This window comes from Dufourea novaeangliae, unplaced genomic scaffold, assembly GCF_001272555.1.
Source record: "Dufourea novaeangliae isolate 0120121106 unplaced genomic scaffold, ASM127255v1 scaffold168, whole genome shotgun sequence".
Classification (NCBI taxonomy): Eukaryota; Metazoa; Arthropoda; class Insecta; order Hymenoptera; family Halictidae; genus Dufourea; species Dufourea novaeangliae.
In genome coordinates this window covers 690,346-978,703 of record NW_015374062.1, presented here as the reverse complement: position 1 = coordinate 978,703, position 288,358 = coordinate 690,346, and the positions used below count along the sequence as shown (strand labels likewise).

The window sequence follows — 288,358 nt, the reverse complement described above, 5'->3', positions numbered from 1 at the left end:
TTCGAGAAATCGCTTCGCCATCGTGGAAACTCAGCTCGTAATCACACGTATAGAACGATTTGGTCGGTCGAATGATGATATGCTCGTTGTATTTCACGCGACTCGAGCAATTTATCTTCCCAGTCGTGGTACCCTCGATTTTTCATTTTTCTGCACGCCCAGCGAGTGGCAAGTGGGAAGGTTGATCTCGCGGTGATGATGAAGCTGGGGATGCGTTTCTCGTGACGGCTGATAAGTGGCTCGCAATTACGATTATTTAGTAAGCTTCATTAATTATTCGATTGTGGATGTGTTTCTTCGTCGAAACGCCCACTGATATCGTGTTTTAGAATTTGGAGTGAACTACAGAACTGAATCTGCCTAACAATTTTGCAATTCTATTGGGATTTTAACCTTCTCAGACGACTCAGTATAATTTTAACGTTTATTTTGAAGCTATTTTACATTTTTTTCAGATCATATTTTTATAAAATATAACGTATACATTGCGATGTACAAATTGACTAAAAGAAAAACGTAGAATAGCGAATACTGACATAACATAAAAAAAAAAATGATAATACTCCTTTTATGACAGTCAATATACATACAGTATCCAGTATCAAGTATTTAATGTAAACGATATTATAACTCAACAAAAAAAATAATAAAAAGTAATAAGTGTCTTCGAATAATGTCAATCCTTATAAACAAGCTTCTTCAAACTAATGAAACACAAATTACCAATCCGTAAGAATTTTGTCTCCCAAATTAGGGGTAAAAGAATTTGAAACCATATAATCAAACTATAATCTGGCATTATAATATAAAAATTGATTATCATTAAAATAAATTATATTTTTCTATATATTTTATAATTATATCTATAATACAAGCTACACAGGATTATAACACTACAAATACGAATAACGATCAGCCATTTATTCTTCATGAACCAATATAGAACTCTTACCGATGTAATAAAGTTGATGGCCATTGATTATCATCCTCTAAAGCTGTCAATTTCAATGATCGTCGCTCGACACCCGCTTTCATTTTGATTCTCCACGAATGCTCAAAGATCTCGTCGCAGGAACGGGGATAAAACGAAAAAGGAAGGGAAACACTGTCGCTGACGGATGGCAGTAAGAGACGAGACGAGAGATCGGGTCCAGACGAAACTTTGGCAGTCGGCCAAAGATGAAAATGGAAGCATATCTCGTCTTTCTGTGGCCGAACTGCCGGGTCGACGAACCCGGGACCGATCTCTCTAGGTCTCTACGCTTCCCTCCTGTTTCTCGACGTGGAAAGGGGTTCACGACGTCTCCCTCCTGTCTTGCTCTTCCCGATTTTGCCCGCTAGCTCGTATTTAGATTTAGACACGCGGGTCTCCGGGTGCTCCGGAAATCCGACGTCGCTTTCATACCCGCCGACTTTTTTAACGGACCCTCTGAATGATTTCTGCCGCCCGTGAATGATTTATCTTCAGCCCTGAATGACGGAAAAGTTGCACGGTCCAAACGTTCAGTCGGATTCTTTTTAGAGATGTTACTTTTGATTTGGCGAATTCTCGATTACTGAAGGACGTCTTAATGAAATTAGCCATGATTTCAGTCACTCTAAAAAATATTTGAGATATATAGAGAAAAATATAGTAGAGTTAGTAAATATTTTATTGTAATTACTTGTTGTATGAATATGTTTTAGGCTTATTGTGTATTAGTGTAGGTCAAATGCATTTACATATTAGTTATGTTTAATATAAATACATTAAATATACACAACGTATAGTACCATACATTACATTCGACGATATAAAATATTTCAGAAGTTAAATAATTCCTATCGAATGATTTTTAAATTTGTCTATTGCGTTATATGACAATAATCCACTTTCTGATATTTTATCATTGTCATTGACCTAAAAATGCTCTGCTGTTAAAACATGGATTGGAAAAAAAATGACGAGCCTACCGTAAAACATTTTTTCAACGCGCAAATATGTTAATTCGAGGGCTATTTTTGTTCCCCCGAAGAAAGGGGAAAGAACGGGATAATAATCGTACGCGCTGCATTAAGTTTTGCTTCTACACGCAGTTTTTCCGGAACTGGTGTATCTGATTTCAAGGCGAGAAAGATAAAGTGCAATTACGCACGTGCACCGTAAACGTAATTATGGTTCTCTACCGGAGCCGGTTAATAAGCAAGGGAATCCACCATCGTAAATCCTTTGTATGTATCGTTGTCCACGACCGAGACACGCCCTCCATTGCTCCCTCGGATTTCGAAGCATTTAATTTAACGGAATTTATTCTCTGCCTGTGTTCGTTATCGCGTCCAGTATTAATTACCTCGATACTCGCGTTACATCCAATCGACGACACCGCTCGATAGCATTTATGAAGATGACTTTCACTGGGATCGTCTAATTGTAAGCTCATGAAATTTCGTTCGATTCTTTGAGCGTGACGTTAGTTTGGAATTAAATCGAACAAAAAATCTGTTTTGCTCTCTGTAGTTATTAAAATTTTTCAACTTTCCAGAAGAGTACCAAAAAGTAACATAAAAGAGTTGCCTGATACTTCAAAATGTCAGAAAACGTAGAACTTTTCTTGTCATGGAAGGTCCCTCTCAATAAGATAAGGAATTATTGTGAATCATTAAATATGGTACAGGACAGTTAATTAATTCGCCAACTGATTGTCGTTATTGCCACGAAAGCGTGCGACTTTTCACTGTGAAATTCGATCCCTAAGATCAAGGCGAGGCGGCGTTTGAATTCGAATGATCAAAAGGCTAACGGTGTGGGCGGCATGGATAGAATTCTGTCCGTGGAGAGCGGCGATCGCGCGTAAACGAAGGATTTAGAATGACGCGGCGACGATTCGCTACAAATAAACTCGCGAGTACAAGAAGGGATGTGATGTCACCACCGAAGGAGTACCAATGTCGTTTGCGCGTAATAAAATTTCGCGTCTAGTCGCGATACCCATAGGTGTGGGCGTTCCTAAGCAATTTCACTACTCGAGATTTTACTTAATTATGAAAAAAATGATTTCCTTTAACATCGAAATCCTCTTTTGGCCATTTAAATATCATTTGCCCCTTTCGATATTTCAGTTTCCAAAAGAAACGAAATAGAAGACATTAAAAAGCTTCATTTTTTACCGAATTAGGTTTGAATATTTTGAAATTATTTGAATTTTCGAACGGAAGATAAATCTAATAGTATGCTTTCAATTTTTAACAGACAGTGTATTTTGTGTATTATAATGGATTTTACGTTAAATGGTTAAGAATAATTTGCTAACACTGTAATTACCTATATCAGGATAATTTTATTCTATTACAAAGTAGACATCATTGTAAATAATACAGGGAAGGCAATGCAAATGGGTTAGCTCAAGATCCACGGTTACTATTTCACTTTTTATCGATTTAAGTAGAATGTGCGTGTGGTGGTCGGACAAGTTTTTGTGAGCAGGGGATCATTTTATTGAGTGAGAGATCGCATTACGTTGACAGGCTCAAGGTGACGCCTTTGACATCGGTACTTCCTAGTTTTTTCTAAATATTGAATTGCACTATTAATGTTAAGGTTACTGTTGCCATCGATATAATTGTGAAATAAAAAGTATTCCCTAAACTCTTTTCTATTAAATGTCAAGGATTAGATTGTCAAGAACTAAAATAAAATACTAAAGAAATAAAATAAAGAACAAAAAGAGATAAAAAATTTGTGTGCATTTACATGTGTGATCTAGATATACGTACAAAATTAGAACACTGCAGGTGTAAACAGTGACGCGCCGGTTTTATTTTCCAACGACCTGGTCGAATGGTAACAGGTACAAAAAAATGTTTTAAGAAGAGCAAGCTATTTGTAAGTGAAGGATGATACTTTTGGTTGCAGTCCAAAAAAAATTCAGAATAACGAGAGAGGACAATAAATATTTATCTGACGATGAAGGGTATAACATAACAAGGCCTTCGAATTTCAAGGGTGTATATAAAAGAGTAAATATAATCCTATGTTCAATTAGATATTTTTTCTGAATTATAATAAATTTTGTATTACTTGAATTCGGTGGTTAAAAAAAAATTAACTCCTTCTCCCTAGTCACCAGATCTGAATTTAATAGAGCATCTATACGAAATATCAGATTCTAAATTGAGAGAAATAAATATGAATCCCATAGCTTCAAAGTGTATACCTTTGCTTTAATTTACCTAACCTTAATTTCGACTCTAACTCTATCTGGCAAATCACGGCGCCAACAGCAGCGATATATTTTCATCGAGGCCTGTCGTATACACCGGTTCATTTTTCGACGTCTATTTCTGATGGAGGCATCATCCGTCACGATATCGGGACACTTGGACACTATCGCGAGCATCTTTTTTTAACGGTTGTATTATGTTCACTCGGCTGCCAATAAATGCTCGCCGGGATTCGAACCGGTTGTCAATACGATCTGTCGTTTGATTGGAACTGTCCCCAATCGCATCGAATCACGCTCGACAAGCCGCGAAAGTGTCACAATTACTGCTCGTTTGTCGAATTAAGCGACGCGTTTAATTAGAAATCATTCGCGTTTTACTTGCCAGAGGCAGCGTGTTTACACAAACCTCTCCGATTAAAGTGGTACGCGTCGTTTAGGGTGTTCAAGCGTGTCATAACTTCAGTTCTTATGACATTTCACCGATTGGACGATTATGGTTTTACGATACAAGAAATACTATTGAAGTAAAAATATATTTATTTGCGTTATAAATCACTTTTTATAGGCATTGCTGATTGTACGTACTTGTCCACCTATACCGAATTTATTTTATCAGGAAAATACATCAAATTTTCTGAATATACAGGGTGACCCATTAATATTAATAAAGTAATATGATCCAAATAATGTTGTATTTGGTATCATTTTAATCAGAAGAATCTCACCGATATGTTTAGGTACCTACTATTGGATAACCCTTTACATTGATATAGTCTTTCGAATAACTTCAACTTTTCCTTCTACCTGACGCAAACGAATAATAGGTGCAAAATAGCCTCGATATATAAAATATAGTGGCTTAGAGATTCTGTGACACGAATAATCTTCAAATATCTATCTTCTTTACCTTGGAAAATATTGGTGTCTGAATGCTTCGAGAAGAATAATCGTTTTTCTAGCTAAAAATATCGATCTTCTTTACCTGCAAAATATTGGTCTCTAAACGTTCAGAGAGGAATAATCGTTTTCTCATCTACAAGGATACTCGCAGCTCATTACGTACATTGTAATTATCCAGTAGCCGTCGATAATAAAGCTTCATACCGGTTTTCATGCAACTCATGGCTACTGTTCATCGATCATTTCCTCGTCGAGCCACTCGTTCGTTAACCCGTCGACGTGTTTACACGGCCGCGAACGTCGGTGGCTATTTTCACGATCAGAAACGCGGAAATTAACGATCGCCCGAGGTTTCACAGACAGAATCGATCCTTCTGTGCGCGGAATTTCGACGCCGTTCGATAAACAAACGTCGACAGCGAGGGTTTCTTAATGTTCGCCCGCGTTTGAACGATTTGAAATAGATCCAGGGAACAAGAAGGAAGATTATCCGATGTTTGTTCGAAACATTCCTTTCGTTTCCTTACTACGTCATTGTATTTTTAGTAAGATTTTCCGAATACTTCGATTTTGTAAAAAATTCTAGTAAAAAGTTATTAGTTGGTATTTTCAAGAAATGAGAATTAATTCATTTATTAAGGATTTCATTAGAATAATTTATAAATGGGAATAAATTTCACCAGATGTTCCTGAGGTTTTTATTTTACTGTTACATTTTATGTTACATATTGAGTGTTACTGTTATTATTCATTTATTTGTTCGTCGGGTTTTTAACAAGATTAATACTCTGAAAAGTGAAACTGGAGTTGTATATTGCCAATCAAAAGAATTTTCCATAATGCCCACTGTTCGAATAAATATTTATATGTAATCATTTATTTGTAGTCACCAATTCATTTCTACAGCCTTATAAGAATATTTTCAAATATGAAATAACGAATTACTTAACATTTTAATTCTTCCAATACACATTCCCTTCCATGTCCTTACTATTTTACATAATTCCTGTCATTCAAGGCATACTACATACATTATACTACATAAGACCAATTATTACCAAGAATAATTTATACTACATAAAACCAAATCCATACAATCCGTTTAATTTCAATTAGATCCTGCCGGTTTCGTTTCCATCGTTCGGTCTTGAAAGACCAATTGATAGAGACATCTCAAAGGTAGCTAAGGATACAAAAGTCTGTCAGTACGGAGTTGCTGCAACATGCCCTAAATAGATTGCAGACGGTGGTTTACACATTCCGTCGTCATGTTTGGGTGATGTCATTTTAGATCTGAATAAAATTCTCGTTCCCATTTCCCGACTCGATTCGACGATCACCCCGTTTTTAGACCATCGCGTATGACCCCATAAAAGGCGCCAACCCGTCGTTTACTATGATCATTGCCTTTTACGATTTCGGCTCCAGGCGGTGAATCGCCGTTAAATTATTATTAGACTTGTCGAGCTGTTAGCGGTCTTTATTATTAAACCTCGCTAACGAACTTCTCTGTCCTTTCGTTTGTCCATCGTTTAGAACGGGGAATGGCTCAGGTTGAAGGTACTGGAGGTCCAGCCGGAATTAACGAAGCTCGGCGCCTCCGTCGAGGAAGCAACCGAGCTATCCAGCGCACACGACGAAGTCCTGCTTCGATTGCAGGTAAATTTTCTTGACATTTTATGCTTTCGAGTTCGAACTGTAATATATTTGGCATAGTGTTATACTATACATAGTTTAATATAATCCATTAATGTGTATATAGTATAAATTTCCAAAATTCTCTTTCTATAAAATAAAACCACAATATTTCTTACTATAGCATTTATTTGTTGCAAATCGATCTAGTTAATATAATAAAGTAATTAGGAATGTGACTGACCGATTCGAAAAATTTTCTTTAAATAAGAGCAAACAAAGCCCGGTTGAGGAACTGCTCCGACAGGCTGATCAATTGATTTCGAACCAAAGGCCAAGGGCGGAAGTGTACGCCGCGATGGCGGAAACGCTGGGCCAAGCGTGGCGCGACGTGAACGAGCTTTTGGAGCGCCGGAAACAGATCCTCGACAGCAACGTATTGTTTCAATGGTATGGATACTACCCTTAACAGAATCTATACCATGAAATGTGTTGCTATTGAAAATGGCAAATATGTTTATATGCATCAGGTTATTGGTCAATACATGTCGTTCTTGAATTCCAATGTTATTAAGATTTTCAACGGAAAGTAAAATCCATCTGAATTAGTTCATTTGTCCCAGTGAGTTATTGACTTCTCGATGGAAATTTCGTACAAATTTATATGACTGAAGTGAAGCGCTCTGAAAGATTATATTTATCATACAGTGAGCTAATACATTAGAGAAATAGAACAGAAGAGTTAACACGATTAAAAAAAATGTTCTCTTGTTTATTCTCCAAATATAGAACAATGATGCCAGTCTCTGTAAACTGATCCAGAAAAGTCAAGATTTGGATAAACAATCATATACACAAAATCTATAGTCAAATATCAAATTATTTGATGTGTTCATGAATTAAAACTAATTTTTCAGCCGAGCAGAGGAGTGTCGGGAAAGCATGAGGGCCTTGGAAATGGCGTGCAACGACACACTGCTGCCGATCGAGATCGAGGCGGTGAAGAATTTCCTGTCGAAGATCCACGATCTACGAAAGAACATGTTGTGAAAGAGTTTGTTGGACAGGCTGAAGGAGATCGCAAACGAAGGCACCTTGGACTCCAGGCCGGACAGAATTAAATTGGAAGCTGATCACGGTGAGCGGCCGTAATTAATGTTTCCCGGCTGGAAAAAACGGTTAATTATGACCGGTGTCGGCTGTTCTCTTTGCGAACGTTCCCTTTCGCTTTTATTTAATCGATGACATAACTGATGTGTGCGTTTCGCGTTGCCGACACGTTTCACGGTGATACGTGAAACTCTGGTGGAAATAAACAACGAGTCACTATAATTACTATGAAATGCTTCGATAGAGATAGATTGTTTTATCCTTGGAAACGTAGTCTTCGGAGGGATACTAAGAAATTATAATAAATTGTTGATGAAGTTTGTGCAACGAAAAAAGATTAGTGGAATAATTTTTGGAAAGTTTCGAAATGGTCAGTTAATATTTTAATTCCTCTGGAATATTAAGGTATCGAGAATTAACAAAGACCACGTAACATCTATAATATGAATATGTGAAATATTTACTATTATTTGTAGCTGTATTACAAGTCGAAAGGTGGTTGGAGGAGCTTCACGACCGAAGGCAACTGATCGAAACGTCGTTTCGTAGTAGAAAAACACAATTGGAACAATGCTTGGCTCTAGCCCTGCTGGCAACCGATTTACGCGATCTCGAAGAGATCCTGAACGATCGAATCGCTGCCCTTTCGAGCAGTTGCGATCAACTCGGTGATTCCGCATCGAGCGCGGACTTACTTCTGTTTGAATTGAAAAAGTTACAGGCTGAAGCGAAGGTATTTATATAGTATTTTAAATTATTCATATAAAAATCCTTTCAATTTAATTAAAATTAGATAAATGAAGAATGAAGTATTTCAACAATAGAAAAAATGTATTGTACAGGATTAAGTACTTCGGTGTGAATTAATTCAGAAAGTCGATTTATTATGGTGTTTCTTGAACAAAGAAAGGAAAATTAAGTTATAAGTGAAGGGAAACATGTAATTCTAATTTCATAAACATTTATTTCATCAACATCTAACCCTACGTCCAACCCTAGTCCTACGTCAGATGAAAATAACATAAAATATTACAACATAATAACATAAATATTAAGACATTTACAACATTAAGAAGTTTATCCTGCAAACGTTAATTTCTCGACAAGAAGTGTGTAATATAACGGATCGATATTAATTTTGTAGGAATTTCAAGATAGATCGATCAAGATTACGAAGTCGACCGAACGATTAGTGTCATCGGGACACTTTGCCGGTGAACAAGCGACAGAACAGGCTTATGCCATCCTCGGAGCCGCGGCTGATTATGTCAACGATTTGGATCAGTATGAATCTCTGCTGAATAGAGCCGTGGCCTTCTTCGAATTGGCGCGATCGGTGAGCATTGAACCTCTATACTTGGTTTTATTGAATTCCACGATAAGAAAATGAAAGCTAATTTTGATTAATTAGTAATATGATTTTATATGTGTAGAAATAGGAAGTATTTGGTAAAATTAATTTTTCCGGAAACTATATTTCATAAACACATTTATTTTATACATCTAAAGCAATTTTACGCATTTAACCCTGTACGGACTGATGTATTGAGTTCAATACAGGGTTTTTTAATTGTTTCAAAAACGAATACAAAATTACACGAAAAATAGTGGACTACTGGTACACCTAATATTTAATAATTAAAATTCTGACTGAACGAGAATATTCTCATTCTTATATTAAGAATATTAAAGAAAAATGTTCTAGAACATTTTGCCTAAATTATAGCTTGATATACTAAACATTCGTTTTAGAAGATACATGTTATGTAAAAGATAATTCAAAGTAGAAGTAACTAACATTTGTAATTTCATTACCTCGGTTGAATATCATCAATGCAAACGGGAACAAATATTTCACATAATAGAATGTCGATTTAGAGTGACCTTGATCGCACAGGCTATTACGAAACTGGATCAGCTCGAGATCCAGCTGGTGACAACGGAGCATCCCCCATATTCGGCACGATTAGCTCGTTTCCATGCTCAGACGGTCGCCACCATAGAAGACGTCACGTCGAAGCCTTTGGAGGAAGGATACGCCCTCCTCGATATCACAGGAAGAGGAGCGCCTGGAGCCGAGGTCAGTTTGAAAAATAAATCCTGACAGTTAATTGCGTCGTTCGATTAAAAATATCGCTTGAACAATTCGTGCGTTATCTCCTCGATTCGTCATTTGTTCCTTAATTCTAATAAATATCCTTAATACTCTTAATATTCTTGAAATACTTTACATCGTTAAGATCCTTAATTCCTAATAACATGAACGATGAGCCTGGAATAATCATATAGACTGATTATGAGCTAATCTTTTCGATTTTAAAAATCTTATATAATAACAATTTGTAGGTAGTTAGTAATATTGTAAGAGAATATTTATACAAAATTTTATTCTTCTAATAAAAGTAGTTTCTCATAAATGCTAAGTATCATAAAAACATTTACTCTTCAAATAAATCAAATTGTATCCATCCGACACGTTCTTTAAAATGCTAAATATAACCAATAGATGATGAGTTATTTCAGAGCCTAGTTCTTACTGACTCACCCTGTATACGTATGTTAATTATTTTGAAAGCATTACATGATTACATCAGCACATTAAATAATTAATTATTCGTATCAATCTTAACTTCCATTTACATCCTCTGTTCCTCAGGGTGTAAAACGCACGGTGGAGGAACTGGAGAACCGGAAGATCCGGTTAACGGAGCGTTGCACGGCTCACGAGAAAGAGAACCTCGAAATATCGAGAATAATCAACACGTTCCTGGACAAACACGACGAACTACGAAAATGGCTGACGAGCATACCCGAGGCGTTTCTCCAGGGCCATCAGGACATGGGCAGCGACGTCCCAATGGCGGAGGATTTCTGTCGGTTGCATCGTCAATTGTTAAACGATCTCGAGCAGCGAACCGAAGAGGTCGAACATCTGGAATTCGAAATACTTCCTGTCCTGGCACGGCTGGAAGAGATACAGAGACTGGAATTACAATCGAAAGCCGCAGAACTTCAGAACGCCTGGACCACGACGAAGAATCTTGTGGCAAGGAGGGTCGAGGTTGGAACGATTTACTTGCAATTTCACTTGGACGTTGAACAACTGACAAGGGAAATCGAATCGATCGAAAGCGAATTGACGAGACCCACTGACATTTTGGGCGGTGCGAAAGTCGAGGAGCTTGAGAGACGCTGGAAGGACCTTCAACCCCTTTACGTGAAACTCACCGGAAATGGGAAGGCATTCTTGGACGCCGCTGTGAAGGTCAGTCGGTTCATCACTTTGGAACGTTCATCTAATAAAGTACAGTAATTTAAATAATTAATGGTGTTTTTAAAGAATTAGGAGATCGTGAAGAAGTTTATTATAGCAAATACTGTTAGCATAGAATCAAGGCATCTTATAATTATTATCTTGTTATACCTACAGTTAGTTAAAGAAGTCTCCATACACCATTTAGAATAGAACAATTTTTTTAAAATTGTACCAAGTCACTCGAGTTTTGTATATAAAATTCTTGTAAATAAAATTCTTTTCAGATCAACGATCCCTATCTTGACGTGCACAGAGCTTGTCTGTGTGTTCAGACACTTTTGGATAAGTTTGCTAATAAACAATTACAACTGACCAGAATCACCAGTGAGATCGTGATGGAGAAACGTATCGAGTATGAACGAAAAATTGAAGAAAGTAGAAAGGTAAATTAGAGTGAACATTCCCTGTAATTTGATGATAATTTTATAATATCTACGGATGTATACAAATGATTCTTCATTTTTGCAGACATTGGAGACAGTTACTAAATGTTTCGAATCGATTTACCCGATATTAACGACACAGTCTTCTAAAACGACATCGATTCTTCAGGATCTGCAAAGTTCGAAAACTCATACTGTACCTGAACTGAACAAATCAGTCAGCGAATTGGACTCCAGAATTAAAAGCATGACTTCTTTGGGTCAAAGAGGTATTTTAATAAATGTATAGATAAAGAAACGATTTTATAAGGAATTGATTTTTTGATGTTTGGAAATGTAGAAACAGAAGAAGGTCAATTTGCTGAGAAGATCTTGAGGAATCTCCAAGAGATGCATGAGAATCTGCGTACAATAGCGAGGGACTACGAAAGTCTTCTAGAGTCGATGATTTCTGTGGTTCAGGACATGGACAAAGTAAGTTATTAAATTATTATTATCATTAATATTAATGTTATTATTAGTAGATTCATGCAAAAGTAATGGAAATCGTATTTAAGTAGGTATTGTAATTTTACTTTATTTTGTCGACAGAAAATATTGTCATAAAAGTGGCAAACAGTTATAGCAAATTTTTAACGGAGAAACTACAATGATTTTTGTATATATCTAACATTATGTCTTTATCACGTATTGGGCAGAATATAAAAAATGGACACACAAAATTTTCATTCATTAAAGTTTCATCCTTAATAACTTATTAAAATTTTCGAGAAGAGCACGTACAAAAAATTTGAATATAAATTTTCAAAAATTTGAGAATTTTACAAAAATCGACATTGATATTCAAAAACAGTAATTTTACGATTATTTTCCTTCAAGGTCAAACGTGACATCGAACATTTAATGATTCAAGCGCAACGTGCTATGTCTGTGAAGAATTTATTCGAAGTCGAATCGATTTTGAGCGAGTTAACCGCGAAAAGAAAGTGCGTTAACGATCAATTGGGTCAGATCAGTGAAAAACTGGAGGAAGTCGAAGCCAGAATCCGTAGGCAGGAACCAGCTTGGCTGGCTGCTGATATTCAGGATATCGAGAAATTGGAACGAGCCATGATGTCGGTGAGAACCGATTTTACGAACTGCGAGCGTGAAATCGAGAAGATTGAAGAGCATCGACGAACCTGCATCTTCGCTGACGATCTGGAAAAAATCCACATGGAACTCCAGAATCTGAGCGATCATCTGAGAAACGTGGAAGCTAGAATCGGTGAAAATCTTCCAGCAGCCAGAGCTACTGCTGCTTCGTTCGTGCAATTTGAAAAAACCGTACTGGTAAGAATTAATTTCTATATTTATTAATCAAGTATTTACAATTAATTATTTTACAAATCACACAATATGTCGAAAAGGAAAACCTAGAATGGAAGAGACTAAAAATTTACTTCCATTTCCCTATTTAAATTTGCTTCCATCAAATTTAATTTGATTCTATACATAATATAGTCGTCAATATTATTAAATTTAACAACTACCGTTAAACCGAAGAATTTTTATTTTTACTATTCTTTAATTATTACAGATTGAATATTTGTTATTTCTGGTGAAATTTATTATAGTTGTTCTTAAATTGAAGGTTCCACTTTGTTCGTAGATCCTGGAGGAGAGAATCGAGACGTTCGTGAAGTTGACCGAAAAATCAATAACACTTTTGACACCAAATATTGCAAATGATATTGCTTCGTTAAGAGAAAGATGGAGGAATCTTAAGGCTAGAGTGGAAGAAACGAAGAGACGAATGAATTTGAGCGTGGAGTATTTCGTACTTTTGGAAGAAGCTAAGGAATGGAATAGAACTGGCAGTAAATTGTTAATGATGATCGCAAGAAAAGCGACCACGGTAAAAGTACCGAATGACACGATCGAGCTTCTGCAAGAAATTGATAATTACTTAAAACCAGGCGAGGAGATACAAGAACAGAGGATCGAGAAGCTGAAGGAACTGTCGACCATCATTTTCGGTAAATAATACCATCTACAACAATCATATAATCCGTTCATTTATCAATGTGGTTAATTCTAGAAAAATACAAAATATAAAGATGAATTTGAAAAAATTGAAAAAGTAGAATTAGTCACTTTGACCTGTAATCGGCTCATATTCTGTAAAAAATCAGTACAGGTTTCAACATAACAATAAGTTTTCTTTCTATAATTGTTGGTATTCTGCACTACAAATATTTATACCAACATTTGATTTTCATAGACTAAATCATAAAATTTGGAATTATCAAAAGCTTTGCCTTACCTATTCAGAGGTTTATTAAGTTGAAAATAATATAGGTTGAATTTAAATTGTATTACCATAATATTAACACTGGACCTACCAGCAGTATATGTATACTGAATTAAATTGCATAATATAGTATAACATAAAATGTATAATAAATTAAAAGCCAACATAAATTCCGCCAAAGGCACTATTATATTTCAGTAATTGTAAAATAAATAATCTGCAGTTCATCATTTTGATGGGTTTGATAGTACCAGCGTTAAAAAGCACTGTGGATGATTTCTTGGTACTTCAAGTATTTTATCGTTAGCGTCCCTATGGCGAATTTTAACGAATTATTTAAAGATTATTCAAACGCAACAACTCTCTTGATTTAGGAACAGACAGGCTACCCCAATTCAACGAGGTGATAGTCGAGAATCGTCAGATGCTCGACTCGTTCGCGGTCGTTTCTTCCGAGCTACGAACGCTGGTTGAAAATTTAAAGAACGCAGAAGACATCCGAGAGAAACTGCGAATCGAGAAACACGAAACGGACCAAAAGTTGCAGGCTGTTAAAGTAGAAATGGCTGCCGCGGCAGCAGCCAGGGATGAAGCTGAGAACGCCAGAAAAATCGCCGAAAAACTCGCGGCTGAAACGTTGGAGAAAGCAACGATGGAAGCGAAGAAATTAAAAGAGGAAAGGGAGGCGCAGACTGTTTCAGCTCCACCGTTGTGCTCCGTGTCCGCTCAGACTGAAAAAATTGAAACCACCGATGAAAGTTTCGTCCATGAAACAGTCACTTCCGCCATTACCACTAAAGAAATACACATTTTGCAAAAGGTGATATGTTATTCTATTGTTTTGGTGATTATAAAAATTTGTTTCCACTATTCGTGATATTTCATACCATTCATAATACTCGTACAATACCTAATACTCATACAATTCCTAATATTCATGACTACTCATAATACTCAATTGTTCATAACACTCATAGAATGCATAGAGTAAAAAAAACTTAAACGTATGTTACGTAAAACTAACCGAAATGCAACAAAATAGTAATAATATTTACCATAGATTTTATTTCCCATCTTATTTCGTGAAATCAATAATACGAAAAATAAATTATTATTTAATTCCAGTTTTGAAAAATTATTATATAAAAGTGTAAATGTGAAGGAAGATCTGTAGTTTTATTATAATACTCATACTAACGTTATAATGTCGTGATCATGATTACGTTTAAATTTCAGACGGAAATTGAGAAGACAGTACCAGCGTTCCAACGCGAGGCGAGTCCATTTAAGAAGATCGTCACTGAAGAATCTCTTGAGAAATCTTATGAAAAAGTACAGACGGAGGACGTTCCTCCATTGGCTCCAGAATTTTCAATTCCTCTGCACGATGCCACTGTGCAGGAAGGCGAGAGGTTCACTTTTCAATGCAATCTCGTCGGTCACCCGTTACCAGAAGTGGTCTGGTACAAGGATGGAATTTCAATTTTGAACAACCCTGATTACCTAACGACGTACACGCACGGTCTTTGCACATTAACGATCGAGGAAACGTTTGCCGAAGATTCTGCCCAGTACACTTGCAGAGCGTTCAATATTGCTGGTTCAGCTGAAACCTCTGCCACTTTGACAGTCAAAGGTGAGTTCATTGCTTTTACTATAATTGTTTAAGGAACGTAAAAGATGATATGAACAAACGCCTAAGTATTTAACTATAAATGGGCTGGGTATATTTATGCAAATATTTTTGCAGACTAATTTACAGTAGGGAAAATGAAATATACTTGATTTTTCCATTAAGGATATTATTGAAGAATAGTTAAACTCAGTACCAGTTACCTTTCAAATTCGACTCTTTTTCGAAAAGAAAAATTGTTATTCTCATCTTAGACTTATTTTTTCTTATACAGAATGAAACCCCTCCAGGTCACACCACCGTTTCCAAAACACCCTATATATTGGATATACTATAATAAATGTAACTCAAATACTTATGCAAATATCAATAATTTACTCTACTGTTTCTGAACTTTTAGAAACAGCACCGGAAGAGCAACCCAGCCCGCCAGTTTTTGTAAAAGAATTGGTAGCGTCAGTCGTAACGGAAGGCTCCTCTCTTCGAATGGACTGTGTCGTGGAAGGTAACCCTCTGCCAACGGTTCAGTGGTACAAAAACGAGACAAATATTGACAATTCTCCTGATTACATTATCACTTACAATAACGGCGAAGCTGTATTAAAATTCGACGAAGTGTTCCTCGAGGATAAAGCTACTTACACCTGTAAAGCAGCGAATCGATTGGGCAACGCCTCTACTTCCGCCTTTCTGGATGTACAAAGTAAGAATACTGTTGGTTTTGTTTATTTAATAATTTCTTGAGGATTTTTCGATTAAACAGAATTTTATTCGCATAATTGCAGATTCGAGAAATAACATGGAGAAACCACGTTTCGTGACAGCTTTGTCAAATGCAATGGGCAGAGCGGGTCAAAGGGTGAGACTCGAATGCGAGGCGACAGGAAATCCAATGCCTACGTTGACTTGGTACCATGACGGTAGACAGATCGAAGAAACGATGAATGTGAAGGTAATGTCTGTTACGGTTGCTTATTAGAAATATTTTCGTCAGGAAACAGTATAAAATCCAGTATCACTGGATCTATTAGCTTTATTAGAATTACCGAAGATTAGGATCCCAAGATATGATATGTGAAGCAGATTAATTAATGCAAATACCATATTCATAGCACTTTAATCCTAATTTAAGTTTTAGTTGGTGCGTAGTTGCATATTAAATAACACTTCATTTCGCTTTTTCATAACTAAAAAGCACGGCATAATGACTTAGAAAGAAAAATTTCATTTTTAAAAGAAGAAAAAAAAATCGACGTATATGGAAATGTATTACAAAATAGTATTGTACCCTTAAATGCCAAGATTTTCAATTAATTTTCTTAAACGTGTTGACATCTGTACAAAAACGTTCTGAATTTTTTGCACAAAATTAATTTTCATAAAAATTAAGATATATTTATGTTCTCCTGTGTGCGTCTAAAGAAAATCGAGAAGTTGGAAAAACCTGACATTTCTGTGTCACGTAGTTCACAAAAAAGGCGAGGTAACCATTAACGGACTTTCAAAAACATAGTAACTTTTCACAGCTGAACAACCTTAAACCCTTAACCGATGACATAGAAATCTTACTACTTATTCCACAAACCTTATTACTTATCACACAACAGTTATTTTGCATTTATTAACTATTGAATAAAAATAAAATATTCTAAAAATTGCTCTACTGTAAAATCATGAAAACCGCACATATCACGTTTTACCATCTAACCACAGAAATATTATCGCAAAACGTCACGATAGTACGCGATTATTATCGATCGTAAAATCACGAGATCGATGCAACGATAGGATCGTCGCAGAAAGAAACGTTTCCTCGTCTCCTCTCGCTTCCACAATCCCTTCCTTGAGCCTTTTTCGAGCATCCCTCCGGTATTTTTAGCGACTTGCACGCGCCGAATTCGAAATAGAGCAATAGACATTCGACGAAGGACTGGGGATCGAGAGTTCAGGGTGTCGCGATTCGTTGTTTCAGATACAAACGGACGCCGGTCGGACCAGTTTGACCATCACCGAGGCGTTCGCGAAGGATGCCGGGTGTTACATGGTCGCCGCTAGAAACGACGCAGGCGAAGCGACAGTCACCTGTAACGTGTCGGTGAAAGGACGTCTTCCACACGAGACCAGCGACTCCGAGCTGGGCTGCAGCGACATGGAGCCCGTGGTCCCGAAGATCCAGATGCCCCTGAAGGATCTAGCGATCCAGGAAGGCCGGTCCGTTCGGTTGGACTGCGTTATCGTTGGTCAGCCTGAACCGGAAGTGAGTACACGAAAATATTAGATTGTTATTTGTGAAATAAACCATTATCAAAGTGATCAACTCTCCAGGAATTAGCATGAAAATTTATTTTAAATGTAAAGAGGGGTGCTTTCACCCCTTAGAGTCGTGTTTCAGTCGATAAAAAAAAATATGTATCCCTTATTTTTGACTGGTTAATAGACATACGAAGTTTCATCAAAATCGGAGGGGGACACTTCCGTACCTTCCCTTGCGAGTAAAAGATCGAATAAGAATTCTGAATTTAAATTTATTCACAACCTTATAACAGATGTAGTGGATTATTTGTTGGTGCAATGAATAAATTTCAAAACCTTTATATTATATTCAAATTCGAAATAATTACCTGTGAATTGTGAAATCTGTTGTCACAGGTGATCTGGTACCACGACGATCAACCGGTGAAGGAGTCCGCCGATTTCCAGCTGTTGTTCCAGGGCGACAAGTGCTCCCTGATTATCCACGAGGCTTTCCTGGACGATGCCGGTGTGTACAAAGTAGTCGCCATTAATTCTGGCGGCGAAGCGTCTAGTCAGTGCACGTTAACGATAACGCGTACGTACGACAATGCTGAAGAATCGTAAAACGTTAACCCTTAACCACATACCATTCGTCTCGGAGACAAATGATCCGACAACGACTAACTTTGTAACATTTTTATGTAATAACCATGTGAATGTTATGTTTCGTTAGCGTTTCGGAAATAGGTTGCCACTTAACTGTCAATTGGGCCAAATTATGCAGAAAGCTGACAATCCTCAATAATATGAAATGAAGTAAATTTAGTTCGAAGATTTTTATTTTAAAAAAGGTAGATTTACTTCTGTTGGATATATTTTATTTTTTGTTGTTGTTTTATAATATTTTTCAATGGCTTTTTAAATAGTACTATTTTAAATTTTCTACAATTAATTTTAATTTTATTTTGAATTATCTATGGCTTGGTAGTTTCAATAATTGTATAGTATATGCATTGTTCTATCAGTTCGTCATTTTTTTGCCAAATAAAAATCACAAAATTATGGGATCTGTACTGTGTTTAACTAATTTTTTTGTCATTTTGAGGATTGTTAGGTTTCTACATAATTTGGCCCAATTGAAGGTACTCGAACTCCAGAGCTCATAAAATTCTCCACTAGATCGTGCTAGTGAAAAAAAATTTGAATTTGTCTCTGAGACGAGTGTGGTTAGTAGTTAAGGGTTAATTTCGTGAGACACGCGGCTAATTAAGAAAATATGTTCCTTTAGCGGTCTCCGTTCCTGCGGATTTGGGCAAAACGCGACCAGAAGTCGAGGAAATATTAGTTACTGGCTCGCCACCAAAATTCGTGAAACTTCCGACGGATTCGTTGGTGGCCGAAGGCGAGGACGCCATATTTGATTGCGCGGTGGTTGGAGAACCGAAACCGGAACTCAAGTGGTTCTCGGACAGCGGCGAGATCATCGGAAGTGAAAGAATCTTGGTACTTTAATTTATTAATTTACATTATTAACTTATATTTAGTATGCTTACAGTATATTTTGTTCTTTCTTTTTCACCACGACAAATCAGAATTTAACGCATTTTGAATTATAATAATTCAATATATCGGATTGTTCGAAAATTTCGTCGTGTTCTTAAAGGCAGAGTTACGATTTATATTTTTCAATTAATATCACATTCTAATTTATCAGTTTCTTTACAATACCTTTTCATTTTTCATTTAATTTCATTGCACCGGCGTAAACGTCTAAATACTATTACAATTTCTGATTCATTCTTTAAAATTATCCTGTGGACAGGTGTTAATTTAAATTTTACTATATATTAAAGTTGGAATAACAATTACGTAATTCATATAAATTTAATTCCGCTGTCAGGAAGTTAAATTTCGTACATAATTGCAAAGCTTTGAAATTGAAATTTCAATGTTTAGATCCAGAAAAAAGAAGATGGAACCGGCATTCTTCGGATTCTGTCCGTGATTCCGGATGACCGTGGAAATTACATCGTGAAAGCCATCAATACTCACGGAGAGGCGAAGGCATTCGCCAGGTTGGTCGTCAGATCATTGGGCGACTTCAGAAGAAAAGAAGAATTCGTGCAAATGGAGGAAAAACTCATTGCGCCTACGTTCAAGGAAAGATTCGAAGACAGAAACGTATCTGAAGGAGTGTCGACAAAGTTCGAATGCATCGTCGTTGGAAAGCCATCCCCAAAGGTAAATGTTGAAACTAAAAAATCAATTACAAAGCACTTTGTATAAAAATTTCTCATCAACTGACAGACACAACTCTTATGATCGCTTGAACGTTGAAAATTCATTAACAACAATTACTGTCGACAGTATAAATAATACTAATTACATGACTGTCCACGATGACCTCGTCCGCTCGTCAATACAAAGATACACTTAAGATCTCTTTGAATACTATCATAAAAATTAACAATATAATTTATTTATTTATTTATTTACGGGTTAATTACCATTAGAATACAAGAGAAAAGAATGTAAACATGTTTGTATAAAATATAAATCGGACGAATATTAAAAATTAAAAATGTAACTGATATATTATATAACTAAAATAAACTAAAAATATAACTAAATGAAACATATAACTAGTAAATAAAATGGAAAGCCAAATGGTAGTTACAAGACTCTGTGAACTTCGCTTTTGAAAGACTGAATAGACCTAACGAAAAGATCAAGATCTTTACAGAAGGAATTCAGCTGAGGACAATAAATGAAAGAAGTTCTACATGATTCCAGAGATCTCAGATTAAACGTATTCGTCTTAGTGCAATAATTATTATATTATAAATAATAGCAATAATAGAAACTTGATCAGTAACAAGCACTCGAAGAAAAAATAATGTTCATATTTGTTTACCGATTATTATCGAAAGATAAAATTAGGATGATTTTGGACGTGAACACGTTTACAGCCTGTTTTGCAAATAAACGAATTCAGGGATCGTAAATCTTGCGCCCCTTACGGGGATAAAAATAATTACCCAAACAGCAGCTTCTCGAAACGTGGCGCCAGATCGAGAGCGGTAAGGTGTTGGGACGTCGTGAAAGATAGGGTGCAAAGTTGGCCAGCCTGTCAGGAGGTGGCCGACCAAGAGTAATTTCGTTTGCCTCCGGGTTATATTTAAACAGGAACAATGCACCTGAAGTGGAAATTCGCGGTTGCAGCCGCGCCGCGAACAGCTCTCCGCGGAATTTTCTGTGACACTGTGGCCAGGTATTGGTATCGTTCTCATGTGTGCATTTCCGGTTGCATAGTTCGGAAAATTTCGCGACAGAATTGATCCACGGACTCGTGATATTTGACGATCGAAGGGATTTAATAAAATTACGTGTGATAACTGTGGTTTGGGCATTTTTGTCGTGATACTTGACGATCGAAACGATTTTATAAAATTACGTGTGGTAACTGTAGTAACACCTAATAGTATCGCACAGATTTTTTGGATGTATAATGGAAATTCTGTGATCCATGTAAATCACAACCGAATGAAAATATTTGGAAAGTAGTTTAATGAATTTTAGAGTATCGATACAACTTCGAAGGTATAGTCTAGATTTTAGTCTCTATATCTGAATTCAATTTTTGGACAAAGGGATTGATGTTCAAGTTTTGATCGATTTTCAAAATAATACTGACAGTTACATTGTATTTAGTTTCAGGCATATGACTTTCGAAGATTGTATTTTATCTTATAGAAACATTTATTTGTCGAATATTAATGTGTTTTACAAAGGCATGTGACGTTGAAGTCACAAACTTGTACATTTATATCGTTTCTAGCATATTATCATTTATATATTCATTATAACATTAAATATAAAAAAGAAACATTTTTTGGTATTAAAACATTCATAAATTGAATTTTAATTCTCGATTTATTGCCTAACTTTAATTTTTGTGAACTTGTTCTGCCGAAGAATAGAATAAAATGCAATTATAGAAGTTGGAAACCTTACGAAGTAAAGTGAATGGTGGGATTAAATTAAATTTTTCAATGAATCGAACGTCTGATTCTCAGATTCAATGGCTATTTAACGATCGTCCCGTTCATGGCAAGGACTTCTTGGTGTCGGTCAGCGGGGATCGACAGGTGCTAACGATTCCGGAGACCGGAAGCACGCATGTCGGTACTATTTCCTGCGTGGCGGAGAACGCTGCTGGCAAAGCGATCTGCAGTGCTCGTTTAGAGATTGGTAAGTTTACAGCTACTACTTCAAGAACTATTTTACATTTAATTCATTAGTGAGCTAATTAATCTTTTAAAGAAAACTATCATTTTCACATGAATGAACATTTCAATAATTAAATTTTGAAACAGCAACTTTTTCTTTATACGCTTTGATAACACGAATTTAAATTTATCTGTTGGAATTTATTGTAAAATTGAGTTTATACCTTGGAATATCGATTTAAGATTGACGTCGTTATTAGAAATTAAATTTGATCGATTTCCTTGAGCATTTCTCTTTGCGTCCAGTTTCAAAAAATGAATTCATCCAATTCCAAAAAATAATCCAGAAGTTCAGATTTTATTTTTATTTCAAAGCTATTAGAATCCCTAACAAGGTAACAAAATTCTTAGCGTAAAATTTCAAAAATTTAATCCATAAAGTTCCATATTTGCATACATATCCTCAGTCGAATCGTATGATTACGATCCCAAGAATCAGATTTCGTGGCTCTCGCTCCATCATTCCTGTCGATCTTTGGAAATCGAATCATTTTTATTACCAGCCCGGGTTGCGTCGAAAACCGTTTACGCGTTGCCAAAATATCGTCGAACCGCTTCGCAACGGTGCCACGGTAGTTATTAATAAGCGTATATCCGACTCGAATGGCAGCTTCATTCACGAGGGGTCTGATAGATGGTCGACGAAGACCACTGTCACCTCGCTGAACCAAGAGGAAGACACGATATCTCGATATACATACGCGCAAAGAGTAGGCACATTGCGACACACTGGTAAAGAACTGAAATTCGACACCGTTCCGCTTCGCTCTTCACGAGTAAAAATTTCAGTGCATTCCATTTATTACTCGAGCACCAATGTTTTTCTTTTTTTTAGGCATGTATAACCTCATATACCCTCTAATGAAGAACTTTTTTTGATCTTTCCAGACAAGATTAAAAAACGAAAAATTATTTTCATTTACACGGAGCGTGTAATTCTATTGATGTTCGTGGTTTAAGTTAATAAATATTGTTGTTTGTCGTGTACTTTATTCTTGGTACGGAATTAACTGCTGTGGTTAAATGATATTCCGTGATCCATTGCCGCGAACCTGGTGTTATATGGACGTGAGGGTCTTATTTTTAACCCGGGCGACTAAACAAACTCTTTTCTCTTCTTTCACCGACGAAAAGTCACTTTGAGTCACGACTAATATTAGGTTGGTGCACATGCCGCGGCAATTAAATCTGACGTTTCTACGCCCACCTGTGCGTGTCCATGTGTACGTGTGTGTATACGCGCAAGTGCAAAAACATCCAGCCGGAATTATTACGATATACAGTGAGTAACGAAAGTAATCGAACGACAGTGTTTACATTCTGATAATAGATTTTTTACGGTTTACTCGAAGACCGTTTAATTTAAATTACGATCCTGGCCGAATTTTCAACTCGTTCTCTACATATTTTCTTGTTCTCGGAATTTCCTAATTCCCCGTACACTTTATCTTTTCAGAGGTAACTTCGAGTGCAAAGGGTTTCAGCTTTTTTTCTTACAGCCCTGGCCAATTTATCAGGTCGTTTTCAGCGTACTTTCCTTTTTTCGGAATTTCCTTATTCCCCGTACATTTATTCCTTCAAAGAAAACTTTGAGTGCAAAGGGTTTTACCTTTCCTTCTTTCGGCCCTAGCCAAGTTATCAGGTTGTTTTCAGCGTACCCTCCTTTTTTCGGAATTTCCTTATTCCCCGTAGATTTGATCTTTTCAGAGATAACTTCGAGTGCAAAGGATTCCAGTTTTTTTTTCTTACAATCCTACCTGACATTTTAACCCGTTTTCTGCGGATTCAAGGTGTTTATTCCGACACGCTACTCATTTTCCAACCTCGCTATATTTCAACCCCTAAGTATACTGTAATCCTGATGGGAGCCATCCTTTGCGACAGGTCAGTTCCGCGTTTCCCGTGTTCCCACTAGGCCCCGACCGACTGTTCCGTGTATCGCTGTGTCGAGAGAGACTCGTCTCCCTTGCTCCTTCTCGGTTTCGACCGTTCGCACACGCTCAGAAACCACGTTATTTTTGTCGGCACGAATACCCGGCACGTAGCCTAGTCCAGAGTCGCTAACCCAGGGAATTTAAGCGCGTCTTCGTCGGGGAGCCTCGCTCCTACTGAGTCGTATCTCGTCGAATCGGACACGGACCATCATCGACTGACCCATTAATCGTCCTTGCAACTTGTCATCTTTGGGGCTACGAGATTATCCTTCGAATACTCCCCCTACGAGGTAACAAAATCGGACGAAACCGTCAGAATTCATACCTGTCTATATGCTTTCCATTACAAATTTTTTTCCGTTAGGTTGGATGTTTGTAAAATGTATGTTTATAATTTGGTTAACGTAATTGGTAATTCTTTCGAAATACGTTTTGATCCTACTTTTACAGAGATCAGACCAGTGTATATGTGCTGTAACAAAAGTGTTTTTTATTTAAAATTGCTTTTTTTTTTGATAGATTTGATGTTGTCTTAGAATTGGTTTTCTATCGTCGAAGCTTTAAGATTTCTGTGGGTGAAGTGTTTCTGCGATTTCTCAAAAGGTCGTTTTTTGAGGGAGTATTAGTTGTTCTTTTGGATACGGATTTTATGGGGTGTTAATGTGTGGTTCCTAGGCGGATGAGTTGTCTGATGTGAAAATGGCTCGTGAGATGACTAATAGATGAAGTGGCGAAATGGTGCAGGTGGTTTGGTAAAATTATGCTTCTTCGTGTGGCGAATAGGCTTCGTAATGTGTGTCATTGTGAATTTTTTTATATTTGTTTTGTTTTATTTATTCAATTCTGTAAAGTGAAATGAATTTTTTCCAATAATGTCACCAGCAAACTAGAAATAATTTTAATACGTTAAGAGTTATTGCTATTACCTCTACAATAATGATAAAATCTTAATATTATCAATATTATATTAAATTCAATACTTTTTTGGAAAAAATCAGAAATGTATGCTTCAATAATATTCGTCTTCCTTCTCCAAAGTCTTTATTCATCATTTTCAAAGTGTTATAGAAAATGGTAGAAAAATATTTTTAATTCTAACAAAAACTAACCAAATTTAGTATTATATACTTTTCATATGGCAATACATTTTTTTATTCTAGAAATTCATTTTTCCATGACTCTGACTCCTGTAAATTAACTTATGGAAATAGTTATTTCCATTGCCATCCGTATGATGGATATCAGAATGTAAAACAGGAAATACAGTCTGTAAGAAAAATTATTCGTCGTACTTTTCAGAGGTGATTCCACGCACTGAATCTATGCACATACTATGTACAGATTAAGTGGCACTAAATTTCGCGGGGACGACCGCAATTTCGACGACTCGGGCTAGATCGTGTTCGACTTATAAATTGCGTCCCAGTGCTCGATTTTCCGTCGCGGTAGGTGAACGGTATACCTATTTCTGTCGTCGATCGTAGGCAAACTGCGTTTCGTTAGCCGGTCGAAGGGCTTACGGTCTGTTTCGTCCACACCTCGGCGGCTCCCCATCTCCAAACATAACTCTTTTACAACCGTTCGCGTCCCATAAAGTTCAGGGATACCGTTGACGAGCTTCCTAGAAGTGTGTCTCCCTTCCATGGCCGGTTTCGCGACTAGAAATGGTCACGTTGGACCAGCGTTGCCAGAAGAATACCCTATCGTAGTGACAATATGTCACACGAAACTATACAGGGTGTCCGATTCTAAAGAAAACATGCTGGAAAAATGGTTCAGATAAGAAGATTCAATAGTCACATAATCTGGTTAATTAGTTTTTTTTATTTTTTTTTTTTTCTAGATTTTAAATAGAATCATGTAGTTTTAAATAAAACTATTTATATGGGAAAATTATTAGTTTGGGAGATACTTTAATCTCATGTTGTGCAAACTGATTGTCATTTCAAGAAAGATACAGACATATGTGCTTAAGTATCACTTTGCAATATTCAGATTAAAATATCTTCTATATTAGTGACTTTGCGAGATAAATTAATACTTTTTTGATTACTGTATCTAAAATTATGTAATTACCATTTTAAAAAACGTATATCACCTCCATATGACCTCTACCTGAAACCATTCACTTCTTGACTGAACTATTTTTTCATATAGTGGATAGTATTCCAGTAGTTTGCATGTTTTCTTGATAAAAAAGTACCTTGTATACACTACTACTACTTGTGCATACCACGCTAAATTACTAATAAATTTTACTACTAATAAAAATTTCCCCCCTCTATCACTCCCTTATACGTCACTTTGTCCCTACTCGGCCATTTTTTCCCTACGTCCGGCAACGTTGCGTTGGACGCGCATCCGGACGTATGTTTCGCGAATTCACGAGCGAATTCGGGACAGGTTGCATTTTCGCGGTCCAGATATGTTGGGTCGAACCCGCGTCCTGAGAGCGTAACAGAATTTGGTTGGCAGCCAGAGAATGTCACTTCTTTCGATTACCAAAAGGTGTACGATTTAGAGGAACTAGACAGCAGATCTATTAGACGTAACAATAAGTAACCCACTATTGCTTGGCAAAATTAGTATTGATCTTTGTGAAACACTAGGAACGGTTCGTTTGCATTTCTAATGGTTTTTTTTAGGACCCTGTACCAGTGATTCTCAATATTTTATGGTTTATGTACTCCCTCGAAATGTGTGTATAACTGGCGTACCCCTTGTATAGATATATAGAACTATACAGGGTGTCCTAAAATAGCTTTGACTCCCGGAAATGAAGGATTCTTGGGGTGATTTGGAACAACATTTTCCTTAACAAAGACAATTGACATTTAATATTTCCTTAAAAAAGCCTCGGATAACATTTTTGCTAAGGAAAAAGGTTGTTTCAAATAATCCCTGGAATCCATCATTTCCGGAAGTCGAAGCTATTTTGGGACACCTTATAGTTACAGTATAACAATGGGAATAAAATAAAATATGTTTGGACCTCAGAGTCTGAGTGTATTAAGACCACTTTAAAAAAAAAAAAATGGCATTTTACATGTCTCCCGTATCAAAATTTTCCCTCTTTCCGATGGTAAAATAAGAAGGTAAAAAAAATACATTTTGTTTTATGAAGTGACTTTTAAAGAGAGGAGTGAAAACAGCAACTTCTTTTTTCTCTTAAGGATTTTAGTGGGTTAACCTTTTCTTTCGTCAATTATTTAAGAAATACGAAGAAAGGAAACATTCTTATAAAACGAAATTTTTATGCCATTGATTAGTCTTGCGATCTACGGACGATCCTCTCCCACCTGTCATTCCGAGTCGACCAGACACGGAATCTTTGCAAGAGGATTGCACCATCCACGCAGATTCCAATTCCGGATTCACCGATCTGACTTCTAGCATGGCATCGATTAAACGGGCCACGTATTAATAGATCTGTGATTCAAGGGAATAGATCGATCCGAAACGGGCATTAAACTTCCGCGATTTCAAATTCAAATGGCACATTTGTCATAGTGTTATACTAAAAAAAATAAGCGACCCCTCGGGAGTCCAGAAATAAACTTCCAATCCTCTAAACCCAAGCAGTGTTTTCACCCTGAAGAGCCAAGAAAATAGTAAAACACAATCTTGGTACTTCCATTGAGGTCCCCAAACATGCAAAGTTTAAAAAAAAAATTGAAATTTTCGTGTTACCGAAGTTTCCTCGTTAGCCCCTTCAAGGAAATGATATTGTAACTAACACATGACTAACGGATACAAAAATTCGGAGGCAGTCAGCCAAAAAACAGTCATCGATCTATTGATAACGTGATTAATCATCGTGATTAGGTGGCTGGCCAAGGGAAGAGGAAAAGAAGACAGACGAGGGGGCATCAATAGTTGCGAGGGTGCTTGAATTAGTCGAAAGTGTGCCCAGTAAGGAAATGCACGCGGCGAGTAGCAGCGAGAAACACTTCTCTGCGGAGAAGATGTCCGAGATCGGGGGTGATAATAAAATGTTGACCAAGATGTCGGAGATCGTCACGGAGTCCTCCACCACGCAGAAGACCACGAAGAAAGAGTACATCTCGTCGATGATGTCGTCGACGATGACGAAGTCTGGACAGGAGCCGAGCAGCGTTTGCGTGAAGACAACCGTACACAGCACCGAGCAATCGTCGTCGGAAAATGGGACACCCCCTGTTGTGCAGGTATGATTGTTTTAGGATTAAATGGGATTTAGTATCATGTATGCAGATTATTTCGTAGTTATCTGGTAGTTTGTGAAGTATGGAAAATAATAATAGGTAATCCTTGAATAACACAATTGAATGGGTGTCTAGGAGAAGGGGTATATTGCATAAAATTGATAAGAAAACGTAAAAACACTTAATTGCTTACTGTAGTAGTTATAGAAGCAGCTGATGTAATATACGCCCTTCTTCCACTTTGAAGAAAAATAATAATCTAGTTAATAGTTTTGGTAGTTATGTGTTGATATTATATTATTAACATTTTTATTATTTAATTGAAACCAACTACTGTATTATGAAACTATGATATGTCTAAAAAATTTTGTTTTGGTTATTAGAGTATTATAAATTATAATACAGGATATAGTAAAAATCAAGAAATTAATCCAAAAAGGACATTATTGATAAAAACAGATCATAATGAAAAGATGAGAATAAAAAAAATTGTTGTAGTTAGAAGTACAGTTTTACTAAAAAAGTTAGAAGTACATAATATTAGAATACTAATAGTAATTAACTGTAGTGTAATATACTGTTATTAACTTTAGTGTTTTTATGCTAATTGTATTAAAAACTAATTTCACGACGATTTCTAAATTCGCAGTCGTACAAGATCGAGGAACACGAAAAGATCATACAAGACCAACCAGGCGAAATTCGACAAGAAAAGACTGTTGTTGTATCCCAGGACGAAGAAGGAATCAAACGCGACATCAAAGCTGCACAAGTATCGAAACCGACCAGAAAATCGACCGCACCAAGGTTCGTGTCACCGGTCACGGGAATGATCGTTGATCAAGGCACCGATGTTGTCCTCGAAGGAATCATCGACGGTAAGATTACAGACATACTTCCAATTTCCCGTAAATTAAAATTATTACAACTATGGTTTTAATTTCTTATTACCTGTCATAGCAATTAATTCAATTAGAATAAATATTTGACAAAAGTCATCGAAGATTGATCGATGTTAGAACTGTTATATTATTTTTCTAAACTCGCTGAGTCTCCGATTGTCCAATGACCATACCTCAAGGATTAATATTAAGAATAATAACATTAACATTTTCTTATCTTTCTCAAATACGATACCATCAATACTAACAAACGGTAATATCAATATTATCTTCACAAACACCTATAATGTAATTGTTTTCAGTGGTTTGTAATGCATGCAGAAATATATTATTGGCAACAAAGTATTTCGAAAAACCCAGAAAGGTGCTTGACACTTACTTTTGGCAAGCACATTCTTCTTCCATCAACCAGAGCATGAAACTATCACACTCAAGTATTTCGCTTCGCATGACCGACTATTATACTTGCCAGAATAATGTTTCACCCCAGAGTTTAATGACTTGTTAACCTACATTGAAGTAACTTTGATTGCTCTGTAAGCGTACGAAACTTATTTTGCATATCTTACGCAGGCTTCCCTCAGCCTTCGATCAGTTGGTCGAAGAACGGACAGGAGCTGAAAACGAAAGACGGCGTAGCGATAAGTTACGGGCACAATCATGTCCGATTGGAATTAAAGAACGTTAATGTTAAGGACGCTGGACGATATACTTGCACCGCGAGCAACGATGTTGGATCAGCCAGCAGCACAGCCGATCTAGTTGTGAAAAGTAAAGATAACTTAAACTTATTCACTGATAAAATTCTACTTTTTCAAGTATAAACGTTAAGCGTAATTTTTAACATTAGAACTACCAAAGCAGTCAAAATGACTGATTAGTACACTTATAATGTTGATTAAAATGTTACAACGATATATTTCCTAAAATCTTTTATAACTTTAGGTGCAATATGAAAGTAAAGAAATTGGTACATTTATAAATTTGTATGTTTTCAAAAGTTTGTCATGTTTATCAATTTATTTACAAATCTGTAGAAACGATATTCCCGCCGGTATTTGGCAGAAGACTTCAAGCTCAAATTGTGAAGCGTGGCGATCGTGTGAATATGGAGGTGGAAATTACAGGAACGCCAGAACCCACCGTCTCGTGGTTCAAGGATGACATCCCGATCAAAGAACGACCGCCTGAATTGAGAATGAAACAGCAAGGAAATTGTTATATGCTAATTATTGAAAAAGGTAGGCCTGCAAGTTATTAGAATTTAAATTCGACACTATAAATGTAATATTTAATTTGACTTTTGTTGATTGAATTTAAGTTTGTATACATGAAAATTTTATTTGAATTCAAATGTATCTATCAGAACTTATATGTGAATTTAAATGTGCTTGTTAACATCTAAACTTTAATATAAGTTTGATTTTTATAAATTGGAAGTTAATTTGAATTTGATTGCTAGAACTCAGTATGAAATTTAAGCCAGTTATTATTTAATTTAGCCAGTTCATAAAAGTCTCGGTTCGGTTATTGGTATTTTGTCCGTTGATATTTGGATTTAACTGATGAAATTTGAATTTAATTGTTGAATTTTGATTTCATTTCTGAACCTTCGAAACGTGAATTTTAATGTGCTGGTTGAAATTAAAACAAAATTTATGCATGAGAATTTGAATGTGACTTTAACGGATCATTTGTATAGCTGAGAAAGAAAATTGTGGAAAGTACATGGTTCGAGCAACAAATGCTGGCGGAGAAGCGCAAAGCATAGCCGATTTCGCTGTTTTCGAGCCAACACCTGATACGATGGTCGAAGTTCACAAAACCGTCATCTATGAGAACGTTCAAGATAAAAAGCTGCTTCAGGTATTCACCTTTTTCTCATACGAATTTCGAATGCTTCTTAATTCATGTGTATATTTCGGCCTATAAGTAATAAAAAAATTTTCTAATATAAAGTAAATATTTAAAAAAACCATTACAGAATTATTAAATATTTATTTGGAGAATAAAAGCTCTTACAGTAAAGCTAGCGTTCTTTCAATGCTCATGGACAAGTATGCACACCTCTAATATATTTGAATTCCTTACTGCGAGACCCAAACGTCCTAATAAAACACATCAATCTTAAACATCTAGTAATACAATTTATAATAAATATACAATATAATAAATATAACTCACACTAACAATACAATATTTACAGTTAATATGTATACTTGAACTAACAGCACTTTTAAATCAAAACAGACGCTATAAATTTATTCGTATTTACGTAGTCCGACGAAAAGAAGAGGGAAGCCTCTTCCATCAAACAAACAACAGAACAGGTACCAAAGCCACTGATGCAACCGAGTTCATTCATAAAACCGCCACCAAGCGTCACATCTATGTCAACGTCTCAAAAGACCCGTACAGTCGAAAAGATCGAACAGCCGGAAATGTGTCGATCGGAAACAATCTCGTCGACGATCGAATCCCACCAATCCGAAACCAAATCGGAACAGAAGTTCCACATGAAGCTAGAACACAAGACACCGTCGTTGATAGAGCCGACGAGGGAAGAGAAAACTCTGGTCAAAGAAGTGATTCGCGAGGAAAAGAAAATCATCGAACCGAAGTCTACGGTGGTCGAAGAAAAAACGACAATCGAAAACGAGAATATCGAAACATCGACAATAGCCAAGAAAGACGCCCTAAGTTTCTTCGAGTCGATGACGAAGGATACAGAGGCGACACCAAAAGGTCCAAAGGGAATGATCAAATTAGTGGACGACACCGATGGCCACGAAGTGAAAGTAGGAAATCTGACGAAAAATTACGAGAGATCGACAACCTACCAAGAGGTCAGAAAGCCAGAACCAAGGCCTCCGGAGGTTCAAACGACGAAGAAAGCTGTCCACGAGATTTTCACTAAATTGGAACAAGGCAATACTGCCTTTAGGGGTGTAGACAATAAATTGTTCGATTTCCCATACGAGCCTTATAAACCATCACCGGTAGAGACAAAGAAAACAGTCGTAGAAGAGACAATCACTTCAGGGTCATCGTCCCTTCAAGGATCTCTGATGATGTCGAAAACAGAGACAAAGTCAGAGAGCTCGGAAATATTGATGGGCGGTTTCAACTTGGTGCCTGAACCACCCCCAGAGATTGGTTACATGCCGAAGCCGGAAGAGGTGAAAAAAAAACGCCCTGACGTGTCCATAAAGGCTAAACAACTACAGGAATCATTCGACAAAACCCTATCCCCTATCGACGCCCCAATCGGCGGTGTGAAGATATTCCCGTCGGCCTCTCCGAAAATTATCGAACAACCTAAACCAGCACCAGCGCCAACGTTCTCGATGCCACCTCCGCCGTTCGAACTCGGAAAGAAAGAGATAGTTGAAGAGATCTGCGTGAAGAAAGATGTCCACGAGAAGAAGGACTTTGCACCGAGCCTGAGGCCAACGTCCCCGAGCAGACCTTGGTCTTCGTCGTCAGACGTGGAGACCAGGTCGCACGTGTCCACCGATCTCTCGGAGTACAGGTGTCATTCGGCCGCCTCGAGTCATCAGGAAATCCTCAGGTCGTCTTCGCCTAGGCCGTCAGCCGACGGCCTGGCAATGGAGAAGTCTTGGGCAAAAAAGTGTGCAGACTCCAGTAGGAAATCTTGGCCACCTCACGAGGACACGTCCACGAAATTCAAGCACGAATGGCAGAGCCCCGGCGAAGACTACAAAACTTCGTCCAAGGAATCCAGACAGGAAGTAGAAGAGATTCCAGGAGGCGGGATCAAGAAAACCAGCATGGAGTCGTCGAGTACTTTGGAAAAACGTTCCTGGAGTTCGAAACAGGAGACGATGGAGAAACTAACGAAGAGAGCTCCGTCACCTCCGAAAGTTCAGCCCATTATTTACGACGCGAAGACAATCAAGGTCGATCACACAGTGAACAAGATCGAAGAGAAGTCCATGTACGAGAAATACTCTGGTGAACGTGACACGAAGAAGTCAGAAGTATCTGAGAAGATCGAGCAGTTCAGTTCAAAGACTCGATGGACAGGCGCGGATGATTTAAAGGCTCCTGGTTTGGTCAGGAGCGTCGAACCACCTAAGAAACCTACGCCCCAGGTGTATTATCCACCGCAACCAATACCCAGCACTGATCAGATTATCCTCGAACCAGGCCCACCTCCAGAAATAGGGTATATCCCAGCGCCAATGGTAAGGGAAAGTAAGATCGAAAAATTCGAGAAGAACCTGGATGTATCTGTAGAGTACCAGCCACCTAAAATCCCTCAAGCAGGCATCAGAACCACCCCCCAAACACCTAAACGAGAAGAACCTCCAGCATTGCCACCTAAAGACGTTCGAATGACTCCTCCACCTCTACCAGCCAAGCAACCAGCTCCCATGGAACCCCTGGAACCGTTCCCGTTCAAACCGTCGCCCTCCCCACCAGTTACAAAGACACCAAGGGTAGCTCCTCCCCCTACTCCCACGAAATTCATGAAAGGAACCTTCGCCCAGGAGAGTGACTACGAGTCAGACATGGACGGCCACTTGAAGGCCAAGTGGAGGCCATACGAAATCTCCCTCCAAATTCGAAGTTCCTCCAGAATCGATTTCATTATCTGGACAGACGATCAGCAAAGACCGACAGGAGACGGTCTGCAAGAGGCAAACCACTTTGAAGAGACAAGAGCAGGAGATTAAGCAGGAACAGAAGTACCAGGTATTTCAGCCTCCTCCGGTTGAATTGAAACCTGGCTCACCGCCGATCTACGTTCAACCAGCCATGAAGAGTCCAGCCCCAAAGAGTCCAGTTGCCAAGAAGCCAGAATCTCCGAAGTTCAAAGTGAAAACGTTCCAACAGGAGAGTGGGTACATGGCTGACACCGATGAACCTCTGCAACAGAAATCTTCGGTCGCGTCGTTGCAGAAGTGCTTTGGCAAACACGAATCCTCGTCTACCACCTGTCACATGGAGTCGCGATCTTCTTACTCGGAAAGCCGATCGGATTTCTTCGAGAGCAAGAGCTACGAAAGCCGCCAGCAGCAACAGCATCAACAGAAGATGGAGCCTTTTGGTCCGTCACATGTGACACCTGTTGCTAAACTGGCCCAGCAACCGAGTGGCTATCAGCAACGCAGCTGCTTCATGGAGAAGAGTTATAGCTCCACCGGCAGCTCCCCGTCGAGATTCGTGTCCACGAAGGTTCGAGACCGTGTGTGCCCTTCGCTTTCCTGTATGTTGGCCAGACTAACCTGCAGAGTGATTAGATGCGACTACTAGATATCGTTGCCTTCTACGTTGGAGTTTTTTTTGTTTTTACGTTTTCACGCATGTAGATTTCTTGATATGGATTTTGTACTTTCTTCAGCAGAATGGAGCAACGAGACTGCTGTCAGTGGACCATTAAGGCTACAGTTAATTGATGTTTTGTTTGTATTTATGATGTGATTAATAATTATTGTTTAGATTATAGGGCAGTTTGCTTTATAGAATAGTGCCCTGGGTTTCAATTATTTGAAATAAAATGTGAAGATTATTTTTGATTGAAAAAGTTCTTTCGAGGATTTTTTATTTATGTTTTTCACATAGTAAAGGAAAACAACTTTATTTTACTTAATTTGTATTTATGTGGACTGATTCAGTGATTATTCTGATTATGAATAAGGTAGAATTCTAAACGTGAAAGTTAATGGTGTTGTTTTAGAATTTAATGTATTCAAATTATATTAGATAGCCAATTAATAGAAGCAATTAAATATCTTTCTATTCGAAGCTAGGGAAGAAAGTGATTCAGGACAAATTTTGCAATCAATGCATTGTTTCTGTGAAATTAACGTAACGAATCCACAATGGATTCGATTAGTTATTTACTGGCCATTCGATTTTCTTATTCAACGTATTGCCTATTAATAATTCATGACAGATTACATTTTAAAGTTTCAGCATTTTAAAAGCTATTGCTTGCTTACCAATTGATGGTAATCTGTGTTTCTACGTTTTTATATTGTTGTCATCGTGTTATTCCATAGTGGAGGTTTCTTAAATTTTATAGATTTCAATTTCCTTGCAGGAAACTGCTTATACAACGGATCAGTCGCAGAAGAGATTGGATATGTCGAAGAAAATCCTGCCGCCATCACCGAGTCCTTCTAAATTCGTGAAGAGCGAATTTCGTGAAAGCGACTACGAGAGCGACTACGATGGCAGAATACCGCCACTTTGGAAGCCGCGAAGCTACGAGAGCGACGATCAGCCATTCAGACCTGTCAAACCGAATCTCGCTGGTCCAGGTATTTATGAATCTCAATATATTAAAAATTTATTTTTTAGACGGTTAACATTTGTTAAAAAAAAATGAAAATCAAAATAGTTAGTAGGGGTTGGGATTTCTATAAACTACTCAAAAAGATTCGAGGATCATAATTTAGTCTAAAATCATGTTAATAGTCTAGTAACTTTATTTTCCAGTCGTATATCTAATTTCTAAAAATTTCTGCTACTGTACTAGTGAAATATTTTTGTCGGTTTCGGTATAATATTAGACAGACCAATGTATTTCATTAAAAGTACTTTCTTCATTTCCAACAGTAAAAATACTTTCCATAACAGTGTTATTAATTTTATTAAAGTGTTTTTAACGAAAATACTTATTTAATAGAATTATATTAATTTCATTCACCAAACTTTTAGTACATGACCTCAATGACCCTCAGATGACCTCTAGTCATTTTGAGTACTCTACAAGGTGATTCTGTAGAATCATGTTTTATTTAGAAGGTTCAGATTTATGTTATTATATTTGAAATATAGAAAATATGAATACATTTTTTCAATGCAACAGATGGGGAAAAATTTCTATCGAATCACCTTGTAATTCATAAAGTAAACGTTTCAATCGATCTTCAGAAAATATCTTACCGTCTATTCTGTCATTGTTATAAATCACACGTATACAGATTGTAAACTACATCGGTGTCAGTACTATCTTTTAACAATTCCGAATGAAATGGTGAGCGGGTCACATAGGTACGAATCACTCGGTACTCATAAAACGAAACTTTTTCAACGATCTCGGTAAAAGAAAAAAAAACATAAATCGAACATCCTCTATCAATGGGTCTCACTCTTTTCTCGACTTCTTTTCCAGCTTACAACAAGTAGTCCTCCTGGCAAGCTTTCTTCCCTTCTCGTTGTTTACCTCGCAAGACAAGTTCTCCTCTCTTCCTGCTTCGCCTGCTTCTCTCTTTTCTTCTCGGCCACTCGAAGTACGTACTAGAGTTTCCCCAGCTTTCTCGTTACCCTCCGATCGCCACGTGGCTAACCCCGCCTTCTTTATCTTCTTCGTCGCCTTATTCTCGTCTCCACATGTCACTTTCACGCTGGTTTCACCTTCGTTCCAAATAAAAAAGCAAAAAAAAAAAACAAAACAAAGAAAAACACATCGCTAGAATTAACGCGATCCACGATCAGCTACAGTCTCCAAAGACAACCGAGAACGATATTCGTCCAGAAACGATAATTCGATATTTCCGTCAACGACGCGTGAAACCGGTCGCCTCCAGTGGTGCCAACGCTCTCTGACCCACTAGTCCGCTTTCTTCGTCACGCCGGCCCCGACATCTCGATGACCAAGGTCAACCCGGGAAACTATTTTCTACCGATAGGAAAACCAAAGGAGCCGCCTGTGCTGCTGATCGAAGAGACATCGTCCCGTCTACAGAGAGCGAAGGAGCTCGAGAAAAAGGAGGAGAAGAGGGTGACCACGCCAACCAAGCCAAAAACTGTCCTACTTCCTGGTTCACCACCGGAGATCGCGTACGCGCCTCCCCAACCCCAACCGACCTATTACGAAGCACGTTCCGGGATGCCCTTCCACAACGCAATCGGAACGGAGACCAAGAAGACTGTCAGAATGGACGAGTCGACGGAGAACAGTCGAAGGATCGTCACAGTCGAACAGACAAGTCGAGTGATCAAGTTCGGCGACAATCAGAAGACTACCACAGATTTCAGTAGCTTCGACGGGACATCTGGTCGGACACAGAAGCCACCACAATTTAGGGTACCGACGCCAAAGAAATTCGTGCAAGGTCAGTTCAAGGAGTCTGATTACGAAAGCGACATTGACACCAGGATCAAGCCGAAATGGGCACCGCCTGACAGTGATACCGAAGAGCCTAGGTATAGAAAGGTTCAACCGCCAGCTATAAAGTCACCAAGGTCGTCCAGCGTACCGGTCAGGCAAGGAAATGTTGTGTCCCCGTTGGAGTTCGATACTGGTCCACCTGTGCTGAAGAAACAGACCTCGATGACGCAGCTCAGGGACGAATCTAGAACGAGAAAGATCGATTCTCAGACGAAAATCCAGAGGGATTGCACGTCCTCGCAGGAGGAGACGCTGAAGCCTGGCTCGCCACCTGAGTTCGGGTACATTTCGAGGAACGACATGAAGCAGGCTGCCAACCGTAAGAATCTCGTCAATGTCACTGTTGAGCTTGCTTACTTGTCGGCGCCGGGCGCTTTTGTTACTTGAGGGAGTTGATGAGGAGTAACGTTTTCTCGACGTGGTTCGTCGTTCTGAGGGAATACAGATAGATTTATAGAATAACTGTATAATACCGTTGATTTCTAGATTGAAGGGTGTCTCGAGATAATCTGTTGTTTCTATGGGGTTGTTTCTGTAAAGAATGAAATGTATATACAGGATGAGTCACGAGAAACAAGCCCCAAAAATATCTCTGTTGGGATTGAAAGTAGAAGCATATGTGCGACACAAAAGTTATGTAGTTCAAAGGGACGAAGATGGTGGTATGAACAAACTGTTTGGTTGCTGTTATTTTCAAGGTTATTCGAAGGCCATCGGTGTTCTCTTAAATGGCATAATTTAATTTTAACTTGATAGCGTTGTCGCTACGAATTAAAAATGACGATTTCAAATACCAAACTACACACGTTAATGTTTCCGTTGATCGAATCTAGATTTTTGAATCCAAAGTCATTTCAAGGCCATAGTACCCTATTTATCTGAACTCGTCTTGATAACAGCTACAACGTTACAAAATTTGAAGTACATTATGTCGTTTAAAAAAACACTGATGGCCTTCAAGTAACCTTGAAAATAACATGAAACAAGTAGTTTGTTCATATCACCATCTTTGCCTCCTTGAACAGTACGATTTTTATTATATTATATATTTCCAACTTCAATCCTAACAGAGATTCCGATGTGTTTTCCTTCTCATGACAAACCCTGTATATTGCACACTCTTTGTTAATGTTTAAATTCTTCGTTACATTTCATTCCGATTGTCGCTGCACTATCATTTTCTTTTCATTCTTAACTTCTCTGTATCTTACTCTATCCTCGCTTGCTCGAAATTCGCTGGCAAGATCGCTCTCTTCTCCCCGTAACACGAAAAATCTGAAACATCCGCAGACGTCGCGTCGCGTCACATGAGCGACATGACGAGCAGCTTCAAGTCAAAAACCGAGAAATTCGTCAACGATATCCACTCGGACCTGAAGCAGGGCAAGCCGATCCTGAAGCATCCGACAGACAGCCGTGCCAGCGACGCGGACGAGCCACGAACGTACAGAGAAGAATCACGAGTCTCGGAACATGGTAATCGATTTGACAAATCTGCATCTCTCGATAATCGAATAAGGAATTTGAACTACGATATCGAAATGATTTTAATACAGTGCTGGTATAAAGTGAACTCTCAAACATCGATGACACTTACATCAATCTAAATATTGTTTTTATTCGCGCAATAATACAATGTTGTTTTTACAGTTAGAAAATGAAAATTTTTGTCTTTTAATAACAGATACCTGCTTCAAATTTGAGAACATAAGTACATAGATTTCTTGCAGAAGTGAAGAAATATTTGTTTGAGAATTTTTAAATTATTTCCATGATTCTTTTATGCAAAGTAATATTAGTAGTAATAAATATTTCTAGTTTTGGTTCTATATTTATTTATTGTTTGTATTTATATATTCTATATTGCATTTTCTTGCAGATATCTTTTTTTAATATAAAAAACCTGAACGTACAATATGATATTTATCAGTAAGTTGTTGTTAAAATTAATACTTGCGGAAGATTCATAATTTTAATCGGTCATTGTCGTATTCCACTAGAAATTCGAATCTTTCTGATAAAATTTTTAGTTCACCGATTAATATATATGTCTAGAGTGCCCGTAGATTCATTCCCATGAATTAAAAGGGTCGTAGGTTTTTATGACTTACAGTCTGCATTCAATTTTTGTGAATACATTTTATCAGTACATGACATATTCTTGTCATTCGGATCATTATTTGACGAAATACAGTTTCCATTTCACGAGAAGATATTATAATTCCTACGAAAACATTTCACCTTTTCTTTAAATTATTATCAAAACATAAAAGAAATGTCACCAATTACAGAAAATTATCCATTTTCCTTGCAACTTTTGTCTTCTTTTATTCAAGAACAACCGTATCGAACATACACCATTCACAACTTACCAGTACACCAGCTTAAATAATAAAAACCCATCGATCAATAATATCTTCGCTAAACCAATCAAGAAGCATCAAGCTTTACAATCTCCACCGATTTAATTAAAAAAAAAAAAAAACTGAACAGCCAAACCCCCAGAACGAATATAAAGCGAAACGGAGCTAGAAATTAAAAGTTCAACCTAAAATAGAACAAATTCCAGTAACAATACATATACTAAATCTCTCCGCGCGATGACAATGAAAACAGGAACGAAGCAAATCGACCCGGAGACAGGGCTGATCTACTTCAAATACGACTTCGGCTACGAGTTCGGGATCGTACTTCCCGGCGAGGGTAAGAAGACAGTGACCAGCACGAACAGAACGATCCAAGGTCAGAGACGTGCAAGCGACATCGAGGTGCCGATCGTTCACGAGTTCACCACGCGAAAAGAGAACGGTTTCGCGAAGAGGACCGGCACAACGTCTTCGTCGAATCGTCAAGGGAAGCCCACCGGTAAGTTCGGTGCCTCGAAGACCGTGAAATGGGAGCCAACGTCCGAGAGCGAGTTCTCGGAATCGGAGGACGTCAGGAACGCGAGGAAAAGGCATACGGACGGCGGAAGTACGATGGCGCCACCAAGCCTCGTGATACCTTGTTCACCGTCGCCTTCCAGATGGGATCACACGACGCCCAGTCCGCTTTCCCTGAGCCCAAGCTTACCGAGCCTCTCCCCCAGATACAGTAGTGCCACTGGACCACCCAGCAACGTCGACTCCGCAGGTACACTTACCTGCGTCTGCAACCGATTCTGAACGACTTGAACTTCGTTGCTTCGCCTGTGTTTCCACGAGCTTCCGGGTTTGATAAGTTTTTTGTCGCACGCGCGTGCTTGTTGCTTGTAGATATAAACGTAGAATGTATATACAGGGTGTAACGAAAATGTTGTCCGAACCGGATATGGGGCACTCGAGGGGTAAATTGGAACAAGTTTTTTCTTAGCAACAATGTAATCTGAGGCTTCGTTACCGAGATATTAACCAAAAACCCCGACCAATCAGAGCGCGAGTTTGCCACCCGAGTTTCCGCGGTTGCGTTGGTTACAAATCGTAGCGCGTAGCTTAATAATAATTAGGACACTATATATGCTGTAGCATAATTCTTAACGTTGGCTGCAGACGTGTCTCGTAGCAGCCAATTAATTTTACTTTAACTACAGCAACATAAAAATGAATTTTCAAGGATACATAATGCAACTCAGAACCCTGTTCAATTTTTAAACCCCATTTGAAGAGAACCTTTTCAGGATCTGCTTGCTATGGTTGAGTTTTCGAGTGTTGCTTCGATTCTTCTTGTTTCACCTAGCCTGGAAATGATAAAGGAATGCTTGCTCATCCCTGGTGAACTAAAATTTCAGTTGGGTTGCTTTCTACAGTAACTCTACACCCTCCAGTCCAAAAGTTTTACACTTCCATTCCTGTTTCATAGGTGTACAAACGTTTTTCTTTTTCCACGTGATTGCATCATTATCTCTGTTTGTTCCGCAGTTACTTCTGTCATAAAATCGCATATTACACTTGAATTTTCTCGCAACAAAGCACACACATTTCTGTTCGACAAAGTCTATCGCTGTCGTACGGCTATGTTCGAAGATACTCGAGTTAATTCGAGCTGATTATTCTAGGATCACCGTGGCCCACCACTAACGGAGTGACCTCGAGCAAAGAAGTGATTCAACCGTATCTCGAAATACTACCGAAGAAGGCTCCTCTTTTCATCACGGTAACGTGTCCTCGAATCCCGATTTGGGCTTCTTTGTTGGGACGAGTGATTGTTAATCGAGCATTGATTCTAGCCTCTTAGAGACATCGCAGTGGTGAGCGGGCAAACAGCGAGATTCGAGTGCATCGTTCAAGCTGAACCGCAGCCCAACATCCTTTGGTCCAAGGACGGCAGAATCGTCGAGAATTCTTCGAGCCATGAAATCCATTATAGAAACGGCGTTTGTCGTTTGACTATAGTGCGAGCCTACCCAGGTATGTACACAATCGATCCAAAAATGCACAAAAGCCTAACAAATATAGTTTACCAGAATAGTATTCATTTTTGAGTACTTTGAGTAAAGTATAGTACATTTGTGAAAATAATGCTAAATTCAAACTACATGTCGTTCAAACTTACTCTAAAATATATTAGAATAGTTAAGTACAGTGGGTAATCAAATTATTAGAGTTACCTATAATTATATAAACTATGTTTAATTTCATGTGTATTTCTAGTGAATAATTGTTAATTACAAATCATTCACTATAAAAATCCTAATATTGTGATTGTATTTCTGAACAGAACACAAAGAAATATTTTTCGTACTGTGACTCTAGTAATTTGATCGCTCACTGTTGTTTCAGAAGAATCTAAAGTAATTTTGAAACACTGCCCTTTCAAGAACATATTAAAATTAAATATTTTAATAGATTTTGAATTAGAGATAGAAATTAACAGAATTCTCCGCATTGGATCACAATTTGAACTATGTGAACTGAAGGGTTAAATCATGAATAATTTTATTCATTCTAATTATTCTATACTGTTACAATTTCAATTACCGCCACATATTACCAACGAAAATTCAATTTGTTTCTTTCAGAGGACGCCGGCACTTACGCGTGTACCGCGACGAATAGCTTAGGTTCGACAGTGACTTCGGCCACCTTGCAGGTGCCAGGTAACAGACGATCAGTATACGCGCCTATTTAATAATGGTCGAGAAGAGATTTAAACAAAAAAAAAAAAAAAAAAAAGAAACACGCAACGCAATCTAATACGAAGGTGGTGGAACATTGGGGCCTCTAACCTCGTTCAATCGTAATCACACAGTTCACGTAATCACTCGTTTCTCATTGGTCCATTACGAGGCGAACCAACACGAACCAACGACTGTATGTCCAGATCAAAACCACTAAAAAGCTTCGATAATAACGAGAAAAACAAATCGACGAATAGAAAAATATTTACGATCTAAGAAGCAACGAAAATCCTCGCGATCAGATTCTCGTAAATAAATATCGTAAACAAACGGGCATTATTTTCGGCCGAACGGAGCCAGCGAAAGAAAAGTATTAATTTCTAGAGCAAGGGATATGCTTCCCCTCGAAGCGTGGCGATTTTTTTTTTCCTCTGCATTTTGTACACGAGAACGATTTTGCGACAGGGGCGAGGAGAACTAGTCATTCGTAACTGAATAGTGAGAAGTCGAAGAATGAAAAAGAAAACAAAGAAACAAGAACAGCATACAATCCGGTGGAACGCTTTTTACTGAATTATTTGTTCAGCGCGTAGTGAGCTTTCCTCGAATGCATTTTTCTGTCGTTGTTGCCGTTGAACGATTTGAAAACGCTTTTAAGTAGGTCGTTTTTTTTTCTCTCTTTCTATGCTCCTTTCGTCTCTCTATCTCTTCTATTTCCCTCTTCCTATCTCTTTATCTCTTTCTCTCTCGGGTATCTTTCTTTCTACTCTTTTGTTCAGCACGCACCATACGTGTCTACAAAATGGAGGATAAAGGGAAAACTAGGGAATGTCAATTTTTAGTGATTTCACGGTCTATAATGCATTTTTTTGGTGGCAGCTAAAAACTGTCAAATGGCAAAGGATTGGGAAGTAGAAATGTCCACAAAACGTTAAAGATTTGACGTACTAGGTAAGAAACAGTGGTAGACTGAAATATTAAAAATTCATTTTCGCAATGAAGCTGTTTCGTGACATTTGTCATTTTTTCCCCTTACCCTTCGAATATTCTCTTCCCTGTTTTTTTGTTCTTATCGTTTCTTGTCTTGCCCGCCCCGTCATTGCTTAATATCGTGGTGATTTTGTTGCGACAACGCGACATGGCGGCGGGTGACAGGGTTCACATGACTCGCGAGCAACTTTCGTTCGAATTCTTCGCGGGAAGTGTCAGGGAATCACGCGCGGTTCAAAATTATCACAGTGATTCCGTTCGAAACAATGCTAGTCAGCTACGACGGAGGAAGAGAATTATTTATTTATAAGCGGAAATCCGAATAAAAATGGCTGCAGGAGGAGGCTTAATTCTCGTTAACAGAGATCATAACGCGCATCCTTCTTCAAATATATTATATCGGCTTGTCTTAGTTAATTTAATCGTTCGCTATTTGCATGGAAAACGGGAAATCGGATAGAAGGAGATCGGAACAACAGAGATTGTTATCTACATTGTCATTGGTCATAGCAAGAATTTATTGATATATTGTGTAAATAAACGTGTGCTTCCTCTGCAATACAAAAAGAAAAAAAAGAACATGGGTACTACGGTGTGACGAATTATTTTCTGGACCCCTTACCTTCCGTTCCTCTACTCTCTCCCTCTATTACTCTTTTCTCTTCTATGGCTATGGATTGTTCTATGCCGGTAGTACAGTTTTCACTTGCTGGAGCAAAGCGGGCCGCTGGTTATGGTGCAGAATGGTAGGTTCTTTGCTAATGTAGATGGTATATGCATGTTGTAGAGTAAGGAGTGAAACGATTATCATTGTTGCTATGTTATTTCACGCGGAATGCATGCTACTTATTTTTCTACGGGATGATTGTTTAGTGTACATTTGCACGGGAAAGGAGTTCAAGGTTTTAGAAACATATAGCAATTTCGAGCATAATGTTTAATATGATTATTTAACGTAGATTGTAGTTAATTATTTATAATTATTCGTAATTCGGTTCTTTTTTATGAAATAAAGGTATTTTATTTAAAACATGATATACCATTCTGTTTAATTGTTCGTGTTAGGACATTTGCACTTATTTATTCTAAATAAATTATTAATACTTTTTTAGCTGCATACATATATTAATGGTTCATAAATGCAAGGAAGCAAGTTACGTATAGGGGTTGATTGTTGAATTTTCGTTAATTAAGCACAGTTTAGTATTTTCTCTTAACAGGAATGTTTATATTTCTAAAATATTGAAGTTACTTTGCATAGTATGTATTTAATGTACTAACATTTTTATATTCTACAGAAGTATAAAGTGTACAGTGTATAGAACTAATCTGTAACACTCAATAACTATAAATCAAACTCGTGTGTAGTTATCTTATTTTAAAAATAATGAACAAAAAATTAATACACTTCGATAAATATTAAAATAAATTACCTACGTTCATGCATGTTACTATTCAAGTCAAATTTAACTGAAATTTTATTAAGCTGAATTTTGACTTGGTGTAAATTGTTCATGAAAGTTGTAACTGAACTTTATCCAAACCTATTATCTATTGCAGTTAATATAAACAAAAATGTTACTTAATTAGACTATCAAATACTGGCATAAAAAAAACAACAAAAGCAGTTTTACGTAAAGAACAAACAGTTCATTTTCATTGATAAAAATGGAACTAAATATACTAATCATAAGACTTTAGATTTTATGCAGTTAGAGCATATATAAATATGCAGAAGACATTAAAATAAAAATAGGAAGCCTTGAATGGAAAGGTAAATTTTTCTTTAACTATTTTTCCTTGAAATTGATTTTCAAATGTGTAAATTTGTTTGAATAAGTAATGAAACCGTCATTTTACGTGTAAAAATTAAATATTAATGAAATAAAAATGAATTCTTAAGGTGAATACACACCAATAGGACAGCAAAAGGGAAAACAATCGCCGAGAAGAAAATTATTGCCACATCTGTCTCGTGTCAACCTGGCGAACAATAAAAGTTATGAGAATATTCGTTTCTTATCTCATCAGGAATAGAGTGTAGCGGGAAATAAAGTGTTACGAATAAAGATGTTCAATGCTGCAATAACGTATCGAAAGCATTGTTCCAGCTTGCTCTTGTTGCGCGATTAGTCATACGTATTTCAGGCTCCCGCTTATTTCGGGAGGGAAAAGAAATATGTAGAGCGCAACATCGCTACTAACATTTCGGGGTTACTAACGCAGAAACGCGTGGCGTCGCTGCTCGCGTGGGGTTGTTAATTGAGCTTTTTCGTTAATCCCTGAATCATGTATATTTGGCAACGTGAAATTTAACACCGGCAGCATTCGCGAATGATGTAACAAGTAGGCAGAAATTTTTGTACTAGCCATTCCATCGAATTTATATATGTATATAAAAAGCTACGAATTATATCGATAATAATGGTGGCATAGAATTTTACATTTTCAGACACATGTTGGTAATATAATATTTCATAAACTTATGAATGTATTGCAAATACTATAGTACAATTTTATGTTAAATTTGTAAGTCATATCAAAGTTAAAGAGATAATGTTCATATTTTATTTTACAGCAACCATATTATTATGAAATGTAGGGGATGTTTTTCATATATTTTAGTTATGTTTTCTGAGACATATGTCGGCAAATATCAAACAGGTGTCGTCAAACAGGTGCTATCATTTCAAAGTACGATTTTATTAAAAATGTGTCAGTATTATTTAAATTGTATATCCACTTGGAATCCCTCCTAAGTGGAGATTAATATTTTCGGAGGGATCAAATGCTCGAACGTTCCCATGCACGATGAACGGTTCTCGGATGATGCGGTATGAAAATAGACGGTAAGGTAATCCCGGAATGCGATGGAAAATATGAGTCGACGATCCAAGAATAAACGAGAGAAAAACAAGCGATTGCGATTGTTAAAGATCTCGTTACTATTTCCCTTCCTTTTTTTTTTTTAAGAAAACCGCGTCATAGGCGTCGGATTATTAAATCACACTTTCAACGAATCGCGTCATGATTTCTCCTACATTTTTTTAGTACATAAAATATAGGATTTTTTATTTAATTTATACTATAATGTGACGTCAGCGTTTCTTGGCATTTCAAGCCAGTTCGTTGGCAATAAATTTTAGATTTTTAAATATAATAAATTATTGAGTAGTACGCCTCGTATATTATATTGCATTATTAATATGACCATTGTTGCTAACGAATCATGTCGTGGAAATGAAAAAAAAAGTCCTTGAAACTTGTCGATCGGGAGGTACAGACTATAGCAAATTAACCTTATTTAACATCGTAACAATACCATAATAATACCATTAATAAAGAAAATGAATGTCTAATTTAATTTCAGTTCAACAAATCAATCTACAAAGAATCTAAATTTGCCCAAAGAACCAAAATTTTTAATTTGCCTAAAAATCATATAAAACACAAAAATCAAAATATATTTTACCTACATGTACAGACTGTTTGACAGATACTTTTCTGTTTAAAAGATCCAATTTTGTCATGAATTCGCGATAATGTATCCGAGCCGGAAGTCGATGCCTGAATATTCGAGCAACTGCAATCTCCATGTTAATGGCTCTACATAGTATCCACCAAGACGTAATTGCGGGATACGAAATCGGTTGAATGAACCGCGGAAATATGCGCACACGCGATAAATTATGAAAATGATTTTTTACATTTCGTTCAGAAGCTCGAAGATGACGTCTTTTGGCACGTCTTCTGTCAGAAAGGACATTGACACTTGATTAGAAAACAGTAAAATTTGTTTTATACGTGGTTCTATTTTCGAGAAAATCGAGTTCCAGAATTCGTCTAGTATTTATATAACTTCTGTACCACTTGGCTCAGCTGCTTCTCTCTATCACGGATTGTTTTTATTTAAAACAATATTTACAAGCATTAATAATGGTATGCTGTTACTAATTTGTATGAATTTAAAAATAGGACACTTTAAGAACGTTGGAAAATAAATAATACTATGGTACCAACAACGATTAGTATAAAACCTTCTGAGGAATTCTCAAATTTAATTTTTTCGTAAACATTTTCTTGTTGATTGTACTATGATTTACTGAACCCCGTCTATAACAAAACTAAACTGAAAAATTTGGAAAAATAGGGTTTACAAGAATTGCCAGCAGTGTAAACTGACGTCCAAAATTTAGAACATCTTTCAGTTTTCAAAAAAACGTATCTGACTATAGTTTTCTTAACATATAATATTATTGTAACATGCTGTATGTCAACCATCTTAAAATCTTGGATAGAAGCTTGTAACTCATTGGTAAAATAGATCGATTTACGTATTGTTAGATTAAAAATCTTTTTTCGAAATAAGTTCTAATCATTGAAGCTCTACAGTTCAAAAACGACATTTTTTATGCAATAACATAATATAAGCACCAACGAAACGGAAGTTCGTTTCAGTTCTTTCATCGGCTCGATTTACACATTCTTATTTTAGAAGCCAGAATTCTTTTTATATTCTAGGGAAGTAGATTGCTACATAAGTCTATCTTTCCTCGCTACTAAATTTCTTGGCATGGTAGTGTTGATGATGGCATTACGACCTTCACTAACCTTACCCACGCTCACTCCCGTGTTTCGTCATCTAACTATACTATATCTACACGCCCCTTGCACGAATAACGATTTCCAATGAATTTTCGATTTTCCGAATTTGAGTTTATACATGACCATGAATACACGAACTTTCCAATGACTCTGAACTTGAATATTCAGATGAAACATAAACTACCTCAGTGAATTCCTCACAAATCGTAAACAAATCCAATCTGATAACGCTGATTAAGTGACATGAACTGTTTACATAATCGAGAACTCGAAATAATTTTTTTTACACTTGATTGGTGAAAATTTTAGTCTTTAAGTATCGGATAACATTTTTGCTAAAGAAAAAGTTGTTTCAAATCACCCCAGACGACGTTATTTGGGACATCCTGTATATAATAAATTAAAGGTTACAAGAAATTCCGTCCGAAGCACTATTATAATTTCAGTAATCGTGAAATAAGAATTCTGTAATCCGTTATTTAGACAGGTTTTGGTAGTTCCAGTGTTAATATCCATATTGAAAATGAGTCACCGCGTACATCTACTTACTAATCTTCCAAAATTGCTTGATAATGCTACTGAAACGATAACAGACACAGCAACTAACCATGTGGATATTAATTACAGGTGTACCATCGCCATTTTACGGTACTTATCGGGACCAAAATGTCAGTGAAAGGTCGATGGAGAGTCCACCGAAATACGTGGCGTTGAAAGACCTCTTTCTACCCCCGGAGAACGATATCAGGCAATTTACACCCACAAACCGTCAGCCGCGATACGATTCGTCGATTGAAATCAGTCTGTCCGTGGATCGCAGGTAAGCGAGTTTCGTTAAACGACGAATTAATTTAGCCGCGTGAAAGTCACCTGGTGGCTGATCGGGACCGTTGTTTCGTTTAGTTGCGCAGGTGGCAGCTATCTGGAGAGACAAGATGCGACGGAAGAATACGACGAGATAACGAGCCGAAATCCGATAGCACGGCGACTGGAGTATTCAGATTTTGAGGGGAACGGCTCGTTTCGCAATGTCGGTGATTTTTCCTTCGATCGCGAATATCCATCGTGCACGCCGACGAACATGAAACGACGGGGCAACGGTGAGTGATTTTTCATTGTCGGACTATGTATATTTGTGGAAATTTAGGAGAAATTGCTTGGTGACCTGCTAACCCTGTGATATTTCGATCATGAACATCTATATAGGTAATCAGAGTTCAAGGAGAATCAAAGAAATTTCTGTGACTTATTTTGTGAAACGTGTAAATACAGTCTAATTTAGTATATTGCAGATTTATGAGAGAATTAGGTAAATTAATAAAGAGAAGGTATGGTTGAAGTTTACGTTGGAAAATGTTAAATGCAACCGAAATTGTTTTTGTGATTGAAAGTATTTTCTTTAAATGATCGCTTCATTGAAAAGGTATACTAAAGCGTGAGAAATTAAAAAACTGTAATCTAAAACTTTTGATTTGAACGGAAACGAATACATGTAATGTTCAGATTCTAATACTGCGTTCTTTGAAAATCATACAAAAATAGAATATTTAAATACATTAATAGTTATATGATATTTCAATTGTCAAATCAAGCATCTCAATTCTAACCCATGGGAAACTGAAATATCTTTCTGGAGATGATTTCTTGAAAAGTATTTATGTCGACGTGAATTTATGTCTTCTTTTAGAACACAATATTTTTACATTTTGAAAAACAGTCTGTACGATGGAACCCTCGTGATCTTAAAAATGTCCAGAAAGCTGCAAATACTTTATAGTCTAACAAATTATTTTTTACAAAACATTCAACTGTCGCAAAACTGGATAAAAAAAAGAATGCCAGAAGAAATTGTGAAAAACAGTCTGCATGATAAAACTCTTGCATGTTTAAAAATGAGAAGTAAGCAACAAACGTATATTATACTCCAACAAATTATTTCTTAGAAAACCTTCAACTGTCACAAAACTGGACAAGCGAAATATTTACAATATCATCGAACACGATTAAAAAATCATTTCGAACCCTCTTAGAGCACGTTAGCTATTCACCCCCGACCCAATATATCTCGACAAAAATATATCAAGATCATTCTCCTCGGAATAATCGTTCCTCGCCACTCCAAAAAATCTATATAAATAAACGGCATCCCATTCTACAAAACCTCGGACAATTCTACAAAGCTGAACTCTCAACGAATTCACGCGGGCCACGTGAGGCAACAACTTGGCGTCCATCCGTTTAACGAGTATCAAACTCCCCTGGCATCGTTCGTCTGTCTCGCTGATTAATCACGATCCTCCATTTCGTGGCGAAGACAACAAGGGATTTTCGTTGAGGCTCGGGTAACCCACATTCAGGGTCCTTCGGCCGATTACTCGTAGCCGTCCAGCGAAAATAGCATTCGACGTGTGTACGTGAATACACTCCCGGCCATAAGTATTGGGACACTTGTCGAATGTGCAGTAAATGTTACAAGGCACTATGAAATTGCTAAAAGTCTGAAATAAATATTACTTAGAAGACACTAAAGCTCGATGGAGAATGCTTATGCTACTATAAGGTAATAAAAATGTAGTATAATTTTTATGAAGCAACAGATTTTGTTTCTACAGACCAGGTGTCCCAATACTTATGGGTGGTTATGTATTAGGAGACTCATCGAATATGTTGAAAGTCCACCATCTTGAAGAAAAATTATCATACCCATTTTCCAGAGTTTCGATAATTATTACGAACAGTATATCTTTTTAAAAGAAAAGTACAGTTATTGATTGCAATGCTTCCAGTTTAGTTGCTCTATCTAATTAGCTACCTGCCATTTTGAAGAAAAATTATCATATCCATTTTCTTGAGATTCTATAATTATTGCAAAAAGTATGTCTCTTGTAAAAGAATACAATTCTTAATATTTGACGACGAAGAGCATCACCATTATACAGAAAAACTGCTGTTTCAATTTCAATTTGGAAATTTTTGGGACAGACCGTCTATGTCACGACCTAATACTTACAAGCGATTGTGTACGTGCGTCCTGCCCAGGTGGATATCCTCGCCGTACACTTGGCGGTTTATACACAGTCGGGGAACCGGTGTGTCGAACGCGTGCGCCGATTTTCTGGTGTGCTTGAAGCGGACGTTGAATCATAGACCGACGCCACCCCTTTTCGCCACTATCCCGCCGTGTGTATCCCTCGGGCCTCGAAATAGACGCGTCGCTATGCGCTACCTTGGCGGACAACGGTGATTCACTCGTGACCCATCTTTCGAAGATCGCCGGAGACCGTGGTATCGATCCACGAATCTTGGAGATCCTTTCTTTCCATTCTTGTTTCGAAATAACTTTATCATCCAATTGTAACGCTTGTCGCGTAGACTGTTTTCTTCTTTCTTTTTTTTTTTTTAGTTGAATCGAAATGATATATAAAATTTTCGTAAAGTTTTGATAGATATAAATTATGTAATAGAAAAATGGTTCGTGAGGTGATTCATTCTCCGACTGTTATACAAAGTGTTTCGTACGACATTACTTGACATCAGGGGAGGGTTTGAAATATGGGGCTATAGAATAGAAAGTGTTCTTGCAGAATAATTGTCACGATTTTTCAATTATTTTATGGAGTATTGCAGACCATATAAGAACAAATTGCAGGGATGAATTTAGAACATGAGTGTGTATAATAAAAAAATACAGTTTTGTAGTGTAATTCTCTAAATTTTCATTATTAATTTGCTAGAAATATTTTCTTACAATTTTACGAATTTCTTGAAAAATACATTTATCATCGCGATACTTTTCCCATTGATTTGTTGAAGACTTTCTACGTATTCTCAAAAATTCAACGTTACAGGTTTGAAATATTTTTGGAGCGACAAATACTTTATCACAGAATATTAAAATCACGACGTTGTCTGGAAACTTTCATGTTATTATTTCTGTAAGGAACATATCTAGTGGTTGCGCAATAAAAATGCAGTTTACGGAACTATGATCAAGTATCAATGATTCACTAAGCGTACTGTAGGAATCGGCTCTAAAAATAATCCGTCGGTAGTCATTGTTTTGTAAAAGTTTGTTATAGAGGCGGTGAAGAATGGGGTTCGAAACACACTTCGGATATTTTCGTTGTTAGCGTAACGATTTAAAATTATCTTGTTTCGAACAATTAAATAAGAACGTCGAAATTTTAATAGCGTTTACACGAACCACTTTGGTATTTCAAGGCTTCAAGTGCCTACTATTACCTAAGTGAAATCTGGTATACGACTTTCTTGTGCTGTTTATATTTTCTAGTGTTTACTATTGCTTGTATTTCAAAGTGATTACATCAATCTCGACAAATATAACAAGACACTGTCAGAACTGAAATTAGAACAACAAACAACTTAAGTATCGAAGGTGTTGATCAGGAATGAATGGAAAGTAAAGCTTCCTCCTGTCTAGAAATTCTATTATTCAACTTCTCTCGTAAAAGTATCGAATTTCTTCAATTTTCTGATATTTCGTTAGTTTTTATATATTCTCTATCATACTTAAGAGAGAGTTATTTATCCTAAATAATCTCCTACTAGCCGCGACAAAACTATCAGGCAAAGACGACAAACCTTTGAAAATATACAAATTTATATGTTAACTAATTTCTTCACTTTCCTATTGCAATGAAGATTGTAAAGCTAGGGATGTATACTCTAAACAGCGGTTCCCAACACTAGGTACGTGCTTAGTGTTTTCAGGGTAAATGAAAAAAATAAAATAACAGCAACTATATGTATTACAACAATTTTTTTAATTTTAGGAAGTACAATTTAGGGAAATTGGCTGCTAAGTTGTACACCAGCTATTCGTCACCCCTAATAAATAAATCTGAGTAATATCCTAAAGGCCTACCTGTCTCATTTTTGACATTGTGTCGAGTTCTGGCATCACTTGATACACGGGTAGCATAAATGTAACATTTAAGAACTTCCACGTCCCAAAACTAAAAATACAGTCGCGTTGGAATCCAATGTCGAGTCGGCCTCTGCATAGGATCGTCAAGGATTTAACCCTTTCGTAGTCTTAACGTAGACTACGCCTTTAATATGTACTCCATAAGTGTCACAAACACAGGTTGAGGTACGTAGTTGGTACCATTTCGATAATTCTATAAGTGTTGAGTTCAACAAAAATTAGTTCAGGAAATTGAACGTGGTATCGGTACCACGTACGGTCTTATTGCTTCACCTAATGTAAGGAAACGAAACAAATCCTCCGAATTTTAAATGATAATGATATTAATAAATATTATGCATATCTAAATTAGATTTTTAAAATTTATACATTTTTTAGAAATTGTAAACTTGTAATTTCTGAGTTTCTCTTAAATGTAATTTACTGGTGCATCCACCCTAGGTCTGATAAATTGACATCTTTTTAATACGATACTAACGCCTAATTTCTATTCCCTAACAAAATTACCAGAAACTCCAGATGACATTGGCAGACACAGTGGCTGCAATGCACGATACCCTAATTCGGTAGAGCAGATTACATTAAAAATTTGAATTGATTTGGTAGGTTTTCTTTGCTAAATTGTCAGTCGTGCAGACATTTTCTTTCGTGGAAAACACGACGCACGCGTAACAAACAGACACGAGCGGATTATGATGTTACGATTGCGACAGATCGACGGCAAAAGGCGGTGTTTTCGCGCGCGCAGGCCCGTATACCTCTGTGTGCCTCTCTCACCTCGTAACGTGACACCGAACGCATTGTACACCGTATATACGATTCTTGCCAGGCGCAATGTCTGAATTACACGTTCCCGCGCGGCTGGATCTGACCCACAACTCGCGCCTCCGGTCTCTTATTAAAACGGAGGTCGCCGCTGGACCGATCGTTTCCTCCATTTTCTCGGCAGTCGAATTATAATTATTTTTCTCAAACTATTTACCTTTCTCCGAGAGGAATTCAATGTTAAACTGTAATTGCGGTTATTGACCCCAAATTTTGTACAATTTCGGTATCTTGTACACAAATTTTTTTTCATTAAATCGAGAACTCAAAATCATTTTTAACCTTCTAGCAAGTCTGCTGGCCAGAACTTACGAGAAAAATTGAAAAAAACTTTCTGCAAAATATCGACTGACCTACAGCCATTCGAATTACTCATGATTCCCGGTCACCAACGGTCCAAGTAAAATCTCGAAGGCCAAAGTTGTCGAAGTTTCCTACGATCAACGTGCTCGAAGCCCGGCAATAAATTCAAACGCGACAATGAAACGATTTATCGTCGAACCGGCACCGTACGTGCCAGACGCGCCATTAGAGCTTGAACGTTTACCAGTCGCAAAGCAAAATCGACGGCCGTAAATTCCGGGCCCATTAAAAGCCCAGCCTTCTCTTTCTAGGGCGCCCCAGGAACCAATTTAATATCTAATTGTTTCGTTCGTCGCGTTCAACGTCTCGCGCGAGTTGCCACCACAACGGGCAGAAAAATCCTGTCCAACCGTTAGCGTTTCGCGTCGCTGCGAATCGGAGCGAAACAGCAGACGTGGTACAAACACGCGTCGCGCCGTCTGAATATGCACGAAATGCACGCGTGTTTCTCTACGCAATGGACGTAACACGGTGCATTTTTAATTGCAGCTGATGCATTTATCATCGCGTAGCGGTATCGGTAGGAAATTCCTCTACTCTTCGTTTCTTTGCACGATTTTTAATCGATTTTACCCTCGGTGAATTAGGTTTTTGGATGGTCTGCGAAAGTGAAATAGACAGTGGTACGAATGCTTCGTTACATAAATATCGAAATTTCGTTATACTATTTACTATAGAAATATATCACACTAGGTTTCAAAATTAAGTCTGTACAGGTAAATTTCACCGTGGACCAAGGATTCACTTTTAATTGTATTTTTCTTTCTTGTGAATTTGTACGAAGTGCACGCGTGTTTCTACGACGAATCTGATTCGAAACCAAAGATTCGGTTTTACCCAATTAATTTAAGAATCATGAATAAATTTACGTTAAAAGTGAAAGTTATTAATTCACTTAGAAACTACTAGTTTTAAGTGAAAAAACTAATCGTTCGAAAGATTGTCTTTCACATCTTACGTTAACATAATTTTTAATAATGTTAACGTGCGCTTCTAGTAAACCACCTTGTACTACTTCCTAAACTGATAAGACATATCGGCAAGGTGCGCCATAGTCATTTGTATGAAACTTTATGTGCAGCGTTGAAAGCAGTAACGAATAGATTTTTTCCACTTTTAGTAAATTATAATAATACCTTATTCACGGGAATTTTATGTTTGTGTTATTTTATTCCGAGTGAAGTCTATATTAGTTGGAGTTGGCACATTTCTCGGTATTAACTCAGGAATTTGGACAGTTCAAACAGAGTTTAGTCATGACGAGGCGATCAGCCTTCAAACACTTCAAACGTTTGGCCGACAGGGGTAGCTAAAAATATTCAAATAGTTCAGGAGTTTGGACTCCAGACAAACTGTTTGGACAGTCCAAACACGGTTCAGTCATGACGAGGTGGGCAGTTTTCGGACACTTCAAGCGCTTGGCCGAATTCAGTAGCTTGAAACATTCAAAGAATTCAGGAGTTTGAGCTCATGACGAGATATTTGGACAGTCCAAACAACATCGGGTCAAGACAAAGAGACCAAACAGTTTACAAGCAATTCAAACGCATAAGAATCTCGGGTAGCTTGGAACGTCTAAACTGTTTGAAAAGTCTTTGGTCACCTCCCCACGACCAAACTCTGTTTGGACTGTTCGGAAATTTCGTGATCGGAAATTCCAAACATGTTTGGACGTCTTTGCTTACGAACTCATCGCTAACCACCGTCAACAGATGCGTTATGTTTCGTCCACACAGGGCTCTGCAGTTTCATTTCATCTCAGGGCTGCGTTTTGGACGATCGGGAATCGTTTGCGTACGATTTTCGTAGGCTGTCGGATCCGTGTTCGGCGCGTGCGTCGGCGCATGCAGGAAAGAGACGAAGCCGGGGGGGCAGAGGGGGTTGTCCGCGACTAAACTTGGCCGAGCCCACGCACGTAGGGGTCCGCTAGCTGATTTGTACCGGCTGACTTGAGAAAAAAAACAGGGCGAGTAAGTACGTGCCGGAAAGAGAGGCCACTTCCGAGCAGTATGGATTAGAGAGAGATGGAAACGTTCTGGGAGATCGCTGAAGCGAAACAGATGATACGAGAGTGAATAGAACGCTCGGAGAATGAGACAGTCGATGAACAACGGAGATGTTTATATGGAGTTCGTTGTAATCGAAGAATCAGAAGAAATTTTAATTCAAATACAAATTGCCTGGCTATTTGCTTGGGTTCAGTAACATTTGGAACCACCGAACAGATGGAAATGTCAGATTTCTTGTTCTGTTATACAGGGTGATTCAATAAGTATCTAGAATAACTCGTTGCCTATTGATTGTATTAGAAAAGGTTTTGTTGAATTATATATCTTTTCAAGGGATGCATCGGATGGACAGAGTTTGATTTTTGTATATGCGTCAGTATCTCAAAAGATAAAAAATCGCTTTTCCCGAAATCTGCTAAATGTGCTTTAGACCGTTATTTAAAGTTTCCATTGAATTTTTACTTTTGGAAAATCACTTGGAAATGATCCCTCCAAATGGGAATACCCCGTTAACACATCGACTGCCACAGTGATAACAGCCGTATGTAGCCAGACACGCTTTATTTCGTTTTTTAAGTCATAAATCGTCGAACATATATGCATTTAGTTAACAGAGGCTGTTGATCTTGCATTAAATTATACTTCGATGTTAATTTTATGGAAAAATTTTCTAAGGATATTTAAATAATCCAGCCTTTTTGCAATTTAAGTGTTAATTCGAGTTTTCTTCCGAAAATGTTGTCGAACCGGCCACAATGCCCTGCGAGACGTGTCCCACACGCGGACCGCCGAGGAGGAAGGAGAAAGAGGTGTAGAAAGGGGCTGCCCGATGGGAGAGAGGGCGCGAGAAGTGAGTAAATGCGTGGGCGGCTGTCAGTGAGCGCGAGAACGCTGCGTGAGCCGCGCGTCGACTTGCGGCTCCGCTTCGGTCACGAGTTCCCCCGTTTCACGTGTTAATTCATCGGTCGAAATTAGTAAATACTAATCGAGGCGACTGTCTTGTCGAACGATAAGGTACCTAGACTTCGACCGACTTGCTCGGTCGGATGCGAAAATTGCTTGGTGATTCGTACGTGGTTTATTGTATTCGGTTATTCGGAAAGATCGTAGCTGTTATAAGGTAGAATTACAATCTATAGTATTTACTACTTTTTGTACAATTTCTTTGCATTTTTCAATTAATTTCGTTGCATGGGTGATATGCAACTTTGATTGTTTTGATTCAAAAAACTGCCGCTTTGGTTTAAAAATCGGTTTCTATATATGTGCGATTTTGTTTCTGACATTTTTTCTTGATACCGAATATTTTAACGACCTAAGGAATAATTGTCTGACGGGGTAGATTCTTATTAATTGTGTAGATCAAACTTTCTAGTTAAAATAGTGTAGGTTTTTTACAAGTTCGGTACTCACAGAACACAAAATAAATAACGTGTAATTTAAATGATGGACTGGGATGTGAATTTGTTTGAGCTAGTGTGTAAGTGCACGATTTCAAAGATTATTCAAAGCATAATAGACACTGTATTTTTGAATATAATGTCTGTACATTTTTCGTCTGTGAAAATAAATGAATGTTTACGCTCAAATGTTATGACGAAACATTAAAAAACTACAAGTAAAACCTTCATTTATCTTGTACTTCTGGATAGTTTTATGCAGATTTCTTTAATAATTTGATCACCCAAAAATACATACTGTCAAACATACATATGTCAGTTGAAGACACATTATAATTAACATTCAATCAATTAGATCAGTCTCAGTAATTAATACTGACCACAAATAGTTTCATTATAATTGTGTCTGGATTATAATTTAATAATTCATCGGTATCTTAAGCGAAAGTTATCTCGTCCAGTAACAAGAAGCCTGTTCATCTGAGGATTACGTTAGCTTCGACGCACAATTGTCTTGTAACTCGTTTCTCTTCGCCCATGAGAAAGAGTCGGCCGACAATTCATTGGACAATTAGAGTAACAAGCGAGAGAGAGGACTCTCCTGTCGAGTAATAAGTATCTATCTAGAAGTCCACCTTGTGGGACCAGTTTCCCGATATTGCTTTGTGATTCGTCTCTGACCTTCCATGGAATAAAGGTCCATAATTTTCGGATATCGTTCCCCTGACCGAAGTATTGTAGATTTCTTAATTTGGATTCGGACACGAGGCAATGTTACGCTACGTGTCGACGCAGTAGGTACTGGTTTTATGATTCAATGACCGAACGACGTGAAAGTTGTCGCGACTGATGAATAAATCTTAGATAATAGAGCAGTTTGGGGAGTCATTGACAGACTTTATACAGGGTGTTACTCAGAGGTTTGTAGTACTTGTCGAGTATAATAAAAAATATCTAATCAACATGGATCCTATAATCAATCCTTTCGGTGTAAAATTAACTTTTATATTTACGAGTATTCGATAAAATAAGTGAGTCTCTTCGTAACGTATTGAATGTAAACAGAAAAATTGTTTTTAGAAAGACAGTAATTCAAGGCTGTATGACATCGGTAGTACGTCGATCAATGATGCACTGGTGTGAGTTTTGTATTGAAATAGAATGAAGACACATCAAACATTTGTAACAAATGTGGAAACAAACTTCTGTATTTTTCATTGAAAGAATTGATTTTAGAACCTATAAGAATTTGAAATTTTAGATCCTTTTTTTTAACACCCTGTATACAGGGAATATAGGGTATTCCGCTTAAAACAGGCAACATAAATGTCTAAATGGCCACCTGAATTTAACCAATCATTTTGACTGCCTAGGTACTTCTAGTTGTCAATTCTTCGATTATGCTTTCTTCGATCGTCGGTTAATTTATTTTCTATTCGCCTCTTGATCTGAACAATTCGTCCCTGAACAAACGAACCTGGATGATCAAAATTCCATTACAATACTTTGAAAAACCGGTGTGAATTAAGAAAACGGGGATAGCCAGTGCCTAGCATTCACAATTAGGGATTAACAAAGTGAACCAAGTCAATTTCACTCCAATACATTACTTCGCAATGTAAACACCAATTTCACCGTAGTTTACCAAAATTCCGCAAGAACTTTCCAATATCTCCGTCGTCCGTCCCTTCTTATTTACTTGGACTGCGACGGAAGTTCCAACACCAACCACACGAATGTTTATACGCGCTCGAGTGAAAAAAAAAGCTACACCACATACGACGGATTATGGGTGGCGTTCGGTGCCTGAAAATAAACCTTCGGAAACCGGCACAAAATCCAAGAAACGTAATCTTAACGATATGAGTAACAGTTCTCGACGCAGTGACGTGTTCGAGAATCCCTAAAGAAACTCCAAGATCCTTTATTTTTACCCGAAAGAAAAAGAGTAATGGAAGTTGGGGGGGGGGGTGGAAACGATTTTAAATCTCTCTTTCCGACTCTTCCACCGCGATGAAAAACCCGTGAGGGGAAAAGCGAAAAGGGGTGGAAAACTATTTCCTTTCGAACAATTAAGGAGGCAGGGTAAAAAAGTCATTAAGAAATGTACTTCTGTTCTTTTATTTTTAATCAACGTGGAAGTTCTCCTAAACGTTACAAGATCAATTTCAACAATTATTTTTTTTTTATATACCGTGAGTGAGGATGGGACGTTCCTAAGAGCTTCGTTGCCGGGGTTGATAGAATGAATCCAAGTTCAGTATTACCTGCACGAAGTGAGTTAAGAAAATTAATTTAAAGTTAAGGGAACATTCGCAAAAACCCAATTTCTATGAGAACCCATCATCTGTCCCGCTGGCGGTTTTTTTTTATATACCGTGAGTGGGGGTGGGCCGTTCTTTAGAGCTTTGTTGCTCGTTTACCAGAGTTGATCGAATGAATCCGAGTTTGGTTATTACCTGCGCGAATTAAGTTAAGAAAATGAATTTAAAGTTAGGGGAAAATTTGCAAAAAACCAATTTCTATAAGAACCCCGCATCTGTCCCGCTGACGGTGGCTCGCTGCGTCGACGACGTCGGGACGCTCGACGCGCGCGCCCCCACCCTCGTCGGCAACCAACCCTCCCCACCACCACCTCTGTTGGCCACGTCCTCGTGGAAGGCCGTGTTCGTTTCCCGAGGCGGCATCAGCCGGCAATTCGCATTCGACCGACGTCTTGGTTTAAAGAGTCTCCGGGGACAAGACTTTTGATGATGACTTGACTTCTGCCGACTGGAGTGAGCCGCGGCCATAAGGCAGCACAGACGAAAAGAATAAGAAGACGAAAGAAAATAAGAATAAGCACCACAAGGCAACCACGAGAAGAATCGAGACAGCAGGATTACAACATAATTTTCTTCTTTTTTTTTTTCTTCGTTTCGAAATCGAATAGAATCGATCGCGAGTGACGCAAGAGGATTTCCTTTCTTCGTTCCGTTCTTTTCTCTAAGTATACATACGTACTTTTTTTTTTTTTTTTGTCCTGTCAATTTTGTTGTTGTTGTTGAGTGCCCCAGTGAGTGCACCGCACGGGAAGTTTGTAAGGCGAACCGGGGGGTGACGAAAGAGAAGAAAGGAGGAAGGAAAAACGGATAGCTGGCCGCCGGGGGCCCCGTTTTGTTGATCCCCGAAGAACGTCGACGACGAAGTACCGATTGAATTTAATCGACACAGACGACTTGGATTTCACCACTGGTCCAAGATGAAGCGACAAATGTCTCAGCCGCAGCAGCAGCAACAACAGCAGACGATGCAGCAGCAACAGCAGCAATCGATCACGCAACAGCAACAGCAGCAATATATACAACAGAGAACCGAACGACAGATCACACGTCAACAGATCACCAGTCAGCAGAGAGGTCAGTTCGGTGATGCTTGTTGATAATCGAGATTACTACCGTGTCCCTAAGTTCTCGACGTGTGCCACTCATAAACTAGAAAAATATTCAACTAATATTGTTGTTCGAAGTTACTAAATACCGTGCGCGAATCGCGATTCGTTCGTTAGCAAAGGTATGGAAATACGATATTGCAGAATTTCTCGTTAAAATGTCAGATCCATCAGCAGAATCCTCTATTAATAACCGAACACGTTAATAAATACCATTGAACTGCTTTCGAAATTCTTCGAAAACTTCTAACCTCGCAATCGTTCTCCAATGCAACCATCCAGTTCATGCGCGATTACATTTCGTCCACTCGATCGAATTCCAAAATCGTGCGTATCTAGCTGCTATGACAGCACAGAACGCATGAAATATTCCTCGGTTTCGATCGGTCGATGGAACATCGGAGACGCGGTAGAAAATAAATCTAGATCCCTCCGGATTTCTTAGCGGAGAATATCCCCCTCGACGAATATTCTATTTTCGAGCGGGAGCGCCGCCCCTGCCCGAGCCTCTAAAGATAGGTTTCCTCCACGCTCTGTACGACGCCAGAACGTTTCGAAAATTCCTGCACGCGCCGTAAACGCTCGCGTAAGGGTCGCCCTCCTCGAAGAGGGTGGCCCAGCCACGAAGTGAAATGGCCCCGAGACGCTAACACGCAGCTGTCAAAATCCACAGCCAATCAGACCTCCAACCACCCTCGCCGTCCGCCTCCTTTAGCGTCGCTTCCGTGGCCGACACACGGGGATATCTGTCATTGGCCCGTGGATTGCGGCCCCGGCTGCACTCGTTCGAAGGGAAAAAATGCGGCTTCTAAATCCGGCCAGACACACTTTCCACGTGGGGGAGGGGAGGGGGCACTCTCTTCGACGTTCGTTTACTAGTGGCGAACGACAACGATCGCTGGCTAATTAGTGAAACTGACGGAGATGATCGGGGACAGATGATCGATGGATGAACGGATGAATTGCTTGTCCTGTCATTTCTTTTTTCGCTCTTTTGAAATCTAGAGAATTGTACGAGATTCGTGCTGGTGCTCGAAACTTTGAAGGTTTCTTCGGTTTCTTTAGAGAAACAGATTCTTCGTGTGTAGGCTTTTATTTTTGTTTTTCTTCGGTTTTATGACGTATCGGTTGCTATATCTGGACACACGTCATACATTTGTTTTTAAAATGTATCACGTACTATTGGGTTATATTTATGTGAATTGATCCTTGTTTTGAAGATTAGTGACGAGTAGATTTACTTTCGAGTAATTATTGTTTTTTATTGATGGAAATGCTAGAACGCAGAAATGATAAACAAGATTTCATGTGTGCATGACGATGGTACTGTGAACGAACGGGAATGAAAATGTATAATTGCTTGAAAATAGACCTACTCGTCGTTTATTTTCGAAACGAAGGTCGGTGCAAGAAAATTTGAATTAATCGTAATGATATTTTGGTTTAATCGACCCGTTGATGTGTCAGCTTTTAGAACATGTATATCTGGAGGCTAGAGTGTATTAAGTTCATTTTTGAAAAAATGATATTTTACATGTTTCCTGTGTCAAATTTTCTACTCTTTCCAATGGTAAAAATGATGTTGTCCTAAGTCGTTTAGTTTTTACTAAATTCATTTGATTGTTTCTCGTAAAATTCGTACCGAGTGGTTCCAAAATTGTAAGATTTTTTCACTTTTGATTTGTTCTCTTCTGAAGTTTGAAAAGTTTGACATGGCTTTGAGGTCCAGATGTAGGTCATTAACGAAGATGGTTTAGTCTGTATTACGATCTTCTAAGGTAATTAGATTTTCGAGTGAAGGTTCGATGTCGTATAAAAAATTGTAAACACGGGGGGGGGGGGCGGGGGGCACTTGCCTAAAAAAAAAATTGGATTTTGCCCCCACCCTCTCCCTTCTCAGAGTTACAAAATTTTTGCGTAATATTTAATATTGCAGTGTAATTTGAAACACCACCAACAGCCTCTATTAACAAGACACATACATTTTCAACGATTTATGACTTTAAAAACAAAATTAAGTGTCTGGCTACGTACAGCCTTTTTTACTGTGGCAGTCGATCTGTTAATATTTTTGCTCCCACCCGACTGATAACCTGGCTACGCCCATGGTAACAACTGACTAGTATAATTACTTGGTTTTGAACTTCTTAGCTCTAAATATGAATAATAACGTCGAAAACAGCGTCCATAATATTCCAACGAAATCACCAACAGGCTTTCGAATGGCCACGAAACAGCCGAGAAAAGCTCGCAGTCGGTCCCTTCGCGGAATATTCGCGACGATATACATTGAACTGCGTGAAAGTGCTAGAACACGAGGATCGTTATTCTCAGAGTGGAAAATTAGTGCCGTGGACTCGCGGTGAAAATGGCGAGCTTACGCGAATTTACGCGCAGATGAGTTTGGAGGCGTTCCAGTAGGAAAATATAGTTGAAAATACAGTTTTGTTGCTGTATTGTTCACGTCTGTGGCGTTCGTTGCGCGATCCCATGCACCAAATCGGAAGCCTGCCAGAGAACAGTGCCGAAAATGGACGAAAGTAAAGGCCCATTTACATGCTGAAATAATTTGTGCAAAATGACTTGTGCATTCACATTTGCGCAACCAAATCATCGCATTTAAATGGAAGCTAACGCCCCTGGCAACTACCATTACTTTTCTTATTATTTAATTTGTTATAACTAGACTGCGGATTTTTATGCAAAATGACATTTTATAAAATAATTAATTAAGATAACAAGAAGGGTAGGAATTTCTTGGTTCCCTAAAATATCTTATTGGATTAAAAATAAAATAGAAAACATGTTGCATTTGATGAAAGTTTTGTCGTTTATTGTATATCAGTGTTCTACAGGCTATAAATGCATAAAATCCGTAGTCTAGTAATAACTAATTATAAATATAGTTTTTTCCATATAATGCAAATTGGCATGCATAAGTCAGTTTTCGTAAATTATTTGACCGTGTAAACTGGCCTTAAAAAACAGGTCCAACTCTGTTTTCGTCTCGTGACAAAATGACACCGTCGGTGTGGGAAGGGTCGTGTTGTTTCCCATGAATCATTTGGCCGAAATAAGGCTTCGGGTTAGTGTTTCAGTGTCGGAATATTCTGGTCGGTTTAATCACCGCAATAGAAACGTTTAATGCCCACTTCTTTCGGGTACGCCCACCCTCAATGGTCCTTGCTCATTCACGTCGCGAAAGAATAGATTTATGCTAGTGATAGGACTATATCGTGATTTACTACGCATTAAATTCTGTTATATATATTTTATAAGTTTTGTAATGATACTAGGCTGTTCTAGGAACATTTTATTTCTTAGCTAGCCATTTTATGGACTGGTAGAACTTATTAGAAAATTATGCACTGGTTTATTTTTATTTACATTTTAGACACTTCTTACGCATGCTGTTGATTGCAGCAGATTGCGTAAAATTGGCGGTGTTATTAACAGTGTAAATGCGTGTGTTGTTAATAGACTGCGGATTTTTATGCAAAATAACATTTTGTAAAGTGATTTTTTTTTTTTAAACGAATGAACCACTCGTCGAGAGTAGCGCGTATCGTGTAATTAATACACTCGAGATGCGAGCTGATGTAAGAGGTTGAAATGCATGCTCGTTTTTTCTCGGTCACGCGGGGGGAACAACCGCAAGGAAAGTACATACATAACGTAATTCTCCACGTGTCACGGTTACAGTTACGGCTATGAACTCAAAAATATGTTTCGCCGCGTTTTATGCAGTTCCGCGACAACACGTCTGCCAACTGCGCTTTCCGTCGTCTAAGGAAAACAGCGTGATCGACAACATCCGCCAAGTGAAATCAACGCTAATCCCCGAAGTGTATACGATCGATCATACTGTAATACTGATTCTCAACGCCAATAAGTGAAGAATACAGTCGTTCACGAAAGTCCTTATATACCCTATAAGAAAGTCATTTTGATTAATATAAACAATAACTGCATGTAATATGTTTATTTGTTAACGATGGAGGTAGTATTAACTTATTAGTCTGTGGGAATATTTGAACAAATTAGAAAAAACGAATTTCATAAAAATGACCCTCTTTATAGGGTATACGAAGACTTTCAAGGTCACGTTCATTTCTTTTAACGGAATGACCTATTTTTTGTACCATAGAGCGATAGAGTATCAAATTCTGAGTAGAAATGTGTTAACCTTCATAGATCCTACATCTAATAATTAACAAGGTATTTACAAAATAATTTTTAATACTGTAATACAGTAATTATTTTATAAATATCTAATAACTCGTCGACACGGAGAAATTCGAAAGATTCGCACGAGTGCAATTGCTTCGTGGCGAATTATGAAATCTGACTACGAACGCAATTAATTCCGACCACTGGTCGCTGTCAACGTCTCACGATTGACACATGTAGGTATATTCTACATTCTCGAGATTCGAATTCCTTTTTTTCTTTTCATTATAAATACATTTCACCGTAGTTAAGCGACGTAGACTTAATCGTGCTGATACGATCACTCGAGATCCCGAGAATGATTAAATATTTACTCCCGAAATTACTGATAACGAGGCTGCAGAACGTGTCAGTGTTGACACTCACTTCTTTTTGATCCAGTTGTTGCGAATGGCGATGTGGTTATCTGTATGTTGGTTTGTTGTCAAACACTGTGTAATTAATATACGGGGTGTCCCACGTAAAAAGTGTAGTATTATGGAGCAAGATGTTATTCTGCGTGACTAGACTGTGGAAGTTTATGCAAATTGACAGTTCCAGACAGGAATATTTAATAGCTAAAGTGAGACAGAATTTTAAAATCGGTATCAGACGCTTGACCATGTTGATAATAACGGATGAATAGTATTAAACTTTTTTAATGTCTGTATTTGAGATCAGGGACAAAGGTAACCATTTTTCTTTACTAGTCTGTAACTTTTTAATTCTGTAGAATTTTTGAAAAATTTTTAGACAATGAGAAACCTTGATTATTGGACCAGATAATCAAACCTTAAAAGTTAGAATATATTACTGTTATTTTGAAATAAGACTTTCTTGAAAATCACTCATTTGTTGTGAACTCTGTTGTCAAACTGGGTCAAATTGACCCAGAACTTGACTTTGAAGTAAAATATCTTTGAGGCATCATTACAAATGGTACTACTGGCGCCATGTAATAGTAACTTTAGGTATTTTAAAAAAAAAAATTTTTCAGAATTTTATTTTTTTTTCAAGAATTTTTTTAAACATGATGAAACTTTCAATGTTAATTTTCAACCATGAAAATATAGTCTATAATGTTCAACTTTCATCTTAGACTGTTTTTCGACTTAATGTAACAAATAGTTTTTAAACAAAAGCTGATTGAATAGTAACTTGGGTTAAATTGAAGCGGTCTGACAACTACGATTGAAAAAGGAGGTGTCACAACGAAGTTTTAAGGGACGTTTTCACCTTGAAAAACGAAAAATGACCAAAAAGAAAATATTGCCTAATATTTCTGTTGAGATTCCCTAGAAACCTGCAAGGTTCCAAGAAAATCGAAATTTCTGGGTTACCAAAGTTCCTATATTAGCGTACAATGCACTTACAAGTCAATTTATTAGTTGTTCAACCTAAATTAACCCTTTAACGGTGTTTGACGAGTATACTCGTGATGAAGAAATGACACCACTTTTGAGTAATGACTAGTTACACTCGTCATATATCAAAATAAAATACCTTTCGTTACACAAATTGAAATTGTAATAAAAATTTGCAAATATATTTCTTTAATTAGCATAAGGAAATCAAATAAATCATGCACGCAGATATATATTTTCAATAGAAAATTTCACAGTAAAAGGGTTAAAATGATGCTGCATTGCTCCATTATGAAGTCAACGAACGATAATCCTCATCATCGTCGATTCTTCATTCCGCTTGACTTTGACTCGCAGTCTGCCAGCGGCGCAGCTTCGACTCCCAAATGTCAGTCAAATTCCGATTGCCAGCGGGCGGTATCGTGTCTAAAAAGAATACAGGTCGCGTGTAGGACACGAGAAATTGCATACAAAACAGCCGTCTGTGCGCAGCACTAACAAAGCAGCAAGATCGTTCGTTGTGGTAGAAACGTCAGCTATTTCGCGCGACGATGCGTCCACGATGCTAAATCATCATTATTAATAAAGCAACGCTATCGACGGGCTCGAGTTACGAGGAATTAAAATCATCGTGAGAATTCTCGATGACATCGTCCTGATGATTAATTACACGGACTTAGCCGTTTACTGAGAAATTGGTGAAAGTTAGATATACCATAGAAAGGGGATTATACGTCTGTTAATCCAAGATTGATTAATTGGACTTACAGGTATTTTATTCTTGACCTTTGGAAGCACCAATTTGTTATTTATAATGTACTATTCATTTGGATACTTGTTTGTTATGAGAAAACTCCTTCGACTTTGAATATTTTCGATTCATATTTTATTAATAATAATATATTAAATGAAATATGAATATAAAATATTCAATGTCGAAGAAATCTGTACATGATAAATAAGGACCCAAATGAATAATATACAATAATAAATTGGGGCTTCCGAATGTCAAGAATAAAGTTAACTATGTAAAATTATAAAATTCTGATAAAAGTTTCCGTTAGAAAATTATGTTGCAGAATGTTTTACAACTTCAATTCTGGTGGGAGATAATGGTTAGTTCTACAAAATTTTCCACCCAGCTAAAGGCTTTTATATAATAAATAGAAAATGTAAAAATATCTGTCCACTATTAATTGATTGAAAATAAAAACGTAAGTGACATAATTAGATACCATTTCGATCAGTAGGTTAATTCTTCAAAGAAGAAAAAACCTGCAATCCCCAATCGTCATCTGATACCCAAATAAAATTTCAATCTTCCTGCTCTCTAACTACCATCTTCAGAAGACTCAAAACAGCTGATCAGAGCAGTAGCACCATGCCAGGCCAGCTCGTAAACAATAACATTCCATGAATGAGAGTGAGTGAGAGAGAGGGAGGGAAACGATGCTACAATCAGCCCAGAGGAGTAAAGTGTGCGTCGCGAGGGCAATGGTGCCGTGACTCCATTAACCCTCTTACAACAAATGCAGAGTCATTTCGACCCATCTGTATCTATTGCCGTATTCTTCCGTCAAGATGATATTTACAAATATCGCATCCCCTTCAGAAAAATTAAGACAAGTCAAAGAATTTCAATTTTCACTTCGTCCTCTAAAATGTCTTCCAATAACGTAAATCCACCATTCAGAAAAACGTCACAAAGTTACTCCAACGTACGGTAATACTCTATGCAGAATTCATTCTGGAAACCTGCGTGCAATGGGAACTATGGATCAGAATGACCCCGTGTTCGTCCGTTCTAAAACATCCGAGGGTTAAAACCGCGAGAAATTCACGGTCTCGGCTCCGAACGCGATCGAACAACCGAGCTCCCACGTTTACGATAAACATTCCCCGAATATTTCCCGTGCGGAGAGACTCGAACGAGGGAAAGAACGAGTCCTATGGTGGTGGGAGGGAAAGGAAAACAGCGTTAGGAGCTGTTTTATTTTGGTCAGTGACTGTGCTTTGCGTAACGTCCCCGGCGATTGGTCGAGGTGCATGTAGTCCGGCGCGGCGGCGTAGACGCGACGCGTCGCGGCGCTGGGGCGCCGTGGCAAAGATAGTTGCTCCTAAAATGGCCCACAGTAACGCGATCCCCATCTGGATGCAAAAATAGGATCCCGTGGTTATCCGACCACGTTACGTCCTTCTCCCTGACACTCGCCGCCATCTCTCTCTCTCTTTCTCGGCCACTTCGGGGAGGGGGAATGGTACACAACGCTCTCTTTTTCGACTCGACGCCATATTTCATTCTTTTTATTGCGCCAGGTAGCCGCCCCCCGACGTGCGTGTAGACCCCGTGCTGACCTTCCGCCTCGCAAGGTTGTGGACGCGCACCTTGTGACTTCGGGTCGATGTCATCGATGATTGCCGACGAGACTGTTTTTTTTTTCCTTTTTCGCATTTTTTTTTTTGTTCTTCTTTGGTATCTATTGGGTTGGCCAAAGAGTAACCTTGTATTTCTGCAGTAGATTCCATATATGGAATTAGATATTATTAAAAAATAAACGGCAGATCAAATCGCAGATCAAAGGGAGGGAATTTCAAATAAGAAATTCTTCAAAATGTTGAAAGATCGTGCGCATGTCGTTTTACTTGAATATACAGGGTGTCCTAAAATAAGGGGCTATCCGCAACATGCGCATTGCTGATGCAAATACAAATCGAAAAGTCCTTTACCGTTTTGTAATCTGAAGCTTCATTTCTGAGATATCAGCAGTTAAACGAACTCCAATCAGCTGAACGATCGGCCACGCGTATGCGCAGATACAGTGGAAAAACTCGCGGGCTTTGGCTTCTTGACTGTATCTGCGCCTACGTGTGAATTCGTTTAACTGCTAACATCTCGGGAATGAAGCTTCAGATTACAAATCGGTAAAGGACTTTTCGATTTGTATTTGCATGAGGAATATGCATGTGCCTGGTTGTCCTATCATTTCGGGACACCCTGTATAGCATACAGTACACACGACGCATCGCAAGCTTCGAATTTTCGAACGATAGCGTCATTGCCCCCAGAATCCACTCAGCCGCTTAACCATGATAACGAAAGTGGTTTTAGCGGTGTACACCGTGGATTTAATCGGATGTTTATTTTTGCTTCACTCAACCCCCCACTCCCCTACGTGTTGCTTCTGACAATTAATTTCCTCCAGTGGCTGTCGCCCGTTTACCGTTGATCGTGTTGCACGCGTAATTTCAGGTCAAAATTTTTCACCGGAAGGGTTGCTCGTCGATGATCAAGAAAACAACCGCGATTATACGCTAAGAGAGAAATCTGTTGCGAGAGGAATTTGTTGATAAAGAGGTGCAGACGCAGAAATTGTCTCGAAAACACGTGTCCAAAATTGTAATTACAGCTCGCGGGTCATCAGTATTTCGTGTCAACAATGTCCTGTGCTTAATTAGCGAATTGACTTAATTGCACCGCGTCCCGTCGCAGATAAGCCCACTGAGAAATGCGCGGCAGGCGTGACGGCGACAGAAAGAAAAAAAAAAACGGCGTCAACGGTTCGTTTCCTCGTATTCGTTCTACCCCAGTTCAGAGGAACGAGAGGAAATGTAGAAGGAAAGACGTTGTGTTGCGCACGGAAACGGAAATAACGAGTTTCGAGAGAATCAGGCGAAATCTCGAGCGAGGATTTTTCTTTCTGGTCGAACAGTCGGATCGAGAATGAAATCGCTTCAGGATCGTGGAAAAAGAAAACCGTCGTAACAATCCTTAAAACAGCTATACAATTTCTCACGCGATGTAAATGAAGTAACCGTTAGACGTAATTTGTGTTCGTTATTTCACGCTCGTCTAACGTTTCGTTTTTTTTTCTTGTTGCAGTTCAAGGGGAGATTGTGATGCAGTCAACGCCCACGGTACCATCGTAAGTACTTGAACCTTCTTATATGATTTCCATCAAGAAAAATGTTTTTTGTTTGTAAAATATGTAAAGTCAACGGTACCTGTTTATTGAATGAAAAATTATCATACCCATGGTATAGAGTTTGATAATGAAGGCAATTCGATGTATTCAAAATCTAATAATTTAATACTAAGAAAGTTTAATTATGCTATTGAGAAAATAAAGGATTTCTATGCAAAAGGCTGAATGACATTGATAAATTCTCAGGAAATTTATATAACAACTTCTAAATAATTCTAAACTTATTCGAACTATTCTATTCATATATTCTAAACATTCCTCTTCAGAAGGGATTCTGAATATTTTGTGTTCGGAACGGATTCACCGATTATATTTACAATGTTTGTATAGATTTACCGGCAGGCCCGGTGATCCATCGCCGCCGGTATTCGAGCAGATTTTCAAAAACGCCAGATTCGCCCAGGGCGGAAACGCAATTTTCGAAGGACGAGTCAGAGGGAATCCGAAGCCCACCGTTTCCTGGACGCACAAAGGTGCCCCGTTGTTGGAGTCATGGAAAATTCGGATGTCGTACGACGAGAAAACGGGAACAGTCACCCTTCAGATTAATCAGATTGGTCCGGGAGATGAAGGCGAATATACGTGCAGTGCTAAAAACCAATATGGTGGGTGGAACATAAAATATTCTTAAATATTATCGCACATAGACAACCGATTTATGGATTTATCACGCTATAAACACAACATAAGAATTTATATTTTGCCTTCATCGTTTTTAAAACGACCATTTATTTAGCATCAAGCTAATTAATTAACATTTACTTAAAACTATCTGTTTTGAATAAGAAATCCACTGAATTAAACTGAATTTCTTATTGATAAAACCAAAATAAAAAATTAAATCCTTATTGGTAAACCCAATATTTAAAATTAACGAATCATGTTCCACGATGAAGTATCCTAAATGTTAAGTTTCACAGATTTTGTATGATAAAATTAAATCAAATAATTTTGATTATCCAGGCGAAGCCATCTGCTCGGTTTACATTCAGCCAGAAGGATTCGGACCTCCGCCGCAGCAGCAGGGAAGTTTCAGAAAAGAATACGCGCAGTCTTTCCAGTCGACTGAACAGAAGACCCAAACCGGAAGCCAGAGTTTCCAACAGCGCAGCTATCAGCAAACGGTTGACAAACGAAGCTACATGAACGGATCCTCCACCAGCATCGAGGATTTCAAGGTTCCCGAACGTTCGATATCCACGTGGAAATGTTCGACGATCTGGACATTTTTACGAGGATTATCTCGAAGATTATGGGTAACGGATGGACGATAATCCGATGAACTTTCAGGTGGACACGTTCGAATACAGGCTGCTGCGGGAGACAGAATTTCGAGAGTCGATTACTCGCCGCTTCGTGGGCGAATCGGACGTGCAGATTTCGACGACGGTCGACCGTAACCTGGGACCGGTTGCACCTCCGCAATTCGTGCAGAAGCCGAGAAACTCGAAGCTCGTCGAAGGATCCGACGCTGTTTTCACAGCGAAACTATCTGGCAACCCGAAACCAAGAGTAAGCTCTGTTTTTTCTTTCGCGATTCATTTATTTATGGTTGTTGGAACAATTTTATTTCCTCAAATATACATTAACACTTTGACTGTAACAGTGAAAAAAGGCGTACGTAGCCAGACATACTTTATTTCGTTTTTAACTCATAAATCGTCGAAACTATGTGCGTTTAATTAATGGGGACTGTTGGTCTTGTTTTAAATTATATTGTGATATTAATTTTAGGCAAAAATTTGTAACCTTATTTAAATAATCCAACCCTTCTTGTAGTGTACGTGTCATCCATATCCGTATAACATTTGTCTTTTCCAAATTTGTTCATTTTCACACATCTTACATATCTTAATATTAAGTTTACATGTTGAATAATTCATTATCCAACATTTCGTGTATTTCAAGTCGAATGTAAAAAAGCAGTATATAATATTAACGATTTTTTACGCTTCTTGTTTAATGGAGTTAAATAGTTTCACCTCTGGAGGACTCATACGTAAGAAATAACGTTACTTAATAGGTGATCTAGATAAAAATAAAAGTACTAGGCTATCCAATGCTTTGAAATGATTGCAATGTTCGTTGCTTTGTTTCAGTTAACTTGGTTCAAAAACGGCCAAAGGATCCGCGAGTCGCAACGCGTCGAGATGAGCCACTCAAACCAGCAGGCCACCTTGAAGATCAGAGTCGCTTTACCGGAAGATAGCGGCCATTACACCCTGCTCTCGGAAAATCCTCAAGGTTGTACCGTCAGCTCGGCGTATTTGGCGATTGAGTCCAGCGGCGATCAAGTAGATCAAGCCTATCAAACGTATCAGAAAGAGACGGTGAAGGCTCAGCAAGTAGAATCGACCAGCGAGTCCGACTCTGGCAAAGTTCTGCCCCCGAATTTCGTTCGCACCTGCACCGATCGCGATGCTACTGAAGGAAAAATGACTAGGTAAACCTTACCTTCATTCTTTATTCTCTACAGTATAAAATACATTGTATAAAATTTTTTAACAAATACGATCTATTAGCAGTACTTTCAAAGGGGCCCCGATCTAAACCTTTCGTTTATGTCAAAACATAATTGAATGAAATTTTGTTTACTGTTTCCCTTTTGAAATAATTAAAAATTGTACTAAATGTAGAAATAAATCGGATGAAAATTGTTAAAACATAACGAACCATTGTAATCAAGGGTTCGTTAGGATTAAATCATAAGTAGGTGTTATATTAGTAGTACTTATATACTCATTGAAGTATAATATTACTTTGATTTAGCCACAAACTTGAAATAACAGAAGTGTATCAATATTATACTAGTATTTTATATTGCGTGTCGTATTCGTATGATAACACAAAAAATGTTATTCCCATTTCAGGTTTGATTGTCGCGTAACCGGCCGTCCGTATCCGGAAGTGACATGGTACATAAACGGGCAACAGGTGGCCAACGACCTGACCCACAAGATCCTGGTGAACGAGTCCGGCAATAATTCCCTGATGATCACAAACGTGAGTCGCGCGGACGCTGGCGTCGTAACCTGCGTCGCCAGAAACAAAGCCGGCGAAACCTCGTTCCAGTGCAATCTGAACGTGATCGAGAAGGAACAGGTGGTCGCCCCGAAATTCGTCGAACGTTTCACCACGACGAACGTGAAAGAAGGTGAACCTGTTGTCTTCATGGCGCGCGCGGTTGGCACACCTGTGCCCCGTATCACCTGGCAGAAGGTAATTCGAAAATCAACATTTTCTGACACATTACCCTAGCAGTCAATAATTATTCTAAAAAAAATTGGGGTTGATCTCATTGCAGAGGACATACTTTTTTTTTTAACGGGGGAAAAACCTTGAAAAAGTGCACTGCCTCCGTTGGCTTGAAACAACCTGAAGAAGTCGTAATCTGTTTATTCGTACCTTAACCCCTTGTTACCAGAGAACGTCGCATACAGGATCGCATAATATTCCAAAGCATGTATAAAATATTAATGTATAATTTTTCTATTTACAGGATGGTGTACCGTTAACACCTGGACCAGAAGTGTGTATATCAACGGACGGCAGCGGAGCATCATCTTTGGATATACCCTGCGCAAAATTGTCGGATGCAGCTTGGTACCAGTGCACAGCGCAGAATGTGGCCGGCTCTACAGCCACCCGAGCACGGCTTTTCGTTGAGACACCGAAAGGATCGGCCCCCGAACCAAGACGCCTGAATTTACCCCGACCGACGAAAGTCATCGAACCAGAGTAAGTAATACTAATTACTATCAATATTAAATATTCTCTGTCGGGACGATTGAAACAAACGAAAGTTGGTTCATTTCTCGAAGAAAATTTTATGTAAAATTTTATGTTTTAAACTGTTTTGTGAAACTCTGTATTTGTTTCGAAGTAATTCAATCCAGCGAATTTTCAAATTCAATTATTTGGAAAACGAAGCGACAAATGGAAAACTGTTATTCTCTTTTTGGATTTAATTTTGCATGTGGAATTACCACCCGATTGTTTATACCACAATTTTGAGGACACCCTGTATAGTGCCCTTCTATCATAAGATCACGGAGGGTTAATAGATAAATGACGTCTAATTAGACAATTTTTCTTTTATGCAAACTGGAAGTGTCATGGTACGAGTTTAATTCGATGTATGACTTACAATTGAGCCGTTCATTTGCCAAAATGACTGACACCACAAAAATATCAAAAGTTAAGCACATGTGCTCCGACAAGAAAATTAAAAAAAATATTCGAAAAGTAAAGTTAGTCAGTTGGTCTCTGAACGGTTCGATCTAATTTTCCATGAACAGAGATGACCTTGAAAATGTTTGTAGACCAGCGCCTGGCCCCGAAGTGATTTACTTGCGACACGTAGAACGTGCCAAGCCATATTTGCCTCCGCCCGAGGAGGATCGAGTTTATCCACCGCCACGTTTTATTATACCGCTGAGGGACGTCCATCAGATCGAGGGTGGACGGATTCACTTCGAGGCCAGAATCGAACCGGTGGGCGATCCCACCATGAGGGTAGAATGGTATGTCAATGGAAGAGCTCTTGATGCGAGTAAGTCTTTGTTTTTTAAACCTATTTTATTTAACAAAAAGTTCGTGCACCTTCTTAAACAATATCTTTCGATAACTTGTAAAAATAAGTTAACTAAATCGAATTGTTGATTCTAGGTTCCCGGGCGACTTCCATTTTCCGATTTGGCTTCATCTCTCTCGACCTCATTAGTATCGTTCTCCAAGACAGCGGCGAATACTTATGCCGCGTCGTGAGCTCGACTGGAGTCGCCGAATCTCGAGCTACCCTCAGCGTGACCCGTGAGTATGATTTAACATTTCATTAAATGCCGATTTATCCAACAATTCTAAATGCTCCTCGCATTTAACAAGAAAAATTAAAGAAAACAATCAGATTTTCAATATTTCATTTAAACAAATGACTTTTTTAAAAATTGTTCACATGCTTTGATTCTACATTAAAAAACCTACAATGTAAAAACTAATTTGATAAAGATATTAGTCGTTTAGAAGATAATTGGATGTCAGGGATTTATCCTTTTCGTTCGACTGTGCGACGTGACAACGGCTAATAATTACCAAACCAATCATTAAGTGTTTCTAGAATTTTTTTATCTTCAATCTAATGTTACAATACCACTAATATAGAAAGAAATTATTTACAAACAAACATAAGAATACAAGTGACTGTGCCTCACAAGCATTTATGTCATTGAAATAAATTATTTAAAAAAAGAATAAGAATTTTATGTCAGAAAAACAGAAAATGGACCCCCCTTACTATGAACTGTGTCTCTCAGGCACATAGCAGGCAATGTTTCAGACGAAATTACTGCATAATCCGCCGAATTTTCTATTATAAAATTATTATTGCAGCACGCGCAACAATCGAACAGGCTAGCCAACACCCCGACAGCCTCCAATATATCCAGCAGCTCGAGGATTACAGCAAATATCAAAGGCAGGAGAGTGTGGAGGAGATCTCTCCACAGCGGCCGGCCTTCATCCGACCACTCCAGGATCTAGGAGAGCTGCAGGAAGGTCGGAACGCCCACTTCGAGGGGCAACTGACCCCTGTTAGCGATCCCACGATGAAAGTGGAGTGGTATAAGGATGGTAGGCCAATCACAGCTAGTAAGTGTCCTGATAATCATTGGTCCCCATTGTTATTAATATTATATACGTCGAATTTTACTTTACGATCACTGTTCTCCAGGCTCAAGAATCACAACCATCTTCAACTTCGGATACGTCTCGCTCAACATAATGCACCTACGAGCTGAAGATGCGGGTTCTTATACAGCCAGAGCTGTGAACCGCTTGGGAGAGGCCGTCAGCTCCGCGTCTCTCCGTGTCTTTGGTAATTTTTTATCAGAAAATCCTTAGAATCTAGTAAAACAAGTAGAATTAATTCTGTTTTTACACGATAGATACGTTTGCGAAAATATTCGTGTAAAAAAGGTACAGAAAGAAATATTGTGCATATTGCGGATTTTCTCCGGCCATAGAATCCAATAAAAATACGATAAATCAATTGAAAATGTCTCTTTTTTTTTTCATGTTGAATTATATTGTTTTAAATTTAACTCTCAGACAACTCTTCCATAAGTTATGGGATGCTCTAGTAAACAACCCAGATAGCACACGACGCATAATGACGTCTTGAAGACGGCTTAAAGACGCCTTAGGCCTAAAATAGCTGTAAAATGGGCGTCTTCATGGCGTTATGTACTATCTGGGAATATATCTAAATACAGTTCACTGAATGGACAGTAGTCACTGGGTTTATAGAAGAGAAACTGATTGTACTTCGTTTTCGGATTTCTCCGCAGCACGAACGAATGTTACTTCAGAATTGGGAATCCCCGAGCAACAGAGATATATCGAGGCTGCCGAGGAATTGGAAGCCTATCAACAGGCAATGCACCAAAAGTACGTACAGGAGCAGCCTGAACCGAGCAGCCCACCGGATTTCAAATCGCCTATCAAGGATCAGAACAGCATACGAGAAGGCGGATTTGCTCATTTTGAAGCACGTTTAGAGCCAGTCGGTGATCCCGACCTGAAAGTTGAATGGCTCAAGGATGGTCGCCCTGTAGAAGCTAGTAAGTATACAAGACTTTCAAACTTTCGTACATTAACATTATAAAGTTATAAAATTCCGAATACAGATACTCGAATTAATGAGCTTTTGCTGGTCTAAATTTCGAACCCCTTGTGTGACCAATAAAATTGATAAAATTGTCCAAAAACTGCCTTTTTTTTCTTTCGTAAATTAATTGGATAGTTCTGAATTTTCTTTATTACTACCTTCCTGGTCGAGATGCTGGGTTGAAAATTGGTGGAGGTTGTTTTGTTTTTTTTGGTAAGCTGTCTGATAGTTTCTCAAAAGTCCAATTCGGTTTAAGCACACTTTTAACCCCCTCATTCGGCTGTACCCATATGATCATTGTTACCAGTTTTTGTAAAATAGACAAGAAAGATCTATACTTGCATAAACATCCACAGTCTAATAATATCCAAGTGGCCAAATTATCTTGACAGAACTAAGCAACAGTTCCTTTAAAAAACCATTCTTTTCTTCCAGGTTCACGTATCACGACGTTCTTCAACTTCGGTTATGTAGCACTAACAATCAAATATGTGACGATCTACGATGTCGGTGTGTACACGTGCCGCGCGTACAATCGCGTAGGCGAAGCGCACACCACCGCTCAATTGAGCGTGATTAGCAAGAACGATGTTATATACGACAGTCAACACCCCACCGGACTTCAAAAGATTCAGAGCCTGGAAGATTCCAGCAGATATTCGCGACAAGTACAAGAAGAGACCCAAGTCACTCAAGCACCACGATTTCTGGGTACTCTGAAAGGCACAAATAAGATCGTTGAAGGGCAGCGTGCCCATTTCGAGGCTCGTGTCGAGCCACAAAGCGACTTAACCATGACTATCGAATGGTACCACAATGGAAAAGCAATCACAGCTGCGAACAGAATTCAAACCTACCACGATTTCGGATACGTCGCCATCGATATCCTTCAAGTTAGACCTGAAGACGCTGGTACTTACACCGTCGTCGCTAGGAACGCTCTTGGCGAGGCAAAACTGTCTGCCACCATGATCGTTGAAAGTAAGTTCTCTTGACTTTCGTGAACAACAACGATATTGTCACCTATTGACGCCCTTCCCAGTCAGCCAAACTTGCTAAACCAAATTTTTTCCAATGCCTGTTACAAAGTTATAGCGACAAGTTTGATGCAATATTTGCTATAAACAGCTGGCGCGCACATTGACAGAAAATTGGCAGCAACATGTGCAGAAAATTTACTTTTTTTTCACCCGCTAAAAACCCCCCGGTGACCCTCTCGGGCGTGAGGGTGATCTTTCATTCATCCCTCTAGATCTTTGAGGGAGGACTCTTCTCTTTTAGGACTTTTATCATTTATTGCTGACAATTTGCTCGAATCTTGTGTAAATTAAAACATCTTGTTTCGTTCTATTTCAATTATAGCACGCTCCAGTGTCGATACCAGCAGCATGAACCGCGGATCGTACGAGAAGACGCAGCGTCTCGAGGAATCGAAATTCGTGGAACCTCACTACCACATCGAAGAAATCTCGAAATCAAAGCCAATTTTCGTTCAGCCGTTGAGCGATCCTAAGCCAGTGAGCGAGGGCAAGAATATCCATCTTGAGTGCCGTTTGGAGCCAATGGGCGATCCAACGATGAGAGTCGAATGGTTCCAAAATGGCCGTCCAGTCACCGTTGGCTCTCGATTCAGAACGTACTATGACTTTGGTTTCGTCGCTCTGGATATTGTTCATTCAACTGTCCTCGACTCTGGAGAGTACACCGTAAGAGCTACCAATCATCTTGGTACCGCTCATACATCAGCCTGCGTGAGAGTAATCGGAAAGTCCGATATTGTTACGGAAACGCAGCACGAGCAATCGCTCGAGCAGATTCAGATGCTCGAAGATTCATCAAAGTAAGTAAAGAAGAAAAATTATACTTGAAAGATCATCGTGTTCTTAACTGTTTAAAATTTTATTACCCTAAAATCCATATGCACTGAATTTGATAGTTTAATTGTTACTAGAATTTAACATTAATCTAAAGAGGCTGTTCGTCGTGTTTCAAATTATACTGCAATATTAAATATTACGCAAAAATTTTGTAACTCTAGGAAGGGTGGAGGGGGTGGGGCCAAAATCGAATTTTTTTCTTGTAGGGTTTGGCAAAAGCCACGTTTTTCCGTTCAGGGGGGATGGGGCAGTGCCTAGGAGGTTTAAATTTTATATCTAATAAGTTTTTTGTCGATTGTTGCGTAAATAAATAATAAAATTTGAATTTCTACGATAGCAGAAATCTTACGTGATTAAAAATAGAGACATTGGCTTTATGTATCGAATAAAATTAAAAACGGAAGTGATTATTTCACAGGTACCGCAGAACTCAACAGGAAGATGTGACAGTAATGCAGGCACCTCAATTCACCCGAGCCCTGCACAACATCGAGACAGTAGAGCTCACCAACGTCCACCTCGAGTGTCGTCTTCAGCCTGTCGGCGACGCCACGATGAAGGTCGATTGGTTCGCCAATGGAAGGCCGGTAAAGACGGGACACAGATTCAGACCGTCTTACGAATTCGACTACGTTGCACTCGATATTCTCGGTGTGTACCCAGACGACTCTGGTGTCTACACCTGCCAAGCCAGAAATCAACTTGGCGAAGCAGTCACGTCTTGCTCCGTGAGGGTACACGCGAAGAAGGACTTACTTCTGGAAACGCATCACCCTGAAGGCTTGGAAAGAATACAATACCTGGAGGACGCTTCCAGGTACAAGAGACGCGAGGTCGTCGACGAGGTTGTGAACGTTAAGCCAAGATTCATCACAGCCCCGAAGAACCAGGAGAACCTTCGCGAGGGACAACACGCGCACTTCGAGTGCAAATTGGAACCTGTGACGGACTCGAACTTGAAGGTCGAATGGTTCAAGAACGGACGTCCTGTTACCATAGGTAAATAGAATTCCTTTATGTTTACTTAACTCTTTGGAACACAGTATGGTATGAAAAATATCCAACTGTTTTAATTAAAATGACTAAAAGTGAAAAATAATTAAAATATTACTGTTTCGTCACATTTTATAAAAATAAAATTTCTGTGCAACAAGGAATTTTTTTGTTAGAACATCATGTGCTTCAAAGGGGGTTTTATAACAACTATAATATTTGTTAAACGTATAAGATTTTCCATTTTGTAATGCATCGGTAAATACGTTTCATCAACAGGACACCGATTCCGTCCAATACACGACTTCGGCTACGTCGCTCTGGACGTGATCGATCTGATCGCCGAGGACTCCGGCACTTACACCTGTCGCGCTGTAAATCTCGTAGGCAGCGACGAGGTGTCATGCACACTGACCTGTCGATCAACAGCCCAGGTCTTAACGGACACACAGAACGAGCTCGGTCTCGAAAGGATCCACTATCTAGAGGACAGAACAAAGTATCATCGTCAGGAAGTGGTCGAGGAAACGACCACCCAGGCGCCGATCTTCACGACATCCTTGAATAATGTGGAGATCAAGGAGGGTCAAAGAGCTCACTTCGAATGCAGATTGATCCCTGTGTCCGATGTGACGATGAAAGTCGAGTGGTTCCACAACAACAAACCGGTCAAAGCTGGATCCAGATTCGTCGAGACGAACAGCTTTGGTTTCGTCGCGTTGGACATCATGTATGCGTATCCAGAGGACTCTGGAACTTACACATGCCGTGCCAAAAATATTATCGGAGAGGCGATCACTTCGGCAACTGCGGTTGTTCATTGTAAGTTGTTTCATTATTTATTTATGCTATACTAGAAGGGACTGTTCAGTAGATTGTGGATTTTATGCGGTTATTTTATTTACCTTACCGCAAGTTGGGGTAACTTTGACTTAGAAGGGAAGGCACGGAAGTGTCTACTTCTGATTTTTATGAAACTTCGTATGTCTGTTAAGCAGTCGAAAATAAGGGATACGTATTTTTTTTTTATCGGCTGAGACGCGACTTTAAGGGGTGAAACCACCCCTCGAAGTTTCGATCCGAAATTTTTTTGTTATAAACAAATTATATTTTGGACAATTTGTTAGCACCATATTATTATACATAAAAAACTGCAAACCACGTCCATTAGAAGTTTTCATGTATCTCCTCTGGTTTTCGAGATAGTATCTAATTTCGGGTCGAAATTCTTATCGAGTACATTTGATTCCTTAAGTACGTAATTCAGTATCAGTAGAAAATATAATACTGATACGAAGTGACATCACTGATAATTCGAAAATTAATCTTAGACATGAAACTAATTCAGTTTCTGTTTACACTTAAATAATATGGAAATATTCTAGTTGATTTAGGAAGATACTATGAAAATTCTTCTAAGAAAATACTCAATTTTGTTAGCATTTTAAAAACAGTAAAGTTAATGCTGATCTTTTCCCAACAGCGAAAAAATCGATCTACATGGAAACTCAGAACGAAGAGGCTCTTCAGCGTCTTCGTTATTTGGAGGATACCTCGCGTTACCAACGCAAAACCACAACAGAAGAGACCGTTACTCAAGCACCAGTATTCACAATGCCCATCAAAGACCTCAAAGTCGCCGAAAACCAGGCGGCTCATTTCGAGGCTCGTGTGATCCCTGTTGGCGATTCCAAATTGAAAGTGGAATGGCTGCGAAACGGAGTTCCAATTTCAGCCTGTGAGTGCAATTTTGAATTTTTTTATGCAACATCACATCTTTGAATCGCCAGTTTAAGTAAACAAATTTTACGACAAAAAAAAAGGAATAGATTAGAAGTTCTTAGAAATATAAAACTAATTGATAAATAATTTTGATTAATTAAAATAATTCTATAAAATATTAAATTATTGTAATATGAGCCACTTTTTCTTATACAAAATATTGTATCAAAATTGTATTACAAATAGAGAATGTATTCGAAAGCCTAGAAATTCGAGGATGGTTGATAAATAATTGAAATTAACAAAATCTACAATACACTTGATATTGTATTTATGAAAATAATTGATTATTTTTTTACAGCCAATCGCGTGACCACAATGCACGATTTCGGTTACGTCGCTCTGAACATGAAATATGTTAACCCAGAGGACTCAGGTACTTACACTTGCCGTGCAGTGAACGACCTCGGAGAGGCAGTCACATCCGCGACACTCTTCGTTCAGTGTAAGTATAAAGAGACAAAAAGTACGTAGAAAAGTGGAGCTTCAATTTTTTTGGTAGCATCGCTTTCGTAACCTACAGGCGAGCTTTCAATCTGTAGAAAACAGCTGCTTACGAGTAGATTTTTGTATTTTGTGTGCAGCAATTGTCTTCCTTCTTTTGGTGGAATGCCCGTAGAATTTTTATATGTCTATTTTTTTGGTGGATCTTTGTGTTCTTCGCAAAATTCACGAAAACAGTACTAGAATACTTGAATTTCAATTGTCATCGTAAAAGTAAGCTCCACGACAATTTTTTACAACGAATTTAACAAAACGTCGATACATGTTACGAACAAGCACCGTAACCCTAATTTTTCTCGGTACTTTACGCTATTCCATCTTTAATATACTCGGCGATGGATATTTTGATGAATAAATGTTTTCTGAATAATATGTTTTTTTTTTATGTTTAATTATGATACAATGGTACAGTGGTATATGTTGTTACCACTTCTATTCTTTTTATTACTAGAATTTTTATGAAAAATTAATTGATGGAATTGTTACCCCCACTATTATACTGTTACTAAATAATTAAATGGTAAATCAGAGGAAGTTACAAAAAGTATCAGTTCAGTGCACATGCAAATATTAATCAAATTTTTATACACAATTTATTTGTAAACAACTATTAATTTATAACTAAATTTAATATAAATGTTTTTATGAAAGAACATTTTTTAGGTCAATTAAAGGGAACTCTAATAAGCAATACTTTCTTCTTAAAAAAACTGTATAAATGAAAGTTATAGACTGCGGACTTTTATGCAAATTCAGAATTTTATGCATTGACCTTAACTATTTATTTATTATTTATTGAATGAATGAAAATTTAGTTAATCATTTATTTTCTTTATTGAAAGTATTCTGAAGTTAAAGTTAAAGAAATTAAAGACATTAAAGAAATTGAAGAAATTGAAGAAATTGAAGAAATTGAAGAAATTGAAGAAATTGAAGAAATTAAAGAAATTAAAAATATTACAGACATTAAAGACATTAAACACAGTAAAGAAATGAAAGAACGTAAAAAAATTAGAAATTAAAGAAATAAACGAAATAAACGAAATTAAAGAAATAAACGAAATAAAGAAATTATTGAAATTATTGAAATTATTGAAATTAAAGAAATTTTAGAAGAATTAAATTTTTAAGAAATTCACGTTTTTTTTTTAAATTATACGAAATAAAAGAAGTTCGCTGTGTCAAATGTTCCATCGCCATTCACATCACCACCACATACAAACTTACACACTGACAAAGACTCTTCCCCGACACAGCGAAAGCAGCGCTGCAATTCGAGTCGCAGCACGAGAGCGCGTTATCGAAGATCCAGATCCTAGAGGACACCAGCAGATACCAGCGCCGCGAGGAAGAAGAGATCGTCGTGAAGGAGAAACCCCGTTTCACGGTCCAATTGAACGGGCCCACCAGCCTAGTCGAGGGTCAAAGCGCACACTATGAGTGCCGCATCGAACCCTATCCGGACCCGACCATGAAGGTCGAATGGTTCCACAATGGTAAACCGCTCTCCACCGGTCACAGGTACCGAACCACCTGTGACTTTGGGTTCGCGGCGTTGGACGTGTTGACGGTGTACGCCGAGGACTCTGGTACTTACACCTGCCAGGCCACCAATAGACTGGGATCGGCCCAGAGTTCGATCAATCTCGACGTGAAATGTAAGTAGCACCCTGAGAAACGTGCAGCTTCCTTCCGAATACGTCTTGGAAGTTTTAGGGAGGTGTCCTGGTGGGATCTACGTAGAAGTATCTCTCGAATGATCATTTTCGAATATTTTTATCTTAAATATTTAACATTGTGAATGTTTAAGTCTTGAATTATTTTGGTTGAATACATTGTTATATTACGTGGAGAATGTGTTAATATCGTTTTATCTGTTTTTCGTTTAAAAAACCAAACTTGGTATTCATATATCCTGTACACCTTCACGTACAAAGAAATGACTCAGGTGAAATTATATTCCCCTCAACGCCATTGAACTTTTATTTGAAACATTTTTCGGTTTCGAAGATGTTCGAGGGGATCGGTTTTTAAATAATTGATACTTTTACGAGATCCCCCAAAAAATACATCACACCAGAACAGTAGGTGGATGTAATCACGCCTTCTGTGTCACCTAGAAACCCCATATCTCCGCTTTATAGTTCCCACTGCTTCGAAACACAGATCCGCTTCTGTAATGTACACTCAATAGATGGCCACTCTTCTTTTTTTGGTGTTTCACGTTGTTTATGTTGTTTCATATTATCGTAACATTAAAAATTATTCTCAACCCTTCTGTCCTCAAAGTGCATATTCGTGTCGACCAGGCAGAGCCATTTTAACTGATGTTATTTTACAGCTCGCGCTTCCATCATCCGTGAAACTCAACACGAAAGTGCCCTGAAGAAGATACAGTATCTAGAAGACGATTCACGCTACAAACGCGTGGATGAAGAAGAACTGATCATCGCAGAGAAACCGAAATTCGGACGTCCGTTGAAGAACATCGAACACCTGCCTGAAGGCAAGAGCGCCCACCTGGAGGCGACCTTGACACCTGTGAACGATCCTACCATGGTGGTCGAATGGTACAGGGATGGAAGACCTATCCCACAGGGTCACAAATTTAAGACCACTTACGATTTCGGTTACGTCGCTCTGGATATCCTCTACGCTTATCCAGAGGACTCTGGCACCTACATGTGCAAAGCAAGGAACGCTGTCGGTGAAGCAGTTACCACTTGCGTCATCAGCGTCGACTGTGAGTAATTAAAACGTCTCAAAGATACAGGAAAAATTGAACCTTAAGATAGATATTTTTATTATTTTCTACGGACTTCATGTTACAAAACTTTAAACGCTTTTTTAATACTTATGCACTGTTCGGATCAATTTGGCCCAATCTCAGACGTTAATTTTTAATTATATTCTTTATCAGAGAAACTTGTAAACTCATTTGACAATAATCACGAGATATGGAAGTATATTTTTTTAATTCGATTTTAGCTCGCATCAAGGTTAATTCAAGGAATAGTAAGGTGACTTTTTTTTATGATTTTTTTTCATATTGGTACACGCTACAAATCATAAAGTTTAGGTACGAAAGATTTTCTAAATTAATTACGAACTTCTGTCAAACTGTCGACAACTTCAGATCTCGAACGTGTTCTATAACCTTTAGATATGCCCAAATTTATAAGTTGACCAGCAATTAATTCGAAATTCGGTTTCAATATCTTCGGCGAACAAAGTAAAGACTTAACGATACTTATTTTTCTCGAACAGCAAAACAAGGTCTTTATTTGGATACCTTGGACGCTCAGCGTTTGCAAAAGATTCGCGAGTTAGAGACCGTGGAGGTAAAGCAAGAGGTTGAGAAAGAGGTTGTACACCAGAAGCCAGTCTTCCTGACACCGCTCAACAACCTGGATCACCTAAAGGAAGGCGAACACGCTCACTTAGAATGCCGCGTCGAACCTATCAACGATCCAAACTTGAAGATAGAATGGTAATCACTCAGTTTGACTCGAATTTATCGTTAAATTTCATTAATATTAATTAAATCATGGACAACATTTCTAATGTTTCCTAATTTTTTAATTAGGTTCGTAAATGGAGTCGCTGTAAGGACTGGACATCGCTTCCGCAAGACCCACGACTTCGGTTATGTGGCTCTTGACATTCTTTACACATACTCTGAAGATTCTGGCACTTACATGTGCAAAGCTACCAATTTGGCCGGCGAGGCTGTCAACACTTGCACCATCAAAGTTGGCTGTAAGTATATTCCATTCAATTTAAAACCTGAATCATTGATAATTTAGGACAGAAAAAGGTAAATAGTGTAAATACACAAAATTGTATTTTGGAAAATATTGTATATTCGGTCTACCAATGAGTGAATCACTATTCTTTTCTAAATTAACGATATGTTTGAAAAAAAAACTTGAAAAATATTCATCACAACTTTCTAACATTCTACGTTAAATTTAAACGATTAAAAACGTCTAACGATTATTTAACAGTACATTCATAAGTGCTCGAAACAAATTTTAGTCTGTATCATTTTTTATGTAAAAAGCTTTTCTTGGATAGATGAGTAGAAATTCTTTAATTTACGAAATAATATTAATATTAATGTAATTTGTAAAATAATATACTGCATAGTAAAGTAAAGTACTTTACATTGGAAGTACAAGTAAGTAGTTCCCTTGTAATAAGATCGCGAATACGACAAGTTTATATCTCTAAAAACGTTCTTCCTTTTATTTTCAAAATTAATATAAATAATTCTATTAATATGTACCTTCCTTATAATTATCAATCGTAATTTCAAATAATTTTCACTATCATAATAACTATTTAGCAACGTATAAACGTTACCCTCCACCTTCCTTCCGACCTGTGAAACTTCCGGAAAACAAGAACACATACGAACACTGTCACGAGAAAAGAATTTGTTGTCCACCATCGATGCAAAGAGAAAATTTGTCCAGTATGAAACCTAGATTCGGATCGTTCTCGTTGACAACTTGTAAATGGAACAGACAATTTACTGAACCTCGTACAATACAAGATAATTATTGCTATCCGAGGAACCTATGCAAAACAGCAACAGATCGTTGTTCAAAAGCATATCCTAAAACTGAAATCTATCTTGGAGCCAGAAGAAAATCCGAATCAAATTTCCATACTCATAAACACTGCAACGACAGAAGTGAATTAAAAAATACTTGTCAAAGTACAAAATGTCGTTATAACGGTCGTCGTGTTACATTTCGAGGTTTACAAGAAAGACCCTGTCGATTTGAAAAAATCAGAAACTGTAGAGCCAATTAATATTTCTTACAACTGAGTTAAAATGAAGCATCTGGAACAGTAATTTATACATTCCCTCGTTCATTACATAATATTATGTTAATAACAGAATTAAAAATATTTTTAATGTCAAATTTTTCTTTGCAGCTCGTCGCAGTATTCTCCTAGATACGCAGCATCCCGATGGCCTTGAAAAGATCCGCGAGCTCGAAGCTCAAGGGCGTCCAGCCCGTTTGGAAGTCGAAGAACCGCCAGTGACACCGCCACGATTTGTCACTGAACTGAGGGTAAAGATTCCCTAATTTACACTTTCTTCTTTTAACCATTCATCCCTTTCCAGCCAATAAAATAATATCCAATATTACGTTCGATTTATTATTTCACACTAATATTCACATTTCGTATATTTAAACATTTCTCAGGGCACGACCGAAGTATACGAAGGGCAGACAGCTCACTTCGAGTGCCAAGTCGAGCCTCTTCACGACGCCAACCTGAGGATCGAGTTCTTCCACAATGGCAAACCGTTACCATCGGCCTCGCGGTTCCACGTGACCTTCGACTTCGGTTACGTAGCCTTGGACATCGGCCACGCTGTCCCTGAAGATGCCGGCGAATATTCCGTGAAGGCGATCAATGCTCTTGGCCAGTGCGTCTCTTCGATCAAGCTCAGAGTTATCCCAAGGGATAACATCATTTTGGACTCCCAGCGTCCAGAGGGCATGGACAAAATCCGTGAACTCGAATCCCAACAGCCTTGGAAGCGACCGGAAGTACCGGAGCCACAGACCAGACAACGACCTGTCTTCACCCAACCGTTGCAGAATATCGACGCCATACCTGAAGGACAGACCGCTCACTTCGAGTGCAGATTGATCCCTGTTGGAGACCCCACGATGAAGGTCGAGTGGTTCAGAAACGAAATTCCAATTGAAACAAGTAAGTTCGTAATTGAAATTCGAATTTTATGTCTTTGCAAAGAGGTTTTGGAATGGTGTCTGACCATTGTACTGTATTCATACAAAATCTGTACAGTAATAGTAAGACTAGTACATAAATAAAGGAGATTTAAAAAAAAAAATATACAGTATAATAGAGTAGAGACGTGTAGTACAATTGTAATCAATTCATAATCAGGTATTAAGGAAATAAATCACGTCCATCTATAAAACTGATGAAATTTAATACTATCGTAGTGTTTTAATGATCGATTTTGAAGTTTAAATTACTGACTCTATTCAAGAAAGAGACACTAGGTGATCAAGCATTTAGGCTCTCAATACTCGCCTCTAAAAAATCAACGCATTGCCGAATATTGAAGATTCACGTAATTTTTTCGTCATTCAGGCTCAAGAATAACTAAAGTCCACGATTTCGGATACGTGTCATTGGCTATTACCCACATACGTGAAGAAGATGAGGGTGTCTACATGTGCCGGGCAACGAACGCACTCGGCGAAGCAGTTACAACGGCTTCGATGAGGATCAAGAGTAAGTATCGTATTTCGCAATATTTTTTAGAAAAAAATTAGTATTTTCTAATGTCAATAATTGATCGTGTGCAGGTAAGGCCAGTATACAATTGGAGACCCAGCACCCTGAAGCGCAGCGTAAGATCGCCCAACTCGAGGCTGACAAACCAGGTCGACCTGATGAACCGGAGAAGATGTTCGACAAACCCATTTTCACTCAATTATTGACCGGGCCCACGGAACTCTGGGAAGGTCAGATGGCTAGATACGAGTGCAGAGTGGTCCCTGTTGGCGATGCCAGTTTAAGATTCGAGTGGTACATAAACGGAGTCGAGCTGAAAATGGGTAAGGATTCAGGGTCACACAGAGAAACGAGGGATACAGACTATTTAATTTTCATTTATCCGTTATTTTATATATCACGATTCTCGCCACAGGTTCCCGTTTCCACGTGAGTCACGACTTCGGATACGTGACCTTGGACATCCTGAAGGTCATAACGGAAGATTCCGGTGTGTACACGTGTAAAGCGATCAACAAAGCCGGCGAAGCTGTGTCCTCGATTTCGTTGAAGGTAAAAGCACGTTCGGCAATCGATGCCGACAGTCTGCAACCTGACGCCTGGCAGAAGATCCAACTGAAGGAAGCCGAGATGAACAAAGTACCTGAAATGTTCGTCGACACGACACCGCAACAAGCTCCGGTATTCACGAAGCATCTGGAAAGCTACGACAAGCTGGTAGAAGGACAACACGTCTACCTCGAGGCTCAGGTTGAACCAAGAGCCGATCCGAATCTTCGCGTAGAATGGTTCAAGAACGGAATATCTCTTCAAACTGGTACCAGACTTCGTAGTACCTTCGACTTCGGTTTGGTGACTCTATCTATCAATGGACTGAGATCAGATGATTCGGCCATTTACACGTGCAAGGCCACCAATCTCCACGGAGAGGCTTAAAAATCGATGCCCTCGAACAACCGCACGTTTCTTCCGCGGAGCAACCAGAACCGACTTACGAAGAACCAGTCTTCATCACTCATCTGAACAACGTGGAATGCGTCGAAGGCGACAACGTGCACTTCGAGTGCAACGTGGAACCATCGAAAGACCCAACGATGAGGATCGAGTGGTTCATCAATGGAAAGCCCCTACCAACGGGAGCCAGGTTCAAATCAACCTACGATTTCGGTTACGTTGCTCTGGACATCAACCACGCTTACGAGGAGGACTCTGGAGTAGTCATCGTGAAAGCTACAAACTCGAAGGGTTCTGCACAGACATCCGGCACCCTGAAGTGTATTAGCAAACAGAACATCTATTTGCAGACCCAGCATCCTCAAGGAGAAGCTGGCCTGGAGAAAGTCAAGGAAGCGGAAGATGCTTACTTGTCCAAGTACAGGAGACCGGAGGACGGACCTGAACACGAGTATCCTAAACCAATCTGGACGGTCCCTCTACAACCAGAGTTCAAATTGGGCGAGTCTGAACCTCTTCATCTGGAAGGCCAGGTGGAACCAAAGGAGGATCCAAATCTGAAGATCGAATGGTACTTCAATGGCAAAGCCTTGGAGCATGGGGCTCGTTTCAAGATGACCAGCGATTTCGGCTTCGTCACCTTGGACCTGACGGACGTCTACGATCGTGATTCTGGAATTTACACCTGTAAAGCGTACAACAAGGCTGGCGAGGCGTTCACTTCGACAACTGTCTACTGTTCGACCAAAGAGAACGTCATCGAGAGGTCGCAGCATCCTAAGGGCAAAGAGGGTCTGGAGGCCATCCAGGACCTCGAAGAATCCCTGAAGAAACAGGAAGGTGGACCACCCGAGAGCGAGGAAGGACATCCACCTGTCTTCACGTCTCAATTCGAAAATCTGACGAATCTCTCCGAGGGTGAAATAGCCCACTTCGAAGCTTCCTTGACTCCAACTGGCGACCAGACTATGGTCGTCGAATGGTTCTACAATGGAAAATCATTGGAAGCCAGTCATCGAACGAGAACCGTCTATGCTTTCGGTATGGTCGTCCTCGAAGTTCTTGGAACGAAGATCGAAGACTCTGGCACTTACTCCTGCAGAGCTACTAACAAATGGGGCCGTGCTGAAATCAGCGTGCAACTGGAATGCGTCGACAAGTCTAAGGGACAGAAACCTAAGTTCACCACTCAGATTCAATCTCTCGAGGGTCTCAAGGACGGCCAATCGGCGCACTTCGAGTGTACCCTTATTCCTGTTGGAGATCCTCATATGAAGGTAGAATGGTTCCACAATGGACAGCCGTTGAGACACTCTTCCCGATTCAAAATGGTGTCAGACTTTGGCTTCGTGGTAATGGACATCGCCGGGGTGATGGCACACGATGACTCACTTCAACCGGATTCCCTTGCCAGAATCCGCGAACTAGAAAGCTTTGGCGGCGAACAACCCGCCACTCCAACCACACCTGTCGCTGAACCACCGAAGTTCATTACCCAAATTTCTGACATCACGAAACTGGTCGAGGGACAGTCTGCTCACTTCGAGGCCAGGCTTACTCCCGTGGCTGACCCAGACTTGAAGGTCGAATGGTATTACAATGGCAAGAAACTTCCTCATGGACATCGGTACAGGACCTTCCACGATTTTGGTATAGTGATCCTGGATCTCCTCTATTGCTACGAAGAGAACTCTGGAGTCTACGAATGCAGGGCTTTTAATAAATACGGTGAAGACAGTACCAAGGCTACGTTGAAGTGCTTCTCGAAAGCTAGTCTGATTTTGGAGTCACAGCTTCCTAAAGGAATGGAGGGCGGTTTGGAGAAGATTCAGACTTTGGAAGATTCGATGATTCGAACGAAAGACGAGAAGGTCGTCGAAGAGCGTGGAAAGGCTCCGATGTTCACTGTACCGCTAAGTAACATCGATGGCCTTCGTGAAGGCGAAAGCGCGCACTTTGAAGCTAGACTTACACCTACTGACGATCCAAAACTAAAGGTAATACCGTGTTGCTTGTTAACTGTTGTGATTCTTTACTATGTTCTTAGAAAATTAAATTCTGATACTTGCCTTCTATTTATCAAAGACTTCGATACTTCAAGGTTTTGATTAATTCGACTTAAAATTCACTACTAACATTTACAATCTGAATTACAAAGTTAGTCGTAGAAACGTATCTTTTTTTATTCTAACAATTCAACAGTGTGATGAGCTAATAGAGCTTCATGATTTATCGTGAATTATCATTCATCGCAAAAAAGTAAGTTTGGTAAAAAATATTTCCCAATATACTATTCCTAACCTATCCTAACTTCAAGTTAATCTCCAGCAACAAATAAAAATTTAACAATCATCATTCACAAAGATGATACGATTCCACTTGCTTGCAGGTCGAATGGTTCTGGAATGGGAAACCATTGCGTACCGGCTCTCGTTTCCGCACCTTCTGTGACTTCGGATTCGTGATCCTCGAGATCTCGCCGATCTATCCAGAGGACTCTGGGGAGTACAGTTGCCGAGCGTCGAACGAGTACGGCGAGGCGGTGACCACTTGCTCGATGAAATGCACAGGCAAGCGCAGTATAATCCTGGAATCCCAATTGCCAAAGGGAATGGAGAGCACGATCGATAAGATCGCCGAGCTAGAAGGTCTTGGAAACGAGCCTAGCGCAGCTACCCCTGAAGACGACACGGGCAAACCACCAGAGTTCATCACTACACCGTCTGATCTGACACTGGCGGAGAACTCTCTGGCGCACTTCGAGTGCAGACTGACACCCATCAACGACTCCAGCATGAGGGTAGAGTGGTTCCATAATGGAAAGCCTCTTCTGGCCGGCAGTAGGATCAAGACGATCCACGACTTTGGTTTCGTAATCCTGGAGGTCGCCAACTGCTACCAACGCGACTCAGGACTATATACTTGCAAAGCAACGAACCGTCACGGTGAGGCCACTGTTTCCTGCAAGCTGCAGGTCCGTGGCCGCCAAGGAATCATCCTGGAACCCCAATTGCCTTCTAACTTTAAGACCGGAACAGAGAGTATTCAGAAGCTGGAGGAGGCTCTGTACAAGAGGGACGAAATACTGACCGAAGAAGAGACACCTAATCCTCCTAGATTCACCGTTGAACTGAAGGATATTGAAGTGGAAGAAGGAGCTGCCAGCCACTTTGACTGCAGAGTCGAACCAGTCGGCGATTCCACGATGCGCATCGACTGGTTCCATAATGGACGATCGTTCGCCACGGGATCCAGAGTACACCAGATCAATGATTTTGGATTTATATCTTTGGACATGTCGTACACCTATGCCAGGGACAGCGGCGAGTATGTTTGTAGGGCGACCAATAAATGGGGCTCTGCTACTACTAAGGCTACCATCACTTGCAAATGTAAGTACTCGTTAAAAAAGTTTAAAATATTAGAGATTTCTGGGACCATTGAGACTGAGGGCGTTAGACTCTTTTATAAGTGGAGCTTAATTGGAAAAAATTAATCTAATGTTACGTTACTGTGACTATGACATAGAAAACTGTAATTAGTGACAAGTGATTTTTTAATTATTTACCATAGAATACGAATTTTTACAATTAGAACGATTAATTCATCACAAGAATTGCACTTCTGTATATGTTAATGTTCAGTGACAATACTTTTGTCTATACGCCATTGTTTGGAGAACTATTGATTTAGAAATAAACATAATCGACAACGTTATTGGTATTATAGACCATTAAATCAAAATTAGAATCCAAAAATTTTATTTATAATTATTATCACCTTAACTTTAGTGCCTTTTAAACACTTATGGAATAGAAACCATAACTTTTGACAGATCTAGTATAGAAGAACACTAGAATACTTGCGTAAGTGGGAATTTCTGAAATCCCAAACTCCCACACAATGTAAATGTCACAATAGCAGTGATTTTGATCTTGAAAAATTATTATTTTATTCCTGAAAAAATGTCTTTATTCCTAAAATGTTATTTTGTTCCTAAAAAATTATTTTATTCTTCAAAAACTATTTCAAATCTTGTATTTTTCAATAAATAATTCAAACAAATATTTCCAACACTTCAGCCAAGAAAACGATAGACTTCGAATCTCAGCTACCGTCCGGCATGAGCGGTGAGAAACTGAAAGAACTGGAACGTGGACCTGTCAGTGAGCCACCCCCCGAAGATGCGGTACCACGTCAACCACCGAAATTCATCACGCAGATTCAATCAGCGACCGTCGACGAATCCGAACCGGTCAGGTTCGAGTGTCGTGTGGAGCCGAAGGACGATCCAAACCTGCGTATCGAGTGGTACCGAAACGGAAAAATGATCCCAGCTGGACACAGATATAGAACCACGTACGACATGGGATTCGTGGCAATGGACATCCTCTATGTCTACCCTGAAGACTCGGGAGAATACGTCTGCAAGGCCATCAATGACTTGGGAGAGGACACTACCAAGGCATCAGTTTCATGCAAACGTAAATTATAGACTTTTTAAATATTAATTATGTGCAAAATAACTGTACAAGGTGTATCAAAAAGATTGGGCAAATCTTTGGGTATGAGCTCTATCTGTAATAACAAGAAACAGGATTTATATAAATATATGTACAGAAACGAGTACCGAGGACAGAAAGATCAATTGAAAGTAGATGTTCGAAGTGTCCTGTATGAGATTCAGTGTGTATATTGTTTATATTATATTATGATGACAGTATCCCTATAAATCAAAATCCAATAAATTCAAAGCGGATTAACGGGCCCACCTGTTAAAAATAATTATTTGTTACACAGGCAACTTGTACCGAAATTTCTGACCAAACTTTCTTTCTGCCAACTGCAGTAGTATTATAACTATTTAAACTGAACAATAGTTACGAAAATCAATTAATTGCAAAGTCTTGAAAAACGAAAACAGATATTTTACGACTCAAGGTAATAATTTTCATTTATTCTTCAAATTATTTTACAGGCTTGCCCAGTATCATCCTCCAGAACCAAGTGCCAAAAGGTATGAAGAAGTCGGAAGCGCTGATGCAAATGGAAGCGACCATCAAGAAATACACGTCCGAGGTCCATTTGACCGAGGACGACCTCTACGACGCGGACAAGAAACAACCACCTCGTTTCGTCACCCAGATCCAGGATCAGACCGAGCTCGTCGAGATGAACAACACGAAGTTCGAGTGTCAATTGGCCCCAGTCGGTGATCCGAACATGAAGGTCGAATGGTTCTTCAACGGCAAACCCCTGCCCCACAAGAACCGTTTCACGCCCATCTACGATTTCGGTTACGTCGCGATGAACTTTGGATGGGTGTACCCCGAAGACAGCGGGGAGTATCTTTGCAGGGCGACGAACCTTTATGGTATGGACGAGACACGAGCAGTGATTCGTACAGCTGGAAAACCAGGAATCATTTACGAGTCACAGCTGCCTAAGGGTATGAAGAGTATCGAGAAGATCAGGGAGATGGAAGCTGCATGGCAAATGTAAGAATTTAAATTATAAATTTTTGTTATGCCTTGATCGTGATGTACCGGAACAATTAGGGGATTGATATCTGGAGGGGGATCTATTGCGCCAGTATTTCTAAGGTATTTTCTCATGCACATTGGATGTCTATTTATTACAGAGTACCTGAGGAAGAAGGTGAAGAGGAGAAGGTACGAGCACCACCAACCTTCGTCAGTAAACCGGAACCCGTTACCGTCGAGGAAGGCGATTGTTCTAGATTCTGCTGCCGAGTCACTGGTCATCCCAGACCACGCGTTATGTGGATTATCAATGGACATACTGTAGTTAACGTAAGTTTCAGTTATTATTGTTATTATTAATGTCCGATACTTACGAAATAATTTATAAGATTTTAGATTGTTTTGTACAGCAAGTATACCGTAAATGTATAAACCACGTAATTTAATTACTAGACAGTGGATGTTTATGCAAATATAAGACTTTATGGATAATTTTTTCGAAACTTGAATGCAAAGAAAAATTTATCTATTATATTTATTATTTTATTTTCTGAAACTTTTCGCTATATTGAATTTTCGGTGATCGGATATTTCATAAATAAATCAGCAGTCTATTAATTACATACACAGTTTCATAACGCAGACGTTTTTCTTTTATACTTTTACACGAACAAAGTGTTTCTGGTTTACTCAGGGATCACGTTACAAGCTCACCTACGACGGCATGTATCACTTGGACATCCCGAAAACGCGTCAGTACGACCATGGAAAAGTCGAGGTAATCGCTAGGAGCTCGGTCGGTGAATCCCGCACCGAGACAACGCTGACAGTGAAACCACGAAGCGACGATTATCGCGGTGTATTGAAGAACTCACCAAGACGTAAGTGTATCCAGAAACAGGGACTCCCTTACAGAAACGTGTCGTTGCATTCTTTGTGTTCCACAATCATGGAAAACATTTCATATAAAAATATCCTCTAAATTGTTCAAACTTCTACACCTGAGTAGAACCAAAAACACTGAATATAAAAAATTCCATAATAATCAGCGTCGAGCGACGTGAAATTAGCGTTTTCTTATCCACAAAGAATGCAAGCACATACAGAGAACAAATAAAAATCCGCCAATATCGAACAACGGCACAATAATACCACACGAGAGAAAGAAAATCGAGAAGGAATGATAAACCTGGTTGTTTGATTTCAAGTGCGATCGTCCAGGTAAATGACTACGATCGCCACAACCGGTAACACAGTACATAAAATATCGATACGACACATACATTCTATTCGAGTACAGAAAACACTCGAGACCATTATTCGAACACCAACCGATTCCCCTGTCCTCCTCCTTCTCCAATATTACGAAGGAATTCGAAAGATAGACCTCATCCCCGAGCACCTCGACCGGCTTCTTCTTCTTCTTCGGGGTTACGGGAATTCGACGGGCATATTCGAGCAAAATGTGACAGGTATCGGCTACTTGGTTTCGCAAACCGGCATTCAGGTATGGAACAAAACCATCGAGAAAGCACACACACGTTCTTAGACTGTCTGTTTCATCATTGTTTTTTTTTTGTCGTTTTTGTTTTCCGAATGTGACTCGACCGGCACGAAGACAAATATTTTCGACGTCGAATCAACAAAATTACCTAAAAAAAAAACATGTAACGAAAATCGTCGATAAAATATTTACCTCCGTGCCGTTCGATCCTTTTTGCACTGGAGAAAACGGGGTTTGTTGCTCGTTGATACATTATTCTTAATATTTTTTTCTCTCTTTCAGAAACAATTTCATTCCGTTTGCTTTTCAGTCGCACATCAAAATTTTATTTAATGTATTCTTTCTTCATCCTTTCATCGATCGCGTTGATTCAGCGACATTGGTAAAAAAAAAAAAAGAAACCAGCGGGGTTAATTGACGTGATAATTGACATCGATCTGATCCGTTCGCCGTAATTAGCAGAGTCCGTATTTCTCAGAGTGCTGTCTATGTCGTGTTAGTATCACCGTCAAAACACACCTAATCCTGCGTCGGTGCGACGAATTTTTGTTATTTTACAGAATTTATGTTCCTCGTTGACCCACCGTCTTCCCTTCGTGTAACAGAGACCCGGTTTCGTGGGATATTAATCATGTACCCCATTTTCTTTCTTCTTACAAATTAAATTCTTAATTATGAACAATACTGGATCTCTGAACACGCGATCGTGAACCCTTGAAATGTTGGAAACTACGTTCTCTATAATTGGCGTGGTACTTTAGAATTGTTACTGTTGGAATGATTTTAAGAAATTAATGAAATCGTGTTAACCACGTGCTCTAACTTCAACCGTCCGGATGCCCATCTCCGTCTCCGTAGTATGGTTTCCGGGCACCCAATACCCCACGCGCTGGAGACGTCGATATGTGTTGCATCGCCAATGAAGTACTGTGTCGTATTTTCCTTGTGGTACTAGAGAAATTTCTTGTCGTGAGAGTGTACCGTTCCAGTGACGTCGATGCCATATTAATATTCTAAAATCAAGTATTTCTTAAATCATATTAATATCTAAATAAGTTGGACCCAATGAAAGTTTTGTATTTTATTATATTTCACACAGCCCTATTAAATGCATAAAATCCGAAGTCTAGATATGAACTTTACTGTATTTCTACATACCGGTTACCCAACAAACATAAGAAAATTCCATTTTCTTAAAAAATAGTCTTCTCCAAAAAAGGACTAATTTTTTCCTACTTGCGATTAAATACAGAAAGAAATCACACCATCTGCTTTCGATTGCTGCAACGTCAATTATAATCAGTCGATTAAAAAAAAAAAATGGTAACTAGCATCTAGCATCGTGGAACGTTACATTTTCACCGTGGATTGAACGTTTGCGAACCGAAGCGGTTCATATTCGTCTGGCATGCGTTGTCGTTCGCGCGGGAACGTAAGAACGGAACGGTCTAACGTGGATTTTCCCCAGCGTGGTATGATTACGGGCTGACCCAATACCAAACGGAGCGACAGAACACCGAGCTCGAGAAAGTGTTCGACGAGAGACACCACAACGTCTCCCAGGGTATCGAGATCGCTACCGAACACCTTGGGCAGAAGATCATCAAGGAACCGGAAACCGACTGGCAGAGGTCCGTCAAGAGCAAGAAGAACGAGGACTACTACAGCAAGCTGATGAACCTCGAAGAGGAACAGGTGCTGAAGGAGAGCCGACTGAGGGAGACCAGCCACCAATTCGCCATTCCTGGTGAGAAGGTGGTGGCGAATTCTATGGCGAAGGGAATGGCCCAGAAATACGAGGAAACTTTGTGAGTATTTTATTTTATCACATCATTGTTACTTTCCTTTTTTTTCATCGCCAGATTTTTCGATTTCCGGGCGATTACTTTGTTCAATTAAATTACCCAGATCATTGTCGATTCTTTTTCTAATAATAATGTTCACGAAGTGATATACGCTGATTTTTCTTTTTACGTTCGTAACTACAGTGTTCAAAATTGAATAACATCAGAACCAAACGACTTAACTGGCTTGTTACGTTCCAGAGACGACAAGAAGGAAGAGATCACTCAAGAGACGGTGCAAACTGCCCCGAAGTACGTGAAGAAACAACACACCACGGAAGTGGATATCGACGTGGAACGGGCAAAGGCATCGGGAAAGTATCCTCCTGGTCCATCGGAGTCCACGGTGCACGGTCGCGAGGTCCACGTGGCCAAGCAGAAGCAGACCCAAAAAGAGATCAAGGGCGATCTAGAGATCACCAGAAAGATAACGGCCACGGAAACCACCGAGATGGAGCACAAGGCGAAGACTCAAGAGCGTGTTGTCCAAGGTCAGGTGAAGCCGGCTAAACCACCTGTCTTCACGAAGAAGATACAACCTTGCAGAGCGTTCGAGCAAGAACAAGCACGATTCGAGGTCGAATTCGACGGCGATCCATTGCCGACCATCAAATGGTACCGCGAAGATTTCCCGATCCAGAACTCGCCTGACCTTCAGATCTACACGTTCAGCACGAAATCCGTGTTGATCGTTCGGCAAGTGTTCATGGAGGATTCGGGTGTTTTCTCCGTGATCGCTGAGAATCGGGGAGGCAAAGCGAAATGCAGCGCGAACTTAGTTGTCGAAGAGCGCAGAAGGCAACCTGGCAGAGGTGGAGTGGTACCACCCAGCTTCCTATCGACCATTCAGAGCACATCGGTGACCACTGGACAACTGGCTAGATTTGACGCTAAAGTGACTGGAACCAAGCCTCTGGACGTTTATTGGTTAAAGGTGACGTTTATTTTCTTGTCCATTACAAGGGAAGGCACGAAAGTGTCTCCCCACGATTTTTATGAAACTTCGTATGTATGTTAAGCAGTCAAAAATAAGGGACACGTATTTCTTTTGATCGGCGGAGACCCGACTTTAAAGGGTGAAACCACTCCTTCATAGATACTCTTAGATTCTCAATTTGATCAGAGACCGTACTAATCACAAGTATTTATACATTTTTCTTTACTTATTCATTTACAACAGCGGGTCCCAACTTGGAGTACCTGCTTGGTGCTTTAAGAGTTTTAAAAAATTAAAATAACAGCAACTATATAAATTACAACAATGTTTCTAATATTAGGAGAGAAATTTCACAATAATCTGCAATTTTTAATGAAATTAATTATTATTTTGATGTTTTTGTATGGTTACAGAACGGCAAGAAAGTGACAGCAGACATTCGTTACAAGACGCTCGAAGAGGACAATACATTCACCTTGTTGATCCTAGAAACGGTGCCGGAGGACTCTGGGAAATACGAGTGCGTCGCGATAAACAGCGCCGGAGAGGCTCGTTGTGACGGCGAGTGCACAATACGAGGACCTCAGTCACCCACGAAAACGGCGAAGCCGACGACACCAGGCGTCGAGAAAGCGCCCGCGGTTCTCGAGCCGTTGAAAGATCAAACGATTAGAGAGGGAACTTCCGTCGCTTTCGCTTGCAGAATCTCTGGAAAGCCGGTGCCAACGGTGCAATGGAAAAAGGGCGACAAGGTACGAAGAAAATAAAAATTAAACAGAATTTTTTTCAACTTTTTTACCTTTTCTTCGCCGACGCGTATAAATATTGTTTATTTAAGTTCCTGATGATGAAGTTAGTAGAATTAATGCGATTTTGAATAATGTACAATTTTTTGTGAATTTATTCATTGTTACAGGTAATCAAGCCGTCCAAGTACTTCCAAATGCAGAAGGAAGGTGAGCTCTGTACCTTGAGGATCTCCGAGGCCTTCCCTGAAGACGAGGGTGTTTACAAGTGCATCGCCAAAAACCCAGCTGGCGATGTTACCACATCAGCTAATCTCAGAGTTCTTGGTAAGAATTACTGTGAATTAATTAATCCACAGGTTGAGTTTAGAAGGGTGTGAAACTATTTACAAGCATACAACTAAACTTGCAATAAATGCATTTGAAACAGATTTAAATATTTTTCGTTTAGTTTCAATTTTTCGAAAGCATTAGCAAAACAAATATATGACACCCTTTACATTCACTAACTGTCTCAAATTTACATCGAATAACCAAAATTCGAATATTTTCAACTAGCTCCCGACGCAGCTGATGCCCAACCGAAACTCACGCCACTGAAGGATCAAATAGTTCTGGAAGGACAACCGGCTCAGTTCAAGACTCAAGTTACTCCAGCGAAACCAAAGCCAACGATCCAATGGTATCGCGAAGGTGCCCTGATCCCGCAATCACCTGACTTCCAGGTGAGTTAAACTTGACCTTTCTACTGCAGAAAGGAAAAATCATTTGATCTGATGACCAGGTACTATTTTCCAAGTGTGGATAAAATTTATTTGACGTACAAGTTACTTGTCGATTTCCTTTTTCTGTAAAAAATACCGACGAAACGTACGAATAAGCACAAAGTCCATTTTCATTAAGCTCAATCAAACTTGTAAAAAAATTACACTACTTTGACTGGCAAATTTTATAGTATCTACTCAATTAAATAGACTTTGTTCTATCAAGTGATTATTCCTTCAAATCGCTGGAACATTCTGTATCAAGAAGGAATTTTCAAAACTAAATCGATCTAGAAGCAGATTTAAGTGCCTTTTTTAGCTAAAAGAATCGAAGTTGTATATAACTGGTAGAATTAAATTAATTGAAAAATAGATATAGATTGTAACTCCTTCTCCCACATCGTTATAAATCATCAATGGCTATTTCAGACCCTGTAAACCGCATACGTAACACTGTCAACTCTTATTGTACTTGGCTAGATTTTTTTGGCATAGCATAGCTTCAGAAATTCGGCTCATAAAATTTTGTAAAATATATGCGTTTTATATTACTATTTCAGCATTGATACCATTGTACACTAATGGGGACTTATCCTCATTTATCCGTATCATTCGTATTAATAAAGATGATATTAAATAATAAATAACAAATAATTCTGCTGTTGAGGACCTTAGGAACTTTCCATCCAGCCAATTATTTTGAGTCGAATTCCTTCTGGTATTGATTTAATTAATAGAGAATTATATATCGAACAAGTTATTCATTATTGAAAAAAATTCTTGAATTCCAGATGATACACGAGGGCAACAACGCTGTCCTCCTGATAGCAACAACCTACGAAGAGGACACTGGCACCTTCACCTGTCGGGCCACCACCTCGGCCGGCACTGTAGAAACCTCCGCCAAACTCATCGTCAAAAGTAAGAATTGAATAAAAGATACAAGTTCAATTGCTAACCCGAAGCGCGATTGAATCGACGGGATAAGCCTCTAGGGACTGGCGGAGAAACGTGTACACGCTTGAGACAATTTTTCATAGAACAAGGAAAAAACAATAAAGAAATTCTACCCCAAAATAGAAAACAACTCGAACACTTAAGTAAAAAAATAACTGCCTTTCAAAATTCAGTATTCCATGATATTATATCAAAGGAAATATTAAACGTATAATTTAAAATAGAAACAAAGCAATTGAAAGAAAGAATTTAATAAGCAATTGTCTCGATCTTACGCATTTCTCCGTCGACCGTGCTCCATCGAGGACGCCCGTCCGTACCTTCACTTTTTTTCCGCTTTCTTTGTTGTTTTCTCTAAAAAAAAAAAGAAACCCCTAACCAAGCGAGACCCGTTACCATTTTTCTACCCTGTATCCCGTTGAACCTCCCCCCACCCACCCCCGTAATACAAAGTCTCGATCGAGCCCGGGGAGTTTGTACTAACTCGTCGTATTTTCAAAGTAGACGAGCGAGTGAAACGAGACGTAGAGTGACCTCTCTGTAGAGGAAAAGAGTATATAACAAGATCACGTAGGGAATTAAGAGAGCGTGAACAGAACAATTGTCGCGAAAGGTGGTGCTGAAACACATAGACGAAAAATAAAAAAACGGTCGAGAGAGAGAGAGAGAGAGAGAGAGAGAGAGAGAGAGAGAGAACGTACATATCGCGGACACAACGAGAAACGAAACGAATCGAAGCGTTTGCTCGTAATTTTTCCCTCGAATTTCCGATCGGGAAAGACAAACGTGTGGACGAGCATAGATTTTTCCATCGAACAGCGAGCGAGACGCGTCTCCGCGGCGTCTTCCCACGTCGAAATTCGGAATTCGAGGTTCGAGTTATCGAAGGTGGTGCTTCGAGTCGACGAGACATGTTTTTTTTTTTTTATAACGATTTTTTTACGATCCCTCTGGTTCCGTGTTGTATATATGTGTCCGATCGACCGTAAGAGGAATTCGATCGAGATCGACGGAGACCGTTCCGTCTCACCGTGAGAGTAAGAAAGAGAGAGAAAATCGCGAAAGGGATAGGGGAGAAAAAAGCGGCGAGGGATGGAAACGATGTTATATAAGTGTATACAATTACCCTGACGCCGCATTACATAACACCGGCTAATTAAATATACAAATTAGCCGGCGAACAAAATTTATAGTTACACACACGTGAACACACGCAAGAATCCTTCTTAACGTTCTACTAATCGATTATTTATTATTGTACAATGGAAAGGCAAATAAAAACGATTGTTTTAAGTACGTACAAAGCCTGGTTTGTTGCCGATTCGATGGTCTAACACGACACATTGGGGGTAGTTTCTAAGGATTAAAACGTCCCCAGGACTCTCTCTTTGATCAGTATGAAATGGCATCTCGGAATTCAAGAATGGGATAAAATATTATTGTGAAATTGATCTCTGCTATTTAGAATTACATGAAACACAGCACGAATTAACACATAGAGAAACACGCAGATTAGTAACAATTTTCTTGCACATTTCAGAAACCTAAGAATATTTCTCAGCAGACAAGATTAAAATTAAGTCGAAAATGCGTGTGAAGGCTTTCCAGAAACGAAACCGTGGTTAGATCGAAATCGACCTGAAGACCGTAGCACAGTAGAATACCTGGACTCCAGAGCCAAACTGAATCAAATCCACTTTTCTTAAAAAATTACATTTTATATGTTTCCTGTATCCAATTGTTCACCCTTTCCGATGGCAAAAATTATTTCGTTCCAAGTCGTTTAGTTCTTAACATAATACTCGAAGAATGATATTAAGTCCATATCTAATTCCAAACCAAACAATGTAAACTCCATCACATAGGGGACTTAATGCAATGTTCATCATTTCTACACACAAACTCCACTCGATTATTGTCCCGAAAACGGGTCCGCGCCGGGACAATAATCGTATAGGGAGAATTGCTTCGTAATTTCATTTTTTGCCCGAAGCCTCGGCAACAAAAGAAGAGGGCCAACACAGTATGCGCTCGATAACGTCTGGACAATAATCGTGTAGAACAAGCCAGACGATAATCGAGAGGAGTCTGGCTCTGGGGTCCAAGTATGTAATCTGAGAAAAAGGAAACTACGCAGAAAACGAAATGAATGTGGAAAACCTAAAGAGCATACGAAACTCGATCCTGTCGAGTGCAAAAGCTGAAAATTTCGCAATTCCATAAACTCTCCAGGTTTCTCAGGTTCTCGGAAACCGCGCGCCATGTTGGCCGCTGGCGAGTGGCGGGAATTACAAACAACAAGTAACGTCGTTCGTTACGTTTCGAGCGTCGTAAATTCGCCGTTAGCTTGCGAAACGCACACGGAATCGAATCGGAACGCGTCTTCGTGACTCATTCTCGCGCCTCGTAAAACAATTCGCGACGCTCCTCACCCCGAAAATAATTGTAAAATGCGGGGGATCTGTTCGGCGGGGAAGGGGGAGGCCAGAAATAGAGGCGGGCTTCTTAATCAGCGTTACGATGGATCAAACAATAAAACGTCCAACTAGACAGGGAACGAACGGTGGCCGCTGCAACACTTGGCAGATTTATCGCGGCTAAAATAACAGAGAACCGCGAAGAAACCTCGTGGAGATCGCCTCTCAAGCTCGGAAGTCGAGTGCAGCCATGACTATTTTTGACCCTGGATATTATGATCTTTCGGTAAAGGATACAATGCGACGCGTGACGTTATTAACCCCTTCACTGCGGCGTAGTTTGATCGAGAAAACGACCGTGCAAATCGGATGGAAGTAAAATTGTCGGAAGTTCACATATGCAGTGGAAGACGAAAAAGTAACCATTTTTCTGATTCTTTATATTTGTGTTATCTTTTAGCATCAACTTCGAACAGAGTATATATTAAACACTTACTAAAGTTTTAAGTTGATGTTAAAAAATAATAAAAATAAAAAAAGTAAAAAAAGTGGTAACTTGTTTTTCTGTATTTAGTGCATGAAAAAGTAATGACTGGTGTATTTTAGTTGGTATTGTGATTTTATCGACGAGGAATTCAACTTTTGCCAGAAGTGTGGTAAGAAGTTGGAGGAAATGGGGCCATTATTTCTGCATTCGTGTAATAATAGTTGCCAGTGTAATTATTACGTTGAATCATAAATAATTAGTATTTTTCTTTTTTTAAATTCACATCCCTCTAAAACACGTTACAGTTAATATTGATCTATTACGCGTACTAAATCATTAGTAAACAAAGTAATTAATTACGTTAACAACGACAATGATTTATGATTCTGTAGCACTAAAATTTGAAGAAATTCAAAAAGTCTAGTTAATCACTTTGGCCAGAGAACGACACGTATACCATGTATGGCTTATCTAAATGTCAGGCTAAAGTGTGGTATTGTTCACAATCTATTACACATACATTCAATTGCCATCGTTTGTAGTAGTCAGAATAATATTTCGCAACGACCTATTAGGCATCGATTATAAATTACAGTCGTCGTCGGTAGCGAAAGGTTTAAGGGAAACGATCATAATTCACCTCGAAGACGGGAGTAGAAGAGCTCGGCCCCTTCATCCTTGTTGACGTATAGTTGACCTACAGTTTCGTGCGCACGCGTGTACACACGCCAGTTGCGTGTGTACACTATACACGCCAGCGCTTTAACGACCCGCCCGTTTCAGTTCCGAGTATCACCTTTCTCCCGGTAACTGGTTTAACGAGCGTGAAGAGGTAAACGTATTTTCTTCCATCGCTTCTGGTACCCCGGCTACGTTTCAAAACGAGGAACGACGGACGCAGTGCCGTGTGCACGCGCGGCTAGGCCCTCTTCTTAGGCTATTTCTGACCACGTGACGTGTATTACATTACCCGGCTATATTTGGTACCACGCCGTTTCAGAACTCCCCGAAGACTCGGTAAATTCACGTGGGGTCTCTCGGTGTGTTTGGCCGTTCGGTCCGCGCTCCTACGAGGACTTTCACGGTTTTATTCCCAGCTGGCGTAAATAAGACCCGCCCGTAAATACGTGCCCGCGGACGGTGCTCCGCTCGTGGAAATCCCGCCACCATAACGCGTCGAAGAATCCGATTCGCTGATGGGTTGTTTACGGGGACTGGCCTGGGTCTGCGTAACGCCAGGGGAATAGGCGGATAAGGGAGAGAAGAGGGCGTGCAGAGTATTTCTTTCGCGTTGATTGCTTTGCAGAATCCTTGGGTGCGCTATTTGTGTCCCTGGGTGGGAAAGTTTATCGTGGAGTTGGTCGTTTTAAAGATAGACAGACGTTTTTTGTTACTCGCTGAAAATAGGGTAAAACAATGTGAAAACTAGTACGAAGCTTGCTGCTAAAACCCCTATGTTTAGAAAATAGGATGGAGGATTAAGAAGACTAGTACGAACTTTACTACTAAACCCCTATTTCTAGAAAATGGGGTAGAGAATCATTTTAGAATAGTCTAGTACATAAGAAGATAAAATTTCCTTGAAGTTAGTCCCCTCACTCTAGACAATGCAGTAAAATGAGAGATTGTTTTTAAGTTGCGTTCTAGGTGGATGCAATTCTTTATAATTAGTCTACCTACTTCTAAGAATTGGGGTAGAAGATTTCCTTACGAAAGGTTACTCTAAAGTTAGACTGCAATTCATTGCTAAGCGGTTCCCTGATCTCAAACATTGGGACAAATGATTAGTTTAGAACTGGCCACTGTAAATCTGGCTTAGTTTTCTCGGTTAAGCTTGTATCAAAGTTACTGCGTTTAAAAAACAGAGTGGAAGTTTACGTTAGACAAGTTTATTATCATGATAGGTTCCTATCCTCTTTAAGTGGGCTGCTTAGTTTTAAAAATAAGGGTAAATGATGACGTTATATTGGGTTATTTTTACGGTATACCCCCCTTTTATTCTTCACTCTTTTCTGCTCGCATTTTCTATAAAACTGTGCTCACCAGATCGCAAGACTAATTTAAATCAGCTCATCTTAATCTCTTTATAAGCACTACATTATATTCATCATATCCATTTAAATTTAATGGATTTTAAAATATCCAGTACAATCACGCAAAGAATTTGTAATCATAGTATTCTGCATTCATCGCATCTGAAACTATTTACAGACAATAGATCCCTTACAATAAATTAAACAGAATCTTATTTCTACCACCAGTGGTTTCACATAATACAAACAAAATAAAACTTCATTTATACCGTTGAAACATTTTACTTTATTCTATTCTAGAAATACACTTACATTAACGTAACAGTACACAGATTTACCTGAAAAAAAGTCAGCTCACGCAGTCTTATTTATACGCGCAGTAATTTACGCACTGACCGGAAACCATCTTCCACCCTATCTCGCCGAAAGACCCCGTCCTAAGGTACTTTACCCCGAACCCACGCTACAATTATCCATTCCCCGCGAAGCAAGAAGTAGACCAAAAAGTCCATCATCGCGCAAACAGCGGCGTGACGGGCGCAAGAAGCACTCACGTTTCGCAAGCGTAACGGCGGCGTTCTCCAGTTGTCCGCGTTCTCCACGTTCTTCAACTGCAGGGCGTTTGCCATCCTTCCTCGCCACTCGACCGGCCGTCACCATACCGTTACAATCCCGTGACCCACCGTGAAAATTAGACCATGAATCCTGCCTATTAATCTCGATCATCCGACCGATTAATTACAATGTGGGGTAAACACGAACGAGCCCACACAATAGGGAACGATCGAAACTCCCGCTCATAAGTATTAGAACACTTATCAAATATGCAGAAAATGTTACAGAGCATTACGAAATTTCTGAAAGTCTGAAATAAATATTGTTCAGGAGAATAATTCTATGAAACATCACATATTCTTCATACAGACCAAGTGTCCCAATATTTATGAGTAGACTGCGGATTTTATGTATTTATAGCGTATAGGGCTCTGTGAAATACGATAAAAGACAAAACTTTCGTCGAATCCAACGAGATTTCTATTTTATTCTGAAGCCAATAAGATACTTAAGATGGAAAAATAAATTTCCACATTTGCTCCTGTCTTTATAAATTACCTTCGAAAATGTTATTTTGCCTAAAAATCCGCAGTCTACTTATGAGCAATAGTGCATGGTCGCGAGCCAACGGGCGCCAATCAATCCGCTTGGTCCTTTCTCAACGTTAGCAAGCTGATTTTAATTGGGTTCTGGCCGGACACAATGTTAATTGCCGAGAGAAAGAACGTATCAAAACACCTGGCACACGAACATCTGCCATAAATACAGCTTGTCCGAACTATCTGGGTAAGGACCAAGAGAATTAATCATTGCCCCCGTCCATCTTCGAGTATCTATGAATATATTTCAATCGTACGATATCTCCCCCCTTGGGGTACATGAGATCAGAGCTATTAGACCGGGTGAAACCGGAGGTTATGGTCCCTTTTAACGACTCCGAGATGCCAGAAAAAAAAACGATCAGAAATCAGATTAGGTATCGCGATAATAACGACCGGCCTAGTCAGAGGGTGCTAGAAAAGCCGCTGGGTGACAACGACCTTGAAGAGGCGACCACCTGAAGACAACTGGCAAGCAGCAACATCTGAACACGCTGGCGAAAAAGAGCCCGCTGATTCATCCGGACGGACCTTCTTTTCCGTGGCTCACCTTCGTTTTCTCGGTCCTCGACCACCCCCACCGACGAGCGCTTCGAGCAGCCTCAGGAGGGGAGGCAGGCCGACGTTGTAGCCGACTATTTCGGCCGTCCCCAGCTGCCAGTGATTCAGCCGCGCCAGAAATAATACGGCGGAGCAGCCGCGTGTCAGCGCACTCTGGAAGGCGGGAAGGAATTATTTCTGGTAAAACCGCAGCTCGAGACCAGCAGCCGCGAGCATCTTGAGGGAAGAATCTTCGAGGCGTATGCAACGGTGGAACACTCGATTCGTTAAAATTCTTTTCGATAGATAGAAGCTTGGTACATCTGTCCGAAATAAACGATTCTCCAAATCACAAGCGCATTGAATTGTATTATAGTAATGATCCTTGTATAAACTTCTTTGGATATGAAACTTTAGTTAATGGCGAATGTTTCTTTATTCGCGAGTTTGTACAATTGGGGTAGGTTCATTCGAGAGACATCGATTGTCTAATTTTTAAATGTAATTTATTGTCTGAATATTTATGATACAATTGTTATATATTGAGTGAGGGTGGCTTGTAAGGACGGTAGAGCGCTGGGTAGAATTCGTTTGGTCGTCGGGCTTGAATCACTGGCGGCCGCAGAAACGAAACTGATCCAGGCTAACGGAGCCTGAAAGAGAGGGACAAGATTGGGCCAATTAGCATGGCAAGTGGAGGAAGAAGGTCAGGGACAGCAGCCACCACGTCTCGCTAAACGTCCCGATTTTATTTTTATTTCTGTACATGACCACTCCAATCGCTGGTGATTCATCGAATAAAGTTTGTGTGTCATCCTCTAGACCGTGTTTCTGTCTCTCCGCGCGTGTACCCGAGCGACGGGAAGATGCAGTAAACAACACGTTCTCTTCGTCGAGATGTGAATCATAGTCCTAAATTAAAAAAATAGAATTCTAGTCATTCCTCCCCGCGACACAGCGTTACGTACCGATCGTTTAACATCCAGGTAGAAAACTACAGCTAAACAATATATATAAAATTGTAATCGTCGAACAATCGAAATCTCTTAAACAATTAAGATAGCACAATATGCGATCCAGAGGCGTCGAAACAGAAATTAAACGATATTCCACCCGGCGAAGCTGTCATCGCACGATAAGCGCGAAAGACCGAATTATTTCTCGACGAAAACGCAGTCTGTCGAACACAGAGAATTCCAATTAATCGATGCACCACCTTCGCGACACTCGATAACGACTCGAACACACACGTGTCCAGTTCAAACGCGGCTGCACTTCGACCGAACCGCGTCTGAAAAGTCGTTCCAGACGATAAGGTTCGATCGAAGGCAGCCAACTGTCAACGAACATGTTCTCGTTGTCGTTCCAAACGCACCACCAATCGAGGCACCGGAAGTTATTGGTAACGGGACGGCACTTTAAAACACTGAAATTATCACAACACTTCGTTGAAGCTGGTAAACGTCGAAAGTTCGATGATTGTACTCGAAGAACTCTCCACGAGAATTTTACAACTTAATCCCGCGAACTGCTCGCGGCTTGTTGTTCACCTCCGGCTTCCAGTGGATGACTATTAAGGCTAGACTAAGCTTGGGGTAGCGGTGTGCGTGGCGTGGCGGCGTCAGACACGGGTTTCCCCACCACCACGGTGCTTCGAGACGTTCTGTACACCCGTGGTTGCATGCATCACCGCTACCCCCCTCCCCTTCTTTAGCGGGCAAGGCGGTTCTCTCGGTTTTTGCATTTTAAGTGGGAAACCACGGCACACGGCCGCCACCGTCACCTCGTTCCCTCTAGAATAATGACCCGACGTGGTTATTAGCGAGGTTGGAATGCTAGACGGCGGGGAGGACTTCCGCGTTGCACCTTCGCCGAGGACTTGGCGGTGTCGAGGTTTCGGTATTTGACGGGCTTCATGATTTTTCAAGGGGACGGAATCTGTTGGGATTCAATCACGTATGAGAATTTAAGATCGTGGAATTCGAATGTGTTAATGAACAGTAGTTGGAGATTGAGAAAGGTTTCATTTGGAATTGTTATTTAGTGGTTTTTTTCAGGGATAGAATATGTTGGAATTTAAAAGTTTTGATAAAAAATATTTGATGTGAGAAATCTTGATTGAAAAATATTTGTGATTCTTTTTTTTGACTAGCTAGTGTCGAGGTATACGATTTTTCGGGAGGGAATGCTGGAATTCAAGGAAGTATGAAAATATAAAAATATAAAATAAAAAAAAAATACGAAATATAAAAAGTTCCTATTTGAAATTTGAATTTACTGGTAACAAATGATTTTTCTAAAGATTTGGTGATATCTAGGCTTACGATTTGATGGGATTTGGGGCGGGGAGGTTGTCCTTACAGAACCTGAGACTATACGATATAAATGAATCTAATACATCGATGATGAGTCATTTCACGTTACAAATTTAAATTTAAACTCTTATTCAGTGATACCAGTTCATTTTTTTTTAGAACGCATTGAAACTGAGTAATACAGACGAATTTAAGAAGTTGAAGTTTAGATGTTCTGTTGGGAGATTTATTTTGTACGTAAACATACTAGGAAGAATTATAGAACATATAAAAGATAAATTCATTTTAAAAGAGGCAGAAGGTATTTTTCAAAATCCACCACGTTCAAGTACGAGTTATTGATACAACGTGTGACGTAAAGGATTTAAATTTATGGATGGAGGAAAATTTTCGTCAGACACAGATGACTAAAATAGTATAATAAAATAGATAAAACATTCGTATATTAGAAACTTGTAAACTAATAAGTTTCTGAAGTAAACTACAAGAATCTGAATAAAAATTTTTGAAGCACAGTTGTTTGTATAAGAATTATAATTTTTTACTCAAAATAATATTTACGTAGGAATACTAATTCTTTCGATAAACAAGAAAACGCGGATACGAAAATTTCAATAAAGTAAGGTAAATAAATAAAATGCCAATCAAAATAAAATATACCCACGTATGAATCAGAAACAAAAAGTCAACCAGTCAAACGAACTATATGTGTTCTAAGACAGTGCCTTTGCTGATGAGTAGAAATTCGAGACAGAGGAATTCGAATTAGCCGAACGATTAAGAATTTAAATTACCCAATAGAAAGTCGCTGACGGAACACGCCCGATCCAAAACCAAACTGTTATAATCAAGCAGACTTCATTTTACACCATTGTTTGAAATATTGTTTGTTTCGTGAATTGAAATATACAAGTAACAATGATGTTCCTCTGGTATCGGTTTCATTTATCATTCCTAGGGGGTGGTGATTAATATCGGTCGATTATAAATACATTTAGAAAAACACAACGGTGAAAAATTTCGTTTGAATTCAGACCCCCCACCCTGTATGACGAATCGTCTGTTTTTCGTCGTGTTTAAAAATAAAAGCACGCGAGGCTGAGGCAAGTGTTCCACGCTTTCGTTGATATTACGCCCGTAACCTCCCGCTGAGAATAAAAAAGAAATAAATGCACGCATCTGCGCGAGGCCTTTCAGCATTGGTTTCCAGGGGGTCGGTCAATATCTTCTTGTACACGAAGAAGAAATATATTTTTACACAATGTTACCCTCAAATGTGACAAGAATTTATTTGCATAAATAAATAATGTTTGGTACTTCAGAAACAATCTATAAAAATTTTAATACACAAAATATTATATTTTCAGACTGTTCTCCTCGACGATAAAAAGAATTTATTCGTATATATATATAGTACTTGATACTTTAGAAACAATCTATAAAAATTTCACTGAGTAAAATATTACAATAACAGGATAATGAAGATATATATTTTTACATTGTTCCCTTCAAACGTGAATAAAATTCATTCGTATAAACAAACTAATCTTTTTCATTGATATGAAACATAGTTTTGGATGATTTCAGACTTCTAATTTTTTACTTCTATTACTCTATATTACAATATAAATTAATAGTTTTTTTTAGATCAACTGAATCTTAAATCATTGTTTACTAAAACTTTTTTGTCGATATCGAGATAATTACACGGTATTTATAACTAAGTTAAATATTTAGGAAAATCAAAGTAGATGACGCTACGATTAATAGACTCTCTGTTACACGAAAAATTATATGTTTACTTCGAGACCAGAGAAATCGTGCCACGGTTTATTTTAAATAGAAGTAATATCATCGTCATATTTGTTTGAGATTATCATTTGCCATCGTTTCCGAAGGCCGATCCTCTGGCGATTTGCCTTGATTTCTCTTTTGCAAGGTTGATTTGGCCCCGCTCCACAAACCTTCTAACCAAAATTACGAAACATAAATTTTCAAGTGCATATACACGTGGTCGAGCTACAGGGGAAAATTTATAGAACACAGAATATTGTTATACCCGTGACAACTTATATGATCTATCACGTGTTGAGTTTCTCTGCCCGTCGTACCCAATTCTCGTTTTGAAGCTGATATATCATTTTCACGCGCACGTGTAACACGAAATAACATTGAGCCTTGTGTCGTGGAATTTCTCAATTTTCTACATGACAAGCAGATATTAATTTCCAGTCTGATTTACCTTTATAATATTACTATTGATTATAAAATCGTAAGAAGTTACTAGGAGCTACAATAATATAATATTTTTGGTGCAAGTGCAATGCCGAATTATTAGGATAGTATTACGGAACAGCAAATAAATTTAGTCATATTATTGTTCACCACAGTACAATTTACTGTTAAAAATATAAAATACTTGGATGTGATCTCAGTTGGCGTGTCACTCGGGCATCTCGTACAATAAAGCATTGTTTTTGAAATTTTCGGCACAACAAATCAACACGCACTTTATATAAATTAGTCGTGACTATTTACATGTTTGACTATTCCTAAGTGCAGCACACATTTCATATAGAATTGAATAGAAATTCTAGTCCCGAAATATTGTGTAGCACACTGAATATTGAACTTGAAATTATCTTTTGACTTGAATATCGTAACAGCACGAGAATATAATTTTATAATTTATACCAAAGATATTATTTTTACATACCTGACGCCACCCCTCGCATTCCGTAGCATGATTTGCAGCTTCCTTCCCAGTGTGTCGTGCCAGTAATTACCCTAAGAGAAAGTATAAAATCACTTTGACCCGTGTGCCATTACAGAAAGGAAAGGAGGTTATTACGAAGTTCCAGTGGAAGCAGGTCCCGGCGCGAAAACCGGCGAAAAGCCGTCTACAGGTCTAGGGACAGGTGGCAAGGACGTGGTCCTAGAGCCATTGCCCCTGGACGAGAACGGATTGCCATTAGAAATACCACTTAAACCGGGCGATGAATCACTACCCTGGCGAACAGGGCGAGTGCATCATCGACCTCGACCTGGCGACGTAACGCCATGGCGAAGAGGGAAACCATCGTCACGAGACACTTCTCTAGACAAACTACAGGCCGCTGAAAGCCAAGTAAAGCCATGGACGGAAGAAAGCGTCGTCCTGAAGAAAACTCCTCATCTACCGCGAGAACTACCCAAAGAGAAACTGGAGGAGGTCGATCTGAAACCGGCTAAAATCGAGAAGAAAGAGATCAGAAGACCCAGCCTCGAAGCTGTCGACCTAAAACCCGTCACTAAAGACGCGACGAAGGAGTTTCGGACCGAAGAGAGACTCACCCGTCGAGAAGAAATCACCGACGAGACCTACGTGGAAGAAGAGGACTCGAGACTCCTGAAAACTTCCAGAAAAGTCGATGAGACTGTTCAGAGGAAGAAGGACGAACCGAAACCATGGACGGAAGAGAAGGTTACATTGAAGAAGTCAAAACCAGACAGAAAAGAGATCCCTAAGGAGACTATTGAGTCTGTTGAATTGAAACCTTCGAGGATTATAAAGAAAGAGGTTAGGAAAACGAGCTTGGAGAGGGTTGACTTGAAACCTGTTCCGACCACGGTGACGGAATCAGTTACCGAAGAAACGGTCACTCAGAAATCTGAGTACCTTGACCAGGAGGACACTTCTTTGTTGGATGTGTCTAGAACTGAAGAAGTGAAGAAGGTGAGGAAAGAAACGATTGAAGAGAAACCTGAGCAGGCTATACCTTGGACAGAAGAAAAGGTCACTCTGAAGAAATCGAAACCTATAAGAAAGGAAGTAGAAAAAGAAACATTAGAGACTGTCGAATTGAAACCATCTAAAATTGGCAAATCACCAGTTCGGAAACCAAGTCTCGAACAGGTGGATTTGAAACCAGTTCCAAAGACGGTGACTGAACAGGTCACTAAGGAAACAGTGACAGAAAAATCTGAATACCTCGAGCAGGAAGACACTTCTCTGTTGGATGTATCTAGAACTGAAGAAGTGAAGAAAGTGAGGAAAGAGAAGATCGAAGAGAAACCTGAGCAGGCTAAACCTTGGACAGAGGAAAAGGTGACTCTGAAGAAATCGAAACCTGTAAGGAAGGAGGTAGAAAAAGAGACATTAGAGACTGTCGAATTGAAGCCATCTAAAATTAGCAAATCACCGATACGAAAACCAAGTCTGGAACAGGTGGATTTGAAATCAGTTCAGAAGACAGTGACTGAAGAGGTTACTAAGGAAACAGTGACAGAAAAATCTGAATACCTCGAGCAGGATGACACTTCTCTGTTGGATGTATCTAGAACTGAAGAAGTGAAGAAAGTAAGGAAAGAGAAGATCGAAGAGAAACCTGAGCAGGCTAAACCTTGGACAGAAGAAAGGGTCACTCTAAAAAGGGCGACACCAGTAAGAAAAGAGGTTGAAAAGGAAACGGTCGAAACTGTCGAATTGAAACCATCCAGAATTAGTAAAACGACTGTTCGGAAGGCAAGTTTAGAGAAAGTGGATCTTAAATCCGTGACAAAAGAGACCACAGAGAAGACTGTGCAAGAAATTACCCAGAAAACTGACTATGTTGAGGAGGAAGACACGACATTGCTCGACGTGACTAGAGATACGCAGGTGAAGAAAACGAGAAAGGAGTCGGTTTCGGTTGAAAAGGTGGAGCAGGCTAAGCCCTGGACAGAAGAAAAGATAACTCTAAAGAAATCTAGGCCGGAAAAGAAGGAAACACCTAAAGACAAGATCGAGACGGTGGAATTGAAGCCTTCGAGGCCGGAGAAAGGAGAAATCGAGAAGCCAAGTCTCGAACGTGTGGATTTGAAACCAGTTCCTAAAGAAGCACCGAAAGAGGCGCCAGAAAAACCAAAAGGGAAAGACGTGTACGTTGAAGAAGATGACACTACGCTTCTTCAAGTAACGTCAGACGAAACTCTTCAGGTCGACAGAAAGGTGAAGAAGAGACCTGAAGTTGAGAAGAAACCGGAAACTAAACCCTGGACTGAGGAAAGGATAACCCTGAAGAAGGCTAAAGTTGAACAGAAGGAAGTCCAGAAAGATGTTCTGGAGGAGGTCACTCTAAAACCGACGAGAACGGAGAAAAAAGAAATCAGGAGAGAAAGTATAGAGAAAGTAGAGTTGCAGAGGGTTACAGACAAGACTCAATTCGTCGAGGAAGAAGACACGAATATTCTGAAGATCGACAAAGACGAACGGATCGAGGAAGAAAAGACAGAAAAGGTCGCTACTTGGAGAAGAGGAAAGAAACCGAAAGAACAGGCGCCATATCACGAGGAGGAAGATAAGACGATACTGGACGTGAAGAAAGATGTTGAAGAGAAACAGAACCAAAAGGAGGTGCCGGTGCCCTGGGCGAGAGGAAAGAAGAAACCGTCCGAAAAGGCACCTTATCAAGAAGAAGAAGATACTTCTCTTCTCCAGTTGAAGAAAGATGTTGAAGAGAAACAGGAACAGAAGGAAGTGCCAGTACCGTGGGCGAGAGGGAAGAAGAAACCAATCGAAAAGGCACCTTATCAAGAACAGGAAGATACTTCTCTTCTCGACGTGAAGAAAGACGTCGAAGAGAAACAGGAACAGAAAGAGGTGCCGGTACCGTGGGCGAGAGGAAAGAAGAAACCAACAGAAAAGGCACCGTATCGAGAAGAGGAAGATACCACTCTTCTCGACGTCGAAAAGACTGAGAAGACGACTGAGAAAGAGGCGAAAGAAGAACTGCCTGTTCCATGGGCACGAGGGAAAAAGAAAAAAGAGGAGGTAACTCCCGAACAGCCTGTGGAAGAAGAGAAACCAGCAGAGACAACAGTTCCTTGGCTTCGTGACAAGAAAGTTCCACGAAAGATACCGGAGAAAGAGGAGGAGCCGGTCGAGGACATTAAATCGGTGACCCTGAAGCCGGTGAAACGCGAACGCGCACCTGAAGAGAAGGAGAAACCGGAGGAGGTGACTCTGAAGCCTGTAAAACGCATTCCACGTGACGAAGAAGAGAAGGAGGAGGTACAACTGAAACCCATTCCGAAACGCAAGCCTGACGAGAAACCGCGGGACGAAGTTAAATTAAAACCATTCCAGAAACCAAAGCCTGAGGAAGAAGAAACCGAGAAACCAGTACTGAAACCATTTGAGAGGCCGAAACCGGAAGTCCCGGAGGAAGAGAAGGTGCAGCTAAAACCGTTCAAACGCGAGAAACCGGAGGAAGAGCAGCCGGTAGAAGTCGAGGAGATATCGTGGCGTCGGAAGCCGAAGCCAAAGAAGCCCACAGTACCAGAAGAGAAGCCTGTCGAGAAGGAAGAAGAGAAAGAAATTCCGAAGGCAGCTGAGGAAGTCAAAACTGTTGAGGATAAGGTGATAATGAAAAAGGAGGAAGAGACAGTCGAAGATTTCAAGTCACTGGCTCTGAAACCGGTGAAACGTGGCAAGAAACCTGAAGAGAAGGAAGAGAAGGAAGAAATCACGTTGAAACCGGTGAAACGTCTTCCGAAAGAGGAGGAAACGAAGGAAGAAATTAAACTGAAACCGGTAGAGAAGGTGAAACCTGAAGAGAAAGAAGCGAAGCCACTGAAACCGGAAGTAACCCCTGAAGAAGTGAAACCGACTGAAGTTTCGGAATTGCCATGGCAACGTGGTAAGAAGAAGCCTGAGAAGGTACCAGAGGTCACAAAGGAAGAAATGAAAGTTGAAGAGGAACAGCAAGAGGTATCTGAAGTGAGTTGGCGAAAACCAAAGAAAGAGAAAGTCGTGAAGGAAGAAAAGCAACCTGAGGTTGAAGACTTCTCATCTGTCGTATTGAAGCCAACCAGACGAGGGAAGAGGCCTGAGGAAAAAGTTGAACAGGAGGAAGTGGTCCTGAAGCCAGTTCAGAAATTACCGAAGGAGGAAGAACAACCTGAGGAAGTGACTCTTAAACCAGTGAAATTAGAGAAACCGGAAACCATCGAGGACGGTCATGTTCCGGAGGAAAAGTCTGAGTTACCATGGAGACGTGGCAAGAAAGCAAAGAAAATAGTACCGCAGGAAGAAGTTAAGCCTGAAGACGTACCGAGAACTGAGGAAGAAGTACCTGAAGTATATGAATCTAAAGAAGAAATTACTTTGAAACGGGCCGAAAAGAAGAAACCGGAGGAAGAAAAAGCAGAAATTAAACTGAAACCTGTGAAACGAATGGAAAAACCAGAAGAAGAGAAACCGGAAGAGGTTGTACTGAAACCTGTGAAACGACTTCCCAAAGAAGAAGAAAAGAAGGAAGAAGTTACGTTGAAACCCATCAGGAAAGAAAAGCCTGAGGAAGAGAAACCGGAAGTAAAATTAAAGCCTGTTAAGAGGTTAGAGAAACCGGAGGAAGAAAAACCAGAAGAAGTAACCTTGAAACCTGTGAAACGACTTCCTAAGGAAGAAGAGGAGAAGGAAGACGTTACTTTGAAACCGATAAAGAAAGAGAAACCTGAAGAAGAAACACCTGAAGTTAAATTAAAACCTGTGAAACGGCGCGAAAAGCCACAGGAAGAGAAGCCTGAAGAAATAACGTTAAAACCTGTCAAACGACTTCCTAAGGAAGAAGAGGAGAAGGAAGAGGTTACCTTGAAACCAATAAAGAAGGAGAAACCAGAAGAAGAAAAGCCAGAAGTTAAATTAAAACCTATTAAACGGTTAGAGAAACCGGAGGAAGAGAAACCTGAAGAGGTAACATTGAAGCCTGTGAAACGTCTTCCTAAGGAAGAAGAGGAGAAGGAACAGGTTACTTTAAAACCGATAAAGAAGGAAAAGCCAGAAGAAGAAAAACCAGAAGTGAAATTGAAACCTGTGAAACGACGTGAAAAACCAGAGGAAGAGAAGCCTGAAGAAGTAACCTTGAAACCTGTGAAACGACTTCCTAAGGAAGAGTTGGAAAAGGAAGAAGTTACTTTGAAACCAATAAAGAAGGAGAAACCAGAAGAAGAAAAGCCAGAAGTTAAATTAAAACCTATTAAACGGTTAGAGAAACCGGAGGAAGAGAAACCCGAGGAGGTAACATTGAAGCCTGTAAAACGACTTCCTAAGGAAGAGGAGGAGAAGGAAGAGGTTAAGTTGAAACCCATCAGGAAAGAAAAACCGGAGGAAGAGAAACCGGAAGTAAAATTGAAACCTGTTAAGAGATTAGAGAAACCAGAGGAAGAAAAACCAGAAGAAGTAACGTTGAAGCCTGTGAAACGTCTGCCTAAGGACGAAGAGGAGAAGGAAGAGGTTAAGTTGAAACCAACCAGGAAAGAAAAACCGGAGGAAGAGAAACCGGAAGTAAAATTGAAGCCTGTTAAGAGGTTAGAGAAACCGGAGGAAGAAAAACCAGAAGAAGTAACATTGAAGCCTGTGAAACGTCTTCCTAAGGACGAAGAGGAGAAGGTTACTTTGAAACCGATAAAGAAGGAAAAGCCAGAAGAAGAAAAACCAGAAATTAAATTAAAACCAGTAAAAAGATTAGAAAAACCAGAAGAAGAGAAACCTGAAGAAGTAACCCTGAAACCTGTAAAACGACTTCCTAAGGAAGAAGAGGAAAGGGAAGAGGTTACCTTGAAACCGATAAGAAAAGAGAAACCAGAAGAAGAAAAGCCAGAAGTTAAATTAAAGCCAGTAAAAAGATTAGAAAAACCGGAAGAAGCGAAACCTGAAGAAGTAACCCTGAAACCTGTAAAACGACTTCCTAAGGAAGAAGAAGAGAAGGAAGAAATTACTTTGAAACCAATAAAGAGAGAGAAACCAGAAGAAGAAAAGCCAGAAGTTAAACTGAAGCCTGTTAAACGGTTGGAAAAACCAGAAGAAGAAAAGCCGGAGCAAGTAACTTTGAAACCTGTGAAACGACTGCCTAAGGAAGAGGAGAAAAAGGAAGAGGTTACTCTGAAACCAATCGAAAGAAAGAAACCTGAAGAGGAAAAACCTGAAGAAGTCAAATTAGAACCAATTCCAAGACCAGAAAAGCCAGAAGAGATCAAGAAGGAGGAGGTACCATTGAAACCAATTGTGCCAGAAAAAGTCGAAGAAATAGTTGAAGAGGAAAAGGTTGAGACTTCTATATTCCCATGGCGCCGTGGCAAAAAGACGAAGAAGGCCGTCGATTTCAAAGAAGAAGTGACAGTGGTACCGATCGATCAAGATACAGTAGTCACCCAAGTACAGGAATCGGTAACTGTGGTAGAACAGAAATCCGAACAAATCGTTCAAACGAAAGCCGAAGAAATCGTAGAGCAAAAGCCCGAAGAAGCTCCGGCAGTTTCCTGGCGAAGGCCGAAGAAGCCTGCACCAGAGAAGGTCGAAGTCACCGAAGTACAACCAGAATTAGTACAACAAGATGACAAATTAGTCGAAGAAGTGATAGAAACGTCTGAGGTAACCTGGCGAAGAAAACGAAAGCCAAAGAAACCAGAAGAAGAAGAAAAGAAACCTGAGGAGGTGGTTCTTAAGCCTGTCAGGAAAGAAAAACCTGAGGAGAAACCAAAGGCAGAAGTGCCTGAATTGAAGCCAGTCAAGTTGAAAGAGAGACCAGAGTCACCTGAGGAAATAGTAGAGAAGGAAGAAACAGTGATCGAAATAACCAGAAGAAAGCCAAAGAAGCCTGAAGAAAAAGTGGAAGAGACGGTGGTTTCCGTTCAAGAGGATCAAGTGACCCAGAAGACGGTCAAAGAAGAAGTTACGCAACAAGTGGTCGAGGTCAAGCAAAAGGTTAAGGAAGAGGTACAAGTTGAAGACCGTACGAGGAAACGCAGACAGCGTACCCAGGTCGAAATATCTATCACCGACAAAGATAAGAAAGTCGCCCCGAGATTTATCCAGAAACTTCAACCAGTAATAGCAGAACCGGAGAGCACAGCAAGGTTCACTTGCACGGTTCTGGGCAATCCGTTCCCCGAGATATCTTGGTACAGAAACGAGCAGGAACTTCACGCCAGCGAGAAATATATCATGACCATTTACGAAACGACCGCCGCGCTGGAGATAACGAAAGTGAAGGAGGAGGACGCAGGAATGTATTCTTGCAGGGCGTCGAATCCGGCTGGAGTAGCGACGTCCACCGTGAATCTCGTGATATTCGGTACTGAAACTGCTCGTCGTGATGTCTGTGTGATATTGTACTGGCTTTTTTTTAAATAATTGTTTAGGCATTAAAGAAACGCTTCAGATTTATTTTGTCCTAAATGTGTGTGTTTAGGTTATTCGGATTTATTTAATCGATAGATGTTTGTACTAGTTGCTGCAATTTGATCAGATACAGGTGTCTAAGTAAATTGCTGCATGAGGAATCTTTTGTTTATAGTTGAATGGATTTGAGATGAAGAGAGAAAATATTTCGGGTCATTCATGTTGATTTGACCTGTTCGGAGAACAGATGGATGTTAAAAAATGGCTACTTTTTAACATCCTCCTTTAAAATTGATATTAAAAATTGTTTGATGCTGGTTTTTACATTTTAATTAAAAAGAAATCCATTTTATTGTAAATTTAGTCTATGAATATGAAAAATGTATCAAAAGTGTTGGTCAATGTTTCAATATCTATTACACGATATTCAACCTTTTAGTTTTAATTTACTTTAGATACGATTCTTGTAAAATTACACATGTGGAATCTTTTTCATTTATTACTATAGACAGTAAATTTAATCATTAGTTCACTAATTTCAGAATACGTGGAATCATCTCTAGAAAATGTACTTTTTCTAACTGTTTTCTGTCAGTTGTCATAAATTCTATCAGTTAACTAAATCCTAACCCCCCAGTGATCAAATCAACCTGCAGATTTATTTACAACTATTCATATATTCATTTTCTAAAAAAAAAATCATTAAATCCTACACCTTTTATTTTTTTTTCTAATAAATTAGTCAATAATCACAAAAATAAGCCAAACATTAGTGAATAATCACCACAATGGTTAGAAATTAGTGAATAATCGTCAAAATAGAGAACAATCACAAAAATGCACATACTGCATCATATAGCTCCAAAGTATAATTTAAAATACATCGAACCTTTAGACACCATCTGCAACATCTTAACAAATAGAAAGAAGCTTATGGTCTTTACAGGGTACAATTTACAAGAAACGTTTGTGCATGAAATTTCTGTGGTATTCAATTCAAGCTACCATTGCAATGTACTTAATCTCGACTCGATTCCCCAGAAAAAGAAGAAGAAGGTGTGGCGCCACACTTCTCGACGCCCATCAAACCGTTGATGGTCGAGGAGCACAAGCCAGCTCTTCTCGAGTGCGTGGTCACCGGAACGCCAACGCCTGAAGTGAAATGGTACCGTGGCGAGCAAGAGCTGAAACCTAAAAGGGGCAGGGAAATCACCTTCAACCCTGAAACTGGCGAGGCGAAACTTCATATACTGGAACCAACGCCTGAGGACGAGACCGTTTATCGCGTACGGGCGGTGAATAAATTCGGTCGTGCCGAGTGCAGAGCGAATTTGTTGATCAGCAACGTGGTTAAAGTCAGCAAACCGGAAGTACTGAGGGCGCCCAAGATCACGAGACCTCTCCCAGCATTGGTCGCCGAGCGTGGCCAACCTCTAACGTTGTCAGCCGATTTCGAGAGCAAACCGACACCGGATGTGAAATGGTTCCGAAATGGCGTCGAGATCGTGCCATCTGATGAACGTGTCATCAAGATTTACGAGGAGACGGCTGAACTATATATTCCTGATGTGACAAAGAAAGATGGCGGCAAGTACGAGGTCAGAGTACAGAATCCTGCTGGTGAAGCTAGGAGCTCGGGATCCGTTACGGTTAAGGAGCGCAAGGATAAGACGGACGAGGTGAAAGCTCCGAGATTTGTCGAACCTATACAACCACAAATCGTCGCTGAGGGAGAGGTCGTGATCATGGAAGCTCGAGTTGAGTCCTATCCGACCGCGTCGTTCCAGTGGTTCCACGAGACACGTCCTTTAGAGGTACTCATATTTTTACTGAAAGTTTGTTGTTCCTTTATATGCCAGACAGTGTAGTAGTTTTAAAGTATACAAAAAACATTCTTCGACCATAAACGTCCACAGACTATTATACTAATAATAATCGACAACTGTAAACGATAATAATCAATACTAAGTATCTACAATTAGGATACCGTTTGATACTTCCCAGTGATTACTTTGATATCGAATTGTTAGAATATCATCAATACATATTTATCAATTCTATCAGTATCCTTGGTGTTAAAATAACAATTCAAATTCGAAGTAAGCCTACAAGATTGTCAAATCCAACTTGAACTAAACATCGAATGAAAATCAATTAAACATTACATTGTTTACAGTCGACGCCACAAGTGAGGATCGTAACTCAAGAGAACCGTTCGATTCTGATGATAAAAGAGATCAAGACCGAATACGCGGGCACGTACACCTGCCGCGCGGAGAACGTTGGCGGCTCTGTCACCTGTACAGCGACCGTAAATCTCTTGGAGACCCCGTGGGAAGAGACGGTCGAGCTGGTTTCGCCGACATTTGTCAAGAGATTATCCCCGGTGAGGGTCATGGACGGTGAAAGCGCGAATCTGACGTGCGTCGTACAAGGGAAACCGACGCCCCGTGTCGAGTGGTACCATGACAATAAGCCGATCAAAGAGGGAAAGGAAATCACGATTATGCAAGACACCGAGGGTGTCTGCAGCCTGGCCATTACCGAGGTGTTCCCCGAAGACGCCGGTGAATACACTTGTCGTGCCGTGAATCCTGTTGGCGAGGCTGTTTGCACGTCGTCGCTTATCGTGGAAGGTAACGACTTGAATATTATAAATATACTCGGTTGAGTCGTGAATAGACTGCGAAAGTTCATGCAAATTTAGAACCTCCAGGTACTAATATCGGAGAATTAAAATAAATTTTGAATTTAGTATTAACGGATTTACTACGTGGATAATGTACATTCGAATTTCTATATATTTATTTATTGTACATAATAAATTTTACATTTCCAGCATACGAGTACGTACCAGACTCAGAGATTGCGTCCTCGATCGTTGCAACATCTCTTACTACAGGGCAAAGTGGTTCAGAAGAAGATCTCTTATCTCCTAAGGTTTGCATAAAAAAATTACCTATTGCGACAGAAAAAAAAGTACTTATACAGTACTACCAAATGTAACATAACTAACAGAACAGATATTCGTATGAATTCATATTTTAATATAACAATAGATTTTTATGGCATATTTTAAAACGTCATTTATTATGGATCGACCTAATATCAAGGAATTGGATATCTGAATTGCATTTACTAATATTGCATAAATTAAAAATTGTTTTTCAGGAAACTCCCCTATTCGACACAGATACGGAAGAATCCGCACCGGAGATAATTAAGAAGCTTCCTCAGTTAATTCCTATCAAAGACGGAGAATTAACCAGGTATGGAAATACTCAATTCGTGATAATTAAGATTCACACTAACAATAAATAATAATAAATCCCATTTCATATATCAAATAGTTGTAGAAAACAGTACCTACAATAGAACCTCGATTATCGGAAAAAATAGGAGCCTACCTTAAAAATTACGAACCCTTTTTTTATTAACCTGTATACTCGATCTAATAAATTTATCATTCAGCAATAAAAATTATACGAAATATGGTAACCATTCCCAGTCTCCTTAGTCATTATTTCGTAACATTTGCCTTTTTATGTACAGACTGGAAGTGAAGGTCAAAGGGAAACCGAAGCCAGAAGGAAAATGGTACAAGCACGGTGTAGAAATCGTGCCGTCGCAAGAATTCCAGGTCGAGGACTTCGAGGACGGTACATCGGTGTTGACGATCGCCGAAACGTATCCCGACGACACGGGCGAGATTGTGTTCGAGGCTCACAATCCGCTCGGCGTGTCGACTACGACGACCTACCTGTCGGTGGAAGGTAATTATGTCTCGATGCTGTATGCATATGAATTTTCTAAAACCAAAATGTGGTGGAAGCTTCGCTAATCTGCTTGATACGAGTTCTTTTCAGCTGCGCTCTACGATCGGAAAATCATCATCGATGAAATCTCCTAATATTATCCCCCTTACCTCCCAAATGACGATCATATCAGACTCACACTGAACACTTTACATCCTTCACCTACACTTTTTTTATATTCTTTTATCCGACGTTCCGCTAACTCGTCGGGCTCTTTGAGTTCCATCCACTTTGGCCCTCGAACGATTGCACGAAACGATAGAATATTCTTAACCAGTTTATTTCATCAAATAAGCAGATTTGACAAAAATAAAATATATTTAATATATTCTATACTATTTAATACCCAAATATAGCAAATAATATTTAATATCTAAATAGCTCAATTCAATATCTAACTACAATACAATTATATATTCAAATATAGTAAATTATGTTTAATATCAAATTACTAAAATTCAATTTCTAAATACAATTTATTAAATTTACTATCTGTTCATTTTTTTCAATTCTCTGTTCATCAAAAGACTTGAAAAAAGAAGTAAACGTTTTTATCATTAAGCCTTCACTGAAAATGTTTTCGATACTCCCTAACGATTATCAAGATTGCATCTGTATTTTTACTTCGAAACAACACTGATTTCGCGCAATCGTCTCGAGGCCAAAGCCGAACAAGCGCTCTAATCCGAAACGAAACGCTTAAATATACGCTCTTGGCGTCGCCTCGAACGATGGAGCTGAAAGGGCCGAAGGTCCGAACAAAAATCTCTAACAATCTATCCGTTGTTCGACCAGGAATCCTCGGAACGAAGGAGTACAGAAAACCGTCGTGGGTCTCACAGATGGAGGAGATGCAAGAAGCGCTAAAAGGTAAGAGCCAGTCCGACATAGTCGGATGCATGCTGAGTGAAGCGGAGTGCAGTTTCTCCACCGACAGTCTCGACGATCGGGCGATCCGTGACGAAAGCTCGCAGCGTGACAGCTCCACAATGATCAGCGAGTTTTCGTCCACCAGAACGTTGATGAACATCGACGACGAAGGTAAGAGATACTTCGACAAAGACGAGGAAACATCTCCAAAAGGATTCTTCCTGACCAGAAGATACTCCGACTCGATGGGTGTCGAGCAGAGTATAAACACCATCGAATATTCATGGGAGATAAACGTGTCCAGCAGAGAAAGAACAATAGAAACGTTCGACGAAACCATTGAATTTGAATCCTACAATAAAGAGGATATATCTTCAGCCACAACAATAGCTAATCGAGAAAAATGTTCGACGAAGGCAAGGGAAGAAAAGAAAACGTTGGACAGTCCAGAAGAGAAACGTGTGCCGAAGAGGAACTCGGAAACGAAGCCGTTCTCGGCCACCGTGTCCGTGAAAGTGAAACGGGAGTCGCACGGAACTGGCACGGGCAAATTGAGCGCGCAGAAGACGAAGTTACGAGCCTCGAGGAGCCCAGTATCGGAAAAACCAACGTCCCCCGTAAGAGCGACGAAGATCGCCGCTGACACGGATACCATCCGGAAAGTCAGGTCTCCGTCACCGATCAGGGCGAAGTGCGCCAGACTATCGGAATCCGTGGTGAATGAAAGGCAGAGAACCATAAGAACGAAGAAATCGTGTTCCCCGCCGCCGACAAGGACGGATAGATCGAGACTCCTGTCAACGGCTGAGAAAATGTCGGCTGGTAGGGTGATCAGGGCGAACCAGTTGGATGAAAATATTACCGATGACAGTGTTGCTTATCGAATGACAGAGAATGTCGATAATATTCTAGTGAACGAATCCATGATGGAAGTGTTGAGAAACGAAAGAAGACAGAAGATCGTGTTGGATTTCAACGAATTCCCGCCACCGAGGTCCGAGAAGAGAAGCCACACCCGAATTAATCCGGATTCGCTGAACGTTCCCGAGCCTGGATTTTATTTATCGCCGATCGAGGAGAATAGCGAGGCGTCTACCGGAAGCGGGCAAAGTAAAGTTGCGACGGAGAGTTATGGGAAAACTATCGACGCAGGATTGGAGTACGATCATGCGAGAAAGTATCACACATATCCGAAGTCTAGAATTCCGGTAGCTAGATGGTCGAAGGAAAGGCGAATCGGGAACCTGATGATGGACCCGAAGATGTATCCGTTGGAACCGCGTGAAATCGATCTGGAGGCGTTCCAACAATTGCATACGGCGGACAGTCAAGAGGAATTGCAGGAATTCTTGTTACTGGAGAGCCAGTGCAGCGGGAATCTCGGATTGGCGGGAAATATGTCGGCATCCGAGGTATCTTGTAGCGATCATCACAGTGAGGACGAAAGGGGCACCATGTCAGGTATTTTTTTTTCTTTTATTAACGATTTCTTCATTTACCGACGACTTTAATTATCGGTTTGTACCGTTGTGGACGAGTTGTTTAGCATGGATTTGATTTTGTTTGGGTGTGTCATGTTTTTCTGCTAATCAGATTACTGACATCGGGGTCACGCGAGTCGCACAATCACCAACCAGGACATCAGGTAAATCGTGCAGTGGCACGGTTTCTGTTTTTCTTTTGTAGTTTGCTTTTTATTTAATTCTGTCCCGTTGTGATTTCAGCCACGCAATCTGTACCACGATTCATTCAAGAAATAACGGACGTATATGCGAGGGAAGGTGAAAGCGCGGTGTTCGAGTGCGTTTATTCCGGCAATCCTGCTCCAGGTAGGGTCAATCCACGTGTTTTGGTGACATCGATGTTATTAGTACAATTTGATTTATTTATTTTATCCGTTTTATCCCCTACCTGACAACGTTTTTAATGCCAGTGCTCGGCAGAGTTACCATTAGGTTGTTAGACAGGAAATGGCAGTTTTGTTACCAGCATTTTATACATTGAACATTAGACAAACTAAGATTCAATAGATTCTGTACACGTTATTGGTTGAAATGCTTGTGTTACATTCATGTTATATTACATAAGTACATATTACACTGAATTTGAAGATGGCCCGTCGAAGACATTTTTAGCTGTTATCTTTTCACCAGATGTTGTCATCACTAAATAATGTCTTTTGACAGAAACAAATTTATGAATACTATCTATGAATTTAGCCTAAATGTTTATCTTTTAATACACGTGAAGGAAATGACCGAGTATCGCCCAATATCGAAGTAATTTATACATAAATTACTATCAAATAAGCTCAGATTGACAAGCACTTATGTTAATTACGTTCCCACACTTTGAAACTAAATTACAGCATACTCGTGTATGAATGTTTAATGACCATGTATTTTGGGATTTCAAGACGTTGTATGGTACAAGAACGACAAGATGGTGATGAACACACAGAACCTGAAAGTGCGTATTTTCGAGGAGGACAAGAAAACGTCGCTGTTAATCAAACACGCGACCGAAGAGGACGACGCCATTTACGTTTGCAAAGCCACCAGCGAGATCGGTTTGGCCACCTCAAAAGCCAGACTGCACGTTACAGGTACAACAACTATACAGAAAGAAAAATACATTAACATTAAGTGTACCGATAAGCAATCTATCGTTTGTTAAATCCAGTATACATTTTCTAAAAAATCGAAAGTTAATGGCGTTCCAGTAATATTTGTCGTTCAACAGTTGCCGTCATTTTTAAAGAAGAAAAGGTCAGAAAGTTGCTTTGCATTTAAACTATGTCACCAGTTTGTTAAAAATCAATAGTGAATTACTAATTCGTACATCTAATACATTTCACGTCAGTTACATAAATTACACGTTTTAAAAATTTGAACAACGCCTATGGTTAAACGTTCTTCTCCGTAGATATTACGGGTGAGACGAAATTCTATGACGAAGAAGAATTTATCGAAGAACAGATTACAGAAGTCAAGCCGAAGGAACAGAAACCGCACAAAAAGAAGAAACCCGAATTAAAGAAAGCCAAAGAAACGAAAGAGAAAGTGAAAACCGAGCGTGTGAAGGTAGACAAGAAAGAAGTGCGCAAGGAGAAGTTGGTTCCTAAAGAACAACCGGAAGAAAAGTTCGTCTAACTTAGTCTTATTATTTAAAGTTGTATACTCTGTTAAATTTTCTTTATAATTAATTCATCTGTATATTAATCTGTCAGGAAAATCGTCGACATCGAGGAGACACAGGTACTTGAAACGACCGACGTTATTGAAGAGACTCCCACAGAGGTGAATACCAAATCACAACAAAATAATTAAAAAAAATGTTTGAAATAATCTCTATTCACCCCTGCCTTATAATTTGTTTACGATTACATTCTGTAGAATCACCTTGTTTTAATAGTTTGGTGATCGGTCATTTATTTTCCACCAACCTAATACAGGATGTCCATAAAGTCCCCATCTACTTTACAGAAATTGTTGAAAAAATAACAAAACTCCAAGTGCACCTATAAAATATTCGTTCACCAACGTTCCCTTGCATTTTTGTTCTTTTCTCAGCAATTTCTCTAAAACAGATATGAACATTATGGACACCCTGTATTATCCAATGTTCGCCTTATCAAAACAATCGCAAACGACGCAGGTATCGCGAGCAAAGAAGATAGTCCCAGTCCAGGAACCGGTCCTGACGGAAGCAGTCGCGTCTCTGAAGAAGATCGACGATAAGAAGCCTCAAGAACTAGCCCCCAAACCTGAGGAGCGTGCGACACGCGTGGTGGAAGAACGCGAAGGGGTGGTCGTTATCTCAGAAGTGACCACCGAGGACTTAGCGCCAGACTTTGTGGTCGAAACGATGGTCGACCGTGCCCAGGTGACATCAGAAACCTTGCAAACAGTTTCGGTGTCAGAGGTTCACACGGAGACCAGCGTCCAAGAGATCAGGCGAATGGAGAGCAAGCAAAGAAAGGCCAAGAAGACGGTGATGACAGAGGAGGAGTTGTTCGAGGAGAAGCCGAGAGAGGCGATTGTGGAGGAGAAGCCAAAGAAGAAGAAGAAGACGGTGAAAACACGCGAAGAAGTGACCATAGAGGAGGTCGTCGAACGACAAAGGGAGAACATCGCGAGGGAAGTCGAGGAAATAATGGAAACGCTACACGCGAAAGAATTTGGCCCTGGCGAAGCTCCTCTAAGGGAATTGGCTACGATTGGGTACCTGGTGCGGCAGGGTGTATCTGTGAACGAGATCAACGAGAGCCTGTACAGGACAGACAACTTCCCAGCGCTGAAAACACCCGAGGCACAGAACGCTCTTGTTCAGCTGGTGGAGAGGGAAGGACATGGCGCGCTGATCACGCAGGTTCTGACAGAGGAAACGACTACAGACGAAAGCGTTGTCGCTGCCACCGTTGGCTTCCGTGCCTTCATGAGAATGATCGAGCTACAACACGTCACCGTTGAAGAGGTGCTCACGCACTTCGCTCCGGAGGACTTCCGGCCACGCGCTTGGGAGGTCACAGAAGCCACGGAAGTAAGAAGTTCAGATGATTTATTCTGTAGAGAGATTAATTTCAGCTTGTTTTTATTTTTTAACTTTGGAACCCATTCACGAGTGATTTATACAGGGTGTTTCAAAATAGCTTCGATTCCTGGAAATCAGGAGTTCCTGGGTTGATTTGAAAGAACTTTTTCCTCGAAACTCTTTTTCTGTTGATTACATTCTTTATACTCTTGTGGAAACGTTTAAAAAATTAAAACAATTTATTTTGCAGAATTCTTCATATTAAAAGAATTATTTTTTCCTTTGTATTATACAACATTTGTAAAAAAGCTATTTTTGCTATCTACACATGCCATTCTCCACAAAAGAAATCAAACAGTTTCCTATAGATTTCGCGGTGAATGTGGTAAAAAAAAACTGAATATAGCTGAATTACTTGCAACTCGACGACTTGAGTAGGGATATTCTATAAAAAAAGATTTGTTCTCAGGTTGAAACGGAGCAACGTGTCACGGAACGAGTGGATATCGTCCGCAAAACGGAGGTCCATTTCATGGGTAAGTCGAGACCGCGTGAGACGCTAAATTCCAAACCGAAAAGGAACATTGAAAGCATTTAATGATCTTCGGACTTGCAGCATCACAAATCCGTTGCAGTTTTTTTTTTCCTATCGATATGAGATCATAGATTTTGGTGTGTGCTTGCGTGGCTGCCTATAAATACAACTTGTATATTTATTTTTGTTTTCTTGTAAATATTTCTCAGCTTCACAGCTAGACATAAGTTCGACTAAGCATGCGTTTTATTGTTTTTTTTTTCTTTCTTGTACATACAATTATAACCATATACGAGAGAGGAAACGTTCGGTTTCCCTCGTTAACCATAAGTACGTTTTGACACTGTACATTTGATTTTTATCGAATAAAAGGATATTATCACTACGTGCCATAATAACCCTGTGTGTTTTCGTGTATTCTCCTGTTTTGTGTTCGTTTGAGCCTCCTTCATTCCCGAAGCTCCCACGAGAACGAACGATTTGTTTGTTTTTGGTTGCAGAGAGGAGGGACGAAAGAATAGCCGTCCGCACGCAGGATATTCGAGACATTAAAGGTTTGAAGCAACGTGTTTCAGTGCATGGGATATACATTCGAATAATTCGCCATTCTATTAACGAATGGAGAGCAGTATTAATCGTTTTTTTCTTATCATATATCTTCGGGAAACGGATCAGTGTCCGAACAGTCGACACCACATCAAGATATCTTGTCATCCGCATTTACTAGTTCTACTTTGTTCACTTTAATCTCCTTGTATTTATAAATTCAACATTCCAAAACTGAATTAAGTAACTGTTTTTCCGCGTATTTATTATACCAGAACTGTCGGGATGGACAACCGAATAGGAGATGATTCTATATACAAAAATAAGTAAAACATTTTATATAACATTCCTTCGTACGAAGCTTCGTTTTCGAAAATATGAAACTGAAAGTCATTCGCAGCTGTTCTCGAGCATGGCTGACTAATTTGTCTGTCTATCACTTGGAGTTTCTACTTATAATTAGAGCGAACACTGACGGTAGCAAGTTATTATTTGTTTTTCATTGGTCTTGCATAATTGAAAGCTCTTAATTATCAATGAGCAATATTTTCTTCTAAACTTATCACTTCTAATTATATAATTCTAACAATGTTCGTCTTTCAATTCCATCAGTCCTAACATCTTAGCAAGGAAAGAACACTGAAAAATATTTTCTGTTCAAATTATACTGTCATCTTATTTACAAAAGGAGTAGATTACTCGTTACTACGCCTAATAAATAAAGTTTTACTGGAAAGCTAATGCTAAAGCATATATATCTCATGAATTTTCAAATTTCGATTTTTTTCGAAACCTAAGCTTTCTAAGAACAAATGTAGCATCATCTACCTGTACATTCCAGTTGTCCTGACACCCTGCATAATTTTTAGACATATTTCGTGAAGGAACTATTTTCTTCCGTGAATTCCATTAAAAAATATATAGTATTCAAAAAAGTACAAAAATGTAGTTTTTACCTAAACTTCTATTATTCTTAGAAAATTCTCATCATTTTATCTAAATTTGTATTATATTCTCTTTAAATTCTTTAATTTTTTTCCTTCGGGTCATCCTGCATATGAAAATCTTATTATTTTAAGTCGAATGTGGTAATTCTGAACGGATACCAAATTTTCCATTGATCGTATCATATGGAATTCAGCTTATACATCATTCTAATTACTTAATGAATATCTCATCTCATTTCAAGCTCGCTCATACTGACTAATAGTGCCGGTGTAACGTAACAAAAAGAATCCATATATTTATAAAGTATATACGCGTATCGATCGCACGATACGGTCTCTACGTAATGATTTTCTTTTATTATTCTTTCAGATGCATGAAGCTTTACTTGATCGAATAATAGCAGTAAATAATGTCTGCTTAAGCCGCTATGCTTTCCACGCGCCGTACCCCCACCGTCGTAACACACCCCTCCCTGTAACGCAATTAAGAGCCATCCCCCAGCCCACTTAATCATTTATCCGATCCAAACATCGAAACTCGACGCTTCGCGTTATGAGCTTCGCGCTGCTAATGCAGTTTTTACTGTAAGTAAGATAGAACAATGTGCTTCGATTCATGTTATTTCCATGCATTTCATAACCAATCATAATCGTTTTGTATGTATATTTCGTTATCGTATCGGTAGTTGAATAGTCTTTTTTTCTTATTGTTTGGAACGTGTCGAATTTAGACGAACCTGTGAAATAATATGTAATTAATAACGATAATAATTTTATAGTTTTAAGTTTCAAATTAAGAACGTCTGTAAAATATGTATTGTACGAACACATGATATTTCACGGTTCCCAATTATGTTCCGGTAGTAAGTGGAATGCAACTTGTTACTTTTTACATTTGTATTTTCTTGTTACTGTTACACATTCAAGTTACACACTCACATGAATCTCTGTATAACAATGTTGTCCTACATACGAGACAATTAGATGGGCGTTTGATATGTCTGGTTTTTTTTTCTTTTCGTTTGTTTCGTTCGGTAGTTGAGCACGATGTGTAACAGACAAGCGTCTCTTATTTTTGTGTTCATGTTGGTTTGACTTCTGGCCGGGCTTCACTATTTCTTTCTATTTATTACACGAAAAACTCGCACACGCACCGTCTTTTTATTAAACAACGCATGCCATAGCGCCTGCGATTCAGCTACACTGCACACTACTCTACACCGCAAAACATTCCAGAGACATCGTAATTCGTCCATGAAAACGATACTCCACTATTTTTTCTACATTACAGAAATTATAATCACAGTTACAAAACGATAATATTAATATTAACCCAATCAAGGTGAATATTCTCTGAGAAAATAATATTATATACAATACTGTGTCAAAGATTAAAGTATATTGTAAATATTTTTCAATTTGGAAAAAGGTTCAGTACACTACAACATAATACGATACCTTTGGAAGATGCGTCGAATGAAACTGAAAACATGCTGTTCACACGTTGTCCGCTCTGTTTTTTTTTTTCTTCTCCTCAACACCTTTTATTTCTTTCTGTATTAATAAACACAAAACTCGTGGCGGCGTGCACTGTCCGTAGGTTTTTTGACTCTTGTTTCGTTGAAAGCACGATTCTTGTCTTAGCAAGCAGCATCCGCATCAATTGGTTCGTCGCATGAAGTCTAAAGCAGCGAATGGTTTTTCTTACTAGCAGAGTGCGTCCTCAACCGTATTCACGTACACTCGCGTGATTCACACGAAAATTCTCACATACTTTCCACAGAATACGAGGACACACGGCAGGCACACACAACACTGCGCGTACGCAAAGATACAAAACCAACGGAACAGATCGAGGCGAGAAAGGAAGATAGGGAAGAGGGGGTTCAGGTTGTAGAGATCGAGGAGATCGAGGAAACAGAACGGGCGAAGAAGAAGCGAAAGGACGTGGAGGAAATCGAGGAAGAGATAGAGACCGTAATAACAGAGACAGACACGAAGGGCAGGCTGACTCAGAAACAGAAGAAACGCGATGAATTAGAGAAAGAGGACGTAGAGGAAGAGGAGGAAATTATAGAGAAAGTGAGGAAAGAGTTGAAACCGAAACGGCCACAGATTGGCCGGGATGAGGTTCAATTGGAAAAGACCGAAGAGTTCGAGGTGAAGGAAGACAAGTCTGTTGCTTCCATTATATTGAACGTTCCTAGCCAACGTCACCAGGTGGTGCCTTTGGATCGTACGACCGAGCAGGCACCTGGCAAACCAGAATTAGAAACAGCAAAACTCACCATGGATACCATTACACCATTGACAGAGCAACTAGTCCCAGTTCAAGAGAAGGAGATCGATGACATCAGTCAGATTAAACCCATCGAGCGCAAAGCATCTCTCGCGATCTCACCAGTGGAACCATACTCGATCACAGAGACGACCGTTCAGGCGTCCACTGGTGAATTTTCAGACACCTTCAAACCCACATCTTACGAAGCTACGCCAGCGATAGTCCCGTCAGAGGGTCTGGTAGTCAGCGAGACTCTGGCCAATGACGCCGGTGTGTCAAGTCTGACCATCGCTAAACAGGAACTCAGCAGGACAGCGGACGTTAGTATGACCGTTCAGGAGGCCACAACCGTGTACGAGACAATGGTCAGTCAGAAAGAAGTACCAACGGAGGATTTCGTCTCGCCTTTGACTGCCAAGGCAGAGGACAGCATTTTACCGCAAGTAGGATTGTCCGTGTACGAGGTCCAAGAAGGTTTAGCCGAAGACAAACTGGAACCGATGAAAACTGTACCCACGAAGCCTAGAGTGAACGTCACCGCTGTTGAACCATTGATCGTCGAAGAAGTCCGCGCAGAGGACAAGCCAGGGAAATACTATCCAGAATTAATAGTCCCCACGGAAATCGCCACGCAGTCCATAATATCCCAACGACAACGGGTTACTGAAGAAATGCACGCGCCTGAAAAAGAAGGCGAGTACGTGCCGGGAAGACTGCCACCTAGCCAAAAGGCGCAAATTGGTATTTCCTATGGGAACGAGACAGCTGTGATAGAGCAGAACGTAATCCAGGAGAGCGAAGGAGTGTACGTATCAGAGCGAAAGATTGACACTTTCGAGGCTATGACTAACGTTACCTTGCTGGAAGGAGTCTCAGTGTCGACTGTACAGACTCAAGATACGGAGACTGACCTGACGATAGAAGAAACGAAAAGGGCAGTTGCTGATCTGAATATCATCGAAATACCATCCGCTGTGACGGTAGAGACTGTACCCTCTGAGAAAGAGACAGACTACCAGCCAGGCGACAAACCAGCGACCAAGACTGCTGACACATCCATATCTTCGTTGGAAATCGGTTCCATCTCGAGTACTGTCGTTCAAGAATCCGAAGGAATTTATCAGCCAGACCAGCAACCGACTAAAGTATTGGCAGAGACGTCGATCAGACCAGAAGAGTATGTTCTGGTCTCAGAGATCCACACGGCGGACTATCCATCAGACTTCACGAAGGAACTGAAGTATGTCCAAGAAAGTGGTACCGTAACGGTACAATTAACCGAGGCCAAAATGATTCAGGAGACTATGACTCACGACCGAGAGACCACAATGGAAGAAATTGCAAAACCCGAAGAACGCGTAGTGGAAACTAGCTACGACGGAATCAGGAGCGTCGAAGTGTTCCAAACGACCTCTATAGAGAAGGAAGCTGATCTGAAGATCTTCGAAATGCCAGAGTCTCACCGTGGGAAGACTGTGCCAACACATCCCGTTGTGTCGTTGGAGGTTGAGATGACTCAGCCAGAGGATAATTTAGGGGAGATCACCAAGGAGATTCCATCGCCTGGAACAGCAAAGATAGAAACGATCAGCTTGCAGGAAACGGTCGTAGACGAAACCGTCGTCGCCGAAGACTTGGCTCCGGTTCAGAAGGACAAAGTTCCAGACTCAAAGGTTGCAGAGATCGCGATGAACGAGATCGAGGGTCTTCACACGACCATGGTGGTCACCAGCGAAAGGGAAACTGAATACACAGAGATCTCTGAAGTGAAAGGGGCTTACGCAAGCACAGAATTCACCACCCAAGAGGCCACAATGTACGAAGAGGTAAGAACACATTCGCCGACAGGGGAATACGTACCGGAAGAGAAACCAGCTTCCGGTGTAGCCCAACCGTCTCACGTGACTCTGGAGAGTGTCACCGTTGCGATACAGGAAGTCGCGGAGAAAGAAGATCTGTATAGAACTGACGTGAAGCCTGATGGAAAGACAGCAATAGTAGAGCTGACAGAGCCTAGACCAGGTGCAACAGTAATTGAAATAATTCCACACGATCGAGAGAACGTGTACAACCCCGATGCCAAACCACAGGATTACACTGCCCAACCGTTTATATCTGGTCACACAGTGGCCTTGAAATCAGAGACTCTGGTAACTCAAAGCACCACAGATATGAGTATCGACCAACCGAAATCAGGAAAAGCTGTTCCTCAGCGCGATGCTCTGGAAGAACTGATCGTGACGGAAACCAACATAGCAGAGACAGAGAAAATCAGGGAAGAAGATACACAGCCGTTGACGCAGAGCGCAGAAGTGGAGATCTGCTCGAAGTCGGAGAAGCTCACCGTGACTGAAGTGATGAGTGTTTTAAGCGAGGAGAAACTGCAAGTAGAGGATCTACCCAAGGAGAGAAAAGTCACCATGGGAATTACCAGCGGGCACGAAGTAGCTGAGATGGAGGAGACTGTGATCGCGAACAACATCGATGTTCTGAAAGAAGAGAAGGCGAAGGAAGAACACGCTAGCCAACAACAGAGTGGATTGGAAGTGGTCGAACAGACTGAGATATCAATTTCTGAGAAAGAATCCCCACTGCAAGAGGACGTCAAGCCTGACACCAAAAACGTTCAGGTAATGTTCGAAGAAGGTCAACAAAGCATCGTGGTTGGAATGACTTATCCTGAAGACAAGGAAGGTGTATTCACTCAGGAAGAGAAACCAAAAGGCGCTGAAGCGACTGTTGATATCATTGCCCAGGGAGTAGCATCTAAATTCGAAATTCTGAGCGACACTGGCTTAACAGAGCTGCCAAGTGAATCGATCCAAGAAACGAAACCTACAACTACAATATTACCGATTCAAGCAGCGGTTGCAGAAGAAGTTCAGACCAGGGAAACCGAAGCGCCGTTTACCGAGATAAAACCCGATGACAAAATAGCGAGTCTCGAATTCGTAACTGGAGAAGGTTTGATCGTTTCCGCTGTGACGACTGAAGATAAAGAAATCACTTTGCCCGAAGCAGAGAGGCCCGAGACCAAATCCGCCACTTTCGATATTCCGACTCACATCGTGGCAGAAACAAGCGAGACCACCACCACTGACAATCTCGGTGTATTCAAACAGGATGAGACGACCACCGCGACGGCTACCACCGATCACATCACTTTCCACAGCGTTATGACATCCGAGACAGCTCCTGGTGATCTAGAAAAGCCGATGGAAGATTTCGTGCAACCAGACAAGAAGGTTGTCGACGTCTCCTTCGAGGAAGGTATAGGAGTCACGGTGATCGAGACGATCGCATCTGACAAGGAGAAAGAGTACTTCAAGAAGCTAGAGATCCAAGGTGAACAGGCCACTCCAGCTTACGACGCGCACAAAGTCGCTCAGCTGATGGAAATCAATCCAGCCGCTGTTTCCGGAGATCTGGCTGTTCCAGTACCTGCAACATTCGCAGCCACGGAAGAAAGATTGCCATTTGAAAGTATAGTGCAGACTGAAACCATCGTATCGGAAACTGAGAAGGAATTCACTGACAAGCCTGTAATATCCAACAAGGCTGAAGTGTCCATCAGCGAAATTATCAGCGCCACGACTACCACTGAGATACCAGCAGACAAAGAGGATGTTCTACAGATTCCGGAGAAACCATCCGAGAAGCAAGCCAGCGTTCAATTCGCTGGTCATGTGATTGCAGAGAAGACCGAGGTCACGGTGGACTCTAGTGCTGGAAAATTGGAGGATTTGAAACCAGTGTCAGCGTCAGCGGTGCCGTCGAATATTCCTCTAGAAGCAGTGATCAGCTCGGAAACACAGCCTACCGAGGCTGAAGGTGTGCTAAGTAAAGACAAGGCGCCGACTCAAGCTCTGGCTGATCTGTCCGTGGTAGAGGAACAGGGTATACAGGTATCTGCTGTAGTTTTAGAGGACAAGGAAGAAGAGTACACATCAAAGGAATTACCAGAAATGAAAACTGCCGATAAAAGCCTAGTCGGTGGCCATCTGGTCGCCGAGACAACGATGCAAGTGGCCGACTTCAGTACTGGGGACTTCGTAGAAGAAAAACCATCCCAGGCTACCGCTATGCAGGAGCATATTCCGTTTAATCCGTTAATCGAATCACAGCCTGTTGTTCAAGAAAGCGAAGACAAATTTGTGCCAGATTTATTGCCGGAGAATAAAAAGGCTGTTATCGATCTCGAGGAAAGTAAGAACATCGTTACAGTGTCCCAAGTGACTCCAGCTGACAAGGAGTCTTTGTACGTTTCCGAAGAGGCACCGTCGAAACACGAGGCATCTGTTGGATTGGACACGACTCATGCGATCGCTGAAACCACGACAGTCTCTGTCGAAGACTCCGTCGCTACGGTGACTGTGGAGAAACCAGTCATCAAGAAAGCTTTATCAACGCAAGAAGTATACCAGAGTATTCTGGTTACGCAAGACGTCGTCCAAGATCAGGAAAACACGTTCGAAGGTAAATTCAAGCCAGCTGTGCAACGGGTAGAGATCTCGATCGAGGAAGGTAAACGCGTAACCACCGTCACAGAGGTCAGCGCAGCTGATCGAGAAGAAGTTCTGAAGACCATCCAAGAGGAAAAAACTCGATCAGCGGTACCGGCTATAGTCTCTGGGCACGAGGTCGCCGAAAGGTCTGAAATAATTCCACAGCAGAGCACCGGCGAGGTGGACATCGTCAAACCGGTAACAGCTACGGCTCAAGTCGGCCAGAAACCTTTTGAGACGATCGAAATGACGGAACAAGTGCTTGCTGAGAAGGAGGGAGACAAAATCGAGGAGTTGACGTTGCAGAAGACCAGCGCTCGTCTGACGGTGGACGAAAACCGTTTCATCGCCGTTACGGAGGCAACCACGACCCAAGACGTTGAGGCTGAATTATCGGAGATGAAGAAGCCTCGCGAAGAAATGGCGAAGCCAGCGATGGAGGGAAAAGAAGTCGCCCAGCAGATGGAGGTTAATCTCAGAGAGGGGCTCGGTGAAGTGCCTCAAGCTCCAAAACCAGCCACAGTTGAAGCACATCCTACGCAGACAACGTTAGAAAGCGTAGACATCAGTGAAACTGTTCCTCAAGAACATGGTACCATATTCGAGGAGAAAATGAAACTGGACGAACGCAGCGCTACTGTCAGTTTTGTTGAGGGCAAAAGTATCACCGTTGCCCATGTCATTACACAGGATAAAGAGGACACCATGACTGTAGCGAAGTACGCGGAAAACAAGGCGGAGGTGACCCTCACAAAAGTTGGCATGGACGTTGCCCAAACGGCTCAGGTGTTTATAGATCAAAGCACCGGTTCGGTTCAGCCGCTTGAGAAGCATGAAGTCAAGGCTCATCCCACGCAAGACGCTCTGGAACCTATCATCGTCCAAGAGGCACCTAGCGCGGAAAGCGAGGGACATTTCGATAAATATCCCAAGATGGTTTCATCCACCGCTGTACCGACCTTCGAAGAAGGCCACGGAATTTCCGTCACCGAAGTTACTTCAGCGGAAGTAGAGTCGGTACTGAAAGAGAAGAAGATGGAAGCTTCTCAGACAGCTACCAGTACCATCATTGCTGAACGTAATATAATCGAAACAACCACGATTGAGTCTCAAGTAAATATCCCAGATAAGGCCCAGGAAGTAACCATGACACCTCAAGTAGCCGTCCCAGGTCAAGACACCTTCGAAAGTATCATAGTAAATGAGAACATAGTCGAGGAGAGTGAACGTACCTTCGAGGGTGTGTTCAAACCTCAGACGCAGAAAGCAGACATCGATATCGAGAAAGTGAAGTCACTCCAAATATCTGAGACAGTCACAGAAGACAAAGAGACAATGTTCGACGTGGCCCCGAAACGCGAAGGTGTTAAGGCTACCCAGGACATAAGCCTGCTTGAGACCGTCGTAGGATCTATAGTGGAGAGTATTCAAAGTACTCAAGAGATTCACGAAGAGAAACAAGTGTCCTCCCAGGCGACCATGACTCAGACAGTTATCGAAACAGCGGTAAAAACTGAGACGACTGTTGGTGAACGTGAGGAGACATTTGAAGGGAAGTTCAAACCGGAAGAACAGAAGGGCAAGCCTCAGCTCGAAGGACTTAGCACCGTTACAGTCACCGAAGTGCTTTCCAATGAAATCGAAGACGTTTTGCCTGCAGCTGTTGCTCCCAAAGAGCAACAGGCACAACCTAGCCTAACAGGTAGAGAAGCTCCTGAAGTGCTACAAGTGATTACCGCTGCCACTACCGAAACATTGGAAAAGATGACTCAATTGAAGGAACAGCAAGGTACCCTGGAGGTGGAGGAACTCTCTTCTGTAGCAGTGAGCGAAGTAATATCGAACGAAGCCGAAGATATACTCACCTTGAAAGCTACACCTAAAGATCAGAAGGCAGACTTCAACATACTCGGCAGAGAAGCTGCTGAGACGGCCCAAGTTACAACGATGGTAGAAACCGAGGATCTTACGTTAAAACAACCAGAAGGACAGAAGGGAAAACCAACGGTGGATGAACTCATGCCGCTCACGGTGTCTCACGTGGTATCTAACGAAGTGGAAGAAGCTATGCCCGTTCCTGAAGTTCCCAAAGAGAAGACAGCTCAACCGAGCTTGCTTGGTAGAGATGTCGCCGAGACGATGCAAGTACTGACCGTTGCCAGTGCTGAGGAGCTTGCAGCACCGGTAGCTCCCGAAGAACAGAGAGGAAAACCACAGATCGAAGAACTGGCTCCTTTGACCATCTCACAAGTAGTATCCCACGAAGCAGAAGATACTTTACCTACTCCAGAGGTACCAGTTCAAAGAGAGGCTCAACCGAACCTGATAGGTAGAGACGTGGCTCAGACGATGGAAGTGTTAACGATGAGTAACGTGGAAACCTTGGCAGAAGCTACGAAGCCTGGAGAACAAAGAGGAGTCCCTGGCCTCGAGGAGTTTGTGTCTCTGTCAGTGTCGCAGACAGTTTCCACTGAGATGGAGGACGTGTTACCAAGTCCAGAAGTACCTGCAGAGAAAATGGCTCAACCCAGTCTACTTGGCCGTGACGTTGCGGAAACGATGCAAGTGTTGACCATGATCAGCGCGCAAGAATTAACAACATCACGAGCACCTGAAGAACAGAAGGGAAAACCGAATGTTGAGGAGCTATCCTCGCTGACGGTCTCGCAAACAGTGTCACACGAAGCGGAGGAAACTCTAGAGAGTCCTGTTGCTCCTGGTACAGTGAAAGCTAGACCATCACTGACTGGCAGAGAGGTGGCTGAAACGAGCCAGGTCCTCACCATGGCAAGCGCAGAGGAACTTGAGAAGCCAATATTACCTGAAGAACAGACGGGAAAACCGAGATTAGACGAACTGACATCGTTAACAGTCTCCCAGGTGGTGTCTAATGAACTGGAAGAGACGTTACCATCGCTTGAGAAACCTACTGAGAAAACCGCTCAGCCTCAGATGACTGGCAGAGAGGTGGCTGAAACGAGCCAGGTCCTCACTATGGCAAGCGCAGAGGAACTTGAAAAACCTATGTTACCTGAGGAACAGACAGGAAAACCGACATTGGACGAGTTGACATCTTTAACAGTCTCCCAGGTGGTGTCTAATGAACTAGAAGAGACGTTACCATCGCTTGAGAAACCTACTGAGAAAACTGCTCAGCCTCAGATGACTGGCAGAGAGGTGGCTGAAACGAGTCAGGTCCTCACCATGACAAGCGCAGAGGAACTTGGGAAGCCAATATTACCTGAAGAACAAACAGGAAAACCGACATTGGACGAGCTGACATCGTTAACAGTCTCCCAGGTGGTGTCTAATGAACTAGAAGAGACGTTACCATCGCTTGAGAAGCCGAGTGAGAAAACTGCTCAGCCTCAGATGACTGGCAGAGAGGTGGCTGAAACGAGCCAGGTCCTCACTATGGCAAGCGCAGAGGAACTTGAAAAACCTATGTTACCTGAGGAACAGACAGGAAAACCGACATTGGACGAGTTGACATCTTTAACAGTCTCCCAGGTGGTGTCTAATGAACTGGAAGAGACGTTACCATCGCTTGAGAAACGTACTGAGAAAACTGCTCAGCCTCAGATGACTGGCAGAGAGGTGGCTGAAACGAGCCAGGTCCTCACCATGGCAAGCGCAGAGGAACTTGAAAAACGAATGTTACCTGAAGAACAAACAGGAAAACCGACATTGGACGAGTTGACATCTTTAACAGTCTCCCAGGTGTTGTCTAATGAACTGGAAGAGACGTTACCATCGCTTGAGAAGCCGAGTGAGAAAACTGCTCAGCCTCAGATGACCGGTAGAGAGGTGGCTGAGAAGACTGAGGTTCTAACAGTCACGAATGTCGAAGAACTACTAAAATTAGAGAAACCAGAAGGTCAGAAAGGTAAACCTAACGTTGAGGAACTGAGCTTCATCACAATTTCCGAGGTGGTTTCTACCGAAGCTGAAAAGGAACTACCTAGTCCAGAGGCTCCCAAAGCACGTAAAGCACTTACGAAATTGGATAGTATAGAAGTGGTAGAAACATCAGAGGTACTGACAATGACCAACGCTGAAGAACTTCCCAAGCCCAAAGCACCGGAAGAACAGAAAGGAAAACCACAATTAGAGGAATTGCTCTCTCTATCAATCTCAGAAGTCGCTTTTGGCGAGGTAGAAACTGGACTACCAACACCTGACGAACCTACAAGTCAAACTGCCAAGCCTAGTCTCCTGGGTATCCAAGTTGCCGAGAAGTCACAGGTGATACCATCATCGGCAACCGGTGAACTGGAAGAGTCAGCGAAACCGGAAACGAAGAAGATAGTCCCTGAACAGATTCCATTCGAAAGTATCGAACAATCACAACCGGTTCCGCAAGAAAGCGAAGAAACGTTCGTGGTAGAGAAAACGACGAAGACAGCGACTGCTGAGGTCTCGTTCCGCGTGTCGGAGAGTCTCGAAGTGACGCAAGTGACAGCTACGGAACAAGAAGCTAAAGAAGTGATAAAAGGCGTGGCGAAGGAAGCTTCAGCCCAGCCTGATGTCATTAAACGAGAAGTTGCTCTAAAAACTGAGATTCAGCCTGAGGACGTGGCGTCCGAATTTAAAGTTACTAAGCCGGAAAGTAAGACGGCTAGGGGGGTAGACGAGATACAACAAGGTGTGATTGTTACCGAACACCTGACAGCCGGTGAGATAGAGTCAGACCTGCCCGAGTCTGCTATACCTTTCGCGAAGTTAGCGAGCGTTTCGATCCAAGCCGAACACCTGGAACAAGTTGTGGGTGAGTATTCTTGCTATCAAGGTATGCGATTGCTACTGACGGGACAGACGGGAACGACGACGGTTAGGAAACGACTCGAGGACATGACTGTAGCAATTGATGTCTCATGAGGGTAGGGGAACCTTGAAAAAGGAAAGATGAACTTCAATACGAGAAGAGTAAATTGATCCATGGTCAGGTTGGATGTAGGGTCGTGGAGTTGTAGGATAGATGAGGAGGTAAAGAGATCAAGGTAGGTATGACACACGGAATCAGACACGATCGTGATCTACATCACAAGACCATACACACAGGACACAACAACAATATCATACATGCATTACAATATTGAACAATGTTGTGTATTTAATGATTTAAAGATTGTCACGAAAGGTCCACGGTAAGCCCATTGATACGATCTTTCAGAGATCGGTCGCGATTATATCGAGAAGTCAAACCAAGTAAAAAGAAAGCAAATATACGGACATATGGCACGACACTTGTTAATCATGTCACACTTGTTCTGTATACATTTCAGAAACCACAGAAGTACCAGCGCAACAACATCACATCACAATCACACAACACACAACAAAACACGATACGCCACAGCAACAGACGATCGAATCCGACACAGAGGTAATTGAGGAGTACACAACGAAATTCAGGCGCGGAAGTAGGGACGATGAAACAGCAGCTGTTAAGACAAAGAAAACAATTATAAGAAAGAAAAAGCCCGGAACGGAGGCTGATGAAGACAATGTCGTCGTCATTGAAGAAGAATTGGAGGACATTAAACCAAAAATACCGTCGATACCGAAGAAGCAATTTATGCCGATAGAGGAAGTCATGACGACAGTGGGCGTCGAAGAAATAGTGCCTTCGAGAATCGACGAGGTCGAAGAAGTGACACCAAAGGAAGAAGAACATGTCGAAGTAAAAGAAGTACGGGTCGAGGATGATACAAAGAAAGTGACGAAGAAGAAGGTTATTCGTAGACGGGGAAAAGCACAAGTGACTGAAGAAACAATGGTGGAAGAGAAGGAAGAACAACCGATATTAGAGAAAGGAGAATACGAGGAGGAAGAAATACCAGAAGAATTTACAAAACCAATTGCTCCTTTCGAGTATGTTACACCTAGAGTTGAACAAGTGGAAGAACAAGTTACTGTGACAGAAGAAACAACAAAAGAAGGAAAACCGAAGAAGACAACGAAGAAGAAAATTATAACACGGAAAGGAAAGGAACAACAGGTGACTGAGGTAGTTACAGTGGAGGAGCAAGGTAAAAAACCAGTAACAAGTGTCACAGAGGGTCCAGTTGAAGAAGTAATTGAAGAGACAATAAAGCCGCTACCTAAACCAGAATACGCTAAACCGTCTGAAGTGGAGGAGGTGCGAGAACAAGTGACGATTACTCAAGAAGTAACAAGGGAAGGTAAACCTAAAAAGATTACCAAGAAAAAAGTAACCAAACGTCAAGGGAAGGATCAACAGGTAACTGAAGTAGTCACTGTAGAGGAACAAGGTAAGGCGCCGGTGACGACTGTGACGGAGGGTCCTGTGGAAGAGGTAATTGAAGAAACAATAAAACCTCTGCCTAAACCAGAGTATGCTAAACCATCTGAAGTGGAAGAGGTACGCGAGCAAGTAACGGTGACTGAAGAAGTTACCAAGCTGGGCAAGCCTAGGAAAACAATAAAGAAGAAAATTATTAAACGCAAAGGACAGGAACAACAGGTGACAGAAGTCGTAACTGTTGAAGAACAAGGAAAGGCTCCAGTAACAACTGTCACAGAAGGACCAGTTGAAGAGGTAGTCGAAGAATTAATAAAACCATTACCAGCTCCTGAGCATATTAGACCAACCGAAGTCGAAGAAGTTCGAGAACAAGTAACTGTGACCGAAGAAATCACAAAATTAGGTAAACCTAAGAAAACAACGAAGAAGAAGATTATTAAACGCAAAGGACAGGAACAACAGGTGACAGAAGTAGTAACTGTCGAAGAGCAAGGAAAAGCTCCAGTAACAACGGTCACAGAAGGTCCGGTTGAAGAGGTGGTGGAAGAAATAATAAAACCATTACCAGCTCCTGAGCACATTAGACCAACCGACGTCGAAGAAGTTCGAGAACAAGTAACTGTGACTGAAGAAATCACAAAATTAGGCAAACCTAAGAAAACAACGAAAAAGAAGATTATTAGACGCAAAGGAAAGGAACAGCAAATCACCGAGGTAGTTACAGTAGAAGAACAGGGAAAAGCGCCGGAGACAACAGTTACAGAAGGACCAATAGAGGAAGTGGTTGACGAGTTTGTTAAACCACTACCTGTTCCTCAATATGCTAAACCATCTGAGGTAGAAGAAGTACGCGAACAAGTGACAGTGACAGAAGAAGTAACTAAAGAAGGTAAACCTAAGAAGACCGTGAAGAAGAAGGTTATTAAGCGTAAAGGCAAAGAACAGCAGGTGACAGAGGTCGTGACTGTTGAAGAGCAAGGAAAAGCTCCAGTAACAACGGTCACGGAAGGACCGGTTGAAGAGGTGGTGGAAGAAATAATAAAACCATTACCAGCTCCTGAGCACATTAGACCAACCGACGTCGAAGAAGTTCGAGAACAAGTAACTGTGACCGAAGAAATCACAAAATTAGGTAAACCTAAGAAAACAACGAAGAAGAAGATTATTAAACGCAAAGGACAGGAACAACAGGTGACAGAAGTAGTAACTGTCGAAGAGCAAGGAAAAGCTCCGGTAACAACGGTCACAGAAGGTCCGGTTGAAGAGGTAGTTGAAGAAATAATAAAACCATTACCAGCTCCTGAAAGAGTTAGACCAACCGAAGTCGAACAAGTTCGCGAACAAGTGACAGTGACAGAAGAAGTAACTAAAGAAGGTAAACCTAAGAAGACCGTGAAGAAGAAGGTTATTAAACGTAAAGGCAAAGAACAGCAGGTGACAGAGGTAGTGACTGTTGAAGAACAAGGAAAAGCCCCAGTTACCACTGTCACTGAGGGACCAGTAGAAGAGGTAGTTGAAGAAATAATTAAACCACTACCAGTACCAGAACATGTAACACCTTCAGAAGTAGAGGAAGTACATGAACAAGTGACTGTTACAGAAGAAGTCACAAAATTAGGTAAACCAAAGAAAACCATAAAAAAGAAAATTATTAAACGCAAGGGTAAAGAGCAACAGGTAACAGAAATAGTTACAGTTGAAGAACAAGGAAAAGCTCCAGTAACAACAGTGACCGAAGGTCCTGTAGAAGAGGTGATTGAGGACACCATACAGCCACTACCTGCCCCTGAACGCGTTAAACCAACAGAAGTAGAGGAAGTACGTGAACAGGTGACAATTACAGAAGAAGTCACAAAATTAGGTAAACCAAAGAAAACTATAAAAAAGAAAATTATCAAACGCAAGGGTAAAGAGCAACAGGTAACAGAAGTAGTTACAGTTGAAGAACAAGGAAAGGCTCCAGTCACTACCGTTACCGAGGGTCCTGTTGAAGAAGTGGTCGACGAAGTAATAAAATCATTGCCTGCACCTGAATACGCTAAGCCATCTGAAGTAGAAGAAGTACACGAGCAGGTAACAGTCACAGAAGAAACAACTAGAGAAGGTAAACCTAAGAAGACAGTGAAGAAGAAAGTTGTTAAGCGAAGAGGAAAAGAACAACAGGTGACAGAAGTTGTGACTGTTGAAGAACAAGGTAAAGCTCCAGTAACAACTGTCACTGAAGGGCCGGTTGAAGAGGTAGTAGAAGAAGTAATAAAACCACTACCAACTCCTGAACGAGTTAGACCAACTGAAGTCGAAGAAGTACGGGAACAAGTAACTGTGACTGAAGAAATCACAAAATTAGGCAAACCTAAGAAAACCACGAAAAAGAAAATTATTAAGCGCAAAGGAAAAGAACAGCAGGTCACCGAGATAGTTACAATAGAGGAACAGGGAAAAGCGCCGGAGACAACAGTTACAGAAGGACCAATAGAGGAAGTGATTGACGAATTTGTTAAACCACTGCCTGCTCTTGAGTATGCTAAACCATCTGAAGTAGAAGAAGTTCGAGAACAAGTTACAGTTACGGAAGAAGTTACTAAAGAAGGTAAACCTAAGAAGACCGTAAAGAAGAAGGTTATTAAGCGTAAAGGGAAAGAACAACAGGTGACAGAGGTAGTGACTGTTGAAGAACAAGGAAAAGCGCCAGTTACCACTGTCACAGAAGGACCTGTTGAAGAGGTGGTGGAAGAAATAATAAAACCTTTACCAGCTCCAGAGCATATTAGACCAACCGAAGTCGAAGAAGTTCGAGAACAAGTCACTGTGACTGAAGAAATCACAAGATTGGGTAAACCTAAGAAAACCACCAAAAAGAAAATTATTAAACGCAAAGGAAAAGAACAGCAAGTCACCGAGGTAGTTACAGTAGAGGAACAGGGAAAAGCGCCAGAGACAACAGTTACAGAAGGACCAATAGAGGAAGTGGTTGACGAATTTGTTAAACCACTACCTGCTCTTGAGTATGGTAAACCATCTGAAGTAGAAGAAGTTCGAGAACAAGTGACAGTTACGGAAGAAGTTACTAAATTGGGTGAGCCAAAGAAAACAATAAAGAGGAAAATTATTAAGCGAAAAGGAAAAGAACAGCAAGTAACAGAAGTCACGACTATCGAAGAACAAGGAAAAGCCCCTGTCACCACTGTGTCTGAAGGTCCTGTTGAGGAAGTAGTAGAAGAAACCTTGAAACCACTGCCTGCACTAGAATTTGTCAAGCCAACTGATGTAGAAGAAGTTCGTGAACAAGTAACTGTTACTGAAGAAGTTACCGAAGAGGGCAAGCCTAAGAAGACCACTAAAAAGAAAGTTATAAAGCGCAAAGGGAAAGAACAGCAGGTAACTGAAGTAGTCACTGTCGAGGAACAGGGTAAAGCGCCTGTTACAAGTGTGACAGAAGGCCCTGTAGAAGAAGTAGTAGATGAAGTGATAAAACCGTTACCAATCCCAGAATATGCTAAACCAACCGCAGTGGAAGAGGTGCGTGAACAGGTTACTGTTACACAGGAAGTGACTATGGAAGGTAAGCCAAAGAAAACTACAAAGAAGAAAATTATAAAACGAAAAGGAAAAGAACAACAAGTTACTGAAGTGGTCACTGTTGAAGAACAAGGAAAGGCTCCCGTAACAACTGTGACAGAAGGGCCAACAGAAGAGGTAGCAGAGGAAACAATAAAACCGATGCCAGGACTGGAATATATTCAACCAACGGAGGTTGAGGAAGTTCGAGAACAGGTAACTGTCACTGAAGAAATTACGAAGCAAGGCAAACCTAAGAAGACTACCAAGAAGAAAATTATTAAACGTAAAGGAAAAGACCAACAGGTTACTGAAGTGGTCACCATTGAAGAAGCAGGTAAAGCGCCTGTTACTACAGTCACAGAAGGACCTGTAGAGGAAGTAGTTGAAGAAACTCTAAAACCCCTTCCAGCTCCTGAATATGTCAAACCATCTGACGTTGAAGAGGTACGTGAACAGGTCACAATCAGTGAAGAAGTCACTAAGGAAGGCAAACCTAAGAAGACCATTAAGAAGAAGGTAATTGAACGCAAAGGAAAAGAACAACAAGTAAGTGAAACAGTAACTGTGGAGGAACAAGGCAAGGCCCCAATAGTAACTGTCACTGAAGGCCCAGTTGAGGAAGTTGTAGAAGAGACATTGAAACCATTACCTCTGCTAGAATTTCTTAAACCATCTGAAGTTGAAGAAGTACGTGAACAGGTAACAGTAACCGAAGAAGTGACCAGGGAAGGCAAACCCAAGAAGACCACTAAAAAGAAGATTATTAAGCGCAAAGGAAAGGAGCAGCAAGTGACAGAAGTAGTGACTGTTGAAGAAAAAGGAAAAGCTGCGGTAACAACCGTAACTGAGGGTCCTCGCGAAGAAATAGTCGACGAAACAATAAAAGCGTTGCCTGCCCCTGAACATGCTAAACCATCTGAAGTAGAAGAAGTTCGCGAACAAGTGACAGTGACAGAAGAAATAACTAAAGAAGGTAAACCAAAGAAAACCGTAAAGAAGAAGGTTATTAAGCGGAAAGGAAAAGAACAGCAAGTGACTGAGTTAGTAACTGTAGAAGAACAGGGAAAAGCCCCAGTTACCACTGTTACTGAGGGACCTATCGAAGAAATTGTTGAGGAAACATTGAAACCTATGCCTGCTCCAGACTTTGTCAAACCATCTGATGTTGAGGAAGTACGTGAGCAAGTAACTGTAACTGAAGAAGTTACTAGAGAAGGCAAGCCCAAAAAGACCATAAAGAAAAAGGTTATAAAGCGCAAAGGGAAAGATCAACAAGTGACTGAAGTAGTAACGGTTGAAGAGCAAGGAAAAGCACCGGTAACAACAGTAACCGAAGGTCCTATTGAGGAAGTGGTGGAAGAAACTTTGAAACCACTACCTGCTCTAGAATTTGTTAAGCCATCAGAAGTTGAAGAAGTTCGCGAACAGGTAACTGTCACTGAAGAAGTAACGAAAGAGGGTAAACCCAAGAAGACTACCAAGAAAAAGATTATTAAGCGTAAGGGAAAAGACCAGCAAGTAACAGAAGTTGTTACCGTTGAAGAAAAAGGCAAAGCGCCAGTAACAACAGTAACCGAAGGTCCTGTTGAAGAAGTGGTGGAAGAAACATTAATACCATTACCTGTTCAAGAATTCGTCAGACCATCTGAGGTTGAAGAGGTACGCGAACAAATAACTGTCACTGAAGAAATAACCAAAGAGGGTAAGCCAAAGAAGACTACTAAGAAAAAAATTATTAAGCGTAAAGGAAAGGACCAGCAGGTCACAGAGGTTGTCACCGTTGAAGAAAAAGGAAAAGCACCGGTCACAACCGTAACCGAAGGTCCGATTGAGGAACTGGTTGAAGAAACATTGAAGCCACTACCTGTTCCTGAATTTGTCAAACCATCTGAAGTTGAAGAAGTTCGCGAACAGGTAACTGTCACTGAAGAAGTATCTGGGGAAGGTAAACCAAAGAAGACCACGAAGAAGAAGGTTATCAAGCGCAAGGGACGAGAACAGTCAGTAACTGAAGTAGTCACAGTCGAGGAACAGGGTAAAGCACCTGTGACAACTGTCACTGAGGGACCTGTTGAAGAAATTATTGAGGAGAGCATAAAATCATTACCTGCGCCTGAATATGCTAAACCATCTGAAGTTGAGGAAGTGCAGGAACAAGTCACAGTCACTGAAGAGGTAACTCAAGAAGGTAAGCCTAAGAAGACTACCAAAAAGAAGGTAGTCAAACGAAAGGGTAAGGAGCAACAGGTAACTGAAGTAGTTACTGTCGAAGAACAAGGTAAAGCTCCAGTTACTACTGTTACGGAAGGACCATTAGAAGAAGTAGTTGAGGAAACATTTAAACCACTTCCTTCTCTAGAATACGTCAAACCATCCGATGTAGAGGAGGTTCGTGAGCAAGTGACTGTCACCGAAGAAGTAACCAAAGAAGGCAAGCCTAAGAAGACCACAAAGAAGAAGGTCATTAAACGTAAAGGACGAGAACAGTCTGTGACAGAAGTAGTCACAGTTGAAGAACAAGGAAAGGCCCCGATAACATCTGTGACTGAAGGTCCTGTGGAAGAAATCATTGAGGAGACAGTTAAAGCTCTACCTGCACCAGATTACACAAAACCATCAGACGTGGATGAAGTTCGTGAACAAGTCACTGTTACACAAGAAGTCACGAAGGAAGGCAAACCTAAAAGAACTGTTAAAAAGAAGGTGATCAAACGTAAAGGAAAGGAACAGCAAGTGACTGAAGTTGTGACTGTTGAGGAACAAGGAAAAGCTCCAGTGACAACTGTAACCGAAGGACCCATTGAAGAAGTAGTTGAAGAAATACTGACAGCTCTACCTGCTCCAGAACAGATTAAACCATCTGTAGAAGAAGAGGAAGAAGTGCCCGAAGAAGTCACAGTCACTGAGGAAATCACGAAAGACGGTAAACCTAAGAAAGTAGTCAAGAGAAAAATGAGGAAAGGTGTAAAGGAGGTTGTCACCGATATTGTCACAGTTGAAGAAATTCCTGAAACACCTATTGGCGAAGCCAAGAAACCCATTAAGTTACAACGCCTTAAAGTTACCAAGTTCGAGGCTACGAAACTCGAGGTTCAGGAAATAACATCGGACAAACCTCAGTTTGCTCAAATTAAATTGCGCAAGACACAGAAACCGAAGCGTCCAGAGGAGAAGAAAGAAAAGTTCCCTCGCATTTTGCTTCGAAGTCGAATCATTGCCATCGAATTTCCTCCTGCTCTTAGACATTTGAAAGTCACTGAATTCGAACCGAACGAATTACAGAACGGAATCCTGTCGCGTAATGTCGAGGAAGCTGCGACATTACCGAAACCGAAGAAGAAGAAAGTGAAACGTTTGGAGAAGGAAATAGCTAAACTAGAACAGTTGGATAAGGAATTTGAGGAACTGAAGAAGGAGTTGCCGTTAGAGGAGCTCGAAGAGCCTCTTCCAGAAGAGAAGCCAGATAAAAAGGTCAAGAAGAAGAAGAAACCACAAGATAAAGCGAAGGAAGCTCTGAAGCCTCAATTAATGAAGATCAGTATCAATGAACAAAAACCAATCAAACCGAAGATCGAAGAACCTGCAACTCCTTTGTTCGCTCAAATTAAATTGAAGAAGCCTAAAGTCACGCCCAAGAAGCTCGATAAAAAAGAAGGTAAATTCCCCAAGTTTCTACTACGCAGTCGTATAACCGCACACGAATGGCCGCCATCGATAAAATATCCGGCAATAACCGAATTAGAACCAATCTACGTGCAAAGCGGCATATTGTCCCGTACAGTCGAAGAGGCGATGAAAATCAAGAAGATAAAGCACAAGAAATTGAAACTCCCTGAAAAAGTGCTGACGGACTTAGAGAAACTGGATCAAGAGTTTGAAGAATTGAAAAAGGTACCTTTAGAAAAGCCTGAAGAACTGGCTCCGTACGAACGTAAGCCAAAACCGAAAGAACCTGAGGAAGAAAAACCGAAGAAGCTGGCAATTGGTAAAGGAAAGCGTCGACCTGAGAAAGAAGAAGATATAGAGACTGTTAAATTGAAGAAAATACCGGAAAAGGCACCAGAAGATCAAGAAGAACCAGTTCTTGTTCCAAAGAAAAAAGATGAAGTAGATAAACCTGAGAAGAAGAAGGAGGAGGCTGAGTATCCAGAGATGAAGCCATTCGAACCCTACGATATAGACAGGAGTGAAGTCGAATTAGAAGAACCCGAAAAACCAGAGTATCCTGAACCAGATAAACCAAAAGCCAAGAAGACTCCAACTAAAAAGCCAAAGAAGGAACGCAAGGTACCAGATCAGGAGACTGAAGCCGTTCCTATAGTGCCTGGTGTTCCGAAACCGAAAGAGCCTGAAGAAGAAGAAGAAATTAAGAAAAGAATCCCTGAACGGCCGGCACCGGCCGAGGAACCAGAAGAAATAAAATTGAAACCTTGGAAGAAGTCTAAAGAGCCAAAGGAAGAAGAGAAGAAACCTGAAGATTACATAAAGTTCATTCCCAAAGACGACGACATTGTCGAGACCGTCGAGGTAGTTACCACCGTCGACATCGAAGAAACCCCAGAGAAGAAACAGAGAAAGATCAAGAAAAAGAAAACCATCACTAAACGTGGTGACGAGACACCGAAAGTCGTCGAAGAAACAACGATAGAAGAAGAAGGCGCTGAGCCTGTAGTCACTGTCGAAGAATTTGAGGAGGAGAGACTCGAAGTTGTCCCTGTAGAGACAATCGAAAAACCCGCGCCTGTTGAAGAGATCAAAGAAGAAATCGTGACGAGCGAGATCGTCGAGGAAGGAACAAAGAAAACGGTTCGCAAAAAGCGCGTGACTAGGAAACGCGAAGGTAAAGAGAAGGTCACCGAAGAGGTGATCGTCGAAGAGGAAGGTAAAGCACCATTAACAGCAACAATAGAAATCCACGAAGACACTACACCAGAATTACACGAAAAACCTAAACACAAAAGACCGATTAAACCCAAAGCCGATGAGAAAGTACCCGAAGGTAAGCCCAATTCTTACGTATTACTATCACCATTACGTACAATTAGACGATACAACTTTACATGTGTCATTCTACCATATATTTATATGCTTAACAAGAACAGGAAACAAAAGACATACTTGACAAACATACCTTATGTTATACCGTATATACAATTGTTGATGCATTGGTCAGCCAATTGATCCGCTTTCGATTGATTACCTTGATCATTGGTAAATTGTTTGCGAGTTGCCGAGGGGAGACCTTAGTACGTCCTGTTTAAATAAATTCCTGTTTAATGTTCGGATTTGAAGCATTTTGTTGTCATTACAGATATCGCGGAGAAGACGATTCAAGAGGTAAGATATTTTTAATTTGCTTTCTTATGTTGTTGCACAAGGAATGCCATTTTGTTTTGTAAGACTTACTTATTAGTGTACGGGAATTATATATAAATTGTACGTTTGCTTTAAAATTACGTAAATTATGCGTTAAAATACATTTTGATTAATAAAATTGTGTTAATAGTTAGGATACACTAAAATTACACATATTAAATTTTGTAATTATTATACTTGTTACTGTCACAAATGACAAAAAATTACATTCCACGTGCATCAGGTTATTACGATAATAATGATTCGCTTAATTATTTTCATTGATGTAAATAGGAGGAGGTCATTAAGAAGGAGAAGGTCGTAAAGAAGAAGAAACCAGTCACAACGAAGGACGAGGTGACGGAGGAGATCGTTGAAGAAATAACTATCGAAGAACCTGAAAAACAGAAGGCTAAGCCAATCGTGGAGGAGGAAGAGACTGTGACGATAACTGAACACGATGTGAGGAAAGCGCCCAAGAAGAAGAAGGAGGTCGTCATAAAAGAAGAGGAGGAGATCTTCGAAACGATCGAGACACCGACGCAGAAGATCATAAGGAAAAAGACGAGACCCATGAAGAAGGGCGAAGAGGAGGTCGTAGTCGAGGAAATAATAATAAAGCCCAAGGAAGAAACGATCGAAATGGAAGAACAGCAGATTGTAGAAGTTGTAGAAACTCCAACGAAAAAGATCGTGAAAAAGAAGAAGGCGGTGACGAAGGATGACGGTGTTCCTGAAGAGGTCGTTGAAGAAATTGTCATCGAGAAGCCGCAAAAAGGAAAGGCGAAACCGCTCGTGGAAGAAGAAAAGGAAACTGTGAAAGTAACAAAGGTTGACTTAAAGAAAGCACCAGAAAAGCCGGAGGAAGTTATCGAAGAAGAAGAAATAATTGAAACTATTGAAACTCCAACGAAGAAGATTATTCGAAAGAAACCCAAAAAGAAGGAGGAGAAGGTGGTTGAAGAAGTGATAGAGAAGACGATCGAGCAAGGAAAGGTTATGGAAGAAGAAGAAATTGTTGAAATAATCGAGACGCCTACGAAGAAAATTATCAAGAAGAAGAAAGCAACTATAAAGGAAGGTAAAGCGCCTGAAGAAGAAGTTGAAGAAATAGTGATTGAAAAGCCTGTTAAACAAAAGGCTAAAGGCGACATCATTCCTAAAGAAGGGGTGGAGATCACAGAAATTATTGCGGAAACACCGGTTGAAAAGCTGGAAGAAGAAAAGGCCAAACCGGAAGAAGCTAAACCCTCAGAAGTAAAAGAAGAAAAGGCGAAAGTAACAGAAGTAGAGGTTAAAAAGGCACCCAAGAAGAAGAAGAAGACTGTTACCGCAGTTGAAACAGAAGAACAAGAAGAAGTTGTAGAAGAGATAACGCCTGAAGCGCCAAAAGAAGAAAAAGTGAAGCCAACTGTTACAGAGACAGAAGGAGTTGAAATAACTGAAGTAATTTCGGAAGTAGCCACGGAGGAACTTCCTGAGAAGGTGAAGCCGAAGAAGAAGAAAGCAACAGAAGTTGAAGAGAAGGAAGAGAAAGTGATTACGAAAAAAGTGAAGGTAAAAGAAGCGCCCAAAGAAGGAGTACCGGAATCTGAGGAGCAACCGGAAGAAGAAGTACAAGAACTCATTCCGGAGAAGCCAAAGAAGAGCAAGGCGAAGAAGGAAATTACTCCAAAAGAGGGTGTTATAACGACAGAAGTAGTCACTACTACTGCAGAAGAAATACTGGAAGTCGAGAAACCGGAAGAAGATAAGGCTGTAGTAACAGAAGAAGAACAAGAAACAGCTAAAGTAGAAGAAAAGAAGGTTACCGTGAAGAAGGCTCCGAAGAAAAAATTGAAACCAACGGAAGCTGAAGAAGAACAAGTAGAAGAAGTTGTGGAAGAGATAAATCAAGAAGAGCCGAAGAAGAGGAAAGCAAAGAAGACGATTCTGCCGAAAGAAGAAATAGAAACGACTGAAGTAGTTACGGAGGTAACAACAGAAGAGATAAAAGAAAAGAAACCAAAGGAAGAAAAGGCTGTTCCTAAGGAAGAACAGAAGGTAGAAGAAGAGGCAAAGGTAACTGAGGTATCTGTGAAAAAAGTACCTAAAGAGAAGAAGAAGAAGGAGGAACCAGTTACAAACGGCGAAGTAATCGAAGAAAAACCGAAAGAGAAAGAAATTCCTGTGGAAAAACCAGAGGAAAAAGAAGTTCCAGAAGAGAAGCCAGAAGTGAAAGAAGAACCAAAGGAAGAAAAGCCGAAGAAGAAGAAGAAAGTTCCAGTAGAAAAGAAACCTGCTGTGACGGAAGAGGAACAGCCTGAAGACAAAGTAGAAGAAATAGTCGAAGAAAAACCGAAGAAGGTGAAGGCTCGAAAAGAAATCGTTCCTAAGGATACTGCAGAAACTACTGAAGTTGTCCCTGAAACGGTGACGGAAGAATTGCCAACTAAGAAGCCCAAAGAACGTAAAGCAGTACCAGTTGAGGAGAAAGAAGAGAAGGTAGAGGTAACTGAAGTTCCAGTAGAACAGGCTCCGGAGGAAAAAGAAGAAGCGCCAGAAGAAAAGCCAGCGGAGGAAGTTCCTGAAAAACCGAAGGAAGCAAAGGTTGTAAAGAAGAAGAAGAAGAAACCAGTCAAGAAGGATGAAATCGATGAGTGGGTAGAGCCTGAGTACGAACGACCTGTGCTGGAACCAATGCCTGAAAAGATACAATGGGAGCCAACGAAAAAGAAGAAGGAAAAGAAACCTATACCAGAATCCCTCCAGAAACTGATTCCTCAAAAGATCGAAAGGAATGAAATGAAGCCCACGAAACTGAAATACTCTGAGCCCGCCGAAACCGTTCAATTCGCTACGGTTAAGCTGAAGAAGGTAGCAGTGCCGAAGAAGAAATCAGTCGACGAGCCTAAGTTCCCGAAAATCATGTTACGAAGCAGAATCACGTTCGTCGGTGATTATCCACCAGAAATACAGATTCCAAAGATATCTTACATGGAAGAGAATCCCGTACAAACTGGAATTCTTTCTAGAAATACGGAAGAAGCTCTGAAGGTCCTTAAGAGGAAGGTTAAAAAAGTCAAACTTTCTGAGAAAGAAATCACACAGTTGGAGAAATTGGATCAAGAGTTCGAAGAATTGAAGAAAGTGCCTCTCGAGAAGATAGAAGATAAATCGATATACGAGAGACAACCGAAGAAACCCGAAGAGAAACCGGAAGAGCCCCAAAAAGTAGTTCTCGGAAAAGGTAAAGTGCCACCAGAAGAACCAGTTGAACCTGAAAAAGTGAAACTGAAGAAAATACCAGAAAAGAAGCCGGAAGAAGTTCCGGAACCTGTTAAGAAACCTGTGAAAGAAGAACCAGTGGAAGAGATTAAGCCAGAGAAGAAAAAGAAACCAAAAGTGAAATTGGAACACGATGAACTTAAACCTTTGGACTTCGAAAGGCCAGAGCTTGAGAAGTATGAGCCCGAAGAGTATGAAAAGCCAGAAGAACCAGAACCTGAGCCAGTACCTAAACCATACGAAAAAGAAAAGAAGAAGAAACCGGATCAGGAAATTGAGCAGGTTCCTCTTATAAAGAGTGTACCGAAACCACCACAACCGGATGAAGAACCAGAAGTTAAGTTTAGAATCCCGCAGAAAGAAAAACCGGAAGAAGAACCGGAACAAATAACTCTGAAAGGTTGGAAGAAAGACAAGCCTGAAGATGAAGGCGTGAAAGAATTCCCAGCGAAGGAAGAAGAAGAAGCTCCAAAGGCACCAAAGGAAGAAACTGAAGATGTCACAATTAAACGCAAAGTGAAACCGAAGAAACCTAAGGAAAAGGCTCCTAAAGAAGAAGAGGTAACGATTAAGAAGCCTGAACCTGAAGAGCCGGAGAAGGTACCGGAAGTAACGGAAGAAATTACATTGAAGAAGGAACCAGAAAAACCGATCGAGGAAGCACCAACTGAAGTGACGATAAAGAAACCAGTTGTGGAAGAAAAGGAAATAGAAGAAGAAGAAATAATTACTGAAGTCACAATGAAGAAAAAACCAAAGAAACCAGCCGAAGTTGCTGAAGAAGCAGCGGTGAAGAAGCCAAAGAAGAAACCTGTGAAAGAAGAAGAAGCTGCTGAAGTTATAGTGAAGAAGCCTATTGTTGAAGAGAAGGTGGTCGTAGAAGAGGAAGTTCAAGAAGAAGTTGTTATAAAGAAAAAACCCAAAGAGAAGCCGGTTCCTGAAGAAGTAACTGAGGAAGTAACGCTGAAAAAACCAGAGGAGAAGGCACCAGAAGAAGTAGTTGAAGAAATAAAGAAGCCGAAGAAGAAGAAACCCGTGAAAGAAGAAGCCGCCGATGAAGTCACTATCAAGAAACCTGTTGTGGAAGAGAAGAAAGAAGAAGAAGCTCCGGAACAAGTCACCTTAAAGAAAAAGAAACCGAAGGAGAAACCCACACCGGAAGAAGTTGCGGAAGAAATTACTCTGAAAAAACCAGAACCAGAAGAAAAGGTGAAAGTTCCAGAAGAAGTGACGGAACAGGTCGAATTGAAGAAACCAAAGAAGAAGAAGTCTATCGTAGAAGAGGCTGCTGATGAAGTTACAATTAAAAAGGTGGTGGTAGAAGAGAAGGAAGAAGAAGAAGTTCCAGAGGAGGTCACATTAAAGAAGAAGAAACCAAAAGAAAAGCCAACTCCAGAAGAAGTAGCAGAAGAAATTACTCTGAAGAAACCGGAACCAGAAGAAAAGGTGAAAGTTCCAGAAGAAGTGACGGAACAGGTCGAGTTAAAGAAACCGAAGAAGAAAAAGCCTGTTGAGGAAGAGGCTGCCGATGAAATCACTATCAAGAAACCTGTTGTGGAAGATAAGAAAGAAGAAGGAGCTCCGGAACAAGTCACCTTAAAGAAAAAGAAACCGAAGGAGAAACCCACACCGGAAGAAGTTGCGGAAGAAATTACTCTGAAAAAACCGGAACCAGAAGAAAAGGTGAAAGTTCCAGAAGAAGTGACGGAACAGGTCGAATTGAAGAAACCAAAGAAGAAGAAGTCTATCGTAGAAGAGGCTGCTGATGAAGTCACAATTAAGAAGGTGGTTGTAGAAGAGGAGAAAGAAGAAGAGGCACCGGAGCAAGTAACTCTGAAGAAGAAAAAACCAAAGGAAAAGCCTGTTCCAGAGGAAGTAACAGAAGAGGTTACTCTACAGAAACCAGTTCCAAAAGAGGAAGAGAAAGCACCGGAAGAGGTTAGTGAGAAGGTAGAGGTGAAAAAGCCAAAGAAGAAGAAATCAATTGTAGAGGAGGCTGCTGATGAAGTTACAATTAAGAAGGTGGTCGTGGAAGAGAAGAAGGAAGAAGAGGTACCAGAGGAAGTAACTCTGAAGAAGAAGAAACCAAAGGAAAAGCCTGTTCCAGAGGAAGTAACAGAGGAGGTCACTCTAAAGAAACCAGTACCAAAGGAAGAAGAGAAAGCACCGGAAGAGGTTAGTGAAAAGGTAGAGGTGAAAAAGCCAAAGAAGAAGAAATCAATTGTAGAGGAAGCTGCTGATGAAGTTACAATTAAGAAGGTGGTCGTGGAAGAGAAGAAGGAAGAAGAGGTACCAGAGGAAGTAACTCTGAAGAAGAAGAAACCAAAGGAAAAGCCTGTTCCAGAGGAAGTAACAGAGGAGGTCACTCTAAAGAAACCAGTACCAAAGGAAGAAGAGAAAGCACCGGAAGAGGTTAGTGAAAAGGTAGAGGTGAAAAAGCCAAAGAAGAAGAAATCAATTGTAGAGGAGGCTGCTGACGAAGTAACGATTAAGAAAGTTGTCGTGGAAGAAAAGGAAGAGGAAGAATCTCCGGTGGAAGTTACTCTGAAACCGAAACCCAAGAAGAAATCTATTCCAAAAGAAGAAGAAGAAGTCGCTGAAGTGACTCTTAAAAAACCTAAACCTGTCGAGGAAGAGAAGACACCAGAGGAGGGTGAGTTGACTCTGAAGAAGAAACCGAAGAAGAAACCGGTTGTCGAGGAAGAAGCTGCAGAAGTGACCATCCAGAAACTAGTACCCACGGAAGCCGAGGAAGCGCCCGAAGAGTTCACTATCAAGAAGAAGAAGAAGCCCGAGAAGAAACCAACCGTGACAGAGGAAGTCGAAGAAACCGCGGTGACCCTGAAGAAAACTCGTGCTCCGGAGAAGCCCACCGAAGAAGAAGAAGTGTCGACTGATGTGCAGCTAAAGAAGAAAAAACCTAAACCAAAGGTCGAAGAAGTGGCAGCCGAAGAGCTTACCATCCAAAAGATCGAAGAAATCGAACAACCGGCAGAAGAAGAAGAAGAAGAGGTACACGAATTCACCTTCAAACGGAAACCACCGAAGCTAGCTCCTAAACCGATCGAAGAAATCTACGAAGACGTCACTCTTCGGAAGTTACGACCAAAGAAGAAACCCAGACAAGACATCAAAGAAGTGACGGAAATAGAAAATGTGACGTTTAGGCCGCGCAGCACGAAGACAAAGGAGGACGTGGAGCAAGAGTTCAAGATCTCTTTGAATACCTACGAAGAAGAAGATATATCGATGTCTGGAAAAGTCCGACTGAAACCGAAGAAACGGCCTATGACGTACTCGGAGGAGACCGGGGAAGAGACGATTAGGATCCTAAAAGAAGTGGATGATGATTCGGGTCCGATTATAGAAGAGGTCATAGATGAGTCTGACGACGAAGGCAGGGACGAGTACAGCATCGAGGAATTGGACACTGACGAAATGAATTTGCCACTGAGGAGAAGGAGGAAGAAGCAACCGAGACCATACAAAGTCGAGGACTTCGAGGAGGACGATGTAAATTTGAAGTTGAAACGCGAGAGGAAGTATTCGATCGAGGAGACCGACGAGTCCTTGGCGTTGAAGCTGAAGAGCAAGAGACGCGTCTCCACGTACGACGAAGGTTCGAACGGACGTTTCACGATTCTTGCTTTCGCAGAAATTAATCGAATTGTAACATGCTTTCAGCTTAAAGTAGAGACTAACGTTGCTTCGTCAGACTATCGATATTTAGTGAGTATGCTAGCCCACCCCTAATGTCCTCGTACCTCCAGACGACAGAATCTTACCCTGTCCCCTTGCTTCTTAATCCACTGCGAATGAAAAGCATATCGGTACTCTGTATAACATGCTTCGATAAAATAGACCAACAAAATGCTCGATAACGTGATACATATGGCGACACTGAATCTGTTGATCAGATTAGCTTCGATCAAAAGTCAAGCGTAATTGAAAGATATTAATTTCCCGCTGTACGATGTTTTATTATTCTCGCTGTGTACTTTAAACTTATTCCGTTGATAATAAATACTTAATTGGTTGTGTATAATATTGTAGAAGAGGCCACGCTTAGTATCACTAGAGAAGAGGACATTTCAGAGGAAGGTACGTCTACCAAAAAAAATTCGAACAATTCTTTCATTCGTACGGTTTTTAATATTGTGTTCGTTAGTTATTAATTGTATAATACACGAAAATTTTTCAGAAGAAATTGAGTACGTTGTCCGCGATGGCGACACAATGTTCTCAATCTGCTCGTACGTGGCAGAAACAGACGAAGCCATTAATCTCGTCGAGGGTGAAAGAGTTTACGTTATTGGTAGGTTTATCCTATTCTTTTTCTTTTTGTAAAAATATGTAGTGATGTGGAAAGGTTTACATGCATTATATTTGTACAGATCACACCAATCAGGACTGGTGGTTCGTGAAGAAACACCTGACGGAAGAGAAGGGTTGGGTTCCGGCGCAGTACCTTCTCAACGAAGTGCACTACACTCTCTACTTGCAACGTAAATTGCACGAAAAGATCGACAAACTACCAGTATTTGAAAGTAAGTTCATTTTTATTTGTATTACATACGCTATTTTATCTTAAAATTAATGTCTTAATACATATATCGAAGAAATTAATAATAATAGTTAAACTGCATATCATGGTAATTAGTACACTGTGGAAGTTTATGCAAATTCACAATTTTAAATACTAATATGCAAAAATTAAAATTGGATGAAATTTTGAGCCATTATTGAGGACATCTCTGTAAGAATAACAAGACATAAATTGTATCAAATCAATGTGCTAATGAAAAACATGTCATAGATTGATATTAATAGTAAAACGACTTGGATCGATATAAATTTAGAAAAGAAAAACGAAAATTATCACTGAACTTAATAACTCAATGAAAAACGCGTATAAAGCCGATTTATATCTTACGTTGCTAATAGAATTCGTACAATGTTCAGGTGCCAGTAATAAAACGATCATTTCATGTGGAACAGCCTGACATTATGGACGATTAATTAATATTTTTTTAATGGTCCAGAACCAGCGCCCGGTGAAAAGGCATCAGCACCAAAGTTCGTCGAGAAGTTACAGCCAATTCACACTCCTGATGGTTACACGATTCAATTCGAGTGTCAAGTGGAAGGTGTACCGAGACCACAGATAACTTGGTTCCGACAGACAGCAATCATCAAGCCGTCCCCTGATTTCCAAATGTATTACGACGACGATAACGTGGCCACTTTGATCATCAGAGAAGTGTTCCCTGAAGACGCTGGAACCTTCACCTGTGTCGCCAAGAATGCTGCTGGATTTGCGTCCAGTACCACAGAACTGGTCGTAGAGGCGCCTCTTTCTGATCATGGATCGGATCTGACTGGTCCGTCCAGGAAGAGTCTTTCGAGGTACGTTTCCTTTACGTGTCATTTTTCATATTGTTGTAAAATCACATTTAAATCTTCTGGCTTATGTGTTTGTAGATCGTAGATATTATTGTAATTTATGGCAAAATATTATTTAATATATTTCCATTGTCCATTGCATTACTTAATTGAAAGTAATGTTTTTAACATATTTTATCACTAAATTACCGATGCTTATGCAAATATAAATTTTTGTAGAATAAAAAAAAAATAAATGTTTCTGTAAGGTTAGACAGAAAATAAAAATAAATTTTCAAATTTTATAAATAAAATAAAAATTCACAAAGTGGAGTTTGTCACTTTGGCCTGTGAATAGCTTAATTGATAGTTGGAAAGTCCGATTTGTGAGGTACGTCTTTATAGGTACGTCACATTTTTTTTTCTACATAAATCAATTAGTATAAATGAACATTGTAGAGAATCATCCCTCGCCGATATCTTGGAGGGTATACCACCGACGTTCTCTCGAAAACCAAAGGCGAAGTACGTGAAGGAGGGTGATGACGTGATACTCGAATGTCGCCTGGTGGCCGTGCCAGAACCTGAGATTACATGGTACTACAAGGACACGCAAATCACGACTAAAGAGAACATCGTGGTCGCGACCGAGAGCGACATGCACATGTACTGCAGCGTGATCAAGATCACTAAAGTGCAGAAGAAGCAAGAAGGAAAGTACACCATCGTTGCTAGGAACAGGGAAGGTGAAGCTACCATTGAGATTCCTATGAAGGTGCGTAGATTTAAAAAATTATTATTAAACTACCCAACCAAAAAAAAAATATATATATATTCCTATGAATAATTTACTATTTTCCTGTAAATAAGCTGGCGTTATAATGTAAATTTAGAATATTTGCCAACCATATTCATCGTAAAATGACGAAACTAAGGACAAGTACTACTGAGAAAATAGTATATTATATACTGGTACGAGTAATAGAACTGAAATGTGATATTCCAGATGACCGCCGTTTGCTACCGAGTTACGAGCATCCCTTTTAAAACGTTCATATTTTACAGGTGAAGACTGGCAAACCAGAACCACCGGAAATTTTAGAACCTCTTCAATCGTACGTAGTCAGAGAAGGGGAAACTGTCGTGTTATCGACACAAATTGTCGGAAATCCAGCGCCTAAAGTCACTTGGTACAAAAATGGTAAGCCGTTGAAGGGCTTAACGCCGACACAAGATGGCCACGTGAACACCCTGACACTGATTCAGCCTCAAGTGTCCGATACTGGAGATTACTCAGTGGTGGCTACCAACGATCTGGGCACTGTCGAGACGAAAGCCACGTTGACTGTTGAAAGTAAGAATTCCTTTCAGCTTATATTGCAAACACATTAACTTTTTGCCATAAATGCTTATGTATCATGCATTCATATTTTATATTAACACTCGAACGACGTTGGTTGGAACAATCGAAATACCACGATTCAAATCTATCCAAGACGCAATAACGACTCGCTCATTTTTAAAATACATTCTTGCTTATTTTTCTTCTGTGCTGGAATAGTGTTTATAAAAAGAATAGATATTTGGCACATGAAAATTAGATTGTTCAGCATCTATACATTTCTATAACGTATAGATTTCAGTTTAAAAACATTGGAAAAATCACCAGTATTTTTCAATAACTTTTACGAGCGACTTATATCACCTGTAAATCCGTTTTGCGAGGGTTGATTGGAACTAAATGAATATATGTTGCGAATAGAAATTTGTTTTTAATATTACGCTTTAAGAATGTATTGCGTTAAGCATATATCGATTAATATTAGACAGTGCTTATATTGACGCCGCATTATGCTTCGCTAATATTTTTCAGTAAACTTGAAGCCTTCGCTGGCCATTAACATTCAACATCATGCGTACGAACAATACACTGTGGTTAAGGGTAGGGTGTGCTTCTGCTTTTGCTTAGTGTGATTTATATTCTGTTTTGAATAATCAAATTTATTCGATTTGAATAACATATTGACATATTACGTTCTTTAGAAATACCAAGTGGAGCTCCCGAGCCACCACTTTTCACGGAACGGTTCCAAGAACTCACCGTTCCAGAGAAAGGTACCTTCAAGCTGGTGGCAAAGGTTACCGGAAATCCAGTGCCGGAAGTCACGTGGTTGAGGTATACTTGCTCAGTTAAATTCTTTAGAATAAATACGCTTTACTTTATTGGTCACTAAGGACCGACATTATCATTCCCGTTAATTACTTACAATAATTAAATGCCATCGAATAAAATTATACTAATCTACTTAATGTCATTTTCATTTCAAATGAACATTAAGAAAATGTTAGTCAACAGGCATTAATATATTTTGATAAAATCGAGAAAAGAAATATGTTAAAATAAATTGCTTTTTCATAGGAACAACATGCCCTTGGAGAAATCTCCGAACATCACAGAAACCTACGACGGCGAGAACATAATACTTGAAATACGAAACGCTAATTCGGAGGTGGACGCCGGGGATTATAAATGCATCGCTAGCAATCCTGTCGGCAAAGCTTCACACGGTGCAAGAGTCACGGTGGACGTCGACACAGTCACATTCACGAAGACGTTAAAGAAAGAGGTCGTCGTCGACGAGTACAAGACTCTGGAATTGACCTGCGAAACATCTCATACAGTCTCCACGAAATGGTGGCACAACGACGAGGAGGTCAGCGGTATGGATCACCGCGAGATCATTCAAGAAGGACACGTGCACAAGCTGGTAATCAAGAAAACCAGTCCCACGGACGAGGGTACATACAAGTGCACTGTTAAAAATCAGACAACTTCTAGCAAAGTCACGGTGAAAGGTAAGAATTTTCTTATTTTTAAATCACATCGTCGTGTTGAAATATTCACTGTTTGACTTTTATCATATTTCGTCGTACTTATACTACCTTTACTGTTCGCGTTATGTTTACTGGAAACCCATAAATATTATATTAGTGTCACATTCTGAAATTAGAATTTATGTTTCTTGAATTACAAAAGTTTTACAAATCGATAGACATAACAATATTTTGCTACACTTTCATATATCATTTAAAACAGACAGTGGATAGTGAATAGATAAAAATAAAATAATACACCTAGTATTGCGATGTAGATATTTGATTCTAATTTTTATTTGTATTATGTAACATTAAAATTTCTTTTCATTTGTACAAAATATTATCTCTTGTAGATTATAACTTTAATTGTTAATGAATTAAAAGTCGAATTTCAATTTCTTTGTACAGCCACCAAACCAGAATTCGTGAAGAAACTACAAGATTGCGAGGTGAAGGAACGTGAAGTCGCCATTTTGGAGGTCGAAATTACATCACAGACGGCCGATGTAAAATGGTTCAAGGACGGAGAACCTTTGAGACCGGGCAAAGAAAAATTAGAATTCGTGAAAGATGGCACAGTAAGAAAGTTACTGATTAGAAGTACGTCCGTGCACGATGAAGGAGAATACACTTGTACTTTGATTGACCAAGAATGCGCAGCAGAAGTTACCGTTGTTGGTAAGCATCGATTGTTAATATTTATCAGGACAAACTAATAGATGAAATATATTAAAAAGTACAATTCTGTTAATACCACTTTTACAAAATCCAATCTCATGTTGTCACAGTGAAACTAAAATTGTTTGATATTCTAAAATAAATCTTCCTAAAATTTTGAAACTCAGAAAAAATAAACCATAATAATATGCTGCAAATATTGCATATGCAAATTCTTATTCTTTGAAAGGAGTTTCGAAAAACCTATAGTGCATTAAAATCCACAAACCTTTCCTAAGATTTTCATAATAGATACTGACAAATTTCTCTTTCAATCATTCCAGAATTACCGCCAGAAATTATAACAAAGTTGCAAGACGTGACGATAGCCAGAGGCGAAAGAGCATCTTTCGAGATCGAATTGACCAAAGGAGACGCGTTGGTACGGTGGTTCAAAGACGGTCAAGAGTTACAATTCTCCGAGCATGTACAATTATCAATCGATGGCAAGAGACAGAGGCTAAAGATCTACGACACAGAACCAGAAGACGCGGGCGTTTATTCTTGCAACGTTGGAAAACAAACCTCGTCGGCTAAGCTGACTGTCGAGGAGCCTGGAGTGGACTTCATCACGAAACTACCGGATGTAACTCTGGTACCACTGAACGCAGACGCAGTTTTCGTCATTGAACTGTCTCAAGACGTTCCAGTCACGTGGCTCAGGTAAAAAAATAAAATTACACAGAGTAAGAATTCGATACACTATTACAGTAATCTAAGGTGAACTAACATTTAACCATTTCACAGAAAAACTGAAGTTATCAAGGAATCATCGAAGTACGCTATCATCGACGAGGGCACCGTAAAGAAATTGATCGTGAAGAAGTGCACCACCGAAGACATCTCAGAATACACAGCTGTAGTCACTAACGTGAAAACATCGTCAAAATTAAGAGTCGAAGGTACAATTCGAAAGAAATTGGATGGATTAGATTGGCGGGAAATGAATGGTTGTTTAAATGTGTCAAGGTCGCCGGTATTCGTACTGTGATTGGGCCAAGTTACGTAAAAAGCTACCAACTCTCAATAACCTGAAATAAGTAAATTTAGTTTGAAGATTTTATCAGCCATCTGTTTTCCATCAACATAATATTGTTCACCCTTTGCACACCACTGATCGCCGTAAAATCTATATCTTATTGATTCAATACAAACTAAATTAATGACTAAAATTTCAGTTGTAACCACTTATATATTGTTATTGTGAAAGCACAACTTATTAATTTCTTATTCAGTCCTGCAGTCACTAATCATTTAGAAATAAAAGAGTTTCGCAGTGCAAAGGGTTAAAATGATTAAAATTTCACAATAAAATATTGTTGAAAATTTATTAATGGACCATTAACATTATTTACAGTCATTGAAACACCGCCGAAGATCAACCCGGACACACCAAAGAAATACAAAGTGAGGAAAGGCGAGGATGTCGAGGTTATCGTGAAATACACCGGAACACCGAAACCAAGCGACGAATGGACGGTAAATGGCCACGTGGTCACGAAGTCGAAACGTGTTGTGCCATCGCTCGACGAAGAATCCGCGTGCCTGACCATCAGGAAGATCCAAGAAGAAGATGTTGGCGATTATACTTTGAAACTAGTGAATCACCTCGGCGAGAGCAGTATCGAGATCAACGTCGTCATAGTGCGTGAGTATCGTGCCTGGAATACCTTGTATTTTCTTCAAATTATATCTACAATATCAAAGAAATCATTTCTTTCTACGTCATCTATTTTGTTCTTGCAGAGGCACCAAGTGCACCAGGATCGCCGGAACCATTGGAAACTACCAACGACAGTGTCACACTTCACTGGAAGAAACCAGACTCAGATGGCAATTCACCTATCATTGAATACATTCTGGAATACCAAGAAAAGACTGAAACTTCGTGAGTATTTGGCTTATCTTCTTAATTAAAAATGTTTCTGTGTATAAAACGAATTCAGAGGAAATTTCTCTGTGGAAATTCTGATTTTCTACTAAAGAGGAAATTCTAGGTTTATTTGAATAACTGAGAAAATATTGTAATTAACGACAAAAATTGTCGGCAATAGATATAAAGACAAGAAATTAATATACGAGGTGACTTGTTTGTCTTTAATCACCAACTACTTCCGAGTTGTGTTTTTTTATTCGTCGTGATAAATTGAATACAACTAAATAAAAGTTATTTTGTACTCGTAGATGGACGAAAGTTACAGAGCAGATATCAGAGACAACTCACAAAGTAACAAAATTAACCACGAACAAAGAGTACACCTTCCAAGTAACAGCGGTGAACGAAGCAGGTCCAGGTGATACGTCACCGAAATCTCCATACATAAAGATAGCGAAACCATCAACGGCCGAACCACCAGCCGTTCTTGAACCCCTGAAGAGTATTGTCGTGGGTCTAAATGAAACTGTAACCCTATCATGCGTCATTGGCGGAACACCAACTCCAGAAATCACCTGGTACGGATATTAATTTACACCTACATATATCTACACTAAACTAGTTAACACACTATCGGACGGTCGACTAAAATTAATTGTCAAAACTTTTTGAAACGACCGATGATCTAAAAATAAACTTCCAAGGACTGGTGAACAATCTGTCTGTAATGAAATTTCTTTTAAATAGAAATGAAACTTCCTGAACTTTATTAACAGTTTTTAATATTATTCGCAATTATAAGTATATCAAAATACTTTTGTAACATTTTTCTCCCAAATAGAAAGTAGAAATGTCGAATCTATAGTAAAGGCATCGATGGAAATAGAAAGTTAATTATTTTATCTGTAATCTTTTTAATCGTGCAATCTTTATTTGATTCTCAGGTTGAAGAACGGTGAAACTTTCGAAGACAGCAGCATCACGTACGAGAATCGTATGACGAAATATACCATCGCAGAGACAACAGAAACATCATCGGCGACATTCACGGTAAAAGCGAGGAACGATGTCGGAACAGCGGAGACAACGTGCGAGCTGAAGGTACAAGAAGCACCGAAGATCAGCTATAACGAGACCTTGGCAAGCCAGAATCTGCCTGTGAACAGCCAATGGAAAATTGACATTCAGGCCAGCGGTTTCCCGAAACCGGAAGTAACGTGGTCGAAGAACAGCAAGAAGATCGTCGACAAACGTGTGACCATCCAAACCGAAGAAAAGACCTCTACCATATCTATTTCTTCTCTCGTTCGAGAAGACACTGCTACTTATACGGCAAAGGCGACCAATCAAGCCGGTAGCTCTTCGGTCGACCTGCATCTTCGAGTCATTGGTAAGTTTGAAAGAAATCTGATTGAAAAGCAAACCCAAATTTTGTCCAATGCCCGTTATAAAGTTATGGCTATAAACAACTTGTACGCAAGTTGGCAGCAACATATACATCAAGTTGGCCTGCGCAAACCTTGTTCCAGTTTTGCCCTCAATTTGACATAGGTCATAGTGCAACACTTACTGCTAATTTGCTGTACCATTTTGTAAGCTGATTTGACATTTATTGCTGAGAATTTGCTCGAAACTTGTACATAACTGGTTATCAGGATATTAAACACATACTAAAGTTTTAACTTGACGTTAAAAAATAGTGAAAATAAAACAAATCGAAAAAGTGGTAACTTTTTTGTCCCCTACTGTGTGTATAATTTTCATTTTTTTTTTTTTTTCGATCGTTTAGATAAACCAGGTAAACCGCAAGGACCAGTCATTTTCAAAGAGATCAGACAAGACCGCGTCACCCTCGAATGGCGACCACCAGCTGACGATGGTGGAATCGAACTCGACAAGTATACCATCGAGAAATGCGAACCAGGCAAATCCTGGGTGAAGGTTGTCGACATCGACAAGGAGGTAGAAAGCTTCTGTATGCCGAGTACAAGTTCCGGATCATCGCCAGGAACGCGGTTGGTGCATCGGAACCATTGGAGTCTGACACAGTCAGGATGAGAACTTCCTTCGGTACAATAAACATAACATATGTTTTTTCTTACAATAATATACTTTCTCGAATGTACTAATTAAATTTATAAAATTCACAGAACCACCGGGACCACCAAGAGGACCATTAGAAGTATCAGGAATGACGAAGACATCGTTCACGATAAAATGGCAACCTCCAGAGAACGATGGTGGAACACCAATCACAGATTATATCATTGAAATGAAAGAAGAATCAAAGAAGTCTTGGCAAAAGGTTAATAAAAATTGTATAGAGGTACAGGAGACGCACAGACGAATTTAATATTTGAGTGCTTATCTTAATTTGTTGGTTACAGATCGCCAGTACCAAACACGAAGTGACCCACTTTAGTGTATCAGACTTGAAAACAGATGTACCGTACAACTTTAGGATAACAGCTAAGAACAGCGTTGGTACTGGTCCTCCTTATGTAGCTGAAGAACCGATTGCAGCCGGAAAACGAATCAGTAAGTCAGTCAAATTGTTCATAACATTAATCCTTTAAAGCTAATTTGATATAATAACTATTAGATGCACCGATAAGTAATCGATTTTCATAAGCTCATATAAAATAGTGAAACAGAAAATGACTTTTCAGCGATTTCAGAAGATGTTAGGCTTGTTAGTGAATGACAGTGAATATTGTTCAGTTTTTAAATAGCTGAGCAACGATAGAGGATTACAAATTGGTGCACCTACTACTAAAACGCCGGATAGATTTTTATAACGCTTCAGAAAAATATACTTTGCTTTTTCATCACCATTCATTACCTTTCTATCGCTTTAACATTACGCTTTCAATCGAAGCTTTGCTTATTTAATGCTCGTGCTTTCGCTATCACTTAGAAATAACAAAGCTCACCGAAAGCAGCATGTACGCTCTGTTGGGTATATTCCCGCCATCGAAAATAGTCATCAGCAAGAGTAAGTCGATATCACGCATATTTCCCTGCTTTACTCATTGTCCAGCCTGTTTGTTCTATCGTTACAAGATTGAAATAATTTTCAGCACCACCGTCGAGTCCACAACATGTGCAAGTGACGAACGTTACCAGCAAGAGTGTTACTCTGAACTGGTCACCACCTCTTAGCAATGGTGGCACAGAACTCACAGGTAATTTTAATTTTAAAAAAACATACTATATAAACTACGTAAATATTTTTCTTCCAAATAGGATATGTTATCGAGAAGAGACCGTTAATCGGTAAAGGAGCAAGATGGACGAAAGTTGTTACTTTGGACGCGACAACGCTTCAATACTGCATCGAGAACTTGAAGGAAAGCGAATTCCTCTTCAGAGTCTTTGCCGAGAACAATCAAGGACTCAGCTTACCTACGAATTCTGAACCAGTCACCCTAAAGACACATGCCAGTGAGTACCTTCACAAAATATAGGAATTATTTGCTCATGGAATTATTGCATCTCGACGTAAATTCCATATTACTTTAAATGGATTTTACATAATAATTTTAATAGCGATTTCGTACTTCGCTTTCCACAAACATAAAAAAAATAAATAATGCACACGCCTGAAGCGAGATTTTCCGGTCACCAACGCATTTTCTAAGAAGACGAGATTTCCCTTGAATATTTAATAACAGTGACTAAGTCGAAATTTAATCAATTTTTCACAGGCGTACCATCACCACCCACCGCACCGTTGGAGATCAGGCAGATCGCAGCGAATACGGTAGTGATTTCCTGGGGAAGACCGGAAACTGATGGTGGCGCCCCGTTGGAGGGTTACAAAATTGCCATCAGGGACGCGAAAAAGACGATGTGGATGGAGGTGGGTCGTGTGAACGCCGACGTGCAGAAACTGAATATCAGAGACCTCCAGGAAAATCACATGTACCTGATCAGAATCTTCGCGAGGAACGAAATCGGTCACAGCGAACCTTTGGAATCTGACGAACCCTTCAATATTTTACCAGCTTCCGGTACGTTTCTAAATTCGTACTACAGTAAATACTCGTTTAACAGAGGCCCCACTATTGTACAAATATTATCTCTAGAATTGTAAGCTATTTCACTGTGTTAAACCTGAATAAAAAATTAGCATTACACCTAAGGACCTTAGCTTATCAATGCCGAGGAGCCTTCGAACACTCATCGAGAATTTACAGTAGTTTACAACGGTTTAATATGTTCGTTCAATTCCTTTAGACGACGTTTTTTAATATGTACTTTTTTTCTGATCTTAGAATTAACGGTAGTCGAGCCAATCGCAGAAGCCACAGAAAAGGGTGAAACCGCATCGGTGAGCTTCAGTACAGAGAACACGAGTTCTTGGCTCAGGGATCACAACATGGACGCCGATATTCATACGTACGCGAGGGCGAGGCTACTACGACAAGACGAATACTTCTTCCGCATTTGGCACTACGCTAAAAAGCTCTTCGAATAAGCATTTTCACGGTTTAACGAGAGAATGGGCAACCGAAACCCATTCTCGTTCTCCTTCTAATCGAGGACCACAGAAAATTAAGACATAAGTAATTACATAAAAAGAAGAAAAACGAAACAGCAAGGGACACCTATAATATTGTACTTCGTAAAAACATTTTTTATTTCTAATAATCTTGAATTATCATTGTTCTTCTTCTTTCACAAACTTGTTAACGGCTTCTAACATTTTTGATTTTGTGATCTCTCACGTGAACACCGTCAACGAAAGCATTATGATAATGCGATCGAACTGTTCTTCGTTAGAGTCGAACATGTAACGGCTAGATTTAATCTAAGAATCGATACTGGATGGGTGTAGAATCTAGTCAGCGTAGAGTAATGTATTTTTCTTTTCTTTTTTTTTTTTCTTTCAACGGACCAAGACTTCCTCCACGCATAACTTCGAATCGATACGAGAGAATCCGAGTACAATCGGTCTGTACTTCCGGTTCTCCAAATAGTCACTGTCCTTCCTCATAATCGTGTCCTTGGATGTTCGAGGCTGAATCGAGAGTATACTTCGAAACGTTTTTCGTCGAAAAAAACACGAAGAAACCGTATTAAAATTCTTCGCGATGGCTCCTTGGAAAGTACGCATTTCTTTTTTGCAAACATTAACACTTACAAATAAGCGATGAAAGTTTATATAACACTGAATATTATTACACTATCGCGAAGCTTTCGACATACTGTTCCTTCGTTGTCGTCTCTATTTTTCCTTTTGACTAAATTATTATTTAAGTGAATTATTAATCTCAATTATCAGGTAAATGGAATCGAAGTATGCTATCGGTTCGTCGAATTTCCAGTCGCCTGAATTTTAGTAAGGAGACCTAACTTCCTCGAGATTCGTTTTCGTACAAATTGAACGCAGTCAAGGAAGTATTGTCGATGATAATATAACCCCGAGATATACGATCGAGAATTCGATGGTCGAAGAATGTGATAATCGCTCGTGAAAGAGTACATTGTTGTAAAGAAGCGATTTTAGGAATGATTAAGGATACTTGAACCCCCTGCCCATCGAATTGTTTATACCCTATCACCCCTAAAAACATCCTCGAATCCTTTGTATGTATTTATATATATATATCGCGAGCGGAAAGCATCGTTTCAGTTATTCACCCGAGTTTGCGAGGATTACATTTAGTATTTATTCGTAATGTATAATGTATATTTAATTGTTACTCGTTACCATTACCGTTGTAAGGATTATCGATAATTGTCGTCGGTTTTCAACGCTGACGTTAATACGACTGGTCGATAAGACCAGACATAATGTGCAAACGAAGCAATGCCACGCGTGGTTGGTGTCGCGAGACGTAAAAAAATATAGGTGCATGAACAACAGCATCGATTCACCAACGACGTGTCGCATACTTCGCGGTTATATATTGTAAGACATTTTATGAATTAAATTATTGCAAATTCTATGCCAAGGTGTTTATTCATTTGATAAATTAGAATAAATTTTTGAAAAGAAATAGCCTAACAATACCTGGGGTTTGGAGGAATTCGCAGAAATGCGAATCAAATAAAAATATTTCGACGTTTAACGGTTTTATTTCGAAGACATCTGAACAGAATTCAACCACGTTCCTTAAAGTCTGCTCTACAAAACATAGATTTTCGAACATGGTTTTTTTAACCAATCATACCTCGTCTGTGGTTGAACGAACAAATTATACACAGAACAACAGATTCTAATCGCTTCCAGCTAATGTAAAGTAACAGCTAGCAACAAGGCTCAATACATAAAAAAGAACAACCTCGCAGCCTTTTACCTCACATTATTTGCTATATAAATTGTTAACTACTGGATGATTACGACGGTCACTAATATATCAACTAATAATGATTGCCCGGGCCTCACCAAGTGGAAGTTGCTGCGAATGGAAACGCAAGGAAGGTAGACGGAATCACAAGTTCAACGTCTATCAACCTTTAACAATTTGTCTCGTTATAATCGCCTTAGATCTTAATTCGCTCGCAATGAACACACACACACGCACACACAACAATTTAAATTAATCGTGATGATTGTCAGGTGAAGAAAAATCTCCATGTGGTCTTCGTAATAACAAAAATCTTCTCATGTTCTTCAAGTGGAGACAAATGTTCACATGATCTTCACACAAAAAGATATCTTCAGATGTTGACTTAAGTTTAGATTAGCGAACCGTAACTACATAGATGATACCTTGATTCGTGAAACGGACACTCAAAAGAATATGTTCACATATAGTAAGTATAAAAGGGTATAATAACACGTATTTATACATATTTTATGTTGATAAATTGGAAATTTAATCCCACGACGATTCCTGAAACTAAACAAAGTACCAATGTGGGTACTTATCATTCGCAACATTAATTATTTAATGTTAACAAATTTCTGGAGAATGTTAAAAAAGGCGACAGATCCTTCCCGTTCACTACACTAATTTACTAAATACCTAATGAAAAAATTCCCGCACACACGGGATTATTATCGTCAAAATCCTGACTAAAAAAATTATTAGTTGCTGTTCTTTTAACAGGTCAATATTCTTTAATTCTTTTTCATTATATTTGCAATAATTTATTATCATTGTGTGATTATATTGGCTTGTGCAAGGAGGAAGTCAGAGGTTGTCACATTCCTCCACTAATGTTTCATTCATCATATATGTATTCAATATATTGCCTATAGAGGTTCATATACACAATGGACTCAAGAATAGGCATTGAATATTAAGAGCATTAATACTGCTTTGTCCAATTATAAAATGTTTATTAATTGTATTAATGGTAGAAAATGCTATGTATAAGAAGATCCTACCCTAGCTAAGAAATACAGTTGATCAATGTTACTATTTGAAGGTATGATAGCATACCTACATTCACTATACTCGACAAATTTAGCATATATACAACCAGTTACCTATGCCACATTGGACTAATCGTCCTATGGCATAATTGGGTACTGGAGTAATAAAAAAGGCATGCAAGGACTCACCCGATGATAGAAGAGTTTACAGTCTTTGCTGGTGGAACTTCACATCAGGACATCCGATTCAGTATTCAGTGATGCAACATTTAAAGAAACTGAAAAAAAAAACAAGACAAATTTATTACCCTCATATTATTATTATTGATAAATATGACACGACAATTATTCAGTTTTTAATATTTATGGATTACATTGTAGCAATAATACATAACTATGCTGCAATCATGTTTGTTTTTTTATTTAATCCATGTCCCGCTTTTCTACATATTCAGAAAGTCATTACAAGTACCAAAGTTGCATTATTTACGCATGCTTCAATAAAAAGCATGATAAACTATGCAGCTCGTATTAATCAAATTTACACCCAAAACTGTATATAAATGCAAATACAATAATCTCATATGGTAAGAGAGGAGAAATTATCTATAATCTATTTTAATACAATTTCACGACCGAGATACGTAAATCACAAACATTTCCAATTTAAATGTCTCGAAGTATTGTAGTTTAAATTTTGTAACATTCAAGGAAGCCATTTTGAATGCTTCAATTAAATATATGAATTGAAAAAATTGCTCGAAAAAATTCTCTGATCCTAGCACAAACCACGAAATCACGATTATTTCACTTACGGTTAAAAACAATATAAAAATATATAATGAAATGTCACTTTGTTGTTATAATAAATATTATAATAAATATAACAATAAATTACCAGAGTTCCCCAATTTCCCGCCAAATTCCGTTTGAAGGCAGTCAGCGATGCTCAGGACGGTAGTACGTACTTTCAAACCAGAACTCTGAAACAGAAAATAAACATAAACTTTAAGTAATTACACTACGTTAAACTCGTAGGGTGTCGCAAAGATTACAAATTGGATCAGAAATACGTAAATATTATTTTAATTGGTACACAGTGAAACCGAAGATTAAACCGGTATCTACGGTATCGTATTAATTTAAGATTATTTAGTCTTAGTAGGATAAATATTACAGAACAGTAAAGATAGAGAGCTAATAAAGGTACTAGTAATTGATATATATGAATAAAGATGAAAGGTAATTGTCAAAAACTTACTTTGGCACGAAGGAGCGGCTCCTACGTCTTACTGCATCAAATTCTCCGAAACGAATGACACTTCGGTTACATTCGGCTGGTCCCAAGCGGTTCATTCGGCTATCTTCGGGAAATTACGAGTAGCTGATTGGTCAGAGCGGTATATCCCCCAAGTAATACGATTTGGCGGGAACAACATATGCACCACTCCAGTTTAAACGACGAATGTAACACTTAAAAAACATAATGCCAAAAATATATATGTAGTTCGTCACTTATCTAAAAAATAACTTATTAAATGTCCGTTAACGTATTTATACAGAATACTAAATTTATTCAGACTTTACTTCATGGGAAGCATGATCTGGGAAACTAACATATTTCTCATTCTTGTAAACGAAGCCAATGTCAAGGTTAACAACAAGAAAAGGACGATCGAAAAATGTAATACTTTCTAAAACATTTATTCGAAACTTATGCACAAAACGTAATTGAACTCATTTAAATAAAATAACAAATGTTTAATATTTCTCGTAAATACTAAGACGAGATTATTGTTTAATCATTTATGATAAAATACAAATTATTCACTCGTAAAATAATTTTATTGTGAAATAATTTCGCGTGAATTGACTGAGCCAAAAATTCTATTATAAAAACTGTAACAGTCATTGTCAAGGACAATAACAATCCAACGCCGATCACTTTTTTGTTATAATAAATGATGTAATAAATTACCAGAGTTCACCAATCTCCCGCCAAATTCCGTTTGAAAGGAGTGAACGATACTCAAGGCGGTAGTGCGTACTACCAAGCCGAACCTCTGAAACAAAAAATAAACGAATTTTAAGTAATTGCACTACGTTAAGAATACTTACGTTACAAATTAACAATTACTGAATTCGTGGTGTGTCGCAAACTTATAAATTCAATTAGAAATACGTAAATATTGTATTAATTGGTAAACTGTGAAACCGAAGAATAAACCGATACCTACGGTATCGAATTAATTTGAGATTATTTAGTCTAATTGTATAAATATTAAAGGACAGTAACGGTAAAGAGCTAATGAAGGCACTAGTAATTAATATATGTATATGAATAAAGATGAAAGGTAATTGTCAAACACTCACTTTGGCACGAGCAAACGGCTTGTACATCCTATCACGTCAACTTCTCCGAGAGGAATGGCACAGATGGCACTTCGGTTACATTCGGCTAGTCCCGAACGGTTCATTCGGCTATCTTCGGGAATCGCGAGTAGTTGATTGGTCAGAGCACTAAATCCCCGACTAATACAACTTGGCGGGAACGTATAGTATAGGCTCAGACGAAGTATAAGAGTAGATATTTCATGCAATGTATTTTTTCAGCCCACTTTTATGGGGCGACGTCGCGCCATTTGTTTTAGTATCATTAATCAGAAAATATAATTAATCTTGATTTCTCAGAAGATCCTCGACCAACGAAAAAATTGTCTCAAAATAACGGAAATAATTAAGATGTCTATAAAGTGCGTATATTCAGCCCACCCTATATATAGGTGCGATGCACAACTGAACGGCCAATGGCGGGGAGAGCGCGCGGGTGATTGGAGCTCTCTTATTGCAATATTTCTGGAATTCTAGCCCTCTACAGCCCCGAAGGCTGCAATAAACGAGTGCCTACTGTACTACCTGAGTTACTGATAAAGCATGAATTCTGAATGATAAAATGGTAATGGGGTGAGAGGATCCCAGAAAATAAATTGGATGTTAAATTTATTCTTATGCCTCGTCTGTGATGTTAGGCTTATCCTTATATCTTGTCTGTGATATAATATACAGATATTGTCGACGTATATCATTTATATTTTGAAAAAAAGAAATGTAAAACACTTATTTATCTACATTATAATATTTAGTAAATATAAATAATGACACATTTGGATGCTCCATATACAAAATTGCTCCTTATGAGTTAAATTGGAATTTTAAAGAATATTATTTAATTAATTAAATTAAAAAAAAAATTTTTATTTTCTAGAAAATACCTGATGATTCAAAATATTCTAAAAATTAAAAGTGTAGTGCCATTTATGATTCACATTACATATTTAATCAAAAAATCAGATTGACAGGATATATATTAGAAAAGTAAGAAGTTACCAATTATTCTCTTAAATTACAAAGATAAAAGACTTAATAAATACTTACATGGTTACCAATTTTGTTATTATTGTTAAAATATGATGCTAGATTAGATTGAAAAGATTTATTATAATGTTAGAAAGTCCTTGAACATATTCTACATCTAATAAAAAGTCTCCAATTTAAAAAAAATAAAATTATTGGCTATTATGTAGATATAAATGAAAGTTCAACATTTACGTTTACAAATTCAACAATATATGTACATATGTATATGTAGTAAATACACTGACAAATCGATATTATTGTGTAACATATTCATAATAACATCTTTATTACAGGAAATGATCTACATTTTTATTTTTGGCTAAAAATAATCTTGGTAAACGTAAGTAACGTTTAAATCCAGTTGTTTATATTAAAAAAAGAAATCTTCACATTAAAAATAAAAATTTGTTAGAAATATACCACACAGCATTTTAATTTGTCCACTAAAAGTATTAATTATAGACAAACTAAAATACTTAATAATAATCGTTATAAAATTAAAAACAATTAAATTAGAGAAACTTGTAGGAAACACTAAGCACATACATAACTATAAAGAATTATTTTAAAAAAATAATAAAATTTGATAATTTGTTTTGTGTACAAATAAATGAAAGTAATATTAAATTCTAATTTTTATACAGCAACTTCTTTATTATTAACTAAACATTTCAACAAATGCCCATTTAATGAGACAATTCATTGATTCTTTGCAACTATCCGCATTGTATACTTTTCCATTCAAAAAAATATACTCTATTAGTTTCATATTTTACTTATCAGTTACATTTTCCAAAAAATAAACAAATTGTACAGAAGTATTAAATTACTTAAGCATAATAGAAGTTAAATATCAGAAGCATGTGTAATACAAGTGAGTTTTGAATGTATTGTCTATTTTATATTTTATATTACCTTATCTATTTAATCTTCTTTTTAAATATTAGTAAATTAGTAATGACAAACAATATTTTAGTTCAGCAAGCAATATCTTTAGGAATTATAATCGTTCAAAATACATATTCATTTTCTTGCTTAACTTCCTGTTTTCAAAGCATGTAAGTACATGTTTGGGAATGTTGTAAACTACATATATAATACAAATAATAATGTTTTTAAAAAATGACTGCTAACACTCTCTGAATATTTTTTAACTATAATTTGTTTAAAAAAATGAAATAAAGACTGCAGATTCTCACTTAATAGTTTATATTTACACAATAAAAATATCGATTAACAGGATTGTGGGAAAAATGTTTTTCAGTTCTAAAGTTATTTAAAAGTTACTGTAAATATGAAAACAACTTTTCCTCATAATATGTTAATAAATAAGGTACTTTAATATGTGAAAGTTATTAAAATAGATATACAATTTAAAATGGAACTTCACGGACTTGAAAAATTTCAATATTTTTGTTCGCCTATAATTTCAAATGCGTAAATGTAAATAAATGTTATTACATTCATAAACTAATTCAGTTACCGCAGTACTCTTTCGCGATGTTGAACACTCGCGTTAACGATAAATAAGTTAGGATTATCAGATAATTAGTTAGTAGACATAATGACATAGAGAAAATTTAATATCGATATAACATAATAAACGACTCAGTAATTTTTTTTGCTTCACGGATACGTTAAGGTCCCAAAATGAGAGCTATAAATTACTGACAGCACAAGCCATTTTGTAATTCAATATCAAAAAAGAGTTTACGCAAGACACTACATTCATTTACCTCTAATACAAAGGTATATTTTTAAGTAAAAACTAGTAATACATTAAAATTATACCTTTTTGCTGAAGTTGGAATCTTCTTACAATTGATCTGTTTTATTGTTAGGAGATTCTTTACAAATCTGTCTGATGAACCAGTGAAGAAATCTAAATGACATCTTTGTATTCCCCGCAATATAGAAAATACAGTTTCATTCTGTTTACTCTTACAAAACTTTTATTATTTTTATAGCAAATATGGACATAAGTGCAGGATATGCTGCTCGTGCGGGTAATGTGATCAATAAACCGGAAAGATAGGGGTAATGTCACTTTGCATCATGGATGATCTGAGATCAGTTGTCCATAGCATATCTCCGAGTCCACTCTTTGGCATTACGTATCGCTTCGCTTTCATTTACTTTCCATAATTCAGCTACATCATTTGCCAAGGGATCATCAGGGTTTGGAGCACTTAAAAGTGCTTGTATTGACAGTAAAACTGTCCTGATCTGAAGAGCAGGACTCCACTTATCTTTGAGAATATCCAAACAAATCCTGCCCAATCTATATAAAAAATGAAGGAATTTTTATGACAAAGAAGACATTTTAGTTTTATTTTTCAAAATGATACAGTAATGCAAAATATTTTCTTTAAATTTGAATTTCACTTGTAATTTAAGGTAGTAAAACAATAAAATATACAAAGTAGTTTTTATGCAATCAGAATAAATTAATAAAAAATAAATACATGGATAAATACCTGTCTATATTTGGATGATAAATTTTTGTAATGAATCTAACTTTAGGAGCAGACATTGGGTAGTCTTCTGGTAGAAACAATTCAAGTTTAAAAAGTCCACCTTCAAATGGCGAATCTTCTGGACCAGTTACAATTACATGAAAATACCTAGCGTTTGTATCATCTGGTACAGCACTGATACCAGGTACTGGTTCTTGCATCAGTCTCTGCGTTTCCTTTATAATCCTTCGTGGAAGAGCAGCCATGTTTGATGGAACTTCCCTAAAAGAAGGTTTCTACACTTCCTCTAATTTGCTTTTAAGTTAATATAAACTAAAACATTATTAACATAGTAACTAAAATGAAAGACGCATAAACTAAAATACAATTCTCTGTGATTTATTATTTATTGGACAAAATTATATTTATTTTTATCAAATACAATTGCTACAAACTTATATTATGATACTACCCATAAGCAAGCACTATGTACTAATTTCTCAAAGAAATAAATCATAGTAAACTAGAAAGAGTAATAACTTAAAGAAATAGACTGCTGATATAAAATTATACATTTTCTACTTTATTAAGCATACATGTAAAATCATAAATCAAAATGTAATTAGTCTTTATATATAAAGCACACATAACAAGAGGAACAACTTATTATGTAAAAAAAAAATGTGAAAAATCAGAAAGATGTATGTTCGAAGTTTACTATAAATGTATGTGCGTGTAAAATTAAATTAACATACTGATATTTTTACTAAATTCATAGTATAACAAAATATACAGATACAGGCATGAGTTAATAAATGACTAACAAAGTAAATGTAGGTTACCAAAAAATGGTGTGTTTTATTTCTATAAACATAGTATACACTATGAAAGTTTTAAAATTTCTGTACTACAAATCTGTGAAAAAACCGGCAATACCTATGTAAGTGCCGATGCACCATTAATTGACAGTTTGTCACGCAACGTGAAACTCTACTAAAATAAATAGGTACTTTGTATTGGTAAAAATAAAATAAAAGTTGGAGTACAAATTCTTCCGGTGGTTATTATAATCAATAGAACGACATTGAATGGATGAACTGGAAAACAATGAAAACATAATATTCGAGATCTCTCCTTCAATATTTCCGCCAACCTCCAAAGCTGGTATAAGACTTTTACATACACGTAAACAATGAATTTGTGAACCGAGTTACATATCATATAAATTTTAACTGTGCAAAGCACCCCAGTTGTGTAAGAACGTCGGAAATATGACTGGTTTACGTGTAGCCGTAAAATACGTACGATTATCTGAAAATATCCCCGCGTCACCCCGCAAAGTCAGGCAGATCGTCCACCTTCTGGTGTCCTTTTCTTCTAGAAACCTCGAAATCGATTTTTAATTTTATTTTCGCAGTTCGTCACTGTCTCGTGATAATCGGCCTCCAAGCCGACTTCAAAAAACTGCTTAGGATCTATCGTGCAACCCTAAAGGAACACTTTAACGAAGTGTTAATTAAATTTCCACACGTAAATGTGCGCTACAGTCTTCGCAACCGCTTCTCGTGATTCATCTTATCACGCGTTGATGGCGCTGGACGCGAATTCACTGCGTAAACCAATTTAACAATTTCTGGAAGAAACATTTCTTGGCATCATCGTACGAAAAATAGAATTCTTACACTCTTAAATTCACTTAAATCATGTGCGCTTACGAGCAGAAGAATTCTTATGCAAAAGCCGGATTAATTTTATTACAGTTATAGTTTCCACCTTAATATCGTTTATATAATAGATTATAGATGATAATGTTTCATATGAAGTTTATTAAAAGACAAAAATTTCATCTTAAACCAGTTTGACATTATATTGCTACTTGCTTAAAAATATAAATTCAAAACTTTTATTATTTTTAAAAAATGTTCCTTTAGTAGTACTGGTATTTTAAAAATTTTGATAATCAATCGTATATAAATGATATAGTATAGATGTACAATTTTTTTTATAAAAAGTTATGAGAAAACTATATTTCATTGGATATTCATACGTCCATGTATATACATTATTACTGACTGTACTTTTGTACAATAAAAATTCAAAGAAATAAAGGAAAAATTAGAATTAAAGTGCTTAGGAAATTGTTATTAATTTAAGAGCAAGAAACTTGTATATGTATATATATTCGAAAAGGAAATGGGTAATCTTTACTAGAACAATTCTTAAAATGGAAAAAGCACAAGATGAATTTAAGAAAACATCATGATTAATTTATTTTTAGAGCTAATCGCATCGCTTGATATCGTGGTTGCATTTTTTAATGCAGCAGTGTCAGTGCAACCAACAAACTATCGCGAAACTTAGACGATATTTGTCATGAAATGTATTGTACTGCTATTGAAATGTCAGTTCCGTATTTAAAAACGATAGTTCGCTATTTAAAAACTGTTTGTAATCAACCGATGTTTAATATTTTGTAATTACTATTCAGCTATAGTAAGTTGTATATTAACTACATACAAAACCATTGTCATATGTAATTTCAAACTTACGGAATAATGACACAGACTGTATAAACACAAATTTATTCGCATATTTTGTTGACAATTATTAGTACCTATAATGTTCTTAATATGTCATTGTTTACACATTTGAACTAATGATTGCTATTTCTTTCATTGCTTGGTATTTAATATTTTAATGACAGCCGTATAACCTCGAAGCTGTAATAAAGTACAAATTGTTAGTTTATTAAAATAAAATTGATGTACCAATATTATATATGACTTGTTTATCTTCTTACAGATATTGTTTTCGTTTTTATGTTTTTATGGACAATAACTTGTACATAAAATACTTCTGCTCATATTTTCTATAAAAACAATGACTTGATAAAATTTGGCTGTCAGTGCATTATTGATGGTATTATACTTTCATTATATTAGAATGTTACACTGTGTGCATGACTATTATAAAAAAAAATACTATTAGATTGTCGCATTTTATAGAAAGTTATTAAGAATGGCTGATGTACGATTACTTATACAAGAAGAAGGTCGGGCAGCTAGAAATTTGATAGCTTTCAATGTACCAGTTGGAACAAGTAATACCGAGAAGGTGACTAAAAAACCACCTAGTGTGCCAAGAATATCACAATCGAATACAACTAAAAGATCAATGAAACCAACAACCAGAGTACGATCAGCTTCTACTGGTCGAGATAAAAAATCTGGTAAGTAAAAATGATGAGAAAATAGATCAAATTGAATTTATTATATAGTTTTTTCTCTTTATGTCAGAATTACAGGCAAGATATTGGGCTTTTTTATTTGGTAATTTGCAAAGAGCTGTTGATGGCATTTACCAAACTTGTGAAGAAGATGAAAATATTTCAGAATGTAAAGAAGTGATATTAGTTTTAGAAAATTATACAAGAGATTTTCATAACTTGATTGAATGGTTTAAGGTAAAATGGGCTTATGAAAGTTCGCCACCACCCTTAAGGCGTACACCGTTAGCATGGGAAGTTAGGAAAACATCCCCTTGTCGCATCTGGAATTCAACAATGATTCCAAAATCCACTAGTCCTTTGCAAAGAATGAGTCCTACAGAATCAATGTGTCGAAGTCCTGTTGATCAAATTATTTCCGAAAATAAGGCTATTACTATTGATGATAAAGTAAATTACATGAAAACAGAACCTGCACACAAATTGATAAAAGATAATAAAAGTAATGTTACTAGAAATAATTCAAATTTGAGTGAAAAGTCTAAAAGTCCAACAGACAAAATAACAAATCAGTCATTGATTAAAGACAAACTAACTTCAATAAAAGTAAATAAAGCTCTTGTAAAACATGTAGTATCTGCAAAAACAAGTAGTAGTGTTGTAACAGATCAGAAAACAAATGAAGTTTCACCTCGTGATCTGAAAAGTAAATTGGACCCTAAAACTGTTTCAAAACCAGTTAAAAGTACATTACACAATAATACCCTTAAAGTAACAGATCCTAATGTGATAGTAGAGAAAAATGAACAAGTAATTCAGAATGATAAAAACATGCAATTAATTACTTTTACATCAACAGAAAAAGAACTTTCTAAATCTGCTTGTGTGGATAATAAATTGAATGCTCAAAATAATTTGCAAGTAAAACCTCTAGGTCCTAAAAATGATTTGGAACTGGGAAAAAATGAAATTAACGCTAAAGTGAAAAAACAAAATACTAAGAAGAGTATTAAATCTATTGGTATAGAAAATGTAACAACTGAAAATAAATTAATAGAATCCAATACTGTGGCAAAAGAAAATAATAGTGTCATTGTAGTAAATAAAACCATACAGAATGTTACAAAAGTTTCAAATAAAGTTAATCAAAAATTAAAAGGACAGTCCAGTGCAAGTGATAATGTGAATAATAAAATTGTGGCCAGAAATGTATCAGATACGTCATGCAACAGTACAAATAAAGGATTGCTTAATATACATAAACCGGCATATTCTACAGTATCACAAATGAAGGCTACCAAAATAAAACAATCAACTCTCTCTGAAACTCCTAAATTTATTCGAAGTAAAACAACATTAAGTGATAAAAATACATCAACATCAAATAAAATTAAACCTGGAACATCCGTAATAGTTAGACAGCGATTTCAGACTCTTGAGAATAAGGTATTTAGGATTGACTTTCAATCTGTTAATATTTTTGACTTTAAAACATTTTAAGTTAAAGTGTAATGTATATTATTTATGTATCTTTATTAGATTTCAGAGCAAAGTTCATTGAGGAAAGATCAGTGTAATAAAGACATAAATGGTTCAGTAGAAGTATTGACAAAACAAACAGTAACAGTAAAAACAAAAGAAGAAAATGACGGTTGGCAAACTGTTCGAGGTCGTTGTAGAAGAGGAAGTACTCACAATTTAGATATGTCTACAAGATTTCATAAACCAAGTACTGCTACATCATTACCAGCCTTATCTATTGAAAGCCCATCAGAAAAAAATAAGAAAAAATGCTTGACACCAGATGGCAATGGTAAACAGAAAAAGAAATGCATTGTAGAAAAAGAAGGCAAGAACATATGTAACGAGGTAGAAAAGGTGAAGGGGGAATCAGTTACAAGTCTTACCATTAAAGATAAGGTGGAAGAGGTTTTCAAGAATACAATTAATTTGAATGAAATAAACTCTACATCAATGATAGCAGCTATTTTTAAAAGTGATGCAGAATTACTTGAGAAACGTATACAACAATTTATGGCTGCACAAGCAGAAAGAGAAAGAATAATTTTAGAAGAAGAAAGAAAGACAGAAGAAGCTGATTCTCAACGATCGCAACAGCTATCAGACGAGGAAGCATCATTGCATAGGCAAATTTTAGAATTAGAATGTACAGAAACTGATGTTGATACAGAAACTGATGAAACTGATGGTGAAATGGTCCTTGAAATAGAGGATGAACAAGAAACATCTCCTATTGCAGTGCCTGATGACATCAGTTTAGGTTTAGAAGATAGGTGCATATCATATTTGTTACTTTAATTTTCCTTTTGCTTTAAATTGAATTTAATGTAAATGTTTACAGGTATGAAAATATATTAGATGGAATGTCTTGGGCAGAATGTGTAGATACCCTTGCTCAGTTACGTGCACTAGTAGCTCGTCACCCTGGTAGGGCTTTAGAATTGCATCAAAAGCTTTCATCTCCATCACGAAAAAGGTCATTACCTGAGACACTACGAAGGTACCAAGCAAAACAAGCTTGTGCACAACACAAGCGTCAAAAACTGTTAATGGAAAAGTCTCAAAGATTACGGGAATTGTTAAACAAAGTGAAAGACGTTAAGAGTGCAAAAAATCAATTGATAGAAAACAAGAGAGTCAGAATGGAAATGAAATTAAAGAGGGCAGAAGAAAACAGAACACAGCATCTACTAGAGGTAGTAAGAAAAGCTCACGATGAAGATTCCAAGTTGAAGGAGATTGCATTCATTAATGAACTTGAAGCACAAAATAAAAGGCACGATTTCATGGCGTTATGTCAGGAACAAGAAGAAAGATTACAAGTATATTGCATAAAATTATATCTTCGATAAAAAACATTAGTGATGTATTTGTAATAATCTAATTTATAGGGAATTCAAGAAGAACGTCAACGTCGACAAGAAGAAAAAGCTGCCAAAGAAGCTGCAGCTGAAGAACGTAGACGTGCTTTAGAGGCAGAGAGGCAATTACGTATTCAGAAAATGAAACAAGCTCGACGCGAACGTGAAGAACGAGTTGGTAAAATGCAATTAGAAAGAGAAAAAGAGCGTCAGGTAATCATATTACTTTGCTAATAAACTAAAATTATTACTATTGCAATGTTTGAGAAACTGAAAATATGAGTGAATAAAACTTAGTGCATTAAATGATTCTTTCGGATGTTGTAAAATACTGTTGTAGCATAACAGTATTGTGTTTGAACGGTGCGTGTCGTGTACGTGTGTGTATGAGATAAAAAATTTACATTGCAAGTCATTTCCGTTTAATATTAATCTCGTAGGAACTTGCAAGAGAAAAAGCCAGAGATCGAGAAGAACGTTTATCAGCACTGCACGCAGCTCAATTAGCAAATCAAGAAGAATTACAAAAGAAAATAGCTCAGAAACAGCAAGAATCAGCTAGGAGGCACGTTGAGAATATCGAACAGATTCGACAAAGGGCAGTCGAATCTTCGATATTGAGGTCAGAGGAAGTTCCACCTACCCTGAAATCGTATCCTACTCAGAAGCAATGTTCTTTATGCGGAACAGTTGTAAGTTTCATCCTTTCAATTACTTTCATTTACTATTGTGATTACTTTGTAATATACAGTACTGTCTTACTATTTGTAGATACCGAACGAAGTATACCTATTAAGCCATTTGAAGGGAAAGACACATCTAGAAGCTGTACGAAGTACGTATGATGGTCGGGAACCATCCCGCGACGAATTACAGCGTTTCAATATCTCGCAAATTCGAGATTTACCGATTTCGGTTGTCGATAATAATAATTCAAACGAGATTAAAGCTGCGAAAGAAAAGCAGAAAGCATTAAAACGTCGATGCAGAAAAATGAAGCAGCGTATGATTTTACGCGGAAAAGAGTGGGAAGATAATCATAAGGTCGATATAAATCAGTCCAGTGAATCAACAAACAAAGCGAAGTTTCGTCGAAATTTGAAGGAATTAGATCGGTTATACAATAATCACTCGAAAACTGCGTGGTCAAGCGTCGCCATTGCTGCTTTGGAACGTTGTTTAGGTGAAATAACAAGAGCTTTTTCAAAATCGGTAAGACATTGCTTTTTGATTGCAGATTTTTATAGAGAGTTGTTTTGAGAATGTTTGAGTATATGTAGTATAGTGCTAATCACATAGTCGGATAACTATGACACTGTGTAAATATATAAAATAATAATGACTACTAAACGACTTAAATAATGAGGCAAAGCATTGGAACAAAGTTATTAAAATATACGTACATATATGTAATACGAATTTAAATGTAACATATTGTTAATATAATGTTTCAGTGTCCGTTCGATCAAAATGCATTTAATGGTTTAAATGGATTTGATGTTTTAACAAGTCTAATTAGCCTGGGGTTACAAATGCAAAATGCATCTCACAATCTACCAAATAAGTAAGTATTTCTATTGGTCTTATATATTTTTATCGTATTATATATAATTGTAGAACTATTTTATTCTTAATTTACTGTCTAGAGATTTATTGACTTTATAGTACTTGAAATGATATGATTACCATACAGTAAACTATTTAATACATTAAACATTGCGTGTTTTATTAGTTAGATGTTGAAGGATAGTACTACTGTATTAAATATGTATTACTAATTCCAAGTTGCAAACGTTTAACGGAATTTTATTATATTTTAATGTTTCAAATAGGAATTAAAACGAGTTTTACTTCATATGTTTCAGGAGTGTTGTTTCTGTGTGTCGAGTGTACAAGCTTAGTGTCAGCGGGAATGACTCCAACATTGAAGCCGTTTTGTCCAGCAACAAAATTCTGGTCATCCTAGATCTTTTGCTTCAACATTTAGAGGTATGTTTATCAACATTGCTTTTTCTAAACTTGATCATTGAAATTGTTTGTTTAATCTTGAATATGCTGAAATTGTACATTATGGTAACAAAGTCTTCGGGAATTATACGTGATCATGTGTGATACAAAATTTTTTAAATTTTGTTTATCAAATACATTTAAAAATTGTGTTTACTACTAATAAGAATTGATAACTTCCAAACCTGGTACAGTGTTCCAATTTATTCAATTTTTAATCCGTTTTGCGTAAATAGTAAACGTACACTGTTAGTAATTAAACAATTATTAGAAAAAATGCATCTCCAAAAGGACTTCATATGTTAGCTTTATGTATACTGTAATTAATTATTAATATGAATTAAGTAACAGGACACAGGACTGATAGCTAAACGTTACTTTAAAACGCTCTCATTTACAGTAAAGAATATTAATATAACAATAGTTGTAGTAGGTCGTTGAACTCGCCTCGACAATTGCTTACATATAATACAAGAAAAATTATAGCTATCAATTTAAGAAAAATTCATGGTATCGCTATTACGTGAAAATCATTGCAAGTTTAAAAAATCTAATTGAGCCCTTCTATTGCGTAAAAAAAATAGTGAAACTTTATCATTTTCTAATTTCCCTACAAATCTACCACTTCTGACAAAAACGCTAGGCAGCAATAGCGCGAACACCCTTTGTATAAATTTCAGAAAAATAGGTAACTTTCGTTACCTGCTGCATATTTGCATGTGCATACATAGAATTTGCCTCCTCCCCTCCCTTCCCAGAGTTACAAAATTTTTGCGTAATATTTAATATTGCAGTATAATTTAAAACACATACATTTTCAACGATTTATGGCTTTAAAAATAAAATAAAGTGTGTCTGGCTACGCACAGCCTTTTTCACTGTGGCAGTCGATGTGTTAATGTTTTTGCCCCCTGCCCCTGAAATTGAAATAATTCGATAAAAAAGCTACGTGATTTTGAAATTTTATTTTAAAAAAACTGTGATTGTAAATTTGTATTGGATGCAACGAGTTTTCTATTTTATTCTGAACCCAATAAAATATTTAACAGAAGAGAGAAATGTTTACATTTGCTTTGATCTATATGAATTACTTTATAAGATGTAATTTTGCATAAAAATCTGCGGTCTACTAATAACCGATCCTGTTCGACCACGAGTAAACCACGAATCTACGCAGCAGCGACGCACGAGCGGATTTCTTGTCGCTTTGCCCTTTTTTCGAGCTCATTTCGAGGTTGGTAAATAAACGAAGGCAAAGACCATCGTGCCTGTCCTGTCCGACTTGTCAAAATAAGGATTAAGGGTCTTAGGGCTGGCTTCAGTTCTTTCCCCGAGCACGAGTCAGTAAGCTGGTTGCTGGAATCCATCGAAGAATTTCGGTTGTAAATAGTACACTGTGCATATACAGGGTGAATCACGCAACTGGAACAAACCATATCTTCTTGCAGGTTGTACCACTGTATTTTAGATGTTTATACGTTAGTGTAAAAAATGTTTGGTGCAGTCCTATTTTTTAATTAAACGGATAATCTTTTGTTGATATGTTGAAAGTAATCGTTTGTAAAAAATAGTTTACTAGATATTTTGACCAATTTGCAGAAAAAAAATTGTTCTTTCAACCACATTTTTCAAAAATTCTTTATTTCCTCGAATTCTTCTCATATGCGCGTTCTGTTATTTGTGTGTGCTACACACAAATTATTTTTCGCTGATTAAATTATCATTTATTTGTACTTGTGCTCCCTTCTAATAAAAGAAAGGTTTACTTATATTCAGTATTATTCCTCTGAATAATTATTAATAAAGTAATGGAATACTTGTTCATAAAGTAAATATAAAAGTTTGAACGTAATAATATTTACAGTGGTCAGCTCTTTTTGGAAACTGCAATTAGTCAGAATATTTTTCTGTCATTATCGTTCTTTAACTGCTGTGTCGGTCTGGAAATCGCAACTCTGAACATTTTTTTATGGATATGGTTTCTTTAGGTCGGCAGAGAAAATCCTGTAGTGGTAAAACTTTAATGGATAAGTGAAGTGTACAGGGGGAGAACGAGGTTGAAAGTAGAAAAGCGAGGTTGAAACGCACGTGTTCCCACTGACGTATCCATGGAACCTTAATTTTCCTAAAATTTTCTAAGATATTTATCAAATATTCTTCTTTTTTCCTCACGAACATTATTTTCTGTGGTATCTTGTATTTCATTCTTTACAAAAATATCCTACCGTTTCCATTTCTGACTCGTTTGTTCATAAACTGTTCCACTTCTAATCATTTAAAGAATAATTAGATTGGAAATTGCATGTATTTATAACATATAGGAATACGTGAAATTCAATGAAATGCAAAATCAGATTTAAGAAATTTTTTATTCCATTCACGATTCAGTAATATTCGTACCAAGAGAAAGAGCTCTTATCTCTACGAATTATTTAAAAAAGAAACTTCATCTTGCATAAAGATTCACCAGTCTAATTACAGAGTTCTTTCTCAAACAATTCTCTGTTTCTTGCTAAAATTGTGCATGCTCCGTCATTTCCCACATACTTCTTCCTAAAACATCCACCTCCCATTATTTTCCTTCTTCGCAAGAACATCCCTTTTTTTTTAATTACCTCTTGCTACTTTCACAATTTTCCGTCGTTCCCTTCGTTATCGTTTTCGCAAACACTTTTTGCCAATCCCCCGTTTCCTCTGCACAAACAATTCCCGAGGCTCGCCGTTACCATGCAAACCCGCCCAAAATTCGGCGATACGTTCGAAGTCAATCGTATCGCTCGATGATCCGTCGTCGTGTTGTAACCGATCACGCGAATCCACGCGGCGTGGCCGGTGATTTTAGGATCGATTTTTCACGCTTTGTAGATACGGCACTGGCGCCTTCCTTCTCCCGTTCCTCCCCCGGGAATCCCCCTCCACAAATGCATTAGCGGCGAGAGAGCTTTTAGTGACGTCACCCACGCGTGCGCGCACACACATAGCCTATGTGTGTGTGTGTATTTGTGAAAATATATACATGTCGAGAACCCACACGGGTGCACACGGGAATCGGGTTATACGGTGAAAGGAGCGTGTGTTCCATGCAGAATGTGCGTGGGTACTTCTGTTGCCGCTTCCATCAAGCTCCGTTTCGAGGACCCCGACCTAATCTTTTGTCTCGTCCTCCTATCGGCGCTTTTTCAACAATCTCTCTCTCCACACCGTGGCTCCCAGAATTTCGGATCTGCCTCATATTTTTTTATACCTGCGCCGCAAGATGCACCTGGAGAGATTTACAGCTCTCCCGAAACTGGCGTTGCAATCTTATTATAATAACACCTTTGCCTCGTGGTTTTTAATTTTTTAATGCTTCTATTTGGTGGTGAATAATTTCGCCAGAATGGATAATAATCCAACGGTGGGGGGATGTAGAGTGTGAATTCAAATTTTCCAGTTAACCCTTAAAATCGGGGGTTGAAACCCTTCTGAAAATAATTGTTTCAAACTGTTGTACAGTAATGTCTTCATGAGTGCGACGAACTCGAGTCCGCTTCGCAGCATTCGTGGCAAGGCGGAATGGTTTTCAGCCCCTAATAAATTTGTTTTAGATATAGATTATAATAGTGCTTTCGGTGGAATTTATGTCCAGTTTTAATTTACTATACATTTTACAGTATACATATATACTATATTATGATAAATTGTATTGTATATTATTTATGTTCCTGTATTATACAACCTTAATAGTGCTGGTTGTTTTAATGTTGAAAGCTTAATTTCATTCAATTCGGACCACTGACACGAAACGTCTGGTGAGCTATGTGCACGAGTCCAACAGAGAATGTCTCATGAAAATACGACTTGCTCCTCTATTAGATAGTCCAGGAGAAATTACAGTTTGGACCATTGCACAAAGGAATCGATTGTCCTGTAGGGTCCGCGAATGCTTTTCAATCTCGTCCGTTGGCGAAACAAATTTACAGTTTCCCGTAAATCGTTCAAGATCACTGGTCCCCCTCGTGATTTTGCCCCTTTTATTCATTTTTTTTTTTCACCGATGCATACGTACGGTTCTTTCGGAGGCATAGTGAAATTCGATGATTCGGGACTGACTTGATCGATCGTAAAAAAGGGAAAATGTCCCTGTTAATTTAGGCGATTCGGAATCGAAAGGGTCGAACGCAGGCAAAGCAGATTTGGTTTCCCGAATTACTTGCTTCAAAAAGTTGTTATATTTGATTTATTTCTGAAAAAGTAAGAATCTATATCTTATCTGAAAACAGAAAATTCGATTTTACATGTACGGCTTTCACTGTGGAAAATCTTGTTAATTTTTATCTTATCGTTATACTTTCAGTTACACGTCCTAGTATTAGTGTGATTACACAATAATGAATATGTAAAAATATTATTCGTCATATTTTTCAGTGGTGAATCTGTATTGGATAATTATGGAATTGAATTAATATTGGACATTTATTAGGAAAGTTTATCGCAAAAGTAACTTTGTCATCTGTGACCGTCACGGCACTTAATTTATTGCTATTATTTATGAAAATGAGGAACTCGAGTGACATAGTCCATCGAAATTTTTTATTTTTCAACTTAAAATCAACTCGACGACTGCAAGAATAAATAAGCTATCAGAATCGATCGAGCAGCAGAAGCTTCGCGTTAAGAGCTGAATCACGCTAAACTGGTAACAAATTTCGTGGCCGAGGTAACGGGTTCGTGGAGCCATTTTTGTCCTAAAACTTAAACGAATACGGAGAAACGTGAGCAGTTAAGTGTTCCTCGAAGGACCTATCGAATCGGAGACGCTTAGGGGCCATATACCCCAGGATTCTTATCGGGACCTTTCGACTCGTTACCTCTAATTTAGCATTTTGAATGTCTCCTGTATGTGTGCGACGTTGATCGCCCAGTCCAGGAGACCTGATATCAATGACTCAACGTGCCAGGAATTCGTCTTAGCCAGCATCCGAGCAATCTTTAGTCTTGAAAACAGACGACCACCCAACCGTTTGTTGGAGTCGACAGTACAATTTTTGGAGGAATCGGTTCGACGACGTGGCTTTTAAATATCCGCAGTCTACTTATTATATATTAGAATATACATGGTTCATTCTTTCGCTTGCCAATTGACGAAACATCATTGAAGAATAATCAATTTTTTGTGTCAACAGACTCTGTCGAAGCTGGATGACCAAGTTCAGGTACAGGAAGCGTCTGGTAACTCGAACGGAAGCGGAATCGTAGCTAATAGCCTGATGCAATTGCTGTGCAGTCTGATCCCGGAGGAACCCTTTGAAAAATCGTCGTTGCAGACGCGAGTCCAAGATATTTCCGGGTGAGTATCTAAAGTGCATGATGGATCCTGATGTTTTCGAGTTATGGGACCTTACAAAAGTCAATTTCTTCCTTTAGTATCAGTCACACTTTATGCGCAGATGCAATTCCTTTTCACGAACGAGAGAGCTGTTTAAAGTAGTGGCGCGTATAAGGGGACAGATGTCATAAATGTTTCTCCCCGAATTAGGAATTAGGCGAAGTATATAGAGTAGAAATGGTGTACTAGTACCATTTATTTATTTATTTATTATTAGGTGACTGCTAAACAGTTCGTTTGTTTATGAAAACGGATAAAAATTCAGTTTTTTAGGTGTATTTTTGTTTTCTTAATGATTTTTTCAATTGTTTTTCTCTTAATTGTTTATACAAATGGAAGAAACAAATATTCGTACATAAGTAAATATTTGTCTATTGACACTTCACCGTGAAAATTTTCGCCGCCAATTCTTTCTGTTGCTCGAACAACACCGGACGCGATTCCTTTGATGGCCGACAACGAGAAAAAAAACTTTTAACACTTTGACGCGCATGGACCACCCCTGTAGGAAAACATGACGACTCTGTCACGCGAGTTGAACTTAATACGCGAGTCACGGGAAAGTGACAAGTTGCAAGCTGTTTTCTTTGCATCCACCGAGATATCCGACCTTCGCTGGGAAGACGCGTCGCACCTGGATCAACTTCCTCCTCCGAGACCCCCCAACATGTCCGTTAATCCTTTCCTACTTGCGCCAAATTATTTTCTGGCTTTTATCTTGCGTAATTTCAACTTTTCTTTTTCCATCTCCAATGAAAATCTCGATCATTTTTTTAGGGGCGAATCTTGTCTCCTTGAAATTTTTAGTCGTTAGAATTTCAAACGACAAAATATTTTGCTCATCTGTTAATATCTGAATTCGGAAAGTATTAAGTGTAGGTAAATATTATGGTCGTTTTTCCGACTAAAATCGTTATTAATATTAGGGAACAATTAATTGCATCTGTTGCACGAATCGAACGATTTTACCCCTAGGTATATTTGACGTTTTTTTTCATGAATGAAAATTATTAACATGGCTCCTTCCTTTGTTCCAAAATTATACAGTGTACTCTACTCATTTCAAGGTACTATCTAGCATAGCAATAACATCGATTGTGTTAAAAGCTATGGTTAAGTAAGGTAGAGAAATAATTTCAGTTAAATTCAGCCATTTCCTCCATGTGTATTAAAATGTGGATATTTAGAAATAATTTGCATAAAGATGCATCTCAGTTTTTGCTAAAAAATACTTTTTAAAAACATCTTCGAAGCGTCGTTTTCAAATTTAGTATAATAATTATGCAGTGAATGTAACGCTTATATTTCAATGAAAAACGTGCGTAGATTCTATTTTAATCTGCAGAAATTTTCGTCCGTGTAATGTCGTAATTCGAACACTCAAACCATACAACAGTTGTAGGTTTGATTCTGATTACTAGACTATGATTGTCTGAACCTAGTATCCATAGATAAAAATATGTTAGAATTTCAGGAGATTTTTATTTTATTTTGTTACACAGAATGGCATCACGGCGAACGTATTGATCAATGGTTCGTTTACTGTTGCATCTGTATGTTTTGAAATCATTATATTTGAAGAAAGATTAAGCAATACAGTCGACAGGAATTGAACCATTCAGTTGTCCGTGAGTTTGTTTATCTACAATTAGTACCGAACGGGACCGGTGGTCATATTTCATCGCCTCGTGAATCTGCAAATTTCAAGTTTACTGACTGTAACGTCCAATGTCTGAATAATGAACGACCGAGAAGGCGCGATCAGAATGATTGCCGGCCGGCCGCCGGTAGTCGAATTATTATGATTAATTTCCTGCCGATGCGAGAATGGCCTAGTCACGATTTTTACTCAGCGCCCGGGATTGCTTTTCGCTCGTACCTTTAAAGTGCGCAGATGTCTAAGGGCGATCGATCATTTCGTACTTCGTAATACGTATTTGAGAATCGTTAAGTGCATTCACCGTTGCTCCACCCTAAAAAAAATCTGTGCGCGGACGTGTGGTCTCCTTGTGTATCGTGATCGAGATTTTGTCATGGTAATTACACCACTGAAAACCGACATTACTTTTTCGCTAATAGATAATTAACCAACAAATAATACCAAAAAGTTTGCGTATTTAAGTATCAATGCTTATCTTCTACCTGGACCATTTATGATTAAAGAAATGTGCGGGTCTGTGTATGTTCAGTATTATTTTCTTACGCTCCAGCAAGAACAGTAAATGGCCCTATTGTCGTAAACTGGCGCCACAAAGCGGAAAGCTTTCTGTAACACGTGCCGTTGTTTCCATTTTTGTTCCTACATTTTTACTGACACACCCGCGCCGCGATGCACTCAAAGCTACTACGAATTTTAAATGATATGTTATTGTGCAAAAGGAGTACGCTTTCTGTTGAAATATTTCACCGAATGTTCCACGTAACTTTGTTTTCTGGGAATGGTATCGGTGTGCATTTAAATCGAAGTGAAGGAGAAAGCAAGAGAACATGAAAATTAATCGGTTGTCGCGATTTTTCTTCAAATGAAAAGTGGTAGGTATAACAAAATAATTTGTAGATTGATTTAAACTGTGGTAGATTATGTAAACTTTTATGCTAACAAAATAATGTTCAAGTTCATTAAAAAAGTACAAGATGATAATTCTTACGATAACAAAATAAGGTCCTATGAAAGACCAACAAACACTTTCGTTCATCATTTGAACATGTCTAAAATCGTGTCAAATGCAATACCAGTCATTACACGATTATTTTGTACAATTGATTAAAATACATTGTACAAAAGTGGGAGAGTAAAGGAAAAGAGGGAAGGGCTTAGTTTTCATCTTAATACAATTGGGAACTCTCGGAGACGACGATAATCGAGGCTTAAGTGGCAATCGACGAGGTAATTGCTAGAGCGCTTCTAGAAAAATCAGTCTTCAAACACTCTTATTATTAATCCCGATGAGTTGATCGAACGAACGTTCCTCTGGGCTCATTTCCTTTCCCTTTCCGAGATGTTGATACTGTGTTAATCGAAGTAGGATCAACCTGGCAATTGGTAATTTACTTATGAGACGCGTGCGGCCCGTTTCGTAGTATGTATTACTCTTCAGATTCCCCTTGTATATGGAATGAAGAATGTGCCAAGCTATTGTTTCTATTAGGTTGCGTCTACACTATATAACATAACATGTTGTATAGCAAAGTTATAAAACTTGTTAGAAAAACAGGTTTCTCATTGAAGCACAAGTATTATATTCATTACATAATTATTATAATGAATTTAATGATGACTCTTGTCATGAATAAATAAATTTTTCAGCAGAAATTGAGATGCATCTTTATGAAGATCATCTATAAATTTGGTTTAAATGTTCATGTTTTAATACACACGGGGTATATGGCGAAGTCTAACTGAGATTAATTCTCTACCTTAATTAACTTTAGTTCAGGAATATTTTCAGGAACAGCGTATATACTTCTAAAGTGAACAGAATTTCCAAAGAAAATAAGAAAAAGATTTTACAAAGGTATCACTTTCATTATTCATTTTTCGTCGCGTTAGGAGTTTAATGTTGGAGAATTTAGAAGTATCGCAACGTTTTAATGGAGGAAATGAAACTGTGTCAATTTGTAAAATCGTTACCCTCGTTATACTAGTCGATTTCTCCCTTCGGTGTAAATCACAGTTTACTCTGGTTAATTGGAACGGCCGCGACAGGAGCACGAAACGTTTTCGGTTTTCGTTTCTCTTTGAAATAGAATTAACCGAGCTTCCCGATCAGCTTATCGGCATTTGCGTCTGTAAATGTGCTCCCTGGATGCTTTAAATTAAATATAAATACAATGTTTGGAGTAAATATCGCTATTTGCGTTGTCGTACCATTTCGCTCGTAACATTATTATATTCGGTTGTTCACGTGACAATTGTTACTATTAAAGGCTAACACACGAATGAAAGGTTCGTTATTCCGGCAAACTGTCGTGACATTTGAAAACTTGTTCTGTTCAGATATCAGAATCTCCGTTATTACAATCTTTAGTTAATTAAAGTACGAGGTTTTCTGAGTACGTAAACAAGCTTGTTGAATGGTGACATTTGTTTCTATTTCATGAATTTGTAACATTGTTACTGGGCTGAAATGTAATTCCGACCAGATTGCGAATTTGATGCATTTATGGCCTATGGGGCTTTGTGAAATACAATGAAAGACAAAACTTTTACTAAATGCAATAAGTTTTCTATTCTTTTCTGACTCTAATAAAATACTTACGAGAAGAAAGAAATTATTTAATTTGCTTTTACCTACATATATGAATTATTTTATAAAATGTCATTTTGTAGAAAAATCCGCAGTCTATTAATTACACAAGAATACAAATTCAAGATGTGACATAACAAAGTTACAGTTACCTTTCATGATGAGTACTTAGGATCGAAATAATGTTACGAACTATTAGTGACTGTGTCCACTTTATCGCGAAAATGAAAAAGTTGCGTTTCAGTGCGACACGATTAAGCCGGGGAGCCCTGCGAAACAAAATTACAGCGGAGACGACAACGGTTCCTCCTTCGTCGAAGGGCGGTGCAAATCTATTTTATTAATATAACGGCGCCGCTGTTTGATCTGATAACTTCGTTTGGTCGTTCAAAAGAGCATCCTCCGTTTTTTCCCGTGCTTGCCGCGGCAAAGGCCCTCCTGTAAGCCATTTTCCCGTGGGCAGTTTCAAAGCGTTGATTCCTCCTGGTCCTCTTTGATGATTATTGAATTAATAAGAATTTACTCGTACAGTACTTTCGACGTAACAATTCCCGATTAGAATTATACCCGCCATGATCGTACAGTTTTCTCAGAAAATACTCTTAAGGGTCATTCCAAATGTCATTACTCGACCATTCTTAAAAATATAATTTTTTTTGCAATGATTTTTCGTTTGCACGTAAGAACTGTATTTGTGTCGTGTGGATCGTCATTTGTTGTAATTTCGGGGGTTTTCAGAAATTAGAATATCTCAGTGTCTACTGATTACAGTAACATGGGACAGAAAGCATATTTTTCAGAAAAGAACAGGCTTCAATTATTGTTCTATACACTTTTATCTTAAACCTAACACCAATAACCAAAATTTGAGTTTAGTTTGCAAGTTCTATTATTTAGAACTGCCATTTGGAACTGTCCTAAAGCCAATATTAGAAACGCAAAAAAAAGCAGAATTGACCAAAAACATGTTCGATAGAATTCGAAACAGTAGCGCAGGAAAATTTTTCTGTCCAGTGAAAAATCTTCCTCCCGGCCACGTAAAATCGAATAATCTTTTTGGATAAGGTCCAAACGACAACGCTGCACACCTGCCACTGAGAAAAGCTTAGAAGTTTAGGCGGGGCAAAATCTAAAAGTGAGACGGAATAGAAAGAGAAAGGGAGAGGGAGAGAGAGAAATCGTTAGCGGTCGAAGGAGAAAGGGGAAGGAAGAAAAAATATCGCGGGGGGTGAATGAGCGAGGCGGGTTGGGTACGTAATCTGCTAATGGACTCTCTCTCCTTTGCTTCCTCTCCCTCTCTTTCGTCGTCCAAATTCACCCTCATTCGGCGCACGGTTCCCTCCAGCTCTCCTTCGACCCTCCTAGAGTCGACTCGACTCGATTCATTCTCTGATTCTGCGTTTTTTTTTCTTCTTCGCTCTGTTTTACCCGCGTGTTGCAACATATTCCAACGCTGGACAGAATCGTATTTGAAGAACGTACAGTTTCGCGATTATAAAACGCGAAACTTGGACTCTGCTTTGACTTTGTCGTTCTGGTCTCTTTGGACAGGCGATTTTTTATGGATAACGAGTGAAGAGAATATTTATTGCTGTTTAATTGAAGGCGTCAGATCAGTTTAATGGTGGAAAAATACCGAAAACTTTTTCCCCGTATGTTTCATTACCTTACACCTAGTTGACCTATGTCCGCCATACTGTGATTTGTTTAAAAGATATTTATATAAGAACACTTTGTCTTATTTTTCTTCCGAAATTAGTAGTTGCGTTTGCATTTGCGTTGACTGCCATTTGGAAGCTTTAATATTCTGCTACTACGGGAAGCATTTTGAAAACAATGTCATCCACACTTGCTTTTGGCTCTGTTCGCGGTCCCGTATATTTTCGGTTTCAGCAAAATATGCTCCGGAGTTAAAAGCTTTGTCGTTCGTTTGCCAACCCACCGGAAGAGATGTGCAGAAACTCCCATGGAAAATCTCATTGAAATTGGTATATAGAGTCAGTCCACGCCAAATCGATCATTTTTTACGGTCAGTGTCGGGACTCTTGATGGAATTGAAATATCCTAAGGTCTGTGCGACGTTGGTTAGACTCGAAGATACCATTTCACCATATTCGACGTTCTTATAAGTATACTTGTCATTTTTTTCTAAATAACAATATCGATTTTATATTAATATTTTATTTAAATGAAACCGACCATTTCATTCTATTCCCTTCGCTATCAGTAGGAACATTTTTTACATTCAGTATTTTCAGAATATTCTTTTTTTAATTTTAGTTAGAAGGGATCAGTGACATCGAATGGTATCGGTGAATTATTCACTGGAATAACGTAATCGCAGAATGTTAGGATCGGATGATTCTATAATAGACAAAAGTTCGAACGGTTTGGTCAGAAATTAGGCAGCAGATGTACTTAAACCATCAGCTGGCCTAGCGCGGCCCGGTGTTTGTGATTCACTTTCGTCAATTGCCAACTGTCTTGGGATCGTTTCTCATATTTCAACGCTGTAGACCCGCAGATAAGAGAGTCGTAAGTCTCCAGAGTAATTTTCCCCTTTTCCAGTTTTCGATAACGAAAATATACCACTTTAATTGGATACGTATCATTGACTTTGTAATTCCGAAAAATGTAACTCTGTGAAGCAAAAGTGAATTTTTTTTTACATCTTTCTTAGAGAGTTATAAACCAATTATACTTTTTTTTTTATCTATTACTAGAGTGCGGATTTTATGTACCAATAGCATTTACAATTGTTATGTAATAAGTTATATTTACAATAAAAAGAATATTAAACGGATTTTATCATGGTATTAGCGCAACGGTAAAAAAATTACGGCAGTCAGTACATTCAGAAATTTCTCCAAACATTCTCATCCTCTGTTCTATGAGTACACTTATAATTTACCAGAAAAATGATCATGAATAATGGCGTGAACATCCTGCACACGCACGTAAATCATGCTGATTCCAAAGTAATCGAATAATTATGCAGCGAAATAGTTAAATAATTGACAAGAGAAAATCTCGAACGAGTCGTAGGGATCCTGTGATAATAGTCAACGACAGTAGTGACAACAGTAATGGGAAGCGGCGGGATTGGAGCGGTATTTGATCAGGCTGGATAGGGTCGTGAGTAGAAATAGGCAACGGCGGCTGTTCCCGTTCCCATTCAGCTAAGTGCCAAATTTTACTGCTGTCTATTATTCTCCTGTAATACTTCTTGTTGACAGAGGCGGTTCTAAACGAGACGTGAACAAAAAAAAAAGGACAATCGGACGGCGAGTTCATTCACAAGATATTTTCAGTGTTCTGGTTTCGTAGCCGAGAGTATCAGTTCTGTTATTTAAAATTAATGCAGGTTGACGTTTTTGCACGGGTCGGATAATGTTCGGTTAAAAGGCTACTTTATTTTCGAGAGCGGAGACGAATTCTGTGTTTTTTTTTTTTTGGACGGTATACTCGCGGATGAGTTTTTACATATTTTCTTGTTTAACAAACTCCATTAAAGCTGATGATACGTTGTTACCATTTATGTGAAATTTCAGGAATGTTTTGCAGAATTTCGAACGTCAACGTGTACGTATGATAAATACAAGAAAAAGGGATCCATGTTAGCGTTGTAAAAAGTGACGATTTATTTTAGTAATATTTACTTGTCATAATGCAAAGTTTTATGTTTGTCTAACTAAACAAACGACAGAACATTTTAGAAATTCAGAAATTGACTGATTTCTTCACTTTCATATCGTAATAAAAGGTGCAAAAGATCTGAGAAAATGTATTGTCATAACTAGACTGCGGATTTTATGCATTTATAGCGAATATGATTATTTAAATCTTAATATACAAAAATAGTTAATGAACTTTGATGAGGTATTTCATTTGCAACCTAATAGTATCCTTAATAACGTAATGGAATTTCTGTTTGATACCAGTTTTTGTAAAATAGACAATAAAAGTCTATATTTACATAAAAATTCATAGTCTAGTCATAACATTTTAATCGTCGTTGTAAGAGTCTATTGACAAGTCATTTTGACTTGCTTGGTAGTTCTAGTGTTAAGTAGAATTGGTATACCATAAGTAGAATTAGAAACGTCAGTGGTGAACTGTCGGGCCACCGTGTGCATTGCTGTCCTTCTGGCTCCGACCTGGGGGTAGGAGTCGATTGTGTGTATAGAGTACTGGGATTCACCTCATCCCTCGAGCTACCGAAATCCCGGCGTGAATGCATTACGCGTCAACGAACTCGGAGTAGCAATATCCTGAGTTGCTGGTTGTCAGAGTATGGGGATTATAATACATTACCAATTCGACGAACGTCTCCGCCATTTGACCTTGTTTCAGACTTTATTTCGTGTGCCGGCTTCGTTCATTGGATTTCGAGTACTCTATTGTTCGGCGACGCGTAGCCGAATGCGATTTTTATTAAACGCCCTCGCGAGACTCGACGCGTTTTTATTCATTTTGTATTCCTTTCCGTGCAGTATTTGGAATACGTCGAGTACTAGATATGTTTTACGAAATACGAGAGAAGAAATGCTCTAGTTTATTATTGCACCCTTTCTTCGCGTTATCTCTGTTACGGTTTTCAGGTCCATTTCGACCCAATCACGTTTCTTTAACAGTATGACGAATTTATAAACTTTTTCGATTTTACTGTAAGAGGCTAGCCCACATTGGAGCTTAAGAATGGAAGCTATTTTTGTGCAATTTTTTTTCTAATTAATTTTTCATTTAACTTTGAACAAAATACTGAGATCATAATTGATTCTTCAGAATGAGTCTGTGTATAGACGATCACGATAATGTGCTATTTCTAGTAAAATAAAAATATGGAATATAACTTTATTTCTTCGCCTTCTCATCGATTAAACAAGCACGTGAGCAATGCCACGCGAGACCACGGTGGCACACTTGTTACAATATTTACAGAGTCGTCGTCTAGATCTACCCCTGAAACCGGCCCCCTGCCTGCCGTTGACAAGTGTCTCCAGCTACCGAATTTCAGCATCCCCTATCCGCTCTTCACGTTTCACCCCCTAGCACCGATATGTAATACATAGAAAATACGGAATTGTACATTTTACATATACGTTCGTGGAACAACGCGTAAAAAATATTACGATTAATTTTACTTGTTTATCAAGCAGTTTTGTAGTTCCGTCCATTCAGGTAGTGATTTGAAGTTTTGTTGATCGTTTCAAATTTATATGAGAAATAGTCGGTGACACACACTCCCGTCCATAAGTCACCCCACACTTATGTAACCAATTCTTCTAAATTTTGCAGATTGCAGAGAAAATGTATAGAAAATATAAAGTATAGAAAAAGTAGAAGTCTATAGTAAATCTAGAAAATGTATAGGTATGTTTAATTAGTGTGTTCATATGATGTAGGAATATTCATCCAAATGAATCATGGCACTTTAACAGACAATTTTTAAAAATAATTCTTCCCTGATGCCACTCAAATCAAGTATCTATGTTAAATATCCTCATCCTGCGGAAAAAAGGATTAATTACTGAAATTGCTTCAAGAAGTTGAATGTGTTTTTCGATTTCTATTTTGCTCAAAACAATCAAGTATCACAACACTGTGTTAAGACATGATTATTTACTTTTGCGAACAATTGCAGTGTTGGAATTAAGTGGCCATTCTTCGGCATGCCTGTTCCTTTCTCCGAATTCGATGATACTCCACTGTCGTTTTCACACTTTCGCCATTTCGTTGCGCAAACATCGTTCATTGTGAACGCGATGGATGGCACTTGTGCCAGACGTTCCTTCCACTGCTAGAATAGGATCTTATACGAAAGGGTCCATGGTGGTGAAAAAAATCAGTCATTGGAACAATGTTGAAAAATTCTAAAAAAAAATTGTAAAGAAAATAAATGTGTTATAATCTTAGTGTGAGATATTTCTATACATCATGAATCAGTTTGCAATAATTTGTTAGTTTGTAACACCGTATCTAAATTGAATAGAATCAACTAAAAGGAAAGATGCTTTTAAATGATATTTTCATTTAGCCTGTAGAGAGACACAAACATAAATATAAGGATAAATATAAACATAATACTAACATAAACTTTAAAAATTTTGTAAAATGCAAACATGTATGTATGTAGTATTAACATTCTTTTTTCGTCAGGAGTTAGGAATAGATTTTTCATACTTTATTGCCAACTCTAATTGATAGCAGATAAGTACACAAAATAATTTCACAAAACTATGTCCTCTTCGTTTGAAAACACCTTTTTCGTCGATGTACAACAAACAGAAAACAAAAAGTTAAAAAAAGTGACACATACGAATAATAACTATTTAACTCAGGCCATAAAACCGCTACAAACTTTCCGAAGAATCTTGTAAGTACAGAAGAATTTCCATTTCCAGTCACAATTTACTTTTCCACAAGGAATCAGCTTATTTGCGGTTACCACCGCCATTTCCACCACACCCTGTGCACAAGTACACACGAACCGGTCACCCCGAACCCATAACTACATCGCATTATCCCCTTCATCCGCACCGAAAACTTATCCGTTTAATACGTATACCCGGCCGGTCGTAACAGTTATTGGTGGAAATTGTATCGAGTAGTACATTTCTCCATGAATATGTAAATTAATTTGCCCCGATTACCCTCCTGGATCGCGCGCGGCGTTGCACCGCGAAATCGCGCGAAGCAACTGCAATACGGCGCAACCAGCCAGCCTAAAGATATGCACCCCTGTCCGCCTCGCTATGAAATAATCATATGGTTAGCTAATGGCGCCGTTGGGGTAGTGATTGCTCGTGCTGCTGCGGCCTCCATAAGGCGGTCAAGGGAGAATAATAAATAAATTCAATGTATTTGCTCGAACCCCCCGCAAACATTCAATGATAGATCGGAATCTTACCCCGATAGGGGGAGCGATGATGCATGGGCCGTAGCCCCATCCGCTATCCAGACGTGCATGAAGATCGGATCTTCCGCCGCTTCTTGCGAATTGCTGCGTAGCCATCGACCAACGATGCACACAATCGCATCCTGCACATGGCGAGTTTCATTTGCTGTGCACGATCTGCATGCTTCGACCGATGAAACTGACTGTGCTAATTAATTTTAATTTGTCGACCCTCGGCCAAGTGAGACGACCTGCTTGCTAGGGGGATGTGTCGGGTCAGTTCTGACACTCCGAGGTCTCGTTTTTATACGGAAATTTCGGCACTGTTGATTGTGGGTATTTTTTTTAAATGGGTTTCTTGTCGGATAAAAATAGTAGTAATTGGACCCTTTCGAGATTGAACTCGATAATATAATAGTACAGCGTAAGTACACTCGAATATGGAGAAAGAAGTAGGTTAAACATAGTTTTGAAAATGGGATATACAGGGTGTCCCACAGAACTGGTACTTACTGAAAATTTACAGTTTGTTAGGTCATCGATTAAGTTTTGTGGATTTTTTATCTTAAAGTAGTTATTAAAATAATACTGTTAGGATTCTTTTAATTTTGTAATATTATAATAATTTTTACAGGGTTTTATGAACAAGTCATTTTGATCTTCTTAAAAATAATCGAATTAAAAACGCACATGTAAAATTATTTCCTTTTGTGGCCACATCGTATAACATTTTATTGTTCAGTCATTAGGGCTTCATTGTAAAATTCGCCAGAGTGTCTGGATTAAGGGATCCACTTACACGTTGATTCTATTGACTGTACGGATTCTGGGCACATCGAATCGTAGGCGGATCAACTCCACCGATCAGAATTATTACATCCATGAAGGACACGGCCGCGTTCCCCCCTATTCGGCTATCACTCATGTTATTATAGGCGGAGAAGTGTACCTACGACTCGAAGCAATTCTAATCCAGCCGCGCATCCCGTTGCATTTTATTAGCGTATTTACTCAATCCCTCGGAATAGTATCGGTATTATCGCCTGTTCGTGTCCGACCATTGTACACGTCGCCTCCATCATCGACGTGACAGAGCTTAAGCGTCTTTGCCTTTATACGTATCGATGAATTATGCAACGACGCGGCGAATCAGTATTCCTTGCAGCCTCGTGTTTTCGTTAAGCTCGGATATTATGACTACTGGACTCAGAGGTCGTCCCAAATGATATTTAGTACGAATTTTTTTTTTTTATTCGCAGTCAGTTCTTTTATCTGTTAAATTAAATAATATGACCAAATTAAATTTACCCGGATTTGCCCACGGTCTTGCTATAACAACCCCTAACCTATAAAGGTAGGGCTTATATAGGGCGAAGGTACAACCGAAAATACCGGTATAACACCGGTATTTTACGTTTCGGTAAAAGTTCCTGACTACACCATAGAAATAGTCAGAAGCATTAAAACCCCAAGTATTTCGAATTCTTACCACTAAAACAGCTCGCATCACACCCGTGAAAAGTCACCATCCGCATTTACAGCCGGCTCATTGAGCACCCAGTTTTAAACAGACGTACCTTCAATCGCTCGTAATTAATAGCTTGTCCCGGTCTCGCGACGTATCAATCCGGGGGTCACGGTACCCTGGACCGTCCTATTATCATGTCCGGTAAGGGTTGATCGCCCGAAAGGTTCTCTGCAGCCAGCCTCCCCTGCCCCGCCGTCCACAGGAGTGTGCGTGTCGGGTTCAGTGGCGTTGGATTAGCTTCCAGCTAGTTATGATTAGAGGAGACAGTTGGCCCTCCACCGAACTACTCCATATTCCAATACTCATCGGTGGCAGCCGAGTGTAGCCCCGGCCATGTCAGTGTTTCGGCTGGTAGGGGCGGCGATAATACGCACTGACAGCCGCGCACCCCTCGGAACCGGGGGCCGCGTCGGTCGCCAAAAAGGGGGGAGTGAAAAAGGAAGGGTGGCCGTAGCAGAGAAGAAAAACATATACAACACAATCCCCCCCCTGAACAGAATGAGCATCGCATGCGCCGACGCTTGTTCCCTCTTCTACTGGGCCGTACGCGCGCGCGCGCGCCCTGTGAATTACCCACTGATGTTATAATCCTCTCGTGTTACGCCGTCGCACATGCTGTTCTGTAAGCAATACATTGTTTTTTTTTTTTATATACACCACGTTGCATCCCCCCTCGCCCATTTATGACGCCAGGGATCTATCGGTACCCATATGCACACTTCTCTGCCACCGCGGACGAGATACCCGCTGCGCGTGTATCTGTCCGTCGTGCACCGACTAGGACGCGAGTCGAGTCTTTGTTCCTTCGGGGGACAGAAAGAATTGACAAGCAATTGACGTTGGTTGGGAGTGACGCGTGTTTGCAACGGAATTCGAACGGGTACCGTCGAGTGCTGACCGAAGGTGACAGTTGGGCGATGGGCATTGTTTTAGAGCCCTTTGATGGGAGGTTTGGAGGGTAGGGGTGTGAGGTTGTTGCCCTTTGGGGATGGTTTGTAGCAGAGTTGGGCAGAATTTTATTCGAGTAATACAAAGTAAAAAGCAGCAGTATCTAGGGGTGTCGTTCTGAGCTTTAAACAGTCAATGAGATTAAATGATTGTTCGACAAATGTCGATTCATTCAAAAAGAACTATTATTTTATTATAAAAATTGTAATGTAAGTCACATACTCTACAGTGCTGCATGTGAACATTAACAGCAGACTAGAAACGATAACGGTTTGCTTTTACTTTTGCTGTAATCCCCAATAGTAGTGTTTGTATTTGATTATTTATTTCCATATACATACGTGCATCATTTTATGGTAGACAATAAATTGGAATCCTTTAATTGTTCGATGTATTTTTTTTTTATACTGCCTATTTTACACACGTCGTATTTTAAATCTAAAATTTAATTGTTGCGAGCAGTGTAGTATTCAGGTCGCTCAACTAGACCGTGGATATTTGTACGAGCATACAGTTTTGTGATTTAGCTTATAAAAACTATACTCAAGCAAAGATATCTTTACTATTTTAAGGACTTCATTATATTCCAAATTAATTAAACACCACATTGTTAAAACTTCTACTACACTAACAATCTAAACAATCGTGCGTAAAATCCGTATTCTACTCGAGCGTAGTCAATAAATAAATAATAACTACAATCGAAGAATGAATTTTATTCTCTTCTTTCATTAACTCCAACGTTTTTTTTCGTGTTACAGATATTTAGTGGCAGGTGGTTTAGTGGACCGTGTCCTCGGTCACAGTCGTGCCCTGATCGAGACCGATTTCTTCGTAGATCAAGACCACGAATCGACACTGTTGATATCCTCCTACGACCTACTCTTTCGCATGTGTTGTCACTTGAAGAAGTCACCGAACCAAGAGACAGGCGGCGCTCATGAAAATAACAACAACGTAGAACAGACGAGCGTCGAGTCGCATTTACTTTCGACTGTGTCCTCGACCGAAGCTGCAGGTGCGATCGGTGGTCTTTACGCCGCGGTTGCATTGATCCCGCAGAACCAGAAAGGACTCTCGCCGACTCCAAATCAAACCACGATGTCCCAGTCGACGAGAATTTTGGTCGTTCGATGTCTGAGGCTACTCAAATCGATCGCAGAAGTGAACCTTCAAAGGCTGCAGGTGAGTCTGTAACATTTTTAATATTAGTTGTACTATAAGAAATCCATTTGGCGACATCATTAACTAATTTCTGTAGAAGTCAAGAATCTATATTGTTTCATCTACAGGGTGTAACAAAAATGTTAGAGGACCTGGATATAGAAGAATCGTGAGGTGATTTGAAACAAGTTTTTCCTTAGCAAAAATGTTATCCGAGGCTTTGTTAACGAGATATTAACTAAAAACCCCGACCAATCAGAGTCTGCCAGTCGAGTTACCACGGTAACATTGGTTACCAATCGCAGCGCGTGGTTTTTCATTATTATCTCGTTAACAAAGCCTCCCATAACAGTTGTATTAAAGAAAAACTTGTTTCAAATCACCTCACTTGTCTTCCATTTCCGGGTCCTCCAACGTTTTTGTTACATCCTGTGTATTAACACTAAAACTACCGAGGATGAAAAAACAGTTGTACTGAGAGCAACCACCAATGGTCCCTGTCATTAGATCGAGCACCGTAGAAAGTGCAATAGAGACATCGCGTGCCCTAGGGGCTTGCCTGTCAAAAAGCCCTCCTGTGAAGTCTGCAATGATCAGACCACGAATTGAATCGAAACCTCGCGCCCCCATCTATAAAAACTATAAGGGCTATCCTGTGTCCCGCAGGAAAGCCTGCCGAGCCTCAAGGGACGGTTCTCCGATTATCCTAGCGAGCACAGCGGCCATCGTTTGCCGAAAAACCAACGTTTATTATCCATTCTCTTTGACTTACTGACAATAGGGCCTAACTGCAACGAAGCTGCTTCTTGGTTCCTATAGAAATCCGTCTTTTATTGTATTACGTTGTAGCTAGACTGCGGAAAGTTCTGTAAATGTTAAGTGGATATTTATTTCTCTTTACTTAACACTAGAACCACCAAACTCGTCAAAATGACGAATTTCCAATTTCTTGTCTTATCATCGCTGAAATCATAAGGGTGCTTTTGTCGAAATTATGTTGACTTTTAGTTTATTATACATTTTATATGATACTATATTACGTTGTATTGTATTATATATTATACATATCAATATATTATAGAATTTAATTTCGTATTTATTGAACGCTGGTAGTTCTAGTATTAATATCTTTTTCGATCGATCGATAAATATGACAAACTTTTGAAAATTTACTAATTTATAAATTGACTAATTTCTTTAATGCCATGTCGTAATGAAAGTTACAAAAGATCTGAGAAAATGTATTGTTATAACATTTTAATCGTCGTTGTAGGAATGTATTGACCAGTCATTTTAACTAGCTTGGTAGTTGTAGTGTTGAAGAATTTATGACACTTTGGCTGCAGCCGATTTCAACGTAAATCGCGTACCTAGAGCAGACGTCGTGACCGGCGCTATAACGATGAAAATTTTCTGATTTCAGAATCTCTTAGGGGCTGAAGGCATCAGCTTGCAATGGCGACTGATAGCTAGTCATGTGATAACCCGATTATCACGAGATCCAATATCGCACAAGCCGGAAATTGGAGCCTCGCAGAACACTAGCGGTACTTACATCCTGTCAGAACTGTTCCAGGTTCTCGGGTATTTTGCAGTTAACAACCCGGAAAATCAGGTAAGCGTAGCTTTTAGATGGTTTCGTTGGAGGGCAAGTACCACATTAATGCAATGGGAATATGATTTGTGCGAGTGCGCAGAAAACATTAGTTTGATATTTAAATCAAAATCATCATAGTTTCATGCTAAATGCGATATTGTGTCGAAAAAATAATACCGTGTTTAACAAAATTAAATGGTAAGATTACAATGAAAAGAAAGTACAAATTATTTTTGAGTATTAATTGATGTAAGTTTTCTTCGCAATTATCAAAAAATGTTACTACTTTGGTAGTTATATCTCTAGCACTTTTCCCCTCAAATTATTTCAAGTTTTCTTCAGAAACATTTCTCTCAAAATTTTCTACCATTTCAATTTTCTACCACCTCTAAAAATCAGTTCGGCAATTAAAGTATTAACGACAGAAAAAAGCAATTATTATTAGTAGAAACACAATCGTCGCAGCTGTCAACAATATTTCGTCGGAAAAGCGTAAAATCCACGGTAACAACAAACCAAATCCCTCTATCAAATGAAGAAAAAAAAAATAGAAACGAACGAAGTGACACTTCTTTCCGACAACGTTGAAACAAACCACGTTATTTTGCATACACACGAATCAGTCTTCGTTCCACAAATCCATGTCTTAAATACGGCACACAAGAAAGAAACCCGATACCAATGTTCAAGCGATTCCGTATTTCACCAATCCCTAAACAACGAATGAATCGTTTCGCTCGGGCTGAAGCCAGGCACTTCGTATAAATTCCGAAATCCATCAGAATAATCCAGTGGAGTCGTGCGAGATGTTTCGAAAAATCAGTTCCCGATCTTAGTTTTCCCCCTCCGTTAAAAACACCGTTGTGGTAACACGCATAAATTGTGTAACAAGGCCCGCCTACCTCCCATAATCGACCGGTTGAATCAACGGCGGCAGTTAAAGGTTAAAAGCGTTTTTCCGCCAGTTTCCCCGTTGCTGTATCGGATGCACTTTCGGGGGCCAGTGGCAGCAACGGCGGGCCTCTTTAAAAAAGGCGACGAAAGACGAATGTGCGACGTCGCCGGTGCACTCAGCGTTACACATCCCGAAGCGGGAACGCCTGGATTGATGCACCCCTATAACGTTGTGTGCGTGTGCACCCAGGCTGACGTATGGAATGGAACCGAGTAAATATATCTTAACTGCATTCGGCCCCGTATATTGATGGGAGGTCCGCTGAGTGTGTTGTGTCTAACAGTTTCTTCTTCCTTCTTCGCCGCGTGCTACACGACACGTTTCGTTCGTATGTATGTACCGGGTGGATCGACCGGTTCGCGTTTATGGATTGATGGACGGGCCCGTTTCAGGAACTTTGGTACGGTCTTAAGGGGCTATGCTAATGTGACGACTATATAATAAGGCAACTTTTGGGAATTTTTTTTAAAGAAAAACTATTGAACTTATCAATTTGAATGATATATATATTTACTAAATAATATTTGTAAAGTATGCTATATTTTTATGAAGTAAAAACAATGTATTGTTCAAAAGTTACGGTTCGTTTGTGAGAGCGTCTTAAGGAAATTTTCTTTCCATGGTGGCCATAGTATAGACTCTTGTGGATGTGTGAAATAAAAGAAACAAATATTTTCTTATGAACATTTTCAAATGAAAAAAATTAAGCTTATCCTATTAGTGTATACGAATTCATAGAAAATAGTTCAACATCGATATACCTCATAGTTTTTTCTAAAAAAATTCCTGAATTTCGTCTAATTTTTGACTCGTTGCAGTAGGGAGACCCTTAAACGAGCACGTATTTTGGACGCTTCAGAAAATTCATACACCCTTATAGCTTACGGGAACTGAAGGGTACAGTTGTTTGTATTGGCGTTTTATGAGAAGACCAGTATATTCTTAAGAAATTGGTTCCATGACAGGTCTGAAGAATATGAGTCTTTCTGGATCCAGGTGTCTATTATTTGATGATAAACAGCATCATCAGTTTACGGAAAACTGCTGGTTTAATTTCAGTTTGAAACTTTTGGGACAGACCGTGTACGAGTTATGTTGCATACTATGTAAAATGTTAATAAATTTAGTTGCTAAGTAAGTTATCGCAAAAAGGTACGTTAAACATTGTCAGTGGTAAAAAAATTTAGCAAAACTAGTTGCTTCTCCGTAACCGTTCAAACATTTTCACTAAACTGTCTACAGAGTATTCTGAAAGTGTGGTTGAAACTCCAGCGTTTCATTAAATGTTCAGGCTGCTTGGACTGTTACTCAGGACAGCGCAACGACTAATCGTTTCTCACCAAATTCCTCACGAATATTCTTGCAGTCGGTGCAATTTATTCCCGCCTATTTCAGTTACTTCACTCGTTTTATCGTCGAGTTTTACGGACAGACGACAAACAGGCGTATGTAACTTTCAAGACTGTTTGGAACAGTTTCGTATTCCTTTAATTATTTAAACGACAGTGAGATTCAGCGACAGTTCAGTCACCTGAGGGTGTTTCTGAATTAATACTTTTATTTTTAAGTCGAAAATCGTACCGTTTGCTCGTACATTGCTGTTATAAACATAATATATTCTTTGATCTATTACATTAATCATTATTTAAATATGCCATACAATGCCCAGCTTGTCCCAGTTAATGCAATGACGATATTGTAAAGAGTCACGTTGTTACAAAAAAAAAGTTACGCTTATAAAGATGTGCTGAATTCTCAATTTATTCTGAGCTGAATAATTAAATCACATTCTTATTTTCATGATTACATTATACAGGGTAAAGCGAGGGAGTTTTCGGATGGACAGAAAATTTTATAAACTTTATCGTACCATTGTGTTTTTAAAACAGAAGTTGTTGTTCTTTAATTGTATTCACCGAACCCCTGTCATCGATTTCAGACTTTGCATATAGATGAGGTTTTTCGCGAGCGCAAACATTGGTCACGTGTACTGTTCCACTCGACGCTTAATCTGTTGTACGAAGGCATCGATATTTTGTTTGCAAAAGTAGCATCGGAGAAATATAACTAATTATTAGTACCTGTAATATAGTATACATATATTCACGCGGAGATAGCAAGGCAGATGCGTTTCTCCCCGGTTCACCGAGAAGGGCAGGCTGCCACGTGAAAATATCCGACGGTCTGGCGCCTATAGGACCGCCACACCGACGTGTCTTTTCTTTCTCTGCGACTATCATGTCCCATTTTTCGAGATATCGAGCCCTTGGAAATTACCGTGGCATTCAATCTATGCTGGAGGATATTAAGGAGGAATGGCGGGCCGAGATTAGACACGGTATAGAACGACCCTTGATACAACCAGCCACTGTCTTCCGTCCAGCCTAATTGTTCTGCTCGTGGGCCTTCTCTTTTACTTTTAGTTCTCTTCTCAAGGATACCGAGGAACGTGGAAAAATGTGTCGTTTCTCCTGAAGTTATCCACGGTGCGACGTTCATCAGCGACAGGGTAGGATAAATTTTATTCGAGGAGAAATAATTATTTTCGAAGATTATATTCGAATAAAATATTGTTCGAGAAATATAGTCGATGTTCTATTCGAAAAAATTTCATTCGAACAATGTCCAACTCTGGTCAGTGAACTATAAGTAAAGAAATAGTTATGAATATTTTTATTGCTCTTATTTTCGTGTCATCACTACTAAAAAAGATTTAGTATTCCAGGTTGAGAAATTATATGTAGAAGTTTTCTTAAATTATTTTTGCGTAAATAATAGTGTATTCGTTGATCGCGTGAAAATTTTACGATTTTTCGTATACGTCAGTGAAATGGTTAATCAGCACAGGAACGTTTTAAATACGATAAAAATACAAGGGATTTGTGATCACCGTAAATCCAACGGGCGGTTTTATGTGGCGTAAAAACGATCTTAAAATAACGCCCAAAATGATACACTAAGGAAAATGGTTTCCGATGAAGTACCACATAATTTATTTTTACAGCGTGCTGTTTAAAACTCGGAAATTATTTATATGTTCACCATTATTTTTCAAATACATTAATGTAGTAGTCATATTTATCAATCCGATAAAAATAGACATCTATATGTACGTCTATCTTCTGCAGTTTTAGTATTAAGTATCTCTATATTAATGCAGAAGGTTTATCAAGTTTGTAGATATTAATGGCCATGGTGCAAGAATTTCACTTCGACATCAGGAAAATTGTAATCTGTTTTACCTGTTTAAGTACTGAAAATAGTATGCACATAACTACACGAAAATACTCAAGGAATAGTTTCATTATTTAAGTAGTCACAAATTGCATTATTCTGATCACTTCATAATGGTGATGGTGGTAGTTGTAGTAGTAAGTGAAGAAATAAAAGTGTAGAATGTGGGTACTTCCTGCAAGACGTATTTCTACAGGTGCATAAGCCTGCTCCCGGGCACTTGTTGAATTGCAGGTGTCCTAGGACGTGTTCGCGTGTCTCTCAACTAGCCAGTTTCTGACACCTGTGTTATAGGTGCACCGTTTCCCACGATATTTAAAAAAAAATTAACGATGTGCAACCCACTTGTAAGTAACTGCCTTCGTTGTCCGACCATCGTCAGTGTCTTCTAGTTTTGTCATGTGGGTACTTTGCAATGGAAAGCAAATCTTAGGACGAACGGTTTAGTCCTCACGGATGTCGTTTGTAATAATTAGTGTAATTTTTTTTAAATGCCGTTATATTACTGACACTTGATATTATATTGCACATTATACGAATTTTATTTGACAAAGTAAGATTAAATAGACTTTATAAATGTTGTTCATTGAAATACGTGTCGGCTCATTTTTGCTGTTTCGTCAGAAAAAGTTTTCTTAAAATCGACGACCCAACGACTGTGGCCTATTGATCACATGGTTAAACGCAGGTTTTAATTAATTCCAGTTGACGTTACAATCGGCTGGGGCCGGCCCAAGTGTTCTTCAGCAACTGTGTACTTTGCCGTTTCCATTTTACGGAGCACCAGGATTAACGTCGTACATTTTCCCAACCCTTTTGGCGGCCACGCATGAAAATCCAGAGGCCACGGCAATACTGTCTTGTGAAATGTCTTATCAGGTAAATATGTGCTATAACAATCAGTGATACATTCTTTTTTTAACATACCATTCTTTTTTTTTTTTTTAAGAAAATTAACGATATCATTCTACATTCATTCATTAGAAAAGTGGATCATTCCATAAATTAATTATGTATTGCAAAATACATATAAAATATAATTGGATTTCGGAGATTCAATTTTAATATCTTTAACACTGTTTTTTTTTAAACCATTTAAAGTGTATTTGAAACATTTCTCATATCATTAACACGTTGACTACCGCAGTGGAAAAAATCGTATGTGACCAGACACCCGTTTCATTCGTTTCTGAAGTCATAAATTGTCGAAAACATATGCGTTCAGTTTATAGACTGCGGATTTCTATGCAAAATGACATTTTCTATAGTAAATCATAAACATAAGAGTGTGATCGATCTAGTCTGTCAAATGAAAGTCCAGACGTTTCTGCGTGAGAGGTAGCAAAACATCGAATTTTATGCATAAAATAAAAACAACCGTCTGATTTACAGCTACTGGAGGAGTACAGGAACTCGGATGACGGTAAGCTGAACCCTCTGGTACGTTTACTGAAGGACTCGACTAGTCCATAAGCGTCCCCAATCACAGCTCGATTAGTGCACTTCAGTTTCTTCGAATTTCTTCTTCGTACGTCGTGCGTTTCGTGGACGTTGTTGTAATGATATGCAGGAACCATTACTTATATTCCGTTCGAGGTGTTAGGAATATACGGTGGAAAATTGTTATTAGGTACGTCCATCGTTAATTGAATTGCAATTATATCTACGCGCTTCGAGGCTGGAACTTGACGGCGTTTATTTATATCAAGTGTGTCCCTGAGTCCGATAGTCAATTTTTGACGTATAAACGAAATTGGTGAAGAATACACCGTACAAAAACGGTCACCTTTTTGCATCTCTTCTGATGATTATCAATCGAAGGGTTTTTTTGCAGAAAGCGTATAGAACGTCTACTCGAGTGCTTCTGGTTCTCGTAAGAATCGAAGGCATTACTAACGGTTACCGATTGGAAGTTCATAAACTATCTCTGGCATCGTTCAGATATCGATAATAAATTATTAACCGTAATTGAATTTTGTATAATGAAAATGAAACGACAGAAAAAGTAATGGAGTTGATAGTTTGTTTTTTAGAACAATGCAATAGTCAACAAACTTACGCTTTTGTACGTAAATTTATTTAAGAGGACCTGAACCTTAATGAGAACGGAAGCATATGCCTACTCCAGTTAAGTCCACAAGTAAAATTTTGCTGTATATTAACTTAGTAAGGAATCTTTAGGAGGACGCCAGAAGATGAAAACGTATGACGGTAGCTAAAAGGACGATTCTAAAGTTCTATCTCCAGGTAAGGCGATAAAGATAATATTTGACATGTTACTTTTGTTGTTGTAATTTTTAAATGTCTCTTGACGACTTTGTATAATTTATCTGAAACAAACAGAGTACACGGACGTCAAGAAAATGATTTTTTTTTTTAAATATTAATATTGGAATTAAGTTCTGGAATGTTCAACGCTAAACGTTTGGGATAGTATATGTATAGAAATATCTGGTAGGAGAAGTGGCGGGATCACTGCTCATTTTCAAGCTTATTGAGACACATTAATGACTCTTGTTATTATTTTAGTTGGTTATACTTCGTTATATATATTTTCTTGTTTATTTAGAAATAATTAAAATTCATCGAAAGATATTTGCCTTTGAACTTTACAAATTGCTTCCATTACTTTACCCTCTATTCTACAATTTTTATATTAACGCCTCAAATTAAATTCAATTTATCGATATTTCAACGATACCATTAGTAATTTCATTATGTTAGTAGCACAAGTAGGAAATTAAATGATATTTTAATAGCGATAAGAATTGGAAAATATTTTTCTACGGATATAATAAGTACAATACTAGATTTTTCTCGATAATTAATTTCCGTGTTAAGTAAATGTCAGATCGATGGTCTGGGTGAATTATTTCGCGAATTGAAGTTCACGCAATGAAAACATAACCGACCCTTTCGGAGCCATTTGTGCTTTCTAGTCATCGAAGAATGGCTCTTTCTAGTCGTAGCTTCTATTTATGAATATGATCGATACGATCGATCGATCAGTGATTGATTCCGTTCAAATAAAATTATTTCTAACGTAATTTGTCTACTTTATGATCGAAAATAATTATCTTTACATACATGATTTATGGAAAATTATATAAAATCATTATATTCTTGTACTAAATTTATAGTACTCGGTCTATGAACAGTCATTTCAATTTTATACAATTGTTAGTTTTGACGCGTAAATTCTTAAGAGCTTATGAGTTAAAATATTGTTAAAAAGATGTACTAACTTTCAGTTACCATATTTTCCAAAAATTTAATAAGTAGAAGCAGCAAAAAGTAATATTGAAAATCTAGATTCTTTTGTTTCAATTGAGTCTTGTTTTAGAATATGTAACATGTAAAACGTCAAGGAAAAAATGATTAGACATTAATTACATAGGAACTAATAATGTATTGTAGTATACATAAGTTTTTAATGTTGTCAAAATTTCTCCATTTTTTACGGGAAAAAGGAACGAGGGAGTTTGATGTCTATTTACAAATAGAGGAATATATTTTAGAGATGTGGAGCAATTTTGGAAAATGTTTAGGAAAAGTTATTAGAGGCCAAATTGTCGCAACATGACAAAAAAGGAAAAAAAAAACATTTGTATGGCAGAGTTGCTATTATCTTTGGATCTAGTAGTCATATTGCTTTATCTGAGATATTGATAACTATGTGATGATGACTTGCTCACGTTTTTAAAATCGATCGGTATTTGAGAAATTGATGAAATTTATAATATCTAGGATCTATTAATATATTTGGTATAAATTGAAATTAAAGAAAAGGTTAGGGTAAAGTTTATAATTTTTATAGTGTTAATGTTGAGTCATTTATTCGTTCAAATAATTGCAGCTGATTGATTGATTTGTTTCTGTATAAAAACTCTTCGGTTTTTTTTCAATCTCGTGATGGACGCACGTAAAAAAACAATTTTCGCGCAGATTGAAGTCGTTAGTTACTTAGCGAGCGTAAATAGAATTCGTCGTTAGTGTCAGCAAAGACTATTTGTTAAGGCAACAAAGCTGTCATGTGTTACTATTTTCATTTGTAAAAATCGATGGTTACCGTATCGAGGATTCAAAATTTACCAAGTCCATTTTGATTAATTCGTTCACAATGCCTTAAATGTAAATTTAAACATTAAACTAAAAGACTTAATAAACATAATTGTTAAAACTACAGATATCATACATATTGTTTTGTGATTTGAAAGTGTTAAAGATGTCCCTTGAATATCACTTTCTCTTTTAATTCTTAATCACTACAAAATTGAGAAAGAGAGATTCTTGAAAGATTCACATTTAACAGATAACACACTTAAAACTTTTGAGAATGTACATTACGAACAAGATTAAAACGGATCTGTGAATTTTTTAATCTAGTCCGGTTAGCCGTGATTTTGAATTATTCTTACATTCGCGTATTTCTTAAGATAATGTAGGGAGTAGGTGACGGATATTAAATTTCCATTGCTTCTCTTGCACACGTCTTTACTCTGTGAATTGTCTGCTACGACTAAAAGATTTAATCAAGACAAAAATTTTTTAGTCACCAGAGTTTTTGTATTTTTGCGCGGCAAGTTTATTGCCTCGAATTTGAATATTTGCAGTTCTGTTGACGCCGCCTATTCCTGATTCTAAGAATTTTTATCGGAACACATTAAGCGAGAATGTGTATATAATTGATGATAATGATATGGAATACTTGATTTAATGATCTGATTTTGTTGGAAATGTATCATTTTTGTTTTCCGATAGAAGAACGTTTGAACGAAACGTTTTCTATTATTCGAGTATTTAATGGCAACTATATCCTTTTAGTTTGTTTCGTGTATATGCGTAAATTGCTTCTAGATATATGTATTTAACCGAGAAGAAATAATAAATGTTTATTTTATAGAAAATTGAATATTTATTTTGATTTGAGTGTGTGAACGACGCATACAGCGCCACAATTTTTACAACACGGTAAGATGAATGTCTTTAATTCTACGATGCTTTCTTACATTTTCATTGTATTATGTGAATAAGTAAATAAACGAAATTTTCCTTTCTAAATTGATCCTTTCTGAATCTGATTTTATGCTTTTTATAACATACATAATTATTTAAAACTCAGTTTAGTGTAACGATTTAAAAAGTTTAATGCCGTTTTCGTATAATTTGGAACTTGATAGACTCCTTGATAAGATAAAGATATTTCTACTTTGTTCTAATTTTTTTTTGTTTTAATAACTATTTTTGAAGGGTAGAAAATTTCTGTTACAGAAGTTGTTATAGAATATCGTGTTGCACATCATATTTTATAATATTATACAATTTTTAGTTCGAACAGCACGGTTGATACGACTAATAACATTAGTTTCGCAAATCGCTAGCTTTAAATGTGTCGTTTATTGTTTTTTGTGGCGTTGTATGCACCGAGACTAAATATTTATAAAATTATAGAGCGGAAATGTTACACAGATAGATATTTATTCACATGAGATACAGTTTCATTGTTTTACAATATACGAGTATTTATTGAAAGGACGAATGCAAGTACCTACTTATAAGGTACGGGTTTTCGTGGCTGCAGTGAGCGCACTCGTGCAATGTCCTGCCAATGCAATCAATGTTCAAGTATTATACCTGTATACATACTGTATTTAGTGAATATTTAAGGGCGTATCGAGAAAGGTCGATTTAGAATCGCGTAGCTTAATTTTAATTCTCGTTTGTAGAATTCCTGTTCATCCACGGCTCACTCAAGGAACGGAAAATGTGATTATCGAATATAATATAATATAAGTATGTACTTTGGTTTATTTTTCATTAACAGAATTAATTTCATTAAACTCACGTGTAAGCTTGAAATTTAATTTTATTAACAAGTTTAAGAAGCTCATTTACCAGTTTGAAGTTATTATCGAATACTTGTTGTGAAGAATAGTTTAGTCGCGAGTAACGTGGATGTTCGAGAACGACGAGAGTTTTACACAATTTCAACGTAGGAACAATAAATAATCCCGCGATAAACTGTAAAGCTTGAGAAGTTAGTGGTAGGACCATTTTTCGTTCGACTATGAATAAATATGATATTCACGGTACAAAAATAGTGAAATATATATTTAATATTATTTACAAATTAAATAAAATAAAAAATTAAAAAAAATACATGTTATATATTTTCAGGAGTTATTCATTTTTTCTCCCAGAATACTACATGAAGTAGTAAAATGTTAAGAATATTTTTTTTTTCTTTATTCTAAATATTTATCCAACAATTTTCCAATTTGGAAGAAATTTTTTGATATTTTGTGTTGTCTACGTAAAGCTGCAATAAAAGTTGTACAAAATATTCATGACGACTTCAGCAAAAATTCACTATTTTTGACCGTATATACATTATTTATTTATCTCGACTGTCACAAGCGTAGTGGTTATGCGTCACACCGACGAATAAAAAATAAAATTATTTTATCATCGCTAAATGTTAACGAGTAAGAGAAAAAACTTATTCTAATCAGAGTAATCACGGAACACTTATTTTTTAGATAGACTTGGCAATTGCCTGTTACACGCAACGCTCTCGTAAATATATCGATCAATGTAAAACTATGTTAGATCCTTCGGCGCAAGAAGGCCTCGATCTGGTTTTGTCGCGGATATAAATCGCTGCACAACGGTGTATTCGCATCTCACGTGTTCAGAACTTTTGCGATCACTTTTTCACGATCGTGTTTCTGCCTTGTTTACCCCTAGGAATCACTAGTTACACACCGATCGATCGAGGAAATGATAATCGGGCATACGCTTTGTACGTTTCGCAAGAAGTAGTAATAAGTCGAAAATGAAATTAATAAATTTCGATAAAACGATTTCCTAATTTATTCTTACACTTCGTTTCTCGTCCCCCTGCAGGCACTCTCTTTCCTTGTTTTTATTTTGATTACATCGACAATAATCTTATAGGGAGAAATGCTTCAGACCCTCGTAAATTAATTTTTTTCCCGATGTCCGAGCCACGGCAATAAAAACGGAAGGGCAACAAAGTATGTGCTTGACAGGTTCCATGGTCTCCTTTCCTCCAGTGGTGGGGACAACGCTTGGACAATAATCGTGCAGAACAAGCTAGACAATAATCGAGAGGAGTCTGTAATGAATTTATCGGGCGTATGACACGTATTTCAGGTCTTAGAAGGTCCAGGACCTACAACTTTCAACCATTATATTTTTAAAACTGTCTTAACATCTGTGTAATTTCCCTTGTTAGTGTTCACAGTGGAATTTGTTTATTACTCAACCCAATATTTTCCTTGTCGATCTATACGTACTCTTCTTTGAAATTGTGAAGGCGTTCGGATACTTACATACTGCTAGTGCACGTACTCCGATTTCCGCGTGACATATCATTCGGTTTCGATCGGGTTGTCAAATCGGTAATGCCACGCTGTCGGTCAGCGAGAACGCCAGCTGTCTAGGAAAGCCCACGGAAGTCGTCGTCTCGTCTTGTTTTGCCATTAAGTGGGATGAAACCGAGCTGGACGACCAGATAAGACGAAACGCAGAGAGATGGACGCAACCCGCGATCGAAAGCGTTCGTAGACGTGTCTCTGGTGGCGCTGGAAAGTTTGTTTAAAATGTAAATGTCATTCGTGGACCTCGGGGACGCCTCTCACCGTTGTTTTCGCGAATCCCGATTGGATGACCATTTGTCACATTTTTAGTCACAATATGTAATGATGTTATTTCATTTATACCATTATTTTGTAATTATTGGACTGTTCATTGCATTAGGGGTGCCAGTATATAATCCACTTATTTGATATTTATCCTCATTTTCCCAGGTTCGAATCAGACTCGTGATGGCGGTATCAACATAGTTTCACCGAGCATAAATATTATTCGTTTTCTTTGAGTCAAAATGAAATACTAGTTTCCTGACATTAATATTCGACTTATATAATAACTATACAATTGCCATAAGTACAAGAATTCCTTTCGATTCCGAGGAATTACTGACGATAAAGTAATTCTGGGGACCGAAGGCACCAAAAACATCACAGGGCAAGGGGTGAATCAGTCATCCCAACCGTCAACACTCTCGATGCAACCTCAAACTCACCTCGAAACAAGCACGCACCGAGGACCTAAGGATCTTCTCGTCGATAGAAGGCGCCGGCGTCCCCTCGTTGGCTCAGAGAAAAAAAAAAATAAACGACGTCGGACTCGAACACCGAAGAAATACAGCATTCACGCGTGTGCATCCGAACGGGCCGCGCACGGATGACGTATGGAGTGCATAGGGTAATCTTTTTTCCGAAGCGTTTTAGCGCGCCCAGAGCCCTCCACTTTTTCCCTGGTCGTAATCTATAGGCGCACTTAATACAGCTGCTCGTCCCAAGTAACCTCCCCCGCCGCCCTTTTTCCTCCTCCCAGCTTCCTTCCTTCGACGCCTCTGTATCTCGCGGAGGGAGGGCTGGAGGGGGGTAGTCCGCGCCGGCTACCACTTAGCGGGACCGTACAATATATCACGCGTGGTTGCTTTTACCCTCTGAATTGTAGAGTCGCGTTTCGCGTGCGCACGTACGTGGTGGGCCACGTGCACAACGACGCGACCCTGGCGACTCGCGCAGCTTGCTGCTTTTGTTGCAGGAGTTTCCTATCCATTGGGGCGAGAGGCGTATATGGCCGATGGAAACGGCGATTCGATACGGTGCGTCTTCGAGACTGACCGATATGTGCCTGCGATGGTAAATAAACGCCGTGTTGCGTGTATGTGGCGCTAGGCTCGCGGAACTCGTCGATTGGACAGTTTTTGATACGGCAAATGAAGAATCTGGGAGGGTAAGCATGGGCAAGTGGCTCTTTGGTCAGTGTTTTTTGTTATTGTTTTGGTAAACAATGGTTTTTGTGTGAAACACCGTTCTGTGAAATTTCAGATCTCTACCTCCCCTTGTTCAAGGGTATGTGGGGGTAAAAGTAACCTATAGTTGATTATTTGTTTCCTCGGGTGTTACTTAAGATGTTTAATTAAAACGAAGACATAAAAATAGATACAGATTGGCATCGCTGAATGTATTTTTTTTTTTAATTGTTGATCAATTGTGAAGGGTACAGTAAATCATTTATTTTTCGGGGGTGGTTTTTGCAAACAACTTGGGTGACACCTACCAAAAGAATTCGGAATAATACCCTATTATTTAACTATTATTTGTATAAATTTCAGAAAGATCTCTTACAACGACATTTTCTCAGATCTTTTGCACCTTTTATTACGATATGAAAGTGAAGAAATTAGTAATTTTTTTAATCTTATCGTCGGTAGTTCTAGCGTTAAATGCAGTTTAACTCTTTAGGGTTAGGTGGGTTAAAAACCGTCCCACCTTTTGCTTAGCTTTGTATACATGTTGGGATATATTACTTAACTTAAAGTCCATTTTTTATATTAAAAAAAATTCTGTGCAACTAGGTTTTTTATTCTCTTTAAAATCGTGCGCCTCAAAGAGTTACGAATAAGGCAAGGGGTTAACAGCTGCAATATTTTCAGCTGCAAAAAAACGAAACAACTGGACAAACCAGGAACGTGACTGTTAATATGGACAATTTACCCTCGCGGGAGTCCAAACACGATTATCCCTTACAACATACAACCGGTCAAGAAGCATTCTGCGCAAAGAAAAATCGAGGACAAAGAAGGAGCGGCTGTCAGCTCGTTCACGAAGAAAAGAGAGATAGAGAATCCCCCTAGAACGGGGGCAATTTGGTTACCTGACGGCCGGACTGTTCCAGGTCGGGTGTCGATCGATGTTCATCCACGTAAAAGGGTGGGCGGTGGAACGAGGGAGCGGATGGTTAAAGGATAGTGGCGGCGGTCGGGGTTGTAATAAGCGTAATGGATATAGCGGGCCTGCACGCATGCCCCCGTCTCGCGCGACGAGCGGAGCGGCGGTGTTCACGCAGCAAAGGGTTGCTTCGTATAATCGTGAGAACGCCTCTACCCTCTCCCCTGAACCCTTCCGCCCCCGTGTCCCCGGTTCTCTTCGGTTTATTTCTTTCGCTGTCCAGCGACGGCGTTACTTTCATTATGCCTCCCGTTTTATTTCGATTCTGGCGATACACGGGGAAAAAGAAGCGCGTGGCCAAAGAGAATATTCCGCTGTCGGATGGGGATTTATCGTCTCGTGTGGTTCCGAGGAATAAGGCTGATAGAAGACCAAGGTCGTTTAGGATACGTGATGAGGATAAGAGTATATTGGGTCGTTAACTATGAAACTTGAGAAATGTTGAAACGCCTAATTTTGATATTTATTGTCTCCCGTTTGGCAGCAAATTTCAGTATCGATGTAGGTTAGTTTGAAAGATGCAACTTAATTCTTCGTAAATCGTATTTGTTTGCCACAAATGCCACAAATATTCACAAAATCTCAGAGAAATTCCTGACAACCACTGAAACTTCCTTCGATATGTATCTGATCATTTAGAAACTATGTAAAAACTTTGACTGGCTATGTGTTTCGAAGACAAGTTTGGGTTTTTAGTACATTTTTCAGTACTTAAAGAACTACATAAGTAATTAAATAAGTTTTACCGTTGCCATGAAAATATCATAAGCTTGAGACGACGTTACCTTCAATCCTTTCTCCGCCAAAGCATTCGCTATAGATTAAGGACCCAGATATCCGTCTTTCATTTCAACATCGTATTGATAAAAAATAGTTTAATATACGATCACTGTCACGCGTATGAAAAATTACAAAGTTTTTAATCCATTAAAGAATATATTCGAAGATGATTAAAACAAGACGTGTTGAAAAACTATCCATCCTAACTGTCTACATAAACTAATATTTTTATTTTATTATTTCTCCTAGAGAAAAAACTTTTTTTAATAGTTCTATTACATCGATTCTTCTACATAATCTTACAGTCGTACAAAGAAGACATGTAGGAAAAGAAAGCAACCTTCACTTCCTGGCGACCGTAATCTAATCCCCGCAACCAGGGAACAGTTTCAAGCCTCTCTGAATTTTAAAGCATTCGCAGACTCGTTTTCGAATGGCGACACACGCATCCTGGTTTTCTCGATCGGCTAACAAGAAGTGGAAGAGCCCGTGATTGGCCGTCCTTAACTTTACACACTCGAGGCTCGCCGGTGGTTTCCGGTGAAAAGTTCGAGTCCGTCCGGCTAACTCGATGTCCCGGTTCGCTGGGTCACCGGAAGCTTTTATTGTTTTACAAGTTTACCGCGACAGGGCTGAGCGAGCTGGTCCCGCCGGTGATTCGATTGCTTCGAAGACGGTGTCTTTTCCTCCAGAACGGTCTCGGTTGGTTGTCCACGGTTATCAGGAATGACCACTTTGTCATTCGATCAAACGATCGTAAAAGGCTCGAGCGAGAATGGTCACCGAGATTGACGTGCTTGAAACGAAGTTTTTTGACGAGCGTCGAATAAAACTTAATGTCCGTCCAGGGAATGAAATTCGGGACGAATGTCGGTCTAAGACGATTCTCAGAGAAGAAGATGGTATGCTTGTTGGGGATAAAATTAGTATTTTATGTCGGGAATGTTATAGCGAACGAAATGTGTTTGAACAATGTCGGTTTAAATGAAGAAAAGCAAATGTAAAGGGAACGCGGTGGAGATATCTCCTGGCGCCGAGAAGTTTGGAATAATCTGGCAATGAAATTTTATATTATTATATTTATACTGGGTTGGCCAAAAGGGTCGTGTGGTTTCCAAGACGGTTGATGCAAACGGTTTTCTACGTTTGCTTTCGATACTTGTGCAATTTTCTACGTTGTTTACGGAGATTATTCTCGATTTAACAATTTCACTCGGTCATTATGAATCTCCTGTGGAACAAAAGACCCTCAGAAAGAATTTTCACAAACTATTTCTGGTACGGGAATTCTTTGATGACATTCTATCGTACACCTTGCATAACTTCTTCCAGGTTTGCGCTGCGTTTTTTATCAATGGGAAAATGCATAGTTGCCAATGAGAAATTAAGGAATTACTTTTTTTAGAGGGATGAGCTTATTAATAGATTGCGCACATCCACAGGTACAATACATGAGTGAACTATTCTTTCCTAATGTCAAAAGTGATGAAGACGTGACCATACAATAACACGGATTCATATACAGTAAAGGCTCTATAAGAATTAGATAGGAAGTTCCTCGTAAGAGTTTTTTATTGCCTCCCTCCCCCACTTTTGTTGCCAAGGTTTCGGCCAAAAATAAAATTTGTGTTACTGAAACGATTCCCAGTGCATCGTGAAAGTTTACTCTCATGGAGTCTTTACTGTAACCCAAACGTATCCCCGTTTACCAGGATATCTACTGTACCACAAAAACATTCAACAAAGTGCCAATAGTGATAAAAATTGCAATCATTTTTCGATTGATCGGGAAACATTCGAAAATATATTCGGATGAACTTAATATTTGTATAAAATACTTCAAACTGTCCCAGGATTTACCGTTCCTTTCGGGGAGTAGATTTCAGCACCCTAGTCGTCGAACGCGCGACATCAGCGTCGCAGCACGTCCCGAGGCAAGGATTCGGATCGATTCCCGGTGCTTCTCGTTTGTCCCGCCGGAGGAAATAAAGCACGGGGGCGTGTTTGGTGTTTCAGTTTGTATGGACGCTTGACCTATTGTCTCAGAGGTTTAATTTTTGGCCCCCGTCGGGGGCCTCCTCCTTCTCCCGACTATGCGTGTCTCCCTACGGTTTGGTTCCTCCCACACGTCATCGGGAGCCTGCTCGCCCGGTGTATTCAGTGCCCGCCGCGCGACAATGCGTCGTCCTCGTTGCGGGACGAGGCGATACACAATGCGACAGCAATCAGGAGTCGCGCCCCTGTCAGCGGGATCCCTCTGTCTCCTTCCCGTGGCCGTAGTTTCGCTTTCTTGTGCCTCCTCTTGCCTGCTGCCCACCTTTTTTCCTTTATTTCCTTTTTTTCTTTCTTTTTTTTTTCTTCTCTTTTTCATTCAGAGACCATGGAACACCGTGCTCAATGGGACCGACATGGGGAGGGGGAGGCAGATAAGAACGATTCTCTCTTTCTCCCGTTTCGCAGCGGGAATCAGTGATTTCACGAGTCAATGCCGGGATAAGAGATTGCTCGAGGAGACCGGACGATAGATGGATGATGAGAAATATTTCGAAATCGAGGAGACATCTCACGCTCAATTCGGTCAACGGGGGGAGGATTGGGTCTCCTTGAATTGGGGTTATTTTTTTTCATTTTCATGTTTCGTTTCTATTTTGGAGGATTCGAGAATCCGTCTGGAAATGTGCAACGTGCAGAATGTGTCCTTTGTAGTCTATATTGGAGAACCGGTAGAATTAATCAAATTATGTAGGGCGTTTTTAGGAAAGGTAATTTTTACAGCTACCTGCATGTATTGACGATTTTAAGGTAATTTAACTGTACTTTTTATAATTACATGAACAAAGTATAATTTTTTTCTGTGTATTCTTAATGGAGAATTGTTAATTAAAAATTATCCAGTGTAAAAACCTTGATAGTATAATTTTATTTCTACAGAAACACTCGAAATCATGTTTTTGTAGTATGGCATTGATAATTTGATCGTCCACTGTAGTGTGACTATTTACTTATAGTAACGTGTCTTATATTTAACTATATAATACAGGATACAAAATGCAGGTTGCCATATTAACCCCCGTTCATATGTATTTAGGATACCTGCTGATTTCATGCGAAACGTCGTAGTTGATCCAGGGTACATACAAACTTTTACCAGTTTTAGGAAGTCATATTAGCAAAATTATACCTTCACATACATGTATTTACTATTGATATCATTAAATACTTGCCAGAGTTACAGGAAAATAATGAAAAAACTTTAATAGGTGTTTTATCGTTTAATACGGTCGTAATTATGATTAGCAATGAGTATCTGTTCGATGTAATAAAATAAATCACTGTTTTTTTTTTAATTTATTGGCTTATATTTCGGAACTGAGCAGACATGGAGAAAAATGATAAATGTAAAGCTTAGAACAGAACTGTTATTTTCGAACCGTACTGAAATCCTTAAAGAGACATTTTTTTAAGTAATAGTCCTTCTCGATCGCAGCATAGACCCATGCATTTTGTCTTGACAATCTTAAATACAAGTAAATTCAGAAAATTCTCGTTTAAATATCCGCTTTGTTGCGTCGATAATGCTCGGTCGGTAAAGAAGTTGAAACATCTTTCAGAGCTGTCTTCATTACTAAAATAAATTATTTCATACAGATTTCTTTAATTATGTAGCACAATTAATACAGCATTTTTACTATCAAGTATTGTAAGGAGGCATTCGCATAGCATATATTATATATATGTGTATATGACTACGGGCATTCATTACGCTACTTTTCATATTTGCCGATAGAGTGCCAGCAAGTTAAACCTTTTCTCGCAAGTTCTTGTGGTGCCTCCGGTTAGTATATATACAAGTTCTGAAATATACTACCGTAGTGCGTCTAAGGCAAGGCTAGCAATGTTAGCAATTGTACAAATAATTTACAATAATGATTCACACGGAATGAATGAGAGAATGGTGAATGTGTGGTTTAGTTTTAAGATACTATTCTGTACCATGTTCGCTTTCTTTCTATCTCATGTTAGGTTTCTTCACTGAAGATTTATCAGCCTTACTGAAGAGTCCACTCCGGCTAGCCTGGGACGAAACGCGCAACACTTTTTTGCTTCTTTTTATATTTTTTTCTTATTTGTCATCGATTTTACATAGTTTCTTTTACGTGCAGATTCTGCATTCTAGTATAACTTTATATGCAATTAACATATAATCAATAGAGTCATAATAAATACTAATTGAACAAATAAAATAATGATCAGTTTTATGTAATTATAAAATCCGTATTAGTGTATTTGCTAATTGATTTATTTATCAGTAAGAGGAATTAGTTTGATGTTGCTGAATTAAGACGATTACGGTAGATAATGAGGCTGTGAAATACCTTTTGAGGCCAAAATATTATGTAAACTCATGACTCGTGAATGCAAAAGTTTCAACCATTGGTCTTTCCACCATTTCGTAGAATTATTGAAACTAGTTCCAGATTTTGTATAATTATTAAATTTCCTCGTCATAAAGACGATATAAAAAATTTGTTTGTGGTAAAAATTTGCAAAGTAATTGATTAATTCCTTAATAATAAATCAATTAAAGACAAATAACAAATAAAATACCTCCGATTAGAAATAAAGCGTAAAACATATATTGAATTATGAGGTTATCTTGCGAAAATTTTGATGAGTAGAAATGGGGACATGACGGTAATTCACTTTTAGGACGGACCGTGTGTTACAGACAATACAATGCTTCGACTTCATCAAAATATTGATATCTATTAAATACAACATACTTTCCACCGACACTGTAACCCGTGAATCTCGCGAAAACAAGGAATCGAGCTTGGAATCAAAACCCTCAACGAAAATAAAGAACATTCTCCTCGGCGGAGGACAAAAATACAAGGAAGAAAGCTTTCGGAGCTAAACGAAGATTTTACGGAACTGTTGTAACGGGGAATAAGGGGTGTGGGTGTGTTTGCCCACCCCGAATGGATGGATGGACGCTTTGCTTACGCAGAGAACGACGCACTGGGTAAACAACGATTGGGTTTCCACTCCGACCTTGTCTTTCCCTGGCAGACCTACACGTATAGGTCCTGTATCCGGCCCAGAGAAGAAAGGGTGTCCTTTGCAGTTACCAAAACCGATCCAATTTCTAAGGGGCAGAGGGGGGCAGAGAAGGTTAGAATCGACGAGCCCATTCCGAGTTTCCACGCTCGCTTATTTTCCCACTGAAAATTGTCAGGTTGTCATTACGATGTCTCTATTATGGATACTTTGAAAGGAAGATTAGTCTGGAAACATCTACAATTGTGAATTATGGTGAATGAATAGACGTGAGAGCATCGTTATTAAAGGACTGTGGATTTTATGCAATTATTGGGTGAATGCAAAAGTATCGATGGATTTTATGTTAATATATTATTTGTCGATGTCAATTTAACACAGTGGATTCTTGTTTAGAATAAAAATTTACGCGATTGAGTGTGTTCTATTGCTTGAAAGAAAATTGAAATTGAGCTCTCGGAACCAAATTTGAAAATGAGAGGAATACAGGGTATATACACCATGAGAAATATTTGTGATCTGTTTGGAAATGGTGTTACCTCATTTCCACTATGTGGTAAAATGTACATCTATTGATATAATTTAATTACATAAATTCATTAAGTAATAATATTTCGAATATTTATTTATTGGAATAAAAATTTCTATTGAAAATACACATATTACAATATAAAAGAATCATTATATATTTCATTAATATTATTAAGTCATAATTAAAATTGAATTATTAGTCCACTCTTTTAAAGCAAAACCAATTTAAAATTTTTCACTCATCTAATATTAAGTGCATCTACCGATAAGTAACCCGCTTTTCTTTTTTAATTATGAGGCAATATCTTCTGTCGAGGAAAATGGTGTAGAGTTTTGGAAACTTCTCCTGAAAATAAATGAAGCAGTGTAGATCCGTGATTTTAATAGAAATCAAATCTGATTTCGTAAAGATATAATGAAAAAATAAATCAGTTCCAGATTATATGTACCTTGATCCTTACGTCACTGGTGCACATTAAATGAGGAAGTTCGAAGAAATTTTAATCAGCGATGAATGATCCACGCGTGCAATTTTTTCGCAATAAAATGAGAGGCTGAAAAAACCTGAGGGTTGTTCAGGACCCTTCTTTTACCCCTCATCCAGTCCAGGAAGTATTTCTTCCGAGTCAGTGGACCACGACGACACCGAACAGGTCGCATCTGAATTTTTTCACTCTCCTCGCTCTCGTTCTGCTGAATGATCTACAATGATGCAGAGCGACGAGCTTCTGCTCGATAAGGGCTATTCGTTCGGTTCAGTGATTCTCTTTATAACGAATTAAAATAATTCGACGCTTCGCACGGTCCTCTCTCTGAGTAAAATATTTCAAATTTTTTAATTATTATTTTTTACTTATCCGTACCGGTTGAGTAAATATAATCTTGATTATTCTTCTTCTTCGTTCTAGTAATAAAACCTCTCCATGTTTTACGTTTGGAATATTGAACATGACATTAATTAATATTACAGATTTTATAATATTGCCGTGAAATGTGTACACGAAAATACTGGTTTGTAGTTAGATTTTTTAGAACTACCAAGCAAGTCTTGTCAATACATTAAATTGTTATGACAATACATTTTCTCAGATCTTTTGCACCTATTACGATATGAAAGTGAAAAAATTAGTCAATTCCTAACTTTCTAAATTTTCAAAAGTTCTAGTGTTAAAATTAACACCCGGTATACAAAAAATCTAAGGCGTGCGAATAATTTTTATACATACGGCACAGCAGTTAATAACAAAATCTGATAGACTTTACCAGAAAATCCCATTGAAAAGCGAATTATCATTCTCGATTGTCCAGATCGGACAATCAGGTGTACCAGCGGTGGCAGCCAAGCAACAAAGGAACGTCTCAAGCGCGAAGCCTTCGCGTTTCGAGTACTCCCCACCCCCCCATTCGCAGGAAGTATTTCTTCCGAGTCGGTGATTCGGGACGGAAATGAAAATTTCACATCTGAATTTTTTCACCAGACGTCCCATTCGAAGGGGGTAGGTCGAAGGACAATGGGAAAGGCAGCCTGTGTCACCCTTGCGTTAATTTCTAACGGAGTGTTCGTTCTCCTCTCTTCACCCTCGACGCGGCTCGGGATCCAACCCCTCGCTCCTCGCGATCACCGTCCCTCGACGCTCCATCTCCATTATAGAGACTTCTTCGGGTACATATCCGGTGCCCCGATTTAAACGTCGAAGAGGTCGACTTCCTCTGCTCGAGCAATCGCTTAATCGATAACCAGGGGTCTATTTTAGGTTTCGTAGGCTTCGACTGCGGCCGTCGCCCCTTCGCGGCCTTAGAATATAGTTATTCCGTGGATTGTTTGCAGAATGTTTATTACCGTTGATTTTTGTGGCAAACATTTTTTGTGCATCGAAATCTCTGAAAATTGGGCGAGCTGGAAAATTGTTCGTGAAGACAGCAGTAAAAGAAAGTTAAGAAATCATCAAGAATTGTTTCTCATAACGATACTACTGTTGAAGAATCTGAAATCGCTTTTTCTTGAATAATTAATTTTGTACTAATTTTAACCATCGTACGCTGTCAAATAAATTCTTACGTCACAACAACGTAAGCGGTAATCCCTACTCAGGAGGTCGAAAAAGGGAGTGATTTTTGGGAATTTTTTTCTTAAAAACTGTAGGATCTTCTTAAACAAAAATATTAAAAAAAAGACAGATCGCAACTAAAATGTAATATACACAGAAAACATGTGATTACAGATAAAAAATTGTTCTTGTCTTATCAAATATTCCAGCAGTCTTTGTAAAAGTTACACTTTCTAAATCAGACAAACAATCTGTCCAAAGTACTTCTTAATAACAGCAGCCTAGACAGGCGAGCAAAATTACGATTCGCCCCCCGCAAATCATTCCGGCACCCTTTCAGCGCAGCGGGAATCACAGCAACCCGCTATCATTTCTAATCACTAATAATGGGATGGGGATGGGTTAAAGCCACTCGAGATCGGTCGATTGGGTGTTCTCGTTGGCCGAGTCCCACGTCGAATCCGTCCTCTCTCGCGGCGGTTTCTCCGTTGGAGAATGTCTGTCATCCCACTCGCGTAGATACCCCTAAATAGCAACCCCCGTGGAGACAATCAATCAGCTGATCACTGGACCTTGACTGTGTCCACATTGCGCTTTCTGCACACCTCTCGCTGTCCTACTCCCTCCCCTCCCCTGAATAATGGGCGTGAAGGGGCCTTTCTCTTGTTCAATTTCTGTCTTTTTTCACCGTGTTAGTACGTAACACGGTCAGGTCGATGGGATAGATGTCACGGACAGCATAAGGGGCGCTGGCCTATGAAATAAAATAACACGTAGCGATGAATGGATCGGCGCATCTGCGATTCTCGACGGTTCATCGTGTTCGCCATTGATCTGTTTCTCTTCTGCTCGGTTTGACAACAGAAACAGATACAGGTAGGTGGCATTTGGTGATTCGTTCCGTGACACGGTACGGATGATATTGGGGTTACCGTGGGTGTCCCAGAAAATTATGTTGTTCTCGAACATTATAGTTTCATCTGGCGCGGTTTGTGCACTTCGATGGTGCGAATGGACAGGACGAAGGCTTTCATTACGGTAGAAGTTTTTAGTATTGGAATATTTGTTTATCTCTTGGTTTGATCATTTTCACTGTAAATCGATATCTTCGTGTAATGTTTATGCAATATGAGGATGCAAAATCGCATTGTTACATTACGGTTTTATGTTTCGTCCATTACCTGCAAATATGCATGTATCGACATTTGCTGAGCTACAAAATAGAGATGAGCTATAAAATTTAGACGTAAGAAAATTGATACAATAAACTGCATTAATGGAACCGCAAACTGCCCTTAAATCTAAAGGGATAAAGAATCAATCATGAATACTTCAGGTTTCATCTTTTACATTAATTGTAGACGAATTATCCACGATGCAGATTCAAAGTGAAAAGTGTAAATTCGCCTTAAGAATCACAGTGATTCCTCGATGAATGCGACAAGAGCATTATTTCCACCACTGATGGATCTTCCTGTAGAACCAATCAAAACAGAGTGAACAGAAGCTAACCAGAGTTTCAGTTTCGGGAGAAAACAAATTTTCCATTTAGCCACAAATGCTCCGAAGTGGGTGGATACGTCGCACTCATCGAAACATTACTGTATCACATTAATTCTTTCCCTATGCTCTTCACCGCATAACGAACCGATCTACAATAAATCCTCGATCACTGTTCTAACGCTCCTCGCCACAAACAAAGAGTAGTTCCTCAATTGTAACGGTGACTTTTAAATGATGTTTAGCACACCGATAAAGCTTGCAATTCCAAATCCAACGATATCCGTTTCACTTTCATATCTCCATTAGTTTATGAAATATTTAATGTTCAGTACTCAAGAACCTCCGAACACTCATCCAGGATTTACTGTACTTATTAAACCGAGCCCAACATCCTCACGTGACTCGGTCTCGCTGCAATGAACCGAATCAATCAGGGAAAATGAACTCTCTTCCTACAAGCAGAAGCCAAACAAATCCGGTCAGCGATTCTCGCGAATCGAGTCTTCTCTACACTCGTTCGGGCTGCTATCATAAATATTGACCGCAGTTCTCGTCGTATCCTCGGAGGCATACACTCGTGAACGGCCAGAGGATCCACCCTTGGATTTCGGTCATAAATATTGATCACGGGTATGGCGGTGCACTCCTTACGGTACGGTGCTGTGGCTCGGTCGCGGTATCCGGCGCCGGCTCGGTCAATAATGTCCCACGGGGATGCGAGCGTTGTGTTTGCCGTCGATGATTGCGGTTAATTACAACACTGCCCGTCTGTTTGTATGTCAACTCTGTGTAACGCGTGCAATCTAACGATCCCCCGTGGGAGGGACCGGTGGTTACGGGTTTGCAAGGAGGTCGCTTCTTCGCGCAGAGCGAACGTTGGGGGATGATAAGTCATTAACGGTGGTACGTAATACTTTGTGCTTGGTCCCGTTCTTGATACTGCGATCGGTGTGCCGTGATAATCGTGGTCAAATAAGATGAAAAGTGGTTTAAATTAATTAGAATCTGTCGTGCGGTTGGATCTGCTAATTGGGTCTCTTGAAAGAGATTGCTGTAAGTTTTACTCGGGTATATATGAGATCATGAAATACCCGAATAATGAGACAGTCGAGAATTTCAATTCGGGAGTCGAATGTATTTCGAACATTTTCGATCGATGTCGGCAGTGACTGGAACAAAACTGAGAAATACTGAAAATGATATTACAATATCTATACAATTTTTATCCCCTCAAAAAATCTATATCCCACTGGCAAATACCTGAAATTTTGCAGTTCTATTCTATATTCTACATTGTCCATCCCCAACAACCTTCAACTCGTCCAATCACAATTTCCAAGTTCATCCCAGTAAATCATGTTCTAAATAAAAAAACTCTATTCCACTGAAAATACCCTAATTTCAGCATTTCAACTTTCCCTTCTCTTATCCTAGACCTCTCACGCCGTACTCATACATCTTCTTTAACGCGTTCACTTTCGATACCCTTTTGTTGCTAAACTAGTAAATGTTTTATATACCCGTGGACCCTTTCTCCGGCTCCTTGTACCCTCCCATATGTACTCGCAAGACGACACAGATATGCTTTTAGCGAGAGACGGGGGTGGAACGGCGCGTTTCCGAGCGCACGCGTCTTCCGGCTGGGTATGTGAGTGCGTGCACACGCATCGACGCACACCGAGGCTGGCCCCGCATTAAGGCGACAACGCGACCAGCTCCAGCTACGCCGAGGGAGACCAGCGCCAAGAAGGGAAAATCCCGTGTTCCTGGCCATGTAGGGGTTGTGCTACTCCACTCGCGCCCCGGTCTACTTGGTTACCTGAAAAACTACTCGCATCTCCCGCTGATTTTTTGCTCATCGAAATCTCTGAAAATTCAACGAGCTGAGAAATTATTTACGAAAGATTTATGACGGCAGTAGAAAAAAATTAGTCACGTGTTGGTGGTTCAAGAAAAGAATTGTTTCTCATAACGATACTATTGTTGAAGAATCTGAATTCACTTCTTGTTGAACAATTAATTATGTACTAATTTTAATCGTACGTTGTTGAATAAATTGTTACGTTACTACAACTTAGGGTTTATGCCTACTCAGGAGGCCGAGAAGAGGAGTGATTTTTGGGAATTTGTTTCTCAAAAACTGTAAGACCTTAAAAAAATATTATCGTATTTGAAATAGTGTATTTTACAGAGTATCATAATTCGTATTTAAAAATATTTTAAACGTCACGGTCATTGCAATACATATTAAAATAGACAACATAAAAAAATTGTTTCCATATCTTGAAATGTACATTAAAAAAATCCCAGACTAATTGTTTACTCTATGTGTTACGCTATGTTTTACAAAACTCCTAAAAGAGTCGTTTTTTTATAGCGTTTACACCAGAATGTACCCTTAAGTTCAAGCCGATCAAACTGATAGTCGGGCAGGTTCTGCAGACTGTTCGCAACCGGGATCCATGGCAAAGATGAAAAGCCGATCGTGTGCAAAGTGCAACATGTTCCAGATGGAAATCGAAGCCAAGGGTGTATTGTGGGGCACCTGTTTCCGAGCAACGCAGTCGCTGGGGGGTGGTGGGGGGAATGGTGCTCCTAGAGGATCGTGATTAAACCTCTCTGACCCCTTGTCCCATGGATTTCGTCGTCCCGTCGCCGAGTATCATGGGGTTCGGGGGTTACGATTCAACATTTGGTGTCATTGTCGTGAGGCGACACGAGGGTGCAGCGCGGTGCAACTGTTCTAATGCTGATTTAATCAGAATCCTAGGTTCCTCCCTCAGGCCTGGCATGGATTTATATCGGGGTTATACTTGTAATCTAACGTGTTTCTTTCTTTAACCACCCCCTCCTGCCTCCTATTTGCTGAGGAGAAATAAATAAATTAATTTTCCATTTCGTCTCACCACATGAATAATTCGCAATCGATCGCGATTGGAAAACCAGATATGATCTGTATTGACTGTTTTGATAATTGTATCGCATAATTATATTCGATCCTTGACTTATTATTGTGATTGTCTCAGTGTTGAACATAAGGAAGTAAATGTGGTATCAAATAGATCGTTTCTAACACTTTTCCTAGATGAACTTGAACTGGGCCGTAGCAAAGTTACCTGAATTAAATTATGAATACATGCGTCATAGCGTTCACAAGATCAAATTCACTGCTGAGTCGCACTTTTACATTCATTCTTTGTTTTTCATTGTACATTCATTCTTTTGTTGTACAATTAAATGAATACATTGTTCTGTTTTAATTGAACAGAACTATTATGATTCCGCTACTGGATAATAAATAATCCAGCTCTGCATGAATGCTTTCACATAAATTTTGTTAAAGGAAACTTTTCATCTTAGCGGTTTGCAAATTTTTTAAATAAAGTATTACGAAATTCAGCTTCCCCGAATTCGCGTACGTAAGGTCCTTTAGTCGAATATACTAGTTCAAGGGATGCACGCGTTTGCAGGGGATGCATCCCGCCATATGGCTCGTATACACGCCGATTATTGCATTAGGCATGTAGGTCAAAGAATAATCATCAGAAGGGACGGTGTTGCAGTTACCAATCATCGATGATATATTGCAAACGTGGAATTGATATATTAATTGTTAAATTGGAAATCGATCGATCAGACCTTCTGCAGACTTGCGGAAAATTATTCGAAATTGCAATAAAACTTTGTTTATTGTGTCTTTGTAGTTTTTGTGTAAATATAAATTTGTACGGGCTAATTTAAAGAAACTGGAATCAAATAGAAATTTACTTCATATTGAGGGTTCAACTCTGTACCTTTAACTGTTATGTTCTTAGTTTATTCTTCCTTCATTCTACATTTGCATTATTATTATTGACTTGGTTAATAATATTCTACTTTTGTTTTATTGAACATATTTCGAAATGTAGAAATGTTGTCAATGGGTCTCACGAAGGCCAAAATTAATTACGTGATTGGAGATGAAGGAGCGTATTTAATTTAGTAACTGCATATTCATTTGATAAAATCATAAATTAATCAGTCGTATGACACATTTAATATACTTCAATTGAATTTACTTCACTCTGTCAATTAACCGAAATTAATATATAACAGTTAATGAGAGATAGTAAAATGTAATAATTGAAATGAAATTTCGACATAATTCGCATAATTTCTCTTTTACAATATATTCGAATTGTAACATATTAAAAAGTGTCTGTAGACACTAAAATGTCATCTTTATCGAGACGAATTGATATTTAACACAAAATAAAAGCGTATGTTTAGATGTAAAAAAATTCACGCAAAATTACATATTTCTTTCAGTCGTAATTTTTATAAATGATTAGTAGTAACATAAGTCACATGATAGTTTAATGATCTACGGTTAATAAATTCCATTCTTTTGTCTCAGTTAACATTTATGAATACGAAAAACTGGTGTAAGTGCACAATCGGCCCTAGCATTTTCGTTTCGTGGCGGTCCTTTCACGAAATTCGTGCTCCCTTCGTGAAGCAGATTGGTAAGAGGCGTCGAGCAGTCGACGTGACGATTTTACGTCCGGGCCCGTTGCGCTTTTGCGAGACGACGAAATCGAATTTATTACCCGGCACGAAGGGTGTGCGGCGGGGCAACGTGTTTGTAGGGTCTTAATCGAATTCGGCTAGACAATAATCGAACCGGACCAGTTACTTTTACGGGGACGTTCTGCGGAGCATACCGAATGTATTAAAATGCGTCATTGGGCAAGGAATTCGTAACAGGTCACCGAGAGGGTGGAACCAGTGCTGGATAAAATTAGAAAGAATTTACAAATGGTAGTAATTTGGATATGAAATGTTATATGTTGATGAAATGAAATAATGTTAGGTGTATCGATAAGAAATTCACTACATTTCTGTCAAATTCAATATTTCTTTTCACGAAAATCAGGAATACCTGTTCTTTAAACCTGTAACCTCCTCGTTTTGCAAGTGCGTTGAATTCTGTATGGTCGTATCGCCAATGGTGTAGGCGCAGCTTTACGCGAATGAAATATTAATTGTATCAAATATTTCAAGCCACTCTGTACATATAATGAAACAAACTTTACGTTTTTCTTGTTCCTAAAAGTCTCGTATAACATGGAACGTATCTTCCGCGTGATAGGGGATCCTCCTACATTTCATATGTTACGATCTAATAAAAAGACCTCTTAACTAAATTTACAAACTTTATCGCGAGTACCATTTTCCACAGGAACCGGTCATAGTTCCAATTTTGCTTATCACGTGCGAACATTGCCCCAAGAGGAGGAAGAGAAATGTCCCGAAGAAACGGTCCGTAGGAAAAGGGAATCCCTTGATCGGGCGTCTCGTCGTGGCGCGTTTAAAATCTTACTTTCGCTATAAATCCTCGAATTAGTAGCCATCGAGCCGCGATGCAAGATAACACGGATGTAGATGGCCGGTGAGATTAAGGAAAGGCGAAGGCAGAGCCAGGTTCGGGATCGAGGAGCTAAGAACGTCTACAGACGCGGCGGAGGCAGCGATGAATACGAGAAAAAGACTGGCTCGGGTCGGTGACGTGGCAGATGCAACTGCTCGATACGGGATTACCCTCGTCTTCTTCACGAAACTGCCACTAAAGGCCTGTCCATCCTTCGAGCATCACCGAGATGTCATACGGTGCATCCCGGCAAAAGCGAGCAGATTTTGAAAACAAAAGACTGCGGACGGGGGTGCTAAGAGGAAAAGTCTTTCAACTTGATGGTTTCACCCGTCCCCCGTGTCGTCGATAGATTACTGAGCTGTTACTTTTAACGCTTCTGTCTGAATGTTAGATGTTTTCAACGATTCACGTGTGATATTGTACTGTAGTTGTATTATGGTAAATATTATTGTTTATTTTCAAGAAATCGATTTTTCTTTATTGTACTTTTTAAAAGTATAACACTTTGAAAATGTGTTCCCAAATTGTTATGATTTGATTTTCGGAGAAAAACCGATTTCGGAGAACGGTGTACTGTCGTACGAGTAAAAGCGTTTTTCTTGAAAGTATGTTCTCTAAATTGGCTGTCACGGTATCTCAGTAATGAGTTAATCAATTTATTTCAGCTTTGACATACATAGAAAATAGACGTCCCTTAATCTTGTGAATTGCTATTATATCAATATCTGCAATAACTTTTTTTTATCGTCTGGAAAAGTTGCAAATTTAACGGGTTTTTATTTTACATGGCAGCCATTTTGTATAAGTAAAAAACATTTTATCACCATCAGATGCACTATACTTTCAATATTTTAATAGTACCGGAAATAATTCAGGTGCTCGAATTAAAATTAACACCCTGTATATACAACATTTTGGATGAATTCAGAACGATTAATTTCGTTTCATGATGAAAAATCACCGAACGTTCAAATCACGTCTCACGTAACAATTTACAGTACACAAACTATTCGAGCGATCTCATTTCGTAAATATACAGGTACCAACAACAGGTGTACAAAACCTAACGTATAAAAAAAACGGGATATAACATTTCACCACTTTTTGCAAACGAGTTTGCCCTGAAATATTTTTTCTAATTCTGAATCCCGTGACAATTTTACCGTCGCAACAGTCTACCGATCCGATTTGAACAATTTCACCGTCCCATAGTGTAGACCTTCACCAGCATAAAGTGTGTATCGTGGGGAGCATAAATCAATTTTATCCGCTGGCACGCATCACGTTTTCATTAGAAGGCCTGCAATCATGCGCTCCCATGACACAAGTTTCGTAGAAGACGCGTCTTGCATAATAGAGGGATGCACTTAGCGTTTCGCCACGGGAACCACGCCGTGGCGAATCTCTTAACAAACATGCGGTAGTCTTCTACGGGATGCGCAGCGCATCATCTGCTCCATTAGAGAGCCAGAGAGAGTGAGATAGATGGAGGGGATTCCTGACGTCGAATCGGCCGGAAGTTTTTGAGTTCCTAGCAACATTGATCCCGCGCATCATCACCTGCTTTTAACCCATTCACCATTCAATGTTTCAGCGCTATCAGAGGCTCTGGAAATGTTTATCTAACTATCGATGATTTAGATACTTTCCTCGGTTATGTTTGGACCGTCGAATGAGGGAATCACGATTTGGGCGCGGTTACTGTTGGAAACGAGGTCAATATGTATGTACAGGAACCTCTGAATTTTACCAATTTTTGATATTCTATTATAATTCATGTTTCCTTGCGATACACCTTTCATCTTATGTGCAACTTTTTGTCTGTAATCACATGGTATATTTTCTAAAACTTCTGTAATGGTAGTCACTAAATCTTTAATTCTGTTAGAAATAATCTTATTAGTTAAACGAATATACACAAAATATGCATACAATATGCAAAACATATGCATTATGCAAGACAGATGCTTGTCCGGGCTCTCCTACTTTATCTACTTTCTATAAAAATATACTATTGCATAAACATTCACAGTCTGTTGATCATAATAAGAATTCAATAATCAAAAGAGATAAAGATGTTCTATAAAGTGATAACTTCTGACTAGCACAACGAACAATGTAAATCATATTCACTTTATTAATCGCGGTTGATTATCAACTATTTAACAATTTCATGCGGTACAACCCAATGTATTATCTTTCAATAATAATTTTTACGTAAAAGTGTTAATGCCCTCAATAAACATGGACCGCACTGTTTTGAACATCCTTTTCCATATAATCGATTGAACCGGGATACCTGCATCGACAGACAGTTTCTAGAAAAATATATTTAGGAGAAGAAACGACGTCGAAGCAGTGCGTTCCGTTCGAATTTTCCTGCCACGTATTACCCACCAGCGGATAATGGATGATCGGCAAGGAAGCACTCGTTCACGACGGTTTCGATTTCAAGTGTGGGGCGATACGGTGGGAAAGCGAGCCCGAATGATTGCTCTATGGGACACGGGGGAGTATTTACAAAGGGTGCAGTAATAACGCGACATTATGCTGTATAATGTGGATCATATTCCACGCGTCGTTAATCCTCGACGACGCACATCCTGAGACCGTAAGAACCATCGTCGATCATTTTAGTTGAAAATTCACATATTCGAAAGGATTACCTTCGTGGTCATACTTCCAAACAAGTTGTTGCATAATAAATGTCGTTTTTCAACGCGCTTTATTTCAGCCATCTTAAAATCGTTAATCATGAGATCGAGAAGCTTGCAACCTGTTGACAGAAACATGTCGATTCGGATGGATCTTGTTCCGATTATGTAATCGTAGTCTCAAGTTTAGTTAAAAAATGATATTTATTATACAACAATCTAGTAATAATCGTGTTTCGATTGTTTGAAAGATATTCAGTGGTTCTTTTAAAATTCGAGAAAATTCCATTGATTTTTTTGAGAGAAAAACTTGTTTGATTAAAAAGAGCGTAAAATGGGTGTTTTATCATTATTTAAAAGAGTGAAATCATGACGACACCATTGTAATGACTGCATTTGTGAATTCGGAAGAAAAACCTCGGTCTATTAATTATAGTGGATACTAATCGGATAATATTTTCTACTCTATAGTTCTTATTATCGTTATCACATTTACCATTATTGTGATTTTAAGGTTTTACACTTTAAAACAAGAATGCACCGACTCAAGAAGATAAAAATATTCTCAACAAAATCTTTTCCAATGACCACAATTCACAATTCAGCTCTAGTTGGTTAAGTGCTTGTTTGACAAAGCTTCCACGATATTTCACCTTGCCTCGAAGGATGAGTGTTGCCACGCTTTCCATTAATCCGCCTCTATCCCCACCGAGCTTTCCTTCCGGTAGAATCGTTTCCGTTCAAGCGGAATCCTTCGAAGAATCACAGAAGGGCGGAGAAAACGCGAAAAGATAAGTTATTTTCTCTTATCTCAAATTTTACTTCGGAAATATTTACAGGAATCATTTCGATTTTCTCTTACTATATTCCGTTATTACGATTTAGCGATATTAAAATAGTGAATTCGGTGTAAAATCGATGAAGTGGAAAGAAAACGTTATTTAAGATCAAACAGAGTTTGTAAAAAAAAAATCGATGTAACATTCAGTTGAATCACAACCGTATTACCGTAATATAAGAATGCCATGTTACACAGGGGTTGTCTGTACACTCTTAATTAATTAAATCTAAATCGCGAAACAATTACAAAATCTAAAGGATCGTGGACAGATATTCTGCTACCTAATCTTGCACGTATTCTTAATGGTGGGCATCAAGAAGAACCGAAACACATGGGCATCCGTGGTTCCGGGGTGGGTCGCGTGGTCTTTGAATAATTAGTCGATTGTCCCGTCCATGGCCGGAACCGAACCATCAATATTTTTATTGCCGACCAACCCCCGTGAAGCGAAAAAGAGGGGCAAGAGGTAGCAGAGCAACCCCTGCGGTTCCCTTCCTTTTTTTTTCTGCGCGCGTGTCATGGCTCCTAAGGGTGGGCGATGCCGGGCTAAGTGATATCCTTCGGACATTCTGGAGGGGGATCACAACATCACGCAATGCGGTCGCTGCTGGAGGATCCCGTTCCGCGGAGAATAGATCCTGCCGGGAGAGAAAAAGCGCGTCGCTACCGAGAGTCTCCCGGTAGATTAATGGATCCCTCCGGTTGAGGACACTCGTCCATCCTGAACGGGGAGTCTTGAAGGTGTTCCGATGGTTGTTTGATACGTTTCGACACGGGACCATTCATTTTTGCTGGATCCTTTTGTATGTGAGTATGGGAAATAGAGAAAAGTTTAACCCTTGTACAATGTTCAATAGTTGCTTTCCTATTTCTTGAATTAAATTTCGTCTAATCTATGTATATTTCTAAAAAAAAACGTGTCACAAAGCAAACTTAAATTTTACAATCAACTTCTGAATTCAAATGAGAATAACGTGATTTAAAAATTTTCCACACTGCAATCCAAAAAACAGAATACCGTAACACGTAGATGGGAATTGTTCTGTTTCCCGTAGCGTGTTTTGGGACCCAAGAATAGGGTGGAGGACCCTTTTGTTTGGCTGTGTGTGCCGTACACGATCGGCAAGGTGTCCGAAAAACACTTCATGAAAATTCACCGTGTCCTCTGTGCTTAAAATTCGCAGGAAGCGGAACATAGAAGAACGAACGAAGCCACGGTCACGCGTATCAACCGTCATTGGGGTGGTTGTAAACTGGCGAACGTGCGGGCTCGCGGCACGTGACGTCACGGTAGCGTCAATTAGGCGTCACGTGGCCGAACGACGGCCACGCGTCATTTGTCAGTGTCCCCGCGAGAAAGCAAGCGAGCCGAGTTCCGTGCGAGCATGTTACTGCGAAATTTCAACCTATTCCGGTGGGAGTGGCCATATCAGTGGGGAAATGGGAATACAGTTCCGGGTCACTTTTGACCTACCTCTTCCTTATCGCCAATATCAAATAATTATTAGACTGTGGCTGTTTGTGCAATTTATTGCAACTGATAGTAATTTGCAAAGCATGGTAAAATGGATTTTAATAAAGTTCAATGATATTTTATTATTGCTAATATTGTGAAGCCTGTAGTACAGAAAATAAAATTATGATGAACTTTAGTTTACATATGTTATTATGTAAAAATTTTAATTTGCATAAACATCCGCAGTCTAATAATTATACAGAGTCTCCCATTGTTAATTGGATAATTGCAAGAATATTGGTTATACCGTCGACGCACCGGGAAGGAGGGTGATTCTACGTGAAAAAATAAGTCAAAGATGTAGAATAACATTTTTTCATCCGAGGCTTAGTTCTCGAGAAAATTGAATTTAAAGATTCATCTGTAACGCGTGTATTCGCGCTCGCAATAAGTAGAAACGGACTGCAATGAACAGACTCGTCAGCCAAGTCGCCACCCATCCCACCAAACGTATCGCACACACAATGTGCTCGGTGGTCTGACGAAGAGATTTTTTCCTGTTGTTTTTTTTTTAAATATTTATAACTGTAACTAATAACTATTTGTCCTACATGAATTGTACTCTAGTCTACAGTAGAGTAGTCAAACGAAGATTTATATGAATGCAAATTACAGTTAATATTTCTACTTTTAACATCAATTATGGAACGGATGAATACTTTTACAAGCAACTGTAGGTGTGTACGATAAAAACAAATCAATCGCTTAACAGATCAGTAAGAATACAATATTTAACTCCAGTATGATTAATAAAATTCATTTATTTTAAACAAATAGCATCGAGTATCTGGAAACATATCTATCCAAAGAAACAAGAGAAAATTTTAGGTTCGAGAACACGAACTATAACAGGATTTCACAAATGACTGATTAATTTTTGATCCAGAGTGTTCCTCCTTATGGGACAGCCTACAAATTCTACAGCAGCGAGTGCAACTCTGTAAGCACAATGTCGGCTGATTGGAAGTCACGTGCCGGTGGCAATGAATTCGAATATTGAGGTCACGTGTCGAGCCGCGTTTCCGTGAACGATGTAGCCAAAAGTCAGGGCCCTCCTGTCGCAACCCCCCCTCCTATCGCGGAGTTGAACCCTAAAATGCAACCCCCTTTTGCCAGCCCAACGCCATCCTGCGTGGCTTCGAATAGAAGGAGCCCGTTTCCGTGATCAAGCCAAGATAGGAGTACGCTTGATTTGATCTTCCTGTCTGTCCCAGTGTCTCTTTATACGGCTATTTTGTAGGGAGGACAATGTTTGGACTTTCGGAGACAATCGTGTTCCATTTTCGAAACAATTGTACGTATTTTCCTTGATCGATCAATCTTTCTTTAATAGATTACCGATAGTATTTTTTACTGAATAACTGATGTTTGCCATGAACTTTCAATATTTGTTAACATGACCTTGTTTTCATGACAAGGGTGGCCCATAAGTTCACCATTCAAAAATATGATGAATATTTTTCTTTTAAATTATTTTGGTATTTATAATACAGTTGTATTTATTGAAATTATTAAATTTTTCATTGGCAATGCTACTTATGGTTCACCCTGTACACACTTTAGACCTAGCTTTTTGATGTACAATATTCTGTGTTTAAAAAAATGAAAATATTATCTCGGTCAAATAATAATTTCGAATAATACAAACGGTCACAAAAGTTTACAAACAAACTTCCGAGAAAGATGTTTAAAAATCGTATGGAGAACCTTAACGAACTAACAGTAAGTAATTCTGTATCGTAATCCCTAATGTTACGCGTTACGAGAGAAATATGTCGTTACAGCTTCTCGCAAGTAATAATTTCGTATAGCAAAAAGGGTCACAAAGGTTCATAAACAGGCAGGAAAGGGAGAAAAATGGAGGGTGGTAATGAATTAATTGGCTTACGCCGGCGCGTGGCCGGATGCGCAGCCGATCGTCCCCGACTTCCGGTCGCGGTGATTCTTCCTTCCCCCTTCGTGGTTCCGATCGAAAACCACAAGAACGCTTGAACGGAGGATAAAGCTTGAACGTCGCTCATTGTCCTGGAAAATATTTATCGTGTCCGACGCCGAAGGGTACCAGCGGCACAGAAAGCTGATTTCTTGAAATCCTTTCGCTTCCGGTGGCCCCTTCCTCCCCCTATAAATTCTCGATATTTTCGACGACAACGCGTTATTATCGCCACATGGTGAAGCTCGCTATAAATAGAAATATTAGAAAGAACACGATGAAACAGGCGATAATAAATCGTTCGAGAAACGATGACACTGGAATCGATACACCAAATCTAATTGCTGATGGGAAACTACAAATTCTTTTGTAAAGTATAACTTTCGTAGATTAGTTTACTTATAGTGATTCGAATCAGGAAAAAATTTAAACGATCGACCGACAGTAGAACTACCAGACCAGAATACTTTTTAATTCCGAAACAAATGTCCACAGATATATTCAGCGCGTTTTACTTTGATATTTGAATAAGCAGATCCGTCACCTCTCGTACATACTTGTACAATAATGTTTACACTTTTACTAGAATAATTGTACAGCAGCCTTGTCAAAGAGGCACTGGGTGTATTACAAACTTTCCAATCTTTCATAATGTATTCAGATTGATTTAGTGAACGGAATCGTTAAATCTGTGTGTTTCTCCTAGAAAGCTCTGTTAAATTTAGAGCAACACTTGATATTACGTAAAATTCATTTTCACTTTTTACGAGTATTATTGCAATTGTTCAGGGAGCACGGCATGTTTTTTTAATTCGAAAATTATAATACTCATTGCCATTCGAAAGAATCGAATCCGTGAAAATTAGGTACTCGTACCTAAACAAAAAATCGTTTTTTCACCGATAACAAATTAACAATTTTACACAATAAAACTCTTCCAGTTAAAGTACTCGCAAAAGGTTCGAATCCACATAGTCAAGATTCAATTATACTTGCAAATACCACATATATAAAAATCTATCTCATCTAGATTCTAGTCTACTAAAAACAATTGTGTCTTTTTTCCAGATACTCCTGAGGTGTTCAAAACTGTCCAGTTACAAACATACGAAGCTACTTGCAATACCACTTGATCCCGTACTATAAATGCGCACGATCCACCGCCTACTCATCAATCACAAGGCAGCCGTGAGCCTTGTGATCAAAACAACAAAGAACAAAAAACAGTACATTTGAACAATGAACAACTGTCACTTCCGTCGATCCCCAGAACGTCGATTACGCGGTGTCCACCGTAAAATCGTACAGCGACGTTGTATTCCATTCATTGTGGTCCCGTGTCCGGTGGATTTATTAGCCATAAGCGATGCGGCCCCCTTATCGGCGGCGCGATCTCTTATCAGATGTCCACGAGGGTGGCTCCCAACGAGGAGAGAGCCCGAGAGCGTGGCGCACGTTCTCGGTGCACGCCATATGGCCGAGAGGGGGCAGCTGTTGATTGAATCGCAGGCTCATCATCGCACGCTGGCTGGCCCCGGCCAGCTCACGTTCCGCGTTTCTACTTGATTTGCAGATGGCACAATTTGTATACAGCCCTGCGTGGGAGGATGACGCAACGATTTCTTGTTTCCGGGTGGAATTCCATCGTGACGAATGAACTGTTTTCCACGGGCTTAACACGTCCCCGTGCACGGTTCGACCATCGATGGGCCACGAGAAACTCTTCTGTGCTGGTTAGTGATGATGCTTGGTTGTTGCGTAATAAATGTCTTCCAATTTTTACTTTACAGAGCCACCGTTTTTTCAATTTTCCACTTTTTTCAGATTTTCTTAGTTCGATATAATCTCATGTAAATTGAGAAAAACTTTGTGTTCTGTGTTTCAGGGTAAAATTGAATCTATGTTCGGTGCATTAATTTTTAATATAAACATTTTTTTTTACTGTCCGAATATGGAGTAAAAACCTGCAAAAGTTTTGGAAAAGCTCACTTTATTCTTGTGAAGAAAAACGATCCTTGAAAACCACTGTTATTTTAGCGTACCAAATCAGGTCCCCCCCTTAAGGGGAGGTGCCATCTTGGACGCATGAAAATGATAGATTTATGTAGCAATTTTTTTCTTTTAAAAGTATCATTCGCAAAGCATTTTTGCACGCAGAAAGAAAACACAGAAGGCTCGAGCACGTCTGTTCATTTGAGTTCTCAGGGAATAGGACGAGATAAAAGCATTTGGAAAGCTTACGAAAATATTAACAGTTGCGCGGAGTCGATAAAGGAGATAACGAACGATCGCGTGCACAAAAATAAGAGGACGGGTATGATAAAATATAACGGATATTCTTGTTTGTTCAGATAATCCTTTGATCCCTTTTATGTTGGCAAACAAATCCATTCCCAATGCGGTTGCAGAGCTTTGCAAACAGGTGATTCGAGAAGCACGGTTTTTCAAAACCACTGTGCAACCACTGTGGCCACTATCTGAAAATTTGTTTCTCTCTTTTTTGTTACTGTAAACGACGATTTATTTTTGATGATATTAGGTCTGTCGTAAAGTCTTGTTGTTTTTTTCACTTTATTTAGTTTATATTCTAATATGTTCAATTTCTTTTTTCAGATTTCAATATACACAGGAGTCGAAAAAATTACAGAACTTTTTGATTAATCGACGAATATACGTAATTAAAATACTGGATGGCTCAAAAGTCAAATCCCATTTTTAAAGAACAAAATTTTAACACTATTTCTAAAAACACTTGTGGGGATAGATGAATATTTACCTCCATCTATTTGAACATCGAAAATATCGACGATCCGAGGGTTAAAAGAACACAACTCAATTCAGAGTCCAATTCCACGTAGCCAAGGGTTAAAATAAATTGCGTATAAACTATTAAAAAGAACAGCGATGTGTCGTCGATAATAAAAAACGAATAGGTTTATCATCAATCTCATGACGACCAAAAATGTATAACTTTGGTTCTATTCTAAATATAATACTGAAATTTGGGGGTATTAAACCCCTTAATTATGGTCTTTGAATTGCATTAAATGGGCATGTTTAATATCTGTACTTTGTTCAATATTTTTGACTTCTTTTTTCAATTACTATTTTATTGAAAAATGTTACCAATCAAGTTCTGTTATGAATTTTTGATTTTCGATCGCCGCCATTTCATATTGTCCGACTGTACGTCACACGTAACACGCGTTTATCGTAATTAAAAGAAAATCACCTTGAGTCGCGAACGTAAATGCCCGACACGCTCGGCCAAGGCAAGTCTCGTGTAACGCGCAAATGTGGAAAAGCATGTAACGATTATACGGAGTTGCGTGTTACGTGCTCATCTACGTTCCATCCTGGCGCACCTAACTACCCAGGCATCCCTTAACTGTTTGGCTTCGACCCCTCTACCACCCTGTGGTCAGTCAGTTAGTCAGTTAGTCAGTTCCTCGCACGCGATGCACGCATTTGATTCTCCGCTCGAGCGACATTGATCTTCGTATTTATTGTTCGTACGTGTTCCACTTCCGTATTTCTATGTACCCATTTTTTTTGTTCTCTTAGAGAAACTCGATGTTTGTTGTACAATACAATTTTATTGGGTTCGTGTATAGCAATTACTTAAATGGAACGGGAATTCAGGAACATAGAGTTAATGCAGTAGTTGTTTTCTTAAGGAGTATCTGCTGGTTTGACGTTTAATAATAATCAAAAATTTTGAGAATTTTTGCCCGAACAACTGTACAAGATATTTCGATGAAACTTTTCACGTTTTATAACATAAGTGATTCTATTGCTATGTCAAATATTAAAGTTAATTAAGGTGGAATAATTTCTGTCTAGGTCTCTTGCAAAAAAACTGCCAATTAAGCCGAAGTTACCGAATAACTTGAATCCTTCGATAAGTCAAAGAATTAAAAAGAAAGGATATTAGAATAAAAATTTCCAGATTCCTCGGCCCGCTTTTTGTCTACCAGCGATGATTATGAATCCGAGCAAGAAAGGGAAGCCAGTTTTACTGCTTCACTTTGCAGATGCGGCTGCGGATGCAGCTGGTAGGATGGCCGCATCTATATAGATAAAGCAGTTATGTCTATATGTCGTATTTCGAGACGCGGGCACAACGTCGCTTTCTCTCTATCCGGCCGACAAAAGGGCAGCCACAGATAAATATGTAACTATAAAAAAGGATAAATACTCACGGTCAAGAGTCAATATTGTGAGAGAGTCCCCGTCAGACGTCGTTGTGTCCGAGGCGGATCCCGTATTTAGGAAGCACCGCGCATTTTTATCCACTTTCTGGGAAAGTATTTTTCGACTTCACCCCACGGCTCCTTGTGAAAACTTTCCTTCGTTCAGTCTGTTTTGTTTTAAATGTAAATTTCATTTGTTCAGAGTCGTGGACACGGACCGGAATTTTGCATTGTAATGTTTAATTACAGGATAATTAACATTTTCGGTTGATTATTTGTTTCGCAGAAAAATGGACACTGTGTCCAGTTACTATAAATAATTATTCGGTTGGAATGGCCAACACTCATTTCTGTAGTTACTTATTGTAATTCCATACGTAATAGATAATTCGGACAGACTGATTGGAATGTTGTCCAATACGATTCATTTAAATTGTACAATCTCTGACCATCATCACTAGACTGCGAATGTTTATGCAAATGTAGATATTTATCGATTAATTCGCAGAAACTGGAATTCGAGACAATTTTATTTCCTGGACTAAAAGTTCTATAAGTTTTCAAATAATGTAAGACTTTTATTAAATGTTTTTATAAACATTTTATTATATTGATTTCTAGGTAATGGTGTACGCTATCACTGCATGAAATCTGCAGTCACGTCATCTCCCTCTAAAAACATATAAAAGAATTCTGTATGTTTTGCAATTATAGCAAGCATAACATCAACCTTATTCCAGTAATACAATAATCATGTTCCACCGGTCATTTATTTCCCAGCAACATAATAATGAAATGATACATGATGATTTGAACAACTGAGAAGCCATAATTTTGAAAATTACATTATTCAAAGAATTTGCACAATTAGAAATAATAATGTTTCTACAAATAGGATATATCGGTTAATTGTATTTTGTTAAGAGAAAGATATTAATATTGACAGAAAAGTAAAAGCATTATCTTCGCAGAATAATGCTTTTACTTTCAGCTACAGAAACAGAATATCGTCTTGCAGAAAATCTAACAGGCAGTGCTAAAACATTGGTAATTATTCATCAACAATATTCCATATTTTCGATTCCATATTCAGTACAATATTCCATCGATATTTTGCTAGCGATCGGTATGGAACTTCAATCCCGACAAAATACAAAATGTGCGCAGCACACGTAACAAGGAGATAACGAAATAAGCTCGATCGACGCGAAACTTTCGCCACTAAAAGCTTTCGAATCGCTGGTAAATTTGTCATCGAGCAGATTATGGCGGGTGAGAAGCGAGAAAGAGGAAAATAATCGTCGACCCGCATTAGAGATCCATTACGTACGAGGTCACGCGTCCAAACACGAATTAACCCCCATTGAGTTTTGCATCACGGCGATACCCCATCTTTCTGTGCGCTAGATTGAGCCTGCGGATTTAAAAAGCTGTGTTGTCCTTTGTACACAATTCGATCCTGGGTTAACGCGTCAATGATTCTATATTAGAATCTCGTTATAGAAGGTGTTCACTCTTACGGTATTCACGATTCTTCAGTTGTTTGCAACAATGTAAGAAAAAATTGTTATTAACCAAAATTTATCTGTTGATTGATAACCCCAGAAGGTCATCTTGAGTTGTTTATGGGGTCTTGTGTGGTAAGGAATTTCTAAAAATTCGGTAGCATCCAATTCACTTTTTGGAGGCAGCCAATCCAGCAAGTCAAAAGAAGGATTTATTTTACATGTACAGACTTCTCTCGATTATCGTCTAGCTTGCTCTACACGATTATTGTCCACGTGTTATTCCCACCACTTGGGGTTGACTTACCCCTTCGTTTTTGTTGCCAATGCTAGGGCTTCCAACAAAAAAAAAACGAAAACCGCTTAATCGATACGCTCCAAATTTCAAGAGATCATTTTCAGTATAGAAATCATATTTCAAATAGTTTATAATAGGAAAGTATCTTCCGGTGTTTAATTTTGACCTTTTGCATATGTTTTTAACATAACGCCAAACATTTAATTATTGTTGTCGATTCTTTGTAACTAAAAGCTTTCAGTTTATCAAGTACTTCATTATCGTTCTTTAAAACATCCGAACGGCGACTTTTTGTACGAAGTAATTTGACGTGCAGTTTTTTCAACCTGACGATTTCGACCGGAAATTTTAATTTCATGCTGCTTTCATAATATACTATTTACTTTTTGGACGACATTCTCCGGAGACTACACCTTGACGCGGTTCGATTTATCTCATTAATTTATCTCTCGTTAATGGAACTTCCTAATTACAATGATGCAATCCTAAAGAGCGAGACAGTTTAATTACCGAAATAAAATTAAAATTGTCTGTAACAGGAAGCGAAAGATATTTTGATTCTGCTGACCATTGTTATCCTCTTTTATCCAATCAATTATAACTTACCTCTCAATCTTTTATTACTCCTTAATTTACTTGAATAAATTTGCAGTGATTCATTACATAAGTAGTTAATGAAGTATTCGGAGTAAAAGAACGTATTCACCAGAACATTATTGGAATGATAATATTTGATTAGTGGCTCAATATTAAAAAGCAAAAGTACAGATGTAAGAAATTTAAGAACGTTTAACCTTCATGGAATTACGATGTATTTAATTCTATATTTAAGATTAATATAGAATAATTCTATATTAAGATTATATATTTATTCAATATGTTTTAAGTAACTATTGAAACTTTCGAATACATATTTTCTTCTTCATTCCCTACAAGCAAAAATCAGGATTTTCAAAAACTGCACATATTATACATAATATCATTCTCATCTTCGGATAAAAACCAACTTTATGAGAGGCTGAAAACTTTTCCCCTTTGTTCGGATAATAGAACATTCCGATGAAAGAATGTTCGATTAATAGAGCGTTTCGATAATCGAAATTCTGTTGTGTTTAGCAAGACTATCATTTCCATCTCTATCGTTCGATTCTTCCCACAGTCGTGAGGAGGCCCGAGATCAAACTGATAGATTCCCCCTGTAGGTAAATTTAAGAGGCGCGATCGCGTACAGAATCAAAAATAGAAACGCCCGGTTGAGTCTCGTAGGACGGTCTGTGCGGCGTTAAGGTATTATTTCCGCAGAATGCAGGTGTTACCTTCGCTAGACAGGGCTAGAGATCCTCGAGAGAAGAGTGGCATCCTACCCTACATCAAAGATCCCGTGCCGCTGGTCCATTCATCTGCCTGGCAAGCAGCCTCTACGAGTGCCCCGTTATATACCGGGTGACACACCACGCTTCCCAGAGTCATCTCCCCAACCCTCGGTCTATTTGTTGACCATTGACTCAGATTCACAGGTAAAAGCTACCTTTTCTTTCTTCTTTCATTCTCGCAATACTGACGATTTCTACACAACCGAGGTGGATCATTTTCACTTGCCTATTGAAGGTAATGATATAATATGAGTCGTTTTCTTTATGCAAAATCACATTGGTAGAAGATTGCTTATAAAGACAAAAATAATAGTAGGAATTTCTTTCTTCCTTTAAGTATCTTATTGGGCTCAAAGGAAACAGAAAACTCGTTGCATTTAACGAGAATTTTGGCCTTCATTATATTTCACAAAGACCTGTAGGGTACAAATGCATAAAATCTGCAGTCTAGTTATGAGTTCACTTTTCTTTATCTCGAAATATGTAATGTTTTGCATTTTCTACTATTTAAAAATATTGTTATACCCTAACAAGCTTGTTTTATGCTTTTGAATCTAGATATGTTTTGTTTTATAATGTGAGTGTTGTTATAATATTGTTGAGAAGTATAAGCAGAATAACGGTTCTCAATTAATTATTGGCTATTTGAGAGTAAAACAGACTTTTACAGGCGATTCATTTTGCTTAAATTAATTTTTCTCGAATCAAAAATTCCAAATTTTGTTACTCATGATTAACCTGTCTTCCAAAACGTTGTTGTATCAACTTGCCCCTTATGTACCATGTAACAACAATCCCCGTTTCGGGGCACATTGATCCAAGACGTCACAACCTTCGAAATGACTTCTTTCAAAGTCATAGTTTCGGTTCAATTATATGAAGTAGCGGTCTAGTAATGTACCGTAAGTGGTAGTCATTAATGGTATTGAATACGGAATATAAAAAAGAATAAAAAGTAAGAAATAAAAAAATGGAACATCTAGGCCCGGTCTTCCTAACTTTCTCACCAATTTAAATGTAATTATTGTCATATCCAAAGTGCCTATTTAGTAGTTATTGGTACGAAATCATAATGTTTCCATCGGAATTCCCGTTCGACGATCGCCATTGGAGCCATGAATTATTATCCTCGGGCGTGAGTCGCTGGTTTAAGCGGGCCTGGAAGCGACTGATCGATAAACCCCGTCTGCGCAAGTCTATCGCTTATAGAGTAAATACCAGTCCACCCACCCCTTCCGCCGTCCTCGGAATATCGAAGTACGCACGCGTGTACACGCGTGCACCTCTGTACATACCTGCAACACAGGGTTCCCGGTAACTTCAGGGGAGGCCCATCCCCCGTGGCCACAGGATTCGATCCAGCCGAGGTCCTTCGACCGATCGTCTTTCACTACGACCGCCTTCTGCCGTGAACCCTTCATTTTGCACGCGTAGGAAAAGGGAGAGGACCTTTTTTCAGGAGGGGTGTCGATACGTGGACGAATACATCGAGGTGAAACTTTGAAGCTGGCTAGAGAACGTTTTAAGCTGAGCTTAATTATTGTTTTGTGATTGAGTAGAATGAAGTTTGTTCGATGAAATTTACATTGTTTCTGAAAGACTAGGAAGATTTGCGTTTGTTGGCACATACTGCAGTTCTTACTACTCATTTTTTATACTAGAACTACCAAACTCGTAAAAATTTAAGATTCGTTATTTTATAATTATTGTCCTCATAAGGATATTTTTGTCAGAATTTATGTTGACCATTAATTTATTGTACATTGCATATTATAGTATATTATTACACGTTATACATAACGGAATATGTAAATCTACCACTGTAAATATAAAATAATTTTCATGAAATTTATCTTTCATTGTCGCACTTAAGTGACTGGTTAGAATTAAGCGTTACTTGAAACTATCGCTTTATTTTTACTGATTAAAATGTCATAATATTATTACATAAATTGTGAAACACAGCGACTATTCTTGAAAGGTGAAATACTTCACTGTTATTATATCGCATTATCTTCGAAGAGCATTAGGTATGAACATTTCAAGGGAATGGGATCAGTCCGCGAAAGCTTTTTAATCTTGCCATTTCATATAAAAATGCAGCTTAGATCTCTTACCATTGAAATAACAAGAAAAAAATGTACGACATCGAGTCAAGGCACCTCTGTTGTATTTTAATTCAATTTTTGAAAATTATTTTATAAAAGGACATATTTGCATAAATACTGCAGTCTACCAAGAACAAAGGTTTACGTGTATAAAAATGACTTCATGTACCCATTAAGTTTTTAGTATACGCTGGTACAAAGTTATTAGTAATTCTTACTACAGATGACTCAGAAGTTATACTAAAACGTATATTTCTACAATAAAGAAAAACACTTCCCCATTCAACACTATCAAAAATTTCTTTCTTCTCACTCGTTTGAACACTCTGTACCAATTCAAGCCCGCGATACAGCCTCCTCGCGATTATCGTCCGAAACACAGGTCCGCGCCGGGACAATAATCACATAGGAAAAAATGCTTCAGACCCTCGTAAATTCCTTTTCTGTTTCCCGAAGCCGGAGTCTCGGCAACAAAAGCAGAGGGCCAACAAAGTATACGCTCGAGAGGTTCCACGGTCTCTCCCCTCCATTGGTGGGGACAACGCCTGGACAATAATCGTGGAGAACAAGCTAGACAATAATCAAGATGAGTCTATAATTTCCCAAGTTTCGATACGCAGGCCCAGAAACCCAGTCCAACGCGAGAAAAAAAGATGCGCGAACGGTGGCTCGGATTCCGACGTTCCCTTTTCATTTTTCATCGTTGAACGCCGCTAGGAACATTTATTACTGGCGAAACAAGAGGCGGAGGGAGGGCGTCCGGCCGGCGACGGAGCAAGGAGGATCGATCGGGGGCGTTGAGGAGGAGAGAGAGGTGGAGCGAATAGGTGACGCCGAAGGAATCTATATAAAATGCCGGAGGACACGGGTATAACAAGATGTTAAGCAGTTCGTCGCGGCGTTTTCGGGAAGTTCCGTCCGGGCGGGCTGTAAAAAAATTGGGACACACGGCGTCGCCGAGGAACCGGGGAGAAGAAGGTGGGCACACGGGGACCGTAGGGAAGGCGGCCGAAGAAGGGAGTTGATGGGGAGAAGCTTTTAGCCCGGCTAGATGGTGCCGAGATAACGGCGCGGCGAAGTGTAGAGTGCGCCGATGCTTTACCACTCGTCCTACACTTGTGGCCCACGGCGAATCGGTGAGAGAGCGCCTCACACAACGTATACCCGGGGGCCACCGCTCACGCTGTATTACTCCACTTTGAGCGCGCGGTTCGGCACGACGTCTGTTATAATTTTGACAATAACGTGGCCGGTGCCGGGGTCAGCTGCGATCGGCTGGAATTCGAGGTTGTTTGGTGAGGCTGCGTTTTCTTGAGAACGGCGGCTTGTTGCTCCTACGTTCGACGATGGAACTGTGGATTTTCTGCAATTGGTGTAGATTGTATGCGAATAAGAAGCAGAGATGGGCAAATTCATTATCTAGATAAAAGGTTTTGAATAACGAATGAAAGATAAAAAAAGTATTTCGTCAATTTTTAATTGTTTGAACCTGGAAATTTTAGTTTTTATAATAAAATAATACTTCTTTACGATTGAGTCGACATTTGTCGAACAATTATTTAATCTCATTAACTGTTTAAAGGTCAGAACGACACCCTTAGATTCTGCCGTTTTTCACTGTGTATTATTCCAATAATTCTAAGTTTGTATGTGTTCTATCAGACGTAAAGTAGTGAATTTACATAACAGTTTCAGTATTAACAGCATTCCTTTTGTACAAAGGGATCTTTAAATTATTGTAAATCTTTAAGATAATATTTAGTTCGCATAATTTCCATTCGAACTGTTAGGGCGATTTTCTTAAGCTCTTAAGCTTCTTGCGTACTGTACCTTTCTAAGCTAGTCATTCGCAACTCTTCTGCCCTAATTACATTCTGGGAATAGATTGAATCGATATTATCTTTACATCTCCAAAATCCGACCTGTTCTTTCCGATGGTTAATGATAGTGGATTTGCATTTTGCTTGGTAACATGTACAACTTTACTTGCAGTTTCCTAAAATTTAAATAATATTATATTAACGATTTATCAATAACAACGTGGCAGTGTTTATTGCTTGAAGAGTATGCATAAGATTCAAAAAATAAAAAAACAATACCTTTGCTTTATATTCTTCCAACGACCTACCTTATTCTTTTAATTATGCGTACATACTGAAGAATATAGGTACCTACTTAGAATGCAATAATGTGTCAACAAAATATAAAATGTAATACAAAAGTTTCTCAGAAAAATAATTCATTATTTCCAACAATAAAACAATTGATATAACTATACATTACAACAGCAGAAATTACGACAGTCAACATGTTCAATTACAAATTTTTCCCCATTCGCGAATTGAACGATACTTATTCAACCGAAACACCTTCCAATACCATTACCATTTCATTATTCTTTAGTGAATTTACAATCAATCCACGACGACAATTATTTACACCTCAACCCCACAATAATCCCCTTCCCTTTCATTCCCAAATAAAACCCAGAAAATTCGCGTACGCCTGAAACAATCCGCCGAGTCTATCACAGTTCGTTCATTGGTCGAGAACTCAGGACTTTTATCGCAGCCGACCGCCATATCCCCCGTAAAGTCTATCTCATTAGCCGCAGTTTACGACGGCCGATATGCATTTCCCAGATTTACGACAATACGGGGCCGCCGAGGAAAATGAACGAAAAAGAAAAAAACTATCGATTGACTGTGAGAGAGTCCTCACCTCGGCTTTCATTGTGATATTAGGCAACGGGGATTGCGGAGGGTCCTGGGGCCTTCGGCTAACCCAGACCGGGGCAATAAGTGCCGAAGCCTGCTACCGGCCTGCGTTCGGTAAACGCTTAAGTACGCATCGTTGCGCCTGGCGCCATGCTTTATGACGCGTATCCTGTTCGTCTTCGACCCCTCAGGTAGCCTGGGTACACTTTTCGTCGCGAGGAAGGACTTTCAGCACGCTGAATGTCAATCGTAAACAAGGTCACGATTTCTCCACCGGTCTCGCTTTTTGCTGGCCACGTGGGGACGGACGTGGCCGAGGGACAAGTTTTCCAGTCCCAGGACAAGATGATAAAAGGGTGCATACCGATAGTCCTGCAAACAGTGTTGCTCAGGTATGTGAAACAGTTAACAATAGAGCCTTTAGCATAGGAACTACATAATAAGAAGACACGAGTGTTCGGTAAAGGGATTTTCGGATAATAGAACAGTCAGTCTTCCGATACTAAACTTCTTGATTTCTCACTTAAAGGTGGGCCCTTAGTTTTCTTGCTTAATAGAAGATTTTAACTGAGCTTGTTTAAAGGTTAAGGTTTCGTTATTGTGCTATTCGAATATGGGTGACGTGGCAGTCGAATTGTTAATGTAGGTAGTACTGTCTGTTGATTTCAAGATTTCATGCGTATTTTATATATAGATTTTGTTTTTCTATTAGGTTGTTGCACGTGAAATGGCCGTTTTAGTACGAGCACTTGATTTTACACTGGACATTATACGAATATGTCTAGACAAAGTAAGATTCTACACGTTTTTAACTGAAATGCAAGTGTCACTATATTGAATATAATAAACTTCGTTTATTTATATAGAGATCAAGAAAATTGACAGTCTATTTAAATATTTACGTAATGGGCCTCGGTTGACAAAACGCCTCACTATTGTTTTACACACACACATGAGTAAGTGCTTGAGGATACATCGCTGCAAAAGACACGTCCAAACCCATGTAAGTACCTCAACTGTCTGCAAACACAGTTAAAGTCCTAAGTGTCATTATTGCGTTTCTTCAAAAAATAGACAAAAATTTTCATTCAACAGGGATGTAGGTATTACCTGATTTTACTTTACGAAAATATCGAAACGGTGATGAGGTTATCGAAACGTTTCGGTGTCTGTTCGTTGTTGTTAGATGTAATATTTCAAAAAAATCTCTCATAAAACACAGTGTTTTTATAAATAAGATAAATCAATTAAACACCTTTTCTACAACGAGAAGGAATTCCTTTGTACCAAACAAAGTTCAGCCCTCGGTATCAATTGGAATAAGGGAAAACAGAAATGTCAGTGATATTGCATACCATTCGTTATTATAAGTAATCAAACATTGAATGTTCCTCTTACGAGGGACAGACTTCCAACGATCAAACGCGAAACATAGAAAATTATCAATTCATCAAATAAACCAGATGAACAGCGGCAGCTGCAAGCGACGGAGAAAACAAATACCGCGTGCCGATAATTGTTAAATTTGTCCAGCGATTACGTTTATTTGTCCCGGCATTATTAACATCGCAAACTTGATTATTTGTACGGAAAATCAAAACGTAGCTCCGTTTATTATGGCCGCGATACATTTTCTGTTTCGGACAGCGATCCATGCGACGATTATTTGGGTACCGTAGGTTTTCGAAATCACAACATTGCGGGTACATTTTAAGGCAACCTGGAATTTACAATGCTACCTGACCTTAGCCCTCCTACGGTTACCCTCATTAGTACGGATTTATCGATGATTTTTCCACGGTACAACCGCCTTCCCTCTTGGGTGTCCGGCTGTTCCTCGAGTACCAAGACCACTTTCGGTCGTGATAGATCCAAAATACGTAATATGTTTGCTGAATATTACGCAAAATTGTTATTCATTTGTTAACGATATTACCAATCTGCGGCTATTTATCCCTTTGCGGTATAACATAAAGTCAAACTCCTGTTGACGATTTCAAAATCGAATCAGCAAACATGAATATTATTCGTTCTCTTTGATTCGAAGTGAAATACATATTACGTCCCTGGTATTAATATTGAATTATTACAATAAATGTACAATTTCGATGAGTACAGAATTCCTGTCGTTTCTGAGAATTTCGATTAATTAAAAAACCGATACAAAGTTTGAACAAAAGTTCCCAGATTTGTGCAATAGAATAAGTAGAGCAGTCGATACGACACGACAAAATTTACGGGGAACCATAACGAGGGTGAGAAGGAGAAGAAAGAGAAGTTTCGTCTCCTGGAAGCGAGAAAAGCGAGAGGGGAAAGAGAGGCACAAAATCTATGACGGATTAAGGCTTTCTTCCGCGCCTAGGCGCCTGGAGCAACCGATTGACCTCCATATTCCCGACTGCCTGAACCAGGAGCCTTTCTGAGCCGCTTAAGTAGGTAGGATTTGGTTTCCTGGAGCGATGAATGTCTCGGTGAGCTCTTCTGCACGGGCACAAGGCGCCACCCGGTGTTTTTTCTTGTTTTCTCGCGGACATAATCGCCCACGAGTCGCACCGTACTGCTCTGATTTCGTCGTCAACGAAATGGACGTTTGTTCAATCGCTTCGAATACCGAATATCGATATTAGTAATGATCGTGAGTGTAGTTTTATCGAGATGGAGCACGAAATATTGGGCCGGTGCAAAAAGTTTTGATGGATTTTCTGCAGATGATACGATTGCCATGGTTTTCTGGAAACGATGGACAATTATGGTAATATTGCAGTAAATTGCTGTTCAGACCAAAATTTGACAAAAATTGATAAACTATGTGACATTAATATAATTTCGTTGTATAAATGTAAATAATAATATTATTTGAAAAGTTTGTCTATTAGAATTAAAAATTTCTATCAAAAGTACAAAGGTATGTTATAAAAGAATCGTTGTGTATTTCAATAAATTGTTATTAAATTCTAATTTAAATTATTAGTCTACTCTTCCAGAGCAAAATCCATTAAAACTTTTGCAGTGACCTATGAATGAAATGATATGAAACGATATGAAACAAATGCAAAACAGGTAATGAAGATATCACGAATATACGAAAGTAGTTATTACAAACTATTAGAACATTTTCAACTTTAAATAAAAAATATAAATAGATATATTTGTACGATTTTCTACTTTCAAAGGGTTTCGTCAAAATATTTATTTTCCTGTAGTTTGCCGTAAGAAAATCAAATTTTCAGACTTTAAAAAACTTTACAAAAATAAATGTTTCTTTCGTATTTCTGAAAAATTGGTTATTTCCTTACAAATTAACTGCTTAAAGGGAATATCTGTCATACCGGGTTATTATTCCATGCAAATAATGTGAAATCATGAATTCTATTTCTTTCACAAACAGGCGGGGACGCTTTCCAATTTTCGTCAAAGTTATTTATTTGGATGCTTTATGCCGAGGTAATATATAAACGAATATATCGTAATACGTTCTTTTTACTTAACTTTCGTAAACCCATGAAGAGTGATAAGGGTTTAGACGCAAGTGAATTTAATCACCTGGGCCAATTAAATCTAACGACGCATAGCTGGCTAGAAAATTTGGTTATTCATGCCGCGCGCCAATAAATTCAAAGAGACCGCGCCATAATTTTTCTACAATCGCACGCGAGAAAATCGTGAAACTTCGAATCTACTCGGGTCCTCATAATTCCGTCATGTTTTATCTTTGCGTTTCTTATTTCGGAATGATAGCAAACATGAAACCACATGTCCCGAGGAGGCCAAAGGTATGTTAATTCGGATTCTAAAGGATCCTAAACGCTCACGCTACCGCTGAAAAGTACCCAAACACTAGCCTTTTTTCGTAGAATGTAATCTAACCGATGGATATTAGGACCTGTAATAATCCCATTATTTATTAATGTAGCTATATACAGGGTAGACCAGTAATTCTGACCACCTGGAATATCTTCGTTATTGTTAGAGATATGATTGCTCGGGGTATTTCGTCAATATCTCGTTAACAATGGCTCGGAGAATTTTTTCGCTAAGAAAAAAGTTGTTTCAAATCCCCCCCAGAATCATCCCTTTCAAGGACACACACCTATTTTGGAACACCCTGTACACACAATTTCTGCCGAATTTTCACATTTCGACATTTCAAGCTCTTTTTAACGAAGAAACTTCTCTCGAGACCGTTAAAAATTCGAAGGGCCAATTGGGGAACAACCTCTTCGTATTTTTCGACGGGGGTGAAAATTACTCCATCGAACCGGGCCGGGGGCGTGCTGAAATGACCGTTCTTCCACTTCTAACGTTTCGGAGTTTACATGCAGTACGAAGGACCGGTGAATTATTACGCAGGGTTCACATGGCTTCGACACTCGAGCAGCCAGATAGAGAGAGGGAGGAAGAAAGAGTGGGAAAGAGAGGGACGGACAGAGGAAGGGAGACAGAAGTGCACAGCAAAGGGAGCATCTGCCCGGGATGCATTCGGCGCTGATAGCTTTGTCGGCTTCTCGCTCGTACACGCTCCTACGCGCTGAGCCGCTTAAGAGGCCTCCTCTTCATCCTCTTCCTCCTTCTCCACCGATGGTAACACTTCACAAAGGAGCATTATATATGGGTGAGGCGTACGTACACTTATAAATATACAGGGTGTGCCTAAATCAGTTGGCAGATACCAGCCGATCAAAACAAAAGGGGCAACAGTCATAAATGTGGATAGATTTTTCTCAGTTATAAATATGCCGAGGTGTATCTAAATTTATAGATAGACAGTTTCGATCGAAACTGGTGGAAATGTATTGGATCGTTCGAAAAGTTCGTGGAGTTTCCAGCACAGTGTCTTCGTTGCATTTTCACTGGTCGAAGGAAAAGTCGTTTGATTCGACGAAGAGGTACTATTTTCCAGGTGTTGATTGTATGTATGTATTTTCTAAACACGTTACTCGACGTTTTTTTTTTTTGAGAATTGCCAACCGAACGTATGAATAAGTACAAGGCATTTCGTTACGTTTTATGAAACTTGTAAAAAAATTACACTACTTCGACTGGAAAATTTGATAGCATCTACCCAATTAAGTAGCCTTTTGCCCCGTCAGATGATTATTCCTTTAGATCGCTAGAATGTTCTGTATTAAAAAATAACTTCGAAAATAAATGTAAACGGGAGCAGGTTTTTTGACTACAACAATTGAAATTATATATTTATAACTAACGCAATGCAATTAATTTAAAAATGAAAAGAAACTGTAAAAAAAATGAGTAAACAAGGATGTACTATGAATTAAAAAATATAGATTGTAACTCTGAAATAAAATATGCGACACTTCTCTGTTGCTGAAATATTTTTATATAATGTTATTCTTGTAAAATTTATTCCAAATTTTTCCCAAAACTGACAAATAACTGACAGACTATACACATGTTTACAATTGGCATATATATAAAGCAGACTTAAATAAAAATTTTTTCTGTCGTTATAAATTAGTTCACGGGAATGCGAATTTGCATAGAGATCGGCGAATCTACCAATGAAGGTGAGTTGAATGAAACCTATTCGAGGCTCAGTATTATTATTCTTCCCCGCTAAATTCAGGCTCGAAGTTACGTCCAAACTTTGAAACGAACGCTGTACGCGGTGACATGTCGTCAGACCCCATTTCAAACGAAATTTCGCGAGAAAAGCGTGACGTTCCTCAGGTGTCCAGCGTGACATTGGAAGGGATTAACGTTTTGCACACGGTCAGAACATGTTTTTACGTCCGCGGTGAACTTGTGATCGTCGTTTTTGTTGCACTTTCTTCATGTTTGTTGCATGTGACATCGATTCTTTTCCAGTTTCGAAAAGGTGTTGAGAAGCTTTTGTGTTCAACTGTGAACGGTTTTGGATACTTCTCGTTGTTTAGAGTTTGATACGTGGAACGATATGTCTGAAAATGGATAGCACAAAAGATATAATATGATAATTAAAATCGGGATTTTATAAATTTATAGTTTATGTGAACGAATGGAAGGATATAATAATATAATACAATATACTTAATACAGTATAATATAAGAAAATATATGTAATTGATTTATAGAATGATAATGATAGTAAAAATTACAATAAATAAGTTTCTCAGTTCCTTTGAGTGGAATCAGGCCTTTAACAAAGGAACTAAATTTCTCTATGTTGACAACTGTTGAAATTTTTTCTGTGTAAATTAGTGACACTCGAATAAAATTAATGGGTAAATTATAACTATATTATGTTATATTGTATTATATATTATACAATTTAATTTAGTATACCTATATTCAACGCTGGTAGTTTTAGTGCGAGAGAATAATATTTTATTTAAGTATTTCTTACACTTCTTTTTGAGTACAAGATTGAAACCTTGTTTCTTTAACATAATGCATATAACTACATTGCAAAAATTGCACAAGAATGAATAGGGAAGGGAAGAAAGGAAATGAGCAGTTCCCGAGAATGAATGGGTTCAATGCGCCAAGAATTGCTCATGGTTGAACGTATTGGAGCAACCTGGATTAGCTAATGCTCGATCGGTGAACCGCAAAAGATTGTCCTCTTTTGGACGACATGTCACGCTTGACCACTTCGAGGTTGCTCTTTTTGCGCAACTTTCTTTCGCGTTTATTCATGGAGGAATTTCTGCTTCAACTACGTCGAAATCCGCGTTGTATCTAATGCAGTGTTCAAAATACAAAATAAGGTGACCATTGTCATCGAACAAAATCATCGTTCCAATAGCTTTCTCGTGAACAATAATTCGATGATATTGTGAAATTTACTAATCGACACTAAATCTATTCTAGTGTGCAATTCTTTAGTTTATATAAGAACTATGTATTGCATTCTGCCTCTAAGGTTCATTATTATCTACAGTATAATACTTTAATAAACATTCGACAAAATTTTTATTTTATTTCCTAGCTTCTCACGAATGAAATACTGTTCATGTGATTCCTATTTTCATAAAACACTAAGTCTGTATTTCTGACCAGATCCTCAATCATCGAATTCTTTGATAGAAAAATAACCGACCTAGATAATTTGAAGTTAACTCTAAACCGCTGAAGTAGCTTCCGAGCAAAATAAACAAGGGATGTAGCTCAAAGTTACCCCAACAAATCGATCGATTGATTCTATTCCATCTCACATAAGAAAGAAGGTGGCCGCTTCTGTTGTCATTGGAAAATGTTTTCCCGTGACATCAAAGTCCATTAAAAAGCTTCTACAGAGATGCACATTATTGAATTAATTAGCTTCATCGTTCTCGTAATTCAATTGATTTTCCTGAATCGTTTCTACATCAATTTGACGTACTCACTGGTTACATCGTCTGGACTTCACAGCGTTAATATTTCATCTATTCGCGTCTGTTTCAAATTTTCGTCGCCCAGCTGTCAATCATGTCCAGGTAGAATTAAAAAAGTAGAATCAGTATTCGTTTGTGTATTCGTGTCTTATTCTGGTTGCGAGTATTCCATTTTGGAGCATCCGGTTGTCTCGTCGAGGCGAAACAGCGGTTATTTTCGTAAAAACTGTATTATCGTGTTTTGGCCGGTCACAATGTTCATTCCCAGGGGCCGATAAATTGATCGACTGCTTAATTGCAAGCTGATTCGTTTAAACGATTACCGAGAACGCGGGGATTATTCTCCGTCGCAGAGAACAAAGCTTTGTATAGAACACTGCGATTAAAAAATGCACCCATTTCCATTTTCAACAAGCTTTCATCCGATAATAACGGAATTTTTTCTCTTCTTTATTGATTTTTATACGAAAAAACATACTATTAAAAATCATTTGTCGTGATTAATATATTAAGGGAAAAGTTAAAAAATACCTGACAAGATACAAGTTTGCTGAAAAAAGAGAATATGGAATATATAACTGTCTGAGAGTCTTACAGACCACAGGATCCGATGAATAAGTAAAGAACGGCAAAATTTTCAATAAAAAATTTTACTTAAATAAATTCTCATAGGAACATTAACAGACAAGCGTAGAGATTTAATAAAAGTGCAAACTAATTGCAAAAAACCCATAGAAATATCTATTAAAGAAGTAAAATCTAAAATATTCCTTCAAACCCAAATAACTCGTACATATTCTTACCATTCCCTTTCGCAATGACATACTAAATAATTAAACGCAGCAATCGAAATATTTCTCGAGCAGAAAAGGCCAAGTGCATTAAGAACTGATTCTATAAAACTATTTCCAATACCCTAGATCGCCAAAAATAATAGTTCCCAAAGAAACCCCAAAGAAGCGTCATCATCTTCATCCAACAAAGAAACTCGATCGGACTCACAGAGGAGACATCGGTAAATTAAATCCATAAAGATCCGAACCGTGGCACTAGCGTATATAAATGCTGCGTGTGTTCAAGAGCCAAAGGAGACAAAGCGTTCGGCGTAACTCGAAGCGCGGCGAATCAATAAAGCATGGAATACATTAAACAAAAGGGAATTCGAAAAAAAGAAAGAAAGCAAACCGACGACGAACCCGACAACAGGTTCTCCGGATGCATAACCGTCGAACGAGGCATCGCGCGCGCGCGCGCGCGCGCGCGTTCGACGGAGAACCAAGGGAAAAAATCGCGAATGAGATGGACGAACGAGTCGTGGGACTGATTTAACCAGCTCACGGTGGAACGCGTAACATCTTTCGGTGGCTGTACCATCGGTATTGAGCAGACGGAGGCCGAGTCAAAGAGGTGATCGCGAGCTTGAGAATCGGCTGTGAGCCGCGCTGATGTAGACGGTTAGGAGGCGTGATAGAGAGGGAGGAAAATTCGAGGAGAGAAAGAGGCGAGATGAAAGAGGAGGAGAGGGTACGGTACGAATCGATTAGGTCTGTCGGCCATTTTGTTGGCGGCTCGAGCCGGCCAAGTGTCCCACAGCTGCCCCCAGGAGGCGTGGAAGCGACAGAGTCGACTCCACCGGGAGAACGAATGGTTCGACGTCGGTGTGGAATCGAGCCTCGAATCCTCGCCACCGGATAGGACGTGGCTCGGCCGGCTCGGGGTGGTGGAACCGGCCCCAGGAGTGGGGTCGAAAAGGTCGACCCCGATGGTGGAGGTGGGGGAGGAAGCTTCGGGTGGTTAGGTTGGGTTCTATAGGAGCCTGACCGGCAGTCAGTGCCTCCCAGGGCCCCGCGCCGTCAGTCTCGTTGGTGTGTTGTGCCGTGTAACGTGTGTCCTCTCTTTCTCTCTTTTTCCTCTCTTTCCTTCTCTCTCTCCTCCTCGAACCCTTTCCCTCTCTCCTTTCCACCCCCTTTTTCCCTCGGTTACTTTTTTTTTTTTTTTATTTGTTACCACTACGATCAACCACCGCCGCTCCCGCCCCGCGAGTGATAAGGGAAAAATCGTAAACGCGCGCGACTTTCGACGCTTCTTTCGGGTGACGGATGGTGTTTGTGTGTCCAGGAATCCGAGACCAGGGTCACGGATCGCGCTGATCGAACTGTCCAGGTGCGCTCCGTTTATCCTAAACGCCTCCCCTCCGTCGGAAAACCACGGTGACCGTGTTCGGGGCTCGGATCGCGAGGTGTACTGATCGATGGAAAATGAGCGTTGGGACGAACCGGTTGGAATAGGGGATCACAAAATCCTTCTCGACTTGTGATCTGCACGGACACATGGAAAGAACGCGGAGGATCGATTCGAAACTGCTGAAAAAGTGGTTTTAAGTTACTTTGGAACAGTCGTGAACAATTTTGATGTTTCGTGAATGTTGTGCAAGGATATCGTGCGCGAATAACTCTCGAGAAGTTGGATTAATGTGACAGGACTTTGCCTAAGAATTTAAGATTGAGTACATTTTCCATCGGGAAATTCGCCGAAGAAAATATACTTCGAATGTAAGTTTTTACCCGTGTCGCGAAACGTCGGTAAGAGGACTACTCGCGGAGGACGACGGCCGTCCGGAAGACCGCAAAATGGCGTGAGTTCCGGTGAACCGTCGTCGGAAGTGTGCAACCTGCTGACACTGTGCATATTCGCGTGTGGTGGACGGATGCTTAGAAATCTCGATACCTACGATGAGCATAGTTCGAACGAAATTAGTGCGGCGAGCAGGATGTACGAGCAGCAAGAAGCATAAAATTGACGGATCAGCGACGCCAGAAATTCTAAAAGTTTCGAAGAACTTCTTTGCTTCCATTGTGAACTTCGGAGTACCAGTGTACAAGTAATGTTCACGGGGCCGTCGATTGTGAGTGTTGGAAAGGGACCATAGATGCATTCGTCGCTGTGAAATTCTAAGAGTGACTGTCAGTGAACCGTGGAAACGTAGGAGAAACAAGTTTGACGAACATTGAAAAAATTCCTTATCAAAATTCTTGACGAAGTATGTCGCACGTGGTTGAAAAATATGTATCTCGATCGAGGATTCGAGTCAGTGAGTAGTTTGAGATAATTTTTACAAATTTCGTATGACATTTCGTTGAGACTGAAAATAGTGACTGTTTTGTTAGTTTTGTAATTGTACTCGGTTCGGTTTTGTGGAACTTCGTTAAGGACTAAGGAAAAAAGTGTTGTTCTCAATCGAGATCACAGTTTCGTCGAATTATTAAGGAAAGGTAAGTACGACCGGCGGTCGTACTTGGCGCGAAGGCTTCAAAATTGCTCGAAAATCGTCGAAGGAGGTGCGAAGGGCTGGAAGAGCGATGGAAATCGGGGGTGCGGCAATGCAGAGGATGGGCACTGCCGGGGGGCCCGGGCCCCTTAGCCTTCAGGGCCCCCCAAGGTCAGTGAAAATCTCACCCGTTAACATACAGGACGAGTCTGGTGACCTCACTGCTCAAAGTACGTATAACACTCATTCATTCTTCCTAAATTTTTTGTTAAATAACTTTGCTTCAAGGGTCTTTGTGTACTGTTCACCGTGAAACAAAGACAAGGTGTGCAAAAAAGTCCGTGTCAAATTTGAAGGGCATGGCACACCAGTGCAAAAGCTTAATGTGTTGGTTCAATTGTTCAAAGTTGAGTTTACAAACCATTTTTTGAATAGTTTTTTTTGCACATCGTCACTGTTTTTATTCAACTGCGGATTTAATATATTTGCAGAGTATTCGATTGTGCAAAACATAATAAAACAGACATTTTGAGAACGTTTAATAACCTAATTAATTTATTTTCAATTTGATAAGACCAATGAGAAGAATATCAGCATTTGCTGATCATTCGATTTCGGTAATTTACCTTTGAAATTTCAATTTGTACGAACATCCGCAGTCCTGTTATTTTAATATTGTCAAAGAGCAATATTATACTTTTTTTAACAATCTTCAAACAAGTGAAAATAAACTAAAATTAGTACTGTGTACTAATAAATGGATATGACTTCCGTCACACGAACAGTAAATCGCGAGTTACTCCGCCGGCCGCGAAAAACTGCAATTTTCAACATTTTTAACCGTTTGTATCTCACAGCAACGTTAACAAATTTCGATAAAATTTTCAGTATGTACATAACTAACATAAATCTTCGAAATGTATTTATTAAATTTCCATTAAAGTCCCTGATAAAAAATTTGAAACAGCAACCTTTACTATTTTCGTCGCGATTCCAACCAAGTGCAACTTTTTCCAAATCTTTTTACACATCATGTAGTAAACCAATCTTTCTAACTTCACAAACAAAACTAAGATCACTTGGTCCAATTTAAAAAAAGTTGTTCTGTTTTAAAAGGCGTGCCAATGCTTACTTTACCCACTGTATGTGTAATCATTCACGGATGGTTTTCACAATTTTAAATGGAAGTGCACGTGATCGTGGATTAACACGAAACGAAAGTGATAAAAATTCTTGAAAAGATGTGAAAAATGATCGAAGACGCGAAAACGATCGCTCACGACGATCGACGTTTGCGTGTTTCACCGAAGCTCGTTGCAGTTCGATGACGCCTGGCGACGTCTCGTTTATCGGCGTATAATACCACGATGTTCGATCACCGCGAATCCATCAATTAGAACATTTTCCGGGAAGTTTTGGCGGGAACGCAAGCCGAGTATCGTCAAATCCGATTATTGCCATTTCACGAGAATCCACGTAAAGTATTTACCAACGCAATCCCAGACTAATAGCGTACTCAATGCGTTATACTTTTTCTTTTTAAAAATCCTAAAACATCCGTTTTTACAGGGTTTTACATTGGTACGCACCCTTAAGGGGTTATGCGCGCTAACAATAAGTAGAGTCTACAACAGATTTAACTGGGCAACGGAAGACGTCATCAGCTTCCGTTTGAAATATTCCAGCAACCTGTTACGGAATCGGTGCATATTCTCGTGTCCGATAAAAAGTCGACGAAATACGATTTGAAACGTAACAAACTGCCATCGACGACTGAAAGCGTTCATTGACAGTGGGTGCTGGCCCCCGTAAGTAGGTACATACATTCTCGAATCAGATAATTCGCTAACACGATCTCCCGTTGCCATAGAATATTCAGTAGCGTACAGCGATTCAACGATAACTTTCTATCGTCGAACGTTACACGACGTTACGAAGGATTAAATAGTGTAACACGTATTTTCCGTGTTCCACGGACGATCATGGATCCGACGCGTCGTTCGTGATCACGCCCGCGGAACACTAATATCCCACGTGTTTATCTCGCGTAATTATTACGTCGGTTTATGAATAAAGCAACGGTGCAAATCGGACCGTAATTTTTTCGCGCGATTTACGAGGCGAAAATCGCCGACTGGGCGTGAATAGACTGCATCACCGAGCGTAACGTGTCGATGTTTCAGAAAAACGGATTCTATTTCTGCACCGTTTTGATGTCGAGAAATATTGGGTCGATAGAAAAATTTGTGATCGCCACGAGTTTGTGGAAATAATAAATAATTATTTTAAGGTATTATGTGTTTTTCCAATAAGAATTATCAGAAAGGGAAACGTAAGGTAAATTTAGATATATCAATTATAGACGGTTTATTTACATTAGGTATGGAATTTTTGAAAATCTCAACAATTGAAGTACCTTGTTAAAATATTTTACTAATATTTACTCATATATTTGATTCACTGTGAACTCAATATCTTCATCACGCCTTCCACGAAAATTATAGTCAACGATCTTGTGGAATTCTCCTGAGGCATTCGAACAGATGTCAAACATCTATGCAATTTCTCAGTCACTTAATAAGCAATCGGCCTGTTGTATTGATAATATCTAGCGTAATAGCGATACAAGTCGCGATAAAACATAGCTGCATATCTTACTGCATTGTAAATAACGTTTCGTGAATGTCTGGTTTCAGTATTTCCCAAGTAAAATATGGTACTTCAAAGTTTGGCCTACTTCTTTCACGTAGATTTACTATTATCTCAATAATCGCTTGATAAGAAAGAACAAGGTTATTAAAGGCAAAATTAATTTCTCTGAAAGTAACATAAAAAAGGCCCTTAGAAAGTAGCTTTGAGGTATAGATGACATTAAATAAAATTCTTAAATACGTCTACTGTTTTCTTAGTTTCTCTGCAATATAAAGTTTAAACATTTAGTAACAACTTTATGTCTTCCAAATTTCCTGTTTCAAAATATGTATTAAAACATATGACATAACTTATTACATTTGTCTCACATCAATGTTACTGTATATTTACTGGAAAAAAATTACGTAAAAAAAACCGTAGAGGAGATTATTGCAGGCACTCTACCACTTTCCAGCATTTCGGAAAAACGTCCCTATCGAAATCGGACGAGGTAGCGAGAGCCGAATTCACTTGAGTTTATTTTTGATTGCACCCAAGGACCGATTCGGCGGTCGGCTATTCGGCAGTTAAGTAGAAACAAATGAAACGAATCTGAAGAATTCGAACTAAGACCGGGATCCTCGGTGCTGCTCTAAATAGTTTTTCGAAATCAAACGCGACCCCACCTTGTTTTCTTCTCCTCTGTCTCGCTCGATTTTAGCCAACCAATGAAAACAATCCTCCGTCTGAAGTCTCGATTATTCAACGCGGTCCGTTCAACCTTCTTGTTTCTTCGTTTCACCTGTAATTTTCTGAAAGTATTATTTCCACTTGTTAACACATGAGTTATACGTTGCACGAAAAAATCGAATAATTAGAGACAAAACTTATAGAATGATTTCTGTTTTATATTTATTTAAAAATATTTGGGACACATTTTTATAAAGAAAGTATAATTAATAAAGGGTTGTTTTTTGGAACTCGCTGTCGGTGAGTTCAACGCATGGTATGTAGCAAGAGTTCATGAACTAATGATTGAAAAGACATAATCACGTACTTTTTGTGTCGAGAGAAAATATATGAAAATAAATACTTACGGTGTATTCACATGTTTTTTGAAACATATAAATATGTATTAGTGTGAACATAAATCCAAAAGTCAACCCTTTCGGAGGTTCAAAATAGACATTCTTCTACTATAGTATTATAGTTGTTAGACGCGTATACTTTAATTGTCATGAAATTCGATCAGTTTTCTTATCGAAGTTCGTATAGCTTAAATATTTTCATAGCAAAGAACAGAAACTAATTCTAATAAATTCTAGTCGAATGATAAGTTTCTGTTTTCAGAATTTATAAAATGTAAAATGTTTCACTGATAAAATGTTACACTTATTTCACATTAAATTTCAGATGTTTAACAAAAATATGACAATGAAGAATATTTCAGGCAATATTTCTTATTAAAGAAGTTATCAAATTCTTTTTATAAACATTATTTATAATTTCTTATTTCATCGTTTTACAATCTGAAAAATGAATTTCATCTTTTCCAATATATCAAAAATGTGCCATTACCCTATATCAAATAACGTTTAATTTAGAAACATAATGATGGCAATGACCCTCATAACTTTCAAAAAATAAAATCAATAGAAGGAAACTGTCTGAAAAAGTGGAAAGTGCTGGATATAAATATCTCAGGCACTGTATGTACATTTACAGCATTTCAGCATATACGGCAATTTAATGATCCTGATCACGTACGATTGAAATCCTAAGAAACATCTTTCACATGTTTCGTTGGGAAAAGAAACTAAAAATCGAAAAGTTAGCATAAGAAACGATAGTACTTTTTTTGTTTAATATTCCTCGTTTCATTGAACGTTTAACTTTACCTTGTACAAAAAAAGCACTTGTATAGCTGTCAACCTTGGTTTTTTAAGCGCGCAATCGCGGGGAATAAAAACGTGAATAAAGAATGGATACGAGTCATCTTTAAAATAAGAAACTGTACAGTTTTAGAGATTGTGCATTATGTACAGACGAAACGTATTTCCTCGTTATAAAAACCCACTGTTAAATTTATCAGAAATACCCTGCAATAAATAATTTTACGTACAATGTCCAGATTTTGTCATGCATTTAAATAGTGACAGCTTTATTTGATAACATTTTAGCTCAGGATAAATAAATTGTCGATACCTAGACTATGAATGATTATGCACATTAAACTTTGTATTGATTTGTTTAGAAAAGCCTATAATATTGCAGAAAAATAATACCCAAAACATAATCATTATCGTGTTTTTAACTAACTCTGCGTGGTTAATTATATTAAGAAAAAAAAGATATAATACTTTTAACCAAGAGTCTCAAGAACGTTTGAAAAATTCCCGCTTTGGTGCATTCACGGTAGTGACAGGCTAGAGTAAAGAATGTTTTTTCCGATTGCCACCAGACAAAATGCAGCGTGCGTCGGTTTTAATTAACGGCTCATACATTTGCATGATTAGACCCTGAAAAATACGCGGTATCAGCATTCCCGTACACCAAAAGCAACCACGACATTAATGGTGGGATTCCTCTCTCTTTCTCTCTCCCTCTCTGCACACCGTTCACCGACGTATATAATTTTACCTAACGTCGGCTTTAAATATTTAAATATCTTTTCCCTACGTCTATTTCCATCTAACGTGAATTAAGCACCGCTTGAGCTTCAATAAAGGCAGAAACGCAAGAGGGAACCGTATTCGTATTGAACAATTAGACAGCTGACAGATTCTCCTAAAAAGTTTTTTGGGCCAAAAATTTATGTATGTATATAACATATGCACTTTCAAAGGTTAATCGTTCTTTCATTTTTACGGTTGCATCAAATGTTCAAATTTGAAAATATGCATTTTCTACAACATTAACAATAATATGTAAATGCTATTGAATTTTACTATATTTTTTATCTTGCTACATTTTACATGTCAGGGGACGCTATATGTAAATGTATAAAGATCTGCTAGATAGGCAGTACAATGACATTGTTCTACGTGTACGACGAGAGATATTGTTAACATTAATAATGAAATTTCCAGTGTCAGCGTAAGCATTACGATTGACTAGCATTTCAAGAAATATTTATTGACGCTATCTTATTCCTTGTTTCATATTCTTCACAAAAAAGAACTTGTGGCAATATGTAATTAGCATCGGCTAAAGCATATGCATATTTCGATAAACCGAGACTGACGTAGTACGTGCATGGTATTATAGAAATAATTTATGATTGCGATACGAAAATTATTTCCAGAGAAGGTCGTAGTCTGTATTCATGTTTCTCTTCATTAGTTCTAAAGAATTCTAAGCTTCAATCGTGGAAAACTGTATTTTAATATTTTCTACTTACAATTTCTTTTCGAAGTATATTTCATACTACATATGTAATTATATACTGTAAGTTCATGCATTAATATCTATGAAATAATATTTCGATTAATCTGAAATAATAACAAATTTCCTTTTCGACCTTTATATCATATTAATTAAAAGATCAAAGTTCGAAAACAAATTTCAATGTAACACTTTTTGTGAAGTTGGAAAATGTACTTCTTTAACACTGAAACTATCAAAGCAGTCAAAGTGACTGGTTCGTACTCTGATAAAAATGATAAAAATGTCATAACAGTGTATCATCTGAGATTCTTCGCAACATTTATTACAATACATAAGCAAAAAAGTTCGTTCATTTATCGTTCTGCGTGCTTTCAACCAGCTGTCAATTTTATTAATGCGATAGAAATAGATATTTTCGGTAATTCTAGCGTTAAGATTGTAGAATAAATTAACAGAAGTTGCAAGTATCACAATTTTTTCAATTATGGAACATTTACAATTAAGTTTTTCCTATAAAGTTTCCTTGCAATTAGTGGAACATATGCGTCGTAAACAGACAATTTTGAAATAATCATTCCAATGTAACATATGCAAAAGGAAGTTCGAAAAGTACTTTGGACAATTTGTAGTGCCTGAGGCTACGTAATACGTACATGCAAAGCTGCATGCTTTCTAGAACTCGCGTGAAATTATGTGCGATTATGATATACAATCGCAACGATAACGAAGTGCGTTGGTATTTCAGACACACGAATAGATGCGTGTATAATTAGTACGTCTATGTACACGATAAAACAAAAATAGAGGCACGTGAAGTGACCCTATAATGCAATGACATTATTGTTGTCGCGGTAAAAATAATTCATAAAGTATAGACGGACATCTACTTCAATGCTTACACTTGTCAATTTTACGACAATGATATCAGGAATTTAAAATGTCATGTTGCGTTCAACTTACGAAATAAACTATTATTTCTTGTGACAACTCATAAAATACGTGGTACCTTAAGCGAATTCGAGAAATTCCTCTTAATAACAATTAGAGTTCGGATTTTAATGTAAATTTAATAGTTTAAAATCAAATAAGATTTAATGTAAAGTAATATTTAGTTTATATCGTTGAACATTTTATCGGGTTAACAATTAAAATTATTTTTGCTTTCAGTGTCATCTGCACAGTTACGTATATTATAAACTTTCGTATAATATCATGAAATTCGTATATAGTTACGTAATTTTTTTAGTAATTAGTTATAGTTTTATATTTTTAAATTACTCCCAGATTTACATTGGTGTCAACATACTTTTGGTATATACAATTATTTAGGAGCGTCTGCTTGTCTGTTGAAATGAATTCTCTCGATACAGGCAGTCTGCCAAAACAGATTTTCAACTTGCTTTAATAGATCACATCGAGATACGATCACATGCAGTTTAATTTATTTTCCTCTGTGGCAAGCACGTTTTAATTTTCTGTGAAAAGAAATGTTTTCAAAATACTTTGAAATTAAAGAACAATCCAGGCTGAAACAATTCTTCACTCGAGGAAGTTAATAATACATATTCCTAAAAAATTCAATGCTTCTTTTGGAACATGCAAAAACTCCATTATTTATTTTAGGCAATTAACATCCGATAGAATAATTTTAAAAAGAAAAGAATTCAACGCCCCCTTTAACCAAAATCGAAATTTCGCGCTCGAATATCTCCGAAAGAGATTGTTATTAAAAAAACCTTATAACATTCAACTTTAAAAACTACTGGATCATGTAGTAGAGACCCTGGGAAATTACCCTGAATTTTTTTAGACTTTTTGAAAGCAGTAAAAATAACGGGGAGTTACGGAGGGTTAAAAAGAACATAATCTAGGAGGTCCTTTTTTAATATTTTGCAACAAAAGAATTTACTTTTTTTTTCACCTTGCCTACTGTTTGTAAACACTTCGTTCTGTGCATTGGAACACATCTAATGATATCTACTGATCACGATTCGTGGTTCACCCTGTACGCGACACAACAATCGTTCAAGGGAATACAAAAGTGACCGAATCCTCGAGCTGTTCTTCCAAACGTCTTCGCCGTAACAATCTCCGTCGTTTCGTGAAACGGGGGCGAAGGCATTGATTAACATTAAAAGCAAGGGCTCCTGCCCGGACGCTGATAGATGTCTACGTGCGCCGATAGAAAAAGGAGACCCGGGTCTAATTCAATTGCAGGCCGCCGTTCCGCAAACACTCATGATAATTCAATCAAGCTCACCCCATCGAGTTATACCCATTCCGCCCCTCGAGCCGGCCCCCGACCAAGAATCCCGTAGGAGCCACTACAGAGGGTGGAAACGGCTTATAATCTCCGTACGCGAACATCTGCACTCTAATCGGCTGATGATTTCCACCTAAACCTACGGCGGTCTCTCTCTCTCTCTAACCAGGCTAAGTGTCCCCTGGAAACATATATGACCCTTCGATCGGTAAATCATGCGGCTGTCTATGAAAATTTCTATCGTTCGTTCATTATTCGAAGTCGATGATTTTTTTTTCTTCTCTTTTGCGTCGCATTGACTGTTACACAGGTCACCAGCGACGAAGTTCAATCTGTATTAAGATGTTTTAAGGTAGGTACTTAGGTTTCAGAGCGAAGGGTTCCTTTTTTTATCGATGTTTAACATTTCGAGTGCTCTAACGAAGTTTGACTTGAACTTCGATTTTTAAAAACATCCTCAGTTTATAATATTTTTTTATTATTTTAATTTCTTTTCTGTAATTTCAACTATTCTACCTGAAAGTACAAATATGAATATTTAAATGTTACTTCTGCAAGTTTTTTTCGAAAAGTCTATAATTTAGGAGATATTTTGAGTTTTATATCACTTGGGGGTCACTTGTCCTCCATGTACACTTCTAAGAACTTTTAGGATGTGTGCACTCGAAATGTTTAAAGTCACGTCCACCTTTGTACGTTATGATTAGTAACCAGGTTACATTATCGAGTTGTAGTTATCTTATATAGTACATGATGTGGTTAGAATTTTACTTTTTTGAATTTCTTTGTTAGTTTCACGAAAATAAATGGTCGTTTGGACAATTTAGGGTCACAATTTTTCCTGGAATAAACGTGAAATATTCAGATTCAACGTAAATCGCTATTGCGAAGCCTTAACCCTTTACAGTCGAAATCTTCTCAAGTGCTTGAAACGTACAAAAAGAATATTGATCATGACGTATCGTAGCCGATGACGAGATTCCTGTCACTTATCGGCCAGTTAGTCAGTTCGACGGCCTGATAACAGCGATGTTATCGGGCCACCGATATTGGAAACACTTTATTCCTACGGAGCGGTGCGCCTTTGATCTGTGGAAAACACAGATTTATTTTTGGTTTTGGTAATACGCGAAGGATGTCTCCGATCGCTGATAACTCTGTGTACCATATGATTACGCATTACGAATCGGAGAATGTCGTTTCTTCTCCAAACCATGGTCCGATTGTGTGAACAAAACACTCAATTTCACTGCTTCACTATCGATCATCCGATTCGGATTTCCGTCGAAGTATTGTTTCGTAAACTTCGATGTTTCGAGGTAACGTTGCGATATTTACCGTATTTATCATTAAAGTTTAATTGTAACGCTATTCTAATGTTAATGTTTTTATGTTAGTAAATAAAAATTTTATTAGTATAATTATGTACATGCATAAAACTTCTTCTACGGATAAATGAATTCTTGAAAAATGACATTGCAGTTCAGTCAAACTATATTCATGCGTGTCTTTTAGTGTATTTTATTGAATAAATATTATATCAAATGGTTTGGACAATCGAATGCTCCACATTTTTTTGACATTGCTCGTCGTCGATTTGTCGACACTGTTATTTTTCTACTAACTTCATTAGATTTTTATCGTTTCGAACTTTCGTAATCATTTCAATCGATTAGTCATACCAGAGGTTCCTGTTTCGAACATAAAACTTTGACGAGAATAACCATATGTTAGAAAAACCCACTTGCTTCAATCGAAACACAAAATTGTTGATAATTTTGAAAATACTAATTTTTCAACCCACGTTTATTAGGATACTTTTTTCCTTCATTTGGCGAGTACAAGCTACCCTTGAAGTTTAATACCTCTGTTTTTACCACCCTATTTAGAAAAAGGTTTAGGTTCAGGTTAAGAATAAACTCGAAACCTTGTTGAATCAGATCAAAGTTTAGTCTTCTGTTATATTTCACAGAGCCCCATAACCTATGACTGCCTAAAATCCTCAGTCTAGTCATAACATATTCATTCGTTCTAACATTCTGATTGAATAACAAAAACGGTTCCCTGCAGCATTCGTTAATTACACACAGTACTTTCATTCATGACCTACTGGCTGATTTAAATATTTCTCTGTCCCAGCAAGCCTCGAAGAGAACAGTTAAATACTTCTGAATGAATACCAGAGGTGTAAAGCAAAATTTCGGGCCCGATGCGATGCTTGAATCGGTCTTCTCAGGCCTAAGAATGGTCTACGGGCCGGGCGACGCGACGTTGTGAAACGGAAGGACAGTGGTCCGCGCTCGTTAAACCGAACTAATGATGGGACCATATCGATTCCGTGTCGTAAACCCCCGGTGTGAGCCTGGCGCCGGCGTTAGGGCCCCGGAAAGCTCGGTTTACAATCGTCGTGCAAAGACGGTCGTGACTGACGGGGGAGCCTCTAGTGGAGCCTTCTGGGCACCGTTCTCCCAAAACCGACCAAATGCCACCCCCCCCTCCCCCTCCACCGCTCCTTCGATAACCGTAAGCTGTAAAACCGTGTCGGAAATACCGGTCGATGAGCCATCGTCCAAGGTCTGCTTCTTGTCAGCGACGCTAATTTCGTAGGAGAATTAGGAAGCCAGGCCCTTATTCGACGGGGACTCTACTATGTAATAACACGTGGGACCCGATGCAACGGACGTGAATGTCATTCGATATCGGTGTCGCGCGTGTACTGCGGTAATTTGTTGGCCATTGGACCCAACACGAACACGATGGCGGATTCGGAAAATTTTGCACCGTCGCCGGTGGAAGGATCGAGCAAGCTTCGTCGGCACGACGATCGTTATTTGCTTGTCGAGGGTTTTCTTGGAAAGTTATATCCCCTCGAGTGTTTCTGCAACTTTTGTAATTAAAGAAAGTAATGGCGGTGTCGTGCCGAGGTCCAACAGTTTGGTTCGAGGGTTACGTCTTGCAAGAATGTTCATTGTAGATACGTGGAATAAGGTAGGCCCCTTTTTTGCTTTCGAATTAGTAGCTGTACGATTTTTCTTTGTCGTATATGATATTGGAGTGGTAATATGTAATGAACAATGTGGTTGGTATCTCCGATTTTTTTTGGACTTTAATATTTTGAAAGGGGCTATCCAAGTAGGTAACGTATTATTTTAAAAATGGCCTAAACAATTAGAATTGTTAAAGTAACAGAAATGTTTGAGTTCATTCGAAACAAGCACAGAATTTTACGGAATATTGTATTGCACTTATTGATACACCTAATATAAAAAATGGAATAATTATTGCAATTCAATATTTTCTTACCCCAAAAAATTTTATTGGCAACTGAATTACACGTATAATTGTTTTATATACGATTCTCCTGTAATATACACCACTTAAAGACGAAAAGAAACTAAATGTATGATTGAACGAGTGGTTAGAAATGAATAAAGAAGGGAATTTTCGTTTGATAAAATATTCCAATAAAAGTTACAGTGACTAATGCCGAATGCATGTAACTAATGAATTATAGAAAGTTGCTAGTAAAGTTATACTCGATTATCCGCAACACTTTGTTGCAAAGTTATTTTCTACATGAAACTTCGCAGTGGCATGCATTTATGGTCCACCACGTTCTTGAGCTACGGATCGGTGCCGTTAGTGTCGAATTATAGCCTAAAGGAACTTTCGAAGGACCATAATTTTGTTATTACAAACGTGCTTTAAACCTTTCGTAAAATTAAAACCACTTAAACATTTTCATTTTATGAGCCATATATCTGAGAAATGTTGTCATTAAAATATAATCTTGCGTGAACGATAACGATACACTATTAAATACAAAGATATACGTTTAATAAATACTTATGATTTATATTTATTTAGAAATAGATAGGACATAATGTTGCACAGAACGATTTTTCAAGCGTTCATCTACGAATAGATAGAAAACATTACATAGCTGATGCAGAGAAGCGTAACTACTCGACAAAATAACAGTTTGACAATATCGAAAATAGTTTAGTGTTGATCGAAAAAAAATTTTAAATTCGTATTCTGACACAAATGTATCGATCGTATTGTATTTGACTTGTAAAGTATACATAATTTAGTTACATGAATTCAGCAATCATAATGATATTCCTAAAATTTGTTTATTACAATAAAAATTTAAATTGAGAATACATAAATGTTAAAAAAGAATGAAAGAACAAAGAACAAAAGATTTTTCATTCTGTTTAACAAGTCCATTGTTATGTATTATTAAAGTCAGGACATGGAAGACAGAAGTGGGGATAAATTACAGTCGGAACAAGAAACGATTAGGTTCGGTTTGAACGAAAAGATTCGCGTAGGTCCACCCACGTCGCGCTTATAAATGTTGAACGGAAAATTTGTACCGCTGCACCGCGCTGTTCGTGTGGCCTTATTTCACAGCGGAGAGAGGCGAACGGAACAAGCGAAATAAGTTCCGTAAAAATTTACGAACCCTCGAGGCGTCATGTATTCCCGTTTCGATCGACTTGTTCGAAAATGTTTGACTCGATCGCGACGACTTTGCTCTGAATGCCGACTCTTCTAGAATGTTTTATTTCATTGGAAGATTTGTAAAGATATTTAAGAACTGTTGGCCATTTGTCTTCTGTAACTGACTTGTCTATAGTAATGAATCGTAAAAATTGGAAGGAAATTTGTGAATATCTGTTTTTGTTAAAATCATGCGAAACAGTTGGTAATTTCTGATGTATCCGTATTAAAGTGAAATAACTAAAGATTGAGTTTTGCAATTGTTCTTTTTAGAGTAATAAAATAAGTAAACAGAATCGTTGCCTCTTAAAAAAATTTCAACACCTGCCAGCAAGCCACAATCCAGATAGCACCTGACGCCTTGAAGACGCCCATTTTACGGCTATTTTAGGCCTAAGGCGCCTTTAAGCCGTCATGAAGGCGTTATGTGGTATCTGGGAACTGACAGCGGGAATTCAGCTAGAGTCACTTTTTCGGAAATGGTTCCCAAAGCCCAAATCCAAACGATATCAATGCGGTTTCTCGAACAAATCAACGCACAACCTTCCCGAACCAATGTAACCGGCGAATAATTTTGCCGATTTGTCGCGTCAATGTATATAAATACGGCGTTCCGTGGCGCGACCTTTCCGCGATCGGGCAGGGCGGAGACGAGCTGATATTCGAGGAACCGAGAGTCCTCGGAGTCTCACGAATTAGAACCTGCTCTTGGGCGACACCGGGGCGCCGGGTGGACGCAAAGGAATGCCAGCCGGGACTGATAAAAGCCACGGGCAACACCTACATAAATTTCGGCCGGGGATATCTAAGGACGACCTTTCGTTCATTTAAGCATACATCCTAAATTTAGTGCTGGCCACGGTGCTGTATCGGCCTCCACGGATACGGGAGGCGCCTGGCTTTGCGTGTAGCAGCCAGTCGGCCTGCGTCGCGACGCCGGCTCTCTCATTCGGGGTACACCTTATCGTGTGCCTTGGCTTATTATCCGGGAGGACTGTTTGAAACGGGTTGCGCGTTCCTCGAAGAGGGTACGACGAGAACTGTGTATAGTCTACGGGGGTTGCTATGTCCAAAAACTCACAAAATAGGAAGTTATTATGGAAGAATAATGATTGTGTGAGTGTTTCTGTGATTAATTGCGCAATGCTTAGAGATAAAATTTTCATATTTTGGTAATGTGAAAGAGATATCGGTTTATGAATATATTTGCATATCCGCACGGGGCTACAACAATGCAACAAACTTGTGATGGTATAAATTCCGATTTCTGAAGATTTAAAATACAAATTCCACCGTGGTTACCTTCTATAGATCAACTTTAATAGTGCAGACCGAAAGAATTGACTTAATAATTACAGTAATAGCGTCGTTCAATAGGAAAAAATTTGTATTTCTGATTAGAACGGGAAAGTTTTCCTAAAGAAAAAATAATAAAATTACAATTATAATTTTTTATTTTTCATTGTCCCTAAAACCATCGTAATTATTATGTCAACATTCTACGTATACAGCATAAAGAGATAAAATGAATGTTTTTGACTAAATATTTTACTTTTTATTTTTAACTCGTACGTGAAAAAATTGCCGCATGGTCTGTAAAAGGTTGGCCACCACTGACCTAGACATTGGATATTTTTGCAAATTAACATTTTTACCAAAACCATACAAAGGCATACCCGTGGTTCCGGATAAAAGCTGAAAGAATTCCACAGTCGACCATCTGTGACCCCCGTTCACAAAGCTCAGAAACGAATACGCGGGCTTATAAATGATATCCAAAGAACGCATTTTACGTCCACACGAGCGCGAGCGGACACGGTATCCGCGGCCAGGCTTCAAGGTACCCGGAGCCCCGGACTCGCAACTTGTAAGGTGCATTCCCGATCCAGCTAAGAAACCGGCCGGGGCTACACAAAAAAAGGGAAATAATTAGCGGAGGTGTTAATGAAATACCAAACGAACGCCGTGGGACACCGGGTCGGCGCCTCTGAACTGCCAACCAGACATCCCCGACACAGTCCACGGCGCCGTTTTCCTTTCCTCGTCCTTCTGTAACGCTGCAACCGCTACTCTAACATATCTCCTTGTCCTCCAGACGGCCCTTGCCCACCCTTCCTCCGCGTTTCCGTTTTGCCCCGGTCTCGCGTCTTATCCGACACTTTTAAACCGCTCTCTGAATTCCTCGACTTTTCGTGAAACGCCGCCGAGAAAATCTCCTCGTCTTGCATATGCTGCTGGGATCAATCGCGCATCGTTATCCGACAAGTTACCCGGATGTTCAATTGTTTTCGAAGAAATAATGCTTGGAAGTTACAGGACTCGACATCTGGGGAAATAAATTATGCGTCACTCGCCTGGAAAATTCTTCTGGAATAACTTGATTACAATTAGTAATTATATATTGTTTTTGTGGTTTATTTAAGTATCCAAGGCTACCCACTCTTCCCCTACGTAAGTGAAACATTATGTATCACTGAATTTTTTCGCGTATCTCAGCTTAAATAACATGAAAAAAAAGCAATCGTAACGTAGTAAATTATGTAACTCATTTTTCTTTACTATAAAACGATTCGATACGACACTATTTTCCAATACGTAGTATACATACCTGTACAAGTACAAACGAAAGATTTTCTTATTAATTGCGCGGGTTCGCGAGACATCAGCAGGAAGATATGTAAATTATGATACTCGATATTCGGTTTCCGACCTGCTAATCAAACATTCTTAATCTTACCTGTTTCTTTTCCCTTCGCTCTTTTACAGCAACACGCTACCCTAAGAACCTTACCTCTTCCTTTTTCCCATCCCGTATCTTCCTTGGCTCCTCTCTTGTCACGTCCTCTTACTCTATTTATGTCCATTTTTATTTTTATGCCCCTCTTCTCCGTCTTATCTACCTGCTCTAAATTCAGGATTTTTTTATGTGGCTCCCATCGTCCTACCGTCAAGGGTTATCCGTCGTTTTACATGAATACGCGGTTCTCGGAAGTGCGGATTATAAAACTGAATGCGTCTCAATCGTGTCTGGCGTGTTCAATCTATTCGCAGCGGAGAATGAGGGCCTCCCAAAAACTTTCGGCTACCGTAAATAATAAATGTCTATACCGTTTTTATATTGATTATATCCGGTTTATCGGAATACACGGTCATTTTACTATATTAACGATAAAATGAAAAACTCGAAGCAAAGTGTAATGAGAAATTATTGGAGAAATAAAGTTATTATTTTACAGATTAATTTTAAAGTTCACAGTTCCTACAATATTAATAATCAACCTATGAGATATGAAACGATAGAATTTTTCGAAAAACTTTTAATAAAATGGTTTCAATGTGAGTAGTGATCCTAAAATGAAGAAATACACTTCAAATATCTTACATATATTGATCTTATAATTTTCAAAATAATTTGAAAAATCTGCCGAAGAAGAATGAAATAAAGATTTACACACTGTCTATGAAATGGATCGAGTAGAAGTACTTACATATTCTAGAAATGCATAAATTGATAAATGATACTACAACGACCTAAATATAGAAACGAAGATGTGTCCATTCATTTTAAAAACTGTCTCTCAAACTCTGATGTCTGCGAGTACACGATGAAAGTAAGGTTACATCAACTTTCACTAATGAATCACTGTTATAGAAGCAGCGTTAGCAGCCAATAAAGTTTAATTTACACGTTGATCTATCATCCCATAGGTGACCTTGTACAGCAACGAATAATTGTACAAAAATAAAATTTTATTGGGGTCAGATTACATTAAAAATGTACAAATTTCGTAGGTGATGAAAGCAGAATACCTTTCTGATCAATTACTTATGACTTTAAGATTCTAAACTCAATTATTCTGTTCATTTTTTTCGTTCAATTTAATGATTACTCGTGAAAACACCGAACTTAATTGTCAAGTATGGACAAACTTAGAAATTTCTATCATGTAGAATTAGTTTACCAGGCTATTTAATTCTATGAACGAAGAGAAAAAAGCAACGATAAGAGTTTGAGTACACTACAGTCACAGTCTTTTCATTTAATCAAGAATGTCTTTACCTTTCAAAAATAATTAATGTTATTTTATTGAATAATGTGATGTTTTTTTTATTATTTATAACGCAGAATAAAGACTAATAAACTTTACTGTGAGATATTCATTTTAATATAAGAGAGATAACTGTTAAAATTAGAAATTAAAGGTAAAAATACTTATTACAAATGACCAATTTTAAGGAAATTTGTGAAATAGTATACATATACATTGAAGGTTGATCAAAAGTCGACATTTACAATTTATCGAAGAGTGCTTAGGAGTTATTGCAAAATTTTAATTTCTCTTATTCTTCTGTGTCTTGATCTTTACAACGAATCAAACATACGACGAATCAAAGAAAGCAAGAGCAATACTTTGCTAGTCTTTTTGCAGAAATGTATTTGCTTCTAAAGATGTTTTCTTCCATATTTGTTATCTACAGTCTCCATTTCCCAAATCTGACAAATTTATTTACGCAAAAGATTAATTTGAATGATTAGTAATTTAGATTTTATTTATGTGTACGTTACATAAGCGACACACGCAACGTTCCAATTTCTCTCGGACTTCTGTGATATATAAATCAGCAGTAGAAGAAATCAATGTTTTATGTAGATGTAGCTGTATGCATTATTCATGATTTCCAGAAATCGTAGAACGTCGCGGCCTGGCAACGCGAAATTTTATTAAATGTTCGCCATTACCGCGTGTATCGTAAACCTGTTTGAACTGCCATTTTTCCTATGCACTTCGCGCTGCGTTTAATAATCGATAAACCATTTACGTTATTAACGAGCCAACCGATAAGATTCTACAAACACGCCGTTGTTCTTTACATTTCCGCGGAACGTCGCAAAATATGTTCTGTAATTTATTATTAATGCCACGCTGTCACCGCTAAAGTAATGCAATTACGATTTCGAAGAAATATCTGTATAGAATATTTTGACACGATCAATTATCAATCGTAAATGAAGAAAATAATAGGTACTTATTAATTTCATTTAAACTCATCGAAATTAACCATTTCTGCTCGTATAATTCCATTTGGAATCATTGGCATGTGTACTTAGCGTTTGTAATTCATACTATCGGCCTGAAGATTCCATGTGGAGTAATTAATTAATTATGTGTATAACCGCAGGCCCTTTAATTGCGTTGTTGAGGATCAATGAATTCTCGTCATTGTCGTGCACAACGGAGATTTTTTTATTTATTAGGTGTATCAATAAGTAATCCACTATATTTTATGTTATAAAACGGTATGTATTTTAAATT

At 38.8% G+C, this 288,358-nt stretch overlaps 7 protein-coding genes across 7 annotated transcripts in view; 6 read left to right on the top strand and 1 right to left on the bottom strand.

The window, feature by feature from the left end:
* Positions 1-42,330, top strand: part of LOC107190150 (titin) — a 54,581-nt gene extending 12,251 nt beyond the window's left edge. Inside the window, 35 exon segments of the mRNA XM_015578903.1 lie at positions 6,639-6,761; positions 7,009-7,187; positions 7,649-7,875; positions 8,324-8,580; positions 8,992-9,183; positions 9,745-9,927; positions 10,504-11,112; positions 11,388-11,546; positions 11,632-11,815; positions 11,887-12,020; positions 12,426-12,878; positions 13,198-13,564; positions 14,214-14,659; positions 15,076-15,475; positions 15,873-16,175; positions 16,258-16,424; positions 17,445-17,729; positions 18,122-18,302; positions 18,996-19,210; positions 19,664-19,948; positions 21,784-21,958; positions 27,756-28,117; positions 28,764-28,992; positions 29,590-29,787; positions 30,054-30,257; positions 30,719-30,882; positions 31,296-33,592; positions 33,594-34,218; positions 35,087-35,306; positions 36,681-37,481; positions 38,453-38,638; positions 39,779-40,294; positions 41,196-41,293; positions 41,367-41,547; positions 42,159-42,330. Coding sequence (XP_015434389.1) covers positions 6,639-6,761; positions 7,009-7,187; positions 7,649-7,875; positions 8,324-8,580; positions 8,992-9,183; positions 9,745-9,927; positions 10,504-11,112; positions 11,388-11,546; positions 11,632-11,815; positions 11,887-12,020; positions 12,426-12,878; positions 13,198-13,564; positions 14,214-14,659; positions 15,076-15,475; positions 15,873-16,175; positions 16,258-16,424; positions 17,445-17,729; positions 18,122-18,302; positions 18,996-19,210; positions 19,664-19,948; positions 21,784-21,958; positions 27,756-28,117; positions 28,764-28,992; positions 29,590-29,787; positions 30,054-30,257; positions 30,719-30,882; positions 31,296-33,592; positions 33,594-34,218; positions 35,087-35,306; positions 36,681-37,481; positions 38,453-38,638; positions 39,779-40,294; positions 41,196-41,293; positions 41,367-41,547; positions 42,159-42,268 — 11,715 coding nt within the window. The 3' untranslated portion in view covers positions 42,269-42,330.
* A 17,720-nt stretch (positions 42,331-60,050) lies between these two features.
* On the top strand, positions 60,051-102,773 carry LOC107190149 (titin-like). The gene is made up of 40 exons (XM_015578902.1): positions 60,051-60,795; positions 70,281-70,323; positions 70,714-70,988; positions 71,347-71,561; positions 71,674-71,895; positions 72,483-72,826; positions 73,254-73,602; positions 73,883-74,121; positions 74,706-74,935; positions 75,052-75,195; positions 75,772-76,029; positions 76,112-76,255; positions 76,728-77,000; positions 77,483-78,028; positions 78,410-78,887; positions 79,343-79,923; positions 80,197-80,739; positions 81,401-81,655; positions 82,001-82,144; positions 83,460-83,861; positions 84,545-84,946; positions 85,471-85,693; positions 85,790-85,962; positions 87,151-87,290; positions 87,426-87,942; positions 88,351-88,494; positions 88,569-88,820; positions 88,913-89,427; positions 89,460-91,448; positions 91,841-92,843; positions 93,534-93,935; positions 94,430-94,949; positions 95,093-95,264; positions 95,629-95,815; positions 97,907-98,246; positions 98,484-99,216; positions 99,633-99,971; positions 100,136-100,292; positions 100,524-100,690; positions 101,521-102,773. Exons 1-40 carry the CDS (start codon positions 60,639-60,641, stop codon positions 101,659-101,661), a joined length of 14,358 nt encoding a protein of 4,785 aa, XP_015434388.1. The 5' UTR covers positions 60,051-60,638; the 3' UTR covers positions 101,662-102,773.
* A 23,441-nt stretch (positions 102,774-126,214) lies between these two features.
* LOC107190182 lies at positions 126,215-127,103 on the top strand. Its single transcript, XM_015578936.1, has 2 exons — positions 126,215-126,919; positions 127,052-127,103. Exons 1-2 carry the CDS (start codon positions 126,271-126,273, stop codon positions 127,057-127,059), a joined length of 657 nt encoding a protein of 218 aa, XP_015434422.1. The 5' UTR covers positions 126,215-126,270; the 3' UTR covers positions 127,060-127,103.
* A 1,946-nt stretch (positions 127,104-129,049) lies between these two features.
* LOC107190148 (titin-like) lies at positions 129,050-172,588 on the top strand. The gene is made up of 30 exons (XM_015578900.1): positions 129,050-130,000; positions 130,461-130,527; positions 133,803-143,573; positions 144,091-153,633; positions 153,946-153,971; positions 154,284-157,928; positions 158,016-160,875; positions 161,310-161,357; positions 161,458-161,571; positions 161,651-161,803; positions 162,299-162,662; positions 163,098-163,413; positions 163,704-163,992; positions 164,682-164,814; positions 165,058-165,494; positions 165,924-166,193; positions 166,517-166,895; positions 166,980-167,134; positions 167,590-167,880; positions 167,979-168,120; positions 168,417-168,686; positions 169,053-169,498; positions 169,898-170,092; positions 170,259-170,413; positions 170,496-170,646; positions 171,026-171,103; positions 171,189-171,293; positions 171,355-171,552; positions 171,816-172,121; positions 172,386-172,588. Exons 1-30 carry the CDS (start codon positions 129,050-129,052, stop codon positions 172,586-172,588), a joined length of 32,061 nt encoding a protein of 10,686 aa, XP_015434386.1.
* An 8,203-nt stretch (positions 172,589-180,791) lies between these two features.
* LOC107190226 (ubiquitin-conjugating enzyme E2 N) lies at positions 180,792-182,875 on the bottom strand. The gene is made up of 3 exons (XM_015578997.1): positions 182,617-182,875; positions 181,333-181,593; positions 180,792-181,136 (listed from the first exon to the last, which is right to left on the bottom strand). The coding sequence occupies exons 2-3, from the start codon at positions 181,575-181,577 to the stop codon at positions 180,926-180,928; spliced, it is 456 nt and encodes a 151-aa protein (XP_015434483.1). The 5' UTR covers positions 181,578-181,593; positions 182,617-182,875; the 3' UTR covers positions 180,792-180,925.
* Positions 182,876-184,191: 1,316 nt separating this feature from the next.
* LOC107190213 (S phase cyclin A-associated protein in the endoplasmic reticulum) lies at positions 184,192-217,031 on the top strand. The gene is made up of 15 exons (XM_015578983.1): positions 184,192-184,230; positions 184,317-184,540; positions 184,608-185,983; positions 186,077-186,831; positions 186,900-187,380; positions 187,450-187,632; positions 187,860-188,111; positions 188,191-188,631; positions 188,874-188,983; positions 189,285-189,408; positions 194,592-194,755; positions 209,177-209,600; positions 211,003-211,194; positions 216,071-216,244; positions 216,758-217,031. The coding sequence occupies exons 2-15, from the start codon at positions 184,330-184,332 to the stop codon at positions 216,836-216,838; spliced, it is 4,968 nt and encodes a 1,655-aa protein (XP_015434469.1). The 5' UTR covers positions 184,192-184,230; positions 184,317-184,329; the 3' UTR covers positions 216,839-217,031.
* A 53,239-nt stretch (positions 217,032-270,270) lies between these two features.
* The window catches only part of LOC107190251 (insulin gene enhancer protein ISL-1), a 36,486-nt gene continuing 18,398 nt past the window's right edge, over positions 270,271-288,358 (top strand). Inside the window, exon 1 of the mRNA XM_015579026.1 lies at positions 270,271-270,483. Coding sequence (XP_015434512.1) covers positions 270,345-270,483 — 139 coding nt within the window. The 5' untranslated portion in view covers positions 270,271-270,344. The remainder of the gene's footprint in view (positions 270,484-288,358) is intronic.

What these genes read in the sequence shown, in the direction of transcription:
- LOC107190149 (XM_015578902.1), top strand. Translation starts at nt 60,639, where the DNA reads ATGAAGCGACAAATGTCTCAGCCGCAGCAGCAGCAACAACAGCAGACG. An exon ending in CGGAGTTCCAATTTCAGCCT is followed by an intron (nt 81,656 to 82,000) that starts GTGAGTGCAATT and finishes ATTTTTTTACAG; the next exon opens with CCAATCGCGTGACCACAATG. An exon ending in TTGCACCATCAAAGTTGGCT is followed by an intron (nt 85,963 to 87,150) that starts GTAAGTATATTC and finishes TTTTCTTTGCAG; the next exon opens with CTCGTCGCAGTATTCTCCTA.
- LOC107190182 (XM_015578936.1), top strand. Translation starts at nt 126,271, where the DNA reads ATGTCGGCTGGTAGGGTGATCAGGGCGAACCAGTTGGATGAAAATATT.
- LOC107190148 (XM_015578900.1), top strand. Translation starts at nt 129,050, where the DNA reads ATGAACATTATGGACACCCTGTATTATCCAATGTTCGCCTTATCAAAA. An exon ending in ACACCTGGAACAAGTTGTGG is followed by an intron (nt 143,574 to 144,090) that starts GTGAGTATTCTT and finishes TATACATTTCAG; the next exon opens with AAACCACAGAAGTACCAGCG. An exon ending in TCCAGGAAGAGTCTTTCGAG is followed by an intron (nt 162,663 to 163,097) that starts GTACGTTTCCTT and finishes TGAACATTGTAG; the next exon opens with AGAATCATCCCTCGCCGATA.
- LOC107190226 (XM_015578997.1), bottom strand. Translation starts at nt 181,577, where the DNA reads ATGGCTGCTCTTCCACGAAGGATTATAAAGGAAACGCAGAGACTGATG. An exon ending in TATCATCCAAATATAGACAG is followed by an intron (nt 181,137 to 181,332) that starts GTATTTATCCAT and finishes TTTTTTATATAG; the next exon opens with ATTGGGCAGGATTTGTTTGG.
- LOC107190213 (XM_015578983.1), top strand. Translation starts at nt 184,330, where the DNA reads ATGGCTGATGTACGATTACTTATACAAGAAGAAGGTCGGGCAGCTAGA. An exon ending in AGTTTAGGTTTAGAAGATAG is followed by an intron (nt 186,832 to 186,899) that starts GTGCATATCATA and finishes AAATGTTTACAG; the next exon opens with GTATGAAAATATATTAGATG. An exon ending in TCTCACAATCTACCAAATAA is followed by an intron (nt 188,984 to 189,284) that starts GTAAGTATTTCT and finishes CATATGTTTCAG; the next exon opens with GAGTGTTGTTTCTGTGTGTC.